General features: G+C 41.3%; 2 protein-coding genes and 1 non-coding gene across 3 annotated transcripts in view; all 3 read left to right on the top strand.

Moving 5' to 3' along the window:
* Positions 1-104,694: 104,694 nt before the first annotated feature.
* MB21D2 (Mab-21 domain containing 2) lies at positions 104,695-219,621 on the top strand. The gene is made up of 2 exons (XM_030330399.2): positions 104,695-104,949; positions 216,765-219,621. Exons 1-2 carry the CDS (start codon positions 104,739-104,741, stop codon positions 218,027-218,029), a joined length of 1,476 nt encoding a protein of 491 aa, XP_030186259.1. The 5' UTR covers positions 104,695-104,738; the 3' UTR covers positions 218,030-219,621.
* On the top strand, positions 176,493-176,697 carry LOC115524351. Its single transcript, XR_003972054.1, has one exon. It is a non-coding gene; the product is annotated as a small nucleolar RNA SNORA73 family (small nucleolar RNA).
* A 57,247-nt stretch (positions 219,622-276,868) lies between the features above and the next one.
* LOC115523328 (fibroblast growth factor 12) overlaps positions 276,869-288,358 on the top strand; it is a 513,840-nt gene continuing 502,350 nt past the window's right edge. Inside the window, exons 1-2 of the mRNA XM_030329264.2 lie at positions 276,869-276,938; positions 277,121-277,262. Coding sequence (XP_030185124.1) covers positions 277,250-277,262 — 13 coding nt within the window. The 5' untranslated portion in view covers positions 276,869-276,938; positions 277,121-277,249. The remainder of the gene's footprint in view (positions 276,939-277,120; positions 277,263-288,358) is intronic.

Genomic DNA, 288,358 nt, shown 5'->3' with positions numbered 1-288,358 from the left:
TTTGCTTTTGTTTCCCTTGTCTCTGGAGACCTGTTGAGTAAGAAGTTGCTGTGGCCGAGGTAAAAGAAGTTTTACCTGCTTTCTCCTCTAGGATTTTGATGGCTTCTGTCTTATGTTTATGTCTTTCATCCATCTTGAATTTATTTTTGTGTATGGTGTAAGAAAGTGGCCCAGGTCCATTCTTCTGCATGTTGCTATCCAATTTTCCCTATACCATTTGCTGAAGAGACTGTCTTTATTCCACTGGATATTCTTTCCTGCCTTGTCAAAGATTAGTTGGCCATACATTTGAGGGTCCATTTCTGCGTTCTCTATTCTGTTCCATTGATCTAAGTGTCTGTTTTTGTGCCCGTACCATAGGGGCACAAATTGATGATTACAGCTTTGTAATACATCTTGAAGTCTGGGATTGTGATGCCTCCAGCTTTGGTTTTCTTTTTCAAGATTGCTTTTGCTATCTGGTTCCATACAAATTTTAGGATTATTTGTTCTAGCTCTGTGAAGAATGCTGATGTTATTTTGATAGGGATTGCATTGAATATGTTGATTCTTTGGGTAGTATTGAAATTTCAACAATATTTTTTCTTCCAATCCATGAACATGGAATGTTTTTCCATTTTTTGGTGTCTTCTTCAATTTCTTTCATAAGCTTTATATAGTTTTTAGTGTATAGATTTTTCACCTCTTTGCTTAGGTTTATTCCTAGGTACTTTATGGTTTTTGGTGCAGTTGTAAATGGGATCAACTCCTTGATTTCTCTTTCTGTTGCTTCATTATTGGCGTAAAGAAATGCAACCGATTTCTGTGCGTTGATTTTATATCCTGCAACTTTGTTGAATTCATGGATCAGTTCTAGCAGTTTTTTGGTAGAATCTTTTGCATTTTCCATGTACAGTATCATGTCATCTGCGAAGAGTGAAAGTTTGACTTCCTCCTTGCCAATTTGTATGCCTTTTATTTCTTTGTGTTGTCTGATTGCTGACGCTAGGATTGCGAGAGTGGACATCCTTGTCATGTTCCTAACCTTAGGAAGAAAGCTCTCAGTTTTTCCCCATTGAGGATGATATTAGTGGTGGGTCTTTTTGCATATGGCTTTTATGATCTTGAGGTATGATCTGAAAGTGTGCTAATTTTATACAAGCATCTGGAAAAGGAAAGTCTACATAGGAAATAAAGAGTGGACACCTGAAAATCAGTTATTACTGGAAAAGTGACCCATTTGCTCCCTGTCCCCAGTTTTGTTGTCTATGAAACTGTCATTTAGTAGCATGAAGCCATAAGATTTTCACATCATTCTGAAACAGAACAGCAACCTCTTTGGTAAACCAATCACATTTTCTTGGAATGAGCTCAAAATAATATTTTGGAATAGCAAACTGATTAATGTTGTCATGAAAGTTAGACATGAGATAATATTACTCATGTATTTAAATTAGTCAGGCATCAAAATGAGTAATTTTCATTACATATAACAAAAAATGGTATGTCCCTCTATTTCAAGAACGTAAAACCAGAGACAAAGTCATTACCGATGTTTTATTTGGAGAAGAAACAGAATGAGTTCTTGGCAAACTTATTAAATAGCACCTTTTAGATATTACATATTGTCAGTGGCATATGATGTGATTGAGCAGTCAGCATCCCATGGGCATGCTTAGAGATGCTGCACTTTACAGTGAGATGGAAACATTATTTTGAGCAGAGTATAGAACAGCTTTTGGCAAAGGTACTTTAATTTTTTTTATGTTTATTCATTTTTGAAAGACAGAGAGAGACAGAGCACAAGCAGGGGTGGGGCGGAGAGAGAGGGGGACACAGAATCTGAAGCAGGCTCCAGGCTCCAAGCTTTCAGCACAGAGCCGGACGCGGGGCTCAAACTCACAAACCTCGAGATCATGAGCCAAAGCCAGACGCTCAACTGACTGAGCCGCCTAGGAGCCCCGGCAAAGGTACTTTAAATGAGGAAAAGTACCCAATAATTTCTTGTGTTCTCCTAAAACATGCAGAAGAGAGATTTCTCATAGCTAACACCTGTTTTTGCGAGTCACGAGGTGGACTGGAAATGGTGCATTGGGGTCAGAACTGAAAATGCACCAGATACATGGGCGACAAAGGGGGGATTTACCATAAGGAGAGAAGACACTGCTCCTGGATGCCAGCCCATCCACCAGCTTATTCCAGGACAACAGGTGGTAATCAACAATATACATCCAGATCTTGATTCGGTGGCTGTGATTAAATTGTAAACCCTGAGGATATGTTTCTTCAGCCTGCTGTTCAAAGAAAGAGGCAGCAAGTACAAGACTCTTTTGGGGCGCCTGGGTGGCGCAGTCGGTTAAGCGTCTGACTTCAGCCAGGTCACGATCTCGCGGTCTGCGAGTTCGAGCCCCGCGTCGGGCTCTGGGCTGATGGCTCGGAGCCTGAAGCCTGTTTCCGATTCTGTGTCTCCCTCTCTCTCTGCCCCTCCCCCGTTCATGCTCTGTCTCTCTCTGTCCCAAAAATAAATAAACGTTGAAAAAAAAAATTTAAAAGAAAAGACTCTTTCTACGTAAGTTTGCCGACTCTCAAGAGGAAAGGTGCTTACACCTGAGTGAATAAAGTATGAAATACAACTATTTTTTCACAGCACTGTTCAAATCAGCAAAGACCACCTCTATAATTTTAAGTGACTTGCTCAAATGGAATGTTTCAACATTCGAGTCAATAGCTGAATACCTTGACTCTATTATCCTAGAGATAAAATATATTTTTTAATGTTTACAAAAATATATCAGATTTATTAAGAAGACTAAATTATGGTGAAGTCAGCTTTGTCATCTGGAATTTGGATCTTTCCCAAAATTTGAATATATTTTTTCTCCCAGCAGAAAAACAAATCAATAATATATAATTGAGAATTTTTTAAAAAACACATCCAAATGCCAGAACAGACTATAAATGCATTAAGAATTAAAGCACCTGAAAGTGGATTATTAATCTACTTCCTGCTGTTTCCCAAATTAAAACATTTAGCTTTCCAGTTTGGGACAGGATATCCCAAGCTAGTACATGACAGAAATTTGAGAGTAACCTTCAATGAATTCTCTTTCCATCTTGCCAGCCTCTGCACTGATCCTAATATCCAGATTTATCTGACAGTCACCAAACACTCCCATTTCTGATGATCTATAACTGTAAATTAAGATTTACTATTTGGGGAGCACCTGGGTGACTCAGTCGGTTAAGCGTCTGACTGGCTCAGGTCATGATCTCACGGTTTGTGAGTTGGAGCCCCACATCAGGCTCTGTGCTGACAGCTCAGAGCCTTGAGCCTGTTTCGGATTCTGTGTCTCCCTCTCTCTCTGCCCCTCCCCCACTTGCACTCTGTCTCTCAAAAATAAACATTTAAAAAAGATTTTCTATTTTTATTTTGTAAAAACAATTGAGAACATAAACCAAGTAGATGTGAAACATGACTGGCAGCTTAAGGCATATTTATCATAGAACTGGGTATCCATGTACTAGTACTTTGGTGAAAGATGGAAAAATATGTTGTCCATTATATGGCTACGAAACAGTAATAATTAGCTTGTAAATATTTTATTTCATATTTGCCTTATTTAAAAGATGTTTATAGAATGCTACATATGCCCTGACACTCATAAAAAGCTTCCTGAGGCTAATATGAAAAAGACATTCTACTTCCAGTGTGGATAAATGAAATCACGAAGAATTACACTGGGGTTTGGAATAAAACACTCCTGGTAATAAACCATGTGACTTTGTTTTCTGCCTACAGATCCCTGAGGAACTTCTTCAGAGAGAATGGAAAACATGAGGGAGAGGGCAATAGGAGGTTAGGGTTTGAGGATCCTGGGTTTCTGCCCATTTTCTTTCTTCCATTATAATTTGTTAGGATGATTTTAAATTTTGTATAAAAATATCGGTATTGTTTTGAAAAAAAATTGTTTTATAACAGATTTTGTAGCATTTATGCTAGCTAAATTGGAACCTTTTTACTCTCTTGTTTTAATATCTATTATTGCTTATTGCAATTTCAATAATGACAATGCTTCCTAGTCTCATTGTCTATTAAAACTTAAAATTCCATAATCATGCAGTTAAACTCTCACAGTGATAATAATTGTTATGTGTCTGCATGTTCCTATGCAGAACATTTTTACTGCATATGTCTTCATTTCAGTAATGCAAGGGTAAGCATTTGTTTCCGATCCAATTGCAAGCTGTTCTTAATGTAAACATCAGTATTCCATCAGCCTTACAAACCCACAAGCAACAGCTCTCCAGTAAGCATCAGCATTGTTATCTCTATTCCTCCAGGGAATACATTTTCACTTTGGTAATTTTGCCTGTATTTTTAGGATTAAACGTATGCTTCTCTCACATTGGAGTGAAGAAGGGCATACTCATTTATCATTAAGCAGGCAGTCTGTTTTCCAACACTTAAAGGCAGAGAGAGAGGGGGGTGGTGAGGGGGGTGGAGAAAGGAAAAATCCCTGCTGTCCAACTTGACTTTTGAGAGTTTTCCAGCGTTTTGGACCTCTGTCCATGGTAGCATATACCAGGCTGCACTCATTTTAGGTGCTAGAACAAAGAGGAGAGGACAGAGAGGAGAGGACAGGAGAGGAGAGGAGAGGAGAGGGGAGAGGAGGGGACGAAGGGAGGGGAGGGGAGGAGAGACAGTTGTTTCTCCTATCAAGTGGCCAATCCAGCTCTTGGTTCTAGCACTATTTTGGTATCTATGGTTAGCATTGAGGTGTTAATTTCTAGAGTGGATGGGAATTGAATGGATTGGCTGGTACTGGGAGGAGTGGGCAAGTTAGACCAGGAGCCATTTGCTTTCTTTTCTTTTTTCTCTGTTTTTAATCATTTCAGCCTAATGCTCTTTGTCAGTAAACCATATTACTCCCACTACCACTCCCTAATAGTAAGAAGTATAATTTAATAAGTAAATACTATATGTAAACAACTATGCTGATTCTTTTACATATATTACTTCATCTAAAACAGTCATAACCCCTTTGAGGCAGGTGTTACTTCCTGCAATGTTCAGATTAGGTCATCAAGGCGTAGAGTTCAGTAGTTGGCCTGACATCATATAGCAACTACATGTGTAACTGTCATCCCAATACAGAAGTCAAAGACTTCAAAGCTTTAATGCTAAACCTTTGTATTATTTTGTTCTACAAAAAAAGTGAGGCTTTCAAGAAGAAAAGCTATACATTTTCCTTCAATCAACACTAACTAAATAGGTTGTTTTATTAGGCTGTCTGGGGAATGTGTATGTAAGACATGGATTCTTTCCTCAAGGAACTTGGAATCTAGGAATAGAGATTATGTAAATGAAAAAGTAATTGTAACAGCAAAAAGTGGTAAGTATGACAAAAGAAGTACAGATGAGGTTTGTTTGGTAGAAAATTAACTCGCATATAGGAAGATCAGAGGATCTTTATAATACAGACCAGATATAGCCAGACATAGGAATGTAGAAGAAGGGGTACCTAACAGGCAAATAAGCCACCCAGCCATACAATTAAGAAGCTTCCCCCAGTCTCATCATAGACAGGGGTAGCAAATGTGTGTCTGTGAGCAATTTATATTCTCTCTTTGACCCTATCTCCTTATCTATAAATTGAAGGGGATAGCCTGTAGGACAAGCTACAATCTATGGCTCTGTATTCGGATTGGATTGGTTGCCAAAGGGAGAAGCAATCTAGGGGAGGAAAGAGAGAACCGTTATATAGTCTTGAGCAACTGTTGCAGAGGAAGGGTAAGGTGGACTTTGTTGAACGGAGAGAAAATGGAATCTCTTCTATAAGCCCAAAGAAATCCTCGTTCTGGGAAGAAGCTGCCCATAACCATGAGAGGATGATGCTTGATGTCCATCTTGTCCCCACCCTCTGGGGAACTGTACTTTTTGCCTTTCCTTTGACTTGCATGGTAAAAGGGTCAGAGTCTGGTCTTTGAATTCAGGCTACTTTTGGGGGCTTGTTGGTAGGCTGCCTGGACTCAGATGACCTCCACCCATTATATTTCTAGGTGAAATTTCCATGATTCTACAATTCAAGAAATGTAGATGAAGTACCAAGCACAATGCTGGTGTATAGTAGGGATCCAGTAAATATCTACTGGAAGTCAGGAAAGAGGTGCTGGAAACAGACCGTAACCAAACCTAAGTTCGTCTATCCAGGGCATGGCAAAGCCAATCAATGAGACATCGAGCATATAGCAAGGAAAGGGTTTATTCGAGAGGCAGCCAAACTAGGAGACAGGAATACAAGCCTCAAATCCACCTCCTGGAAGAGGGAGAGTCAGAGAAATTTAAAGACAAAGGAAAAGAGGTCTGGGTAAAAAGCTGCAGCTGCCAATATTAGTCCTGTTAACTTTGGTTGCTGCTTTCAAAGCTAAGGGCAGTTTTCCAAATGATCTAGCATCTTCTTTTATGGTGATAACAACTCAAGGGCTTTGCTAGAGATTTGAGACTTTCTCTCCCATCAGCCACCCTTTTCACATTTTATTGGCAAAAGGGTACTGTACAATTTCCAAAGGGAACTCTGCCATCAACATAGACATCACATCAATGAGCAATTAAACATCCATTAATAAAAATGTGCAGGCTATGTCCTCCGGAAAGTAAAAGTGAAATAACATTAAGTGGAAAAGCCAAATAAAAATTATTATATACACTCTATAATTACTACAATGGTTACACATGGGAAGATTTAAAACAGGCCAAGGAATAATGAAAATCGTTGTTTAAGCAAAAGGAATAAAGATATAATTCCTTGTGAAGCTGATTTAATAATAAACTCTTTTTCTAATGAATATATCATGGTACTTTTTCTTATTGTTGCTAAAAACCCAAACCACACAGAAAATGTAAAAATCCCTATATAATCTCACCCCCCAAGGGCTAAAATTTAGCAGACTTTTAACAGACTGCTGGAATACTTCCAGATTTCAATGCATATATAAGCATACCTACACTTATTTCTCCATAAACAGAACCATATTCTGCATTCTGTTTTATATCTTTTTTATTTTTAACATCAATAGTGTTTCTGATAGCGAAAACAATGTAAGTTCATAAAATCTTCAAACAATAAAAGATAAATAATCAATTTAAATACAAATAATTCTAGAGGTTCAAATGCAAATGACAAGGTATATAATCTTTTCCTTGATTGCCATCGAGATTCCAAACAGGTGGAGCCCCACGGTTCCTGAATGCAGCAGCCTGGTAACAGGGCTCTGTCCTCCAAGGTCAGGAAGAAGGGCAATGGAGGGATTCTGATGGTGTGGGGGAAGGGCACTTTAGCCCCATCTGTCATTTTGTGCCTGACCCATCCAGACAGGGCTCCATGGAGTTCTCCACAGTGAGGAAGGAAGAAGTTGCCTCTTTTGTTAATTAAATCAATGTGAGCCCAGGGAGCCCATAAGTGAGCCGCAAAGAGGCAACTGGTGAAAAGCTGCTACATATGTACCAGCAGGCCTCACAGGCGTGGTTTTGATTTTCTGTGTTTACACCCTACTTTCCAAGGAGACCTGCTATCCATATTCTGCAGGTCTCGAGCCTGTGTGCCTTCTCTCCCAAGGGATGCTTCTCAGCTAACGCAGGCTCGTATTCATTATCCTCATGTCATTCTGGCTAATAGGACTGAGGTTTCCCTGAGGTCACATGGCAGCGCTGCTCTGTCTTTGAACCAGGCAGGCTGGAAAAATGCCTTCTCCTGCTCTGTAACTACTTGAGTAATGAAATAATGTAAGGTTATGCAGCTCGGCATATGGTATTTCCTCGGGGAGTAGAATCGTAGGACTGGAAACCTTGGAAGTTAGTCTTTAGGTAGAACAGCCTCACGGAAGCCTCTCAGAGGTACTAGACTTGTTATTTTTTAACACAGCCCTGGTAGGTTTTGGGACCTACGAATGCTGGCCACTGTAAGCACTTAGATTTTTCTGAGGCGGGAGTGTAATGCATGCATCAGATCCTCAAAGAGATTCGCGGCCCCCTGAAATGTAAAAACCCTCACGTTATAGATCCTAGACCTGCTACAGCACACACTGTTGCTGCTTGGGCCAGATTCCCTTAGTTTTCTTTTGCTATTTCAAGCACACACTTCCCCCAATTCCATAGGGCTTTTGCTTCTAAAGGCTCACACCTGTGACTTTTCAGAGGCTCGTTGCTTACTCTGCAAGCTGAATATCTGGAGTTTACATCCTCTTGGGGTGGCCCTGGGTCAACAACAGGCTGGTGAAGTGTGAAAGCCAGTCACGTTGTCTCCAGTGGAGACAATCCAATGTGTGCTTTACACTCTGGTGTGCCTGTGGAATCAGGCTGGAGCTGGAGCTTTGCCAGAAATTACTTGTCTGCTTCCTGTCCACCTCTTCTTTCCCTCACTACCTTCCTGGGTTTTCCTGGGAGCACTTTCTTAATAACTTGCACAGAAGTCCTGGTCTCAGGGTCTCCTTCTGGGGAACGCGCCCTAAGATAACTGCGCACAGAATGCCAGCAAGTCCCTCTTTCCCTGAACTTCTTAAAAAACAACCAATCACAGCCTACAAGCGAGATGGGTTGTCACAGACAAGCTGGAGGCATAGTAAGAGGCCAAGCGAATATGAAACAGATAGATGGGCATGTAAGTAGGACAGAGAAAAAGGAAAGAGGAAAAAGAATGGTAAGGGAATCATTCATTTATTCACGTGGTACTGTGTTACACTGGAAAAGGTTTTAAATAAGAATAGAAGAATCTAGGTTCTTCTTCGGGCTCTGTCAATTATTAGTTATTTGGCCTCAGACAAGTCACTCAAATTCCCTGAGCTTCAAGCATTCTCACTGTAAATCAGCAATCATAATATCTAGTTCATAGGCTTATTGGAAGAATAAAATAAAACAATGGAAGTGAAAACATCTGAAAGTCGTAAAGCATAATGAAATGCTGCTTTATGTAGCATCTGTTTGTCTCATGATTTAGTCTGCATTAGTACTTAACAGAGTACAAAACACACTTAAGGTGTGACACTGTCGTACAAGAGGTTTTAATCGAACTGGAAAAACGACACAAACACAAAGGAAATAGCTAAATAACAGGTAAGCATGTATCAATATACAGAAGTATGTAGACATCGAGGGCAAAAGAGATTTCAGAAGGTTGGTGAGGTCACACTTGCCCTGAGGGAAAGCCTCGTGGCTTTAAGTCATTTCTTTCTGTTAAATGCTTCCCTGGCACCTGTTCTCCTTCTTGGAACACTCTTCACATCATTAGAAATTGGTTATTTAATGTCAAGCTTTTCCACCAGATTGTAGAGTAGAAATCATATTTGAATTAGTCACCTAGAAGTCTCCAGTGCCTAGCACATAGTTAGAGCACAAGAAATGTTTCTTAATGAATAAGTGATATGAGGTGAACATTTTAGGCTAGATGGAGTTTGGATAAGCAATTCAAAAATATGTTGCAATGTGAATGAAAGGAGAAACGGGATAAAACTATTTAGACCCAAGTAGGGCTCATGCTCGGCATAGCAGAAGAAAAGTTGGAGACATAGGGCAAGGGCCACACTATAAAATGGCTTTGACTGCCAAAGCGATTGACCTTTGCCCATGAGGAGCAACTGGAGGTTTTGTAGCAGAAAGATGTGATGGGGTCAGTGAAGTAGGAAGATTCTTCTGGCAGCAGGGATGGGATGTGCTGTGGGGATATGTGGATCGGGGGGGTGGGGTGGTGGAGCTGATGCATGGGGGGAGGGTGGCAAGCAGTTAGACTAAGGTGCAATTCATCACCAGGGGCACCCATCCTGTCTCAGCCTCCCTTTCATAATTTAATCAGAGATTAAACTTTTGTGTCAAAGGACATATAGTCTCCATTCCTCACTATTTTCCAACAAATGAATTAGCAAATAACAGATTTACAGAAAACCAGAGGGTGAAATCAACCACCCATCTGATGCCTTTATCTACAGGTTTCCTTCCAGGTAGCATTTGGCCTGTGCTTAAGCACCCCCCATGGGCAAAGAGCTCAACCTTCCAAGGCAGCCTGTTCCATGCCAGCATTATTGGCATTATTGAAACACAGGGCATGCTGACATGACTGGTCATTTGTTTCAAGAAACTCCACAACAACTTACCTTGCCCTTGATATGGGACTGGCAGTCAGAAAACTTAGATTCTATTTGTTACTTGATAGATGACATTGGGCAAGTTGTTTCTTCTAAGTTCACTTCCATGTTCTCACCTTCAAAATGATGACATTGGACTAAATTATTAATTCTCAAACCTGGGTAATCATTGCAACCACCAAAGAAACTTGTTAGAACCATAGCAAACCTTCTGAATCAGAATCTTTGAGACCTGGGGTCGGGAATCCTATCATTCACAAACCCAAGTGATCTCATGAAGCCAGCCTGGGTCTGGTGCAGGTCGAGGCCTCTGGGATCACATGGACTAGATGAGCCTTTTGGTCTTCTTTGGCTCTCAAAATTCAATTTGAGAATTTTGTTCTGTGATTCCCATCTTAGTAATAATACAAATACTCATATAACTATAATCTTTTTGTCATGATATACCACCCTAGGTTTTAAAAGCGAGGAGAGGGGAGGGTATCACTAATAATGTAAAGAATTTTTCTCTAACTCTACCCCTTCCTGTATGGGGGGAATCGCTGGGGCTCCACAAACCCCCCATTTCAGTTACAGGGGGAATCTGCTCTTCTACTCAGGCTCTGCTTCTGATGAGCACCCCTCGCCCTGGAGTGACACATGTGTCATCTCTGAAACACAAGAATTCCTCCAAAAACAATGTTGGTGCTATTGTTCTCACTACGTCCTGCTGATGACAATTATCCTATGCTCGCTAGAGGTGTCACCGTGAGTCACAGCCACTAAGTCCACTGAGGTTGCTGATGAAAGGGCCACAGGCATCGCTAAGTTACAAGTAGATCAAATGGGCTTCATCTCATGTGCTGGCTCAGACCAACTGAGCATCCCATGCCTGCATCAAGGTTTGGGGGAAATGCCATGACCACTTAATTATGTCTGTTATGAACACAAGGATGAAAAACGATGGTATGCCAAGGACGTACCATCTAGTCCAAATCCCCTCTTTTATTTTTAGGTCTTTGTTTTGTTTTACAGATGAGAACACTGAAGCCCAGAGAAAGACCTACCCAAATTTCCACAAGTACTGTAAAGACACAGATTCTCCCAGGCAAAATCTTGGTTGGAGGCGGCTGGCCAATATGCAGAACTTGAGGCTTGTGGTATCTTTCTGTGTGTGTGTGTGTGTGTGTGTGTGTGCGCGCCGCGTTTCCCTTTAGAAACCCAGGCAATACTCCACATTCTAATGCAATGCCTCTTGTGCATAGTCTGTGTGGGCTTCCCAGATGTTTATCTGCCCTTTCAAAGTTAAAAAGAAATTCTCTACAGGATTTACCCAGGCAGCATGATCTTAGGACATTACTTACTGCATTTTCTAATAGTTGCTATTTCCCCTTTGTTAAAGGGTCAGCTATAAAATGACGCTTCCTTTGCCGAAAGCCTGTACTGCCAGACAGATTAGATAACTCAGGGGATTTGCAGCACACTGTAGAGCCTTTAACCCCTGGGTCACTCTTTCATCTCTCACCCAGATTAGGCCTGACAGCTGTTCCGGAGTCTTCTTGGAAGGGAATGCCCAGCCACTTTTCCCGAGACAATCAACACCGAGAGAGAGAGAACCTTTTTGAATGTTTTGACATACATTTTGTCATCCCTTTTATTCTAGTTGTCTGTCATTCCTCAAATCAACAGAGATCCATGATGTCTCGGTGAAGTTTAGTTGGCACAGAACAGGGAGGCACTGACCACTGAAACAGGCAATGGCTGTCTAGCCCCAAAGCTCTGTCCACAGGCCACACGTAAAAAGATTTCACCACGTGTGATCACTTCTTTGTCACATTTCCATAGAGTTCTTTCTTCTCCACCATGTCCACTTCCCAGAGTGATGCTGAGAACAATAATGGTACGTCTTGCAGATTGAAATCATACAATGTTCTGGTTGAGTTCAACCCACTCAGAGATCTAGCATAGAATTCACCTCAGAAAATTTATCGAGTTGCATGAAGATTATTGGGATTGTTGATTCCATCATAGGAATAAAGACTTAAGTGGGAAAGAATACATTATAAATGGGATTTTTAAATATTATTGACCCAGAGCAATAATTCACAACTTTTCCAGTTAAAGGGCACCTCATACTCAGGAACCCCTCCAACCGTAATGGTGCTCATTCTTTTAGTATTCATGGGGTGGCAAAACATTTACATACTTACATATCTCTGGAATTTGTGTCATAAATTCTAGTCTCCCAAATTCTCCCTCCACCTTCTCCAAGTTTCTCACAGATTGGGAGTCTCTGTCTGACCCAGTGGATTTATGCGTGTGTGCATTCTTATAGGTAACAGTATCTGTTGAAATAACCCGACAAAGTCTCTGTTCCTACAATTACATTTTGTTTTCATGAATGTACGACAGTCGTAAAAACAGGGTGTCAACAGAAAAGCAGGCCATTGACAATTTCCAACCCAAGTTACTATTTATTTGTATTTATTTGTATCCCAAATCTTTCAGGGGAGGCTAAGTCAGCTCAGATGATCCCCATGACACACTGGCTCTGATAATGCTGCTGTGGTTTCATTATTTCTTCTACTTTCCTAAGTATCATTAATAAATTAGGGATTATCATGGAGTATTATTAGACTTTTCTTTACCAAATAAAGGTATTATGAAAGTAAGGTATTTTGGAGAATTGTGGTGCAGTGAAGAGAACATTAGATTAATAGAAGGAAGACCCATTCTTATTATCATGTTGGGTATTTGGCCATGTGATTGAACCCTCCTGAGCACTAATTTTGTCACCTATACATTGGAAAAATAATTCCCTTTCCTGCTTCACAGCAGAGTTACAGAGATCAAATACATTAATGTACACAAAAGAATCTGCCAGCTTTAAAGTTTTGCAGTGTGACTTGTAATACATTTTTTACTATTATAAAAATAATGGTAGTTTATTATGGAAAACTGCAAAATGTAATAAACTATGAAGTGATTTAATATTAACTCCTGATCTCACAATTCAGAAGTATTATCTGTTACAATTTTGACATGTGGATTTCCACACTATTTTTGCTCTCCGTATGAGAGTGTGTGAAAGTGTTTAAAAACGGAAGTCTATAAGCATGGTTTTATGATGTACTTTTTTTCACTTAAGAAATCTTGAGTATGGTGGGCTGAAGTGTGTTTCCCTAAAAATTGTATGTTGAGGCCCTAATCCACAATGTGACTCTATTTGGAGATAGGCCCCATAAGAGATAATTAAGGTTAAATGAGGTCATAAGGGTGGGAGCTTAATCCAATATGACTCATGTCTTTTATAAGAAGAAAAGATACCTGGGACATGTGCACACAGAAAATAGTGGCTATGTGAAGACACAGGGAAAAGGTAGCCATCTACAAGTCAAGGCCAGAAACGTGAGAAATAAATTTCTATTGTTTAAGCCACGCTTCTGTGTGTTTTCTTATAGCAGCCCTAGCAAACAAATACTCTGGGCATTCCTGTTTAAATATTCTTAAAGAATTTGATTTTTAATGTCCATGAATTCATTATTTTGATAGAATTATGTAATTAATCCCCTATTTTGATTATTTAGGCCATTCCCAGTTTTTATTATAATAAATAATGCTCCAATATCCTTAGACATTGGTAAACGGTTTTTTTTTTGGGGGGGGGGAGGGTGCAAAATGCTCTCCAAAAGGACTGTAGTATAAATTAATGGGACTCAACTATGGGAATTCTTTGTGCTATTTTGGCATCTTTTCTGAGTTAAAAATGATTTAAAATAAAAGTTGAAGAGAGAGAGAGAGAGAGCCCATAACAAGGATAGAATATTCTACAATATTTATACTAGTATTATCTGCAGCCATGATTATTTAGGTACAAGACCAAACAAGCCTTCTTGGGGATCAATGTTCTGATTACATCCATCAGAGACTCTACCATAAATGTTTTCCATTAGTAGGAATTTGACAATTTGGTGCACAAAAGGGATGGGAAAGAAAGTATGCTCCACAGAAAGTATCTTTCTAAAAATTATTGCTCCTGTACAGAGAAAAGCAAATGCAGAAGTGTAGGTGAGCTCACTGCCTTCGGTGGTCTCTTCCTTAATTGTATAAGCAGTGGCTGTAGGTACCTGTCTTCCTATATCCCCCATATTATGAGAAGATTTACCCTGGCTCTTATAATCAGGGTGGTGCTTCCTGGGATTTGGGGGGAGTGAGATAATTCAATTAATGTCCAGTATTTACTAAGCAACTAATGCATACAAAGTTTTGTTGGAAGGTACAGAAATTAATAAGGATGCGTTTCTACCCTCTAGGTGGACAAGCTAGTGAAATAGACTAATAGGAAAACAATGAACTCTCATGAAAATTGAAGGCAATAATCCTATCCGGAGCTGGCATAGTACTGACTAAGCATTGAAGAGATCAGGGCATCAATAATAGAGGAGATGGCATTGAGGGACATTGAGGGTATTGCTAAGCAGAGGCAGATGGAAAGCCTCTAAGAATGCCTCACATCTGAAAGGAATGCCTTGGGGCCAGGGAGATACAGTGCCTGGGGTGTGTGATGCGGGATGCACCCGGGTTTGGGAGCCACAAATACATACCGCAAATGGGTTTGGGGTAACTAGGGAGCCACCAAGAGTTTTTTATTTGATTTGTGTTTAAAGGTCACCGAGAAAACTGTAAGGGATAAAAAGTAGAAGAAAATATATTGCAACTGGTTCAAGAGTGGCAGAGGGGAAAAATTTGCTCTCTACCCCACCCCCCAGAATTCAGTTCAGGAGGATGCTGCTGTACTTGGCAGAGCCAGAAAAATGGGAGTTACATGTCAGTCACACACACAAGGCAGTGAAATGAGGTGATCAGACAAAAGAATCCACACATTTTTTTCCAAGTGCTTGGCAGACAGGTTTAATATTTGTCAAGGCATGGAAAAATGGTTCACTCTTCACTTGTGTTTATGCATAATGCACCTTTATTTGTAAGGTGTCAGTCTTGCATTTGCCAATCTTGATGTGACTTTCAGAAAGTTACATACCCTCCCTAAACCTCAATGTTCTCCTTTGTCTAATGTGGATAATGATTATCTACCTCATAAAGATCTTGAAAGCATTAAATGAGATAACACATGTGAAGGTGTTTATTAGCTATAAAGCGTAATACAAATGTTATTATTATTATACTAATTCTGTATTTCTATTTTATTTGGTGGGAATGACAGAGAAAATATTCTGTACTATTTTACCAGAAGGTGGCAGCATGTGGTTTGCTAGGCACATCCTCTCTCTTAAATCTAGGAGGTATTTTCTGGAGACTTCTTCAAGCAACCCTGAAAATCTCATGGGAAGACCCTGATTCTTCTGTCTTATTTTGTTTTGATTTAGACTATAGGAGGATTAATACAGAGAAAAGTTGTAGGAAGCAAAGTCTTCTTAGAAGCTCAAGTAAAGAGAATGCATTTTTTTCCTGGCCCCACCCCTGCTGTGTATGTGACATTCAAGGCCCCACATTTGTTTGAGTCTTCTTAAAATGCCTTCATTGTTGCCTGTTGTTTGAAGCAGGGACTTATGGTTTTATGGATCTGATTACTGCTTTTATCTGATTGTCTTGTCTTCTACATGTTAATCCACATCAGCACCCCCATGTGCATTAACTGAACACTTCTGGCTGCAGAGATGATCTGAAGAAAATTTCAAAGCCAGTCATATCCTTCAGGATCTTACAGCCAGTCTTAGTGGGAAGATGGAGCATGAAAGGGTTTGAAAATAGTTACAAAATAATATATCAACTGGCTGAATAGTGGGACCCTACAAATACAGAAATGGTCAGAGTAAGACAGGTGGTAAGAAGGCTTTTTGAAGGAAATGTATTCGCCCTGTTACTTCAAATCAGAAAAATATATGTGATGTTTTATAACCTATTCCACTGCACACACCTCCCAAACAGACCCAACATACCCTGCACACCACCGTTCCACTCAGTGCTCTACATTTGTATATGTATGTATCTCCTTAGACTATTGTTTTCTTTAGACTTTGTTAAGATATATTACTTCCCATTATTTCTTATAATGATATAAGACAGTTAATCTGGATATATTGCAAAACGAAGGCTTTGGAGAACAGGGACTGTATCTCTGTAAATACCTCTGTAGTGTGTCTAGTAAAACTAAATAGCTTTGTGGCAAGTAGTTTTATTGATAATGTAGAAATGGAATATATGTCAAACCTAGGAATAGCTTTAACCATCTTTTTAAAAAATTTTTAAATGTTTATTTTTTGAGAGAGAGAGAGAGAGAGAGAGAGAGAGCATGAGTGGGGAAGGGACAGACAGAGATAGAGACATAGAATCCGAAGAGGTTCCAGGCTCTGAGCTGCCAGCACAGAGCCCGACGCAGGGTTTGAACTCATTACCATGAGATCATGGCCTGAGCTGAAGTTGGATGCTTAACCAACTGAGCCACCCAGGAGCCCCTCTTTAACCATCTTTTTAAAAATTGCTTTCCAGTTCTCTACTTAGATAACCACTGTTCCCTTGACTTGGTTTTGCTTCCCATCTTGACCATGATGATAGTACCATATGCTGGTGTTGTCATGAAACCCAAGTTGAATATGAAGGATAGTCCAGTTGATGCTTATTGTTTGATTTTGCCAAGCATGGAGACAATGAAAGAAGATATTTTTTAATTTTAGGAACTATTTACAGAGTGACATGAGGTGCATAATCTGTGCCTATGAATCCAAAATTGACAGCCAGATTCGGTTTCATTAGGAAAGAGCCTAGGACCCCATGCATGATTCAATCTCTGTGATCATTGTGATAGGAACTGGGAAAATATCCAGATCTATAAAATTTTTCCTGCAGCCCATAAAATTTATAATTAACCACTGCCACCATTTTTACTTCCAAATTTATTTTTAAAAAACTGTCTGATTTTTTCCCAAGATCCAATTGAAATGGTCTACTATCACAGAATAAGAAGCAAAGATTTATCTAACCAGGTATTTATTTTGCCCGTGAGATTAAACTAATAATTAAACCATATTAAGGTCATTCTAGACCACAGGAGACATCTGCTAACACACAGGTTGACCTGTGAAAGTTGTTACTTCCCTGAATCTCATTTTACCTATATGGAAAAAAAAGATGGCATAGATTGTCTCTGTGGTCTCTGCCAGCTTTGACCTTCTGCGATTCTGAGAGACGTCAAGTTTTGGTAGTTGACCAGGATTCAGTATCAGGCTCCTTCCTGAAAGGACTAGGGAGGGTCTTTTTAACTCAGTTTTGTTCAGTGTGTGTATTTGTATCACCACCTGAATTGACTGGTTGACTGGCCCCTGGCCAATAATGAGGCCTAACATGAAAACTCTGCCACCAGATCAACCTCTTCCCCTTCTGGTTTGGAAGCACCATGCAGGTAGTGAAAACTTCATTTCAGAACTGCCTAGATCCTCCAACAAATATAGAAAATAATGAACACTGCCTCTGATGATGAATGTCCCCAAGCTAGGGCAATTTTCATCTATGGGTCAGCAAAAAGGACACTTGCCCTAGATAGAGTAAGAGAGCTTAAATTTGAGACCTAGCTCTGGTCCTAATATTGGCATAAGTCCTGGGTCTGACCTTCAGTTTACAGATAGTTAAAATGCAAGAATAACAGCTAACTACATTGCCTATGGTGTTTTCCAGGTGACATAATGGATGTGAATTTTTATGAAGATACATCATTCAACATTAATTGAGAATCCACAATAAAAAAGTAATATGGTTTTTAAGGACACTTCAAATCACTTTTGGGAAACAAGAATGTGGCAGACATGCAAAAGAGTAATGTAATAAAAGACTAATACTGATAAGTTTATGAAAGGAGTACAAAATGGCATGAGCAGAGACAATGTCCATGTAATTCACTACATCAATAGAGAAAATAAACTAAAAGAAAATCTCAACAGGTCAGAAACTAGTACAGGGGAAAAAACACTTGATAACATAGCTACTCATGAATAAAAGCTATCAGAAAATACCCGTAAAAAATCTTACCAAACTAGAAAGATGCCACATGCTGGGAACCTAAAACAAATGTCATTAATAACGTTAGAAACATTCCTAGTTAAATATGAAAAGTTACAGGTGCACACCATATTTACAGCTGTTATCTCCCCCTACACTATACTAGAGATCCTACCCCATGACATAAGACAAAATAAAGGAACAAACAAACCTATTAACTATGGGGGAAAAAGCAAAAAGAAAAAAAAGTCTCATTATTTGTAGATATTATGATCATCTATCTGGAAAATCCATGAGAATCCATTTAAAAAATTATAACTATTAAGATATATTTAATATTTTCTTTTATTAATATTTAATATTCCTATATCAATAGCTTTCCTAAATACTAACAAAATCAATTAGAAAGTATAAAATAAAAATTGTAATCACAATAGCATATTATAACATTGCTATAAATGTGAAAACTATATGATTTATTAAAATTCATAAAGACTTGGATAAATGCAGAGACAAACAGTACTTCTGGAAGGGAAGACTCATAAATAAGCAGTTCTGGGTGACAAAAGAACAAGGCAGTTTCATGCATGTTGGTATGTGAATATCTTCAAGACATTTTAAATGAAAAACAAAAAAAGGAGGGGCGCCTATGTGGCTCAGTAGGTTAAGTATCCTACTCTTGAGTTCAGCTCAGGTCATCATCTCCCAGTTTGTGGTATCGAGCCCCATATCAGGCTCTGTGTTGGCGGTGTGGCACCTGCTTGGGATTCTCTCTCTTTTCTCTCTCTCTGCTCCTTCCCTGCTCTCTCTCTCTCTCTCTCTCTCTCTAAGGATAAATAAATAAACTCAAAAAAAAAAAAAAAAGCATCAGTTCCAGATTTAAATCCCAGCTCTGCCACTAGCTAGCTGTGTGACCTTGGGCAAGTTACCCTACCTCCCTGAGCTTCAGTTTCCTCATCTCTACAGATGGACTAATAAAAATACCTGACTATGTTGACATCTTAACTAGAAACCTCTTGTAGCCTACTCTGTAATTTTGGATAATTTTTATTCCATATGAAAATACTATGTTTTCCAATTTTCTATCATGAAAACCACTACTACTTTTATATGAATAATATCTTTACTGACCTCTTTCTCTGAGATGACATGTGATGAAATGTTAATGGACCAAGTGCGTTTTAGAATCTGCACCAGAAAAACACACACTTCATTGAGCAGGGTGGGGGGGGGGGGCATTCCTCTAATGCACAGGGGACTGGTCAAAGAAGATCACTATGAAGAAGCTTCCACAGCATTTCTTTTCTTTGTGATTTGCTATAGATTGTGCCCTTTCTCTTCTCGGTGAAGGAAATGGGGAAAAAGATAAATGAGAATTTGTAAGGCAAGTCAGCTTCCAAAGAAAAAATCATTTCCAGATAAGAAGGCAGACCTTCCCTCAGCGTGGCTGCAGGTGAGACAGAAGTCAGTAACCAAGATTAATATTTTAACAAGGATGTAGGCATAAATAACATCATTACCAAATGTAATTTCACAAACCGGAGAGGTTGTGTCTGTGAGTTTTTGCCTGATTAGGCTTTTGGAGGAGGAAGAAGGGAGGCAATAGAAATGCAGTCAGAATTTGATTTTTATCACCTCAGAATTACAGGAAAGAAATGGTGAGCCAGTAGAGCATAAGAATTCGTGTTCAATATCCCAAGGGAATTCTTTAGGGGCAGGAAAACATATATAGACTGTACACAATTTAAAACGTACGTTACATAAATCATGCATGTTGGAACTGAATCTTCCAAAATCTTTTTTTAATTTTTTAAATTACGTTTATTTATTTTTGAGAGACAGAGCACAAGTGGGGGAGGGGCAGAGAGAGAAGGAGACACAGAATCCGAAGCAGGCTCCAGGCTCCGAGCTGTCAGCACAGAGCCCGATGCAGGGCTCAGACTCACAAATGTGAGATCATGACCTGAGTCGAAGTCGGACACCTAACCAACTGAACCACCAGGTGCCCCTGAATCTTCTAAAATCTTAATCACTGATCTGTAAGAACACAAGTTAAGTTCTTAGCATTAGTTTGTTTTCTTTCATTGCGGTTCACATGCAATCTGCAACATCCACTCATTCAGTTCAGGAGCACATTTACCATTGTCCACAGCTCCTTTGTGAACTTTAAAATCTCCTTAGGGGCCTACCTAGCCCATTATACAGATAAGTTGATTAATTTTCAAAAACATTAACTGAGAATATTAAATGAGAAGACAAATGAAGCTCCATGACCTTACTTTTCTGCTCAAAATACCCCAAATATATACATCAGTTTGTTCTCTTTGACACAAAACCTTCCTGGTTAAAAATTTCCTATCAAACTCTTACGTACTGGAACAAAAGACCTGTATCTGATATGCTCAGCCTGTCCTTGCACGCACCTCCCCCCTCCCCCACACCTCACGGAAACATTTCTTCCTCATTCCACTGACCCTGAAGGTCCAAGCCCAGGAGGTTCTGAATAGCCTCAGACTCCTTGGAGCACCAGGTTCCAAGAGAGGCTGGACAATTCTTTCAGCCTGTGTCTCAGCATCCCTGACTCCTGGCTTCATCCTGTCACAAGGTCCCATGAATGTCAGGGCCAATGTATGAAAGTCCCCAGATTAATGTTACATGATACACCACACTTTAGTGGCTAATAAGCCACCCCATCATCATCAAAAGCATTTCTGAGCATCTCTTGCTGAAAGCAGTGTATCATCCAGAATGTTTGCAACATTAGTCTGTTTCAGTGGCTGCCCTGGGAAATTTTTTCTGGAGCTGTAGGGTCCTTAAAGGAATTGTAGAGTTAATAGGTTGTCACAGGTCTGGGTGTCACCAAATGTGTGATCAATCCTAAATTAAGTCATAACATGGAGTGGCCGATGCTGGACCTATCAGAATCCAGAACTAACAAGAGAGAGGTCAGGTTTTGATCCTATTGGAACCAGCCAAGTTCTGTTATGGACTCAGCCACTCCCAGTAACCCTCGGTTACTCTTGGTTCAGGTGGTCATTTACAAATGCCTATTCTTGTTCATGATGGGAAGGCATGTACAAGTGTATGAATGACTTCTTAGAGTTTCTCAGAACTCCTGGAGACAGAAAGCAGACTCAGAGCATGTGCTCTACCAGTGATGAGAAAGGGATCCTGGGTTTGGAGGAAAGAGACCTGGGTTTGAATTTAGGGTCCCTATTTCCTTGCATATATCTTGGGCAAAACTATTGATCACAATGAACTCGAATTGCTTCAACTGTAAGATGAGGATAATAGCCACTGCCTACTTTGCAAGGTTATTGGAAAGCTCAAGTTTGGCAATGAATGTGAAAGTGTTTCATAAAAAATCATATACACATATTTGGAATGATTTGTGTTGTATTATTGTCATCATTGCTGGTGCTGATAAGCATACTTAATGTGTATAAGAACCACCTGGAAAACTTGTTAAAATGCAGATTCTAATTCAGTAGGTCTGGGAAGGGACCCAAGAGTCTGGTTGCTTTTTTTTTTTTTTTTAATAAAATCCCGGGTGATGCCAATACCGCTGGTCTAGAGACCATCCTTTATATGGCAGCCACTCAAAACTACTTAGGACCCTTGAAAGTGATGAATGTCTAGAATGATTCCATATATGATTGGGGGTGAGAATCAGAATATCTTAGAGTGTCTATTCTATTTTGGACATAAAGGCAGTTTTTACTTTGCACTGATTGCACACACTGAGAGCATACGAGTCTGTCACACAACTTCCGTTGTGGACTGTTGGATTCTGTTACCATAAACCATCGATGCAATCAAAGAATATTGATGAATGTCCTATACCTTTTTTTTCCTCTAGATATTTTGCTTTGCCTAACTACTCAGCTACTCTTTAGAGAAAATTCAATTTGGCAATTTGTTCTTGGTGGTCCTGAGAAATGATTTCCAGTAGAGAAGAGTTCTGACCGGATGACCTGAGAGGGACCTTTCCCTTCCACGTGTCCACCAGGCCCCGTAGACTCTCAGCAGCTCTGCTCACTGTGAGATTCATCTTTGTCACAAATAGCAAATCACATGCTATAGGATATCACAATCTCATTATGGGATGTCATCTCACAGCACAAATACATTATTTTCACCAGATTTACAGACCACGCAGCCCATGTCACAGCCAGCATGTGATGGATAGGCTCTATCTGGATGCATTTGGGTGTGTGATTTACACATGGCAGAACCCTGGCAGACGTGGACCGCAGCCAGCCCCAGAAGGGCTCTAGAGAAGGTTTCTCCTTCACGGTCTCTTAAACACAAAACCCAGTGGTGGGAAAATGTTGTGGCACCTCCTTTAAAGGAAAGAAATAGAGACTGCCTCAAAAACCTCGCTGTAACACTTTCCTTAGCATCTCGTGTATTTGAATTTAGACCTCACAAACCAAGGGATTGTGGTTGAATTCACACAAGACTTCTTTGGATGGGCTGGCAAAGAAGAGTCTGGCATTATATTTCCTACTATGGAAAAACTTCTTTAACAAGACAGTGTATCTTCCATGAGAAAAAGCATTGTGCTGTTGCATTTTGAAATTTCTATGGAGATCAAATGTCATCAAGAGAATAAGGTGTGAGAGAATTACAAGCATCCTTTTATTTATGGCCACTTATCTCTGGAAAGAGATAACTGAATCTTATGAAATGAAACAGTATTAATTTCATAGTGGAGACTTTCAGTGCTAAAGGTCCTAAAACCCCTAACATCTTCTATTATACCCTAATCTCTTGCCCACATTATTGTTGCCCGATCTCTGCTTGAATATTTTGGGTACTGGGGAGATCACTATCTCCAAACAATCTTTCTTTTCTTTTTGAAATACTTGGGCCCTTGGAAAGGTCTTACACAGAATAACTCTGATTGTCACACAGTGTCTCTGACTGTCCCCCTCTGGCCCTAGTTCCGAGTCTTAGTGGCTAACAGCATAAGTCTATCGCATCAACTCTCCAGCTCCCCTACCTCTCTAAATTCCACCTCCCCCCAAGCCATAACCCTAATATCTCATATCATTAATGCTATGTTCGTGTGGTCCCTATAGGAAATTCAGTTTTCCAAAGAAGTGACATCATACTTGAGATTAAAGTTATCATTTGTTTCTAATTCGGTTGTGCGTGCTTATCAGAGAAAGGAAAAGAGAGAGAGAAATAGAACAGCAAGAAAGAAAAAGAGCAATGCCATGCTAAATTAAGCTGGTGATTCTATCCATCTTTTGCCCCAGTGACTGTGCACCCCAGGATAAGAGGGGATTCTAGTTTCTCTGTTGGACCAGTTCCAAGGTGTCCCTACGTATAGGCAACTTATTACACTGGGCATGTTTTACGTATTTAAGATTGAAAGAACGGACCTACGCCAGCCGACTCCATCTTGTTCTGTGTCCTCCACCTTGAGTGACTATGTCCCCGACATGACCCCTTTCCGGGAAAATCGCAGAAACCTCAGACCACGCCTCCTCCCCTTGAGTAACCTCCCGCTCACCCATTCAAACTTCCTGATCAAAACACGTCCGTCCGGCGACCTGCGTAACAGGACTCTGACCCTTCCCCAGCCAATTGGCTGAGGCCACAGCCATTACCTCACCACCTGCCCCTAGACCCCTATAAAAACCTTTGTGCTTTTGAAACTCGCTCGCTCTCCCTCTCCGGGATCTCACCGCTGCATTGGTGCAGGTAGGAGATTGAGCTCGAGCTAGCTCGAATAAAGGCTCTTTTGTTTTTGCATCAGACTCGGCTCCCTGGTGGTCTTTGGGGATCACGAATTCTGGGCATAACAAGATGACTTTTTTTGGTATTGTTATAACATAGCACCTGAACATGAGCCAGCTACTTCATTTGGGAAACTACTAATATTTTACAGATACTAATTTTAAGCTAAGTGTATTAGTTTTCCACTGCTGCTGTAACAATTACAACACGTCTAGTGATTTAAAGCAACACAAGTTTATTATCTTATAGCTTTGGACGGTCAGAAGTCTGAGTCTTGCAGGGTCAACTTGATTTTAGCAGGGCTATGATTTTGTCAGTAGGGCCGCGTCCCTTCTGGAGGTTCTAAGCATCCCTGGATTCTCCCAGCATCTAGAGGCCACCTACATGCTCATGGCCTCCTTCTCTGACTCTGTCTCTCCTAACTCCGTCTTACAAAGTCTCCTGTGATTACATGAGGCCCAGTGGGATAATCCAGGCCAACCTCCTCATCTCCGGATTCTTAACCACATCTGCAAAGTCCCTTTTTCCAATTAAGATAACATATTCACAAGTTTCCAGGAGTAGGAGGTGGACTTGGGATGGGAGGAGGCATTAGTGTACTACCAGAAGTTGAAGAAGCAGAAGCAATCGTGCATTTTCTACTATAAAGTGTGTCTTTCCTGAGCGATAAAGATGTTAGGCTGAGGAAAGCATAGGCGCCCCAGAGTCTGATCCCAACATCCCTCCTCTTCTGCCTGGCTGGGTCACAGGGTAATTTATCTTCAGAGCTGGGACGAAGGAGGGGGATGAGACCCTCAGGGAGCACAAGGCAAGGCGGCACCCACACTCAGGCGCCAGTCGTACTCACTCACGTGCCCTGAGAGCCAGGGCCTCCTGAAATTTCAAGCCCTGGGACCCTTGCTTGCCTCATGCTTGGCCGTGAATCCCTTTATCTTTCTATGCCTCGGTTTTCTCATCTGTAAAACTGGAATATAAAGTTAATAATCATTGCTCTTTTTCATCCCGCTTTTTTTTATTTTGCTTTCGTTTTTTGTAAGAAAGTTACATAAAGGCACTCTGTCACCGGTAAAACGCTAGGCATGCATTTATGACAGGTATGATTTTTTTTTGAGCATGAGGGTAGAAGAAATACTTCCTACTTTTCACCCAATTAATATAAAAGTTAATTCATGTAAATGAAACATATGAAGGCACATGTTTACAAAGACAAATCAGAAAATGCCCAAAAGGAACTGTACTGGTTTATGGCAATGGTTCTTCAACCTTGGCTGCCCGCTGGAATCACCCAGGGAGCTTTCCAGACAACTGATGCCTGGGTCTCATCCCCGGACACTCTCATTTAATTGGTGTGGGGGCAGCCCAAGCACTGGGATTTTTAAAACTCCCCAGTTGACTCTAATGTGCAGCTAAGGTTGAGAAGCGCTGGTTAATGACGACTTTAGAAGCCTCAGAAATGTGTTCTGAATTGATTTAAATTTTATGGACAGTAGAGAACACACTTTTCGTATTTGCAGAGGGTATGCCGTAGAATCAACATGACCGGCAAAATTCACAAAATCATATTCTGATTCATATACAAAACCATTCTGTTAATGTATAGGACGTATCTAAACATCAAAGTGCAACCTAATGCTTATTTTTGCCCCCAAATTAAATATTACGGATGAGTAAAAGAAGAGCAGCCTAATATAATGTTTCCTTCATAGATTAAGTCCTATCTTGGCCCAGGCAGTGCTTCTAAAGATAATTTCTTTAGTGTTTTTATTTATTTTTGACAGAGAGAGAGAGAGAAAGCAGGGGAAGGACAGAGAGAGAGAGAGGGAGAAAGAGAAACCAAAGTAGGCTCCAGGCTCTGAGCTGTCAGCACAGAGCCTGACACGGGGTTCGAACCCACAAACTGTGAGATCATGACCTCAGCTGAATTCTGACGCTTAACCAACCTGGCCACCCAGGCGCCCTGGCCCGAGTAGTATTTCTAGATAGTAGCACATTAGAACCTGCTGAGGAGCTTTGAAAATGCCCTAACAGCACCTCAGATCAGGTAAGTTAGAAGCTCTGAGGGTGAGACCCAGGGATCCGATTTTTTTTTAATTTCCCCAGGTGACTTCCATGTGCCAACAAAGTCAGAACTCCTAACGTAATTCAGTAAAACTCAAAAGCAGTGTGACCAGCATTTATTGAGAACAGGCCGCTTCTTGTCAGGAACTGCAAAGAGGTTGCTTCCTACCCTCAAGTGGCACCTAGTCTTGGGGCGCCTGGGTGGCTCAGTCGGTTAAGTAAACAGCTGTTGATTTCGGCTCAGGTCATGATCTTACGGTTTGTGATTTCAAGCCCCGCATCTGGCTCTGTGCTGACAGCATGGAGCCTGCTTGGGATTCTCTCTCTTTCTCCCTCTCTCTTCCTCTCTTCCACTTGCACACACACACACACACTCTCTCTCTCTCTCTCTCAAAATAAACAAATAAACTTAATAAAATAAATGCTCTCTGTTTAAAAACACACAAAAAGAGGCACCTAATCCTGTGAAAAAGAAAAACATGGCAACATATAGTTAATAAAGCTAAGAACAAGATGCAGTGAGCATATAGAGAAAGACAGGCATGCCATTTCTCCTTTGACAGGGCCTGGAAAAGAGGAACTGAGCAGACCACTTCAAAGTTCAGTGAGGGATTTGGCGAAGGTGAGAGCTGACCCAGGGCCATGGTGAGAAGAGAACTTCTAGATGATGGGGCACATGCAGAGGACCAGAAGCCAAAATGAAAGGAATTGGCCATATCATAGAGCATCACTAACGTTCTCAGAATTACCATAGAATTGTCTACACAATGTCTTATTGAATAGAGAATACATTAGCACTCATCAAACTATTTAAACTCAATTCTTGAAATACTACTCAGAATTAAAGGGATCCAACTGCTGATGAACACATAAGAAGGATGCATCTCAAGGGAATTGTGCTGTGTGGACATAGCCAATCTCAAACCACTACATACTGTATGATCCCATTTCTATAACAGTCTTGAAATAACAGAATTATAGAGCTAAAGAACAGATTTAAGATTCCCAGGGGTTAAGGATGGGAAGGGTGGAGAAGAGGGGGTGGTGTTAGAAAGAGAGAGATCATAGTGGTGATAGATTCATTATGTACTTGATTGCAGAGGTTATATCAATCTCCACATGCAACAAAAAGGCAGAGATTGATACACTCCCATCACACCAGTGGCAATTTCCTGATTTTGAGATTGTGCTACAATTACATAAGATGTAACCATGGGGAAAACTGAGGGAAGGAGGCACTGGAACTTCCAATGAATCTATAGATATTTCAAAGTAATTTTTTAAATAAACTAATAAAATAAAATAGATTGTTACAAAAGAAACCCCACAATTATAATATTACTATGATTTGAAAGGCAGTTTAGGACTCCAAAAAGAGTGACACAAAATTTCTTGGATTTCCTTTTATTCTTTCACTCTCTCCTTGTTTCTCTTTTTCTTACCTTTCTGTCTTCCTTTCCCCCTTCCTTCCTTTCTCTTACTTTTTTCTTCTGTTTTCCTCTCTTCTGAATCTCTTTTCCAAAATTACAGCTTGCAAATACATTTTAAGATTATTCCAGGCAATTAAAAGGAGGGGAAAAAAACAATAAAGGCCCTAAATGATAGAGAAAAGTTAGTGATGTTCCAATAAGTCTCAGTAGTTACTGGCTACAAGCCCATTCTGAAAATTTAGTTTATAATTTACACAGCAGGATACTCACATGCTATTTTATTAATATGCTAACTTCAGGCTAAAATAAGAACCAAATAACATCTCAGTTACAGCTCCTTTAGCTCCTTTAATCTAATGGTGACATATTAACAGCAAAGAATAAACTTTGGGGATGAGAAAGAAAATGCAGCTAAAATTTTAGAGGTCAGAATGTGCATATGTTTACACACTTGATTACAGACTGACATTTTATGTTTTGCTTAAAATTTGCTCATATAACAAAAAATAAAGTGGTCCTCTATCGAGAGAACTCCTATACTAACCCCCCTGATGTATCTAATAAGGATAGGTACCTCTGTTGTAGCTAAATGCTCTTGAGAAATTATCTGTAGAGCAAGTCACATCTGTCCGCTGACTTCCATGTTAATAACAAAAACGTTTGCTCTAACAGTTCTTGTTGGTGAGAAGTGGGGTGATCAGAAGCTCCCCCAACGACTGGCAGCAGGCTCAGGCCTCATTCTGAACAGGGCTCGAGGTATGTATTCCCTGCTCTTCCCCCTCAATGACTGATATTCTAGAAAATAGGAAGATGCTCAAACTCAGAGCCCTCAGCACCTCTTCTGTGAGATATGAGTGCTGTCAAATCATTCGTTGGTCTTCAAATGGCATAATTCATGCTCCCAAGTAAACAGGAAACATACATATAAACTTATTCCAAGGGATAAATGGGGTTTGTTGAACAACGAAAAGGCAATAGAACCTTTTCTTTTACAAAGGAAATTACATACTTTAGAAGAACTAAAAATATCTTCTAATTAAAGGGAATATGAATATCCCCTAAGGAAAAAGGAGTAGCTAATTATACTAAGAAATTTAATGAGATTATCACATACCTTAATGGTTCTAGAGTCACTACGGACTTTTTTTCTAATTGTTGGGGTAATCTGTACCTTTGATGACTTAGAGAAAATAGATAGTTTTCCACTAGGTTATTGGAAAACTATCAAGTTCCTCCAACTCAAAGTGCTCAAATAAAGCCAAATCACAACAAAATCTAGAAAACAAGGTGGGAATATAAAGAGATCCTGAGCCTTCTTGGAAGTGAAATATAAAGCAGGTGTGCCAAGAGCTACTTTCAAAAAATGAAACCCTGCCCCAAGTTTCAGATGCCAGAATGCATGGAGCAGCCCGTCATGCACGCGTTTCCTGCTGGCAGCAATGTGATGTGATGTGATGTGATGTGATGTGGTGGGGAGCCAAGCCATAAGGCTCAGAGGACCCAGAGGACCCACTCTATCACTGGAGACCTCTGCAGCCTGGCAGAGACTTTCCTTCCAGCCACTCTGTTTTCTCTTGTCCAACTCTCCTCACTCAATTACCCTCAATTCTCTGATATGTCTCACCCAGTGATCTCCATTCTCTGTGCCTCTCCCATGGCAGGTATTACCTCTGCCGGAAAGGCTTCCTCACTTAGTCAGATCTCTTCGTTGAGCATCAGCTATCTGCCCAGGGCAGAGGAAAAGCTAGACAGGGCTCCTGCCTTGACAGAGCTTAACTGTTAGTGGGGGGTACACACAATAAACAAGTAAGCAAATAATTAAACAAGATAATTTTGGAGTCTACTAGGAGCTATGAAGGAAATCAATAGAGCAACATGATAGAGAGCAGCTGGGGCCAAGAAGCAGGGCCACTCACAACAGGGCATCAGGGAAGGCATCTCTGAAGAGGCGACGTTAAAATGAGAACTGAAGAATACAAGGAAGCCTGCTGTGCAAAGAAGAGGAAAAGAGCTCCCAGACACAGGAAGAGAAAATGTGAAGGCTCTGCAGTGGGAATGGAATTGGTAAACTCGGGCAATTGAATTGAAATAAGAATGGCCAGAATAGAAGTGATTCCAAGTGAGGCCAGAGAGGTGGGATTACATAGGGTCAGGTAGGATCTACAAGGCCATGGAAGGGAATTTGCATTCTTAGTGAGATAGGAAGTCACTGAAGAACTTAAAGCAAAAGAATATTATGATCAAATTTATATTTAAAAAACATTTGTCCAGAGAAAGTAGTACAGAGAAAGCATTTTAATGGGGTGGAGGTGTTGGGAGGGGGCAGTTAGAAGCAGCAAGATCTGCTCGGAAGTTACTGCCACAGACCAGATAAGAGAGAATGGTGGCCTGGACTAAGATGGTAATTGTAGGGATCAAAGAAAATAAATGGGTTCTAGTTATATTTTGAAGATAGAATCAACAGCTCTTCTAAAAGGATTTGTCTTGAAGGATAAGAGAAATGTGAAATACAGAATCACTTGTGGTTTGGGGACTTGAACGCTGAGATGATGGTGGCACCATCTAATGAGGTGAGAAAGACTGGGGGAGAAAAAGATTTGGGGAGGAAAATGGGAGCCATATTTTGGACATTGAAATATCTGTGACACATCTAAGTGGAGATGTCAAGCAGCAGTTTTGATGGGAATGAAGCATAAAGCAGGAGTTTCCAATCCCCATTGCTGAAATCAAAATCCCACCCATTTGGTTTTCTCTGTACGTTTAAATATTGATACTTCTGGAACATAAGCTCCAGGTATCTCTTCTTCCAGAAAATATTGACATGTGTGTACAAAGACACATGTACTAAGATATTTATTGTAGCATCGTTTGTGATAGCAAAAAATTGAGATCCACCTAAGTATTCACAAAAAAAAGAGAGTGCTATATAAACCATGCAGTACATCCATAACAGGGAATCTCTGTCAGTAGCTAACAGAGAGTTCTAGTGTTATGAAATGAGAAGATCACAAGCTATGTTTTTAAGTAAAAAGGAAAAGTCAAGTTATAGAATTACATATAATATAATCACATTTATGGGAACAAGTGCCATTATGTGAAGATAAATACATGTATATGCAAATGCAATAAAGATGTGACTCCATAAAATTACATCTGGAAAGGAGAAGAAGAGTGGGTGGGAAGTAGAACTAGGATTCTTTATTCTACTCAAGTAATGTTGGAATATTTCTAAGAAAAATATATAATGTATAATTTTAATATTTTTAACAATGCTTAAACCAGTACATCCTACCCGTTGACCTCAAAAATAATGGAATCCTCCTCTTTTATTTTACAGAAGAGAGAAGCAAGACCAGAGAAGTTGAAGTTACTTGTTAAAATCGCACAGCTAGTTGAGACTGAACACAGGTTTCCTGGTGGGCGAGGCTACCCGGGTCTCAGAGATGTTGACCTGTGTGTTGGTTCGAGCTGCTATAACAGAGTACCAAGAGACTGGGTAGCTTTCTAAACAAAGAATATTTGTTTCTCACAATTCTAAAAGTCCAAGATCAAGTGCCAGCATGGTCAATTTCTGGTGAGAACTCTCTTCTGGATGGCAGCCTGCCAACTTCTTTTTTTTTTTTTTTTAACATTTTAATTTATTTTTGAGACAGAGTGAGACAGAGCATGAATGGGGGAGGGTCCGAGGGAGAGGGAGACACAGAATCTGAAACAGGTTCCAGGCTCTGAGCTGTCAGCACAGAGCCCGACATGGACTGGGAGATCATGACCTGAGCCGAAGTCGGACGCTTAACCGACTGAGCCACCCAGGCGCTCCACAGCCTGCCAACTTCTTGTTGTATCCCTCCCATGGCAGGAAGACTAAGAGACCTCTCTGGCCTCTCTTTTATAAGGACACTAATCCCACTTATGAGGGCTCCACCCTCATGCACTAACCACCTCCTGATACCATCACATTGGAGGTTTAGGATTTCAACATGAAAATGTTAGAGGGACACAAACATTCATGCGTAGCAACAAGTTAGTATGTTTTGTTAGCATTTGTGCAAGTTTCATTTGTTAAGTATATATCTGGCTATACTGTATGGATTTTGAGGATTAAATGCAGGCAGTTATTTTCTATATAAAGAGTGGATGTGTATTTCTCTCAAGCTGTGGAAGGAAGAAAGGATGGATCCAAGGAATTTGGAATAAGCCAGAGAGGAGAACTCCATGAACCACCAAAGGACTGATTGGAACCTGTGAACACCTGTGTGCATGCATCCACAGGCAAAGCAGAAAGAGGACCCCACAGTTTGAGGTAAACTGATGAACTAGCCACATGTCCTAAGGAAATAACTGATGGCCAAGACCCACTTTCCTCCCCACCATGTCCTGAGAGATGATGCCTCAGCATGATACTACTCATTAGATGTCAATTTCAAGGCATAATGAAGCAGACCATGAACCGAGGCAGAATTTTTTTTGTCGTCAAGATTGGATGGACATGAGAATGGCAAAGCGTGATGCAAGAGAGAGGAAGAGACCGGAAGCTAAGAACAAGAGTGCGTCTCTGTGGTTTTGCCTCTTGGTTTTTTGTTGGTTTTTGGTTTTTGGTTTTTGGTTTGCTTTGCTTTCGGTTTGGTTGGTTGGTTGGTTGGTTTTTACCCCCTGGTTGTGTTTCATCCGGTCTCAGGCCACTGGTTCTTTCAAGCGGAGGGATCCCTCCCGCCTTGGCAGCCCGCCCTCTCACCACCTCTTACTGCTCCCTGTGGAGCAGAGGTGGTGTGTTTGGCTGGTTAGGCCTAAGCAATGAACCCACGTAATCTTTGCTCCTTCTTTCCTTTTCCCCTCTGAAGTCTTTTCTGTAGGAAGCATGCATCGTTCGGCTCTGCTTCTCTGTGTCCTGAGTTTTAAAAAGGGAGATGTTCCTAACTGGGGCAGGGCCCATGTAGTCTTTCTGCTTGTGAAGTTTAGTATTAATTAACTCACTAGCCCATAAATAGAAACTACATTCTCTAACGTCAACTTCATGAATAATAAAAATAACATGTTGGTTATTGAGGAGGGCACCTGTTGAGATGAGCCCTGAGTGTTGTGTGGAAACCAATTTGACAATAAATTTCATATAAAAAAATGCAAACTCACAGAAGTATATGAATGCAAATTAAAAAAAAATAACATGTTGGCCTCCAACCTGCCTTACTCTAAAGTCTTACATGCCCCTTGGTTCAGAACTCGAGTGGACAAGAGGGCCCGTTTACGGGGCCTGTTCCAACCGGACCAATGACCGGTGGAATGGCAGGGAACAGTCCTCTCATCCAAATGGATTTGGCACGGATGACTTGGGACTTTGTGGGGCACACTGGCTGACACCAGTCGACTGAGAAGTATTCAAATCAGAGGAAAATCAGCATATTTTTAAACATTTATTGAACACACATCACTGTAGAAATAAATATTGTTATTATTGGAGAGTTGTGTGCACTTAATGTAATTAAAATATTTTTATTGCCATGAAAATAAATCTTACTGCCTAAGACTTAAATGTTAGAGAAATACCAGCTCATCCATCCAGTCTGCCTTGCTGTCACCTGCAAGATATACTTCCTCCTGCCTCAACTCCTAAAATGCTTCCTTTGTATCACTCAAGCCAGTTACCACAAACAGCCTTCCATAGCAGCAGCTCTGAATATGTCTTCCCTCCCATCTCTAGTGTTGTTAGCTCTGCAGCCCAGGCACCTTATCTTCTTCATGGCTGTGTGCTTTGCAGCATCTATTATAGAGACTTGCAGTTTGTAGATAGCAAGGAAATTCAGTTTTGAAATGTTTAAAAGCAAAAAGATCATAAACCAAAAGGCTTGGAGTTGATGGCAAATCGTATCATGTACTTTTCTTCTTCACAGCCATTTAATTACATATTTAAAAATCGATGGACATCAAGGACAGGAGAATTTCCTAAAGAGCAGCCTTAAGCAGTTGAGGAAGGTGCAAAGAGGGAGGTGTCTCTTGTCCTATGTTAGTGCATGGTTTTCACTATCTCTCAGCCTTGATAATTCATATTTCTTGGGGCACCTGGGTGGCTCGGTTGGTTAAGCATCTAACTCTTGGTTTTGGCTTAGGTCATAATCTCAGTTCGTGGGTTCGAGCCTCTCATCAGGCTCTGTGCTGATGGTACAGAACCTGCTTGGGATTCCGTCTCCCTCTCTCTCTGCCCTTCCTCTGCTCTCTCTCTCTCTCTCTCCCTCTCTCTCTCTTTCTCTCTGTCTCTCAAAAATAAATAAATAAACATTAAGTAACAATTAAAAAAATAACCCATATTTCTCAGGCTTTTATACCCCATCAGCATATGCAGGGGCCCACTCCCCTACAAAGTCCTTCCCCCCCATCACCATTCCCAAATGGGTATCTTTGGTGAATTCCTAAACATCCCTATCAATGCCCAAAAAGCCTCTTGAAAGTTACATGGTACCTGGCACTGCCACACCTGCCTCAGGCTCTGACTAACGCTCCAAAGCCCTTTCTCTCAGGGCTCCCCAAGCTGCCAGAGGTGCAAAGGGAGAGTAGGATCCTCCTGCATGCTGAGGAAACTATCTCACTTCCCCATATCACATCATATGGGTCCAAAGGAGGGATGCTTATGTTCATTGTCTCCTGGAGAACATTAGGGAAACAGTCCCTCCAGCTTCGCCTGGGGTCCCTTGTAAACCTCTTCCTCATTCTCTTTCAGAAGAAAGAATAGTCCCTCATGAAAATTCATGCTCCAAAAACCTGCTCTCACTTTAGTGGGGTCCCAAAGTACTTAAATAAGAACTCTCCCTCCATCAGGGATTCTTTGCTTCAGGCCCTGCCTTACCCTGTACTGATTGGCCAGAGAAACAGCATGGAGCCTCAAAGCCCCTAAGAAGTCATCCCAAATTAACCATGCACTTCATCCAGCTCTGAGCCTTGGGGCTGACAAGCCTGTCTTTCCCAGTTCCATCTCAGTGCTCACATAGGCGAGTCATTGCCCGGATCCACAGCTCATCAACACAGTGGAGTGGGATTTGATGAAGGAGGGTGAGAACATTGAAAAGAGCCCAGGGTAAATGTGAACTCCACAGTCCGTCACTCTAGTCCCAGACCTGCTGCTATGTTCCAACCATCTTGGAAATGGGAGTAGCTTCCTCCCTTAGTTCCCTCCCCCTTTTCTTTGCCCACCTGTGCATAAGGTGGTTGTACCTGGAGATCACACTGACACACTAAGAATACATATAGCTTATCTAATATTAATAGTAAACATTGTTTGTCCTTGTTTAGTCTCATTTGATCATTCAGACAGAGCCCATGCTCACTCATGCAAAGCTTGATGCCATTTAAAATTGTACCAACCCTGGGGCTCCTGAGTGGCTCAGTGGATTGGGCGTCTAAGTTTGAGCCCCGTGTCGGGCTTTGTGCTTACAGGTCAGAACCTGGAACCTGCTTCGGATTGTGTGTCTTCCACTCTCTCTGCCCCTCCCCCACTCGTGCTCTGTCTCTCTCACTCTCAAAAATGAATAAATATTTTAAAAATTTAAATATTTAAAATTGTATAAACCCAGGAATACTAATGTTGAAAGTCCCATTCATATCCTTTTAGGCTAAGAAAATAGCTTGTCACATGTTCACTGCCTCAGACAAAGCCAAGGGCTGAGAAAAAACTAAGTAGGAGCAACATTTCCACTTCCTGGTGGAACATCCAAACCTGTGGCAGAAATTCAGTAGCCAAGCAACTATTTCTGTCTTAAGCCGTGATCTTTTCCTTGGCTGAAGAAATGCACTGAAGCACTGGGTTTTATCTGACACTCGGTGAAAATCATGTTGCAAGAGGAATAATAGAACTGGGGTTTGCATTGCAAAGGAGCCGAAATCAGCCCTTGACTTGAGCTGCAGGAGTCCTACCCGTTGCACAATTCACACACGTGATAAATTACACCCTTACTTCTCAGTGAGAAGCTGGGCTCAAACTCATTACATTAATTTTATTGATTTATAGTCTGTGTGAGATAAAAGTCATGTGATTGCATGGCTAGCCCTGGTAATATTCCATGTTCCTTGACAGGTTTTGTGATAGGTCGAAGAGTTATTTTTTCCCCTAGGCCGTATCTTAAACAGCCAACCTCAGCGTTTTTGCAAGAGCTCAGGGATGTAAGAGATCTTGTTGGTTGTGCACATCAACTCTCTTTCCCCAGCACAGTGATTCACACTTTCTGGAAACTTCTCCTCTAAACATCATACAACTTAGGGGAACACATCTAAGTGGCAGTCAACCCAAGACCAACACAAACCCCTTTGATTTTTAGATAGCTCCAGTGGTTAGAAAGTGCTTAAGAATCATGACTCTAGGGGCACCTGGGTGGCTCAGTCGGTTGAGCGATCGACTTCAGCTCAGGTCATGATCTCACAGTTTGTGAGTTTGAGCCCCACATCGGGCTCTGTGCTGACAGCTCAGAGCCTGGAGCCTGCTTCAGATTCTGTGTCTCCCTCTCTCTCTCTCTGCCCCTCCCCTACCCATTCTCTGTCTCAGAAATAAACATTTAAAAAAAATTTTTTTAAAAAGAATCATGTCTCTAAAATCAATCTTCCTACCCAGATTCCAAAATGTTACTAACTTATAAACTCTTCACTCACCTCCTCCTCACAGATAGTAAATAGTTGATAAATAATAAGTACTACATGGGTATTAGACTGAAGTGGTTCATCATATTATATATTAAAATCATGGATGTTGGAGGAAGGCAAGGCCTAAGGTGAGGCGTAACCTTCGGCAAATCATTCTCTAAGCCTTAATTTCCTCAGTGTGGAAAATAATAGCTTCAACCTTACAGTGTTGAAAGGATTAAATGAGATCATGCAAGGCAAGCAGTTCGGGTAATGGCTGACAGGAAGCACTCAAAATATTTAGTTGTTATTAATATTACTGTTAACAATTATTTCTAGCAATGCTCCCCTCAATTGAAAAACCGTCAGATACATATACTTGAAAGGAGACATACAAAATAACCTGCTGAGAGAGAACAATAGAAAACTTCCAACTGATAGTAAGAACTCTGGCCTGGTCAGCTCCTAATCTCTTGTGCATAACACAGTCCCTGGTACTTTTCTACATCCTTTGGGATATTGGACCTATTTTTACTATTACTTATATTATGGATATCTGAATCTATCATTTCTACCATAAGTGGTCATAATGTTGGAAGGGGCCTTGGAGATTAAGGGCATCCTCTGTGTTTTACACATATTGAAAGTAAGGCCTAGGGAGAGGGAGCAATATGGCCAAGGTCATCCAGGTTCTTAGTAAAAGAACTAAAACTGAAAAATGACTTCTGATTCCCAAGATAGAATTCCTCTTACTCTACCATACTGTTAGTAGATACCAAGAAATCCATCAACGTATGATATCTTTGGCATTTCAGAGCTCTATTCTGTAAGTAGATGTGTAGCCTTTCTTCATATGTGCTAGAGGAATTTAGGGAGATATTGGCTATCCTTTCCCTCCCTTCCCCCCACCCTAGTTATTTCCAAATTTTCTACTGATCACCCTCTTAAATTATATCACTTGCATGAATCTGGCCTCTTTGAATGCAGGTGACAGAAAACAAATTTGAACTAATTAAGGCAAAGGGAAATTATTTGGAAAGACTGCCAAGTGTCTTCCAGAACTTTAGGAAGTTTTGACTTTGGAAAGGAAAGAAACTTCTGGGGCTCATGGACCTTCTGCCTAGAGTACTTCCATTAATACAATGTGACTCCACTGGCACCCAGTCTCTGTGTCTTTTGTTCTTAGTTTTTAGTGAGAGAGAGAGAGACAGAGAGTTGGACAGAGAGACAGACAGAGAGGGAATAGATGGGTACAGCTTAGGTCCTGTCTACCCATGGACCAATTTGCTATTGTAAGTTAGAAGGTTACCCATTGTGTAGCTCAGCTAGAGACCTCCCTCCCCTAGGCATGATAGGCCCTATCTGGAAAACAGGGAATCATTGTGAGAAAAGAAGCTTCCCCAGGAGGTGTGTATGACATTCCATTTGTATCTCCCCAAGTAGATTGTGAGTCTGTGGAAGATAGGGACTATGGCAATTTCATCTTTATACAGTGTTTTCAAACATCTTCTTTGCCCTGTGCGTACTAACCCTCCAATGAATATTGGTGGATTTGAATGCATTAGATCTGCAATTTCTCTTGATTCAGAAATATCAAACCAAGTTGATATTGACCAAAAAAGAGACCTCTGTTATGTTTTTGGTCACATGGAAAACCTCCAACACAAGTAATACACCGTGGCTCCAAGAAAAGCTCTCCTGACCATGTTTCCTGCTCCAGCTCCTTGTAAGGATAGAGCCTTTCTTTCTTAGGCAACCTTCCTACTGGAAATGTCTCTTCCTGACAGCCTGGCGCTTCCCCACAGCCCTGTCTTCTGTGGTTGAAATGGAGCCCTGCTGTGCTTGGGTCATTAGGGTTCTCATCTTGCCTCTTCATATGACAGATATCAAGAGGACATGTTCTTTTCTCCTGAGAAAAAGCCCCAATTAAATATGCTCATTAAAGCCCTGTGATTCCCCTGCTTTCTTCAAATGCATAACAAAAATGAATCACTTTCTGCTGACCTGAAGCCTGGCCAGGGAGTGCTTGGCCCAGGCCGAGGTGTGGGCTGACTGCCAGAACCTTGTGGGATGTCCTAGGCAGTTTGCACTGTCAAATGCCAGACTGTCGCTGCTGCCCCTCCAGCTGGTTATCAGATGCTGGCAGGCGACTGCATGAAGAACCCCCAACAAAATATCACAGTTTACTCAGAATCAAAAGAGTGATAACAAATTAAGGTGAAATGGAGTTCAAATCTGTCCAATTCCTCCCTTAATTGGCCACATCTACCATTCCTGGCTTTTTAATTATAGGCTACGATGCAGTGTGGTGGGTAGGAAGGCATAAGACAGGAAGCAGAACAACTGAGTTGCCCACGGACCCTGTCACTAGCTAGTTGCATAATCTCTTAGCTTCAGGTATGTCATGGGAAGAGAAGATTCTACTCATACCTTGCAGTTCACAGACTTGATTTTAAAATATGATCTCAACAAATTTTCCTACTACTGATACAGCCACTTCTGTTAGCTAATATTTATAAAATATTTACTCTGTGTCAGACACTGTTATGTGTTTAATTACTATGTATACACTCATGTAATCCTTTTAACAACCCTTTGAAGAAATTTATTAATATTATTTTTCCTATTTTACAGATGAAGAAACTGAGATTTAAAGAGTGAAATAACTCAATCAAGGTTACATCAGCCAGTAATGACAGAGCTTCAGAACCCATGTTCTTTTTTTTAAATATAATTTATTGTCAAATTGGTTTCCATACAACACCCAGTGCTCACCCCAACAAGTGCCCTCCTCCCTGCCCATCACCCACTTTCCCCTCTCCCCCAGCACCCATCTACCTTTAGTTTGTTCTCAGTCCTTAAGAGTCTCTTATGGTTTGCCTCCCTCCCTCTCTGTAACTTTTTTTTCCCCTTCCCCTCCCTCATGGTCTTCTGTTAAGTTTCTCAAGATCCACATATGAGTGAAAACATATGGTATCTGTCTTTCTCTGCCTGGCTTATTTCACTCAGCATAATACCCTCCAGTTCCATCCACATTGCTGCAAATGGCCAGATTTCATTCTTTCTCATTGGCAAGTAGTATTCCATTGTATATATAAACCACATCTTCTTTATCCATTCATCAGTTGATGGACATTTAGGCTCTTTCCACAATTTGGCTATTGTTGAAAGTGCTACTATAAACATTGGGGTACATGTACCCTTATGCATCTGCACTCTTGTATCCTTTGTGTAGATTCCTAGCAGAGCAGTTGCTGGGTCATAGGGTAGTTCTATTTTTAATTTTTTGAGGAACCTCCACACTGTTTTCCAGAGCGGCTGCATCAGTTTGCATTCCCACCAACAGTGCAAGAGGGTTCCCGTTTCTCCACATCCTCTCCAGCATCTATAGTCTCCTGATTTGTTCAGTTTAGCTACTCTGACTGGCACGAAGTGATATCTCATTGTAGTTTTGATTTGTATTTCCCTGATGAGGAGTGACATTGAGCATCTTTTCATGTGTCTGTTGGCCATCTGGATGTCTTCTTTGGAAAAGTATCTATTCGTGTCTTCTACTCATTTCTTCACTGGATTATTTGTTTTTTGGGTGTGGAGTTTGGTGAGTTCTTTATAGATTTTATATATGCTTTTAATAGCTGTGGTATCTCAGTACTATCTCAATTGACTGGAACCAATGTGGTGATGCTAAGCTTCCTTCTTGGCCTCCTTCTGCCATAAACACTTTCTGTTCCTAAGTACATCAATTTATCTCCTTGAAATTAGTTCACTGTTTCTGCACTAACTGGCCACTTCTGAAATCTTTGTCCCATTTAAAAATCAGCGCACTTCTGTCTTCTAAAAATCACTGAAGTATAGCTAGTCTGCATTTGCTGTGATCTCTGTAAATTCACCATCTATCATTCTCATTTGGCAATGAATGTGTTGTCTCATTAAGTCATGACTTTTATTATTATCATTTATCTCTTGATCATCTTTGGCTATTTATGTCTTATCTCACTAACCAGATTGAATACCTTGAAGATGAGGACATGAATCATACCTCTTTAGACTACTCTTAGCCCCAGCACGATGTTTTATGCCAATCAGTAAATGTTAACTGGGTTTGGTATAGCTTCTTCCCCAGCTTCAGCCTGAACTATATTCCTCATTAGTTTGTGTCTATATGACTGTAGGTGCCCTCTTTGGAAACTATGGTATTAGAATTGACATCAGGAAGTCTGATGGCTTTCACTGTTCAGGAAGGACCAGGAAAGTGCACCCTGTCCTACACCTATGTTACTGTGCCAGCCTATGTATGTTACTTGTGCCAGAGCTTTACCATGTCTGCACACTTCCTTGTATCTTATGGTATCAAGGCAAGCTTTTCTGGGGATATCAGCCAAGAAAAAACAGCTGGCAAACGTGGAAAAGATGGTACCAGGCATCTGGCCCACTTAGATCAGCTTTCTGTGCCAGCTTCACATTTTGCATCAAGGCCTACCTTGAAAATAGGGAGTGACTGTATGTTCTCTTCTCTCCAAAAGCTGATCTGTCGGTGCCAGTTTCATAATAGGCATCTGTTGAGCTGTCTGTCCACAGCACCTGCAGCTCAAACAGCCCAAACCAGAGGTTGCAAGATCTTGGCGCTCCCAGAGTATGATGGCAATGCCAAGAGCTGAGGGGTTGATGAGTGTCCAAATTATCTTGTCACCTCCTCTTTGAGGTTCCAACACCCTAGTGCTGAAAGTGAAGCTGAAAAGTTTTCCAGGTGAACTGTATTATTGTAATTTACAAACATCATGTATTTCAGCAAATAGAGGAGATACAAAGGGATTCAGCAAATTGTGCAGAGCTCAATATTTTCAGAGAGGATGTTGTCTTTTATTGCTTCCACAATACTGATTTACTAACGACCTTCAATGTGCTTTTAGTAGCCAGCTGCTCCCCAGTTTCACTGACAAGATAAGATAAACCAACTTTGGCAGCAGCAAGAAGAGAAAGTGCTAGCTATACTTTTTAAATTGTACTCCTCTTAAGACTGCTTTGAAGGAGGTGGTGAGCAGGGAGGGCTCTGAACAGGGGAAATAGTAACAATGGTGGCAAATATAAAACATTTTTATTAATGTTTAAATCCCTGTAAAGAGAATGGATGTTCTAAAACAAAAATAATAACAATAAACTGTAAGGTTTGTAATACCTGTAGGAATTAAATGTATGACAATAATAGCACAGAGTCCAAGAGGAAAGAAGGTACATTCTTGTAAGATCTGAATACTTGATGTGCAGTGGTATAATGCCACTTGGAGATAGACAGGAGGAAGTTCCATATGAATACAATAAAACAAAAAGCAGCCATTAAAATAAAACAGCAAAGAATTATAGCTAATTTGCCAACAAAAATATATAATGAAATAAAATCTTTTAAAAAATAATCACATAATCCAAAAGAACGGAGAAAAAGAAGAGAAAAGTAACAAACAAAAGATAGGACAAAGAGAACTGAAAGAGCAGGATAGAAGATTTAAACTCCATCACATTGATAATCATATTAAATATAAATGACCAAAACACCCCAATTAAAAGACAGAAATTGTCAGATTGGATTAAAAAAGCAAGACCCAACCACATGGATACAAGAAACTAGTTTAAATATAGAAATGTAAACAAGTTAAAAGTATATTGTTATTTATTTTAATTCCAGTATAGTTAGCATACAGTGTACAGTACTAACATTAAATGAGGGCATGGGGGAATGCTGGAGTGGCTTAATTAATAGCAGATCAGGAAGATTTCAGGGCAACGAATATTACCAAGGATAAAGAGGATCATTTCACCATGGTAAATGAACCAATTTATCAAGTCAAAACAACAATCCCAAATGTTTATGCACATATACCAGACTCAAAAACCTAAAAGAACTGCAAGAATAAATAGACAAAGATAAAAAATCTTCCCAAACAAAAACTAAAGGAGTTTGTGACCACTAAACCAGCCCTGCAAGAAATTTTAAGGGGGACTCTCTGAGAGGAGAAAAGACAGAGTAGCCATACTTATATCTAAATTTTAAAATAAAGACTGTAACGAGATGAAGAGGGGCATTATATCATAATTAAGGGGTATATATACCAAGAAGATCTAACAATTGTAAACATTTATGGTCCAAACATTTCCATGTATTCCACCCAAATATATAAATCAATTAATCATAAACATACAGAAACTCATTGATAATAATACCATAATAGAAGGGGACATCAACACACCACTTACAACAATGGACAGGTCATTTAAACAGAAAATCAATAAGGAAACAATGGCTTTGAATGTTACACTAGATCAGCTGAACTTGACAGATACATTCAGAACATTTCATCCTAAAGCAGCAGAATTCATATTCTTCTCCACTGTACATGGAACATTCTCCAGAATAGATCACATACTGGGACACAAATCAGCCCTCACCAAATACAAAAATATCGAGATCATACCGTGCATATTTTCAGACCACACTATGAAACTCAAAATCAACCACAAGAGGGGCGCCTGGGTGGCTCAGTCGGTTAAGCAGCCGACTTCGGCTCAGTTCATGATCTCGTGGTCCATGAGTTCAAGCCCCGCGTCGGGCTCTGTGCTGACAGCTCAGAGCCTGGAGCCTGTTTCAGATTCTGTGTCTCCCTCTCTCTGACCCTCCCCCGTTCATGCTCTGTCTCTCTCTGTCTCAAAAATAAATAAATGTTAAAAAAAAATCAACCACAAGAAAAAATGTGGAAAGATTAACAAACACTTGGAGACTAAAGAACATCCTATTAAAGAATGAATGGGCTAACCAAGAAGTTAAAAAGGAACTTTAAAAGTACATGGTGGGGGGGCGGTGTGCCTGGGTGGCTCAGTTGGTCAAGTGTCCAACTTCGGCTCAAGTCATGATCTCACCGTCCGTGGGTCTGAGCCCCATGTCAGGCGCGGTGCTGCTGGCTCAGAGCCTGGAGCCTGCTTCTGATTCTGGGTCTGCCCCTCCCCAGCTCATGCTCTGTCTCTGTCTCTGTCTCTATCTCTCTGTCAAACATAAATAAAAACATTTTTTAAAAAAGTACATGGAAGCCAATGAAAATGATAACATCGCCCAAAACCTCTGGGACGCAGCAAAGGTGGTCATAAGAGGGAAGTATGTAGTGATCCAGGTCTTCCTAAAGAAGGAAGAAAGTTCTCAGATACACAACCTAACCTTACACCTTAAAGAGCTGGAAAAAGAACAGCAAATAAAACCCCAAATCAGCAGATGACAGAATATAATAAAGATTAGAACAGAAATTGCTCTTGAAAAAAAAAAAAAACAAAAAAAACAGTAGAACAGGGGCTTAGTGGGTGGCTTAGTTAGTTGGGCATCTGACTTTGTCTCAGGTCATGATCTCATGGTTCATGGTTCGAGCCCTGCGTTGGGCTCTGTGCTGACAGCTCAGAGCCTGGAACCTACTTCAGATTCTGTGTCTGTCTCTCTTTCTGCCCTTCCTCTGCTCAAGCTCTATCTCTCTTTTTCAAAAATGAAATAAATGTTAAAAAAACAAAAACAAAAGAAACAGTAGAACAGATCTAAGACACAAGTTTTCAAAGAACCATCTTTGAAAGAATTAACAAAATTGATATGCCCCTTAGCCAGTTTAATCAAAAAGCAAAAGGAAAGGATCCAAATAAATAAAATCAAGAATGAAAGAGGAGAGATCACAACCAACACAGCAGAAATACAAACAATAATAAGACAATATTATAAGCAATTATATGCCAATAAAATGGGCAATATAGAAGAAATTGACAAATTCCTAGAAACATATAAATTACCAAAACTGAAACAAGAAGAAATAGAAAACTTGAACAGACCCGTAACCAGTAAAGAAATTGAATTAGTAATCAAAAATCTCCCAAAAACAAGAGTCCAGGGCCAGATGGCTTTCCAGGAGAATTCTACCAAATATTTAAAGAAGAACACTTATTCTTATGAAGCTATTCCAAAAAAATAGAAGTGTGAGGAATATTTCCAAACTCATTCTATGAAATCAGCATTACCTTGATTCCAAAACTAGACAAAGACCTCACTAAAAAGGATAACTACAGACCAATTTCCCTGATTAACATAGATGCAAAAATCCTCAACAAGATACTAGCCAACCGGATCCAACAATACATTAAAAGAATTATTCACCACAACCAAGTGAGATTTATACCTGGGATGGATGCAGGGCTGGTTCAATATCTGCAAAACAATCAACGTAATACATCACATCAATAAAAGAAAGGACAGGAACCACATGATCCTCTCAATAGATGCAGAGAAAGCATTTGACAAAATATAGCACCCTTTCTTGATAAAAACCCTCAAGAATGTAGGGATAAAAGGATCATACCTCAAGATCATAAAAGCCATATATGAAAGACACACCACTAATATCATCCTCAATGGGGAAAAACTGAGAGCTTTCACCCTAAGTGAGGTCAGGAACATGACAGGGATGTCCACTGTCACCACTGTTAGTCAACATAGTATTGGAAGTCCTAACCTCAGCAATCAGACAACACAAAGAAATAAAAGGCATCCAAATCGGCAAGGAGGAAGTCAAACTTTCACTCTTCACAGATGACATGATACTTGCATGAAAAACCCAAAAGATTCCACCAAAGAACTGCTAGAACTCATCCATGAATTCAGCAAAGTCACAGGATATAAAATCAATTGTACAGAAAATGTACAGAAAATGGTGGCATTTCTATACACCAATAATGAAGCAACAGAGAAATCAAGGAATCAATCCCATTTACAATTGCACCAAAAACCATAAAATACCTGGGAATAAACCTAACCAAAGAGGTGAAAAATCTATACACTGAAAGCTATAGAAAGCTAATGAAAGAAATTGAAGAAGACACCAAAAAATGGAAAAATATTCCATTCTCATGGATTGGAAGAACAAATATTGTTAAAATGTCAATACTACCCAAAGCAGTCTACATATTCAATATAATCTCTATCAAAATAGCACCAGCATTCTTCACAGAGCTAGAACAAGCAATCCTAAAATTTGTATGGAACCAGAAAAGACTCCAAATAGCTAAAGAAATCCTGAAAAAGAAAACCAAAGCTGGAGACATCACAATCCAGACTTCAAGATGTGTTACAAACCTGTAATCATCAAGACAGTATGGTACTGGCACAAAAACAGACACTCAGATCAATGGAACAGAATAGAGAGGCCAGAAATGGATCCATAAACATATGTCCAACTAACCTTTGACAAAGCAGGAAAGAATGTCCAATGGAATAAAGATAGTCTCTTCAGCAAATGGTGCTGGGAAAACTGGAGAACAAAATGCAGAAAAATGAACCTGGACCACTTTCTTACACCATACACAAAGATCAACTCAAAATGGATGAAAAACCTAAACATAAGACAGGAAGCCATCAGAATTCCTAGAGGAGAAAGCAGGCAAAAATGTCTGACCTTGGCCGCAGCAACTTCTTACTCAACACATTTCCAGAGGCAAGGGAAACAAAAGCAAAAGTGAACTATTGGGACCTCATCAAAACAAAAAGCTTGGTTTACAATGTGCTCTTGGTTTGGGGGGTAGATTCCCGTGGTTCATCGCTTACATACAACACCCAGTGCTCATCCCAACAAGTGCCCTCCTCAATGCCCATCACCCATTTTCCCCTCTCCCCCACTCCCTCCATCCACCCTCAGTTTGTTGTCTGTATTTAAGAGTCTCTTATGGTTTGCTTCCCTCCCTCTCTGTTTGTAACTATTTTTTCCCCTTCCCTTCCCCCATGGTCTCCTGTTAAGTTTCTAAAGTTCCACATATGAGTGAAAACATATGATATCTCTCTTTTTCTGACTGACTTATTTCACTCAGCATAATACTCTCCAGTTCCATCCATGTTGCTGTGAATGGCAGGATTTCATTCTTTCTCATTTCCAAGTAGTATCCCATTGTATAAATAAACCACATCTACTTTACCCATTCATCAGTTGATGGACATTTTGGCTCTTTCCATAATTTGGCTATTGTTGAAAGTGCTGCTATAAACATTGGGGTACATGTGTCCCTATGAATCAATACTTCTGTATCCTTTGGATAAATTTCTAGTAGTGCTATTGCTGGGTTGTAGGGTAGTTCGACTTTTAATTTTTTGAGGAACCTCCACACTATTTTCCAGAGTGGCTGCACCAGTTTGCATTCCCACCAACAGTGCAAGAGGATTCCCATTCCTCCACATCCTTGCCAGCATCTGTTGTTTCCTGAGTTAATTTTAGCCACCCTAACTGGCAAAAATAAAATACATTTCAATACGCTAGATATAAATGATAGGAAATTAAAATTTAAACAAATAATACCATATGCAATAGCATTAATTTTTATGAAATACTTAAGGACATATGTAATAAAAGATGTCCAAGATGTACACCCCGAAAAATACAAAATATAGCTAAGAGAAATAAAAGGAGACATAAATAAATAGTGTTCTCACCTATGTTCATGGACTGAAAGTCTCAATACTGCTAAGATGTTAATTCTTCCCAAATTGATCCATGAATTAATAGACCCACACATATATGGTAATTGATTTTTTCATAGAAGAAAGAATAGTCTCTTTGACAACTAGTCCAGGAAAATGGAATTGATAGGCCAAACAAAAAAAAAGTGAACTCTGATCCATACCTCACAACATATACAAAAATGAAGTCAAAGTGGAACATAGACCTAAGAGTAAAACTTAAAACTATTAAACTTCTAGAGAAAAACATAGAAGAAAATTTCTGTGGCCTTGAATGAGCCAAACATTTATTTTTATTTTTTTTAATGTTTATTTATTTCTGAGACAGAGCATGAGCAGGGGAGGGTCAGAGAGAGAGGGAGACAGAGAATCTGAAACAGGCTCCAGACTCCGAGCTGTCAGCATAGAGCCCCACGCGGGTTTCAAACTCACAAACCGTGAGATCATGACCTGAGCCGAAGTCAGTGGCTCAACTGACTGAGCCACTCTGGCGCCCCATGAGGCTAACATTTATTTGATACAGTATGATATACAGGATATATAAATTTTTTTATAAAGTCACCTTATCAAAATTAAAAAATTGTGCTCTTTAAAAAGAAAATGAAGAGACAAACCACAGACGAGGATAAAAATACTTGCAAATCAACAATGTGGATGGAACTAGAGGGTATTATGCTAAACAAAATAAGTTAGAGAAAGGTAAGTATCAAATGATTTCACTCATATGTGAAATTGAAGAAACAAAATAGATGAACCTCAGGGAAGGGAATGAAAAATAAGATAAAAACAGACAGGAGGCAAACCATAAGAGACTCTTAAATACAGGAACAAACTGAGGGTTCATGTAGGGGAGGCGGATGGGACGATGGGCTAGGTGGGTGATGGCATTAAGGAGGGCACTTGTTTGGATGATCACTGGTCGTTACATATAAGTGGTGAATCACTAAATTCTACTCCTGAAACCATTACTACACTGTATGTTAACTAGCTTGGATTTAAATAAAATAAAAAAAATACTTGCAAATCACATATCTGATTGCCGATTTGTATCCAGATTGAAGAACTCTCAAAACTTACAAAAAGAAAAAAGAAAAAAAAGGAAAAGGAAAAAAAAAAGCAAACCACCTAACTTTTTTAATGGGCAAGTTAAACAGACATTTCACCAAGGAAGATATATGAATGGCAAATGAGCACACAAAAAAGCTCAACATCACTAGTTATTAGGAAAATGCAAATTAAAGCCACAGTAATATTACTATGCACCTATTAAAATAGCTAAATTTTAACAATTGAACCTACCAAGTACTGGCAAGCATATGGTAGCTTGAACTTCCACACTGCTGTAAGAATGTAAAATGGTATAACAAACTTGGAAACAAAGCTATACTAAACATCTGACCTGGTCACTTCACTCTGAGATATTTACCCCAAGTAAATGAAAACTTATGTTCATACAAAGATTTCTATACAACTGCTCCCAGTAACTCTATTTGTATTAGACCAAAGCTGAGTTATCCATACAATGGATTATTAGTCAGCAATTTAAAAACATGGGGCACCTGGGTGGCTCAGTTAGCCTGCTTAGGATTCTCTCTCTCCCTCTCTTTATGCCCCTCCCCTGATTGTGCACCCATTCATTCTCTCTCTCTCTCTCTCTCTCTCTCTCTCCCCCTCTCTCTCTCCCTCTCTCCCTCAAAATAAATACATAAACTTAAAAAAAAAAGATTGAATTGTTGATATATGCAAAACCATGCATGAATCTCAAAATATGCTCTGGAAAAAAAGCCGGACAAAAAGAGTACATATTACAAGATTCCATTTACATAAAATTCTAGAAAATGCAACCTGTAGACAGAATCTGTAGACAGAAAGCAGATCAGTAGTTGCTTATGAACAGGTATGGGGAACAGGGAGGGGCAAGAGTAATGAATCACAAACGGGCATGAAGGTAATTTGGGAGGTGAGGAATGTTCATTTGCTTAAGGTGATAGTTTCACTGGCATACACACGTCCATACTTGTCACATGATCCAATTTAGATTTGTGCAGTTTATTGTATATCATTTTTACCCCAATAAAGTTGTTATAAATACATACATATGTACATACCTAAATATATAAATATCAGAAAAAGTTGAAAATTTATGGAATAAATCAATCAAATATCAGGAATGTCACAGGTAAGTGCTAAAACAGAATAGAACTTGCAGTGTTTCAATTTTGCTTCTCCAACAAAGTAACTAGTTTCTGTTGTCCTCAAGTATCCCTTTGCATCTGTAACATTTAAGTGAATGTTGCTCATTACTAAGGAAATTTAACCCCTGAATGGTACTCCCTCTTTAGTTACAGTAATGACAGACTATAATAATAGGAAAATATTTCTGAGAAATTTTCCCAGCAGGGTGTGAAATAGATTCTAATGTTTTACAATTGCCTGTATGCAAGTATTGACATCAATCCTTGCCTGAGAATAAGATTGGAAACTGCTTAAGCAAGTCCTGCCCAGCAGCTGAAAAGTCTGTACAAGATTAAGAAGTACCCTGGTTAATTTGTAATCCTGGCCAGTCTATGGATGGTGAGTTGGTTTTGAAGACTGGAATAAAGGAGTCCATAGAAGTCATTCAACTTTCCTGATGTCATCTTAAGTTCAATGAATTCTGAATTCATATCTCCAATTAATCAGTCAAATCACTGAGATATGTCAATCAGTCTATTCTGAGCTAATCATCACTGTAGGGAGCAAAAGGAAAAGTCAGCCATGGGATCTCCCATCTAGCTAGCTCAAGCCAGTAATACCCTTCAAACAACAGACGAATAGAAAGATCATATCCCCGAGGCACGTGAACTTGGGCTAGTCCTCTGACATATTTGTACCTCTATTTCCTCATTTCTTTTCCTCCAAACACCTCACTCATTATTCTCCAGGCATACTGTCCCCATTCCCTCAATGCACCAAGCTCTTTCTTGCTTTAGTGGCCTCGAACATGCACTTTCCTCTGTTTCAAACAGTTTATCCTTCACATAACTGGCCCCTTCTTCTCTTTCAAGTTACCTCCTAAGAGAAGCCTTCCTAGACCTTAGTAGGTAAATTTATTCCCCACTCCAGCCCAAGTCGCTCCTAATTACTGTCTAGCATATGCCTTGTTTGTTTTGTTTTCTTTCCTAACAGTCCATTACAATCTGTAATTATCTCGTTACTGGTTTATTTGCTTACTGTCTCCCTATAGCATATACACTTTTTAAAGGGTATATGAATATTAGATAAAACATCTTTTTAATTGTGGTGAAATATGCATAACATCAAAGTTACCATTTCAATGACATATAAGCTTTTGAGGGCAGGAACCTTATCAGTTTTCTTCTGTACCCTAGTGCCAAGAAGAGAATGTGGCAGGTACTCAACACTATTTGTTGGGTTAATGAATGAACATTAAAAGGAGGATAATTCTCACCCAGCCTGCTTCACAGAAAGAAAAACAGAGAGAGAAACCACTCTGAAACACTACCCATTGAAAGGAATAAACGTATTGATGTTTTTATTATTTTTAATGTGATGCAGCTCAGCGTTCAATACTAATTGGGTACTTAAATGCAGATTGGTTAATGAACACAGTGTAAATTGGGCTGGACTGGTCAGAGACAGCTTTCTAGAGTAGGGGCAGGTTCTAAATAGCTGAAGGGCATTGTACTCTGCCTGCCTGGACAAGCTGAGATCTAACTCCGAGGTCTGTCTCCTCCTGGCTTCTCAGGTAATAATTTTACTTGCTGTCTTTCATTAAGGATGTTTTTTTTCCCTTTCCCTCAGAAGAATAGGCAGAGTTGGCATTTCTGAGAGAAATAAGCAGTCAAGGAGCATAACTCTAGGCACATTTAAAGAATTCTGATGATTTTGTGTTTTTCCTCAAAGGGCTTGGTTTGCAGATCTTCTTTGCATTTAAAAAACGATAGTACTGAGGCCAAGCTAGCAATGAATGCTGAGGAAGGAGGAGCCCTCAGTGTAGGAGAGAATATGAGATTTCACTCACCTCCTTGCCTTCTGGAGGCTTACTGAAAGGAACTGGTTTTCTCTTGAAAATGGAACGCTAAATGCCTCACCTAGGAAAATGCCACTGACAGCAGTAAGACTATTGGGGGTGGGGTAGGGCATCAGTAAGAACCCAGATTTGTAGATGCAAAAAGAGATTCATGGGAATGCAAGCTGGTGCAGCCACTCTGGAAAACAGTATGGAGGTTCCTCAAAAAATTAAAAATAGAGTTACCCTACGACTCAGCAATTGCACTACTAGGCATTTATCCACGGGATACAGGTGTGCTGTTTCGAAGGGACACATACACCCCAATGTTTATAGCAGTACTATCAACAATAGCCAAAGTATGGAAAGAGCCCAAATGTCCATCGATGGATGAATGGATAAAGAAGATGTGGTGTATATATACAATGGAGTATTACTCATCAATCAAAAAGAATGAAATCTTGCAATTTGCAACTATGTGGACGGACCTGGAGGGTATTAAGCTAAGTGAAATTAGTCAGTCAGAGAAAGACAAAAATCATATGACTTCACTCATAGGAGGACTTTAAGAGACAAAACAGATGAACATAGGGAAGGGAAGCAAAAATAATACAAAAACAGGGAGGGAGACAAAACAGAAGAGACTCATAAATATGGAGAACAAACTGAGGGTTACTAGAGGAGTTGCGGGAGGGGGGATGGGCTAAATGGGGGAAGGGGCACTAAGGAATCTACTCCTGAAATCATTGTCGCACTATATGCTAATTTGGATGTAAATTTAAAAAAATAAAAAATAAAATTTAAAATCTAAAAAAAAAAGATGGAAATGGGGAAAAAATGTAAAAAGAAATAATGTGTGACCCAACCAGATGCAGTTTGGACAGTAAGGAAAATCCTGAAAATGATGTTAGAGAGACATGAATCCCACCTCTGGACCTCACTGTGTGATTCTGAACAAGTAATTGGCCCCTTCAGAAAAAGTGAAACACTTAGATTAAATGATGTCTCAGGTCCTCTCTGGTTCTGTTATTCATGTAAAGCTCATACATTCTTCCTGTGAAAGTCACGGAGTCAGGAGTCATAGGAAGCCTTTGACCTCATTTCTTTAGTTACCTTACCTGTACTGGGGAAGTGGTTTTAGGACTCTTCTGCCTTTGTTCAATTTGTTTTTTCAGTCATTGTTCTTATTTGCAGAAGTTGGGGCTGGCGGGAGAATACTATGTGCGACCTGTGACCTGTGACTTTGGTTAAAAAGAGCAGCTCATCAAGAGGCACCTGGGTGGCTCATCAGTTAAGCCTCTGACTCTTGATTTTGGCTCTGGTCATGATCTCACTGTTCATGATTTCAAGCCCCATGTCAGGCTCTGTGCTACCCGTGCAGAGCCTACTTGGGATTCTTTCTCTCTTTCTCTGCCCTTCCCCCTCTCATGCTCTCTCTCTCAAAATAAATAAATAAACTTAAAAAAAAAGATCTCATTGAAAAGATAGCATCTTACAGAATCATAAGAAGCCTAAAGAAGCCAGAAGGGAAGTAGAACCTGAAGTCAAGCCAAGACCATAGCCATCATGTTACCAATCTACATGCCCTGAGGACTCCACACTCCCTCCATGAATACTGGATGCCAAGCTGGCACCTCTGTACCCTTGACAGAGGACGTCACAATGGTCAACACCAGAAGTGCCACAGCTACTACCACCGCCTGTCTCTGGAATGGATTCTTGGCTGCACTTGAACCCAGCTAGTGACAGGTTCCCATTTCAGTGTTGGTGGCTGGGTCTCATGGCTCTAGCTTCCCTCGTGTAACCTAGTGCTAGGCACAAAAGAAATAGGAGACTGCATAGTTGGGGTTTTCAATGTCTCCCACCAAGATTTATGAGGTGGAAAACTCCACCCACAGATGAAGGGCTCCAATATGTTGCAGTCACAAAAAAAGACATGTTTAAAATGTCTGAAGTATTTATCAACAAGAAAAGAATGTGCCTCCATGTCATTAAGGACTAAAACTTCTAAAATTGAGACCTAGAAAGTAGACTACAAGCCATCTAATCCTGCCTCTTGTTTTACAGATGAGAAAACAGGGATGGGAGAGGGATGATAACCAACTCAGGTTCACAGCTGGACCAGAACTCAGGTTTCCTGTTGTGGGGCCGGTCGTCATTGCATAATTATGCCGCCTTCCAAGACAACAGAATCTCCTCGTTGTCAAACTAGGTGAGATGCCAAATGTTCACACAATGTTTATTTTTGTAACTTCATTTGGTTTGATTTATTGTGAAGATCTTGAGATGAAACAGATGTAGATATGATCCCCACCCTCTCAAGTTTCATATTCAATTAATATTTATTAACCACCTATCATCATGGCAGACACAGAGCTGGGTTTCTCCTTAATGGAGCAGAAAGGACAGGGATCTGTTTGGATTTGAGGAACAACTGCTGGTGGGGCCTAGAGCCCTGCACGGATCCTCTTGCCATCTGTCACTTCTGCTTCTCTCTGACCATTTTATTCTCTCTTTTTGATAGATACCTCTGCATCTGGTCCTTTTGGCTGGAAACAAGATCTGCAGCTGCTGTGGAAAGATAGGTTACAGTGTCAGTAAATGGCCCGGCTCCCTGATTCCCAGCACCAAATTCCCCCGGAAGAAACAGTTGGCCCAGGGTGTCCATCCCTGTCCTATCAGCGGTAGCCAGGGGGTCGCACCCCTCTACACAGCATGCTGTTTCCCAGCGTTAACTACAGGATGGCGAGGGCAGTTCCAGAAAAAGCTGAGAAACACTAAGACAGCACACTGATTCCTGTACACATACATGAATTAATTTAACACTCACGTTAGCTCCATTCATTCATTTGTTCATTAAATGTTTATTGAATGCGGCTGTTTCTTGGCCCCATTTTAGATAATGGAGATACAGCAGTGAGCAAAAGAGGACAAAAAAAGGTAAATGAATAGGGGAACATATTGTGCATCAGACAGTGGTGACTGCCATAGGAAAAATAAATCAGGGTTCAGAGGAATGTTTGGGGGTGGGTGAATATGTATACATGCACTATTTTATATAACACAAACAGAGAAAGCCTCGTGCAGAAGCAGATATTTGAGTTGAATTCTGAAGGATGTGAGAGAACGAGCCATGAGGTAGAAGCATTACTGGAAGATGGGGCGCCTGGGTGGCTCAGTTGGTTGAGCGTCCGACTTTGGCTCAGGTCATGGTCTCGCAGTTTGTGAGTTCAAGCCCTGCGTCGGGCTCTGTGCTAACAAACATCTCATAGCCTGGAGCCTGCTTCGGATTCTGTGTCTCCCTCTCTCTCTCTCTCTCTCCCCCTCCCCTGCTCATGCTCTATCTCTGTCTCTCAAACATAAATAAATGTTTAAAAATTTTTAAAAAAAAGCATTACTGGCAGAAAAACAGCAAATACAGAGCCTCTCACGCTGACATTTGCTTTATGTGTCCAGGAAATAGCTAAAAGATTGGCATGGCTCTACCTAAGAGGGTGAGGAAGAGCTCTAGGAGAGATGAACAAGCGGGGAGCAGTCAGACCCTGTGGGACCTGGGGCTTTGTGAACCCCTGGAAGGACTCCGGCTTTTACTCTGAGAGGGAAAACATCCAAAGGTTTTAAGACTAGATGTGACATAATCTCACATGTCTATGGTGTTGGAAGGAAAACAGGGTAGTGGTGAGAAGGCTGTTAATTTTTGGATTTATTTTGAAGGTGAAACTAACAAGATATACTAGTTGACTAGATGTGAGAAGGTAAGAAAGAAGGGAGATTTAATGATGAGTTTTGACCTCAGCAACTAGAAAGATAGCAATGCTATGTACTATGAAGGGGAAAACTGAAGGACAAGCAGGTCAGTGGGGGTGATGAGATCTGAGTTTGGTTTGGGACATGTTAACCTAAGGTGATTTTTAAACATCTGAGTGGACATTGAGCAGGCAGCTGACTGCATGAATACTGAGTTCATGTAGGAGGCTCTGCTGAAGATATACATTTTGGGATTGCCAGTACATAGATGGCACTTAAAGCCTTGAAACTGAATGATATCACCATGGAAGCAAGTATCAATACAGAAGAGAGCAATGAGGGCAGAAGAGGAATCCCCAGAGGAGTCCAATATATAGAGGTTGAGATGAGGAGGAACCATAAAGGATGTTAAACAGAAATGTCCAGTGAGGTAGGAAGTGAATGGTATTCCAGAAGCCAAGTGAAAGAGTTGTTTAAAGAAGGAGGTAATGATTAAGTGGGTCACTGGTCCTGATACTTCAATCCAGATAAGAGCACTGGATTTAACAACATGGAGGCCACAAATTTCTTTCTTTCTTTCTTTCTTTCTTTCTTTCTTTCTTTCTTTCTTTCTTTCTTCTCTTTCTTTCTTCTCTTTCTTTCTTTCTTTCTTTCCAGTGAGATGGTGGGAACAAAATCCAAGCATATTGAGTACAAGAGAGAAAATAAAGAAAGAGAAAGCAAAGACAACTAGTATGAAAAACTCTGGAAAATTCTACTATAAAAGTAAACAGAGAAGTGGGGTAGTAGGTGGAGATCAAGAGAAGTTTGTTTTCCTTGTTTGCTTGCTTTTAAGATGAGAGTATGGAAGCATCTTTGAGCACTTATGGGAATGATCCAGTAGCAAGGGGAAAACTGATCGTGTGGGAGAGAGAAGGCAGAAATACCAGAGGGATGTCTCTATGTAGGTGAGAGATGATGGGATCTAGGGCATGAGCCTGAAAACTGGCCTTAGATGGGAAGAGAGAAGATTCAGCCTCAGTAACTGGAGAGTGAGACCATATGGGTACAGATGCCTGTGAAGTGGTAGACATAGTCATAGGAACACATGGAAGTTTCTTTCTTTTTCCCAATTTTCTCTTCCAAGTGCAGTAAGAAGTAAGGTCACCAACTGAGAGTGAGGGTGGAGAAAGAAGTTTAAGGAGTTAGGAGAGAATGTAAAATACGGACAAATAGGAGATTAGACGGACTAGGAAAGTTTAATAGTATTTCCAGGCTTCAACACGAGCCCTTTTGAAATGTGTAATCATGTGTAAAGGGTAACAAGACAGCATGGTTAATTGTTATTTTCTGGCTACATTTAGCCACATGGGTGCAATCACTATGTAGGTGGAGAATTGGATTCAGCCAGCTTGGAGGTCTGACCAACAAATTGGATGAAGGGAGACAGGAGAGGGGAATTGAAGATAGTGGCAAAGGCACAGTTATAATAATGGACTATGGACATTAAGCTGGGTAAAGAGGAGAAGAGGACATGAAGAGGTGCAAAAAGGTAGAAGAATCAATGACCATAGATCTCAGGGGAGTTGAAACTTTAGCAGTAGAGTTGGGGTATAAGAAGGAGTTAGGTGCAAGCCTACACGGTTGAATCAGAGGGAAATGCATGTGAGATATTGACATTAAGAGTCATGATTAGGAATAGGCCTAAGTTGTGATGAGCCCCGAGTGTGGTTCGGAGGTGTGGAATCACTAAATTGTACACCTGAAACTCCTCTGACACCGTATGTTAGCTAACTCGAATTCAAATAAAAACAGCAACAAGAAAAGGAATTAGCCTAAGTTATGTAAGTTACCTGAGGTCTGCTGAGTGGAGGAGTCAGTTTCCACCCCAGTCTGTCTGCTTGCAATGGTGTAGCCCCCAGGGCCCATCTCCTCTCTGCCCTGTTGCCACTGTTCCTCCATGACCTGCCTCTCCCTGGACCTCACCACAGAACACTTCCTCCGAGCACAACAGGAAGCTGAGGCTCAGAGAGGGTAAGAACCATTGCCCAGGACCACACAGCTGGAAAGTGGAATTTGTTTGCAACCTAAGAGGTAGGATGAGAAACATGCCAAAGAGGTGAATACTGGACTCCAGAGGAAAACGCTTCCTGCAGAGGAATGAGCCGTGGTGAAGGGTTCAGACCAGATGAGAGCAGGTTTGAGTGGCAGCCCGAAGCCTCAGGACCTCTTTCGGTTCCCGCTTGTTTGCCCTCTAACTGTTGTATGATGACCAGTAGCCAAGGGCGGAAGCCTTGAAAGAGTTTTAATAATAGTTTTGTAAAGGTCACTACAAAGTGCTTTATAATTGTTCATCTTTATCTTTTAATTCCTGTTTTGAGAAACAGGAAGAAAAATAAACAGGAAAATCCCCAACAGGATCCAATGAAATAAAAATAGTGCTGACAGGAAACAAACATCATAAAACTTTAAAGGAGGGCAGAGGACGATATGGGCTGAGAAATCCTGCAGGACTGATGAACTTTGCCTTCATATGGAAGTCATCAATCACTGTTCAAGGGAACAGTGACTGACATTTGGGTAACAGCTTACCACCTGCTTGCAACCCCTTTCTGCCACATTAGACATTTCGCCCCAAACTGCTATCTGACAATACCTGTAAAGGAAAGAGGATCATATCTGGCAGTGCCTCTGTGCTAATGGTCAAGTGATACCATCATATCTTGGCCTAGGAAACAAGTTCCTAAAAGAATAGTTAGCATTCACCGAGCGTTAATGTGTGTTATATACCAGGCTATGAATTTAGCACGCAAAATTTGAAAGGGGGTAGAAGAATCGCCATTCCTAAAAAGTTCCTCCTTCAAAACATTCCTGCTTTATCAGTTCTAAGCCTCAAATAGCTCTGAGTGCCTCAAATGTGAAGTAATTCGTCATATTACCTTGAGTCTAAGTGAACATTTATAGAATGCTACTGTAAATGGGACATTCAGATCATCACCGTAAATGCAAAGATTGACAAGACACAGCCCTCCAGAAGCTAAGAATCTGGCTAAATATGAAAGTTTGGATTTGTTAAATCTGTCCTATATTGGTACCTATTATGTGTTTCTTATTTAAAAGCACTCTTGATGGGAAATCAAGAGTCTTTATTTCTACTCCCTCTGTCACCAGTTTAATCAACTGTAAAAGACTACAGGTGAATCATTTTCCTTCTTTGGAACTCACCTGCGTCTCTTTTTTTTTTTTTTTTTTTTAATTTTTTTTTTTCAACGTTTATTTATTTTTGGGACTGAGAGGGACAGAGCATGAACGGGGGAGGGGCAGAGAGAGAGGGAGACACAGAATCGGAAACAGGCTCCAGGCTCTGAGCCATCAGCCCAGAGCCTGACGCGGGGCTCGAACTCACAGACTGCAAGATCGTGACCTGGCTGAAGTCGGATGCTTAACCGACTGCGCCACCCAGGCGCCCCTCACCTGCGTCTCTTAAAAGGAATGGTTTGGGGCATCTGGGTGGCTCAGTTGGTTAAGTGTTCGACTTTCGCTCAGGTCTTGATCTCACAGTTTCGTGGGTTTGCTCTCTGCTGTCAGCATGGAGCCCGCTTCAGATCCTCTGTCTCCCTCTTTCTATATCACTCTCTGGCTCATGGGCTCTCTCTCTTTCTCTCTCAAAAATAAAAATAAACATTAAAAAAAAAAAAAAGGAATGGTTTGGCCCATGTTCCCTACATTCTCTTCCAATCCTGACAATCTGTGAATCTCCTGCTGTTTTATTTTTTACTTATTCAACAAATGCGTAATGTGCCAGGCACTTTACAAATATCAACCTACGTATTCCTCATAACAATCCTATTATGTAGATAATACTATCATCCCTAAGAATATAATTGTATTAACCCTATGATAAAACTATTATTATCCCCTTTTACAGATCATGAAACTGAGGCACACAGTCATTTAAAAATACTTAAGATGTATTTTATTCTTGAGATACTTATGATTTGTTTACTTTTGCTTTGCTGAGTGATTTATAAGCAGCCTTTGAAATTTCATTGCAGGTGTATTTACGATATCAGGTTTTCTTTTTTAAGTTTATTTATTTTTGAGAAAGACAGAGTGTGGATGGGGGAGGGGCAGAGAGAGAGGGAGACACAGAATCCAAAGCAGTTTCCAGTCTCTGAGCTGTCAGAGCCCGATGTGGGACTTGAACCCATGAACCGTGAGATCATGACCCTAGCCAAAGTCAGACACTTAACCGACTGAGCCACCCAGGCACCCCTATTATATCAATTTTGTAGAAGTTGTTTTCTGCTTGGGTTGAACAGCTGCAGTCACCACCAGAGACAGTGGGGCCATGAGGCTTTTGTGTCACCATGACAAACAAGCACACCTGAGCAACCAGTGGGGGGTCCCTTTATGTCCTTTCTGTCCCTCAACATGTACACTATCTCTTGCCTTCTCTTTAGTGGAAGTATGTGAAAGTGCTAAGTTAGGAACTGGTTTATTTTACTCTATTTAAAAAATAATCCCCTTTCTCCCTTGTTCTCTCCCTCCATCTTCCCTTCCTTTATCCCACTCAGCCTTTCAATGCCACTACTTTTATGTTGATGTTCCTTTTTGCCTTTTTTAACGATTTGTTACCCACAAGTGCTGGCTACCTTCCACCTCCAAGCTGGCTGTGTATCTTTACCCCATGATTTCAACATCATCTGCTTCCCCTCGCATCTGCTCTCAGAGTCCATTTACCCACAGTTATTTCCTGCAACAGGTCCCCACCACAGTTCTGCAGTCGGATCCCCAGGCCCCCCCCTTTCCTGCCAAGACAAACTCCCTCGCCCAACCCCCCAAAATGACCCTGTAATTCTATCTTTCTGTGTTGCCCTATGCTATGAAATTTCCACATCAAAGGGCTCTGTAAGCACCAGGTTTGACCTGATCTAATCCTTCTCAACACCCCACCTATTTGACAACACAAAGTGGAATTTTAACAATGTGAGTTCATCAGTATATTAAATGGTTGGTCAGAAGAGACCCGTTTTAGACAGAGCAGCAGTGTATGCAAAGCAACAGCCTTTTTTTTTTTTTTTACAAGTCACTTGATACTAATAACATTTAAAGAACAGACACTTGCAACTTTTCAAAAGTGTGAGAAAAGGCAAGGTGATACCTATAGTAATGTGACTCTCACTTGCATTATGGCAGCATTCTTGTGTGTTGGGGATGCTCTCCAATGTCATGTGCAAGTCTGGCTATGCCCATGGGAGAGCCTCATTCAAGTGAACATCATGTGTCAAACATGTTGCAGTGGGGAAAATGTCGCCAGCTAGTGGGGAAGGAGAAAGAGCGTGGACTTGAAGTCAAAAGACCTAGGATGACATCGAAGCTTTTCACTTACTTACAGTTTAACTTTAGGCAAAATCATTACCTCCACCTAAATCTCAGTGTACCCATTTGCAAAATGAAGAATTTGGGGGAACTCCCCTCTACTTGCTAGATGGGATGCCACCCATTTCAAAAATCACTTAATTAAGCCAATTGGGGCTTCAAATAAAAAAAATGAATTTTGTATATTAATCCCAATGGTCCCTAAGGCTTTAAAGTTCAGAGGTTGCATGATTCTAAGCTTATTGTCTAAAATATTTCAATGTCCATTGTTAACAAATTGCATTTTATAGCACCAATTTCTGAACTCTGTTTAGTGGTTAAGTGGTCCCTAGTAATGAGTAACCATCATGCTAGGTAGGGTGTGGGGACATAAAGAAAAATAGAAAACATGGTTCCTGGCCTTCAGGAGTCTTAAACTATTTGTGGAGAGAAACATTGATAAGGGTAACTAGCCTGAATACGTGGGAAATGAAATTTTTCTAACTCTAGTGACACCTTACATTCAGAATCATGACAAATAACAGGAGCGAACATGATATTGACTCTAAGCTGGGCTTTCCGGAATGGGCAGACTTCAATCAGTGGAAAAAAAGGAAAAGACTTTTGGGTAGAAAGAAAGCAAATAATGAGTGCTTGAAATGATGTGATTGGACAGTAAGAGAGTGACTGTGTTAAGGATGGTTTAGAGAGAGCTAAGCAGAGAATTCCATATTTGTTTCCATGAATGGTTGGAAGCCATTGAAGGATTTTTGAGCAGATCTGTGATATGATAAATGCACAAACCAAGTAAATAATAAAGATCAAATATATATCTATCCTGGAAGTCTTAATGTGGCAGGTCCCAGAGCCAAGGGCACTAGAAGTTTAAAAATGTAATAAAAGAAAGAAAGAAAAAGAATGAAAAGCCCCTTCCTCTCATTTTCTGGTACTCTGATCTGGACTATTAGCTGGAGCCGCCGAGAGTTTTAATTGCCTGTTAATTGACAATGCGGAGGGGGGAAGTGATTGCTAAGGTAACCAGGTCCCAAGCCATATGGGGCTTTGCGGAATCATTCCAACACCTTGGGCTACCCTTGGAAATGAACAGGCAGTTCTGTTAGCCTGCCCAGTCTGTGGCAGAGCACCTGCTCCTAACGTTCACCCAGAAGAAGGCAGGGCCATGATCTAGGCTGGCTGACGTTTCTGGGTGATTTTAAAAGAGAAGTTTGATGCTGAACTCTCATTAGGAAGTGAAAAGATACATTTTTCTCATTGATTCCCCCATCTTTCTGCTAAGACGATTTTAAGTGGTGCATCTTAGAAAAATTTCAGCAGAGGGGCTCCTGGGTGGCTCGGTTGGTTGAGTGTCCGACTCCAGCTCAGGTCATGATCTCACGGTTTGTGAGTTCAAGCCCTACGTCAGGCTCTGTGCTGACAGCTCAGAGCCTGGAGCCTGCTTCGGATCCTCTGTCTCCCTCTCTATCTGCCCCTCCCCTTCTCATGCTCTGCCTCTCTCAAAAATAAATAAACATTTAAAAAATTTTAGAAAAATTTCAACAGAAATGCACAGCCACAAAGTGTTAGACCTGGAATTGCCCTTAGATGCCAACATTTTCATTTGTCAGATGGGGAAATCAGCTCAGAGTGGAGAAGGAAGTTTTTTAAAGTCAAATTTCAATTAATGGCATTCCTGGGATTAGATCCCAGATTTCACAGCTCTGAGGCGATAGCTTTCTTCAGTCCAATCAAATGGCCTCTCACATTTTTTGTTGAATTAAAAAGGCGTTCCAAGCAATCTTCAAGATCAGTGTGGGAGAGCCATGATGAAGTGGGGGGTGAAGTCTCTAGTTCCTTGACATTCCCATGCATGCAGGGTACTGTTTGTGAAAAAGACCCTCCAACTTTGCCAGTTTACTAGCTGGTCACCACAAAGAAAGACTTGACTCTGGTTCTCCTCGAAGCCAAAGTTAGATTAGTCCTCCACAAATCAATTTCTGGACATTGGACTAAAAGCATCCTGTTTAAAATCCAGTTTTCAAGTTATCCCTCCTTGCTCCTTATCCTCCTTTCTCTGCTCTCTTTTTTTATCCCGTAATACTTAGGACTTTCTAACTTACTACGTGATTCTTTATTGAGCTTTTTGCATATTATCTGACTCTCGCACTAAAATGTAAGCTCCTTGGGGCACCTGGGTGGCTCAGTCGGTTGAGCGTCTGACTTTGGCTCAGGTCATGACCTCGAGGTCTGTGAGTTCGAGCCCCACGTCGGGCTCTGTGATGACAGCTCAGAGCCTGGAGCCTGCTTTGGATTCTGTGTCTCCCTCTCTCTCTACCCCTCCTCCACTCATGCTCTGTCTCTCTCTGTCTCAAAAATAAACAAACATTAAAAAAATTTTTTAAATGTAAGCTCCACCAGGGATCTTTGCTCTGTCTACACGTGTCCTATGGACTCCATGTATTCAGTAAATACTTTTGCATGAGAGGCTGAACAACAACTGGATCTACCACTTACTTTGAACCATGAGCATACTTTTAAGTCATGGTTTCTTACCTGCAAAATGGGCAGAGTAATTCTCACCTAACAAGGATGTTGTAAGGATCCAATGAAGTAATACAAGAAAGACTCTTGCACAGTACTGGACCCTGAGGCACCTGTTATCCCAGGAAGTGGATTGATAGACTACAGAGCTGTCCTTCGGAAAGATGAGATCTAAACAGGCATGACTGAATCCCTCCATGACTGTGTGTTGACATAGATCACAGCAAGGCTTGCACAGAGTTAGGAATTACAGAATTTCACAGCTAGGTTTCCTACTTACATTTCTCATTTTGCAAATGACACACGGCAGAGAAGGCTTGTGTAAAAAAACTCAATTTACTGAGTACCGTTTTAAATTAAAACAATTCATAGATGTGAAAAATGTTTATAGTTTCTCCTCAAAGCACTTCGTAGTTTACAGAACACTTTTGTATCCATCATCTGCGTCCGGTCTTACTCGTCACCCGGCACAATAAGTAAGAACGCTGATTCTATGCTTTCTCACTCATTTTTCCTATTTTACTCACTGTGTGTCCTGACACTCTGGACATCAGCCTTCTTATCACTCCCAGAGCCTGATTCATACTCGCACTCTTCCTTTCTCCTTACATACTTTTGCTCAGGCCGTGCCCTCTGATTGGAACACCTTCTTCCTTCCGGTCCCCCAAATCTACCTTAAAATTCTATCCATTTATCAAGGCCTGACTTGAGTGCTTTCCCTCCCCAAAGCCTCCCCAGGCCCTTTTAGCAGATGTCTCTAGAGGACATCTGTAGTTTTTGCTTATCTACTATCCTTTCTCTCTTACGGTGTCAGCAAACCTTCTTTTCCAAATGATCCTGGTGTGACTATCAAATGCACTGTCCAGTTTTTCCCCTCTCTGCCCTCCCCAGCTCTACACTACCACCAACACAAACACCGAAGTGTTTGGACATGTGAGCCAAGCCAAGCAAAATGGGTCTCTGCTGAGAATGAGGAATGGAGTCTTAGGGCAGAAGGCTATTCTGTTGTGAACTCCTGAGTCTTGAATGATTTCAGTAGCATGATCCTAAAGGCACTCTCGGTGACCACAGGCTGCCATGCTCACAAGAGTTGGCTTCCTGTTCCTGTCTTTCCAAGACCTTTTCTCCTTCAATTCTGAGAACTATCCAGTTTCCCTCAATAAATTATCCACCTTATTGATTAAAGTTTTGTTGTAAGCAACCACAGAAACTGAACTGTTATGTTCTCTCCAGTATTTCCACCGTTGTTTCTGGGTCAGCCTATTATATTCCTCACATTTCTGCTTTGGATAGAAGTGTTGCGATATGCTCTGCCTCTTTCATTGAACTACAAGCCCCCCAACAGGGTCTGTATCTGCTTCAATTCCTACTACTGTCACTTGCATACCTGGGTCCTCAAAAAATGTTATTGGAAGTTGAGAAAACGTATATTATCTTTAGACAGCAAACTGATTCAAATTTTCATACAACGCTTAGTTCCAAAAAAAAATTATTTTCTCAAATGCTTGGGATAATTAAATCTTAGGACTAGAAGAGACTTGTAACTTTAACAGTGGGATTTAATTCTTATGCCCTTATCACATCAGCCATGTAAAAAATGAAGTGCAAATAAATATCACTGGACTACTGGTGTGGACAAAGTGATTGTCACCCCACTCTAGGAGAGCTACTTTCGCAGTCCATCCTCCAATGATCAAGAGCCAGATCAGAGCCAGGACTGGTGCAGAATGGAGGAGAGAAGTGATGGTGGTTAGGGGGGCAGGGCAGGAATTTTGAGTCCCTGGAAGAAGCAGGATTGATGTGAGAAAGTTGTGGAATTAGTAAAAGCAGAACTGAAACTTTTATGTGCATATGGGGCTTTCACTCCCATATACATTTGAAGTTCTTTAAAAGTGCATCCGTGAGATAAAACAAAAAGCAGGGCTCACTGCTTCAGATAGAGCCAAGAGTCTAGAGATCCCAATTCTCCAGAGAGGTTTCTAACAGGTCCTGACAAACCCTGTCATGCCTTTACATCAGGGTGGAAAGCAGGACACATTTAATGTTCTAATGGGATATCTCTGTCTTTTCTATTTTTTTTCAAATCTATTTCATTTCAAGCTTCAATTATCATTAGATGGCATCTTTTTATTTTTCTTGGATTCTCTAGTCTCTTGATTTATAGACTCTCAGATGTAGCCAACGTATGTTTTTCAAACATTCCATTGAAGCTTCATTATAAAATTTGATAAGTTATGCCTCTCAATCTAAGGAATAAATCAATTTATTAATTGGATTCAAAAATCATCCCTCATATATAAATAGATTAACATATAAAATATATGTATCATTTTAAATAGAGATACGTTGTAACTATAATGTATAAAATAGCTAAATTTATCCCAAAATATATCCAGCATGTGAAATATGGGAATGCAGAAAGGAAAGAAAGAGGGGAGGGGAATAATATTTATTTAGTCTGTGATGTATGTGATACATCTTTATTTCACAAATTAGGAACTGACCAGTCTATAAAGAGGATTGAATGAAGCCAGGTAAAAGATGCTCTCTTACGCAGTCATTTTTTAAGAGGTATTTTTTTATTAAAAAAAATGTTTATGATCATGGGTAAAACAAAGGAGGGGAACTAACTCAACCCCATTAACTCAAGACATGATGACCAAGGAGAGAAGCAAGTTCTTGGCAAAACAAAGCACAGGACAGTGTGGGCCCCCCTCCCCCATGCCATTCCCCCAAACTAAAAAAAAACTGAAGAAAGATGTCTAGTCATAAAACTTCCCTTATTCGATGGAAGTAAACTGAGGGGGTAAAGTGTCAGTCCTGGGGAAGTTCATAGAAACATCTTCTATAGTAGTCGATGTACTTACCATCACAGGGCTTCTATATATGCAGGAAGGGCTACCAGGGCTCACAAGCTTTCAGGAAAGACATTGTGCAGGGACGAGATGGGAGGTGCAGGTTGACTGGGGGGGGAGGGGAGGAGGGGTTGGGGGAGGGATCCCCCCTGGCTGGGTGCAGTGGGCCTCATGCCCCAGTTAGGAAGAAATTAGGTCAGGAAGGAGAAAGACTGTCTTCTTTTCAGATCCTTGCCACTGCCTGTGAGTATCTCAAGTAATGTACAGAACCTATGGCTTCATTAATAAATTAATAGAACCTCGGGCTCCTGGGTGGCTCAGTCGGTTGAGTGTCCGACTTTGGCTCAGGTCATGATCTCACAGTTCATGAATTTGAGCCCCACATTAGGTTCTGTGCTGACAGCTCAGAGCCTGGAGCCTGTTTCGGATTCTGTGTCTCCCTCTTTTTCTGCCCCTCCCCTGCTCATGCTCTGTCTCTCTCTGTCTCAAAAATAAGTGTAAACATTAAAAAAATTTTTTTAATAAAAATAAAAAATAATAAAGCAATAAATTAATAGAACCTATGAGTTTACTGACAAATTAAAATACTCTCAGCTCAGGTCTTGATCTCAGGGTTGTGGGTTTAAGCCCTGCATTGAGCTCCAAGCTGGGTATAGAGCCTACTTAAAAGAAAATGAAAGATAAAATAAAATATCATCTGGAATTATTAACAAAAAAAGGATCTGAACGAAGTTTCTTGTATGCTTGATTAATACGAGTCAGCCCCCTGGAGCAAAATCACCCTTGCGTGAATGGGTTGAAAAAGAAATTGTCCATGAATGTAGCTGAGGATCAGCTGCAAGCCAATGGGAGGCTGGTCAGGACACGGTAAAGCTGTCTTGATGCACTGCCTTCACACACCCGCAGTCAATTTACCGAGTTCTAAAATTTCAATGTATGAACCCACCAAATATGGTAATGTCTCCCCCCTCCACCCCCATTAACACAGTGTATCATCAAACGTTCTGATCTTTGCCTTTTTCATAGGTAAAAGTGTGTATGTCATTGTTTTCAAATTGTATACCCTTTACATAAGTACTAAAAAACAAAACAAAACATGGTGTACTTCCGATAAAAGATCATTTTGAGATGGGGAAGGACTTTTTAAGCATGAAATAAAACCCAGAATCATAAAAAAAGTGGCAAATTTGAGTATATAAAAATTAAAATTTCTGGGTGTGGAAAAATAACATAAGTAAGATTAGAAGCAAATGGCAAGGAAAAAATATTAGCAAAACACATACAAAAGACCAATTTTATTAATTTATAAAACTCTTTTAAATTAATAAGAAAGATTAAATAGGAAATGGGGAGAAAGGAATAAAAATATTTCTAAATGCAAACTCTGTTTCTCTTCCTTTAACACTCAAATAATTTTACACCATTCTTGGAATAAAAGTCAAAATCCTTGTGTGGCTTACCCTCCTATGTATGATCTGGCTCCCCTCCACCCCTCCAATTTCATTTTTTATCATTCTCCCCCTCGCTTCCCTGTTCCAGATAGATTGGTCTTCTTCCAGTATTTCTTGATTTCTTCATGCATTCTCTCCCCTTGGAGCACTCCCTCCTTCCTAAAAAGTAAAAATAAAATAAAATCCTTATCTTTACAGACATTCAAATCTTACCTTAAGTGACATTTCCTTAGAGAAGACTTTTCTGAACACTGCAATCACCACTCCAAACTAGATGAAGTTCTCTATTATTTGGTATCATATTTCCCTATCCTTTCCCTTCATGGTACCTCACAGTACACTGTTCTCTGTCCGTGCAGATTAATGTATGTCTCCACTGGATGGAAAGTCTCCCAGGAATCTGACCTACCCATCTCCAGGACTTCGCATGTTGTCTGGCACAAAAAGCAGTTGAATCCAGTACTTGCTAAATTCATGCTTGTTTTAATTTTCCTACTTCCCTGACCATTTTGGTAAACATTCCTCATGTGACTCTTTTATGTGCTAGTGCATATTATCTCAGGTAGTGATTGCCCAAGCATGGTGAATCAACAGCAGCAGCATTACCTGGTAACTTGTTAGAAATGCACATTCTTGGGCTCCAATCTAGACCTACCAAATCAGAAACACTGGAGATGGGGCCGACAATCTGTGTCTGAATAAGCTTTCAGGTGATTCTGATGTACACCAAAGTTTGAGATTCCAGGGTTGCCTTGAACGTTGGTATCCAGTGGAGGCAGGAAAAAAGAGAGCATGGGAACCATGCACCAGCTTCTTGAGCACATGGCCTGGAGGTGACATGTAACACCGCCACTCACATTCCATGGGGCGCAGCCAGTCATGTGGCCCCATTTCAAAGTAAGGAGGCTGGGAAATGTAGTCCTCTACTGGGTAGCTGATTCTCAGCAATAACACTATACCATGGAGGAGAATACAAATTTTTCTTAAGTTTATTTATTTTCAGAGAGAGAGTGAGCACATGTGCACAAGTTAGGGAGAGGCAGAGAGATGGGGGGAGGAGAGAGAGAGAATCCCAAGCACTGACAGTGCAGAGCCCCACACAGGGCTCGAACTCTCAAACTCAGATCATGACCTGAGCTGAAGTCCAACGCTCAACCGACTGGGCCACCCAGGCGCCCCCTGAGAGACTACAAACTTTTGATGGGCAGTTGGCCATCTCTGTCACAGGTGTAGCATTCAAATGTCACTTCTGAAACTTACTTTTCTCTAATGAGAACAGTAACCCCCTATCTCAGCAAAATCCCTGGGAGGCAGATTCCAGATCTCTCATCCTGGTTTCTATGGTGTGATTCACATGTGCTAAAAAGAGCCCAGGTCAGCTGTTTCACCCGTTTAGAGGTGTTTGTTCCTGCTGGCACACACTCCGGGCTTCAGTTTTGGTCCCTGAAGGTAGAGGAAGAAAATGACTCATGCTGGTCAAGGTGAGGCAATAAGCAGGACCCGGATCTCCTTCCCCTTCTCCCTTCTCGTCCAACACTCAGATCATAGCCACCAAACGCAAGTACATCTGGTATTTAGGTGTATGTTTTGCATTTTTGTTTATTCATTTATTGTTTTGTTCAGTAATTACCAAAGTTCTGACATACATGCCCCAGGCACTAGGTTGAAAGATAATTTAGGTGGCCTTTCTTTCTTACTTTTAATGATTGTCCTTATATCAAGCTAGTGTAGCTGTCCTCTCTCCTCTCAGAGAAGGCTTATTCTCCCTCAGGTGTTCTGGTGGCTGATGGCAGGGGTGGGGAGGGGTGCAAGGGGAGGCATGTTACTTATAGGTGAGGACCAGACGTTGGCTCTGGCCTGCTCAGTCTCTGACTACCCACATAGATCTCATTAATCTTTTATTAATTTATCAATTTTATTAATCATTTTCATTAATTATCATTTTCCAGTAGCATTTATGTGCACAAAACTGAAGCCCTCTGGTGGGATATCCACATACAAGAGATTAAAGTTGGACCCCTACCTTATACCATCTACAAAAGTTAACTCAAAAAAGGATCATCAACCTAAATATAAGAGCTGAAACCATAAAACTCTTTTAAAAAACCATAGGGGCAAATTCTCATGACCTTAGATTTGGCAAGGATTCTTAGATATGACATCAAGACCAATAGTTAATAATAATAATAGTAATAATAATAATAATAATAGTTAAATTTTGCTTCTTCAAAATTAAAAAGTTTTTGCATCGAAAGTCATTATTAAGACAGTGAAGAGACAAGTTACAGGATGTAAGAAAATATTTACAGATCATATATTTGATAAGGGTCTAGTATTCAGAATATATAAAGAACTCTTACAACTCAGTTACAAAAGAACAACTAAACAAAAAATGGGCAAAGGACTTCAATAGACATTTCTCAAGAGAAGATATACAAATAGCCAACAAGCACATAAAAAGATGATCATTAGTCATTAGGGAATTGCAAATCAAAACCACAATGAGATACCATTTCATACCCACTAGAATGACTACAATAAAGAAAAAGAAAAGAAAAAGAAAAATACAGCAAGTGTTGGGGAGGATGTGAAGAAATTGGAACCCTCATACTCTGCTGGTAGAAATGTGAAATGATGCGGCTGCTAGGGAAAACAGTTTGATGGTTCCTCAAACAGGAAACATAGAATTACCTTATGACCTGGCAATTCCATTCCTGGGTATATATCCAAAAGAACTGAAAAAAGGTGTTCAGACATATACATGTACATACATATTCATAGCAGCACTACTGACTATAGCCAAATGGTGGAAACAACCCGAACGTTCATCAACAGATACATAGATAAACAAATTGCAGTAGATACAATGAAATATTATTCAGCCATAAAAAGGAATAAAGCACACTGATAACATGCTACAATGTGAATGAACCTCAAAAACTTTCTTTTAAAAACATTTGTAATGTTTTTATTTATTTTTGGAGAGAGCAAGCTCAAGCAGAAGAGGGGCAGAGAGAGAAGGAGACAGAGGATCTGAAGTGGGCTCTGCGCTGTGAGCACAGAGCCCGATGCAGAGTTTGAACCCATAGACGGTGAGATCATAACCTGAGCCCAAATCAAGAGTCAGCCACTTAACTGACTGAGTCACCCAGGTGCCCTGAACCTCAAAACTTTCTAAGTGAAAGAGCAAGATGTAAAAGGTTACATATTATGAGATTCTGTTTATATGAAATATCCAGAGTAGGTAAATCCATACAGACAGGAAGTATAATGGTAGTTGCCACGAGTTGGGAAGAGGATAGAATGGAGGCTGTTGAATGTATGCAGAGTTTCCTTTTTGGGGTGATGAAAATGTTTTGGAAGTAGAAAAAGATGGGGGAAACCCACAACTATGTGAATGTACTTGTTCCCTTTAATATGGTTAATTTTATGCTATATGAATTTCATCTCAATTTAAAACACTTAACTGGGGCCCTCATTTTATAATCCCAAGTATATTTTTAAGAGTCACTAATTAATCACTGAGTTAACAAAATAACACTCAAACGAAAAAGACATCTTTTTAACACAATTGCCTATTAGCTGCTGCTATGATCAAGATTCTAGCATTGAAGAGCTGTAAGAAGTATTTTCAAACACAAATAAAAGTACATGAACACATTTGAATTAAAAAAAAATCACAAACTAAAAATATTTTTCTTCTCAGTAAATGCCATAAAAATGTTTCAAAAATAGGGGCTGGTGGCTGGGTGGCTCAGTCAGTTGAGCATCTGGCTCTTGATCTTGACTCAGGTCATGATCTCACACTTTGTGGGATCGAGCTCCACATCAGGCTGTGCACTGACAACGCAGAGCCTGCTTGGAATTCTGTCCCTCCCTCTCTGTTCGCCCCTCCCCCTATCTTTCTCTCTCTCTTTCTCTCTCTCTCTCTCTCTCAAAAAAATGTTTAAAAAATGAATGTACAACTCATTATGAGATGCTGAGATATGCTATGACCCTATCTTTTCAGTTTGACATAAATTAAATTCCTAGAAAATTATGATACACTGTATGTTAGCTAACTAGACAATAAATTATATATATATATATATATATATATAATTATGAAAAACTAAGAAAAATCTATGACAACAAATGGTTCCAGGCTATGGTTGGGCAGCAGAGGTTGATTATAAGCACAACCAGAGAGCTGAACTAAAGGAGGCCTCTTGGTGTCTCAGAAATGTGTCTGAAGGATATCAGAATCAAAGTCTGTGCTGCTGGAGGAGCTCTGCAATAATTGGACACATGAGCAGAGAAAATGAGAAATCTGATACCAACGTATTGTAAATATCAGCCAGTTTTCAGCTACACCATCAGATAGAATGATCGGACATAATGATCAGTAATTGATCAGACATAATGATACCCACTGATTTCAATTCAAAAGGATGAAACTGACTGAAGGTTGATATTTTTCCTTAACTACTTCTCACTCTCTAGGGGGATACAATTCAATTGGCTTCATGAGAAGTGATACATTATTGGTAGCTTTCTGCAGGACATTCTTACCTCTTTCTTTTATTTTTGAGCTTAGAATCTTTTTCACTATCCTCATCCATTTCTACTTTCTTTCTCTCCTTTCTCCTTTTCCTCCCTTTTGTTCAAAAGACAACTATGATGACAAGGGTTGGAGGAGAATATGTACTAGTGTGTATGCACCATTCACAAAATCAGACCTGAGTAGGAAGTCACGACAGGTCTTAGATAATATGGAACCAGTTGTGTTTCCACACACACACACACACACACACACACACACACACACACCCATTAAGTTTAAGCTAATTTTTGGTTATCCATGATAATTGATAAAGATAATCTATGCTAGCTGATAGGGAAAACCCCAAAGTTACCACCAGAATTTATCTTGGGCTCTCATTTTGTAATTTTTTTTAAAGTTTATTTATTTTTGAGAGAGACAGAGCCTGAGTGGGGGAAGGGTAGAGAGCAAGGGAGACACAGAATCTGAAGCAGGCTCTGGGCTCTGAGCTGTCAGCACAGAGCCCAACACGGGGCTTGAAGTCACAAACCACGAGATCATGACCTGACCCCAAGTCGGATGCCTAACCAACTGAGCCACCCAGGCGCCCCTTTAGGCTCTCATTTTGATGTATTCATTCTCAAAGGTTGAAGGCAATGTCTTTTAGAGTCTGCCTTCCTGCAAGGTCTGTGAGAAATATAAATGAGATGTGAAATGAAAACAGAGAAAGGTGAGAGGAAAAAAAAATAAGGTCTTGGACCAACCACAAATAGAATAATCAATTTGTAAAAGACTCAAAATGAACATTTTTTTGACTCCTATCTTGAGCCAGATGGTGAACTACGCACCTGGAGTGGGTGGTACAGGAAGACTAAAATGAAGAAAGATGAGGGAATCATGGCCACTACTCTCCAAGTGGTAGAATCTGAGCTGGAACTTCAAGTACACGACTTTGTCGGCGCCAGTGTGAAGCATGGTTCCGTCCCACTAAAGCAGGAGTGAGCACATAACACCTGGCATAATAGACTCTTAAAAATTTAAGTTTGACTCTTGCTCATTTAGAGGCTGATTACCTAGTCTGTTTATAGTCTCTAGTCATCTTAAACTTTAAGCTTTCTTTCACTGCGACAGATTTTCATCATTCCAGGTTTGTACATATTTTGGAAATTTTGTACAATCTTAAGTACTTTGCTGATTACAGCTAAAACTGATTCTCCCAGGCAAGTAATTCATTCCTTCCTCTGTGTTTCCACAGTGCTCTGTTCACACCTTTATGGAGCTCAGATTACACTGTATATTAAGTATATGTTTGCTTTTCTGGCTTCTTCACTTGAGTGAGAGCTCTTCATGGAATGTGATTATATTTTGTTGAGACAGGGAAACATAGTGGTTAGGCATTGGAGCTCTCAGCTCCTTTTCCCCAAGTTCAAATCCCTGCTCAACCATTTCCTATCTTGCTGTATAACCCTGGACAAATTGTGTGTCAGCCTCCCTATGCTTCAGTTTCTTCCTGTGCATAATAATGACTATACCTCATAAAGATATGTTGTGACCATTAGATTAGACATGTGAGGTGCTTTCTCAGTGCTTGGCACACAGGGGGTGATCAATAAATACAGGCCTTCCTCCGGTAGCCCTTCTAACACACAGTAAGTCTTTATAATAAAGTTCATAGAAGTAGGAAATGAATACATTATTTTACCAGAGCTGCCTAGATTGGGGAATAGTTGCAGCCTACTTTTCCTGCTCAAATTTCCTTCAGATAAAAAGAGAAATCCCCTTTCAGACATCCCATGATGCTACACTGAGTCACTCATTTCCCTTTGGCTCAGTGGGGAAATGACGGTGACTGTTTCTTCCTCATCTTGCCCAGAAACCGCTGGATTCAGCTAACAACTGAAGATAGGGAGCAGTGGCCCAAGATACAGCTGGAAAAACAAACAAACAACAAAAAAAAACAACCCTAGCTGTTCAGTTCCCCGAGGGCTACTTCTGATCATCCTTATGGAAGAACGGACTGTGGCTTGGGAAAGAGTTTTGGAATCTCTGCACCTAAGATGTCTCCCGCAAGAGATGTCATTACTATATGGCCTGGTTTCATGAATAAATGTAGGTTGCCACTTGCTCCCAAGATGAGCTAATGCTCCTCTTTTGTGCTTTCTTAACACCTAAATCACAAGAATTACTAGCCATGAGTAAGCATGAGGTACATACTGGGCATTGTGCTATCCACTCCACATTTAATCTGTAGATGTGCATTTAGTCCAGACCACATATCGACGAGGTTGATGTTATGACCCCCACTTTTCACAGGTGAGGAGACTGCAACACAGTGAGTTGAAGTGATTTCCCCCAAATCACCCAGCTACTAAATGGCAGAGCTGGGATGTGTCCCGAGGCTACTTGCTGCCAGAGTTCACGCACAACAGTACACGAAACCACCTCCCTGACTGTTTTCATGTCACTCATTAGTCTGTTGTGTAGAAATCCTTCAATGAGTTTGGTTGGAGAAGCTTCTCTGCTTCTCCAGCCAAATTGTGAGCCTCCTGAGGGCACAGCTTATAGCCTCACTGTTTTCCCAGCTCCTGTCACAGTACCTGGCACACAATAGCTGTTCAATGCACACAGAATAAATGAATGAATGGTTAAGCACATTGAGGTAACACTTTAGGCAGAAGATGATTTATTGGGTTGGAATCAAGAGGATTCGTATCTGCCTCAGGCTCCTGAAACTGTTTGAGATCTCTTCCAGATCCAAGAGCACTGAGATAGTGAGACTGGAGCTCTCTTCTCCATACTTTCAGCAAGACAGTTCAAAGCAATCGTCAAATAGGAACCATTTAACTTGCTTTTCCCTGCACTCATTTCAGATTTTCCATAAGGAGCTTTCTCTGAAGGCTCTGAACACAGTCCCTTGGCTGGCTCAGTGCTTCCTGGGATGGCCAATTTCTCCATCTGCCACGGGAATGGAGACTCTGAACATCTGCAAAACCCTCCCAAGGGAAGCAGCCCTCAGATACAGTATGTTCAAGAATTGGGCTTGTGACACTGTCCCAAAAGAAGCCCTTGCAACATTTTTGTCCCAAGTATTGAGCTGCTTTTCCTGTCTTTGGTTGGTTCCCTCCTCCTGTCTCTGGGCAGGACTGGGCTCTTCTACTGAACTACCTTGTTGGCTAAGATTTCAGTGAGAACTTTATGAGGATTTAAGATCCCAGGGTTTTTTGCTGAAGAATAAAGCTTGTTGTGTAGCCAGGAATCTGAGAGCATACAGCAGATTTTTGTGGATGAAACTACATATTCTCAACAACCTCCCTCATTTCCTTCTGGGAAATCTTACTGTCACTGGTCAGATTGAGGTTACATTTCTTCCCAACTACCTATGACCACGGGACTGTTAAACAGAAGTCCCTTTCTCCAAACAACACACACACACACACACACACACACACACACACACACACACACAGAGTCTATCATCTATTTCTAAAACAGCTGCATCCAAAGCTCACTCAAGTGACTCTCAGATATTTGTAAGTAAAATGGTGAAGCTTAGCACAATATTCATCTTTGGGTAACTATATGAAGCATTTCTATCATCAACTTTCATAGAATGGAGTTAGTTTAATGCAACAATCTCAGAAAGCGTGTCATTGTTATTTAATTTATGAAGAAAAAAGAAAAGATAACCAATTTACTTTTTTTTTAATTTGCCCTTTTCATCCATGGTTTACTGACAGTAAAAAATGAAAATCACCCTTTCCTTTCACCTGGCATTATCAACCTTCTTTCACTTATCAAATATTTATTAACCCTCAAAGTGCAGAGTACAGGGTACTGCATGGGTTCTTACCCATTGTTCTGAATAGCCAACCTAGAAATAGCGCTGAAAATGAACTTCCGTTAATAATGAGCTGCAACTAGTATCCAATGGAGAGGTAGTCCCCTAAAAAGAAAATTTAGAAATTCTCATGAGACCATCTATGCGTGGTTTTCTAAAATGTTCTTTAGCTTCAAAAATTCTTCACCCAAAATTTTCATTGGGAGCCCCCTACATCAAATAAAAGTCATTTTCTAATTCAAGCAGCTGAAGTCCAGACAGCTTTCAAGATTGACCAGTGCCTCCAAACTAGTTCTTGAGCTACAGTCAGCTCTGGTCCTCTTACCTGGAGCCATGAAAGACAGTGACCTCCTGTTACACTATCGGCTCCCATATTGCAATAAGCCGAATCTCCCAATGTTGTCAGTACAGTCTGCAGACTAAATCCTGCATCCTGACTCGTGGTCCTTGGGTTCAGTTGCCAACTAAACACCTAATTAGAATGAGCATTATTTCTCTCAAGATTTGGAGAATATATCTATTGTTCAAGATATCTTCCAGGATTTAATGGAAAATGTTTAGACTCTGAAGCATTTCAAATAGGATGGAAGTGGAACAGAGGTGAAAGACTGGATTACTTAGATTGCTTTGGGAAAACTGGATTATTAATATTACATGAAGAAATATAGAGTTGTAGCCTGACCTTATATACCACATTTGAATATGGACTCCAGGTAGATTATGGACCTAAATATTAAAGATAAAACGGGGCACCTGGGTGGCTCAGTCAGTTAAGCATCTGACTTCAGCTCAGGTCATGACCTCACCGTCTGTCAGTTCAAATCCCATGTCAAATTCTGTGCTGACAGCTCAGAGCCTGAAGCCTGCTTTGGATTCTGTGTCTCCCTCTCTCTCTGCCCCTTCCCCGCTCATGCTCTGTCTCTCTCACTAAAATAAAATAAAAACATAAAAAAAAAATTTAAAGATAAAACAATAAAGCTATCAGAAGGAAAAATAGGATATCTTTGTGAAAGATAGAGAAAGTCTTCTAAAGGAACATCCCAAAACACAAACCATAAGGTTAAAAGTTGATGGATTTGACTTCATCGAAATTAAGAATTTTTGCTCAGTGAAAGACCTAACAGACACCAGTCAAAGACAGAGGACAGACTCTAAGAATATATTTACAATGTATTTAACAATTAAGAGATAAATATCTGGAATATGTTAGGAACTCCTCCAAATCAACAAAAAAGAGATGAGAAAATAAATAGAAAAGTACTCAAGAGATATGAAAGGTTAATTTATAAAAGGGCCTTAAAAATTGATTTAAGAAGCGTATGAGGGGCACCTGGGTGGCTCAGTTAGCTGAGCATCCCACTTCAGCTCAGGTCATGATCTCACGTTCACAGGTTTAGGCCCCGCGTCAGGCTCTGTGCTGATAGCTTTGAGCTGTGTCTCCCTCTCTCTCTGCCCCTCCCCCCACTCATGTTCTGTTTCTCTCTCTCTCAAGAATAAACATTAAAAAGGAGAGAAATATATGAAAAGATGCTAGTAATCAGAAGAATGCAAGTTATAGCAACACAATACCACTTTACACCATCATAATGGCAAAACAAGAAAAGAAGATAATACCATATATTGACAAGAATATGAGGAGATGAGAACAGTCTGGTACTGCTTCTTGGAATGTAAAACATACAGCTTTGGGGCGGGGGGGCACCTGGGTGGCTCATTTGGTTGAGCGACCAATTCTTGATTTCAACCCAGGTCATGATCCCAGGGTTGTGGGATTGAGCCCCAGGTCAGGCTCCATGCTGAGAGCCTCTATATTTCCCTCTTTCTCTCTCTCTCTCTCTCTCTCTCAAACAAAAACAGAAACAAAAACATACAGCTTTATGGAAAGAGATCTGGCAATACTTAGTCAAATTAAGAATGAATGTATTTCATAACCCAAGAATCCTACTAATGGGTATGCTCAGATAATAGCTCCCCAAGTTCACTAAAGGACACATACAAAGATGTTAACTGTAACTTTGTTTGTGGTGTCAAATATAGAAGTTAACTAGTATCTGCCAGAGGGAATAGATAATTAAAATACAGTATGTTAATACTCTGGAATACTGGGCCATGGTCAAAGTTAATTAAAAAATATATAGTCACATGAGCAGACCTGAAAGCTTAATGTTGAATGAAGATTTATACATAAAACAGTATTTGCATGGGTAAGAACATGCCAAACACAACAGAGTGAGTATCTAAATGAGAGAAAGGGCTGGAAATGACCACTGTGAAGGAAAAAACACATAACAGAACAAGGACAATCTTTGCATTAACTAATGATGATAGTGTTCTATGAACCAATGAGTGTAATTTAATAAGCTCTGTGAAGAACAGAAAAGGAAATGGGGGCAGGGGGGTTGTTGTCGGAGAGGCCGTGCCATAGAGGTAAGTGACCCTGACTGTGAGCAGGAGACCTGGGTCCCATACTGATTTGGTCTGACATTTGGTGGTAACATGAGCCCAGGACATTCTTTTCTAGATTTCCTTTTTCCCCTTTGGTAGCATAAAATATTAGGCTGGAATTTCTAAGATCTTTTCCAGCTTTGTGCTTCATGTACTCTGTTCTTCCTTTCCCATCAATAACCTCCATAATGTCATAAGCAACAATAAAACCATATCACCCATTTCAGAACATTTTTACTCACGGTGAAAAATAACCGAACTTATGAAAAATGTCTTTTGCTGAAGGTGTATTTTTTATACACCTGGATGACAGAGTGATATCATTTCTTTAAATGTGCCGTCTTTATCACCTTAAGGCAACAGTTTCCCTTTCCATGGATCAATGGACAAAGGAAAAAAGTTAAAAAAAAAAAAGGCTTACATAACATTCAGGAGGACTGGAGGAGTTATAGGACGAAAGAGCCCTTCTTAGAAAAACACAGATTGATGAGGAGGCGGACAATGATGATGATGACTATGACTACGAAGACGAGGACGACAGCAAACTAGAAAAACGTAAATCCGGAAGAGTTCACCTTGTCTCTGGACATCTAGCTCATAGAGGCCACTAGGCCCTTGTAGCTGGCTCCAGGCTTTTTTGGACTCTGCTTTACGAGGAAACATACCCTGGAGATGAGTGATGGAAAGCATTATAAAATGAGGAAAGCCACTTTATAGAACTGTGGACTCCATTTACAAACTAAAATAACAAAATGGGAAAATACACTATCATAGAAAATCTATTCTGCACTGTGTTAGAGGAATCATTTTGCCCTTTTAAGAGTTCATTAAAATTCAACAGCTCTTTTCAATCAATTAATACGTTGGCTATGAATAGGAAAATATGTGTGACTGGCCAGTCCTGTACAAACTAAAACATTTGCATAACATCAGCTCTTTCTTTGGTTGCATAATTAATCATTTGGGATTATTCATTTGTAAGCATCATTTTTCAGTGTCAGAAGAAATTATGTTTTACTTATGGCAACATTCTAAGTCATAATTACAGCTATCACTTACTGAACACCGGCTAAGCATCAGGTATTATACATGTCATAATTGTTATGCTTACCACAATATTATAAAGTGAATATTATTATACCTGTTTTTTGGATTAGGAAGCTGAAGTTCAGAGAAGTTTATTAATTTGTTCAAGATGATATGCACTTCAACAGTAAGAATGACTGTCTACAGAGCTTATCTTTTTAGCATGCCACATAGCCTCCTCTAAAGATTTTTTCTTCTGAAAATAGTGATTCCATATTAATAGTTAATATTTCTTGTGTGCTATTTGCCACTGCACCTGCAACTTGATAAGCATTGCCTCATTTGAATTCACCAAACATCCCTATGAGATGTGGATATTCTTAGTGTATACATTTTCAGTAATGAGAAAAGTAGGGTTTAAGGAAAGTACTACTTGGTCCAATAGAGCACAGCTAGAAAGTAATGGAGTCTGGATTCAAGGTCCTGGTGTCAGTTCATATTTTTCTTAATTTTATTTTTAAAAATGTACATACTATAAAACTGAGATTTTGGGTATGCTCCATGAATTTTAACATATGTGTAGATTCATGAAACCACCACCACAGTCTGTAGGCAGAACAATTCCATCACCCTAAAAAGTTTCCTCATGGTACCCTTTGTAGTCACACCCTCCTCCATGCCAACCTCTGCATTCACTGATCTGGTCTGTGTTCCTGTGGTTTGTCTTTTTTTTTTTAATGTTTATTTCTTTATTTTGAGAGAAAGAGAGAGGGAGCACATGCAGGAGAGGGGCAGAGAGAGAAGGAAAGAGAGAATCCAATGTGGGGCTTGATCCCATGAACCACAAGATTATGACCTGAGCCAAGAGATCAAGAGTTGTCCACTTAACCGACTGAGCCATGCAGGCACCCCTGTAGTTTTATCTTTTTAAAAATGTGATATAAGTGGAATCATGCAGTATGTATGTTTTCAAACTTAATCCTTTCAATCAGTATAATGCCTATGAGCTTCATCCATATTGTTGTTTCCATGTTGTTGCTCTTTATTGCTGAGTAGTTTTTCACTGTACTGATGTATCACATTTGTTTATCCATTCAACTGTGGGGAAAAAAGTGTGGATTCTTTTCAGTTTATGAATAGATAATGAAGAGGTGATTATGTATGCAGTTGCTATAAACATTTCTGTACATAAATTTTGTGTTAACATGGGTTTTCGTTTCCTTAAACACCGAGGACTGGGTTGTTGACTCATAAGTTAAGTGTTTAATCTTTCAAGAAACCATCCAACTATTTTCCAGAATGGCTATATAATTTTGCCTTCTCTCCAGCAATGCAAGAGGATTCTAGTTGTTCCGCACCCTCATCAGCACTTGGTATTGTTAGTGATTGTTTTTAAAACAGTTAAAAATTTTAGCCATTCTAATAAGTTTGTAGTGGTATCTAATGTTTGTTTAATTTACATTTGTCTATTACATTCCTTCATGTGCTTATTTGCTATCTATATTTACTCTCAAGCCAAGTGTCTGTTCAAGTTTTTCTCCCATTTTTTATTTTTATTTTTTATGTTTATTTATTTTTAAAAGAGAGAGAGACAGAGACAGAGTGCAAGAGGAGGAGGGGCAGAGGGAGACAAAGATACAGAATACAAAGCAGGCTCCAGACTCTGAGCTGTCAGCACAGAGCCCAATGTGGGGCTTGAACTCACGAACTGTGAGATCATGACCTGAGCCAAAATGAGCCACCCAGGAGCTTTTTTTTTTTTTTTTTACTTTTTATTCTCCCATTTTTGAAATTGAGTTACTTTCTTGCAATTGAGTTTTAAGAGTTCTTTATGTACTCTAAATATAGGAACTTGGTCAGAAATATAATTCACAAATATTTTCATACAGTTAGCACTTATCTTTCATTATTTTCATAGCGTATAGAGAGTTTACACAAAGATGGGTCGAGCTGCCTGGGTGGCTCAGTTGGTTAAGAGTCTGAATCTTGATCTCAGCTCAGGTCATAATCTCATGGTTTCATGAGTTCCCGTCCCATTTTGGGCTCTGTGCTGACAGTGGGGAAGCTACTTGGGATTCTCTCTCTCTCCCCACCTCTCTCTCTACTCTTCCCCCGCTCATACTGTCTCTGTCTCGCTCAAAATAAATAAATAAACTTAAAAAAAACCCCACCAAGATGGGTCATGGGACCAAAGATATACTGGGCTTTCAGACAAACAAATGCGGACAGAAAAATAGAGTGAATCTCTGCAATCTCCATCCCCATGGAAAAAGTCCCCTGCCCACATTAAATTCTTCTCTATGCAAGAACGATGTGCATGCAGTTCTAAAGAAGCCAAGTTCAGGCCTTCTGTCCTCATAATTTGCATAGCACCCTTTCCCAGCCTGGACTTGGGACTGAGAGGAGAGAGGAGGTCACTTTCAGTCTCTTGCTGCATTGGTGGGGGGCCCTGACTGAGAGAGAGGAAGCTGCTATATCACAGCCCCATGAAAAGTAGAAATGTGCCTTTGCTTGCAGGTAGAGTGAATTGTTTCATCACAGCTATTGCTCCGTGGTTTCCAATCTTCATAAACAGTGAATTAAAGGAAATTGGCTTAAAGCTGCAGTATAAAAAATAAAAGTCCTGTATGAAAGGATTTTCCAACTATGAGGAGTTGTAAGCCCTGCGTTGTATTTCTGATCAAAGCTGTGTACAGAGTCTCCAAGAGACTGTGTTCATTCTGTTTATTTAAACTCCACTTTGGGTAAATAACCACCTCTGGGGAAACATAAACACAGCACCTCTTTCCCGTTACAGAGTAACAATTTCCAACTCTATGTCACCTCTTTATCATCAGTGTGTATATATAATTTTTATGGAGTTATAATCCATGTGATGCTTGCTTCCCAGTGTTCTGTTTTTAGCTTAACATTATTTCACATACATTTTTCCATGTAGCAGCATAGTCTAAATATTTACCATTTACAGAAGTACACTGTGATACAGTAGACTAAGAATAGCTCACACTTACATAGTAATTACTGTATGTCAGGCAAGTGCTTTACCTATTTTTACTCATTTAACGTTTCCTCCCTACAACCCTCTGAGGTGGGTACCATCTGTCTTAGTCTGGCTTCAAAAGAAAGCAGAACCTGAAGCAGAGGGTTCCGTACGCTACTTTATTCAGGGTGCAATTCCAAGGAAGCTGGGGTGAGGGAAAAGCAGACGGAGGCAAGGAAAGGAGGAGAGTCATGGTGAAGGTGTGTTATCAAGCTGGTTCCCACCAAGTGTGATTGATTGTCCCCTCTCACAAGACCGTCCTCCCATGAGACCATCCTGCAAAAAACTGCATCAACTGCATGTCAGACAGTCATACAGAAAGAGAAGGGAGGAATGGCTTATCTACCACTTCTCATCTGCCCCATGAGAATTTTATCCACACACATACTTCCGGGTAGGCAAATGGCACACCTCAGTTTCAGCAGGGAAGCCTCAGGAATCAGGGCTTGACGCAAGGTGCTCTGTAGTTTGCCTGCACAAAGTCACCAAGTCAGTCGGGTCCCACATAAACCTGAGATGGCAGTAATGGCTGGAAATATACAAGAGATTCTATTATTGCACTAGTTTTACAGATGAGACACGGAGATTGACTCCCTGCCCTAAATCACTCAGCTGGTGACTGGTGGAGCCACATTTGAACCCAGAAAGCCAGACCCTTAACAATTATGCTAAACCAGTCCTTCGATTTGGGAACCTCTGAGTTGTTCTCAGGTTTTCACTGAAATGCTTCAGAGCATAACAGAGAGATTATCAGATAGGAATCTTTGATTCTGACATGGCTCAGAAGCTTGGAAAATCATTTCTGTATGGGTTTCAACTTGTCATGTAGTTTTGAAAGAGCTCAGACTACAGGGCCTTAGAGATCTCATATTCTGAATATAATTATCCTGAAAATTTTTGAACAAATAATACATATTTTTGTAAATTTACCTATCCTGGGTGCCTGGATGGTTCAGTCGGTTAAACATCTGACTTCAGCTCAGGTAATAATCTTGCAGTTCATAGGTTCAAGTCCCATGTTGGGCTCTGTGCTAACAAAATAGCTCAGAGACTGGAGCCTGCTTCAGATTCTGTATCTCCCTCTTTCTCTCCTCCTCCTCTGCTCATGCTCTGCCTCTCAAAACTAAATAAACGTTTAAAAAATTTTAAAAACAATTTACATATCCTTAGGATGTAACCTCAGAAAGTAGACCTACTGGATCATAGGGTAGGACCATTTATATGACCTGTGATTTAAATTAGCAATTGCCTTTGGGGCACCTGAGTGGCTCAGTCAGTTAAGTGTCCAACTTTGGCTAATGTCATGATCTCATGGTTCATGGGTTTGAGCCCCGCGTCAGATTCTGTGCTGACAGCTCAGAGACTGGAACCTGCTTCGATTTCTGTGTCTCCCTCTCTGTCTGCCCCTCCCTGCTGGCACTCTGTCTCTCTCTTGGAAAAAAATAAAATAAGTAAACATTAAAAATTTTTTTAAATAAAAAATAAACATAAATAAAGAAATTAGCTGGGTGCCTGGGTGGCTCAGTTAGTTAAGTGTCCAATTTCGGGCCAGGTCATGATCTCGCCCTTCCAGAATTCGAGCCCCATGTCAGGCTCTGTGCTGCCAGCTCAGACCCTGGAGCCTGTTTCAGTTTCTGTGTCTCCCTCTCTCTCTCTCTGCCCTTCCTCCACTCGTGCTCTGTCTCTCTCTCAAAAATAAACATTTTAAAATAAATAAATAAGTAAACAATTGCCTTTGAAAATAATCTTACTAATTTCATGAATTTCTTAGATCTTCAAGGGATGAATGTGCCTCTTGCCTTCCCTGATCATCATTGGGATGAAATAAAATTATATATGAAATATTTCACTTTTGGTGACTTGATAGATATGAAGTAGCATTGCAAAATTTTTCTTTTCTATATCTTGACTGCCTCAATAAGTCAAACATTTTTCCAGGTGTTTTTCATGTGACTTCTTCCTGTATTAATTTTATTTTTAGCAAATTATTTCCTCTGTTGGAGGGATCAGCTTTACCATCTGCCAAGTGAACAGGTAGGCTGAGGTCTCCAAGAGGTTTTGAGCGGTGAGACAGTACCTATTGGAGTACTGTCTCAATTCTTGAAATAAGTCAGTAAGGGCTTTTACATCTTTAGAGTTTCTGTGAGTCTAGAAACAAGGAAGCCTGTTCCTTGACCAGAGACCCCAAGAAATGTCGTGGTCAACCAAATTCTCTTCTTTCTGCATGGCTCATGTTTTAGTCCTTCCTAAAAGAAGGAGAGATGAACTTAAGTGACCTGATGGATTTGCCCCCCAATTTAAGCAGTTTGTAATATTTTGTATAATGAGCACACATATCAAATGCTTCTCCCAAGGCAGCAGTTATCTCAATTGGAGAACACTTCTCGTTTTCTTCTAAGCCTAGAGCTTCTGAAACACTTGACACATTTGTTCTGCATTTGTGGTGACCTACTTATTCTAAGTTTCAATCTTTTAGCAGCTGAGATTAAAATGGCCAAAGCAATGAAGTCATCATTGTCATTCTCTGGAGATTTAAAAGAAGTATGACAGCATTCTTAGATACTAGGGGAGTTAGGAAGCAGATTACCATATTCTCATCTTGGGACAGGGCTAAAAAAAAAAAGCAGGGGCTGATTCTTGAGGAGCTCCAGCCCCCTTTTCCTAAGCCTCTTTCTCCATTCCAAAAGGGAGAGGTGCTGCTCCTCTTCACTTTTACTCCTATAAACATGTGTCATCAGAACTGGATGAGGGGGCAGGAGAAATGGGTTCAACCCTAGTTCTGCCAACTTCACACCCTTGTGGATTTCAGTAAGTCCCTTATCTTCATCAAGTCCAAGTTTCCTCATCTATTCCATTATAGTCCTTTTCACTGATTATTCATAGGCTTCGCTAACTAGTACGCAAGACCTTTAAGTTAGTAGCAGTACCTTGTTTATTATCTCTATGCCGCCCCCACAAAGGCCCTTTATGGAATTTGTCATAGGAAGGCGTTCTCTCCTCGGTACTATACTGAATTTTTATGAATCTCTTCTTGTCCCTGAGGGTGGCCACTACCATCCTCTTTCCAAGGTTGCCCAGGTGGATGAGTTTGCTAGACCTACTGTAACAAATTACAAATTACCACAAACATGGTGGCTCAAAACAACAGAAATGAGGGGGCACCTAGGTGGCTCGGTCGGTTAAATGTCCAACTCTTGATTTTGGCTCAGGTCATGATCTTACAATTTGTGGGATTGAGCTCCTCGTTGGGCTCTGTGCTGACAGCGCTGAGTCTGCTTGGGATTTGCTCTCTTTCTTTCTCTGCCCTTCCCCTGCCAAATAAATAAATAAACATTAAAAAAAAAAACAGAAATGTATTCTTTCATGGTTCTGGGGGCTAGAAATCCAGAATCAAGGTGTCTGCAGAGCCATACTCTGAAATCTCTAGCGAAAGATTGATCCTTGCCTCTTCCTAGCTTCTCATCATTGATGACGATGCAGCTGCATCAGTCTAATCTCTGCTTCCATCATGACACGGACTTTGTCCCTCTGTGTGTGTCTTTCCACGTCTCCAAATCTCTCTTATCCTTATAAGAGCACCAATCATTGGATTTAGGGCCCAACTTAACCCAATATTACCTCATCTTAACTTGATTACATCTGAAAAGATCTTATTTCCAAATGAGTTTACACTCACAGAGGATGTTCCAAGTGGATGTCAATTCTGAGGGAACACTATTCAACCTGGCACACCAGGACATCTCTAGCCCTACTACTCCCATCCCATAGCCTTGGACCTTGTCTCCTGTCCTCATCATGCAGAATCCTTCCCCCTCAGATGACTCCCCCTCACTGGAGTCATGATAATTATCCCCATTGTTCTCCTTCACAATAGGCTTTCCCTCTTTCCATCCATTTTCCACAAGAGCCTGCTGTCAGGCTAATCTCATAAAAAGGACAGCTTGATTAGCTTCACTTCCCTGCTCAAAAACTTTTTTGATGGTCCTTATTACCTAAAGCATAACAGCCCCATTTAGGCCAAACTTCCTTAGGAAGACATTCACAGACTTTGACTCCAACTCGCCCTTGCAGTCCTACGCCCCCGACTTTCTTTCATGCACTACTCTAATTGTCCTTTCTCTCCATCATCTGCCTTTTCCTCCTCTATCATGTCTCTGCCTCCATCTCAAAGCCATTCTCCATCACAGCATGTGTTATTTTTACCACTCTTGAAAAGCTATGTTGTTTCCAATGTCTACCAAGACCTCAGACCATGCCCAGCCCAATAGTCACTCCTGCTCCAAACTCCCAGAATAGTTTGTACTTCCCTTGATACTTTTCATTGTTACATTATCTGGTGATGCTGTCTCTTTTGATTAAAACATGAGCTCTTAAGAGTCAGATGTCTTTCTCATTCCCCCAATTTCTGGCTCTTCCAGAAAGACAGCATGTTTTGAAGAGAAGGAAGGAAGGATTCTAAAGTAATGATTTTCAGAAGATACTTTTGGGAGTATGCAAATGTTTTGTATTTCATTAACAGTCAAAGCGATAAAAAGTGAAAAATGGCACCTTTACCCCTAATTTCAACTTTTCATATTTATAAAAATAGCTCACTTCTTTATACTAAGCTAATGTTATACATTGGGAGTTACCAAATAAATGTACGCTAATAACATGTGTTTCTGCCTTATGAATACACACTGGGTAAGATTTATTGAATCAAAAAAATATAAACATGACTATAGCAATGGAGTCACGTACTTCTCTTGGCAGATGAAGTATTTGCATTTCTTCTTAGACTCTCTTAGCCATAATGGTGGTTGAGATTTTTTATCCCATGTGTAAGATTAAAGGAGGGGGATGCCGTAAGGCCAAGAAGCAGAGCAGAGAGGCAATGGACATTGGAGCCACAAGGACTATGACAACTCTGCCATTTATTAACTGTATGATTTGGGGGATGTCACTTAACTTTTCAAAACCTGTTTCTTTTTTGTTAAAATAGAGATTAACTCTAACTCATAGGAGTGTTGAGATGATTAAATAGTATACCTAAAATAAAATGAATAGCATATAAAAGAATAAATGACATCTACCTTATTACAAGGGTTAGCTCTGGTGAGAGGTTTTTTGTTTTTTGTTTTTTGTTTTTTTTCCACTTGCCAGGTAAATTGCAGAGGTAATTCTAACAGCAGCTGAGAACTTAGATGAGGAGGGCCTTAACCTCTAAATTGCCCCGAGGGAGAGCTAGCTAATGAAAAGTCACAAGAGTGAATTATCTGCTGACTATGCTCTTTTGCTGAGGTACAAAATTACTTTTCTATAGATATCCAGTTTGCTAATTACCTTTTAAAAATCAAATGAGAGCTCTTTCTAAACTCCTGGTAGTGACCAAGAAAATATATTAAAAGAGAAGCATCAGATTTTATGCAAGAGTCAAGAAAAACTCATTTGGAAAAACACAAGTACTTAAGTACAGACTGTTTGGTATGACTCCGGAGTAGATAAAATATTTTCTTGACTGTAGTTCCCTTCCTGTAAGATGTGGGTAAAAACTAACATCAAGAGATGACTCTGAAAAATAGAAAAAAACACTTCCTGAATTAATTTGGATCTTTCAAAGGAAACCAGTGTCTGACATCTCTTACTAGTTGAGTATCAAATCATCTTTCTCTCCTTTCATGAGGCTGCCCTTCTTTATTCTTTTATGAGCATCAGTACTTAGGGTTATAGAAGCCATGAGTGCTTTATAAGGATGCTCTGACTTTTCTGTAAAGGGATCCTTCTAGGTTTGACTCGTTGAGCCCTTGGGCTCTCAGACCCACAGCTGGCAACATCCCCTTACATGTGGATGTACTTTCACTTTCATGACCAGTGCTGGGGAAAATTATTCCTTACAGGGCTTTTCAGGGATCCTGCTCCCCCATGTGTATGTTTCTGACATCATGTTCTGGGCCTATTTCTCAGACCTCAGATCTTTTTATCTTCACTGCTTTAGACCTCAAATAACTTAACCTACTGTCTCTCCCCTTCTAGATGTTACCACTGCTTCCCATTCTATCCCACAGATAAGACACCAGGGCTCTAATTTAAGGGTTTTTCTACCAATTAGAATGGGGAGCAGATACTAGCTAACAGAAATTACATGAAGAAGATGGAAAGTTGTTGGCATCTTACCAAGTAGAGCCAGTGTCCAGAGCTGGTGTCCAATTTCTATCCTTTGCTTTCTATCCTTTACCTTCATTATTCAGGTAAAGCATTATCCCATTGCCACAAAGCGAAATTCCCCTACCACACTTATACTCACCCACACCCACACACGCTTTCAGATACACACACGGGAAGAAGCAATCAAGACAAAATAGATGTTCCTGGCTATTAAGAGTGTACATTTTGTCTCTGAGAACTCCACACTGGGCATCTCTGAACTTTTCATAGGAATGAGTGACACAGGGCATACTCAGTGTGGCAGAGGTGACAAGACAAATGAATTAAAGATCAGATTGTTTGGAAGGACTTCATTCTGTTCATTCTTATACCCCACTCTCTTGATATCCTGCAAAGCCCATCATTGCTTGATTTTGAATTAAGCCGCCCCTTCCTGGTGGTTCATAAGCTGCCTCCCTTGGTGATTATGAGAAGCTTCTTGATTCTTTTACACCCCAAAACTGTCAGAGGATCCTTAAAGCCACAAGCTGAACATGAGATACCTTTCTGTCCATAAAATCTCAAAGATAAGGAATTTAAAAGCCTATCTTTATATTAAAACAAGCACATGTATATTGGGAACAAAAAGAAATTCTTATGTTTGGTTGAATTATATACAGTTACCAATATTCAACCATTTTTGGCCTATAAAAATGGCAGTTACACATGGTTTAACCTGATACATTTTAAAGGTAACAGAAATGTTTTTCTTGGGACTTCATCTCTAGGCCCAGGAGTAAAACTTCTCTTTCCATTGACATAAGGGATATTTTAACATTTATTTATTTATTTTTGAGAGTGAGAGAGAGAAAGCACAAGCAGGGGAGGCACACAGAGAGAGACACAGACTGTGAAGCAGGCTCCAGGCTCTGTCAGTGCAGAGCCCACGCGGGGCTCGAACCCAAAAACCATGAGAACATGACCTGAGTCGAAATCGGACGCTCAACTGAATGAGTCACTCAGCCGCCCAACATAAGGGATATTTTAAATAAAAGTTTGAAAAGCAGTCTTTTGCACAGTTTATTTAATGATATTTGGAATATTCTGTGATTCTGGGGATAATTGGTTCTCACTCAGAAATGGCTATCTTTCAAACTAATTAGCACTGGATTCTGAGAACAAAGGGGGAAATGATAGGTTTCATTTTTTTGAATTCTCTCCAAACCTCTTTCAGAGTTCTTCAATCTCTCTCCCAAACCAAATTCGTCCCCTTTTTTTCTTTCACAGATCTTGATCATATAAATCTATTAAGCTTCTCTGCTTTCCCCTCCCCGAGCCTAAGAACTGATGAAACATTCAAGAATCCAGATCAGGTACTATGGGTCTCCAAGTGGATCTTTGTCTGTGCTTCCTTCTGGAGGCGAGGCAAAGGTAATATTTTCATAGAAGACTGGGGTGAGAAGTTGTGTTGGGGAAAACAAGATGTCCTTATTAAAAATTGATGGAGCAGACTGGAAGATATCTAGAAAACACTCACATATTCCTAAATTCTGTTTCATTCACATTTGCATTAAAGTTTTAGTCATGTGATCAAGAATTAGTTACTCTTCTCTCTCAATCAATCAATCTCTGTTTCTCTTTTTCATGTGTAAAATGTAGGTATTTAACTGGATGAGATAACGACTGTAGGTCTGGCATTCTAAGACACTGCAACTTAAGGGCATGTATACATGTTCATAAAGCCAAGAACAACTTAAAAATACATCAGTTGGGCTCACCTCAACAAGGGACATCAGTCTTTGGTCATGGAGCCAATAAATATGTATATTTTTCACATTCTACTGCATATTTGTCTCATGTGTCTGGGGTTTGAATCATTTTGCAAAGATTATTGATCCATAACATCCAATAAATGCAAAAGCAAGGAAGGTATTAGAAGTGCTAATAAGAAAAGGCACATGGTAATTATGTAAGCAAGGTGGGGAATATTTAAAATTTTTAAGTGGAATGATTCACTAGATTGAAGGGAAGTTTCTGAAGACAAAGAGCTATTTATGAAGCAGGTGCAAGGATCTGTCTACACCTCTGCAATCAGCAATAATTTTTAAGAGGAAAAGAAAAGTGATTGGTGAACCAGAATACCATTTGAATGTGACACTAGCATTGGCAAAAGTATGTTCACTCAAGAGAAGGCCATGAGTTTGTTAAAAGTATTTAAAGGTGAAAGAAACATGGTAACCTTGCTGATGAGACCTGTCACAAACTATGAAGAATTTGTGGGTTTAAGAATCTCAGTGATGCTAGAGTGAGTGCGGGCACTGTAACTATTAACAGTTTCCCCCATAATACTTAGAGGAATTATCAAGGAGGGACATGACCTGACTCGACAGATTTCTGGCATGTGAAATAAGTTGGTTGTTTTTGGAAAAGATAGAGAAAAAGTAGATCTTCAAGAAGTGAATACTTGGTTTTAAAACTTGGAAGATCACACTCATAATTCTACGTGATGGAAATGAGGAGATGGACAATAAGATTGAGCCATGCTGTATTTGTTAAGGGAAGGCTCTAATTCTCATTAGCTTAACACAATAAAGGCATATTTCTCACTCACTTAAGAATTCAACATGGATTCAGGCAACTGGGTGGCTCAGTAGGTTAAGCGCCCAACTTCAGCTCAGGTCATGATCTCACGGTTGGGTTCGAGCCCTGCTTTGGGTTCTCTGCTATGGGCACAGAGCTTGCTTCAGATCCTCTGTCCTCCTTTCTCTCTGCCCCTCCCCTGCTCAAGCTCTTTCTCTCAAAAATTAAAAAAAAATTAAAAAAATTAACCAAGAAAAAAGAATTCAGTGTGGGTGATTCTTGCAGGGTGACAGTTTGTGTGCAGGGGCCAGGAGCTCTCTATCTCATGGCCCGGCCTTCATTCAGTTTCCAGGAGTCTATTCTCCTAAAAGATAGAAAAAGGGGCTGTGGGGAAGGCACATCCACCTCTTACCATCCCACCCAGAAGTGACACACAATCACTTCCTTACATTTTCCATTGGCAAGAATCAGCCAGATGGTTCCCACTGGAACTGCATTGGGGCAGGAGCAAGAAAGACAGTCCTGGGCTGGGCATCGCATCCTAACAGCAACCCTACACTAGGAAGGAGTCTTTTGCAGGGGCCAGCCTATGAAAAGAAGTTATGCCACACCTCCTGACTCCAGTTAGGAACAAAAGGATTTACAACGAACTTTTCAGAACCTAATCTATTTGCATATAGAGAAGTAGAGAAACTTCTGTGGTATGCACTCTAAAATAGGAGCCATGACTCACAGCACTGAGTGCCTATAAAATGACTGAATAAAAGCAATGTTTAAAGGAACAAACTACAGTTTAAAGAAAAGAGAGCTGTTCTATTTTATATTGTAAATGTGTTATAAAGTCAAGCTGGGGTAATGCGTGTGCACATGTGTGTCTGTATGTGTGTGTGTGTGTGTGTGTGTGTGTCCAGTATCTCTTCCTTTGAAAAATGACTCCAACCTCATTCTGTAAATATCTTCCTAACTGCAGCTAAAGGAGGTGGGGGAGGTAAAAAACTGACCAGGGTCATCTCCCTACCTCAGGGGTTACATATGACTCCCGTCCAATCAAACATTTGGATCCCTCTGAGCATAGTGAGTTTTCAGTGATGAGCCCTCCACCTAAGCTGGGCCAATCAGAGCTCACCATGGTGTCTTTTATCCAGAGACTCTTTCTCTGGGGCTGTCATCTCTAAAACCTGTAAGCCTGAGGCTCTTGACAGCCATTTACAACTACATGGAGAGCCTAAGAATGAAGCCAATCAGAAAGCTGATGACATTATTTGAGTGCCTGGACAATGATGACCAAAGTTCACTACTTGAACTTCCTAGTTATATGAGCCAATAAATTTCTCCACTTACACCTTTTTTTTTCTTTGCTTCATTTGATTTATTTCTGACAATAAAACCTTCAGAATTAAAAGGGTCCTAACTATAACGGTTTGAATTTTTCATATCTTTTCATCATGTTTACTGTCCTGTTCTAAAACCGTTAATGGCTCATTAATTGCCCACAAAGCCAAATTAAAGCTTCTCTGCTTCACTTTCAGAACCTTTCACAAAAAGGGTTTGCCCTCCTAATCTAAGAACATAAACCTTAGAATGCCCAAGCACTTATTTCTTATATTGACATCTGGTTTTAGTCCATTTCTGTCTGAACGTGTCTCAACTTCTAAAATTTTACGTATGTTAGCACAGTTCCCGTGCAAATTATTACTGCTTTGAGGGTTGGGACCTTGTCTCACAGACAATGGTAGTCAACATCACTATCCATACTTCCTAGCCCTTGCAACTGTTCAGTCCTTAGCCTGGTACAGAACTCATAAAACACTCAGCAAATACTTGTTGAATTACATTCCCACAGTGATATTTCTTAGGGAAGCAGACTTTTAATTTTGAAGAGTCTACATTTTTTTTTCTTTCTGAGAAGGGAAAAACTATCTAAGTAGACAATTTAGGAAGTGAATTTACAGCTTGAAAAAGGTGCTGAATTGACCAAAGCCTTCTTGGAGGCCAGCATTAAGGTCACCTTTTTCTTTATTTCATTTTCAATACAGTTATAGCTCAGACAGCAATTCAGACAGGGTTTCTCAGTAACTGATCTAAGCGGTAGTCACTTTTAAATGTGAAAGAAAAAATCAAGTTCTTCCCAGACCAGCTATCCTGAAGCTGTTAAATATTGTTCTTCAGTACTCCTGCGCGCCATGGTGTGTAATATTTGTTGAATGAATAAATGATTCCCTCCTTCCCTTGTGTTCTTTCCCTCAAACCCAGACATCATTTATTCCTGATAAATATTAGGAAAATATAAACCTAAGGTATAAAATCAAGGTGTAATTCCTCATATCTTTAAGTATTTTTATAGCTTTTATTCACATTCCATTGTTTCACATGCCTTCCATGAAAATTTTGTAGCTAAGAAAGAAGAATAATATCCATTTTTCAGAGGAGGAAACTGAGGCCCAGAGAGTCCAGGGAAGCTAAAGGTCATACAACCGGCAAACAACAGACCCAAGGTGTCAGCACCTGCCCAGTGCCCTACCTACCATCTCATCACGTGCTCTGGAAGGAGACCAGGCAGGTGGCATAGGGTGTGAGTCAAGACCATAGACTTGGACTGACGCAGACACAGGAGAAAGTCCAGGTGTGCCACTTACTACCATGTGACCTTGGACAAGTTACATGACCAATTCAAACCTCAGTTTCCTAAGAATACTCCTGAAAATAGGAATACTCCCACAACCTCCTAAAGAGATGTTGAGGATGGAATGAATGAGCCAGTGACTGAGGCTTGATAAGTGCTCAGAAACTAGCTATTAAGGGCAAAGTTGTCAAGGAAATGGGGAGCCAGCCAGGTGCAAAATATGGTTACCGCAGGTCTGAAAGTTGGACTTTGAACTCTATTTAGATTAAATATACTAGTTATCTTGTCTATTTAATGTACTGTGAAGGACTTCGACCATGGGAAGTGCACCTTCTTTGGAGAACGCCGAGAAGACATTGCTGGAATTTAGTCCCAGCTCCATAATACCACTATTGAAATATTATCCTTGGGTGAATAGGGGAGTAAACTCTGACCAAGATCTCCCAAGGAGAGCAATGGCAGAATGAGGATCCCTGAGTGGAGGGGCTGCACCTCTGCTGATCCTAGGCCACCTGAGATTTCCTATTCCCGAAGCCATTTAGATATTTTTTTGCTGACGCACTGGTTGCACATCCCCACATGACAGCACTTTTTCCTTCAATGACCATCCACACCTGTAGTTCTTCCCACCCCACTCCGTGATGTGGTTGCCTCCTGGGAGGAACAGACGTCTCACCCCCCTGACACATGCCCAGCTGCCTCACACACAGTCTACCACCTGAAGCCTGACCCATCTGTAGTGAATTTTGAGTTTTGATATTCTTCAAGTTCCAATCCCAATTGAGTGAGGCTTCTTTTCTATCTGCCTCAGACCTGCCTTAGCTAAGTACTTTTTTGAGGCTCTGGCTCTGCCCTGATGATGGTCTCTGAGGATGCCTATTCTTTTAGGAGAGATTCTGCTTTGTATCCTAAGGGATGTGACCTTATCTTGAGGTGGAGTGAAATGCAATAAACCTGTTACAATAGATGAGTACCCACTTTTGGAGAAATTCAATTTAACAAAGACCATTAGTCGGTATGATTACCATTTCTCTTCACTAAGATGTTTCGTGTCTGTCTCTCCACATCTGCACCTCTGAAATACACACCGGCACCTTTCTAGACACATGCCTGCCAGGTCTTATACACATGTTGCGGAGGGTCAAACTCTGCCCTGCCTCCAAAATGTGTTCCAACAGTCTGTGAGTCAAGGTCAGCCTTCCACAGGATTGTTGTGGAGATTAGCCTTGAAATGAGATAATATACAGCAAATCTAAAGTATCAGGTAGTTTTAAAGTAAAGTTATGACTCCAAAGTCATAGTAAAGTAAAGTTTTAAAGTATTAAAGTAAAGTGTCCCTTAGACACTTTCTAGATCTCCCCACTCTTGGAAATAATGGAAGAACATCGCCACAAGACAAATATTCAGCTATTACTGAGGAAATTGGACTTTGATTCCCCTTGAGCATTCCATATGTCTTTGAACATCCACTTCTTGGTGATGTTCGTTTATTTAATACCTCTGATCAATAACCTTATTTCTCTCCAGTCTACCTTTTACTAGTCTCTTTGATAGTTTTAATTAAACTAATGCACTTTATGGAGATATGAAACCAGGCACTTGATGATGTCACTTCCTGGTTTGGGTCTTCAGCTTCCCTTTCACACAGTGGAAGTAGGAGGAACAGAGAAGAAGAGGGACAATTTGCTTCTGCTCAATTCACAGTGGTATGAAACTGAATAAAGACTTGTTTGGGAAGTGTCTGAAATCCTCTAATTCCTATAATTATCTTAATTTTTTAAAACGTTACATTGGCCTCAAAGCCAAGCACATTGTTTTGAGAGCCATAAAACCATCAATTTTGAGAATAAACCCATGTATGCTTAGTTTAGTAGTAGAAAACATGAATTCCTGTGTAGGCAAAACTATGATTGAGTTTAAACTAGGGATAGGAAAGGCCAGTAGTGAAATAGGCACAGCCCACGTGTGACTTGCTAGACCAACTGCTCTTCCTGAAAATAAGGGAGGGGCGTGGGGCATGAAAACAAGATGGTGGAGAAAAATTGTAATAAGCGGAATATACAAAGCACACAATTGTGAAATAAAAGAAGTCTTGAATGACTGTTACTTTCTTGTGACCCCTGTAGCTCCCATACATATTTTCTGTCTGCACGCCATTCCCTTGACCATAGCCATTTAATTATAGTACCAAAGGGGGGGAAAAAAAGCAAGAAGTATCCTCAGCTGAGTGGTAAAAGCAGTAAGTTCTCAATTTTATGATACAGAAAGCCCCGAGCATCTTGTTTGGGGCATTGAGACTTTATATGCATTGAAAGTTAGGGCCTAATAAATTTCTTCCATATATCAAGGAATAAAATGACTTTTTAAAGGATAGTTCAACTGAAACAACAAAGATAAAGCAGAGGGTCCTTTACCAGGCATGGTAAAACTCATTTTTGAAGAGTCAACAGTATCTAGCTTCTGAAAGAAAATGGCATTGACTTGTGTGTGAAGATTTTCTGTGTGACTTTGGAGGAGTCTCTTGATCTCTCTGTTTCATCAGCAAATATTTTAATATCTTGGGTGAGTACTGGAATGAGCACTGAGTAATCACAGACTAAATAAAAGAGGTTTTGATGAATGCTCTATATTTCCAGCCTAACTGAACCACTCAATGTTTCTATATACATCACACATTTTCCTGACTCCACACATTTGCTTATGCCATTTTTTCTACTAGGAATCCGCTCTCCTGTGTTCCTTGTTCTAATTTTACCCATTCTTTAAGGACAAGGTCAGTTGTCTTTTGCATTTTCAGCTTTTCCAGATTTCTTTACCTAGAAGTACCGTTTCTTTTTCCAAACCCTCAAAGACAGCTGTTCTCTATCTCCCTTATGGATTGGTAGAGACTCATCTTTTTTCAAATTTTTTTTAACGTTTAGTTTTTGAGAGAGTGAGAGAGAGCAGGGAGGGGCAGAGAGAGAGAGAGAGAGAGACACAGAATCCGAAGCAGACTCCAGGCTCTGAGCTGTCAGCACAGAGCCTGACGTGGGGCTTGAATTCACGAACCGTGAGATCATGACCTGAGCTGAAGTCAGTTGCTTAACTGACTGAGCCACCCAGGCGCCCCTAGACTCATATTTTTACATATTGATTTAAGTAAATGACTTATGCTCTTCCTTTAGAGGGCAGGGACTATACATGATTTATCTCGGAAATTAACATGTGATAAACACTTAATAAATGTTTGCTGGATAGATTGCATCATGGTTAGTTTGTGTTAGTTTCATGTGTCAACTTGGTTAGGCCATAGTACACAGTTATTTAATTTAGTTATATATAATACCTAGTTATTTAATACTAATCTAAGTATTACCGAGAGAGTGTTTTATAGATGTGGTTGACACCTGCAGTTGACTTTAAGTAAAGGAGATCACCTTCAATAATGTGGGTGGGCCTTATCGAATCACTGGAAAGTTCATAAAAAAGAGTTTTCCAGAGGAAATCCTGCCTCAAGACTATCAACTCCTGCTTGAGTTTCCAGCCCTACAAACTTGCCCTTTAGAGTTTGGATTTGCCTGCTCTACAGATTTGGGGGCTTGTCAGCCCTTGCAGCTGCATGAGCCTTTTCCTTGAAATATCTCTCCTTATGTATGTATGGGCTATTGGTTCTGTTTCTCCAGAGAACACTGACTGATAGAGATGTCAGGCACAAAATATCCTGCTTATCGTTTAAATTAAGTGACTTATTTGACCACAAGCTCTGGGAGGACATGGATTTTTTGCTTTGCTCACTGTTGCATCCCAGTGCCTAGAACCGTGCCTGGCACATGACAGAAGTTCAATAAATATTTGCTGACTAAGTGAAGGAATCAAAAAGACAGCTTTATGGAAAATACCCGCTGGCAGCCATTTACTAGGTTCGAACTTGCCCTCACATGCTTTGGCTCTTGTGCTGATATGCACGGCAGAAACCCATCCCAGTCCGACCACTCTAGATGCTCCCGTAGGCAGAACACTTCCGTTGTCTGAACGTCATCTTCTTCATCTGTATGATTAAAATTTTTAATCTGGTAGAACGCTTAACTCCCCCTCACCCTTCTTTGCCATTTTTTTATTTTGATGCATGGCTATAATATCCCTAATTTTGCATCTGTTTTTTGTCATCACACATACTCGAATATTATTTATTACAGGATGGTTGTAATTTCTTTCCTTACTAATCATGCTTTCAGCAATTACCACCTGAGATTTATAAAGTTGCTCTCTTCCAAAGTACTTAAAAAAAACTTCAGCCTAGATTTCTAGGACCAGACTTCTTCCATAACTGAGTTGTAAGGAAATAAATAGACTCCTTAAGGTTTTTACCAGAACCATGATTCCTTGTCTGCAAGTGCTTTACAAGCCAGCTCTAAAGGCCCATATATACATTCATCCTCACCTAGGCTTCTGAACTTCAAACCTTTGCTTCTAATTTTAGGGCCAGTTTTATTTTATAACCATTTGCAGCCTCTTATAAATACTTCCTGTGGTGCTTTCTTTGGGTATCTTTTGTTTCCTCTCATCCTGTGGGGAAAAGGATTTCTGGAGTCTGAACATACCTGCTGGGCCCTAGCTGGGCCCTAAGAACACAGAGGTCATATGTCTATGCCCCAGGGCCAAGCTGCTCAGTGAATGTCAGCAGCAGATCTTGCTTCCACCCCCCACCAGCAGAGAATAAGTGGCTATTAGCCACAATGTGCCAAGGAGGGGGTCTTAATGCACTTATAGATTCTCCTCTCCTGATCTCAGGCTAATTCTTTCAGAGCTGACTTCCTAAAAACAAAAGATTCTTAGAACGTCCTACCATGGAATGTCAAGCTGTGCAAGAATAGACTGGGGAAAAATAAACAAACAAACAAAATGTACCAAGAAATTGCACCCAGCACAAGATTGCTTTATTTGTCTTTTCATGACAGAGTTACAGTTTCAGAATGTCACGCCTGGATGATACCTTATTCTGTTCATTTACACTTGAGGAAAAGGAGCTTCAGCAAAGAGGAGAGGCTTTTCCACCCATCATGGAACGAACTAATGGGCGAAAGCCAGGCTAGAATCAGTCTCCTGGTTTCCATTCCACTGATTCTATTTAAATGTATTTATTCATAATGCAGATCTATATGCCCCTGCTCCTCCCACAAAAAAACCAAACACACTTTATGAGGCAAATTATAATAAAATACACATACTCATATCCCCAGGGCAGTTTAAATAGACATGAATCATTAGAAATTAAATAGAGGGGGTTGTGGGGTTTTCTTTACTGTCTTTCCTCCTTTTTTATATTTCTATCCTTTTCTTTTTTCTTTTTACTCCTGTTTTCCCACTAGACTATGTAGAAGCACTGGAGAATCTATCTGAGGGTTTCTTTGTTTTGTGTGTGTGTGTGTGTGTGTGTGTGTGTGTGTGTTCACGCCCAAAAACTACTAATGGAGAAACCACAATCTGAAGGCGGGGTCCAGGAAGTACACTTACAGTTGTGTGTGATAATGTTGTCAGAGCTGAAGGAGTGTCAGAGTTTTCCTCAGATGCCCTCTCTCCAGGTTTTGCAACTTGGAATTTAAAATGAGCTTTGGACCACAACTCAACCCACCAGGTCTCGGATGAGGGGAAATAACTCCTATTCATGTACTGCACTGGGCATGGGGGAAAAAAGCCAAGTTTTTCCAAATAAGCTTGTTATATAGTGCAGGATTTAGAGAATCATTTTTTTATAAGCTTTAGAAAACAAAACAGGCATCATTGCCATTCCCTGCTCCATTTTATAGGTCTGCTCAGAGAGCCAGCTTCTATCGTTATAAAATAAGTGTGTAAATAAATGTGCTAAAGGAAATACCTTATTTTTCTTCTTTTTCCCTGAGAGCTTTTGGAATGGGGATTTGGGTGTGGGATGCCTGAGAGCTTTTGGAATGGGGATATGGGTGTGGGATGTGGGTGTGATGTCTGTGGCATGTCTATATCATGGGGTGGAAAAAAATAGCCTGCTAGAATAGGACAGTAGGGAAACCAGAAACAATGAAATATGAATATATTTTAAGCCTAGATAAAGCAAAACACAATCCTCAATCTTGGGTCCTTATGTGAAAATGAATATAAAACACCTTGTGTGAAAAGTTCAGAACATAGTTCTGTTGTGCAGTGGGTCCTTGTAGGAAAGGAGTTGCCAGTTATTACTTTAACTGACAAAGACTCATAGAGTCATAGCTTCTCAGAGCTGAAAGGCACCTCAGGGGTCAGGGTCAAAGCTCCTTACCAGCTCGGGAACCTTCTCTATTGTAACCCTGACAAGTGGGTAATGTGATTCTGAACACCTCCCGTGATGCTGAGTGTCCTAATTCATAAGGCAGCATATTCTGTGCAGAGTGGCTCTCCTTGCTGGGAAATGCTTCTGTATCCTGAGCTGAAGCCTGTATTTCTGTAACTACCACCTGTCTCTCTGTGTTCCCCCCTCTATAGCCACCCAGAAAAAACACAAATTATTTTTCCCAGTGATAGCCCTTCATTCAATTATTCACAGAGAAACAAACCAAATATCTCTAGTCTGTACTGACAAGTATTATGCTTTCCCCTTAGTCCATGTCCCAGTATCCAAGGTCACAGGATACAACATAGCATTGGTGTGGAAGACACGTAGTTGGGCCCTTTGGCAAGTTTAAGGGCTAGAAGGGGATGGAACAGTGTCAAGAGATTGGTAAGGGGGACCCCCTCAGTTTCCTCAGAACAGTTGATGGAGTTAAGGCATTCATAGAAAGAGGATTTCCAGAGCAATTCATCACTTTGCTTTTTCTTGCCTGGTGTACGAGGTCAAGCAGACAGGGTTTCCCCCCAAAGAAGGGAGAACTGAAATGTTTCATTAAATTTTGTTAAGTTATTTTGTCAGATAATTTATTGAAGAAATGGCCCGTGTTCAGATTTTAAGGTAGAGAGAAGAGGAATCAAAGGTTTTATTTGCCGTGATGGAACTTGAATTGGGCTTTGGGATCAGATTGTGCATATGGAATGCTGGGTAAAGTGTCAGGCTCTCTAAGACAGGAGAGATTGTTGGTGTTTTTCTGGATACTCAGTGGGTTGGGGACAACACAGTCCGTGAGGTTTGATGGAAAGAACCTGAGTTTGGGACTGCAACCAGCCACCTGCCTATTCAGTTCCTCTTTCATTCATCAAACATTTGTTGAACACCTACTAGGTGCCAACCCCAGTGATGGGCACTGGGAATGCATCTGTGATCAAGGTAGACATAGCCACTGCACGTATATAGCACACATTTTTGTGGGGGAGACAAGTTATCAGGCACTTTAATGGCGTTTGTGAAAAAATAGTGACGGAACCAAAGGCAATGAGCGGCTGCAAAGAGCCCACGTGACCTAGACCTGGGCACGTGCAGGTGGAAGATGTTGGGGAAAAGCCAGTTGCAGGAAATGACTTCTAACTAGAGAGCTGAAGAAAGACAATTACTAGCTGGTGGCCTCACCGAAATCACCCTCTCTCTGAGCCCAAGTTTCTTATCTCTAAAATTGGAATGATAATAACAGTCCTGACTCACCTGCTTTAGTGGAAGGTTGTGAGGATCCATAAACAGATTTTTTGTGATAAGTGCTATGTTGAACTGTAAAGCGCTCTATCATTGTAAGAAATGACAATTGTTAATAACTGTTATCAGATATTGTTATCTCCGTTCCTAGCTCCGTTTTCTTTCCACACGTACAGATCTGGCTCCCCTGAGTTCAGCAGGAGCTGCAAGAGAGAATAAAAGGACAGATCTAGGTGCAGAGATTTACACTGCTACAGTTTCTTTATAGCTAGAGTCCCCAGGCCCTCAGGGCTACTGGTCACAGGGTTGAAGGCAAGGGTGGAACAGGGCTGTCTGAACCAAGTGCATGCGTCACACGGGGTGCACTTCACTTGGGGGCTCATCTTGATAGAAAGGACAGACTGGGTCAAATGTTTATCCAGACTGTTCTGGGGACCTCACTAACATTTCCATGGCCCTGGTCTCACCAGAGGTAAAATTACCCCAACTGGGTTGCGTGCCTGTGAAAGCCTTTGTGAGATACCAAGGGAATTCTGCTCAGCTAGTCCTGATGGTGGGGGAAAAGCAGTGGCCAAGCCATTTCAAGCATCAGCAATTCCTGGTTTACTGAGATTTAACTTTTAAGAGCAGTAAGTGCATTTTGCCCGAGGGCTAGTCTTTTTGTTTTATTAATTCTGGTCAAATTTCAGGGGATTTTTTTCCATGCCCCCTCTGGTGGCCTGGAGACATAATAAATATTTACTGAATTTGAAGTTAGTTTGAGAGCTAGAAACAGCACTGTCTACGTAGGCACCTCCGCTTTCCCCTTCTGTGCCAAGTTGTCTTACCTGCAAAAAGAAATGGAGATGGCAGATGGGATTTTATCCCTTGTCTCTCTACCGTCAACATCCCACATGTCTGTGATGCTTGTCTTTCTTTTTCCTGCCTCCATTTTCAAATCCAAGAAGCTTGGGCCAATTTTATTTGTTAGGCTTTTATTGACAATCTAACCACCCTAGAAGGCCAGATCTTGTAGCCTGGGCTGCTATTTAAATCTCCATCAGACCAGAGCAACTTTGTTTAAAATTACATTTTGTTAATCCATCATGTGGATGTGGAGCTTGCTATTTTTAATACATGCTCTGAACAGCCCAGTTATTCATGGCTGAGAGTTTGCCACAGAACTTTAGAGCTGAATTTAAAAACAAACAGCCCAGAGAAGCAATATTCAGGATGCTTCCTTCACAAGCTAATAAAATTTGGGAGTGGGGAAGTAGAGGGGCAAGTTTCACCTCTAGTGGGACAGCAGCTTGATAAGGCAGTGAGTTTCTTTGCTCTGTTTGATGCTAGGGGAGCAAGTAAAGGAATGACTCTCTTTGGTGCTTGTTTAGATGGCAGACTCCATTGACCTTTCCTGAGTCATTTGTCAAAATTCTGGAAATGGGCACTTTTATTACAGGACTGTGACACTCTGTAATATCTTTTGATAATTATTCTCTCTCTCTTCACTCCCCCCACCCCCATTTCCTTCCTTTCTTTTACACAGGGGGAGAAAAGGCATGAAAATAGAAGTACTGAATTAAATTCTAGCAGAAATATCTGTATTTATAACAATTCTTAAGTGATTGTTGGGAAACCATAGATAGTTTACACTGAGATGTTTAATGGTAGCAAAAACCACCTAAATGTTGACTTCTTGGACTTTGAGGAATGATATTAATTTGTTAATTCATTCATTCACTCATTCCTTCAAACATACTAATTAAGGTCATAACATGGGCCAGGAACTGTATCAAATGCAGTGTTTACAAAGCTGGAGAGACCCAGCATTTGCCCTTGAGGAGCTCATGAGTTTACTAGGGTCCAAAGATTAAAAAGCCTCCCAAGAGACCAATTCAGGAAATTATGGTTCCTGATCCTCTTTCTTATTTTGCCAATTCGACAAGAGATATTTATGCCACCTTATCAGAGTTCTATAAGAGCATATAAAAGATATTTCATTTTCTATTCAGGACATTCTGTAAATATATAGGCTCATTAAAGGTCAATGATTCATAGAGTACGGATCTGGCTCATATAAAGTAGAACAGACAATGTAGAAGAACAGAGAGACCATTTATTGACTCACTCACCCAAAACATCCAAGGCCCAGGGCTAAGGCACAATTAGAGCAATTTCTGCTAACTACCTGTTTTCTCTCGGTGAATAGAAGTATCACAAAAAAAGGTAGAAACAAGAGGAGAGCAAATGCCTTATTTATGCTTTTGGAAATCAACAAAGACAAAGTGTCTTGACTTTTTTTTTTGCCTGAATTGTTTCAAAGTGCTATCATGTAGGTTGGAGGTTATTACTTGCATGGGTGAACTAGGATCTTTCCGATCCATGGAATGACCGTGCCTCAGCCAGCTGTCTTACAGATGCTTACCATTGATCATGAGAGAAGCACTGACAGATGGGAGCAGATCGATTTGTGTTGGAGTTCCAATCACTTGCACAGTGTATACCATGGCCCAGGTAATGGTAATAACCCTCTCAGATGAGAAGTCAGGGCCATATAGCAGACCCGCAAAACCCAGCATCTATTTGGTCAGGTAACTTCTTTAATACTGAGTGGGTGAGAAAGCTTGTTTCAAAGAAAAGGAAACCAAAAGCAAAAATAAAGTAACTGGTTTTGCCAAAGTTCTTCACTCATTTCTTGATTCAATAAACTTTGAGGACCTTTGTACAGGGCTAAATGCTATGGGAAATACGAAGATGATTAACATGCAGTAGCCCTTCTCCTAAAGAATCTCATTGTTTCAAACTTGCACCAACCATGAAAAAGCAAGGACAAAATTGATCAGTGCCACATAAGTTTCCAAAAGGGTGTGAGGGAGATTCGAAGGAGAGAGACTTTGCCACCAGGTTGAGGTGGGAAGGGTTAGGGAAAGCTTTCAGGAAAATGCAGGTATGGAATTGGCTTTGGTGTAAAGTTGGGAAGAGAGTAAGGAGGAGGGAAATTCCAGGGAAATGTCAGTGGCCAGATCTGTGTTTTATAAATATCACTGTGGCAACAATATGGAGAACAGGTTGGAGAAGAGAAAGAATTAAGTTTATAATAACAGTAATAGCAGCTAACATTTAATTAATTGCCTATTATGTCAGGCATTGCACTACGGGCTTGCCCAACTTTATCTCATGTAATCATTAAAACGACTTCTGAGATAGGAATTACCACCTCTATCTTACAGGGAAAGGTATGACAGAACCCAGACTAACAAAGAGCTTGTATCATTGGCAGTGAACACTCGTAAGAAAATGAAAAGGGTCCTTCCTATCTGAATCAGGGACTGTGGAACAGAGGAGATGGATTGTAGAGAATTAGGAAGACAACCTGTTTCCAAGAACCAATAGGCCTTTAGAGTGAGTCAAAAACCTCATAAACACTAAAAACCTCTGTGAGATTCTATTCTGCCTGAAGGACTATGACTTACATGGAACCTGCCTTTTGAGGTAAGTTACAATGCCATTGTAAGAGGTCCCTTGTCTTATCACTGTCCACCCAGATTCTGGCACTCTGCCTGGCAAATGGTGGGTGCTCAAATGGTGTACGTTCCTTGAGAGAACATTCATTGGAACCTTGGGTAATTCATTCTGCCCCTCTTCCCCCACCCACACCAACCATTTAGTTTTTCTATCTTCATATTAGAGCAGACTGTGCCTCATTAACTCATTATATGTTAAGTGGAATAAGGTGTTATCCTGGAAAATTAATTACCTAGGGCAAAGATAGGGATACTGTAGTGGCTAATGGGAGTGTCTATATGGCACGTGGGGGCACTTTTTGGATACGTTTAATTCTATCATGTTTCTCAATCTTTGCAGAAAAGGGCAGAAGATTGGTTTCTTATTTATTCCTTAAGTCAGTTTCCTTCACCACCTAAAGGCATTAGGGATTTTGAGATGGAAATGCTCCCAATGAGATGTCCTCCTTCAGAACACCGCCCTTAAAATCAGACAGAGGAAGACTCCCCCCTCCTTGAATGAGCTTGGCAAGCCCTGCCCCCAAAGGGGGTGGAGGTAGAGAAATAATAGTCCACAACTCGCACGTCTGCTTGAGTACAGATTGGCAAGTGGCATAGGCGCGCAGACCTCTGTCATTTATTTATTTTTCTTTCCACTGGGTGCGCTGTCCCTTTAAATGGGGACGCTGGTGCTGGCTCCGTAACACCGGAGCCGGCAGCTTGTTGATTTCAGAGCTGGTGAATTTCACATTGTTTCCACTTCACTTTCCTCGCTCCGGGGGGAGGCTCGGGTTGGCTGTACGACCACTGTCGCCTCTGCCAGCCGGGGCCAGAGGAGGGCAGGGACCTGCAGCATCGGGGCCGGCGTGGGGCCGCAGGGAAGGGTGTCGGGGCCACACACGCACCCTCGCTGCAGTCAGCTGCTGCCGAAGCCCGGACGCCCGGAGCGCACGGAGCCGGGACCGCCCGCCCAGACGCCCGCCCGCCAGCCCGCCCACGGGCCGGGGCCGCAGCCAGGGAGCCGGCAAGGGGAGGAGGCCCGGGGGGGGGCGGGGTGGGGGGCGGGGGTGGGTGCTGCCGCCGCCGCGGAGCTGCTACTCGGCGCGTTTTGCATGAAGATGGCGGCTCCCACCGCCAGCAAGGCAGCGTCCCTGGGCTGTAACAACAAGCCAACGTTCCCGGAGCTGGATTTCAGGTCGGGAGCTCGGGTGGAGGAATTGAACAAACTCATCCAAGAATTCACGAAGCACGACCAGCGGGAATACGACGACCAGAGAGCGCTGGAGATTCACACAGCCAAGGATTTCATCTTTTCCATGCTGGGTAAGCAGGAAAAAGGGGGAGGTGTGTGCGCGCGTGTGTGTGTGTGTGATAAGAGGGGTAGAGAACCCATTCCCCCTTTCTCGCACTCTCTCTCCTTCTGGCTTTCCTTCCCGGAGCCGAGTGCCTGTGGTAGAACCCATCCCTGTTCCGCTCTTCCCTTCTTTCTCGCCGCAAGCCGAGCTGCCTTCCTTAGTATACTTTGCGCCGGGTCCCCTTCTAACCCCGTTCGCTGGCTCTTTTGTTAATTTCTCACCGGCCAGGGGCTCGTAGGCAGGTGAAGAGTTGGTGGTGAAACCTCGCCCTGTTGGGGGGAAGCCCCTGGAAACCGCGCGGTCCAGGTGAGACCCCGAGGCGCCTTTCGATGAAGGGATTTGGCTCCGGAGGTTCGGACCTGCGCCTTCCGAACGCCGACTCTCGGGTCCTGGCCAGAGCCTGGGGCGCGGAGACCGCGCAGGGCTCTGGCTCCGCGCCCGAGCGACAAGTTGCTTCTCTAGTCTTGCGGCGCGGCGCTGTCAAGCCAAGCCCCCGGTGACCAAACTTGTTGGGTGTTCCCTAGTAACCCGCTCGAGTAGGCTGGGCGCCCGGAGTTCCTGCAACTTTGATTTGCAAATCGACTTCCCTTTGAAGCGCTCGGAAGCATTTCCTGTGCTTCTCCGGGGCTCTTGCAGAGGTCGGAATTCCTCACTCCCAGCTCGTAAATGACAAGGCTCTGAGCTCGGACCCCAAGAAGCGCCAGCCCCCCTCCTCTTTGTGTAATTTCCCTGCGCTGGCCCAGAGAGGCGCCCTTAGTTTCGAATCCTGGAGACCTCGGGGGTTAGAATAATGCCGCTACTCCCACCCTCAAGCCGGGCACCTAACAGGTCCCTCAACAGATTTGTCGGATGGTGTGTATAGGGGAATCATGAAGCCGACCTGGAGAGCAAATCCCCCTCAAGTGTCCTGTCGTTCGAATTATTACTGCTGAGGTACATAGCGTGAGTGTCCGCTGTTGGGGGCTTCCTTCCACGTAGCTTGCAGCCCCACCAGTGCAACCTTGGGGGCATGCAGTACGTGGCCTGGCCGTTAACGTTTCGCAGAACTGGGACTCGAGTGTGGCGCTGCCCTAACACGGGGCTCTGTGCCCTCTACAAATACGTCCTCAGCCAGTTTTCCAGGTCGTGGAAAATTTTATTGAAAAAGGGCTTGAGGAAAACAGCGCTTTTTGCCTTCCTGCTACCATTTACTTGGATGTCAGCTGGCTGGCTGTCGTTGCTGGTGCTATCATGGGGTACCTTCTTCCCTCATTTTCTTGCTCCCAGAGCCCAAGTCCAAGTCGGGGCTAATACAGATTGAACGTGTGGGGGGCTGGTAATAGTAACGCTTTGGGAAGTTGGAGAAAGTCTGTGGAAACTTGGGGCTGGATTTCACCCTTTGCTCCATGCTGCCCAAGCGGATCCTAAATTGTGTAGGAGGTTGAAAAGCTCCCTATTGAGATACTCGACCATTCAACTGTTTAGATGAATTAAATGTATTTCTTTCCTTTTTTTCTTTTTTAAACAACTCCCTAACCTGGTGGGAGTGAGCTTCCAGATCTGAAAACAAGTACAGTGATTGTCAGGAGGGTGGGGATATGCAGAGAAGGCTCAGGGCAGTGATTTCAGCTGCTTAATCATGGCCTTTCTCTTTGACATAAATAATGGAAGTCTGCCATTGTGTTGTTACAGCCCCCGCATCAATTCCGATGTCTCCTGCTCTAGACTGTTTTCTAGAGAAAGGTGCTGGGTCACCATCACTCAGGATAGTCATGGAACAAAAAAATGGGTGGGTGTGGGGAGGGGTAAGTTTAACTATACCCTGCTCATTAGGAGCTTCTCTGCTAACCCCATGGCAGAGACACTGATTTAGCAAAGCCTTCACCCAGATGTGAAGGGTAAATGATTCTGGGGTGCTTCATATATACATGTGTTTAATGTCACCAGAGGCATTGTGTTGACAGGTAAGCTAAATTCCCTTCTATTCCTTTTTATCCAGTTGACCTTGCAAGGGAAGGCTTTCTTGCCCCCCTGGGAATTTGCTATTTCCACCTGCAGGAGAGAAAATTCAGGAGAGTGTCATTTAAGCCTTTTGCCCCTCTGGACACTAGAAGGCAGATGGCCAAATGAGCTTGCCTGTGTGTGGTGCTGCATTCATTTGTGAGTTCCTTGCTTTCCTTTAATGAGGTGCTGGCTGCTCTAGACAAGTGAAGGTTTGGCGACAGCCAGGGTCCCCGTGTGGATTTACTTTTTCTAAAGCGGATTTTCGCTTGGCTTAAAAAACAAAATCTCTTTTTGTGCACTTTGTTTCACTTGCCACACAGCCTTGAGTCTTTCATGAATATGCAAATGAGGTGTCTTAATGACCCTCAGCTTGTTAAGGTGTCACTGGGGTGGCACCAGGCCCTTATTTCTGGTAGGTTTTTTTTTTTGGAGGGGGGGGTGACTCCTCTTGGCTTTGTTCTGCTTCTATCTGAGCTGGCTGTACCTGAGGATTGTCAGCAGTTTAAAAACATTATCCTCTCACACAGAATGAAACAGTAGAGGAATTTGGTGCAAGCCCCTTTAGTGGAGCTGTGGATAACATTACTTCTGGTTTTAGGCAGCTGGGGGAACAGCCTCTCTCTGTCTATAAGATTGTTAGTCTGGACCCTAGCCCCCTTCTCAGGCCCTTTTTGTTCTGTCTAGTTTGGAGGCAACTTTATGCAGAAGAGTATAGTGGTGGTAGGTAGTTGTCATAATCAGTGACCTGTCAGCACCAAGAAAGTCCATTGTCCTATCAAAGCAGGGTTCTTAATAGGCCTTGGGGTTGATCTGAGCCTGTTGGTGGTCATTGTGGTCTCTGTGATCTTCCTGACATTCTGTGTTTGTACAGAGATTCTGATTCCTTTGAGGCAGATGTTGGCTGGAACCATCTAGACTCACTCTTAATTTCTCTACACCTTGGTCTTTTAGGAGAATGATTGCTGTTATTATCTAGTTAATATTTGAGAGCCCAGATTGTGTGAGAGGCTGGCAGTGCATAATAAACACCATTTATCAAAATTCAGGGAAATTGCCAGAGTTCATTAATGTTTTAATAATATTTGGTATTTGCATAATGTCTCTGCCAGCTCTTTTGTTATCTTCATTCCCTGGTGAGGTTGGATGGAGACTGGTTGTGTCCCCATTGAACAGATGCAGAACAGGAGGTATGCAGGACCTATAGAAGCCAGGAAGGAGCCGAGCGGTCACTTACCCTACACTTACCCTACAGTCCAAATGGTAGATACCATGGCATAGTTATTAGAATAGCTCTCCTTTACTGATTGCCTTCTCAGGGCCAGGAACTTCGCACAGTGGTAGGAGTAGGTATTGCTTTCCCATTACACAGATGAGGGTATTGAAATTTACTAGGGTTAAGACGCATCTAGGGTCTCATGGCTAATAAATGGTACTGATAATGCTCAAACTCACAACAGCCTGCCTCTAATAAGACATATTCCTCTTCTCTACTGGAGAAACTATTAAGAATAAATGCATTAAGTGCAGAGTACAGGCTTTGTTTACAAAAATTGCTACCTCTTCTTTTAGGATTTTATTTCTGATTTCAGCTATAGTGTTAGGGTGATCCAAGCAGCGTCTGAGCTGATTTCTGGAACAGTCTGAGTTCAAGTATTTTATTCCATAATAAAGTCACTTGTTTGAATTTCTGGTTGAGAAAATAATGGCCATTATAATAAAATGTTAAAATCTGTAGTTCTGGTCGTAGTTCTAGTCTGCCTCTTTGCTAGTGGGGTGGTCTTAGATTTTTTGTCTACGAAACATGGGTAACGGTAATGAATCATTTCTGAATTGCATGTGAATGTGAAGTCACTTTGTAAACTGAAAAGGAATGTATACATTATTTTATTGTTTATTTAAAGACATGGGCATTATTCAAAAATCTAGTGAACTTAACCTGGAATTATTTCTGCAGGTTGGTATTAGAACTAGGGAGCACAGTCAGAGGCAGCCGAGGAGAATATAGGTTCTGGCTATAGAAGGCATGATTAATTCTAACATGCACTGCCATTTTTTAAGTTCATACCATGCTCTGGCCATGGTGCTAACTACTTTGCATAAATCCATTAATTTGTGTTATTTTCTTCCAAAAACTTTGTGAGGATAAATATTATCATGCCTGTGCATTTAACATATACTTGCCGATTGTTATACTGCTTGCCAAACAGGATGCAGGGTCCTGAGGGATAGCATAGTGAGTAGAGACTTTGAGAAATTCCTATGGGCCCTTGGAGACTCCTCCCTCTTCTTTGCCCACTACCTGGAGGAAAGTGGTTAAGTAGTTTGCTGGCCCTTGTCTCCTTTTAGGTCCATAAATACATTGTAGCCACCTGAGAATCCTACAGTGTAGTGCTTCTGAGTTGCTGCCAGATCTATCATATTTTTAAGTACTTTCTGTGTCTTCAGAGTAGACCCTTTTGAAGCCCCGTCTTTCCAGTGTTTGAATGTCATTTTTCTCCTAATGAATATATCCAGCAGTATTTATTGAGGGAGTTTATTCTGCTGTTGCTTTGTGGGCCCCCAAGTCTTGGTAAGTCCCTTAGAGTTCTGGTCACTAATGTGCTGTATCGGTGTAACAGTCAAGATTGTATTTGAAGTCTGCTCTGGTGCTGAAAGTATTAGGCATCTAGGTCAGGGAGAGCCCTCCGACCATTTATCTTTGCTGCTCGTTGGGGTTGGTTTCAGTTCTCCCTCTGTGGTTCTGGGCACTGCTGACCTTCATCCTTGACAGAGGAGCCCTAGAACTGTTGATGATTTCTGAGTCTCCCTTGATGCCTTGTTCTGTCTGCTACCTATTGGATTAATGCATCGCTTGTGATTAGACTGGACCCCTTATGTTTACACAGAAATATTGGATTCTTTCTTGTTAAACTGAGAACTTGTTATTGAATATTAGCTCTTTAGACTCTCCTGCAGCTTTTTTTTTTTTTTTTAAACAATTTGGAATCTCTGGTCCCCTTTCAGACCTATTGAATCAGAATCCCTAGAGATCTCCAAACTGTCTGATCAGCACTCTGACATCCTGTCCTGTGTGAGGCCTGATGCCACTCATTTTCCATCCACCAGAGCTGCCCCTATGCACAATGAACATGATCCCAGTTGACTGGAGGCTAGACCCAGGCTGCTGAGCCTAATGGTGGATATCTCCTGCTAGTTCTTGTAAACGGAGTCCTTTCACTTGGGACAGAGGCAGGGAGGCATGGCGATTGAGATGATTAGGGTGTTCACTCTGCACGAGAGGTTGTGATAGGGCTTTCCATCATTGTATCACTGAATCGCCACCATAACCCTCTGACGTCAAGAACTACAGGGGAAAATTCGGGAACTTCCCAAGTTTACCAACAAGGAAGTGGCATAGCTGGGACTTCACTGGAGTCAGGCTGCTGCAAAACCCTTGCTTTTGACAACAACACTACTCACTCTATGGTCAGGAGTGGGAGGAGACCTGGATGCTGGCCCTGACTCATTCAGTTATTTGCTGTGTGACTTTGGGCAAGTCACTTAGATTCTGAGCCTCAATTTCTGAGTATGGAAGCTGGGGCTAATAATTATAGCTTATCTCCTGTGTTCAGGTGCCTTCACTTCTGGATCTGAAAACTTTTGTGCAGGACAAACAAAGGATGTTTCTAAATTCTGGTACCGGCTCTGTTTTGTACCGTGTAGTATGTGTGTTTCCCTGAGTAAGTCTCCTAACCTCTCTGGAACCTCTTTTTGCCCCTTTTCCAATTATATAATATACAAAGAATAAACTAAAATCATTCCTCAATTTGAATCACTATTAATATTTTGACATGCACTTTTTCCCTAGACACGTATGTTTATACACACACTTATACCCACTTATGCTTACATGCACACAGTCTTATATCTTACGGATACATGATTTCTCTGGGTAAATTTATCCATATTCTGTCATCTACCACACTTTTAAAAAAAATTATTTCTTTTTATTTTGAGAGAGATAGCAAATGGAAGAGGGGCAGAGAGAGAGAGAGAGAGAGAATATCCTACGCATGCTCTGTGCCATCAGCACAGAGTCCGATGCAGGGCTTGAACTCACGAACATGAGATCGTGACCTGAGCCAAGGTCAAGAGTCTGCCCTTCACCAACTGAGCCACCCAGGTGCCCTGACCACACTTTAGAAAAAGGAGTTCTAAACTAAAACCTGTGGACAAATGTTCTCCTAGTTTCTTCATTCATCTTTTATTTCAGGAGATTCTGTTTGAGAACTTAAATCACATTCTGTGATTGGGGAAGTTGAACCTTGGGGAAGTTGAACCTTGACATTGTCGACTTGTGAGGATTTTACCTGCCTTTCACCGCCATCTTCTCTCTTTGTGTTTGCATGTTCTGTGTGGTCACAGAATACTACCCATATTTCTCACTTCCTTCCTTTGCCTAGACTGTTTTCTCTATGAGGATTTCTTTTTTTTTTTTTTTCAACGTTTATTTATTTTTTGGGGGACAGAGAGAGACAGAGCATGAACGGGGGAGGGGCAGAGAGAGAGGGAGACACAGAATCGGAAACAGGCTTCAGGCTCTGAGCCATCAGCCCAGAGCCTGACGCGGGGCTCGAACTCACGGACCGCGAGATCGTGACCTGGCTGAAGTCGGACGCTTAACCGACTGCGCCACCCAGGCGCCCCGAGGATTTCTTAATCTAGGTCCATGGAAGTAATAACATAGAGTCTGTGAAGTTGAATGGAAAAAATTACATCTTTATTTTTATTAATGTCTAACTGAAATATAGCATTTTCTTCCATTATAAAAGCAGGTAATAGATCATAGTGGTATTAGCAGTACCTCTATTTTTTCCTTTCTTGCTAATGGAAATCAGATATTTTCATTTCATGTTAGAATCCTTGCAGATATCTCAAAAAATTGTTTATCGCTGCTTTGAAATTATTGTGTCTCTTAGACTTGCTGCTAGGTTTTATTTAATGCATTAATAAAGTCACATGTACTCTATCACAGATTTACTTTTTAAATGTATATTTGTGCTTTAATATTGATTTTCTATAGGGGCACCAGGGTGGCTCAGTCGGTTGAGCATCCAGCTCTTGATTTTGGCTTGGGTCATGATATTTATGACCTCAGGGTCATAAGATTGAGCTCCAGTGTCGAGCTCTACACTGAGCATGGGGCCTGCTTGGGATTCTCTTTCTTCCTCTGCCCCTCCTTTGTATGTGCTCTCTCTTTCTCTCCCTCCCTCTCTTTCCCTCTACCCCTCTCCCCCACTCTTGCTCTCTCTCTCTCTCTCAAAAAAAAAATATATATATGTATATATATATTATATATATATATATATATATATATATATACACATAAATATACATACACACACAGGGAGAGAGAGAGAGAGATTTTCTTTAAAGCCCTATGTAATTTTATCATTTTCATCTAAATATACTATTTTTGCAGGTGCCCATAGGCTTCACCAGTTTGTCAAGATAATCTGTTCACAGAGACAGTTAAGAGTTTTAGCTCCTTTTTTTAAAAGTTTATTTACTTATTTTGAGATAGAGAGAGAGCATGCATGCAAGCAGGGGAGGGGCAAGAAGAGAGGGAGAGGGGGAGAGTGAGAGAGAGAGAGATCAAGAGAGAGAATCCCAAGCAGGCTCTGCTCTTAGTGCAGAGCCCGACATGGGGCTTGATCTCAAGAACCTTGAGATTGGGACCTGAGCCAAAATCAAGAGTTGGATGCTTAACTGACTGAGCCACCCAGGTGCCCCAAGAGTCTCAGATTCTAAGCAACGACACTTTACCTCTGCTTTGTCTTCTTCCAGCTCCAGCTCCAATGCCACTTGACTCATGAAGCTTTCCTAAAAGTCTCCAAGGAGAAGACAATTTACCTTGCCTTTGTGTTCTCCTAACACCTGGTCCCCTTTTATAGCCCTCAGCATGTTCTTCCCCATGCTAGGTTAAAGAATCCAAGGCTTATTTATCTTTGCAGCATTCAGTGGCGTCAGGTACACAGTAGGTGCTCGCAGAGTGTTAAGTGATTTGATTTCTGTGTGAAGCTTCAAGGAGTGAACACTTTCTGATGTTGTCTCTGAATCTTCCCTCCTGTAAAGCCATGCTAAATCATCTTTTCTGGAGTCAAGGAAATCTTGATCTAATCTTTTTATTTAGTAGGAGAAAATCTAGAAAAGCTATTTTTCTAGATTCCAAGAATAGTAGCCTTAAGACTGATTGCAGGGCAATTTAAGAAATGTCCCAACTGATGGCTGTAGCTTATTGAACAGAAGCAGCAAACAGTGAGTTGTGGGAATGTCCCTTTCCCTGTAGACCCTGACTGTTCTTCCACAGCCATCTGGGGTAGTCATGGAACACCTGTATGCCTGCCTTTGGGGCTTTACAAAATGCAGAGAGGGGTGTAAGTCCTCTTTCCCAGGAAGGTGTTTCCTATGCTTATCAGTCAACCTCCAGATGTCTGGATGCCAAATTCTAGCAATTCTTTATTTTTTTATTTTTTTTTAATGTTTATTTATTTTTGAGACAGAGAGAGACAGAGCATGAGCAGGGGAGGGATAGAGAGAGAGAGAGCGGGACACAGAATCCGAAGTAGGCTCCAGGCTCTAGCTGTCAGCACAGAGCCTGAACATGGAGCTCGAACTCACAAATTGTGAGATCATGACCTGAGCTGATGTCGGATGCTTAACTGACTGAGCCACCCAGGCGCCTCTCTAGCAATTTTTTATTATAAACGGCCATTATTTGCCATCCATAATAATTTAACCATAGTGCAGTGCTTTATAGATTACAGTACATATTCATATTTGATGTGGTATAGTATTATTCTCTGAACAGTCCTTTGAGAATGGTTGTGTAGGAAGTATTAGCCCTCACTTACAGATTGGGGTCCTGAGACTCTGGAAGGTGTTATCACTTAGTTGGAGGTCCTAGCGTAAGTTGTAGAACAGGACTCAACCCAGAACTCAAGTGTCTTTTGTTATAGCACATGGTCTACAAAGAGGTCGTGTGCATTCCTACCTTTAGACATCTAGGGGTTCTGGAGTGAGTCTGACAAGGGCAAAGGTGAGTCAGACAAGGGCAAGGGTAGCCATTTTCATTCTTCTCTGGGCTTTTCTGCTCTCCCCTTGGGTCAAGGATATATAGTGAGAGAGGCTTGCTGAGATTGGGATGGGTAAGTGCATGCTCCATGGGTATACATTCTCCAGGTCTGATTGTTAGGCCTTGCCCAACTGGTTCTTAGGGTCCGTGACAGTGTTCACAACAGACCTGGCTGAGTACTTACCAGCTGAGTAATCTCTTTAAGGACATTCGTAATTATGCTGTTCTGTGAGGCTCTGTCTCTAGGAAATAGCTGTTTTTTTATCCACTTAAGTGTCTTTTCATAAATGCCCTCTGCAAAAGATAAAGAGACAGATAACTAGGTACAGCGTCGCTATGAACAAAGCTAACACTGGGAGCTGTTGTTCAATTTGTCTTTTTAAAATATTTTTTCCTGAACACAAGAAGACATGATTACTGTTTGTAAGTTAAGTCAGCAATAGGAGGTGGTATAAGTTTTGCTTAGATTTTTGTTTCTTCTAACTAGTGTTTGAATATCTACAGGATGTATTGAATGGTGTAAGCATTCATTCATAAATTCATTCAACATATGCAGGAGTGCCTACCGTGTCCTAGTGTTAATTACTGTAGTGCAATTACTATGTAAGTGCACAGAGTGGTGAGTAAGAGAAGCGAGGTCACTGCCTCCGTGGGACTGATGTTCTCTGGGGGATTCAGCAAGATTTAAGCATGCCAGTAAATAGGGATGCGCGCTATTAAAGAGGAACAGTATGTTATGACGGAGGGTATAACTGGGTGGGATGGAGTGAAGAGTCGGAGAGTAGAGCTCTGTGAAGCAGAGACATTTGAAATGGAAAGATAAGAAGGAGCCGACCATCCGAAGCAAGCCTATGTAAAGGAGTATTCTAGGTAAACAGAACAGCATGTGCAGAGACCCTTAGGTGGGGGTAAATTGGAAAGAAAGCAGTTTTCAAGGCTGCTTAAATTATAGCAAGTCTGATCTGGCCTCTGCAAGGAGGACTGGTCTCTGTTCAGATTAGGCCTGAGGTGGAAAGAATGGGTTGCCCACCTTGGAGTGTAGGGAGCTTCCTACAGGTAGATAGGTTTTTCCAGGTGGACCCGCCCTTTGGCTGGGCACTTGCTTTCCGTATTCAGGGATTAGGGGGAGGGGGACAATGTCGAAAGGTTGGATTACAGGTCCTCAAAAGGCCCTTTGTAGTTGTGTAGATTCTCTGATTTCACCTCTGATAGCTGTAGGCTAGAAACAGTGAGTCCTATATTAGATGATTTATGGGTCAAACTGCAGTTTTCATGGGCTAATAATAAGCCCTTCTATGTATCTAGTCCTCCACAGTTTACAAAATACTTCCATATGCATGATCTCATTTTGACTGCTCACAACAACCCTCTGAGGTAGGTGTTTTTTGTGTGTCTATTTTAACGTAGGAAGAAACCCATGAAACCCATGGTCGAGAGAAGTTAAGTAATTCACGGCCATTAAATGGTTCAGGTGGGATCCACCTCGAGGCCTTGGCAACTCACCCCAGATTCTTTGTATTATGCTAATTCTAAAAACCTTTCCCCCTGCCCCCACCCCCTTGTGTCTCAGGATGTGGAGGGGGTAGGATTTCTGCACCAGGGAGGCCCTGCAGGGTCAGGAGGAGGAACCCAGCCAACGGACTGCAGGTCTGCACGTGCCTGTTATGGGTCTTCAACTTGTAAGCACTTTCTAGGCGGCTTCAAGATCACCCTGTTAGCAGCCACAGCTGTTTCTCATAGCAGCTGCTTGTGCGGATTGGGTTGTGATTAATAAAGGAACTCAACAGTTTGTTCTTTCAGCTGTGCCCTTGGTGTGCACAGCCTACTTTCAGAAAGGCTCTGTTTCAGATTCGGAACAACGCAGCCCTAACGGTGCACGGTGCCTGGGGGACTCCTGACCCTCCAGGAGGGGTGAGAAGGGGTGGTACCCCCAGATCAGGGCTGGTGGGCCTTTGGACCTTGGTCCTTGGTCTCCGAATCAGGGATGCTGGGGTGCAGGGTGGTGCACAGGGGTATGGGATCACACTCAGCCTCTTGTCTAAGGGTCGGGGGGGGGGGGCGCTGCCCCTAGATGCCTGCCTGGCTTGTCATTCCTTGCTGCAGTGCTGCAGCTGGTTGAAGCAGATTGCCCGCCCCCCTCCCAGAGTTTCTCCCACAGTAGCTCTGGGATCCGGCCTGAGAAAGGCATTTCTACTAAGTTTCCAGGCGATGCAGCTGCTGCTGGTCCAGAGTCCATACTTCAAGAACCAACGCTGGGGAGCCAGGACCGATCAGACTTTGGAAGTTTTAAGACACCCGGTGATGGATCTGGATTTTTACATGAAATCTCCAGATTTTTAAATATTGAGATTAAAATCAAATATTAAAGGAACATCATGCAGTTTAAAACTGGAGGTCAAATAGTACACTGTGGCTGCCAGCATATTCACCTCTGATCTGAATACTTTCAGAGACATTCATGCGCTGTCTGCTCTGGAAACTGAGGCCCAAGGAGGGGCAGTAGTTCATCCATAGCCTGCAGCTAGTTTGGGGGCAGAATCTTGACTAGACCCCAGGTGACCTGTCCACCTGCTCTGTGTGTGTGTGTGTGTGTGTGTGTGTGTGTGTGTGTGTGTGTTGGTGTTAGTCCTAGTATACGGTGTCCCAAATAAATTTTCCCTTTGAGCGGAAACACTGTATAACTTTGAAAATAATAATCACACTGAAATAATTTTTTACCGAGTTCCAGGCACAGTTCTAAATACTTTATACTTCATGTGTGTTAACTTAGTTAGTCCTAACAACAAACCTATGAAGAAAGGTTATTCTTCCTATTCTTATTTTCTGATAAGCATTCTAAAGCACAGAGAGGCTAAATTTTTGCCCAATGTCACAGAGTTACTGGTAGTGTCAGGATTCGAACCCCAGAAATCTAGCTTCAGGCAGAGAGCAGCAAATCATTACGAACCTTCTTTTGTATTTCATTAAACAAACAAAAAACCCTTTCCTCCTGCAAAATGGAAATCACTGTTGGGATATTACAGTTTTAACTAATGCTGCTAGGAAACTTAGAAATTAGCTGGCCTGAGTTCCTCCCTCCCCCGTTTTACAGAAGTGGAAATGGAGGCCCATAAAGGAGAGGAGACTTAATCATCTTGAACACTGATTTTACTTTTGGGCAGAGTGGAGGTTAGGTAAGTGTCCAACAAGTGACTGGTTCCTGAGAAAGGTGCTTACCCCTGAGATGGGTCACTCAGTAGCCTTTGCTTCTGAGGAAGGGTCTGCCTCGGTTTGAAGGGAGGGTGAGGCACTGAGAGGGCTGTGCTTTAGGCACAGAGTATTCCCTTGCCCCAGAGCCACCTTGTATCATTTGAAGGTCTCTTAATTGCTATTAGGTGAAGGATGCTAAATAAATAACCTCACGGGCACAGTGTATTTCTGGTCTGTCGTGTTTGCCTTTGTCTTTTGATTGTTCCTTGTCTCTCCCTGTCCAGTTTCTTTCCTGTGAAGTGTGTCCTTTTCTCACACCTGTGCTGTCTCCACAGCTGTGAGCCTCATGGTGAACACGTTCATCTCTGAACATCCTGTATGTATAGGAAGGGAGGAGCTGGCTGGGTGGACTGACCACAGGACTCTGGGCCAGCCTATGCTTGGGGGGAGGTGCAGCTCCAGGGGCGAGGATGCCATCTTGGGACCTGAAGGAGAGCCACCAACTACTGTCCCTCCCTGCTGCTGGACTGGGGGCTCAGAGCCTTAGGAGGATTTAGAGTTGTAATAGGATTCAAAGAATTACAGACAAGTTAAGCCAGTGGGGATCTTCCTGAGATCAGTTCACCCACCCCAGCATTTTCCTGGTGGGGAAATTTTACCCCATGGTGGACAGTGACTTGCTCAAGGCCCAAATGGTGGTGGTTGGGAAATATGTCCCCGCTGTTGGACACAGATTGTTCCAAATGCTTTATAATCATTAACCCCTTTAATCCTCACAGCAGTCTTATGATGAGGGTACTGTTCCTGTTGCGACTTTACTGATGAGGAAACCACTGCAGGTAAGTCACTTGCACAAGCTGGCCATGGGGGCTCCATTCCAACCCAGGAACCCGGCTCCTTCCCTCCTTGTACCTCTCCAAAACACAAGTAGCCTTGCTTTCCCAGGCTCTGTGTTAATTGCTGGTATCTAGACGTGAGGTGGTGCCAAACACTGAGGGGTGGACGGAAGGAAGAGCGTGGTGGGTAAGGTGGAGAAGATGGTGATTGTGTTACCCTGCAAGCCAGTGGCTCATATGGTTCTTCTGGTTCCTGGTCCAGAGTCTTGTCATTCCATCATTAGGCCTTCCTTGGCAGCACTCAGGACAAACATTCCTTTGAGGCTTGTGGTTTATGTTTATTGAAAGTCCTTTGTATTACATCTCATCATCTCCACAGTCTCTCCGTTTTGAAAGAAAGAAGGCGTGTCCCAGTTAAGTGATTGATTTAAAGCTGTATAAAGGTCAACTAGGCCCTTGATACTAAGTAAATTAGGGCAGTTTTATGAAGGCTTTTTCCTCTCTCTCTTCCACTTCCACCCCCCCTCCCCAGTGTGTTTCATTCCAGATTTAGAGCATTTAATTAGGACATAGTTAATGTAGTCTATCGTTGTGGGGAGAATGGGGAGCAGATCTTTTTTCAGTGAAAGACAGATGCCAAAGGTACCCTTGACAAAGTTTGAAATCAAAATTTATAAATTGAATTGGATTTTATGTGGCCCAAGGCATCTGCCTCTTCAGTGTTGTGACTGTTTTTGAAAAGTGTTCAAGTAAATCACTCTGCCCAGTTTCCCTGCTTTGTAAACGCAGGTGTTTGTGCATTGGCTTGTCTTTATCATTGTCATCATTCTGCAAGGTCAGTCATTGGGATGAAACAACTTCTTGAGATGCTAGTGCTCATGATACAGGAGATTGGAATTAGAATCCTTAGAGAAGCTCTATTCCCAACCTACTTACTCATGGCTTTCACACAGTAGAATATCGGTGGCAATGGAAGTCAGTGGAAGTATCCCAGATTGGTGAACCCATCTGCACAATGTAGCAACTCATGGGAAGGGATTTTGTTGTTGTTGTTGTTGTTGTTGTTGTTTTGAGAGAGAGAAGGAGCCAGTGACCTAGGAGCAGAGAGAGTGAGAATCCCAGGAGGAGCAGAGGGAGAGAGAGAGAGAAGTAGGGCTCACCTGATGTGGGGCTTGTGCTTACCTGATGTGGAACTTGAACTCATGAACCGTGAGATCATGACCTGAGCCAAAGTCAGATGCTTAATGACTGAGCCACTGACGCACCCTGGGAAAGGGTTTTATAATGTCTAATTCTTGGGGAAGAGAGGACTGATGGGAAACGATTTTACTCAGTATTTTTGTCATTCGAGACCAACCAACCCCTGTCCCTGTCTCTTGGATCCCATTCTGTCTGCGGGCTGCTTTGGCTGAGGCCCTAGAGATTATTCCTGCCTCCTTCATCTGCAGGTTCTCTTTGTTACACATTCGTGTGTGCATCCTCTATTTTTTCAACGGAGACCTTGAAGGACCTCAGCAACAGCCCCTCTGCTAGGCAGTAGAAATACAGTGCGGAACAACCCTTCACATTGTTGACACAAGTCTTAGGAGGAGCTGGACAATGAAAAAAGAAATGTACATATTATGATCAAAGTCCTGAAGGAAAAACCAGAACAAAGCAGGGCATATTGCTGTGATTTGTCATTCCTTCTCCAGTTTGACGTCGCTGACCTTTCTCCCCTAACCTCTCTTCCCATGGCTTCTGTGACAACATACTTTTGCTAGTTTTCTCCTTTTTCTGTTTAACGTGTAAGGGACAGACTTGAATGCTTTTTAACCCTTGGTGACTGCTTCTGTCTCTTCCTCCCTCACTTTCTTTGATCTGTCTCACAGTGCAATTTTTTGTCTCTGCTACTGCCAGTGTCCCAGCCTGGAACTTTTTACTGCCTCTTTGACAGCTCCCCCTGGGTGGCCCAGAGGTGCCACAGACTGAGCGTTCAAAGTGAAGTTGTGCTCCAAACCAGCTTCTCCTCAGTCAGCCACACCACTGTTGACCCAAGTGCCAAAGACAGGAGCTTGAGAGTCCTCCTGAGTTCCCCACTCTTCCCCCACCGACCCCCCATCCCAGAGCTGGAAAGGAACTGAGGCCTGCCCATTCTGCCTCTTCCTTTAAGCCCTCACTTCCTTCTGTCCATTCCCGTTGTCGCCACCCTAAATCGGGGCGACCACCATCCGTTTCCTGGATTACTGCAATAATCTGCACACTAGGTTTTCTGTTTCTAATCTTGCATGTTTCGAATCCATTCTGGAGAAGAATGATTCCAAGAAGAATCCATTCTTGGAAGCTGAGTCATCTTTACAATATGCCTAAATCCCTCCAGGGCAGCCCATGATTCTTCACATGGAGTTCACACTGCTCAAGTGTATTTCACAGGGCCTTTGAGGACCCAGCTGCTCATGTCTCTGGCTTCATCCCCTGCCAGTTTTACTGTTTATTTCCTTTACGCTTGCTGTAAGGTAGGCCCTGTGTGAGGTACCAACTTTGCGTTCCCTCTTAAAGGAAAAACCCAGACATTCTGAATGTAACTAGAAGGCCTCAGTGCCCTGTCTCCTATGGCCTCTTTCACCTCATCTCAAACCTCAGACGTCTTCACTGACTTGGTTTCAGTCACATTGACCTTTCAGTTCTTAGGAAATATCACATCGCCACCCACTGAGGCCCTTTGCTGGAATGTCCCATCCCTCCCACCAGATGCCCACACAGCTCATGAACTTCTGTTACCCATAAGATCTCAGCTCAGTCAAATCAGCACTTCTTAGGGAGGCCTTTCAGGCCAGCCCAGAACTGGCCAAGTTCTCTTAAACTGGCCTCCTAGCTTCCTGGGCTTCTTGGCTGCACTGGTCAGTTATGAACTAGCAGTGATTTATGACTGATGTCTGACTTTTCCCACTGCCACAAAAGCTTGATGATCGTCTCTGGTTATCTGTTATTTTTTTCACTTACCTGAATTATAATTGTTCAATAAATTATGTGTGTGTGTGGGGGGGGGGCTCCATAAATATTGGTGGTGGTGTTGGCTATTCTTCCTTTGTCCTAGCAGTTGCGTGGTAGACAGTTCATGATAAGTTCATGATGATGGCCACGTGTGTGGTGAGTTCTGAGTACGTACCTTGGTGTGGTGAGGGGGTTTGTCTTCCTTCCCCAGTCTCCCACCTCTCTGCAGCATGTAGACTTGGAATTACAAACATGTGGACTTTAGAAATTATGTAGTCCAATCATTTCCAACCTGTTCTAAACATGAGGGTGTTTTTTTTTAATCCTGTGACATAAATTATGAAGGTTTAAATGGGAGTGGTTATATTTTTACTGTCAGTTCATTGGGGAAAAATGAGTAGTTATGGAAAGCTACAGTGGATTTAGTTAACCATGGAAATTGCATTGAATTTTTTTGTAATAACATCTACATGTATTTGAAAAATACTGGTGTGTATGCATTAGAGCAAGTGCTTGGTGGGCATATGGATTTATAGTACCAATAACTCCATGCTTCTGTGCTCTCTCAGGAACTAGCCATTTAGTCTGGCTCTTTATTTTACATTTGCATGAGATTTAGAACTGGTTACCTGGGAGCTTATGTTTCTCTGTATATATGTTTTATTTGAGCAGTGTAGTGTTTTTAAAAATTTAGAGCAAACATTTAGAAGCTGGGAGATTTTTCACAAAATCAGATTTTCAACTTGAAAAATTAGAGGGACTGGGCCTTATTTACCATATGGCCATAATCACCTGGTACTGACCAGTAAGTGACTCCTTTAGAAGTACCACACTTCCGGGGCTCCTGGGTGGCTCAGTCGGTTGAGCGTCCAACTTTGGCTCAGGTCATGATCTCACGGTTTGTGAGTTCGAGCCCCATGTTGGGCTCTGTACTGACAGCTCAGAGCCTGGAGCCTGCTTCAGATTCTGTGTCTCCCTCTCTCTCTGCCTCTCTCTCTCTCTCTCTCTCTCTCTCTCTCAAAAACAAATAAACATTACTAAAAAAGAAAAAAATTAGAAGTGCCACTCTTCTGGGGCACCTGGGTGGCTTAGTCGGTTAAGCATCCGACTTTGGCTCCGGTCATGATCTCATGGTTCACAAGTTCGAGCCCCATATTGGGCTCTGTGTTGACAGCTCAGAGCCTAGAGCCTGCTTCAGATTCTGTGTTTCCGTCTCTCTCTGCCTCTCCCCTGCTCACACTCTGTCACTCTCTCTGTCAAAAATAAAAAAAAAAATTGAAAAACTTAAAAAAAAAAAAAAGAAGTGCCACATTTCCTTCTGTTTGTCATGGTGCTCACCTATGTCTATGGTTATAGAGCAAGTTGCCCATAAAATGGGACCTGGAAACCTGGTGACCTCTCCCCTAAAGGAAGGAGGCCTCCTGTCAGGTGTCTGCAGAAGCTTGTGAATAGGAAGGGCCCCGGGCCAGGAGTCAGGAAGCCTGGATCCTTGTCCCCTTGCTGTTACTGACTAGCTTGCTGACCTTGAACAAGATATGCAATCTGAGCCTCAGTTTTGTCGTCTGTTACCAATTTGAGAAACACCTCCTGGGCCCCCCAGTGTTGTTTGGTCTGGTAGTATAATGGGGCATGTTTGTTATTAAGTCCCCCATGTTCTCTTTCCTTGTCTCTGCCTCTGTCTCATGGAGGGATTTATCATCTATTATTGCACCTTGCTGTTCACTTCAGAAATATGAGAAGGGAGCTCTCAGTTCTCTCCTCTTTCTCTCTCCAACCATTTTTTTTTTTTTACCCCTGGCCTGTCTAGAGCACTTCTCTTCCTTTTATCCCACGTCCTCTGCTCCTGCGGAGGGGTGGGGGTCCCAAAGCCATACCCAAGCTCCTGCAGTGACACCCAAGACACTTCAAAGTTGAACTCCAAATATCAAAGAATTGTGGTTGCATTATTGCCTATTGAGATACTCAGTAACTGGCCAACCGTGGTGCTGCTAATATTCTGAAATGCTAACAGGATACCAGGCTAGCATGGAGGATTTGGTTTTCAGTGACATCGTCCTTGTAGGCAAGATGTGTGGTTATGCATTAAATTTCACTCTTTGAAAGGAACAATCCAGTGCTTTTGTCCTTCTGGATCTGCAAGGGACAGTAGGCATCAATGCCACAAAAGAGGAAATAAACAGGAGTGTCAGTCTCTGGGATTACATGAAGCAGGGTGGTGTAGTGGAAAGAAAAGAATGGTGTTTTGGAGTCGGGCAAACCTGAGTCTGTTATGGGATAGCTGTGTGACGCTGGGCAAACTTTCTGAGCCTGTTTCTTTGTTAATAAAACAGGGATCAAAGAACATGTTTTATCTTTTAATTTTATGCAGGCCCACCTCAGAGATGTTGCAGGTTCAGGGCTAGACTACTGTAATAAAGTGAGTATCGTAATAAAGCAAGTTAAATGAATTATTTGGTTTTCCCAATGCATAGAAAATTCTGTTTATGCTATACTGCAGTCTAAGTGTGCAGTTAAGCAGTATGTCTAAAAAAAAAATGCACATACCTCAGTTTAGAAATACCTCCTTGCTAAACAATGCCAACCCGCGTCTGAGCTTTCAGGGAGTGGAAGTGACAGATCACACGTCATCATAACAAATATAGTAATACAGAAAAGGTTTGAAATACTGCAAGAATTACCAAAATGTGACACAGAGACACGAAGTGAGCAGAATGCTGTTGGAAACATGGTGCCCATAGACTTGCTTGGTACAGGGTGGCCCCAAACCTTCAATTTGTTTAAAAAAAAAAAAGGGTAATAGGTGCAAAGTGCAATAAAGGGAAGCACAGAAAACAGTGTGCCTGTACATGAAATTGCCCTTCTTGTCCTTTTTTTTTTTTTTTCTGAAAATCCTTTTTTTTCCTCCTTGAAATAAGATTAGTGGGTCAGCCCGTGAACAGAGAACTAGCATAAAGTTGTCTCAATAAAAGTGTACTGTGATTCTTTGTGCAAACATTTTGGCTCGACATTCTCTTGGGTAGGTAGAATGGAGCTCCTAGTGATTTTTTTTTTTAAGCTTTGTAAATAAACAAAAGTAGATTTTCCAGGAAACTTAAAGAGATTTCTTCTGCCTTTAATGGTTTTCCAGATGTTTTGAAGAGGGTAGGATTGGGCAAACTGGATGCTTACTCCAGCCACTCTATAAACCCAGCTCACAGGGCCTTTGGGAGGGGAACAGAGAGCCCTCTCCTCCCACCCCTCCCACCCCCATTCCACAGTGATCGGCTGCCTGGATTAAAGTAAGTGAAATAAAGTTGAGGTTTAAAATTTGATATTTCTATCAATTTTTACCCCAAAGAGAGGGAGAGGGAGATAATTTAGGGGAGACCTGACCTGGAGATGACTGGGGTATATGCTCAGGTATGAGAGAATGTGGCATGCACACTCAAAAGTCTGCATAGGAGTTTAAGATTGCACTGATACTTTTAAGAATTTAGGGTGGCGCTAGAGGTTGGGCATCTGCTGGTGAAATGAAGGAGAAGGGCCCTGGACCAGACCTAGGAGTATTAAGAAGAGACTCCTCCTCCAGGTTTCTTGAAAAGTGGGGGCCATGCAGAGATGCCCTAGCAGGTACCCCATTCACCTACCCATCACGCAGCCTCCAGGAATTGATGACTGGCTGGTTGTGGAGAGTGAACTTGGAGTTGATGATGAGTTGGACACCCAAAAGGATCCTGCAGAGACTGAAAAGGCCTTGGGAGTGTTCCCTGAGGGGTCAAAGAGGAGATTTCTTATGAATGCTTGCTTTTGTTACTACTCTTAACTTTTTGTGTTGTGATTGGGTGAGAAAAAGCTGGAAGGGAAGTCTTTCCCTTGAAGGAGAACTGCCCTGTGAAACAGTTGTACCATTCCTCAAAATGCTAGCTCCTGCGACCCAGGTGGAAGATGGAGGGCTGGGTGCTGGGTGGGCAGGGGAAGATGGCTTCTTAAGGAATGGAGGGGTGGAGGCTCATCTCCGCTTTCAGGAATAGAAGCGGAAGCTCTAGTAACTTCTTCAGAAAAGAAATGTGACAACATTATGGGCCATGGACAAGTTTGTAAGGTTCTGGCAGCTTTTAAATGTTCTTGGGTTTGTTGCTTCTATTACCCATTGTCTCTCTGCTGTTATGAGAGGTAGAGATCTCTGAGATGAGAGATGTACTTATCTTCAGGGGAAGCCAGGTAGAGGGCTGCGCATAAAGCTGGGGAGACAAGGCTCTACTGGAAAACCGGTGGGGGACAGAAGAGCCTGGGTTGGGCTCTGAGGAAGGGGCAGCCACTCCTGCCTCAACAAGGCTAAGAATTGCTAGGGATGCTTCCCAGTTGTTTCAAGAAGTGGAAGATTATCCTGTGATACCACAGGCATTTGAGACGTTGCTCTCTTGCTTACTGTGTTGTCTTCAGGAAGTCACTTACCCTCTCTAGCACTCCCTTTCCCAACTATAAATGGGGAAATTGGGTTGCCCGAGTCTATGATTTTAGGATTCTGTAAGTCATTGATACTGGTAACTTGCAACGAGTAGCTGTACTTTTGACATTTCTGGGATAGATGTGGAGATTTGCCAAGGTAGTTGGTTTGGGGGCAGGTATTTTTGCAGGGACTGTATGGAGAGCGGTTTCTGTTCTCATTTGGGGAAGTCATAGCGCCACATCACAAGACTCACGGGGAAGCCCAGGTCCCCTCCTGTGGCTCCCTGAAGGGCGACTCCTTGCACTCCAGGGAAGTGTGGCCCCTGTCAGAGGTTGGTGAGTTGGCCCCTGTTGCTATTACTGGTACAGAAGCTCAGGGCTACAAGCTCAGTGGACCCTGGCTGCACCATGGAAGGCACCAAGAAGGCAGTTTATACTGAAGGTGACAGCCAAATATTTTTGTACAAATTAAAGTAGGTCACCAAATGCAGACTTCATCTTATCTTTTTTAAAGACTTCCTGCTCATTTGCCAAGGTTCCAAATAATACAGTTTCAGAGGTTCAGAGGTGTCTAATACAATTTTTACCCCCCGCTCTGTACATAATTCTATGCCCATTGTGTAACGCTATTAGAAACATTAGGGTAATTAGAGAGCTACTTTCTGCTTTTCATTTGCTGTAACACTAACCCTCAGTCTGCCTACACTGGTCATATTAATAAGTAATGACTCAAAATTAAAAAGAATTCAGCAGACTCCTAAATTAAGATTTTTCTAAGCCTTTCTTCCTCGCAGTCACATGCTACTTACTGCATGCAGGTGGGGAAGGTGATACATGGGCATATGCTTTGGGTTAAGGGTTCAGAGACCCTGCTTCTAAGTCTTCGTCTGGAAAGCAGGGACACAGCTATCTGAACTCTCCGTCACTGGTGGGTATGAGGAGCAGAGAGCCTGTTGGGTGTGAAAGCACTTTGGAAGCTGATGATGGATGGACAAATGCCAAGCAATCGGGGGTGATGACACAGTTCCTGAAGTGTGAGCAAAAAGAGAATGCCATTTTCCCATGTGCTTCTGGGCACCCTTACATGTGTGTTTCGTGGAACAGAAATTTTACACTTAATGTTTGGTCTGATAATTGTTATGCTTGTTGGACACATTAGCACGTACAAAGAACATTTTCCCCCAAACTCTCTTAGGGAAGTGGTTTTGTGTTTTTATACCCTACGGCAATTAAGGTGCTGATGGGTTAAGTAATATGCCTAAAATCAAATTAAACTGTTCAAAAATACTTTGCTAAACATTTGGCTTGTCTTCACAGCCTTTGGAGCTTTTCTTTTCTCATTTATCACATTTGACTCTGGGAAGGCTTCCACCACCTCTATAGCAATAATAACAGCTGGCATTTATTGAAGCTTGCCTATGCCAGCCCAGTGTACAGATGAGGAAAGCAAGGCACAGGGATGTTAGCTTGCCAAAGGTAACACAGCTCATGCGACAGCCCCATCTGAGCTATTTCTGTGCTACTAGGAATAAAAGCAGGACTAAAAGCATTGACTGTATCCTAGGAGCCAGGTGCTATGTTAAGTAATGCCCATTCAGAACCTCATTTGGTGGCACACTCCCTGTGAGGGAGGCCCTGGAAAATGTTCTGCAGGCGGGAAACTCCTGTCATCCTTTCTGGTTTCACAGTCCACTTACAGCATCTCCATTTTGCTTTTCTCTTGCTGATCTGGAAACAATCCCTCTTATGATGCTTTCCTTACTCTCCTGTAACACTGGTTTTGCTAATCAAGATGTTACACGTCAGCTGCCTGCAGCCTGAATTTAGCAGGTAGACCTATCATAGTTGACCCTGATTGTATTAAAAACAAATATGAAATTGAGTTAGGTGACAGCCTTTAAAAATTCAGGTGACTATAGTGGTGCCTGGGTGGCATAGTCGGTTGAGCATCCGAACTTCGGCTTGGGTCATGGTCTTGCGGTCCGTGGGCTTGGGCCCCATGTTAGGCTCTGTGCTGACAGCTCAGAGCCTGGAGCCTGCTTTGGATTCTGTGTGTCCCTCTCTCTCTGCCCCTCCCCTGCTAATGCTGTGTCTTTTCTGTCTCTCAAAAATGAATAAACATTTAAAAATAAATAAATAAAAATTTAGGTGACTATAGAAAAAAATCTACATTTGGGATTTCTTATGAAAAACTGTGACAAGACAGGATTTGCTTATCCACCTACCAGCACCAAACCACTCCCTTTAGACTGAAAATGACCTTCATCCCCCACCCCCACCCCATCTTCTTTCTCCATCTCCCACCTAACTATCAGACTGCGATACCTAGGAATGTATACCTTATGTAAGATAGAAAAATAAATATGCCAGGACTTGGGCATACAGAAGAAATTTAGGAAGTGTATGTTGAATTGAATTAAAGTTACTGGCTTAGAAATAGTCTTAGTTTGGTAATAGAATATTTGCTATTTGTGAGCTGACCATTTCTCATGATACTTTTTGGGCAGATGGGTACATTAGGCTTAATCTATTATTTAAGGGAAGAAAGGCTCTGTCCCTATGCTTGAAGGTCTATGACTCATCAAAAGTTAAAAGATATACTTAGACCTACTCTTGATAAAATTACTTTTATTGTCCTAGTCAGCATCTGGGAATATGAGAAAACAGTATTTTCTTTAAAACAAACCATAGATTTGATGAGTTAAATTAGGTAATGTATGTGAAAGCACTTTATATATTATTGGGTATTGAGCCAGTAAGTTATTGGAGATGTTTTGGGAGCATTATCACCTTATCATCATTTCAAGCTTATGACAGACATTTAAATCTTTGCTCTCCGCCACTTTGTACCTTACTCGACGAGGCACTTACCTCTCCTTTTCCATAGGTATATAAAAATGTGGCTAATGTTATTTCCCAGCACCTAGTACAGTGCCTGCCGTAGAGAAGGTGCTCATATTTATGCTGGCTAAGTGAATAAATAAATAAATAGACATGGGGATTTTTGAGACCTTACTGAGCTAGTGCACATAAAACATCAAGCAGAGTGTCATATATTAGCTTGCAGTTTTTAGTTTAGACTGTTTTCTAAAACTTTCTCCTGGACACAGCCTGGGGGGTGATCTGCGTTCTTGGATGAAGGCAATAGAGAGCTGGCAGGTGTGCCGACAGGCAGGTGACAGAGGCCGCAGAGCCCCGGGCTGTGTGTGAGGTGCTGGATGGACAGAAGCAAACTCCTACAAGGGCCAGAGCTGGTCTGTTGCTCTCATCCCTGGCCTGTCTCATCCAGAGCATGCCACAGGCAGATGATTAGGCAGGGTCTAGGTGAGTTCAGACACATGGAATTCTGGACCTTGGGATTAAACTATTGGAAATAATATGTCAGATCTGGAAGGGCCCTTTGCAGTCATCAGGCTCATCACTTTCTCTATGTAAAGATGTGGAAAGAGCAAGGACACTGGAGTTGGAGAGGCCTTGGTCTTAATCTCCCTGGGTTGCCTTTTCCTATCTAACTGTTGGCATGAGTCTTAACTTCCTTGATTCTCATGGCAATTCATTGGCTGTTTTTGAGGCTTAAATTCAGTAAAAAGCATTCTTTTTTTAAATTAACCATTTTATGTTTTAACTGCTTTTTATTTATTTTTGAGAGAGAGAGAGAGAGAGAGTGAGTGAGCGGGGGAGGTGCAGAGAGAGGGGGACAGAGGATCCGAAGTGGTCTCCACACTGACAGCAGAGAGCTTGATGCAGGACTTGAACTCATGAACTGCGATATCATGACCTGAGCCAAAGTCGGACACTCAACCGACTGAGCACCCAGGTGCCCCAAGTATAAAACATTCTTAGCACGATACCTGACATGGACTTGGTACCAAAGAAAAATAGTGACCCTCATTGTCATGGAAAGGAAGTGGAAGTCTAGAGAGACAGGAATGGTTTGTGATAAGTGCTGGCTGTGGGGTGTCCACCTGGTGCTGGTATCTCCCAGTGTGGGTGTGTGGTGGGCAGGAGATGGATATTTATTGTGGCCAAAACTGAGCTGCCTTTGTTGGAGAGTGAGCTAGTTTAGGAATATCACAGCGCAGGATCTACTTACTTATTTGAGATAAAAGGGTGCACCAAATTAATTGGAGCAGGAAGCTTCCAGAAGAACTTTAGGCAAGTTGGAAGAGATGATGTGTGTTTTGTATTCTAAGTAGATCTCTGGTTTCGTCTTCTGCTGAGCGGTGGTCTTGTTTTTTGAGATAAGCTGTGAAGAAAAATGATGAAAACTATCTCTAAAAATATAAGAACTTTGAGCATGTCACTGTCATTTTCCTCCTCTCAAGACAATCTTTGAATTTTTACTAATACTTTAAAATTGCCTTTCTGCTTTCTCTCCACTGCTCTGCCTGGATGTGATATTTAGGGACTTCTGAGAGGCATGTGAATCCTATATCAGTAACCACCTGCTACGGATGACACAAGGGTGGCCATTATGACTTCATGACCTATCCTCACACTATATATCATTTTTGCTGAAATTCACGTGTTTCAAAGGTTTTCGCAAGATAGCACAATCCCTTGGCTTCGTGGCTTTCAGAATTTATGAGTTTGTACCTGTGCGGTCAGGAAGAGGCATGACATGCCAACTGTTAACTTTATAGATAAGGTTTTTTCTGTAATCATTGCTCACAAACCAGACCATATCAGACGTTTTCAGTACCTGGAAAACCATCATGCAGGAGGCTCAGGTTTACTTTTTGTCATCCTGCGCCATCAGGCATTAAAGGCCAACTCCGCCACCCTCTAAAACCCTGGCTTTCTTTAAAGGACAAGTGCCAGCTTTTTGTTTCTTTGGTGTCTTGAATGTTCAAGGTTCATTCAAATCATGATCTCTCCAAGTCTAGAGAGTTGAAAACATTAGGAAAAAAAATCTTCATTCTTTTATTTCTGATGGGAATTTCCCCTGACGACTGTGATCTGTGAAAATAAACTACACAACCATGAGATTCCTGCTTGTTTGCACATTACTTTGCCATTAACAAGTCACTTTTACATATTTGGGGGTATGTGGTATGAGGATATGAGGTTAGAGGTATGAGGATACATCTCCTGTGACAAAGGCAGGAACATGCTTCGGTTACTTATTCCAAGGACGTGTTTTTCCAGAAGCACCAAAATATGTCAAGAAAAAGTTGCTCTTGTTTTTGTGTCCTCAGGGAATAAAGAAAAGTGAAAAGAATTGTTTTTCTGATGAGCTGTAGTTTCAGAAATCGCATTAGACATTTCTTATTTCTTAAAATCCACCCTTCACAGAAAAGACATTTCTGACATCAAATTTTGGATTATTTGGGTTTCTTATTGACTGAGCAGCATTTTTATTATTTTCTTTTATTAAACTGAGGGCCAGCTCTCTGGATGTAGGTGTTTAGGATCTGAAGTCTTTCTATAGGACTGGATTTAATTTTAGGAATGGTAGAGTGTGGGTGTGAAAACTTTTACCGTAATGTTTTACTGTCATGTTGTACATTTTGCAAATAATCCACGGAACACTTTTCAAGTTTTGGTCCTTTGGGTATATAGGGTTTTTTTTGTTCCTCTATTCCTTTTGGAGGGGTAACAATTTGGCTTGGGCTTGCGCCTCCCTGGAACAAGCCTCTAGAAACTGTTTTTAGCCATGTTTCTTGGTCATCCTGTGATATACTCGAGGGCTTGGGCAGGCAGGACCTGGCCTGGGCAGGTGTCTTGTAGTTTCCCTACAGGCTGCAGTCTCACAGAAGTTTCTGGGACTAGGCACAAAGAGATATTTATTTGTTTTTTTGGTTTTTATTTATTACTTTTTTAAGTTTATTTATTTAGAGATGGAGGGCATGCACACGGGGGTGGGGAGGGTCAGAAAGAGGGGGGAGAGAGAATCCCAAGCAGGCTCCGCCCTGTCAGCACAGAGCCCGACACGGGACTTGATCCCACGAACCGTGAGATCATGACCTGAGCTGAGATCAAGAGTCTGATGCATAACTGACTGAGGCACCCAGGCGTCCCAGTACAATGAGACTTTTAAAAAGAGTAACATACATCAACTAAAAATTAAGTATGAAGTGTGAAATTAGAGATTCAGAGCCAAGAAACATCTCAGAATAACCAATTCATTGAATTTTCTTCCCCAGGAAGCTTCAATAGTCTGCATTCCAGCCATTCCAAGCGACTCATTGGTTTCGGTTCTCACATGCCTCGGTGCCTTAGTTTGTATTTTTCCTTCTTCATGTATTATAAGCATCAGTATTTTAAGGCCCAGCCTGAAAACCATCTTAAAGGAGACCTCCTTAATCCTTTTTTTTTTTTTTTTTTAATTTTTTTTTTTTAAATTTTTTTTTTCAACGTTTATTTATTTTTGGGACAGAGAGAGACAGAGCATGAACGCGGGAGGGGCAGAGAGAGAGGGACACAGAATCGGAAACAGGCTCCAGGCTCTGAGCCATCAGCCCAGAGCCCGACGCGGGGCTCGAACTCCCGGACCGCGAGATTGTGACCTGGCTGAAGTCGGACGCTTAACCGACTGCGCCACCCAGGCGCCCCCCTCCTTAATCCTTTTGTCAGCATTCTGCCTGCTCTGAATGGAGTGTGTGTGTGTGTGTGTGTGTGTGTGTGTGTTGAGCAGATAAATAAATTGTTTTAATTTTTCTCCTGGTGATTTTCCACTGGACTATACAGTCCAGTCTGTGGAAGGTAGGACTGTGTGGGTATTTTCCTTCTACCCCCTGGTGGCTGCTCCCTGTGGCCCTGTGTGAATGGTAAGAGAGGGGCATGGTCCAAGCTGTTCCTCTAGACTTTGGATAGCTTGGAGCTAGAGTTCCCAGGGTAGAGAGGGCATAGTACCATCTCCTTTATATCACTCCTCGCTGAGAGAAGTGAGAATTAACACTTTAGGAAACATTTTTTTGCAAAGAGGGGAGGGATTTAGAGGCTATAATTAGATTTCAAAAGACAATGAGTGGAGACAAAGCATTTTAAGTGAAGTGATTCATATAAACTGCTTAGTGCTTGCTTAGCACTTAGCAAGCTCTCAAGAAATGGGAACTGTATGATCATATGGTAATGGCTTAATCACATATCATACTGGCTAAAGGAGGGAATCCTCAGTTATAATCCCTGCCCTCTGGGCATGTGTAGTCTAATGGATAACAGAACAGTCTCTGAGGACAGAATACTTTGGTCACGTCCACCTGATGACCATAAGACATTAGAGGAACTAATTGTATTTTATGGACATGATATTTTATGAGTAGAAATTCTTTTTTTTTTGGTTCTTTTTTTTTCAATATATGAAATTTATTGTCAAATTGGTTTCCATACAACACCCAGTGCTCATCCCAAAAGGTGCCCTCCTCAATACCCATCACCCACCCTCTTTTTTTGGTTCTTTAAAGATATGATTGTTTAGGAATGCTTGTGCTTAAATAGATTTTATTTCTTTTTCAAATGGAATTTACTAGAGTTTCCAAGATATTTTGCTCTTGTAACCTTCTTACATTTTGTTAATGATTCTCAAGTCTTGCCTTGGCTTCTGAACTTTGATATATAGACTTTTTTTTTTTTTTCTTAGTAAAAAGTTTTTGTCCTGTCCACTGTTTTGGTGATCACCACTGAATGAATAATGATGCCTGCTGCTGGGGTGGTGCAAGGGGATCGGGAGACCTTTCTCCAGAACACAGCAGTGTGGGTGGGTGCCCTTCTAGTCTCCAGAGAAGCAATCTAAAGAAAGCTTAGCTGGCTTCTCCCCTTACAAATGCTTGCTTGCTTCCGTAAGTCCTCTATTGCCTTGCTATTCAGTGTATGACCTGTGGACCTGCTGCATCACCTGGGAGCTTGTTAGAAATGCAGTATTTCAGCCCCTGCCCCAGTCCTGCTGAACAGAACCCACATGTTAACAAGATCCCAAGGCAAGTTATATGCAGGTTCAAGGTCTAGAAGCACTGGCCGTTCTAGAACCACAGCAGCAGGCAAGGCAGGTCTCAGAACTGTTAACATTTGAAAAATATGCTGCTTTTTATTTCTGCTTCAAAGTAGAGATAAAATTGTGAAATGAAATTTGTTTTGGTTGGGCTGAACCTTCATTTAAGACTTGTTATCTTGGAGAACCTCCAATATATGTAAGTAGGGAGACTAGTATAATGACCCCCTATTTACCTGTCACCCAGCTTTAACAGCTCTAAACCCAAACTAATTTTATTTCTCAACCCAATCCCACCCTGCCCTGGAAAACAAATCACAGCCATATAATTTATCCCCAAACATTTCTTTTTCCCTTTTTAAAATTTGTGGTAAAATATACACAACATGAAACATACCATCTTAAGATTCTGAAGTACACCCTTAAATGGTGTTAAGTACATTCACATTTTTGTGCAACCAAGCTCGAGAACTCTCTTCATCTTGCAAAACTGAAGGTCTATAAACATTAAACAGCATCTTTTTCCTTGTTAACGTAACCGCAGTACTATCTCACGCCAAAAAAAGTTACGTTAATTTCTTAACGTCAAATACCCGATCAGTGTTCAGATACCAAATTAAGGCATTCAGCTCAACGTCTTCTCTCCGTGAAGCTGGTGGCCTTGTTTGTTCAGTGAAGAATCTAGAGGCAGGGTGACTGGAGGTTTTTCTCCTTTCCCACCCGGGAGCCTGGCAGGATTTCGCATGAAGGTTTTGTAATTTCCAATATTCTTCTATTTTTATTTTTTTTTTTTAATTTTTTTTTTCAACATTTATTTATTTTTGGGACAGAGAGAGACAGAGCATGAACGGGGGAGGGGCAGAGAGAGAGGGAGACACAGAATCGGAAACAGGCTCCAGGCTCTGAGCCATCAGCCCAGAGCCCGACGCGGGGCTCGAACTCCCGGACCGCGAGATCGTGACCTGGCTGAAGTCGGACACTTAACCGACTGCGCCACCCAGGCGCCCCAATATTCTTCTATTTTTAGAAATCAAGAGTTTTATGGTAAAAAGAGCATGGACTTTTGATTAGAAGAACGAAGTCTGAGTCACTTATTGCTTCTTAGAATTGGGCAAAATAGTTACTCTTTTATCATTTCAGGCACAAGACTGCGATGAAAATCGAGTTAAATTGGAATACCGTATAGCAATTAGAATGAATAAGCTAGAGCCCTATTTCCTGGGGGGCTAAATCTCAAAACCAGTTCAGAAGAACAGGTTGCAGAATGATTTGTGCAGCCTGACACCATGTATTTAATGTTGGACAACAAACAATACTACAAATTGTTTATGATTACACACGTGGTAAGAGTATGACAACATGCTTCAGAATGATAGCTGCACATTTTAGGATAACAGTCCCCTCTCTCAGTGACAGGAAAGTGGCATGGAATGACTGTTTCTGTAGTTTTTTATTACCCCAAATTCTGAAGGAAGTGTGGTGAAATGTCAAGATTTGCTACAGCTGCCTGATGGGTATTCACGGTGTTAGTTCTGTCATGTATGTTTGGACACGCTGCAGGAGAAAGACTTTTTAAAACCTGGTCAGTTTATGTGCAAATATTTTTCAGACTCAAGTTACTCAAAAAGGTTACTAGGTGTATTCTCTTGACACTTGCAGCTCATCCCAGAAATTTTATGCTGAAGAACAACAACCAAAAAATTGATATTGGGCACAAAAACTATGAAAGTGATTTAACTGGTGGCCCTCTTGGTAGCATTAAAGGTGTAAAAAAACCAAAAAACCAAAAAAAAAAACCCAAAAACCAAGACCTAGGAAGAGCCACTTGTGAAGTGTATGGTGGTGTTCAACTTCCAAGCAGTCTTCTGTGCCCCATCCATTTTACCTGGGTGGATTCTGGTGAAGTATCAAAGAGTTTCAACAGTAGGCCAAAGCCTTTTTTTAATTTGATCGGAATGGATAGCTCGGTTGCTTCCCAGGAAGATTTGAGGTGGCAACGTAGGAGCTCCGCTGTGGCTGTGTGACCTTGAAAGCATCTCCTGGTCACAGAGCCTGCACTTCACCCTCACTTCCCTCTGTTGCTGTCCTGTCTCTGGATAGTACGGCTCGGCTTGGAGTCCTGGGAGACAGGTGACGGTTTCAAAGAGCACTGAGAAAGGGGCTCCTTGGGGGACTGTTGGGTTGAATCACCTTCTCCTTCCTCACATCCGGGTTTTCCTGTTGTGCAGATGGAGCCGACTGATTAGTGGTCTCATTAGGATAATCGTGCCTAGAGGGTATGATAAAGGGCACACATTTGATATTTATTCATGAGTGTAGAACGGAAACCATTCATCCTGGATGTTCTTTCCAGCAATGGGGAAGATTTGGGCTTTTCCACAAAAGTAAGTGTGCTGGGGGTGGGAAGCAGACATGTTAATTAAGCCCCGTTGACAAGAATGATGGAATATGTCATGCCAAGAGCTTAAATAATGTGTTATTTCTGCAGGTGATCTAGCATCAAGATCCCTTAGTTGTGGATGTCTTATTGTTAGTAATTAAATCACGACTACAACTATAGTCACATCCAGTACCTGAAGACAGCCCGGAGGTCTGTTTCTAGTCTAGTGTAACCCTTGCTACTGTGATTTTATTTCCCTCACAGAACCGATTTTTGTCCCCTTAATCATATTTATTGCTCTTATCTCAACTCTCAAATATCTCTAATCTTCCAGAAACATATATAATTATCTTTTAAGGGTCTGAGTCGTGCCAGCTGTAGCAGAAGAATTGCTTCCTGGCTCTTGCATGACACTAAATCATTTCGTATCAGGTCTTACCTATTAGAGTAGGAATGATACTCTGTCCATTTCTCTAAGTGATTCATGAATTTGTCCTCTCATTCAGGTATTCCTCAGGCATTTATGGAATGCCTCTCCTGTGTAGGGAGCTATGGCCAGTGCCTCGAAGGAGACAGAGTCATAGGAAGGGGGACACATACACATAGACACATGTGGCGAGAGAGTCTCAAAGTAACCTCAGAATTTCTGTTTGACTTTGGTCAGGACAGAACAATTGTTGGCTTTGAAACCTATCTGTGTACCTCTACTACCCTCCACCTCCTTGCACTGTGGCTGGTTCACTTTTTCTCAGTCGCAGATAGTTCATGGGGAGAGAGTGTTAGTGCAAACTTGCAGAATGACTTACTGTGTCTGAATGGTGGAGAAATTAGGGGGATGATTGGTTTAAAACATAAACAAGCAGCAGCTGTGGAAATGCAGTACAATTCCATGTTAACATCACTGCGTAGACACTGGACACTGCCTTTGAAAGGTAAGGGAATGTCTCGTTTGGTATATCAGATATATTCTGATATCAAGGACTTTGGGCCTAGCTTTTCATGTGTGTGAACCCGTGTGCCTATGAGTCAAAGTGGCTTTGACTCTTGGCTAGCTCCTTTGCTGTGACAAGATGTCTTCAGATGCCCAGAGACAACCATACAGACAGACCAAGCCTGAGAAATTACTAGAACAGACTTTTTTTTTTTTTTTTTTTAAGCAAATGGAACTTTCCTGTCTGTGTCTCCTGCCATGAGATGCCTCTAATGGAGAGTGGACATAGCTGGGTAGAGGTGAATTAACTCTTTCAAGTCAGGGAACTATTTAATAATCCTATGACTTTGTAGCTGGAACTGGCATTCAAGAGAGTGACTCTCCTAGTATTATGACAGCGTCCCTGGTACTGAGATTTCAGGCTACTGACTCTCCCTGCTGAACGTTAACTAGAGATCCAACTACTGTATAGTGTTTTAAGATAACTTCTAATGGATTGCTTCCTTTCCGCTCTTCTTTTAGAGAATGGTTAAGAATTTATATCCTTGACAGTAAATACTAAACCTACCTGTGAACTAAGCTAGAAGCAGTCTCTGTAATCCCCCATACTTTGGCATCTCTTTTTATCTATCCCTATACTGCTCTTTCTAACCTAAAAGATAAATGTTTATGTACATGTTTTACATCTATGCGAGGCTAGAAACTAGATCTTTTCTCTTGTATTTCTTTTGTCAGTGTATAACTTTTTTAAAGTTATAAACATGACTCTCATATAAATGTAAAATGAGTACATGTCAGAGTAGTATTGAACTCATGAATGAGGGAGCCAATTGGACGATAAAGCTGGTTCAGAGAGCATTTGAGGAACTGTGTAGTTATAGGCACTGACATATATTGAAATTAGATTGTTGGGTTAGATATGAAACTGGTTAATGCCCTCCAGGGCAATAAAACAACATTTGGGGCTCTCATTTCTACCAATCAGAAATCATATGGCTCTGTAATGGAAAAAAAAAATCTACAAGTTAGCGTGTAACTTCACAAAGTCTGAACCCATTTCAATGGTAATAAGCAAATCAAACGCAGGTACATCTCCTAGAGAATAAAATAATCCTTACGCGTGCCTGTTGGGTAGTATTCTAGTGTGGCGTCAAAAGTACATACTGCCTTCCTTTTGCCTTATTTCCAAGAATTGCATATTGTTTTCTGACATCCTCACTGTTGTTAGTGTGCATTCCTTCATTTCTTTGTTTTGTTTAATAATTACTGAATGTCAGTTTTGTGCCGAGTAGTAGGTAGGCAGTTAGAGGTACATAACTGAATGAGTCAGATGAGTCAGATGGTCCTTGCTTTCATGGAGCTCAGAGACTATTCTGTTAACATCCTAAAAGGGAGGCAGGGAGTTCTTTTCAGGAATCAGTTTTATTGTGGAGAAGCAATGGTAATTTTTTTTTTTTTTTTTTTTTTTTTTTTTTTTTTGGCTCACAGTCCCTTTTGGGTCTCTGTGCTTATAAGGCTAGGATAAAATGCAAATGTCACAAAGAAGGACAACCAGAGCCAGTACTTTTTGGGACAAGAGCAGATCAATATCCATGCCACTTCTTTTTGTTCTTGTGACATTTATATCTTTCTAGTGATAACGTTTCACAGAATCAAGATTGTGCTGTCTGACATGAAGAGCTCCCAATGGCCTGTCCCGCCAGGTCTCTCCAGAGACCCCCTCTGTTTGTCTCCACAGGTATAGATGTGCTTATTCCTGGTTAGACCAGTTTGTGCGGACCTGCCAGAGAAGCTGCTTGGTAACTGACAGCTCCAATTTCATGGCTGTCAGTACAATTTTCTTACAGCAAATATATATACATTTATTTAGGGTATTTATTTGGAGGGTTTGCCGATTTAATTTAATTCGTCCTTCCAAAAAAATAATGTGTGTGTGTGTGGGGAGGGGACATGGCTGACATTTGTCTCAGAGCTGTAAAACAGGGACCCGCAAGGAGCCTTACAGATGCTCTGGCTGCCCCTTTCCCAGCTAACACTGGGAAACTCAGCACAGAGAAGCCAGATATTAATTGTGCTCTTGTGATGAGTCACTACTAGACCCGAAGCTTTTGTTTAGTTTTCGGTTCCTTCTTCTATAATGGTGGTTCTCACCTGGATTTATTGGTGGCATATAGGAGTCCTCCAGGGAGGATGCTTTTCTTTTGTGTTTGCACCTTTGTATCTGTTTACAAAGGTAGATATGCTAGATGCTTGTTCAAGAAAATTTAGTTAATACTTAAAGGCATTAAGAAGAAAGCAAAAAAAAAAAAAAATCCTCTGAAATCCTGGCCTTCAGAGATAATTTTACTGAAGATTTTTGGGCACATCCTTCCAGACAATCCTCTCAAGTATTTACATCTATATCTATAGTTGCACTTCGATGATGTGTATGTCTCTTTACAATTTTCAGCAAATGCGAAGAGGATCATTTTCTTGCAATGGATTCTTCTTTAACTTGAAAAACAATACTCAACTTATTTTAAGTACAAATGGAAAGATTTTCCTTTTGGGTTGTATTTTACTCATATTACTGTATCTCCAGTGATATAACTTAAACTTTTAATATTCTTACTTAATCATAAACATAAGGACAGGTCACGTCTTCAGAAGCAGTGGTTGTGCTAGCTGTAGAGATGCACCATTCGGCTTCCCTTTGAGGGAAGGGCTTGCTGACAGTTGTGGGGAGGGCAGTCTGCAGACAGCCTTGTACTAGCTGTCAGCTCCATGAGGGTCCCCCTTGGCTGCATCTGCACAGAGTTATTCGCCCTAGGCCATGCCCTTCCTGGGGCATCTGCATCTGGTGACATCTGATGACATGTGACAGTATGGAACATGAAGGCTCCCTGGATACCAGAACGTCCTGCTGATAAGCTGAGGCTGTCAGATTTCTGTGGTGTTCCAGCTCTTCCTCTGCCCAATCTGCTTCCTCTTCTTCCCTTTACAAGGGTTGAGCCTTAAGAAACATCTTGGACTCCAGACTGTCACAGTGGATTTTGTTGTTGTTTACGAAATGGCTCCATAGCCATTGGTGCAGGGCGAGCTTCTACTTGAGTTGCTCCTGTGATGGCATCCTGGGAGCCGGTGGAGTCCTAGGGGGTTCAGGAGATCCTAATCCATCCCTCTTCTCCAAGAGAGCTCTCAGTCTCCTCTGCCCCTCATCAGAGGGTTTGAAGGGGTTTGGCTGTGGGCAGGTGTTAAAGCTGACTCTCTGTGGTTTTCAGGGAAAGTTTAAAAGACTTTGTTGCTGATGGTATTCTCTACAATAAAATCTATTTTGTTTGGTCATGATATTAATCAGTTGAAGTTTTATCTGGTTTGGGAGACATTTCTCTGGAACCATTGAAAGCTCCTCCCTAAGAGTTAAGATTTTATTTTACTTTATTTATTTATTTACTTACTTACTTATTTATTTATTTATTTATTGCTTGCCTGCCTGCCTGCCTGCCTCTAATAGATACCCCTTTCCCCGACCCTGTTCACTTCCAACCTGATGCAGGATGGGTGGTGTCCTCTCTGGACGGTCCGTATTTGCATAACCTCTCCAGCCGCTCTTTTATTCCAGCAGAAATTATAATCTCACTGATTCCTGGGAAGAAATATGGTGATGGAAGGTGAAGGAAGCAGAGAGTGCCTTTTGGAGGCCTAAGGGTTTTTTTTCCAGTCACTACATGTGCTCAAATGCAACGTTGCTTTGGTTAGTACTGAGAGCACCGATGGACCCTGCCTCTGTCTTCTCAAGGTCCCTGTGGAGTCCTTCATTTCATGGCTGTTTGTGCTGGTGGAATCAGGCTTGAGGACAGCCATGTGTGCTCTGCAGCCCCTTGACATCTCCCCTCTCTGAGTGAGTCATTGTGGATCTCCCCCCTCATCCCCAACACTGAGTGTATTTTGCCTTTAAGCCCCTCTAGCCTTAGCCAGCAGATGCTGTGTGCATTCCAGCATCTGTGTGGGTTTTAGGGAGATAAGGAAGGCCTGCAGAAGGTGGCCATTGCTTCTTTAGCACATCTTTCTGTCCTTTTCCTGGGGTGGGGGTGGAGCACAGTGATCCTGCCCTTCAGCACCAGGTGCCCCCCATGTGATCAGCGTATATGCTAGCTGGGACTGTAGAGCCCAGTTGGGATTCTCACAGTAAGGTCTGCAAGTCATAGTTCATTTAAATGCAGTAATTCAAAAGCTGCACTTGACTTAATGGATGCTTTTGAAAGCTTTTATAAAAAAAAAAAGTTTTTTATGAAAGGGCAAACTAGACCAGAAGATGCTGCTGAATAAATCTTTATTCTATAGAAGGTAATAAGCAAAGCCCTGATATCAAAGAAGTTAAGCTTTTTATTTCTTGTCCAATTTTCTCTGTGGGGGGAAAAGGTCTATAAAGTCACTCATCTGTGTCCACCTTTTTAATAACTTAGTCATGCTGTTGAATTTGCCTGGGGGAAGAGAACTCAGAAGTATGTAATACACCAGGAGTCAAAAAGCCTTTCGAAGTCCTTTAATTCACTCCTCAATTTTGGATGTTGGGAGGTGGGAAGAAGGGGAGGGACTGTTTGAAGGGACTTTTGTTAGGGATGGTGCCTCCCTATCCCATGTCTTTTCCCTACCCTCAGGTTCTCTCTACCAGTGATATTTTCCTTTTTCAACAATAGGTTTGTGTGAGAGGAAGGTTATGATTTATTGGGGAACCCCAAATTCCCAGCAACTGGTATCTTCGGCCTTTCCAAGTTTTGACAATAAAATACTAATCTGAATTTAGACACGGAAACTTCTGGAGAGAAAGATGTGCAAAACATGCGTCTGTCTAGAATACTTGCATGTGAGCTTACCGGACCCCCAAGCCCCCCCCATCTGAGTAGCCTGGTATCACTCACTTGTTACCTATTCTTGTTAATAAAGATGTGTTGGTTAGGAGTTTGAACTAGATTCCTGGAGCAAACATTTGAGTACAGATAAATGTTTTATATATGCATATATATTTATATGTGTGTGTGTGTTTATGTATATGTTATAACATTTTGATGCATATATATACATACACACAGCATGTAACTACAGATAAACAATGCATGGTTGAGGAATTACAGATGAATAGCATAGAACATGGGAAGATATCTGTATGAAGCCTTGTGGGAGGTCAGCAAGATTAACCCTACCTTTAGTGTCACTGACACCGGTGGCCAGGGATGCTTCATGGATGAGTTTATATTTGAGATGGGCAGAGCTTGGAGTAGTGAAGAATAGTGTGAAGAGGTATCCTATGTTCTCACTCATATGTAGAATGTGAGAAACTTAACAGAAGACCATGGGGGAAGGGAAAGGGAAAAAATAGTTACAGAGAGGGAAGGAGGCAAACTATAAGAGACTCTTAAATACAGAGAACAAACTGAGAGTTGATGGGGGGGTGGGGGGAGGGGAAAATGAATGATGGGCATTGAGGAGGGCACTTGTTGGGATAGGCACTGGGTGTTGTACCTAAGTGATGAATCATGGGAATCTACTCCCGAAGCCAAGAGCACACTGTATTCACCGTATGTCAGCTAATTTGACAATAAATTATATTTTAAAAAATAATTTGGTCAGAGTGAATAAATCCACTTTTTTATTAAAAAAAAAAAAGAATGGTGTGAACAAAGTTACAGATATTGGGAAAGTACTTACATGACTTGTCTGGTGGAGGTAAGCAGTTTGAAATGGTCCTGAATACTCAGGATGATTGTCCAAGTTTTTTTTTTTTTTTCAATTATGACATAGATAGTTACTAGTGCTCCTTTAAAGATGAGCTTGGAATCATCTAGAATGATTTGAAGGTAATACAGTTTAAGTGCAAAATAATAGATATGGTAATCTCTGGAATTCATTCCATCTCCTTAGGTGGAAAACTAAGAAAATAAAAGCATGTGGCTAAGCTCTTTGTGGAATCCTCGGGATCCTAACTAACACACATCTTTGCAGTACAGGGTGTTGGACTTGCTTAAAAACTGATGGCTTTTCATCACTCCCTCCTTCCTTCTCTCCTCCCTCTTTCTCTTTCTTGTATTCATCCATAAATGTAAATGAATTACTGTGGGCCAGACAATGTTCTAGATCCAGGAAATAAATGATGAGCAAGCCACTGTTCTCAGGTTTCCCTCAGAAAACAGACTGTTACAATAGTAAGCATCAGGTGCTATGAGAATACACACAGAAAGAGCACCTAACCAGGTTTTGTGCCCTAAGGGAGTTTCTGGAGACAGCTGGAGCCTGAAGGGCCAGTAGGAAGAAGCCAGACCAAGAAGGAAGAAAGAAGGAGAAAGGAAGAGCATTTTAACCAGAGGGCAAATTACTCAAAGGCCACTGACCCCAAGGAAAACATGACCCTCAGAGGAGCCACAAGTAGCTTAGTGTGGCTGACAGGTGGAGTGAATGGAGGAAATGGTGAGAAGCCAGGGTGCAGAGTAAACAGAGGCTAGGTAATAAAGAGCCTTGTGCACCCACCTCGCTTATTGTAGGGCATTGTCAACATAAGGCAATTGCTATTGATGGGCTTTAAGCAGGGAAATGAAACACACTTCCCTTCAGGAAGACCACCATGACACAATGTTGGGAATAGATCGGATAGACCAAATGAAGGCAGACCAGTTAGGAGTGCGTTGCAATAGTCTGGGAAGGATATGATGGGAGCCTGAACTGGAATAGGAGCAGCAGTTATGGAGAAAACTGGGCATGTTCCAGAAATAATTACAAGATACAGTTATTCAGATGAGTGTTGTCGATGTGGGTGGTAAAGAAGCAGCAGAAATCTAAGGCAATGGCTAGGTTGCTATCTTGGGCACAAGAACCTATTGTGGAGCCATTCACAGAAGAGTACAGAAAGCAAAGGGGAACACGTTTCAGGGTGAAATAGCTTTTCACTGGTCATGTTGAGTTGGCAGACCCTGAAAAACATTCAATAAATGATATTGAGATGGCACCTTTACTATCAGGTGGCCTAGCCCTGGAGGTAGTGAGTGCAGAATGTTAAAACTATAATGTTAACACGTGAGGAAAGTAGAGTCCAGAGAGGTGGAGAAACTTGCTTAGGATCACACAACTGCTTACCGGTAATCCAGGTCTAGTATCTAAGTCTCCAGCATATCTCTAGGCATGTTTCCACCTCTGTTGTTGGTTTAGTAGCCTCTGGAAAACATGTAGAGATACATTCACGAGAAGAACTGCTGATAGTAAAAATGGGAGCCATAAATCCACGTGGGGACTATGCCCCATTTACATCTCATTTGATTCCATCTGCCCAGTCTTCGCACAATTATGGCAACTTTTTTAGGCAAGTGGTTGCTTAACACAGTGGAAAGTCTTAATTACTCTTTAATAGCTATATACAGAGGGGAAGTCAGCCTTAATGTTTAATCATTTGGTTGTCTCTTGAACAAGTTTATTTTGGTATTCCATTTGTGTACTCATAAAACATATAAATGCATATTTGTTACACTTCCTTTTCCATTCCAGATTTCAGTGACACAAAAATATTTTCTTTTCGAAGTATTATTGCTGCATAAACACAGCAAATTTAATGAAAAATTAAAAATTAAAAATCCACCCACAGTCTTTTCATAATAACAACAATGAAATTCAAGCTTTATGTTCTTAATGATCTGAACATCCATATGGTAATTCTAATTTACATTCATTTTTTTAACTTTTTTCTTCTGCCAAATATTTTACCTTATTGTTTATTTGTTCATCCATCCATCTATCCATCCATCCATCCATCCATTCCTCCATCCATTTGGCAAACAATCTAAGTGTCTTCTAGACTAGATGCATGGTATTAGAGGTTATAGCAGTGTCCATCCTCACTAACATTTGGCTAACATGTGGCATATAAGGGAATGGTTGGGTGGGTAACATATTAACAGATAACAAATAAGACTTAATAGGAAAAAATATGCAATGGATTTAATAAACATAGTGCATCATGTTTTCATGTTGTAGATGTAATATAACTACTTTCTTGGTTTTGTTTTTGTTTTTTACCATTGTATCAGTCAGTGTCTCAGGAGGAAATTGGAAGCACACCCAAATTAGGGTGGGTTTCATATAGGGACATTTACACCAGGATGGTGTGGTTCCCCAGTGCTAGCAACTATAAAACACCTAGTCACCTAAAAGGGTCAAAGGAGGAGACATTTTAAAGGTACCTTCAAGTGTGTTAGCTAGGTGTTGTGCTCAGTGCTGAAGAGAAGGGAGGTAATGTACTGGGCAGGGGGTGGCGGGGGGAGGGTGGTATTCTGCCTCACAGATCAGGACAGCGGGTCCAAGTGGCAGAGGTGGGGTCACAGGGAAGAGGCACGAAGGAGGCCATGTGGATTCTCTAGCTATGAAATTGGCTGAATGGAGGAGATGGGAAGACTGGGTTAAACTTTGTTTTTTTTCAGACAGAGCTTTTCAGTTTGGGGCAGTGGTTGGGTTATATAGTCAGGGAGAGGAATGAGCAGGGAGGCCTCCTGAGACTGGTTACTTAAGGCCCTGGAAGCCTCTTCCCTCTCATCCTGGCATCATACAAATATCAGCACTCTTTTGTGTGCTGTGACGTGATGAGTTTGGGAAGTATCCAGGGACTGTCTTCTGGGTGTCAAGTACTGTCATTTTAGAAATTCTCCCTGTACTGTCCAAAGCTATACACTTGAGTACTGTAACATTAGTCAGCTCTAATGTGATCGTACCAGTAGTAATTGTGAGTACAGTGGCCTTTCCATTGCTAACGTTCAGGGAGACAGATGGAGCTGGGGGAAGGGTCTCCTTTTGAAGAGGGTAGGGATTGAAGCACATAAGCACTTCCCCTGCTGGTGGATGTATAGGACAAGGGGTAGGGGGGCATGCTCACTAGGTTTGTGTGTCTTCTAAAGCTGTGAATTTCATGTTGGGTGCTTTGCTGAGCATTACCAACATGGGGAACTGTTGGCTTTAGGGAGCTAATGAACCACTTATGCTGAGCCTCATAAGAGAAAAGAGAATAGAGGGCCGGATTCAGTGGCATCTTTAATGACTGTAACTGTGTGTGTGTGTGTGTGTGTGTGTGTGTGTGTGTGTGTGTGTGTCTTTGAATGAAACCTTGGCTGTGGGTTCTATTTTCAAAGACATAGTGTCAGGTCTTTACTGCTATCAAGTTATTGATTTTTCCATTGCTTTGTTCTATTTTGCTCTCCTGATGGAGGCAGAGAGGTTTGTCCAGAGATGAGCCCAGAGAAAACCTGAAAACTGGTTCTGCTTCTTAATTTCAGCCATCCCCTTACCCATGATTCTTTCTCAGTATGGAAATGTTCAGCCATAAAGTCATAGTTTTGCCCCTTGTGATCCTGAGCCCCCCCCCCCCCCCCCCCGGGATAATGCCGAAGGCCAACAATGACATTCCCTTTACCTTAGGAAACCTTTTGGTTTGTTTGTATCTTTTTACCTTGCAGTGTAAACTACTTCAAGTCCTTTTTGGAGCTTTACTCATTTATTAATTAATAAATGAGTAAATTTTTTCCTTTATCTAAATCTAAACAGTCAAGAAGCTAGGCAAGAATTATTTCCATACCTCAGTTTTATGAGAGACAAACCTAAATAATGCTTATTAAAAAAAAAGTGAAATGTCTAGGAAATGTTACAAGATTCAGTCAGCCCTGCCTTAATCTATCACAGCGTTTGATCATTTTTCTTTATACCTCAGCATCCTATAATATCTCTGTTTAGGACCCACAGGTATTTCTAGTTACTGAAACTAGAGAGTCTGCTTAATTGCTTTCCCCACAAACTTTTGTCCCCCTTCTGTCACTCCTGCTTGAGGCTTTCCCATGGCTCCTATTAGCATCAGATCCAGTCATCCCTGTTAACCTGTCTCTAAGGACCACCTGGTCTCTGCCCACCTCCTGAGCCTCGTCTTCTTCCTGTGTCCTATTTGCTCTTTCTACTCTGGATTCCTTTGAGATCCTTCAGCCTGACTCACTTCACTCTGGACTGCAGATCTGACCTCTCCCCCTCCCTATTCTTCAAGTCTTTCCCCAAGTGCATAGATGAGGCTAGGTTTTTCCATTCTCCTCCCCTGTGTACCTGTCCTTACTAACACTTATAAAATGCCAGTCCTTCTCCAAAGGAGATAGTCCTCAAGAGGACAGATTCTGCATTGTTCTTGTTTCCTACCATCTTCCCAGCATCTTGCTCAGTGCCTGGCAAACAGTGCATGCTCAAGAAAGGTTTGTTGAAAAAAGTGAAATGTGTCCTTTACAGTAGTCGAGTCCTTTTGACATGAGTGATCCATGTTTGGTAGGTACTATCAACCTGTAGATGATGATCATTTTTAACATGTTAGTATCTTTCCTTTTCCAATATGTTTAGATACCTGATACCTTCAATCTGCAAATATTGGCAACTTTTCATGCTAGGTGATGGTTGGCACAAGGGGGAGGGGTAGATGCAAGGTGGGTTGTGTGTGGAAGTGACTGGCTTAGCCCCTGGCTTCATGAACATTCTCGTGGTCCATGGGAGGTGAAGCTTTGCAGTATGGAACTTTTACTTGCATCATCTCCATCCATGGCCTTATAATAACCTCTCAACTTGGCAGAGCAAATGTGTTTGTTGCCACCTTACAACTAAGAGATGTTGCTGGCAATAACCATGCAGTGTGTGGTCAAGCAGTTGAACCTTCGCTCTGAGGATAGAGATGATATCAGGTCACACTGTCTGGAGCGACAGCAGTATAGAGTTACAGTAGCCACAGGCAACCATTCTCAGTTTGGATGCATTTTCACATTACACAAGGCATGCGACGAGTGGTTATCTTTGGACCTACCTGTTTCAGCATGGGTTTGCATTTTTTTTTTTTAATTTTTTTTTCCACGTTTATTTATTTTTGGGACAGAGAGAGACAGAGCATGAACGGGGGAGGGGCAGAGAGAGAGGGAGACACAGAATGGGAAACAGGCTCCAGGCTCTGAGCCATCAGCCCAGAGCCCGACGCGGGGCTCGAACTCACGGACTGTGAGATCGTGACCTGGCTGGAGTCGGACGCTTAACCGACTGCGCCACCCAGGCGCCCCTGGGTTTGCATTTTTAAGTACCAGGGTAGCATGACCGAAATGCCCAGATGATCTGGCGCACTTACTCCTTGTTCTCACGATGCTTTAAATGTTCTAGTTTCTTTACCTGTTTTATGGATGAGAAGCTGAGAGTCAGAGGAAGTCATTAACCAGGAAGATTGAACTGGGGAATGGAGTTGCGGTTCAGACCCAGATTTCCTGACTCACCTTAGGGAGGTTCACTCTGTGTACTGAGTATGAGTTGCAGCCCTGAATGCATGGTTTGGGGATCACTGCGTGTCTAAGCAGTCCTGGACTGAGATCATCAGTATTTGGTTGTATAATTTATTTCATGATGATGATTATTAGCCTTCTTCAGTGAGCCATTCTGATAAATTGCGGGCCCTTGCTCCAGTTAAGGATCATCCATCCAAGTACGATTGCTGTACAATTTATTTTCCCTTGGGAATCGCTCCACGTTGCCTCTAATATCGGGTGAAGGCTGCAGCCGCCTTGTTTCCTGCTGCTCAGTTCCCTTCCCTAGCTTAGTTCAGCCGATTGTAGATGGTGGTGCGGGTGGCGGCCCAGAGAGCAGGGGTCTTCTCTATTATTCATGATGTTAGTGGCATGTTGGCGGATTTGGCCTGTGTGGGCTGGAAGAGGCTCACTGATGGCAGCAGGTGCGGCTCCTTCCTGTGGAACTGCCCTTATACAAGCTGAGGTTGAGGGTTGTTGGGGTTAGGGGGGTTTGCAGAGCAAAGGTCTCATCAGGGTAATGGGCGGTCTTCACTCTCCTTTGGCACAGCCAGAATCTCAGCTGTGATCAGAGTGTGGGTAGGGTCAGCCGCTACTAAGTGACTCTGGATGGTTGTGCATGGGGTTCGTTCTAGTGATAGGGGGGACAGGATGGTTGGAGCATCAGACCTCAGCTGGAGCCAGCTTTTTAGATTCTGGATTGTTTCATTCACTACGTCTGTCTCCTTCACTTCCCAATCCTGCCATGTTATTCCTCCTCCTCTTATTTCATTACTAAATACAGTATGTTTATTTTAACAACTACCTGATGGCCTACTTAATCATATAGTGTTTTATTTAATGGACACATTTTTGGTAATTAGCATGGTCCCCAAACTTACATTACATTGGCCTTATTTCCCACTGTGCTTTCCATGGTAGTTTGCTTAGCCAGCCACTAATACCAGTGTGCTCGGTTACCTCCAGTTTTTCACCAGTATATGTGGCAGTGAATAGCATGGAAACGTTGCAGCCACAGAATTCTAGGATGTTAGGATCTTTCCTTTCCTAGCAGCAGCTCAGTCCCATCTTTTCATTTTGAAGACTGGAAAAATGGAGCCCTGATGTGTTTAAAAACTTTTTCTGTAGGTCCCCCTGCCAGGCCCCCTTAGGATGACTTTTTTCTTTTCCACTGATGACTGGTGGGCTAGGAATGGAAGAAGGCAAGGGCCAGTGATAGCCTTCTCCACTAACTGGCAGTTAGGAATTGCAGCAGCAGCAAAGTGTCAGAAAACTCAACACAAACTTGCTCAAGCAAAATACAAATTTAGTAACCTGTATCATTGAGAAGTCCAGGATAGCTGGCTGCATGAAGAGAGTCAAATGATGTCCTCAGTCCAAGTCAGTTCTTGTTTCTTTCCTTTCCATTGCCATTTCCCCATTGCATTGACTCCATTTTCAGAGAAAATCTCCCCTCTTGCTCTGCCTGCCTCTTCTCCCTTTTAAGTCTAGACGGTGAAAGCTCTACCTCTTCTCCAGCCTTCTTGGCAAAAGCCTCTTTGTGTCTCACTGGCTCTGAGTAAATCAGTCACCCACCCCTGAGGCAATCTCTGTGATCAGAAGGATATCAAGCCAAAGGACACAGGGGGTGAGATTATCCCCCAAGCAATGGGAGGTGCATCCTCTTCTTTTACGGGCAGGGAGGGAGGGGAAGCAGTGGTTCCCCAAATGAAAATCTTATTGGGCCATGGGGAGGATGGCTGCAGAAGATTTGGGGAAGGTCCAGCATGCACTCAGTCTTCCTACTTCTGAATTCGGCTGTCCTAGTGAGAATGGGGTAAGAAGTGGAGGCCACTGAGATGCATGAAGGTCACAGAATCAGTTGGAGCTAGAAGGACTTTTCAGGCTCCTGTCTCAGTTACTGATTGCTGTGTAACAACTACCCCCAAAACCTAGTAGCTTAAAATAACATTATATTTGATGATTCTGTGAATCAGGAATTCAGACAGAGCACCAAGGAGATGGCTTATAATTATAAGCTCTATGGTTTCTGTACATCAGCTGGGAGCTGGCCAGACATCTCTCTGCCTCGCTCCTTCTAGTCTCCCCCACACACACCTCCAGTCGTTCTGTGTGACTAGTGTGGCATTTCTCATAGCAGGACAGTCTCAGTGTAAGTCAGACATTTTACATGGAAGATGAAGGATCCAAGAACAGTGCTTCAAGGGACAGGAAGCAGAAGCTGCTAGCTTCTTAAGGCCTGGGCCCGAAAATCTGCCAAGTATCACTCCCATGGTATTCTGTTGATCTGGCTGCCAGAGAATCCACCTAGATTCTAGGGGAGAGGGCCTCTTCTGTTCACAGATGAAATACCCCAGGCCCCCAGAGAAGCAGTGACTGATCTAATTTCTCAGAGCATTCTTTTCAAAACAAAATGAAAACAAGCAACAACTCAGGTAAAAGCCTATGCCCTGTCCAGCCAGAACACCTGCCCTCACTATCTTTTGCTACCTTCTCCTTTTGCACCTAATCAGTGAGTCTTGAACTCTCAGGGCACGGTGAGCCAGGTTATATAGCTTCTCCTTTGTGAATAAGATGCTCACAACATGCTGCTTGTCTGAGCTGCCTCTTCCTCCCTTCACCCAGTGCTCCTCCTGTTAAGTGGCAGGTCACTGACAGATTTCTGTTTGAAAGTCATTCATTTCAAAACCTAATTACGTCAGTATTGTCTGAGCGTATTGTCTCCCTCCAACCCACGGCTTCGCACCATCCTGCGTGTGCGCGTGCGCACTCAAGAAGATGAGAGGGAAGGGAGGTGGTCCTCTACATTTCTTCTCTTCTGGAAGGAGGGATCATTTGCAACCGATGTCTCCTTCAAAGTGTGTGAGGCAGGAGAGAGCTAGTAGAGCGTGATAGTGCAGGTATCCCAGCAATTTCTTAGGAAACCAGTGAACTCCCCTCTTCTAGCGATGGGAACTTTCTTCTCTGTGAGTTATCTTATACCTGGTGGGAGGACATATTGTTTTTTATATCCTTATGTTTCATGCGATCACCCACAATGCTTCCAAAGCAGGCACGGTCTTCATGGAAATGCAAGCTAATTAAGTTAGTTTAGAATTATTTACAACCTGGGGCACCTGGCAAAGAAGATTACAATGCAGAATCATATGTGCATGTGTATGTGTGTGCACATATGCATGTGCACCTGTGTGTGGAGATACGCTGTGTCCTTAACGTTGTAGATCAGGCAGGAAGAAATCCCCAAAACACACATATTGGGCTTGGGGAAAGGAGGAGGTAAGGTGATTATTTGAATGCAATCTTCATGTATTTCCTTGCATTAATTCCCTTAATCGGATAGATATAATTAGAAGATGCAGTCGAATTGATGTTCTTTTTGTTTTTTAATTCTCACAAGTTGAAGGGATCAGGCCGGCAGTGTTTTTGGTTCCTTCAGGAGGAGTGTGATTCCTGCTTACACTTGTGCATGGTAGTTTTAATCTATTTAACGTTTGCAGTTGTGTCCTCCTCCTAAGCATGTGGGAGAAGTTCTGAGCCCTGGAGATGAACAATTAGCTTAAAATAATGATATTTGGGAAAGTTCACGGGCACAAGGGTCACCGGCTCTGTTTTCAGTTTCTGATGAGTGGATTTCATTGTTATCCTTGGTATTGGCCACTTCCAGGCCCTTGCTTTTTAAAGGGGGTGGATCCAGTACTGTATTGGATGGAGAAGTCATATATTGGATGGCAGGTGGGGTTGGGGGGAGTTAGAGGGCTCCAGGCCAGGTCTGCTTCCCAGGTAGCACCACGGCTACATGCATCCCACATCTCCACACCAGACTCTCCTCTCAACCCATTTCCTAAGTCCCCCAGATTCTGTGGTCATTTGGCTCATGTGCATGGCCTGCCTCTTACTTGTAGATGAGGGAAAGTAGGATTTGCTCTTTTTGCCCTTCCAGTGGACTCCTTGTTCTGTATTTGAGTAATTTCCATTTGCTCCTTCTGAGTCATTTTTCTCCATATAGAATCCCAGGAGCCCGTTTACATGCTTCAAAAGAATAATACACAAAACCGTGAAGGCAATGGTGCCCTAAGGTCGGGAACCGAGATCTAATCTGGGTCAGCCTCTAACTTGCAGTTCATGTAACCCTGGGCTGCCCCCTGGCCTCATCCACGCAGCCAGCTCCCTGGGTTGCTGTAAGAATAAAACCCAGTGACATGTGAGAGTGCTCTGGGGCGGGGTGGGGTGGGGGGAAGCTCTGTACGCAAGAGGTTATATAATTATGTTCTGAGAACGCTCACAGCTGTCAAGTATGACACACTGACATCCTCTCTTGCTCTTCCACTGTTGGGAAGCAGCTGTTAGTTTCATTTCTGCCGCTCCTTTCTCCATATGCCAGAGTGAGGAGACATGAATGGATTAAAACTCTGTTGGGGGTGGGGGAAACCATCTGATGTGTCTTCTGTCTAGCTTTTCATCAGTGAGTATTTTAAGTTTTGATATTGCCATTGAAGCTGTAAGGGGGAGTATATAGCCAGTGTTGGGGAGGGAGTAAAGTGATCTAGTCATTCAAAAATGAAACATGAAAATGACATGGTGTACCGGGTATGAGGGTAGTGACTGAAGAGACCTCTTCAAAATTGTCCAAGCACCTGTGAGGTTTCCGGGACTAGTTTGTGTACAATTGGAGATGCTTCTACTTAGATCTGGAGTTAATTTCTTGTCCCTCCTTATACCCTACGTCTGCCCATACCTGGGACTTAGGCTAAGGCCTGCGAAGATGAATTATCATGTCTAGAAGGTGCTTCCGTCTTGTTCACCAGGAGAACGCAGACTTTTTAAAGATCCAATGTGGATGTAACCTTTGCAGAAAGTCTTCCCTGATTCCCACTGTTGCGGACAACCATTCTTGTCCTTCCCTTACCTCTGTGTTTAAAAATGAGTCTGTTACAGCACCCAATCACTGATGTGAAGACATCTGCCAAAGTATGTTGGAAAGTGAACAGGGAGCTTTTTGAAGGCAGGGATCATGTCACCTTCTCCCTGTGTCCTCAGGGACTCACAGAATTTTTGCCACGTATTAAGGACTCCATGAATGTTTAGTAAGTGTATGAATGAGTTAAAAAGAAAAACAAACTAGTTTCTTAACAGTCCTTCTGATTCAAGAATTAATGTTAGTGCCTCGTCAAAATTCCCACATGGGAAGCAACTCTTCACTCCTAAGACAGAGTGTTACCAGGTTCAGGCCTTGGTACATGTATTCGTTTCTAGGGCTGTGCTAACACATGATCACACATTGGATGACTTAAAACAAATTTACCCTCTCACAGTTCTGGAGGCTAGAAGTCTGACAGCAAGATGCTGACAGGACTGTGCTCCCTCTGAAGGCTCTGAAGAAGACTCTTTTCCTTGCCTCTCCCTAGCTTCTGGTACTTGCCTGAAATCCTTGGCATTCACTGTCTTCTGTCTGCATACCTTGCATTTCTGCCTCTGTTTTAACCCAGCTGCCTTCCCTCTGGGTGTGCCAGTGTCCGCATTTCTCTCTTCTTTGAAGGACACCAGACATTGGATATAGGGCCTACCCCAATTCAGTAAGATGCCAACTTGATTACATATGCAAAAATCCTGTTTCCACATAAGGTCATGGTCACAGGTGAGGGGGCCTGGGAAGTTTTTTTTTTTTTTTTTTTTTTCCAGAACGCAATTCAACCACAACAGCACTTTGACCTATTATCATGGACTCTTGACTCCTCAACTCCTTGGCCTCCCCTCCCAGTGATGGTCCAGCCTCTGCTTAGGTATTTCTGGCCTTTGGTGCTGGGGAATTTTCTGCATATGGGTGACAGTGTTGGGGGGAATTTTTCCTCTAATTGGGCCCAACTCTACCTGCCTGCCATCCCCATCACTCTGAAACTAAGGCAAATATGAATATACATTTGATCCTTTCAGGGGGAGGAAGGAGAGCTTTAAGCTTTTGGAGATGATGCTCTTGCCCTCCATGGGTTTTCCTCTCGAAATTTTCCATTTCTTTGAATCTTCATCCAGGTTATAGTTTCATTACCAAGCTCCCTCCATGCTGGTGGAACTTCCTGTTTGTCAATGTGTGGGTGAAACTAGATGAGAATCTTCCAGGTGTGGTATGAACACAAATTAAAGGAGACACATCTGCTTCCAGGGAATCCACTTCTGTTCATGTAGCTTCAGTCACACTGTCTTGGCAGCCAGCATAATGTGTTAGCACAGCCCTCGGAAACTAATACATGTACCAAGGCCTGAACTTGGAAACACCGACTCTTGGTTATATGTGATGCTGCTAAGCCCTGTTCCTCTCATTTAATATTTTGACCCCAAGAGTAGGACCTGGCCCTTATGCGATTATGCTTTTCTCTGTTGCACTTGGCCTATTGCACTGGCCTGTAGCCTTGGCCTGTTGAAACAGCCATGTCACAGAGTTGTCATTGCATATTAGATGATAATGGATCGCACTGCGGGAGGGTAGAGGGAGGGACCATCAATAGAAATGGTGTCTATGTTAGAGGCCACTGCACTGCTTCTCCATCCCCAGACAGCTGGCCAGCACAGAACCCGGATATGACTTGTCAGTAACTGTAGAAAAGGCGTTAGGATTTTCAGCTGTCACTCTAGGTTACTGAGATGGGGCATAGCTCCTTCATACTATTGGGTACGGGGTTTCCTCTGACACTTGGGTACTAATTGGATGCAAGTAGACTCTGGTGGTCCCAACCCTTTTTCTTTGAATGAATTTATATTTACATCTAATGAATTTGAATAAAGGAATGCCACAGATGGTCAAAACCAGAAAGAACTTGGCAATGTTAACCTGAAGGCAGTACGTGGTCTAGATTAAGTACATGAGCCTAGATCAGACAGATTTGCGCTCCTGGTTTCACCTCGTGTTTGTGATTTTGGAAAATGTTACTTTGTAAAACAGGAATAATAATAGCATCAATTCAGAGGTTTGTTACAATTAAATGAGGTAATAGGATCCGTATCATTTTCACTAAAGTGTGGTCAGGAAGGGAAACTGAGGCCCAAAGAAGTCAAATGGTTTATACAAGGTCACTTGGCGTATGTTGCCTCAAACCAGACTCTTTCGTCTAAACCACTAAAGCACTTCAGAAATCATCCATTTGCCAATCTGCTTTTGTTCTTAGAATAAAGAAAGGGAAATAAAATTGGAACTTAAAACCTCCCTCACCAGAACATGGACTGAGTTCCTCTGTAGCCTCTTTGGATTTATTTCACATGTGTCCGGATTACTGGCAGGGAACAGTTGCCCTCTGGGACCGGGACATAAGTGAAGAAGTTGCCCCAGACCTTGGTAGTGTCACTCCCTTCTGCTGGGTGGCCCTGGCAGTATGGGCCCCAAGGCAGGAGCCTTGCAGAGGCCGTCTGTACATATTCAGCAACTGTCTGCATCCTGAGGCCACATTATCTCCATTTTCTATATGCAACGTGGACTATATTTTCTCTCAATATCCTGTGAATGGGAGAGGTGCATTGTGCCAGCTTTCCTAAATTGCCACAATCAATATTCTACTGCCTTTATTTTTTATGCATGCTAATGGCTTTTCTCCTTTTGAAATATACTTGTTTCCCAGATCAGTCTCTGCAACATTAAAATAAATAAATAAACAGTAAAATAACTAAAAAGGAAAAGGAAAAAAATAATAGCCCTCTCTATATCACTTTGAGTTTCTGCCTAGAATTTTGTGGCATGAATCTGAATGGGGGCAAAAAATCCAAACAAACAAAAAACAAAACAAAACACTGGTCTGCAGTGCTGGCGAGACCCTGGCTGGCCTTTCTGGGCCAATCAACTCAGCCAAGGCAAAGTGAAGAGGGAGGCGGGGTTTTGGCTCGGAGAACCACTTGGCCTTGTGCACAACAGCTTGAAGGCCTGTGTTATATTCGTTGGCTTTCAGGGGTCATTCTCCCCCCCCCCCCCACACCTCCCACCAGCTGGATTGCTTTCTAACAGGGCCTGTGTGAGTTTGGGGGCACCAAAGTAGCTTCCTAAGATTGGGTGGTACCCTTCTACCCTTATTTATGCAGAATTATCTGCATACATTTTACCAGATGCTTGGGGCTCCAGTCTGGATAATCTGTTTTAGTTTTCTTTATACATCTTGCATTTCAGACAAAGGAGCCCCTCACTGGTGTTACATTGTTCCTTCCACCTGTGACATCTATGCTGGTCCCCACTTCACATCAGTGTCTGTTTTTTCTGAATACCATCCATTATTTAAGCATGAGATCAGTGTTGTCTGCTTCATAAAGCCTTCTCTGATTTCTGTTTTTACTCATTGATTTATTCATTACTCTCAATAAACACTTTATTGAGTATCTAATATGTGCTATGCTCTGTGCTTGGTGCTATGGATGAAGCACTGAAGAAAACAAAAAGATTGCTGTCCATGGCCTTTCCATTCTACCTGGGGAGAGGGAGAAGGAGAGAGAGAGAGAGAGAGAGAGAGTGTGTGTGTGTGTGTGTGTGTATGATGTCAGATGGTAAAGTGGGCATGGGAGGGGTGGTCATTTTAAGTAGAATGGTCTAGGAGGGAGGCCTTACTGACTCGGTCGTATTTGAATTAGGATTTGAAGACATAAGTGTTGTCTTCGTCCTCTGACTGCCCTCCTTCTGCCTTCCTCCGGCACCCTCTTAGCTCTGATGTGGATGGGAACTCGGTGGGAGGTGGTGTGGGAGAGAAAGGAGGCCATGCACACACTTGCCATGCTGCCTAGCATTTTGTCTTATGGTGTTTATTAAATGATTTTGGGGCCTTCACTGTTGACTAGGCTTGTCTTACTGCCATTCCTAGTGAAGTGAAGCATTGTGTATTCTGTATTGTGCCATATTTTTTAAAAAATTATTTTAAATGTTAATTTATTTTTGAGAGAGAGAGAGAGAGAGACACAGAGTGCAAGTGAGGGCGGGGCAAAGACAGAGGGAAACACAGAATCCAAAGCAGGCTCCAGGCTCTGAGCTGTCAGCACAGAGCCCAACGCAGGGCTTGAACCCATGGACTGTGAGACCGAAGTCAGACACTCAACCAAATGAGCCACCCAGGCACCCCATTGGGCCATGTTGCTCAAGGATGGGTCAGGGGTCCCTCTGGGTCCATGGTCTTTAGTGACGGTGCTACCATTACTCTGTAAGCCCGGCACCCAGGGCCCCTACCAAAGGCTTAGTTTTCTCAACCTTGAAATAAGGGAGTTGAATATCTGACTCCTTAGTGCTCTCCTAGTTCCAAAGTCCCCCCACTTCACGTTATGAAGTTCTAGTTCAGGTCACATTGTGTGCAGGATCCTTTTGCTGAGGATGCCAGCTCGCACACTGCTCCACTGCTTGTGGTGCGGTCCGCTCCTTGCAGGTATGCTCCCTATAGGTGTAGGGAGTACCTACAGGTGTATTTTCTTCAGTGTTGTGTGTCCTAAGAGTGTATCCTCTCCAGGAAGATTGTGAGCACCCACGGGACAAGCCTGGGAGCATACCTTCTCCCCTTTATAAGTTGCAGTAGCAGGTTCTGTTGGTTAATTCATAGCTTTGACCATGTATCTGTCCACTGGGTGCCTGGAGAGTCTGATAGGCCCTGTGATAGACACTGGAAATACTTTTCCCATGAGTCCTCTACAAGTTCACAACATGTTGGATGAATAATATTATCTGGGGCAGGGGGCGCACCTGGGTGACTCAGTCGGTTAGGTGTCCGACTTTGGCTCAGGTCATGATCTCAGGGTTCATGAGTTTGAGCCCCGCACTGGGCTCTCTGCTATCAGCACAGAGCCTGCTTCGGATCCTTTGTTCCCCTCCCCCTCCCCTTTCCTCTCTCTCTCTCTCTCTGTCTCAAAAATAAATAAACATTTAAAAAACAATGACATTATTTGTAAAGCACTTTGTTGTCTACATGGTGTTTCACATCTGTGTGAGTCTATTGATCTTCGTACATCCCTATGATTGAGGCAGGACTTGTAATGTGAAGCTGTATTTTGTGCCTTTTAAGTGATCAAAATGCAATAATATGACTTGGCAGAGAGAGAAAGAGAGAGAGCGAGCAAGCGAGTGCACCCAGGAGTAATCAGTTTCAATGGTGCTGGTGGCCTGGAGTCTGGAGTCCCACCATGAGGCAGTGTCCTGAGGGGCAGGTGATGGGGATGGAGACATAGGTCTGTTCTCTCCTTTGGATGCAGATCCATGTGCCTTTTATGGTTTATGCATTAAACCATAGGGACCGTACCTTTCAGAGGACTTTAGGGGTTTCCAGGGCTGCTTGTAACATATGTGATTTTTGCCTTACCTGTTGATTTAGGAACCGAATTCCTGGTGTAATGCATTCCCACTCTTCTCCCATGTCACAGATGAGGAAATGGTCTCAGAGGGAGGAATTTTCCTCCTCTGCCTGCACAGGAGGCAGGGTAAAGGATTGATCACATGTCTTCTCAACCTGCAACCACAGTTTCTTCCTCTTTAGCCTCCGTTTCTCTAATTCCCATGGGGATCACGTACGTGTGGCCTGGTAATGCCTCTGGGAAGAGAAGCTTGCCCAGAGCTGGCACAATGTGCACTTTGGATGGATAATGAAAGAGTGGTTTCCCTTTGGGTCTTCAGCAGCTCTGGACCGCCTTCGGCTCCTTCTGGCCTGGGTTGGAGACGCCTGTTCGGAAATCTGTAGCTGCTTCTCCTCTGGCATCTAATGAATTCCGACTGACTTTGAGTGCTCCCGCGACTCCCCTGCAGTTCTTTAAAGCCCGTCTTCCACATGGAATTGGCAGGTGCATTTAATTGTTTGGGAGCCAGATAAAAATGCTTTGTTCTTTGTTCCTACATTATGCCATTTCACAATATCTCTTCTCCCACAAATTGCTGAGGCTGTTCAATTTGGGCCTTCAATTGGCTCTCTGTGAGCAGATCTTTCGATTTATATTCCAAGGCCTGTTCTTTTTGATTACACGTTTTGGAGATCAGTTAGGTTTCTTAATCTATTTATTCGTACTTCTTTTTGCCTGTCTCTTCTCCCTTTAAATCCCTCCCACTGTGAAAAACATGCAGTCATGGGAAATGCAGGTATTTATTTCTCTTGTCTGGCAACTTAGGATTCTTAAATTTTTTTTTTTTGGCTTAGTATTTTTCTTTATGCTTTATTTAGGATGGTGTTAATGATGATGAGAATAATGGTGCCATCATCATTATTAAAATGTTTCCTTTATTTTTAATTTTTTAGATATTTTTGAGAGAGAGAGAGAGAGTGTGTGTGTGAGAGAGGGGGGAGGGGCAGAGAGAGAGGGAGACACAGAATCTGAAGCAGGCTCCAGGCTCTGAGCTGTCAGCACAGAGCCCGATGTGGGACTCAAACCCGTGAACCGCGAGATCATGACCTGAGCTGAAGCTGGACGCTTAACCGACTCAGCCACCCAGGAGCCCGTAAATTTTTCCTTTTTAAGTCTGTTCCTACACTTAGCTCTCAAGTAGGCAGTACATTATCAGTGAATAAGAGAAACACCCAGAAAGGCATGATCCAGACTTCACAAAACATGCCAAACTCCACACCAGGTGCTGGGGTAGAGCTGTGGGCAGGATAATCTGGGTCTCTTTCCTTATGGTGTTTAAAGTCTGGATTCCTCTGGGTCCTCATTTTTCCTGTGGGGTAGACATTGTGAGTCTCGTTAACCTGTGAGGAAACTGAAGCTCAGAGTGTAGCAGCATCTGGCCAGGCTCACACAGTCGAAAAGGGCAGGAGGTGGGTTTTAACCCCAAGCGTGGAGTCTCCAGGGCTAGTGTTAGAGTCTATGCTCAAGGAGGATATTCCAACTTGACTTATAATAAGATGTGGTGGGACATTATGAGATGTAGATCTCTGCTGCTTCTTTTTTTGTGCTATTCATCTTCTCCCCATCTCCACTGTCCATCCATGAAGTGAAAAAAGGTAGGAGAAGGGGGAAGAGAGGGAAAGAGAGGAGGCTGATGTTCAAAGGAATGGGTTCTGAGGTCAACAGACCTAGCATAGAGTCTTGGCCCTGCTGTGTTTTTACTCTGTGTTTCTAGAACCTTGTTTGTACTATGGAGATGATAGTACCTACCTCAGTCATTAGAGGATTTAATTTAAAAAGAACACAGAAATGAATGTGAAGTATTTAGCATAGTGCAGAATCAATATTTGCAGGCATTGTTTTTCTATTGGAGCCATTTCTTCATTTACATGTTGGGTGTGCACTTACCGAGTGACATCTGGGTTGTAAATCCCGACACTCTGGTCATAACCTCTATTTTGGCCCATCGTAGGTACTCAATAAGGCATTGTTGAGAGGACACGGTTACATTTGTGATGAACTGTAATTTGGTGAGCGCCAAATGGTAAAAGTCACATTGCATTAAATGCTCCCTCAGTGTAAAAATCTAGTTGTCACAGAAGTGCCCTGGAAAGAAAGAAGCGTCGTGTTCCCACAGGGTCCTCACGGACTAGAGTGATTGCAGGATGGTGTAGGGGCAATGGAGTGAAATGGCCTGAACTGGAAGAAGAGCATGGAAGACTGATGCGGCTGGTGGGATGATGGGTCTTAAAGTCCAGGCTAAGGAACTTAGGCCTCATTCATTCATTCATTCATAATGTGAGGTCATGTGGAGGATGAAGCAGAGTCAATATACTGAACTGTGTCAGAGGCAATTAAAATGGTCTCAGAAGGAGAGAGATGATGAGGGCCTGACTCAGGGCAATGATAATGGGGAAGAAAAGTAGCTGAGAGAAATCAGAGGTGATGAGATGGTTGAAAAGCACTTTTAAGGATCTGGATTTCCAGGTGGTCGTGAATGTAGAAGCAGGCAAACCCAGGGTCATTTGGAAATGTAGTTAAGAGTGCCACAGGCAGAGAATAAGAGGCATCTTGATTAAAGTGACCTGGAGTGACTGAGCAGACAATCTGTGGTGAGGACTTCATTCTGAAAATTCCAAGGCACAGTTTGAGGATTTGCCAGATAACTGGGCTTCACCTGTTTCTTTATCCATCTCCCGATTATGGCAGCCAGACTGAGACATTTTCTTTTGTTCCGATTGTTTTCAATTTCCTATGTTTACAGCCTTTGGATTCTAGGAAATGCACGGAAGAACACTTCTTTTTTCCTCCCCATCAGAAAATGAAGAGACTGTTTCTTCTTATTTGAAGTGATCCTTCTTCTCTTTTTTCCCTTCTTTAATAATTCCTAAGAAAATGACCTTAGGAGATGTATATGGAACAGGTTGTGAGGATGGTTCCGCTGAGTGCTAAAAAATACTTAAGAATTCTTTACTGCCAGCTCAGGCAAAAAGAAACAGTGGCTTTGAAATATGGAGCTATTTGTTTCCTATGGTATTCTCCCTCCTTTTACAAGCAAGCCTCCTTTCTAGATCATTTATTTTTGTGGCCATTACACAGATTAAAGAGAGACTGTATAAATAGTGCCGCGTGTTGGAGCCGGCGCTGTGCATCCTGATTGCCATCTCTGGTTATGCACCTCACTAAGAGGCTGAGACAGGCTCCCCTCCCCCACTCTCTCCTCCTGAACTGCTTTGTCCCAAGTTCTGCTGCTTGATCATTTCCCTGTTGGCAGAACCTGCCTTTGACCCTCAGCTGCAGTGATGGGGAGTGTGTGCTGGCACTGCTCCAAATGCCTGGGGGGACAACTCTTTACCCAAGCTGGCCAATCATTCCTCACGGCTGTTAGGTTCTTCTAGTCTTTGTTGATATTTCCTTGAAAATTCTGGCTCCACAGTTTGTCGTTGGTTCCTTAGTTTCTTTGACATTGAGCTTGTCTTCTTGTTGGAGACTTTAGGGGATACAGTGATAAGACTTGGACACTGTCCTGGAAGTGGCTCTAGAGGGGAAAGAAGGGGAATGATACTTTTTTTTTTTTCAAGTGTGCAATTTCGTGGTTTTGGTACATTGACAAAGCTGTGCAGCGATCGCCACGATCTAATTCCAGAACATTTTCACCACACGGGGAACAAAGCCCATACCCATTAGCAGTCACTTTCCATTCCTCCTTCCCAACAGCCCCTGCCATTCACCAATCTACTTTCTGGATCTGTGGATTCGCCTCTTCTAGACATTCTGGACATTCCATATAAACAGAATTATGTAATACACAGCCTTTTGTGTCTGGCTTCTTTCACTTAGCGTAATGGTTTCAAAGTTCAACCATGTTGTACGCTGTAATAATACTTCATTCCTTTTTTGTAGCGAAATAATATTCCATTGTGTGTATAATCACATTTTTTTTATGGGAAAAGTATCTTGACCAATATCTTTGGATGTTTTCTGTACTCATTGTTCCATGAACTGTATCGTTTTAAATTCATTTGTCTTCATATTAAACCAACTTGGTAAATATACTTATAATCACCACTTTATATCAAAGGAAGGAGGCATAGATAGGTCACACAGCTAACACTCGGCAGAGCAAGCTTGGTGTAACTGCCGTCTTGTGCTCTTAACCACCCCATAACCCACCCTTCCACTCCCACCTTGCAAGTCAGAGGATATAAGACATATTTTAAATTATCATAAACAAGGAGAAGGTTACCCAGGTCTTAAATTACTGTGGGGGTCAGTAGCTCAGAGTTGGCACTGGCCTGTGGTTTGGTGTGGCGGACAGAAAGTGTGTTACACTCTGAACCATTCTTCCATGCCCTTTGGGTTATGGGACTCAGTGGATTCAGGCCAGCACAAGTGATCAGGCCACATGGAGGTGGGGGTGGGGCTCCCATTCACTGCCAGGTTTGGTCTGGGCTGACTTAGGCAGTGGATGGGGCTGAGCCTGATGCCAGAAGTTTACAGACTGTACGTGCACCTGGGTGGGGCTGGGCAGGCAGGAACTTGAGAGCAAGCAGCTTTTTTTTCTTTTTTTTTTTTTGCTGGAATGTAGAGAGGAGTACATGCAGGGCAAAGGGCCATATCCAGCTTCTCACATGTGTGATAAGTGATGGAATGAGTGAGAGATACCATGGGTGGGTGCCAGATTTGAGAGCCTGAAACCTCAACTTGAAGAGTCCATGCAGTGAGGTGCCTTGGTGGGCATGGAAACATGCAGTGAGTGATGCCATACTTGCGTTTTGGGCGGTGTAGGTCTTGCCCAAGTCTATCCATGTTTCAGTTACTCTGCTTGAGCTGTCCAGCAACTGGCTGGGGGGATGCCATCCAGGTCCTTTCTGATGGCATCACAGAGTGAATGTCCTGGGACGTGGTATTCTCTAGGCCTAGTCTTTGCTTTAGTAGAGCCCCTGGGAGTTGTTCTGTGATAGAATACGTCTGTCTCTGGCAGTTCAGTTACTCATTCAATAAATATTTGAGGCCCTGTCGTGTGCCCAGAAGTATTCTAGGCACCTGAGACACACACCATTGAACAAAATGGATAAGGACTCCTGCTCTCTTGGAATTTAGATATTCTATTGGGGGGGAAGCAGACAATATATGATTGGCATGATAATAACATTATCATTTTGTTTTTATTTAGTACAGTGAGCGTCATTAAAAGGAAAAGCAGAGCAGAGTCAAGGGAATGGAAGGAGGTTGGAATGTTAAGTAGAATAAGGAGATGTTGAAGCAAAAATTTGTAGGTGGTTAAAGATGAGCTACAGGAACATCAGGGGAAGGGTCTTCCTCCCAGGGCAGAATTTGAATATGCTCACGGAATAGCGGGGAGGTGAGTGTAGCAAGTGTGAGCATGGATGGGAAATAGTGGGATGGGAGAGAGACTTCTCACCCCTCCACCATTGGGACAACCCCGGCTTTTCCTCTGAATGGAACGACAGCCTTTTAGGACTGAACAGAGGAGTGACACATTGGGACATAAGCTTTAAAATCTTCCCTCTGGCTGCAGCATTGAGACTCTTACCATGATACTGAACCTGTAGTATGCTAAGTGCACTGCTTTGAGTAGACAGATGACTCAAAAAATTAAAAAGCATGCATGTGGTAGATCCGGAACATGGGGAGTTCTGAAGTCCTCTCTTAGACCCTCAGGGACCCTCCAAATACATTTCTTTACTTGTCTGTGGTCAATCAGAGCCTCATGGGGAAGGGAATACCTTCTACAGCCGAAGCTTTGCCATGCCGTGGTCCTGGTGGATGTGTTTTTTTGCTGCTGACTATACATGACCAGGCTTTGGATTTTGTTTGCTATAGGAAGACTTAGTAATCAGTACTGAATCATTTACCTACTTTCAGCATAGACTATAAGAAACACAGATGTATGTATATAGCACATAGCATCTGGATGCTAATGTGTTATTAACCTTCTGTAAGTTGATTTATTCCATTTCAGAAGGTTTTCTTCAGGTTAGAAGTATGAATTCAAAGGGGGTACTTATAGTCTGCAAAAGACTGGGTCTCTAATGCAATCCCAACTTATTCCATTTGGAGGAGGAAGTAGGTCAGTCAGTAGTCTGTGAATGGACCCCCTCTTACAGCATAAGTATACAATAGTGTTGTATAAAAGTACATATGCCACTTATTTTCTCTGGCTTGATGTGGGGCCTTCTCTGGGCCAGAAGTCTTCAAAGATGCCTCCGGTGTTTGAAGTTCACGCTACGTGTGTTGTACTCCCTTCTCCCCTACCCACTACTGATGTGTGGGCTAGTTCCTTGGCAAAATGTCAATGCAAATGTTTGTAGAGGCGGGCGAATGAATTAAAAAGCGGAGTAGGCATGTAACTGGCAGACTGAAAGGAAAATGTCAGTTTCTGTGGGTTAAGCAGGATCTTTACGGCATATTTGGCACTCGGCTTCTTCCAAATTCGTCTCCATGAAATAACCTCTCTGTTTTCACACAGGAAATATTTGAATAGCTTTGAAATATGTGTGTAATGCTGGGTATGCGACCAGATGGAAGAGCATTTCTTGGCCGATAAATGTAAACAAGCTGCCGCTGATGTCCGTGTTACAGCTGGAGACGTAAATCTACTTTGGCTGGTCATATTTTATTTTTGAGAGTGCTCAGGGCTTTGAAGCTAAGCCCAGACTGAGTTCCTATTTGAATTTTGTGGATGGGGCTTTCATTTGTGTCAATTTTACCTGCCTTTATTGGCTAGAATAATTCATCCCAATGTAAAGTGAATCCAACCGTTAATACTTTTCAGATAGCATCCAAATTATCATTTCCATCTCTGGTTCTCTGGGGAAGGTGCTCTGCACACAGCTTTAGGATATTGTAGTTAAAGGAAATTGTCAGCTAAGGTTATTGAGTTTGTAAAGCAAACTGTGATAGGCACCTGATGTGCTGTTTTGAGCTGGGAGTTGTTTTTCCTACAAGAATGTTGGCTTTGGGGCTTTGTGAAGAAGGGTGTTCCACTGTTGTAACCTAAAAATGAAGGAAGGTAAAGTAGCTGCTGTGAATCAAGAACTGTCCTATCCCATACTTTCTTGTTGAATCCAACTCTTTAGGCAAGTTGATCTCATTCCTATTTTTATAATGAGGAAAGTTAGCCTTTGAGTGACACCAGTCCCAAGATCCCTAACCGAGAGTTAGTGACAGAGCCAAGAATTGGACCTAGTTCTAATCTACTCAAAAGCCCATGTTCTTTTTACTGTCTGGTTATCTCCAGGGAAGGAGCAAGGTCGTGTTTGTTAAGCAGATCCCAAAAGATTTTTTCCTGACGGATCATATGTTTCTTAATCTCTCAGTGATTAAATGGAGAACCTATGACCTTACCTGATTATGACTTTATTTTCAACACTTAATCAGGAAAAGTAGTGTTGGTGCTCAGAGACTCGATCAGCTGGATCTTGTTTTGACAAATAACTATGTGATTATCTTCCAGCTCTGTGACTCTGAGACCATAAAGACTCAGGAGTGGCTCCTTTCAGGGTATTTCCAGAGTGTCTGTCTCCATGTGGTGGTTAGTCTTCTCCAACTGGGCTGTAATTGCTACCTCCAAATAAAAGGGTTCAGGGAACCCGGAAACCAGATCATCTGGGGGATCTGAAATAAATTTACATTGAGAAAAATCCATTGGCATTTAATAAAATGTTTGCAGGAGTCAAGGTGCCCATGCATACACCTGTCTGGGCTTGTGCCACACTGTTACATCTTGCTGCAGGTATGATAGAAAAGTAAACATGGTTAAGTCCCAAGAAGACCACAGACTTAAAGGTTATGATATATGGAGCAGAAGTGATAGATGGTCCCTGGCTTTGTTATCTTAGGGATCCCTTTCCAGCAGTGTCCTGAATGCAGCTTGGTCAAATGATGGCTATTTCTCCGGTTTTAAATGAAACTGCATGACCTCTTTGTTCAGGGTATTTTTGGTGTGTTTCCAATCAAAAGAGATTTGTCTGGGGTTCCAAATCTCTGAGTTCTATCAGGGGTAATACTGTGGGTGGATGAGGAGGGGGATCAGTGGTGTGGATTTGTCTCTATGCACGTGAGCACATTGACCCGAGCATGTGATTGTGGTGTGGCGGGGGTGGGGGTGGCAGGGGGAGGGTGAGAAAGAAGGAGAAGCGTACCAGGTAATTAGATATAAAAATGAAACAAAACCGGGGTGTCCGAGTGGCTCAGTCGGTTGAGTGTCTGACTTCAGCTCAGGTCATGATCTCGCGGTTTGTATCATTTGCTGACAGCTCAGAGCCTGGAGCCTGCTTCGGATTCTCTGTCTCCCTCTCTCTCTGTCCCTCCCCCATTCACTCTCACTCTGTCCCTCTCAAAAATAAATAAACATTGAAAAAATAATAAAATGCCAAAACAGCCTATGCCATAGGATTATTAGGAAAATCTACTGAAATAATATGTATGAAGTGCTCTAAGCCTGGCATCTAGTAAGTACTTAATAAATACTGTTTTTTAATGTCTTTACTATTGCTTCTATTACAGTGGTTATATGCATATCAAATGTGCATGGGAGAAAGACTTATGAAGTACTAAGATATGCTATAAGTTTTATAACATAACTGATAGAATTAGGTGATGGCTATGATTACGGTATAATTCAGACAGTTGAAGGTTGGGTATTCAATGAGATCTTTATAATGATTTGGCTAAAGGCATTATTTTAGACTATAATGCGGATGTGGACTCTTGTGTACTACTTGTTTGAAGCCTCTGGTGGAGGGCAAAGGGAGTGACCAGAGTGAAATTTGACACGTCCTTCCAGTGAGGCCTTCACAGTGCTTGGGGGGTGGGGATGGTGGGGGGAGTGGATGGCAGAGATTATCAACCTGACAGGGTGAAGAAACACTAACAGCTGAGATATGAATTATGGACTAAGGAGGCCTAGAATTTCCTCACCTTTGCCACCCTCCTGTCCTGTGGTAGAAATTTATTATGACTGGAGCATAGATGTGGATGCCCACCAAGGCAGGGGATGGAGAGGAAATGTGCTGCAAATGGCAGTCGTGATTATTGATGCAAGATGGGCTCTACCACAAAGATCACCAGTGACTCCGTACCGGGACAAGAGAGTCTTTTTGGATGCCAAGACCATTTGCCTGAGTTAGGGATGGTGCATTGTTCTTCCTGTGACTCGTAACTGATGAAAGTGGTTGCAGTTTCTTTTTCCTTGGCTCTTAAATACAAAAGGAGAAAACCTTACTCAGTAAATTATGTCATTTGAAGAATGTGTGCTGGTCACCCTATGATCCTTCTGCCACAATTCTTTATGCTTCTTCATCACTTAGTCTGCAACTTCGAGCTTCCCAAGAAAATGGGACAATGAATACATGTGTTTCTTTTAATTTTGAATCAGATTTACTTAGCAGCCAAGTCTATAGTGAGTAGAGGATCATTCTTATTTAAGAGGCTGTTAATCACCAATTGTAAAAGTTCCAAGTGGGAACTGACTGGCCAGAGCTTTCGTCTTGTTGGCATTCCTTTGGAGGAAATAAGGAGAGAGGCTGCCAGCTGCCTGGTTGATAGAGGGGAGGCTTAGAAGTGGACTTTCTCCTACAGATCAAAGAGAGGCTCTTTGCTTATTCAGCTTTCTCTTTTTCAGGCAAAATGTGGTGGGTAAGAATGGTGTCCTTGTGAAGGAACAGGCTGGGATTGGCCATGGGAGTTAATGTGGGGAAGGGGTCCTGTTGGGGGGAAGGGTTTTGACGCATCTCATCTCCCTCTGGAGTTCCCAACCTGTTGGAAATTGGGAGCACAGTGTAGGGGTGTCCTCGGACTCCACCTGATCTCGCTCAGTGGGTTTTGTTGGCTCCATTTGCCAGAGGGGAGAAATGATGGGGGTGGGGGGAAGGCAGAGATCTGCTTGTAAACAGAGGTGGGTGGTGCCATGTTGTTTACCTCCCTCACCTGTGTTTGGGGATTGCATCTAGAGCTTTGGCATCACGATAGCTATGTGGCATCATCTGCTAATTTACCCATCCGTCAGTTTGTGAAAAGGAAGGAGAGGGGAAGGTATGGAGTGCTGCAGGGAGACGAACTGTCTAAACTCATTCCCTCCTAAAAGGCTGAAAGTAAAATAAAAATAAACTTGAACGTTCATGGGCATTGTGTATCCAGGCCGGATTACCACAGAGGCAGGAATGAGGTAAGCGAGAAGGCCTGGCTGGGTGGGGGGAGGAAGCCATTCAGGTGGTTTTGGTGTAGGGTCCTGGCCAAGGGAGGCAGACATAGAAGGAACAGGATTGAGTGGATATCCAGCTCTGGTCCAGAAGAGCATGTTTCATAATCAGTAGATGAAGTGAGCACAGTTTGTAAGGAGTCAGGAGAGCAAGGTGCTCTGGCCCAAGTCCGGTGGTTTGGACTCAGTCTACACATGGCAGGCAAGTTCCAGGATATGCTTGGAAAGGTGCCATCCGTGGCTGCCGGCAAGCCTGGGCTGGGGACTGTGTAGGCACCTCTCTCCCATAGTCTTCTTGACCAGTGGACAAGGAGGGTGGTATTTACTTCTCTTTTACTGATGGGGGAACCAAGGCTCAGGAAAGCAAAATAGCTGCTAAGTGGCAGAGCCGGGATGGGAATACAGGTGTTCTGTTTCTTTTTTTTTTTTTTTTTAACGTTTATTTTTATTTTTGAGACAGAGAGAGACAGAGCATGAACGGGGGAGGGTCAGAGAGAGAGAGGGAGACACAGAATCTGAAACAGGGTCCAGGCTCTGAGCTGTCAGCACAGAGCCCGACGCGGGGCTTGAACTCACGAACCGCAAGATCATGACCTGAGCCGAAGTCGGACGCTTAACCAACTGAGCCACCCAGGCGCCCCATGGTGTTCTGTTTCAATGTCCAGAGCACTTTCTTCCCTCACCAGCTCTGGTTTATATGTGCATGATGTACATACTTCCTCTGACAGATTTTAGTGTCACCCAAACAGAGATATGTTTATATTTCTGTGAATTTAACTAGTCCAGTTTTCATGAGCAAATGTCCCTACCTCTATTGCTTTTGAACCGAGAAGGGTGCATCTCTGTAGTGCCAGCACGGTATGCGGTTGCAGAGCTGGCCCCTGGGCTGTGGTGACAGTCCTGGGTCATCATAGCAGGTGGAGGAGAAGCACGGGCTACTGAGGCTGGGTTCTTATCACCTTGCCTCATGGGAAGCCTGATCAGCGTTCTGCTACAACATACCGGAGACAGGAAAGAGCTTGCTTTCAGACAGGAAGGAGCTTGCTTTCAGTGTTTGTCTTTTGTAGTTCCACCAAAAGGGCTGACTTAGTGGCGGGCAAGCCTCTGGCAAGCTCCAGAAGTGGCTGGTTGAGCCACTTTTTTGGCCAGGGTTGAATCATGTTACTCCCTTAGTAAAAGAATACATGTTTCCCCACTGTCTGTAAGGTAAGGTTCAAATTTCTTTTGGAATCCCAAACGTCTTCAACTTGGCTTGAGCCTCCCTTTGCACCTGGTCTCCCGGGAATCTCCCTCTCAGGCCACCACAGAGCCAGTCTTCCAGGCTCTGTGAATGGCCTTTGCCACTGCCTCCCTATCAGGACACTAATTGGCCTTTGAATGTCACCTGTTCCATTAGGTCTGCTCCCCCTTCCCCCAATAGTCAGCCTTTGGTTAGTCGGCTGTGACCACTTTCTGTCTCTGCTAGACTGCCCCAATCCTTGCTTCCCTCAGCTCACATACCAATCCTTATCTCACAGGACTGTGCAGACTGCTGGGTGTGTAGAAGATGCTTGACATTTGCTGAGTTAAAGGGCTCAGGTTTTGTTTCTGCATGGGATCAGTAAATCTCTGAGCACAGTTCATTCATCGGAGACTCTTTGGAAGACTGTTTCTTTATCTTCCTCCTTTCCACTGTGGGATCACGTGAAACAGAAAGACTGCTGGGCTTGGAGTTCAAGAAACCAGGATGCTAGTCCTGATCTACTCTCCAGTCTGTGTGACCTGGGCCAGAGCAGCCTCAGTTTCCCTAGCAATGAAATGAGTGTGAGCCCACTGATCCTCTGTCGGACTTGCACCAAACCAGGTGGGCACTAGCCTTGTGCATCTGGGTGTGCTTTTTTCACCCCAGTGGCATGTGACTTCCTTTCCTCCAGTCCCTTAAGACTGTTAATTGAGGACCGTCTGCCATAGAGTAGGGCCCTTTTGTCCATTTCACTAGAATGGCCCTAAATGCACCCAACGTGGGCGGCAGCTTCGAAAACCTCTGAGTAATTGGATGGCATCCACTTCCCTGAGATCCCAGATATCCCACAATCTAAATGTGCTTTGAATCTCCTTTGGCATTTTGATGATTTTTCTCCTGTTACATAGGATGACCAGACAAGATTGATAAAACCAATATCATTTCTCCGTGCTTTCCTCCTCAGACCTGCCACTGTTGTGAAGGATTGTTTTTGAAAGGCCTGTGGATCACTCCAACAGTGGGTCCTCTTTTATTAGTATTTGACTTTATTAAAGATAACAGTGTCATTTGGAGTCAGTTCTTGAGGTTGAGGTGATTTAAGGGAAAACAGATCTTACCCATTTACTCTAATTCTGTGTCTATAATGTCTACAATATTTATGGCATTAATTTCGTAGGCAATGTATTGTATACCAGAACAGCATGTTATATACATGAATGGTGGCGCCTTGACTGAAGTATGTGTCCCGTGGTAGCTTTGTCCTCAGGCACGTGACTAAATATGCACACAGATTAAATGGACGAGTGAGTATTCAGAAACCTTGGTCTCTGGCAGGCGGCTGTGAGAGGCCAGGGTTGACATGCTGAACCGTGTTCACGACATCCCTCTTGTTCTCCATTCCTACCTCAGCTGCTCTCTGGTTCTGCTTTTTATTTCCTCCTCTGGATCATTACAAAAGGCTCCTGTGTGAATTTCTGGGTTTATGTTGTCCGTGCCCACCAGTCAAATCTCCCAATCCTGGTTACTGCCTAGTCACCCCCTTGCTCAAGGACCCTTACTCCATTGCCCGAGTCAGAAGAAAACCCTTGGCTGACACTTCCCTGCCCCTGTGTCTGCATTATTCATGTCTGCAGTATGGAGTCCCCCACCCTTCACAAACTCATCCTCCCTTCAAAACCTACTTGTGTGACTAAGAACTCCCAGGTTTCAGGGATTTCTTCTACCAAACCTTGCAGCTCTTAGTGTGGCCGAATGTATTGGTTATTTAGTGCCGTGTAACAGATTACTGTACAATGTAAAACAACAAACATATATTGTCTCCCACAGTTTCTGAAGGTCAAGAATCCGTAAGTGACTTAGGTGGATGGTTGTGGTTCAGGATTTTTCCTGAGGTTGTAGTCTGGCTGTCAGTCAGAACTGCAGCCATCTGACTGGGGTGGAGGATCCACTTCTAGGCTCACTCACGGGGCTCTTGGCAAGAGACCCCAGACCTTCTCTACTCAGTCCTCTCCATAGGACTGCTCAATGACATAGCAGCTGGCTTATCCAAAGTGAGTGATCAGAAAGACAAACAAAGATGGCAGCTGCAGTGCCTTTTGTAACCTAATCCTGGAAGTAAAACCCATCACTTCTGTTGGGCCCATTGACCAACCGTGGTACATTGTGGAAGAAGACCGCTCGAAGATGTGACTAACAGAAAGTGAGGTCATTGGGGACCACATTGGGTTTTGGTTACCGCCCCTGCCCTGTCTTTTTGCATGTATATGTTGTTTTTCCAGCTAGTCCCAGGGATGATTAGAGATCAGAGACTGGTCTCATTCACTGCTGTTGCTCCCACACTTCATTCAAAGTGCTTTTCACAGAGCTGCTTAGTTCGTCTTCACAATAATCTGTTGGGCTTTTTAAAAACTAATTAATTAAAACAGATGCAGGAAACTAAGGTCCAGAGGTATTAGTTATGTAAGTCAATCAGCTACTATATGACAGAATTTGTGAATTCATTCCCAGGTCTTTTCTGATCTAAAACTTAGGTGTTTTTTGTTTTGTTTTGTTTTTCATTTTACACAGGATTTGCTGATTATGACTTCTGTAAAATATTTGCTACAACCCGCATCCTGTCTATCAGCTTTGGTGATAATTTAGAGGAACAACTTGGGGGCAGCCAGCGGTATAGGGAAGTATTTGTATAAAGCAATTCCAAGACGGGAAAAGTTTCTAAGAGATTGTCCCAACCAATTGAAAGTTCATCTTCTGGGCTTTCATCTGTTCAGCAATTGTTTAAGTGAAGCCCCTGATTTATCTGCCTGTTCTACCGAACAAGGGAGCTTCAGAGGCCCGTACAAGTGTCACATTTCAGCAGGTTTTTCTTGTGTGGTCATCCCAGGAAGTCTCGCCTGTTACCTTCTACCGCAAGACACACAAGACACTGCCTATCACAAAACCTTGCTCATGTGTTTCAGACAAAATGAGAACAGACTCTTGGTCTTCTGGGTTTTGTAGGATTAAGTCATAATTTAAATTGGAATATCTCCTGATAAATCGTCCTACATACCATGACTCCGTCCACAGGGAGCCTGGTGTGGTGGTGGGGTGGAGGAAAGGGAAGGAAAGAAAAGAAAAAAAGGGAAAAAAAGGAAAAGGAAAGTCCTTGCTGTACCTTCGAACACAGAGTTATGGTGGTGGAATTAAAGGAGCTTTGATTTTCTTTTTCATTTTGAACAAAACTCTGGCCCCCATAGTTGGCTTTCAAAATGTGGAATGAGTACAAGTGTTTCTAATTTCAGTCATTCTTCCTTTATTCTCTGCAAAAAGGGGAACACGACAGGTGGCTTTCTAAAACTTGAACACCTCGAGCTTTGTGTTCCCTCTCATGATCATCTTTTATGTCTGCAGGGGGCATTTAGACTTATTCTAGTAATGGTCCTTTGGGTTTTTGACTTACTGGCTGAAGATACATTTTTTTTTTTTTTCTTGATTTAGGTATGTCCTCCACCCCTTAGGCCTGGAAAAGTTTTGAGTACTGGTTTTTCAGGCTCTTTTTTTTATCTCTACATGGGTATTTTTTCATTGTTTATTTTTTTTTCCCCGTCACGGTCATAGGGTGGTTTAATATTACATGTCTCGCCACAGTGCATTTTCCCGAAATTGCGGAATTTCTTGGATCTCTTCAAAGAGTCCAAAAACACTGGGGAGAAGGAGAGGATGAGAAAGGGATTTGAAAAAGAATTGGGAATGAGATTTCTTAGACACTTTCATACTCTGAGGTGGTTATAAGTTGTTTTCTGCATAGATTGACATTCTCTCTTTTTTTAAATTTTTATTCAATTATTTTTAATTTTTTTTAATGTTTATTTATTTTTGAGACAGAGAGAGACAGAGCTTGAGCGGGGGAGGGACAGAGAGAGAGAGGGAGGCACAGAATCCGAAGCAGGCTCCAGGCTCTGAGCTGTCAGCACAAGGCCTGACTCAGGGCTTGAACTCGTGAACCGTGAGATCATGACTTGAGCTGAAGTCTGCCACTTAACTGACTGAGCCACCCAGGTGCCCCAAATGTTTATTTATTTTTGAGAGACAGAGAGAGCACGAGTGGGGTGGTGCAGAGAGAGGGGGGTGTGACAAAGGATCTGAAGCAGGTTCGTGCTGACAGGAGAGCCTGATGTGGGGCTTGAACTCGTGAACCATGAGATCATGACCTGAGCCAAAGTTGGATGCTCAACCAACTGAGCCACCGAGGTGCCCCAGATTGACATTATGTTGAGCAGCTGTACTCTGAGTCAAATTCTTTTCTCTGGAGCTCTGAGGAAGTTCCCATTCTGATGATGGTAGTATTCTCTCTCACTATTTTGTTTCCATGTCCGCTTATATCTATATGCAAATAATACTTAAATATTCATGTGGAGACATACCTGCAAGCACAAAATATTTCCAGAAACGTCCATATTTATTTGCAGTTCCTTCCTCTCACCCCTGCCAATATAAATGGGCATTTAAAACTTCAGGGGAGCAATTATTAGTCCTTGAGAGAAGTTACCTGGTCAGGTGGCTTTGGTCAGTTTAGGTACATTTTACAGGGCCTACCCAGACATAATTCCTAGGAATGCCGCGGGTAAGACCAGACATCAGAAAGAAAACACAGTTTGGAGCAGGAAGAGGAGTGTCCCTTTTGATAGGATTTCCTTAGCACCCAAGGGTTGCTTTGCCCCTGGAGGGAAAGTACACAAATCCAGAGAGGATATATGCAAAAGGAATTAAGCGACCTGGCATGCTGACCTCATTACCCTCTGATACATATACCCTCACTTACAACAAACATGGTGACAATCATAGTTATTAGTATGTAAAGCCATTAGCTATTTGCCCAGTACTGCATGGGTTCTGTCTTTGACTTCACAGCATCCCTGCCCCCAAGTCCGCTCATTTACCACCATGAAGAAGTAAGTCCTGTTCATTTTGTAAAGAGAGAGGGTAGTAGTAGCTCAGTGACTAAATGGTGTAACTAGCTCAAACTGGGAAAGCAGAATTTCAAACCCAATGCTTTTTTTATCGCCCAAGAACCCAAGCCTTTTTGACTTCTAATTTAGTACACTTCCCTGCCTCTGTCCCTAACTTAACTGCGCATTCACTAGCTTGACTTCATAAAAGGGGAATCGTATATTTTTGGTTCTATTATTGCTTCTTTCTTTCATTCCTGCTCCCATATTTCATGAGGTCAAGACCGTAGATGCTTTTGTGTTTCTAGTTTCCATTCCATTCTCAGAATATGACAGACATTGACAGACACTGGAAATCATGGTAGTTGAAAATATGCCCACAGAATCTTTGACATTCCCTTCAGAAGATGGAGCCTATTCTCCTTGGATGTGGATTGGCCTTAATGACCCATTTCTAACAAGTAGAAAAAAGTAAAGATGACAATGTGTGTCTTTAGAGACTAGATATAAAAGGCACCATGGCTTCCTCCTTGCTCTCTCTACTGGATCACTCACACCAAGGGAAGTTAGCTGCCCTGTTATGAGGACACTTAGGATGTCCTATGGAGATGCCCATGTGGTGAGAAACTGAGGCCTCTGGTCAAGAATTTGGAAATGGATTATTTAACCCCAGTCAAGCCTTCAGTTAATTACTTAACAGCTGCCTCACCAAAGACCCTGCATTAGAAATACCCAGCCCCACCATGCCTAAACTCCCACTTTACAGAAACTGAAAGATAAGGAATGCTTGTTTTAAGTTCTGGGTGTTGTGTTATGTAATAACACACAAAGTAATATAGAAATGAAAGGATACGAACCCCAAAGAGCTCCGGGCCTATGCTTCACGTCGTTGATGATACTGACTCAATGATACAAACTGTGATTTATAGACACCAGCTATTTCTCTGTTGTTTTCTTTCAACTCTGAGAAAATCTACAGCAGTTTTGAGTGTTTTCCAAATGATATAATCACTGGGGGATCATTTAAAAACCCACGATCGAAGGCCCCACACGGGCCCATGAAATGGAACATTCTAAGGACAGGGTTTTGGAATTTCCATTTCCAAAAACCCCTTTGAGAGGATTCAGATGTAGACAGCCTGAGCTTGTCCAAGGAGTACTGTTTGGGAACCAGTGAACTAGAACACTTTCCCCTTATTTCAGTTCTGATCATGAAGATTTAATTTGGTTTAGTTCTCTTGTAGGGCCTCATCTTAACGTCTTCCGTGATAGGGGAGCATGCCTTGGAATGAAAAACTGTTGTCAGATCTGCAGCTCGATGCCCCCTACAAGCTCCATTGTGTGCTTGGCATGGAGCCCACGTCAGACCAGGGCTCGAGACTGTCTGTTCAGGCATCGCGTGGGACCAAGAACAGAGAAAAGAGGTTCCAATGCAAATGTTGAGTCTACTGCCTGGTATTAGTCTCAAAATTAGGCATGTTTCTGTTTAAGTGTTTCCCCATGTATACAGATCTCAGGAGGCTCTTTTGGGAAAGGAAGGAGCACAGAGGAGAATTGATAGCTATGGAGAGCACTCTGGGGGACACTTGTTGGCCTTCTAAAATGAAGGAAGAAGTCCTAGTCCCACACTCCACTCAGTAGATGCTGGCAGAGTTCTGGCACAAGCAGAGCGTATTTTAAAGACGTGTTCTTAGTTCTTCGGTGAAATATTCTAATCCTAACATAAAATCACTTCTTTATCCAACGTGGACACTCCTGGGAGGTCACTGTCCCTGGGCACTGTCCAGGTGCCACAGAGGAGACTGGGGCTCTGTTCTGTGATGTACAGTGCTTTTCCACAATGGTGGTGATAGAGCTGGACCTTGAGTCTGCACCTGTATATTCTTACAGTTTCTTGGTGATCTGTGTACGATGACCGAGGAGGTAAATCACACAGACAACATCTAGCATATGGAAAGGTAAATTTTTAGTAAGCTCCTAAATAGGACTCTGATCCTCAAAAAAAGAACAAACAAAAGAAACAAATAAAATTAGTTCTTCAGACATCGTGACTAAATACTGGGTATAACTTCTGTGATGTATACCATCTGGATGTCTCTGTCAAGTGTCAATGTTTGTTGTATGATCTGCATTTTTTTTTGTTTTGTTTGTTTTTTTTATTTGTTTTTGAGAGAGAGCGTGAGTCGAGGAGGGGCAGAGAGAGAGAGAGAGAGGAAGACATAGAATTTGAAACAGGCTGTAGGCTCTGAGCTGTCTGCACAGAGCCCAATGCAGGGCTCAAACTCGGGAATGGCGAGATCATGACCTTAGCTGAAGTCGGACGTTCAACCAACTGAGCCATCCAGGCGCCCCTGATCTGCATTTTTTAAAAATTTTTTAATGTTTTATTTTATTTTTGAGAGAGAGGGAGACAGTGTCCAAGTGGGGGAGAGGCAGAGAGAGAGGGAGACATAGAATCTGAAGCAGGCTCCAGGCTCTGAGCTGTCAGCACAGAGCCCCGATACCGGGCCCGAACTTGTGAACCACGAGACATGACCTGAGCCAAAGTTGAATGCTCAGCCACCCAGACACCCCTGTGATCTGCATTTTTTAAAGAGAAAAAGTCTGGGGGTTGGGGGTGGGTGTTGAGTGTTCCTATTTCCCCCATGAGCTTTGATCGATCTGAAGTCTCTTCTGGTACCACGCAAGTATGTGACCTTGGAAAAGTCACTTTCCTGCTTTAGAACTCAAGTCTTCCCATTAGACAAAGGAGAGATGTAGACACATCTGTGATCCAAGTTGTTATCTAAAGCAGTGAATCAATCAGCACTGTATTAGTTGACTAGGGGTGCTCTAATGAAATATCACAGACTGGGTGGCTTCAACAACAGATTTATTTCCTCACAGTATTGGAAGCTGGGAATCCAAGATCAAGGTGTCAGCAGGTTTAGTTTCTCCTGAGACCTCGCTCCCTGTCTTGCAGATGCCTTTCTTCTCACTGTATCCTCACATGGCCTTTCCTCTCTGTACATGAGTTCCTCATGTCTCTTTGTCCAATTTCTTCTCTTTTTTTTTAACTGTTTATTTATTTATTTTTGAGAGAGAGGGCACACAGGAGGCACTGTTAGTTCAGAGCCCGATATGGGTAGGGCTTGAACTCACCAACCTTGAGATCATGACCTGAGCAGAAACTAAGAGTTGGACACCCAAGTGACTGAGCCACCCAGGTGCCCCACCCACTTCCTCTTCTTATAAGGACACAAGACAAATTGGATTAGGACCCACCCTAATGGTGTCATTTTAACTTAATCATTTCTTTAAAGGCCCCATCTTTAAATATAGTCCCATTTGGAGATACTGGGGGTTAGAGCTTCAGAACAGCGAATTGGGGGGAATACAATTCAGCCCATAACAAGCATCCAGATTACCTTCACAATTATTAGAGATCCATTGTGAAGCACTGGCTGGGGGTAGATGTGGGGCAGTGTTGGGTATCTATAGCAGAGGTAGAACAGATAGAATCAGCCCCCTTGAGGCATCTGGTCGTTTCCCCACTTTTCCAGAGAAAAGTTCTGAGATTATCTCTGGAGTTCAGTAGAGTCAAAGTTAAAGTCACAGAATGCTAGCAATAAAGGAGACCTTCAAATAATGCCCCTATTTAATATTAAAAGAAGTGGAGGGCTAGAGAGGGGTTGCACTATGTTTATAATTAGGTCTCGATTTATAACTCAATTACATCTGCTCAAAGACAAATCAGAGTATATAACCATAGTTTCTGACCTCAATGTTGCCTCACTCCAACACCTCTGAGACACCCCAACTTAGGAGTGGTATGACATTTTTCCAAGCTCCAAGGAGGAGAGGATATGATGGTACTTCACCGGGATGTGCTAAGAACATTCCCAAAATAGTGACGTTCTGTAATCAAAAGCTTTTTGTTGAGGGAGAGGGCTTTTTCAACACTTTCTTCTTGCTCTCCCAAAGGAGGGCAGTTTTCTCACCATGAGTTATAGGATCAAGGGTAGTATATCTATAAATTGGCAGAGTTTTTCTTTATAGTTAAACAGGTGAAAAATAGCCAGAAACAATAATAGAAGTGATCCATTTAACTCTTTAGTTTAATTCCAGAGTTAGGACTAGAAACAATTTTTGGTGTCTAAAACTTTTAGAAACCAACAGACTGTTGAAATGTTTTAAGAGATTACATCCAATTGCTATCATTTCTTTTCTGGAGTCCATAAGTGGTTTGAGATTCAGAGATGTGACCTGGCACTTTCTCTGGGTTAAGTGGAATAAAATTTGCAAATATTGGTTGTATACTTTTAAGAAATTTTTTAGGGGCGCCTGGGTGGCTCAGTCAGTTGAGCGTCTGACTTCTGCTCAGATCTCAATCTCACAGCTTGTGAGTTCGAGCCCTGCATTGGGCTCTGTGCTGACAGCTCAGAGCCTGGAGCCTGCTTCGGATTCTGTGTCTGCCTCTCTCTCTGCCCCTTCCCACTCATCTTTTTCTCTCTCTCACAAAAATATACGTTAAAAAAAAATTTTTTTTTAAAGAAATTTTTTGAAGACCATGGGTATATCAAATAAGAATAATCCTGTCAGGTATCTCTTCCTGTGATAGAAAACAATGGTTTACATAATTCAACAGACATCTCAATTTGTCCTGGGAAAGAAATTCTGTGAGCATCATATTGGTGGTCCCCATTTGTCTTACTCCCATGATAAAATATCTAGCATGTACCCTTGTTAGCCTACTGAGAGAAAGGCTGCCAGCTTTTCCCAGAATCTGAAACAGGGACATCTGTGTTTAAGGACTGGCTACTTATTTATAAAGTGAATTATCTGAGTGTAAAAATAGAGATATTTTTTAATATTGTGCCAGAATGATCTGCCCCTTTTATTGTATGTCTGCTGTTCATGAGACAATATTTGCACCACAGACCCACTGCCTATTTTCAGAGAGTTCCAAAATGATTTATTCATTCAACAAATATTTTAGTGAGGCATCCTGTGCTAGCCACTAGCGACCGAGCAGTGAACAACAACAACAAAGACATGCCCTGTTATTGTAGTGAGAAAGATAGGCCTTCATAAAATAATTTCACGTTTGAAAGGAAAACTGCAAGTTGGGCTACACTTTCCAAAAGAAACGAACGTGATTCTGGGAGATTCAGGAGCAGATAAGCAAGGAGCCTGCCCCAGGCTGGAAGGCGTCCCTGGGAACCTCATTCTGGGCTGAGAAATGGTGGGGGAGGGGGAGGCTAAGCCAGAAGGCCTGAGCTGTGGTGACAGGAGACCAGGATCACACAGAGGGAAGGGCATGTACCTGAAGGAGGCATAATGGAAAACAACAGGTTGGCAAGGAAAGATTTTGGGTTTTTGTGTGTCCTCTTTCCTTTTCTGGTGTGACTTTGGGAAAAATCACCTCACTTCTTTGGGCCTTATGCCCTTATTTGCATGAATGAGAGAATCTGAGGTTACCCCAGAGTCCCTGAACTAGATTCTTTCATTCACACAGATTGCCCAAGCACCTACTGTGTACCGGGTAATCTGATTGGCCCTGCGATTCAAAGGTGAATTAACTGGGATCATTGACCTCAAGCAGCTGGATCCAGCAGCAGAGACCAACAGAGGAGACAGCCGATTGTGGTGTTGTGTTGTGGGTGTCACGGGAAGACGGATGACCGTGGGATTAGCCCCGGTGGGAGGAGGATGGCAGTCTGGAGGACTTCACAGAGAAAAAGACCTTTCAGCAGAAAACGGGGAAGTCAGCCTGGGCAGTCAGAAGGTGGGAAACGATTCTTGGAGACTGGACATCTTCACTGGGGCAATAATGTGTCACAGTAGGCATGCCCTTTTGAGATTCTATGTGCACCCCAGTTTCCAGGAATGGTTATGGAAATCCTTGCCTCTAATCTCCTTACTGCATGAGGCTCGGGAAGAGTGCAAATTTTTCCTGTGCTCTGGCTTGGTTTCCCATCTGTCAGAAAATGCCCTTTACACAGCAGGGTTCGAGCGACTTAATTATTGTTTGTGGGATATTTGGAAGTTCAGGTCAAGGATGAATTTCTGTTGCAAAACTGAAGGCACACAAGTAAGATGTTTAAAGATGAAGTGCAGGGTTTTCTTTGTTTTCATTTTGGTTTTGGGGGGGTTTTGTTTCATTTCGTTTTTGTAGGGAAGGATCTTAATGGCTTTATATGCTTCCCTAGTTGGGTCAGATTGTCAGAATATTCTGTTATCCACCAGAGAAAGACAAGAAGACTTTTTTAGAGATGCTCTAAAATTATTTTCTGTTTATTCTCTTAAATATTTGGCTTGAACAGAGTCTCCTTGCCAGGATACAGTTAGCATTCCTGCGGTGTTTTAAAAGCTGTCCAAGAGACTGGCATGAGAGGAGAAAACCCTCGCAACTTGAAGTGTTGCTGGATATTGAGTTGTGGTTGCTTAGTCTAAATGTGGTGAGAAACAGAAAAAAAACAAAACTGACAGTATTGATTTTAAAATTTGTTCCCTTCCGGGGCACCTGAGTGGCTCATTCGGTTAAGCATCCGACTCTTAATTTCGACTCAGGTTATGATCTCACGGTTCATGGGTTCCAGCCCTGTGTTAGGCTCTGTGCTGACAGCATATAACCTGGTTGGGATCTTCCCCCTCTCTCTCTGCCCACCCCCCTTAAATAAATAAACTTTAAAAATAAAATAAAATAAAATAAAATAAAATAAAATAAAATAAAATCCTACCTTCCAAAAGGACTGGAAGTTCTCAAAAAAAGACCTGAGTGTAACATGATGACCATTACAATACAGGACAAAGCCAAATGTCACAAGAAGTTCTGTTTTGTTTTTTTTGTTGTTGTTTGTTTAATTTCTTTGATCAAGGTATGTAACTATTGTTAATATTGTTATTGTTTTGAGGCATGAATTTTAGGTGAAAGATTCCTGGCAGTCTAAGCAAAAAAAGGAAATATGGTTGCCTAGCAACTTGCATTGACTGATAAAAAAGGAAACAGGTCAGCCTGTCAGGAGATACAGTCTTTAGTATATTTATTATGCTGATTTTCATACTGTAAACATTGAAGAATAGTATTTTCCATAGCTTCCATAAGCTTCCCAGCCAATGGCAAACTCTCCTTGATGAGACAGCTTTTTTACATTGACCTTCAGTAAAATCTTATACTGGGTTGAAGGCATTTTTTTGTTTTTGTTTTTGTTTTTGTTTTTTTTATTTGGGGACATAGCTAAGGCAGTCCAGGTTTGTAGTTTTCTATTATGATTCAATGCAAGGAAAAATACCAGTAAGTGGATGGGTATTACTGTGTTTCAGTGTTTTAAAACCTGTGTGTTCCTGAGAACGGCCTGGGGCCCTTGTTAAAATATAGATCCAATGCCTGCTCCAGATTTGCTGAATCAAAGTCTGTAGCAAGGGGCCTGGGTGTATATTTAACAAATATACGAGGTGATTTCTTAATGCTCAAGCAAGTTTAGGGAGCACTGCCATAAATGGTTTTCCTTGATGGTTTTTTCCTCTCAGTTGGGCTTTGTAACAGTCATTTTGAGCATAAATTGTGATAGGAGCCTGAGGCAAGTGAGGTGATGAAGCCAGTTTAATTAGCTGGTCTGGAACCATAATGTCATTTCCCTTTCTCAAGCCGTGGTGCTTCAGGATGCTGTCCAAGAGTTCCCTCCGGGCGCCTTCTCATCTGTTACACCATCCATCCTTCTAACGTGTCCACGTGGCGGGCAGAGCAAGTATAACACTGTATTTTGTCCTTTTTAAGATGCATGTTTCCCCACAGTTCTACATCTCTAAAATTAGTCTGCATTTTAGAATCGAGCGGGTGTGAATTTGGTGACGCTTTGTCTTAGTGATATATAAAATCGTAGTGTCAACTTTATACTCAAAGGTGTCAGAGATCAGATCATCTGTAGCTGTTCCTTTTACAGATGAGGCATCAGAGACACCGAGAGGGTGAGGTGACCGAGGAAATCCACTGCCAGTTGGGGGAGCCCAGTGTCAGACCCCACTCTCTATCCTTGCTGTAGTTATGTATGCCTGAGTAACCAATTATCCCCAAACTTAGTGGCTTAAAACAGCATCGGACATGGATGATCTCACACAGCTTCTTGGGGCCAGGCATGTAGGATTGGCTTGGCTGGGGTCTTCTGGCTTAGGGCCTCTCATGAAGGTGCAGATTTGACATTGGTTGTACAGTCATCTGCAACCTTGACTGGGGCTGGAGGTTCCACTTACAGGCTGGCTCACTCACTTGGTTGGCCAGTTGGTGCTGACATGGGGGGGGAAGCCTCAGTTCATTTCCACGTGGGCCTCTCCACAAGTTCTTCCAGGTGCCCACACCATGGTGACTAGCTTCCCCCAGAGTAAGTGATCCAAAGGACCAAGGCAGGAAAATGTTAAATGCCTTTTATGACCTCACTTCCAAAGTTGCGTAATGTCACTCTTACACATGCAGTTTGCCACACAGACCTGACTCTGTTCGAAGGGAGTGCACAAGGGCACGAATATCAGGAAGGGAGGCTCCATGGGGGCTGGCTGTTTCCTTCACACCACACTGGTTTTCCAATATCACTCTGTCCTGCCTGATCAGCTTGGCCCTCTCGTATTCTTAGGTCAGGTTCTCAAATTGAATGGATAAAAACTCTTTGGGATTTATGCCCCATTCTGGCACCTGTGAAATTTTAACGTGCCTACAAATTTTCTGGGTCTCCTGTTAAAACAAACCCTGATCCAGTAGGTCTTAAGGCAGCCTGAGATCCTGCATTCTGACTGGCTCCTGTATAATCCCCTTGCTTCTGGCCCTCCTCCTCTCATTTTGGCAGAGAGACAGATGGTTTGGGGAGAAGGAACTAGGGAAACCAGCCTGTTTCACCATGCTGGTTGAGGGAAGGAGAGGTATGAAGCCGATAAGAACCCCTGAATTATTAGGTAGGCAGCTCACTGCAGCTGTGAGCTTCTTCACAGTGAAGGTCAGGTTTCAGACAGCAACAGCTGGGTGCTCAAAATGGCGAGGTAATTAGCTCGAGGGGGGTTGGGGGGTGTGGGATGGAACACAAACAGTGCTTAAAATGAAACGTGTCAATGCATTATTCAGAGCTCAGATGCCCATTGGTAGATTGTTCATCCTCCTTTTTTGCCTCTCCCCTCTCCCCTCTCCCTTCTCCCTCTTACATACACACACATCAGCTAGCACTCAGGAAAACTCTAGACTCACAATATATTTCCCTGAACAAGATGAAAATCAGAGGTGAAGTCCCCTAAGTGCTCCTACTTTAAGCTACTTTGCTGTGATCTAGAATGCTGGCCCTCTGCCTTTCTTCTTGCCCACGGCAAACTTTCTGCCTTGTGTCTTTCTACACATCATTTAAGAGGAGCATATTAGACTGTAAGCTCAGCAAGAGAGGGGCTGTGTCATTTTTGTTCATCTCTCTATGTAATATCACACATACATGCCTATATTATAAATGAATAGAGGAGTGAATAAACCATCCTAACAGGTAAGAGTGACCTTGAGCCTTGTGATGAAACACAGGGGCCTCCATTTTCACATTCTAGTGGTTGCCGGGGACCTTGGGAAGGGGTTCAAGTTTATCACCTACCACTTCCTTATCCGCCATGCCAGTCTGTAACTGTAGAAGCTGAAAACTGCTGTTTACTCAGCACTTACTGTGTGCGAAGCACGTACACCATTAAGCTTCCAACAACCTGAGAGGTAGGTAATCATCGCCCCCAGTTTGCAGAAGAGGAAGACAAGCCTGTGAGATATGCTTATATAGCTAGTCAGTAGTAGTTTTGCAGTCTGTCTCAACCTGGTTTCAGCCTAAAGCTGCTACTTGGTGCCCACCATTGCAGAATAAGATGTCTAGGGAAGGCAACAGAATGATAGACTACTGAAGCTGGAAGGGCTCTCAACACTGAGTTCACATACATACTTGGCATCTGTCCTTGGTGCTGTGGGCGAGCACTGAGATGCATTTCATGAGAAGAAGAGTCCACACATTAATGGGACATAGATAGAAATCTCAGTCATTATCTGGAGCTACCTGTTAAAAACCAACCAGTCCACACATGGCTGGTGGGAATGAAACATGGTACAGCCACTTTGGAAAACAGTGTGACACTTTATAAGAAAGATAAACACATACACTTAACAAATAGCACAGCTGTCACGCTCCTGAGTATTTATGTGAGAGAAAAGGAAAGTATGTCCACACAAAGGCCTGGACACAGATGTTTGCAAGTTTTATTCGTGTTAGCAAAAAACTAGAAACAACCCAAATGTGTGTCAGCTGTTGAGTGGATAAACAAAATGTCCTGTCCATGAAAGGGATGCCATGAGAGGAGCAAGCTATTGATTTGATGAATTCAACGACATGGATGAATGTTAAAAGTGTCAGGCTAAGTGAAAGACAGCCATGGAAGGCTACATTCTTTGTCATGTATGTGCCAGACAGGAAATGACAAAACTATAGGGACAAATGCCCGGGGTTTAGGAATGGGCTTGACTACAAAGGGGCATGAGGAAATTTTGGGGGGTGGTGGAAATCTTCTGTGTCTTAATTGTGGCTATAGTTATAAAACTGTAGACCTTTGTCTAACTCATCAAACTGTATCTTTCAGAGGGATGAATTTTATTGTCTATAAGTTATACCTCAGGAAACATGACTTTAAGAAATATATCGGCCAGCCCAAACCCACCATTTTCCAGATGGGGAAACTTGTCCCAGATGAGGAAATGACTTGCTCCAGCAGATATGAATTGAGAATACAGGTTTCTCGGCCCCCAGTCCTGAGGCAGAAGTGAGCTGGAACTTTGGCCTCCTGTCTTAGACCACAGCACATTGTAGCTAGGCCAGGAGTGCTCATCCCCAGCTCTCAGTGTGGCATCATGGGTGACTTTTCAAAACTTGACCTCTACTGCACTGCTCTTCAGGCTGTCGACCTGCAGTTTGGCCAGAGTAATTAGAAAAAAAGAGTAAATTTGTATGTAGCCAGCATCCGAGAGTGTAAAACTCCAGGAATAAGCCTCTATATACATATTCCATTCCACTTTTTTTTGGGAAAGAGGGAGAACAGACAAAACAGGAAGTTAATTTATCTGGAATCATGCCTTTTAGGACATTGCTGCCCAGTCACTCCAGGAAGAACAAAATATCCTAGAGATTCACACCAACATCTTGTTGCAGAAAGCAGGTGGGATTTGGAGTAAAGCCAGACCTGATTTTAGTTCCTAAATCTTTTCCTTTCTAACTTCATGTCCTTGAGTAGCCACTTAACTTCTCTGTCTGTAAGATAATGACCATAATTCCTACCTCACAGGGGTTTTATGAGGTTTAAATCAGAGAATGGTAAATACAGTATCTAGTCTGGCTGTGATAGACTTGTCTAGTGCATTCATCACTAGGCCATGTGCTTTACATACATTATCCTAAACCTTAACAGTCCTTATCCCCCTTGTGGAGATGATCAGCCTACGGTAAATAATCTGCCTGCAAATGATCTACCACCTGGCCAGAACCACTGGGCTGTGTGTAGATCTCAGTAAATGATGGTGGATCTTAATTGAGCCCTGTTTATAAAATAATTGGGTAGGGAGATTGGGAGGAAATGAAATTCTGCTTCTTAGTTTGAGAGAAAGCATAATTATTAATTATTATTTGCTTTTTATTATTAAAATTTTTTTTTTACCGTTTTTATTTATTTTTGAGACAGAGAGCATGAACAGGGGAGGGGCAGAGAGAGAGGGAGACACAGAATTGGAAGCAGGCTCCAGGCTCCAAGCCATCAGCCCAGAGCCCGACGCGGGGCTCGGACTCACGGACTGCGAGATCATGACCTGAGCTGAAGTCGGACGCTTAACCGACTGAGCCACCCAGGCGCCCCTATTATTTGCTTTTTAAGAAAGAATAGGAAGACCGTTGAGGCCAAAATTTGGACCCCGAGTCAGGGTCAAACTCCCAGTTGAAGAGAACGTGTCCTCCCCTTAGCCTTTTTGTCCAGGGAGAATACTCCAACAACCCAAAAGACTTTGCACTATCTAGGGCCCAGCTAAAAACCAGAGAGGTAGGGAGACTTTCCACCTGCTTCTTGGCAGGGTGACCCTCTGCAGACATTCTCTGTACTCTCAAACCCTGCCTGCCTTCTAAGATTTAGAGGCTGGCTTAAGAGTTACTGAAAAGGGCTGATTTTATTAAGCTTATCTGTTTTTCTTCCTTTGTAGCTGGAATAACATACCAGATAAGTTTTCCATCTTCATTTGAAAACTTTTCTCAGTCCGTCACACAGCCAACATCGGCCTAGATTTACAAACCACCAACAAGTTTTAATAACCTAAGACAACTGGCAAAATACCAATTGGCAAACTTGCCAAAGACCATAGAATTGGGTGTTTAAATTCCACCATTATACGCTTCATGTGCCTGGGCTCAATTTCCTTTCCTAACCATTGTCTTCCAGTGTGAAGTGGCCAGTTGGGCTTAACGGATTCATCAAGCATGGTATACCATTTAGTGTCATGGATCTTATACACAAAGGCCATAATGTGGGCTGAAAGTAAGCATACTAGGTTCCTATATAGAGAGAATACGATCAATGTTAAATCTGTATGTGGAGTGAAAAGCACAGGATATTTTAGGTACCCTAGATTTCTCTACTACCCAGGGTAGAATTACCTTCTTAAGTGATTTTAGGAGCCTGAGGACCAGAAAAACTATTGTCAAGGCTGGTGGTCAAAGTGGGAGACTATTAAGACAGAATCCCAACACCAGCCCAGAGCTGTTTCCACTAGCCCACACCACATTCCCTTTGTGTTGGTTATTTAATAAATTCATTTCACAACCCGTAGAGCACAGTAGGAAACAATGCAATTACTGAACCATAGGAACACAGCTGCCAACATCTTGTTGATTCAGAATTGTCCAAACACTTCCATGTGGGGGCGGGATTGATGCAATTTGCTGGTTCAACAGTTGACATTGATAAATTGGAGTTTCATTTCCTCAGCCTTCTGTTGGAGGTGCTAATGAGCGTTGAAAGGCTGGAGAAATGCAGGAGGGAGACAAGGGAGAACCTTGTCTGATCTACATACTAAGTAATTGAGCCTGTATGATGTAGGCTTGACACGGCTAGGGAATAGGTGGACTCACTGAAGGCACTAATAAAGGCGAAATAAAATTAGCACCATTAATTTTTTTTTTCAATGATTTAAGTTCTACTCGCAGATTGTGTAGGCTGGTATCCTCATTTATTAGAGAGAATGTTTGCTTTTCCTAATACTCTTTTGCATGTTTCCTTTTCTATTTCATGGGGCAGTTTGCCAAGATTCCTTGGCTTCTGGAAAATGAGGGGGTTGGACCAGATGATCTCTGAGGTCCCTTACACGCTCCATTTTTTTACTTCCTTGGCAAGAGAATTTGCCTGAAATGAATTGCATTCCCCCCACACACATTTATCCAAGCCTCTGTTTTCCCATTCATCTTCTTCATTCAAAAAGCACTTGGGATGCTTACTGGGTGCCAGTTACTGTGCTAGGAACTAGTAATAGAGTGGAAAGTAGGCCAGGGCACCACTGGGCCCCTTCTCTCAGGAGTTTACATTGCAATAGCGAGACAGGTGAGTAAGTAGAGCAGGTCAGAGACATGCTGGGGGTGCGCACAGCAGTATCAAAGCACCCACGAAGGTCCCTAAGTTGGACATCATCGTGGAAAGCTATTCGGAGCAGTAATATTTTAAGTTGCTCCTGAAATAAGAAGGCGAAGATTGGGAGGACGTGTTTGGATGGACTTTCTTCTGTGTCCTCCCAGGACTTTTTGAGCATCTTTTCTCTATGTAGTTTCTAGAAGGGGTTTATGGGAATGTCATAAAACACAGGCATGGCTTGATGTGGGAACACAACATAGATAAAAGAATGACTTTTGGAGAAGGGGTAACAGTCAAGGCTGATGTTATAAAAGGTTAAAATTTTTAAACAAAAAATCTTAAAAATATTTCCTTTAGGGGCGCCTGAGTGGCTCACTTGGTAAAGCATCTGACTTCAGCTCAGGGCCTGATCTTAAGGTTCGTGGGTTCGAGCCCCGCATTGGACTCTGTGCTGACAGCTCAGAGCCTGGAACCTGCTTCAGGTTCTGTGTTTCCCTCTTTCTCTGCTCTTCCCCCACTTACACTCTGTGTCTCTTTCTCAAAAATAAACATTATATATTTATATATATAAACATTATATATTTATTTTGTAATTTCCTCCTTAAATAAGGAGTCTGTGGACTACTTATTAAACTCAATCACATCTTTATGAACATCAGCTATTTTAATCATACTAGAGTTGAAAATCTTTTAAAAGTTGTCTCTAATCATTTTATACATGAAGCAAAACTAGAAAAGTTTTAACTAGAAAAGTTAATTTTTTTTCCAGAATTCAGATAGTTTAATAGCAGAAGTAACTCTAAAACTCACCCACATCCCCAAACCACCTTCTTTGTTTGGAGGTTAACTCAAGATACTACCTTGACTAGAAAGCTTTCTCCCATACTCTACTCTTTCCCACTTTGACAACAAACTCCAGCTTTCCCTCATAGTTTTTGCCAAGTTACTTGAAGTCTTATTACACCTCCTGACATTCATTAGTAATTTATTGTTTCTTCTTTAATCCAACAAATGTTCATTGAACTTTTATAATGAGGGCCTTAAGTACCATGGAACATTGTTCTTACACTGAGCAAGTTTGCAGTCTGAGGGGAAGGTGGATGCCGTGGTTTTACAGGATGAAATCTTAAGTTCTTCCTTCGGGATTTAAGTCCCTCAGTGAGCTGACCCTATTCTTACTGTCCAGGATTCTCTTGATGAAACTGGGTATGCTGCCAGCACAAGACATTGCTACTTTTACTGACAGAGTTCCCACAGAAACAAATTCCTAGTAAACATAGCAGCCTAGAGAGGAGGTTCAGTGATTTTTGTCTTTTTGGACGAAAGATTGATTCATAGGCTATCTGTGGGATAGCCTTCTCGTGGAAGTATTTGTTATTACTTCCAGGATTTTTATATTTTCTCATCCTTTGAATCTGTTAATTTATTCAAAGCGAGAAATCAGTTTGAATAAAATGGGTTGGCATGGGCTTTCAAAATTAACCTTTTACACATACGAATTACAAAATTCGTAATTAGATATACGAAAGTCCAAGCCAGCCAAGAATAATCTTTTTCCTTCTCTCCAGCTCTCAGAAGAGTAGATTTATCTTGGAGAAATGCATTTTGTTAAGCTGTGAGTAGATGCAGTTAGGAATTCTCCAGCTGCAAGTAATTTTAGAGATTATCAGACATTGATTTACTCAATATTTTTAAAGCAAATTGGATCTTTTTTTTTTTTTTTGGTATTATGGCATTAATTAAAATTAAAGCTGTTCTAAGCGGAATTTCTTTGCAGGTAATCTTGATTTTCTTTATTTTAAATGTGCTTGGTTCAGGCCACCTATAAATAAACCAGAGCTCAGAATATTCAGTGTGAAAATAATATGCATAAAAATGCAGATTTAACTGTGAACAAATACTATACTAGCTTGTAAATGTATCAAAAATCTAACATATTATGTTATCATATTCTATCATATCTGTTTAGTAGAAACTATAGAAATCAAATGTCAGCCAGTTGTTGGCATTCGTATGATGATCAGGCTGTCCTGTAAAGGATTTATGTCTACACTTATAGCGTGTTTCACCACCTCTGTCTGGTAGCACTTGACTCTTAAACCTGGGCATGAGAGCACTGGTTTAAGAATTTGGAAGTGTTGTTCTAGTCATGACCCTGACACTCACTAGCTTTGTGAGTTTTAGCTACTAGCGGTGCCTCTTTGGCCTTCACTTCTCCTGAATGCCAAATGCAGTGGTTAGACTAGAAGTTCTAAGGACCCATGTACTTTTGAGATGGATGAATGTAAGCGATGGGATGTTTCCTTTCGTTGTGCACCCAGAGAAGGAAAAGCCGTGAAAGGTAAAGTGACCTGCTCTTGGCCACAGGGAGAGTCACCAGCTCAATAGGAATGGCCAGGCTCTTTCAGATCACTCGTGTGGCCTCACAGTCACCCTGGTAACACCTACCTACCTAGGATTGTTTACAAAGCCTGGTCATTTGCATTTGCCCTTCTGTCTGTTGGGATAACTTCTAGGTGGGTATTTAAAAGTGCAGGAGTAATAAAGTTAGTTGGCAGAATCCCATTTTAATCATCCCACCATGCAATCAAAATTGGTGTCCTAGGGGCGCCTGGGTGGCTCAGTCGGTTAAGCATCCGACTTCAGCTTAGGTCATGATCTCGTGCTCCGTGAGTTCGAGCCCCACGTCGGGCTCTGTGCTGACAGCTCAGAACGTGGAGACTGCTTCTGATTCTGTGTCTCCCTCTCTCTCTGACCCTCCCCGCATTCATGCTCTGTCTCTCTCTGTCTCAAAAATAAATAAACGTTAAAAAAAAAAACAATTTAAAAAAATTGGTGTCCTAAATACCTTTTCTATTGAAGCTTATTTTGAAGAGAAACCCCAAATTACAGTGAAGCAGTAGAAGCCACTCTCCAGGGTATCACAGGTTCTTCTTTTCAACCACATCTGAAAACAACTCCTATTAAGAATGAAGAATTTAAGCAGATTCACCACTCCCTATTTTCCTTTGGATTGATACTATTTAAGCATGCTTGGGGCATGTGCAATAAGCATCTATTGGCTTCCTATTAATGATGCCTCTTGGTGGCCTCACATTTAGCAATAAGAGGGATATGTATTTGTTTAGAATCAAATTACAGGGGCACCTGGGTGGCTCAATCATTAAGCATCTGACTCTTGATTTCAGTTCAGGTCATGATCTCATGGTGCATGAGTTCAAACCCCGGTCAGGCTCTGCACTGACCATGTGGAGCCTGCTTGAGACTCTCTCTCTGCCCCTACTTTCTCTCTCTCTCTTTCAAAATAAATAAACGTTAAGAAAAAAGAATCAAATTACATATTTTATGTAAAAACATCCCAAGTAGTGTCTAGGTTCACAAGTGCCGTGTTCAGTTAGTTTGCAACTGAACTGTAATACTAGTCTTAACGAACTTGTGTTTGGGAAGTAGCAGTCAGTGCTGCAGGAAGGGAGAGGGAGAGAGAAGGGAGCAGTTTTGAAATTGACAAGAGTCATCTCCTGGCACTGCCTGTTGCAGCCTCCCTGTCTCTAACATCTGTCCTCGGGGACTTCCAGCACTCTGATGACCCACCATCATTTGTAGATTTATTAACCTACAGAGCACTCAGTCCACTCTGGATCAAAACTCCCCCATTTTGGGTGGTGGTTTCCAGCGCAGTGAGAAGGTCATGCTCTGATCAAACACATTTATTCTAAGGAGTAAATGGTAATTAGAGCCTTAACTCCCAAAAAGCAATTTCCATTTTCTTCTTTTAATTATGAAAATGAACCTTATTGGTAGAATTTCTGGCAAGAGGAGAGGGAAAAGACAGAGGGAGAAGTCTAGCTCCAGGTTCAGTTTTCCTTGTCTGCCCCTGTATTTCCCAGCTTCTTTCACTTCCCGACCCCCTGGTGTTTGAAAGCTTCAGTTCCTTGACTGTCTCCCCTGGCAATAGTGGAGGAGGTGTTGTGAGGATGAGCTGCAGGAAAGGGGAAAGCCCATGTGGATAAGTCGTCACAACTCACCCATGTGATGTCCATAAGCCCATTTTGTCTTTTAAGTCAGATACCTGGGTTCAAAGACCAGATCTACAGACTATATACCTTTGGGCATTATTTAACGTCAGAGATTCCATTTCTTCATGCTACCCAGGGGCATCATAAAGATTAATACATAAGCAGCCTTTGACCCGAAGTAGATGCTCAGCAAACGGGTTCTGATATTAGGAGTCCAGGCGTGATTAGATAGTGGCATTAGGAATATCTGGAAGGTGACAGTGTCAGAGAAATTTCAAATAAGTGACATGTATGTTATTATTTGAAGGGTGCCCAATGTCAGAGACCATTCTGATTGTTTTCAATAGATTTCTGGGAACGTAAAACAGGTGGTGGAGCTGTATGTTGTGTAGGTCACCCAGCTATGGCACCTCCAGATGTGTGCAGGGGAAGCCAGCTGGGCTGCTCCCAGGAAGTGTGGGGGGGGGTGTCACAGGGCCATTGCAGAGAGCGCCTGGGGCAGGATGCTGGAGGAGGGCTCACACCTAGCCTGAGCAGTCCCTGGGACCACACACTTTCATCCGCAGTCCTTTGTCATCTGTCTGAGGCAAGAATCAATACCAGAAGGGGAAGGTGACAGATCGTTCATTGCCCAGAGACTGCCTGTAAATCCAGCACCTGCTATTTTTTTTTCTAACTGCTTTAAAGAAACTTCCACTCGTGTCTTTTCCCTGCAACATGGAGACTCACCTAGATTTTGAAAGGAATTTGGAAAGGTCTGCAATTCCCTTTTCTGTTGTTAGGAGTTGTTATTTCAGGGGAATGAAAGATGTGTCCTGTACCATTCTGTTTCAGTGATATCAGCACTCAGAATGTCTTTCTTTCCTTTTCATTTCCATGTGTTCCTTAGTACTCATGACTTTTAGAGAGATCTCTGTCTGGAAGGTCTGTGTTTACCTCTGCATGCATCTAGGAGGCATTTGCTTTACACCTCTGAGCTCTGACTTGCTGCAGATTCACTCTTCCTATATCCCTGTCTTTCCCCTCCACCCTGGAACACAACACTCTTTTTCTGTCTGGACTCCGGAGAGTCAGAAAGAACAGTGAAGACCATCAAGTCTGCTCACCTCAGTTGGGAGTGAGGACATGACCTAGAGAGGGGAAGTGACGTCCTCGTAGAGAGCCTCAGCACCCTGGGATCATCAGGTGTCCCGCTTTGCATGAGGTCTTTCGAGATCCATGGCTTCTCTCCTCCCCTGAGCACCTGCTGTGGGGCTGGAAGATCCCCTCTGCTTGCTGCCTCCACTTCTGCAAGCTGCTGACCCGCCTTGCAGGGTCTGCAGAGGGGTAGAAATAGTCAAATGAGCCAGTAAAGTTGGCAAAAAGTGAAGTCTGTTTTAGACAGCTTTAGAATGATTAGAGCAGGGAATTGGGAACCCCCCCAACAGCATTCTGTATAGAGTAGATCTTTTGTAAGCACTGATTTATTTTTCTGCTGAAGGCCAGCCTCGGGCAGAATTGGGAAATAGCCAGCTTGATTTTCACACCTTCTTTTCCTCTCTCTTAAAGCTGTAGTACTCTTACTTCAAATAGAGGCATCAGAGGAAGCCCAATATGTAAAACAGATACAAGTGGTTGGAGTGGGCAGGAGACCCAGGTTCTGCCCCTGTGGTGCATTCGGCGGGCAGGGGACTTCCCTACCCTTCCCACCCACCCAGCCTCCAGTCATGCAGGACTCCGCAGGAGACCTGGCCCTTGGGCTCAGTTTGGAAGCCACCATTGCAACGAACAGCCAGCGAGTGTTTGGAACTCTGGCAACCTTTGTTGATCACTGTAGGTAGATCCTTTAACCGCTGAGCCTGATTTTCTTTTCTTGTAAATTGAGTAGAAAGCACCAAACTTCAAGAGTTTTTTTCATCTACAAATTGAGATAACCAGTAATATACTTGGCTCATAGCAGATACTCTGGAAATATTGAGTCCCACCTCTCTTTTTATCTTTTTTTTCATTCCCCTTTTCTATGCTGCTTTCCCTTAGATGTCCCCTCCACTCTTCAGAAGCCCAGAGGCCTCTGGCACTGGCACTCTCCAGACTGCTCAGCTCTCCAGGAAAACTGAGTCATTTATATTCTAGTGGCAGCTCAGGGCAGCCCTTTCATCCCCAGGAGCATTTCCTTTGGCACCTCCAGATTTTAGCAGAAGAGGTCCCTCCTTGCCTCTCTGATTTTTAGTTAGTTGAGAGCTGGCTGAATAACTGACATCCAAGGGAATTATACTGAGGGACTTGGTAATCATTCCTTTCTTACAGACAGCAGTCTGACTTCTATCCCTGGTTGAGTCCTAGTCTAGACATTTATGTAACGATGCAGTTACAGAATAAGGAGGATTCCTTAAAATCCTTGCATTCTGCAAAACTGCACTCTCAAAGTGACAGAGCTTGTGTGCAGATCACTCAGAACACATTTGACTTTGGAACCAGGGCATTAACAAAAGCAATAGCAATACTGAAAAATAAATATTACTCCAATGTAGGGCTTTACCTTTACCAAAAAAAAAAAAAAAAAAAGGTGGAAGGTGGCTTGACAGAAAGTGTTTTAGAGAAAAAAAAAAAAAGACAAGATAAAGTTGTTGAATTTTGAAGACAAAGGTAAAATGCACCAAAATCAGAAAATAAGGGGGTGCCTAGGTGGCTCAGTTGGTTAAACGTCCGACTTCAGCCCAGGTCATGATCTTGCAGTCTGTGAGTTCGAGCCCCATGTTGGGCTCTGTGCTGACAGCTCAGAGCCTGGAGCCTGCTTCAGATTCTGTGTGTGTCTCTCTCTCTGCCCCTCCCCTGCTCTCTCTCTCTCTCTCTCTCTCTCAAAAATAAATAAATGTTAAAAAATTTTTTAAAAGAAAAGCATTTCCAGGACAGATTACATCCTAGTCTGAGTGAAAAGGAATGTGAGCATCATTCTCTCTGCGGGATGCTACATTCTGCTGTGTTTGAGCATGTTTTGTTTAGTGGCTATTCCTTGGTTGTACAAAATATTAACATTCTTGGAAAATTACGTATGACCCTAACACTACTTTCATTGTGCTGACATAATGCCAGTCCTATACAAGCTAGTTCATGTTACAGTGGCTCATTCTGTATCTGGACAGACTGTTCCTAGATCTCAATAGCTTAATCCCTAGGCAGCAAACTCAGGGACAGAGGTGATGAGTAAGGTCCATCCCTGTCCTCAGGTTAATCAAAAGGCAGTGCGAAGAGAGAAAGGAAAGAGTACGTCGGGGGCGGGAGGGGGTAGGAGGCAAAAAGCTTGTAGAAGGGGTAGAATTGGCGGGATTTCATAGGCAAAGACAGAGGGCAAAGAGAAGAGAATTTCTAAGCAAAGTCTTGGGGGCCTGATAGCACAGGACATATTTGGGGGACTGGTATAGTTTGGGGGCTTCACTTTAAGGCTGGAGCCAGTGAGAAATATAAGGGAACAGTAGGATGAGGTTGAAATAGAAGTTGGCCTCTGAATGTAGGAGGCCTTGACAGAGATGGGGGCAGTGTCAAAGAATTCTGAGCAGGTGAATGATGTGTTCAGTCAGAGCTGTCCTTTACAAAGCTCCTTTTGGCAGGTTATGCTGGGTGATGGTGCTGGGGAGTAGGATCCAATTAAGAGGTATTGCAGTAGTCCCCGTGAGAGATGTGGGGGCCTGAGCTCCACAGTGACAGTGACACCCAGTGGCCGTGGGATGTATGGGGAAGGCATGACACGAGACAGTTTAGAGCAGAATCTCAAGCATTTATCAACTGAATGGATGGTATAGGGCTCTGATAGTACCTGTCCAATGATGATGTTTATTGTTTAGTAACGATAGCCAGTGTGGAGCCTTATTTTGGAATGTTTGAGAGTTCATGCCGAGGGCCGGCAGGGGCTTTGACACACCTGGGTTCTGTGACTGGTCAATACTGAAGTTTGGGCAAAACTCGTGCCCCTCAGGTTACTGCTAGGTGATCCACATGTGCCCTCAGCTCTCAAAGGGAAGACAGTGTTCCCGATATTGACACCTGCCCAACTGCCCAGAGCCCCAGTTTCTGCTTATGTTCTGACCATAGAACCATGCACTTTTAGATTGGGAAGACCTTAGAGACCATCCTGAAACCCTTTGCTGAATGGAAAACTATGGCCCAGTAAGGTCAGGTGTGTGTCCAGAGTAAGTCAGAGGCAGAACCCAAAATAGAACCTAGGACCATCACTCACCAATCTTCAGAAAACCTTTTAAGTAATGGATGGCTGTGTATTAGCATTTCCCAGAGAAGCAGAGCCAATAGAATATAAAAGGAGATGTATTATGAGGAATTGTCTCATGCAGTTATAGAGGCTGAGAAATCCCCCTACCTGTCATCTGCAAGCTGGAGACTCAGGAAAGCTGAGTCTGCAATTTGTTCCAAAGGCCGTGAGAATGAAGGGGAGCCAATGATGCAAATTCCAGTTGGAGGGTGGGAAAAGATGAGATGAAATGCTCCAGCTTGAGCAGTGAGGCAGAAAACAGGGGCACATTTCTCCTTCCTCCACCTTGTTTTTGTCCGTGCCCACCCATGCTGGAAAGGGCAACCTACTTCACTGAACCCACCAGTTCAAATGCTAGTATCATCTAGAAACACCCTCACAGACACATCCAGATATACTTGACCAGAAATCTGGGCATCTCCTGATGCTCTCAAGTTGACAACTCAAATCAGCTATTGTATGCAGTTCGGAATTGTTGATCACGCTTAGTTCCTACAGAGCATTTTCTAACTTTGCAAAGTTTTAGTTCACCAGTTTCTTTTTTGACCCTCATTTGATCTCATGGGTAAACAGACATTGTTCCCCTTCACAGGTAAGCAAATGAAGGCATGACATGTAATGACCTTTCCCGTCACATGGTGAATTAATGGAAGATCAGAATTGAGCCTAGGTTTCTTATCATGATTCCATTTTCTTTTCCACAGTTGGATTGTAAATTCTGTGGCTATGCTAAACCATTGGTTCTCAAAGTGTGTCCAACATCAGAGTCACCTGAGACCTTATTAGAAACGCAAATTTTTGAGCCCTGCACCAGACCCAGTGAAGTAGGAACTCTGGGGGCTGAGGTCCAGCAAGCTGTGTCTTAATAGTTTCTCCAGATGATTCTGCATGCTAGGTAGAAAACCACTGTGGTAACAAGACAGAATCTGTTTGGTATCCATGATTTCACTACATTTTGCTCGTTTATCAGTCATCTGAGAACATAAAGGATGGTATTAAGCTGAAACTGACCATAAAAATTAGTACATCTTTCTTTTTCTCTTTCTGCCATTTCCCTCCCACCCACTTTTCCCTTCCTCCGTCATCCAGGTGCATTGTGGTAACTTTTGACTAAAAGTGTTTTCTGTTCCTGGGGCATCTGGGTAGCTCAGTCGCTTAAGCGTCTGACTCTTGATTTCAGCCGAAGTCAGGATCTCATGGTTTGTGAGTTGGAGCCCTGTGCCGGGCTTTGTCCTGACAGCACAGATCCTGCTTGGGATTCTGTCTTTCTCCCTTTCTCTCTGCCCCTCCCCTGCTCATTCCCTCCCTCTCTCTTTCTCTCCCTTTCTCAAAATAAATAAACTTTTTAAAAAGTGTTTTCTGCTCCTTAGAAAGCTGGCAGAGTTGGTCATGAGCTTTCATATATCCAGCCCATGTTACTTGACACTTACAAAGCTTAGGGAAACTAAAAAGAACAAGGAGGGAGGAAGATGGTTGAATAGATAGACAAATACTGTTACATGACTTAAAAAAAAAAAGTCACATGCCCAAATAATAAGACCAGTGTTACTAACTGACTTAGAGAAGTGTGAACAGAATGCTATTTAAAAGGAAAATTACATTTTCTCAACATCTGCAAATTTCTAGAAACCGTGTTGGGAGTTTTAGGTAACTTTTTCCTTCAAGCCTCATAATAGCTTGTGAAAGAGGTATTATCCTCATTTTTTTTTTTTAATGAGGAAACTAAAGTTTCAGAAAGTCAAGCAACTCATCCAAATGTCAATGTAGCTAATAAATCACGAAGCAAGTGTTCACATTCAAGCTTTTCTATATCCTAAATTCATAATCTCTTTGTCACATCATGCACATTATCTCTTCGGCATCTTTCTTTTCCATATGCCTTTCTCATCCCAAAGGTATAGAATTCTGTCAGTGGCTGGATGACATCCCATCCTTATGACAGGATTGCTGCAAACAGCATGTGGGCATCTTGGATTCATCAGAGAGCCCATACTGTTTCTCAAACCCAAATCCATTTATGACTAACTTTGAAAGCATATCTATAAAATCAGGTATGAATTAAAAAATATGTATCCTATCTATACAGTCGTTAGGACTTTTTCTTCATATTTTTCCTTTTTTTTTTTTTTTTTTTTAGCCAGTCTAACACTGGTGGAAAAAAAAAAGAGGGAGGGAGGGAGAGAAGAAGAAGAAGGAGAAGGAGAAGGAGGGAGAGGAGGAAAAGGAGGAGGAGGAGGGGGAAGTAGGGAGGGAGGAGGGAGGAAGGAAGGAAAGAAAGAAGGAAAGAAAGAAGGAAGGAAGGAAGCTGAAAAGAGAAGAAAGAAAATTAGGAATGCCTGACCTCTAGTGGAAACACTAAAAACTTCCCATGGTTCTGCTGGAAGGCTTCTCTTCAAACCTCCTCCTCTCCATGTTTAAAATGGAATTCTGGAATTTCTCATCTGAAAGCTTCTCTCATGAGAAGACTGGGGTCTGTGTGCAAAGGTAATTTTTGTCACTGCCTTAAAAATGGGGCTTCTGCATCTCAAATTCACACCGCACTTGGGTGTGAGTCTTTTAATGACCTTTCTCAGGCAAGCACCATCTTTTAAAAATATTCTTGCCCTTTGGTCTTTTCCCCACTTAACTGTAAATCCTAACCTGACTGGGTTTTTGGAAGGGACACTGTATAAATATGAGTGTCTGTGGTTAATCCATTGTGTCTAAATTTGCCTTCGGGACAGTTGATAGCTCTGGAAAGTAAACGCTTCTATTCACACTGTGTAATCTTTGGTTTCAGGGACTAAGCTGTAATTGTGCCCATCACCGCAGGCTTCTTGCCTGGCTGCCAAGCCAGCCCTACAGCCTATACTCACTGACCCACATATGTGCTCCCGAGTGAGGAGTGGAGTGTGCCAAGAGCCCTCAAGCATTCTCGGTTGATTACACAATTGCTTTGTCTAAGTTGAAGATTGAAGTAGAGGACAAAAATCAGCCACTATCTGATGGGTGGAAAGAGAGAGAGGGTGTGAAAAAAAAATAACTGGAAGAAATCTAACAACAACAACAACAACAAAACCCAGATCTTTTTCATTCAGAGCAGAATGAACAAGTGGGAGGTCGCCAATGTTAATGAGTCCCTCAGTCATAAGGAGTGAGAGATGTCCTATCTTTCCTGAATCTCAAATGCTGTCATGTTTCCAAAAGTTGCATCAAGGTTGTGTCTTTCTTGATTTGAAGAACAGGTAGTCTCCGCTCTAAAAGATTTTAGAGAATTATAGGTGCGGTGAACCCCTTCCTCTACCTTGACAGCTTTGCCTTTCTTGAATACATGCAATTAAACTGTCTGCTTTAAAATTGAGGGAGGGAATAGACAGTCTCAATTTTTGAAGGCATTTCAACATTGCTAGTTTAAAACATGTATGTGTCCCTGGAGATGACGCTTCAGTCATGAGTGGGGCCTCAGGGACCCATAGTTTCCATAGACTCCTGGTTAGAGACCCACATACGGAATGGAAAGAGCCCTGGACTGAGGACCAGGACTTTAAATTCATTTTTAGCACCTGTGCCAGGTGTGGTGCTGTGTCACCTTTGCCTTTTGGGCCTCAGCAACCTGATCTGACAACTATGACAGCTGGAGTATTTAACCTGGAAGGTCAGTTCTGGCTCCAGTCATCTATGACTCATTCATTCATTCTATGTGTGGAGTACATACATACGAATTAAACTTTGTCCCTGGGAGTCCAAGAGTTCCTGAACTGGCAACTGATTCAACAATAATCTTTACCACTATAAAGTTAAAAAAAAAAAAAAAAAAAAAAAAAAAAAAAAAAACCTCTTATTTCTCCTCTAATAGCCACCATGTTAGTTCACAATTCTAGCTAGAATATTGAATTGCCCTATGTTAGTTCACAACTCCTAGCTGTTCAACCCCTTTTCAACCCCACACTACGGAGTCTTGCTCCCTTTTTTGATGGTTGGAGGACAAGTAGAAGTAGGAGGGGAAAAAGCCATCTCTCAAAATACCACTTTCCCACTTCATCATTAAGAGATTCACTTCTTGACTTCCTCTTTGACTTTCCCTTCTTTATTGTGTGGGTGTGGATTTAAAAACTCTGCAACAATTTGACCCTCTTTCAAATGATCTTCCCGTGCTTTTAAACTGCAAATTTCAACCTCCGCACCGGGCTTTGACTGGTTGTTTTTTTAAGTCTGACTTCTTTTGATGTGAACATTTTCAAGCTCAAACAATAAAGTATGTTTCTACCCAGATACTGAAAGTAATTATCAGGTAGACAATCGTGGCTCTGAAGTAGAGTCCGCTCTTTGTCACGCTGTCAGTACTTATATTCTGTCTGTTTTTCTTGGAAATACTTATTTGATCCCCTCATCCTTCCTTAAATTATAGGTATGGGTGTAGTTGTACCAATCCAGACTTTGATGTGGAACATTCTGGCCTTTTATAATGGGAAAACTTTTAAGACTTCTTAACTGAGTTATTTTTTGAGATAGCAGATTTTTGGGACGTTACTACTTTGTTGTTTGGAAATCTGATTGAGGGTGTTAGTATTTGACATAAGATTTATTTAAATGAAGATGAAGACAATATAGGCAAGGGGTCATCATCATTAATTAATATGCCACAGTAATGAGGCATATGGAAAACTGATTAATAACTGTTGACTGGACACTTGAAGGCAAGTTATCTCCTAGGAATGCTGTATGTCTCTTTTGCTGGCATACAGAAAGAAAGAGGGGCATTGCGTCAGTAGCCCACCCAGGTCAGGCATAACTGAGACCTCTAGGTTTATCATCTATAGATTGCCCCTAGCAGAACAGGCTTTGCCTCTCCAGCCCTTTCTCCACCTTTCTGCCCACCCTGCAACAAATCAATTAGGAACCTGGTAAGGAATCCAAATGACACAGTTTTCCTTTCTTCAAAATAATTGAATGTGGTCAGACTAGTTTTTAATCCAATTTAGGCCAAACAACCATGTAGGTATTTTGTGCACTTGTATTGGCCAGTCTTTGCAGCTGGCAAAAGCCTCAGTTCCCATATCTGTGCAATGAGAATTCTAATGCTCTTCACATAAATGACTGATGGCCATTCTCAGGGAACGGCAGAACACACATTCGTACAGAGCATACAGTGTAAATCAATATGTGTTTTACTTTTATTGATTGAATCCAGGTTAAAAAATCAATTTCCTTTTTATTAATAACCTTGGCTCCCAAAATCTTTTGGTGTATTTACTTATTTGTAGTCAGAATCAAACAGTTTCCAGAGAGAGTGGTATCTTAACCTTATAACATCAAGGACTATTTCCTCCGCCTTCTCGATACCTGTTATTCCTGTCACTTGAAGCTTTATTTATGATTTTTTTTTTTTCACTGTAGCAAATCGGAGCTGAAACTCTGTGCCTTGCAACAAGGTCTTCTAATATACTTTGAGAGTAAATTGTCAGTCACATCGCCTGCCCAGACAAAGCATCTTTTAGTCTTGGCTCAACCTAGATAGAGCCTGTGAGCTCTTGAATTACCAACAGATTTCCTCCGGGAAACCAGAAGGCAAAGTTCAGAGTCACTGGGTGGTACCTTGAATTACCACTGCCCACGGGAGGGTTGCTTGTAATATAGTCTTATCAAATCTTACCGCTTTGCTAAGCCTCTGCTTCCCCAAAGCTTTCATTTTAGGATTCTTTGATTATGGTTCCCAGCTATAAATGCTAGGTAAATGAATGGGGTGTGGGTGCCATCTCCTGGCAGTGATTGGAAACTGCTTAGTAAGACAGAATCCATTTACCTGCAGGGTCTGTTCTTGCACATTAAAGGAAAAACGCACCATTTATCATTAAAACACACAGACACACACACACACACACACACACACACATAGGTATTAGACTTTGATCTTAGATCACACTGTAATTACATAGTAGCTTTTCTTCTAATCTCTGGCTATGATTGTGGGCTAGAAATTGGTGCTTTGGAAAATATCCTAGAGTTAAATTATTCTTGGAGAGTGCGAGATGCCTTTGTGTAGTTACCGTATAGTTAGTTTAGGGTCAGCTCATTAACAGGGTCATAGCTTCTCCTTTCCTTCTCTTCTGTAGATGGAGTGTGATTCCTTTGCTTATAGATATAGTGGCTCTGGAGTTCTTCATTGGGTCTGGAAATGACAGTGTCAAATTGACACTATCTGTGTAAGTTTATCTATCACCCTGGCAATTCATCCTGGAAGATGCTCATAAACTCTTATCTTTACGCTATACCATCTATTTATTCATTCAACTGACATCTGTTGAACTTTTGTCGTGTTAGGTTAGGGGATACACATATCATCCGACAAAGGGACACTTGACAGGTCAACAAATAACTGATAATTGGCCTAAGCACTACGCTAAAGAAAGTATGGGCAAAGGTCACCTAATGGAGTGATTAAATACATCATTCACAATTTTTTCCATATATTTTAGAGGAACAGAGGCAGAATAATCCCAGGTGGAAGCTGAAAGAGAAATGTGATTTTGGCTTTTGAATTTGGTTTGACCTTTTACATATTAATAAGGCGGGTGCACTTGAACAAGCTCCATTCTGAAGGTTGGTTCCTGCAGTAAACTGGGAAGCTGGCTTTTTCTCCTCAAACCTACTCCCTATTGTTTTCTTTGTAATTTGAGGAAGAAATGCCAATTTCAAAGTAATATATAAGTTTTCATCTCTCCAAAGTTTTCTAGAATTGGAAGAGGTTTTAGAATATCCTTTGGAAAATGAGAATTGGAATATCAGCAAAGGAATAAATTAATAGGCAAGGTGCTAACTGTAAATGAACCAGAAAACAAGCTTGCTGAGCGAAGAAAGATGATGAACTCTTTCTTTTTTTTTTTTAATTTTTTTTTCAACGTTTATTTATTTTTGGGACAGAGAGAGACAGAGCATGAACAGGGGAGGGGCAGAGAGAGAGGGAGACACAGAATCGGAAACAGGCTCCAGGCTCTGAGCCATCAGCCCGACGCGGGGCTCGAACTCACGGACCGCGAGATCGTGACCTGGCTGAAGTCGGACGCCTAACCGACTGCGCCACCTAGGCGCCCCGATGATGAACTCTTTCTAGGAGTTATGCTCAGATGTAGTTTTATAAGCCACGTATACTAGATCTATACCTTGATCGTGGGAAAGAACAAGTAATTCATTATCATTGGATTGTGCTTCTGGTCTCATGGCCATTTATAAATCTGACATGTTATAATTTTACCCAGAATTATTAGAGATGTGCCTGTCTAGTATTGCTACACACACGCACAAACACACACACACACACACACACACACACACACACACACTCGTGTGTGCACATGCCCATGCACGTGCAGTCCCCAAAACAAGAACTACCTTGGTGTGGTACTAAGAAGCAGGAGTAAGGGAGTAGAGCAATTGAAACAGAGAAGAGAGAAAAGCCAATGAAGTGTTATTGAGCTAATGAGCACATTAATCTTGTGAGACCCTCTCGGAAGTTGTATAGAACCCATTTCAGAATTGTCCTAGTAGGATCTGGGGAAGCTGGGGCATTGGTTCACCGATTCCTGCCCCCATTGGTTGAGGATTGCCACCAGTGGTGTCCATTGTTGTGCATTGCACCCCCTGTACTTCCTGGTAGTGCCAGAGCAGAGACGGCCCCCAGACAAAGGAGCAGACTCATTGGCCTTGAGAAGGGAGACTGCTGGCTTGCAGGACACTGCCTACCTCAGCTGCAAGAACATGGCAGGGCATCAACATCATCTCCTACACACATACACATGAGTGTACACACACACACACACACACACACACACACGCACCACCTACTTGTATATTCATACATATTAGAAAAAAAATAAAATAAGGTGAAGTCAATAACAATAATAAGGATTCATTATACTATTATCTCTACTCTTGTTTACGTTTGAAATTTTCCAGAGTAAACTAATTTTAAAACAAGCTCATTGCTAGCCAATGATGATTTTAAAATCCTCTAGAGGAGCCGTCTTCATTTACATTGGGATCATTTTGAGGTAATGTAGCAACTCTAAGTGTGTAGTGTAGACTACAGCTATAAAGTCCAGTTTTAATCAATAGTCTCATACTTTCTTAGGCTGCTGGGTCACAGGAAGGATAGCTCTTCACATAGGCTCATGGATACCAGTTGGTTTCTTGGTTTTGTTTTTGTTTGGGCAGGGGGTGGGGGTGGGGTGGGGGAGTCTGTATTTAGAGAAGACACAGGATTCTTCATGTTTCTTTCCCCATGGTTTTCAGTGTGTCTGAGCTTAGGTTTTCAGTGAAGAAATGTTGCCACAGTAGATACTATGTCCACAGAGGAAAGATTTTGCTGCTTCAGAACTCGGAACTGAGCTTATGGCTCTGTGGTTACGATTTCCTTTGGTAATGACATTCTCAGCCACCCCCAGTCTGTCTCCCCACCTTAGTAGTAGAAATTTAGGGGATTTGACTTTAAAATTAAGGCTTCGCTCTTAGACTGAACTACGTAAATTAGACTATGCGTCTAAATAGATGTGAACATTCTCAAGAGTGTGTCGTGGGGTCCTAAAAGAATGCCAAGGGTGTTGTTGTGATTAAGACAACTTGTGGAATGCTCTCTGAAAATTGTCTGAGAATTAAGTATCCAACACATACACATGCCTGCATACATAGTTATGTGTCACAACTATTTTACTCATATTCTTCATTCCTTAGGGATGCCTAAAATCAGCTGTTCATCTGTTTTAGAAATCATTTCATTCCAAAATAGAATTTGTTTTATTTTTACATGGGGAAATAAGCTTCCACTATTTCCTAGAATGTTGTATATGGCAATTTCAAAGGCTTGAAGATACGAAGTTGTTTATTCTCTTAGAAGAAACTTTTTAATGCTGGAAAGCAGCATGGGAGAGTGTGAAATCAATTTGAATTTGGATCTCGGCTCAGCTGTTGTGACTATGAACAATTTACTTGACTGATATTCATTGGGATTTCCTCACCTATAAAATGAGGGCAGTCTTACGTTCTTGAAAATGCCAAGAGCTTTGGATAAGGTAACAGTAAAACATTCCGCCTGTGCCTTGATGCACAGTACAGCCAATAAACGTGCCCTTCTCAGCCTTTGGCATGAGATGTGCGTAGCTTGAAAGTGTGCTGTGGAAAGTCAGCCCTGCTTTTGCTGTTATGTGTGTTACTGCTAGTACTGTGCTCTCTCTCTCCTTTTAAAACTGGCAGAGTTACAGATGTGACCGCAGCTGGGCTGCAGATTAAAAATGAAGATGGGTAAACCTGATGAGAGAGCAGCATCCAGCATTTGAGTCTGGTGTACCCTTGGGTTTCTTACTGCTACTGTTTCTGGGCCCCCCATGGGATGGCCCGAGGTGGCTTTAGGAGTCTACGGTGTAGTTGTCTGTCTTCAGTAGTAGGTTTTTGTCATGAGCGGCCACCTCGGGAGACATCTAGACTCAGACTCCATCGCATATTTGTCTTTTTAGTCTGCCGCAGCACCCCCAAAGATTACGATTGATCATCTCTTGGGACAGGAAATGCCCTCTCTCGACTGGCAGCATTGTTAGAAAATTCTACCTGATACAAGACAGGTCTTTCACTGACAGATCAGGCAGAATATTTCTCTCTATGCCTTCTACTTACTGGAATCCTATAGGTAAAGCCCATTTCTTTACCGGGGTGACTCATCAAATATTTAAAGGTGGATCTCATGGCCTTCTTGAATTTTCTATTCTCCAGGCTAAATGATACACACTCCACTTCCTCTTCTGTGTTTTCGCTAGGATCTTTATTCATTTCCTTCAGTATTATTATCTCAGCTTATAATTACATGTTCATTAGTGTATGATTATTTGATTAGTGTGAGAGCTGTTCATGCTCCTTTTCAAATATTTCTGTCTCTCTACCTTCTCAGCTGGAGGTAGAATTGTACTTTCTTCCCGGGGGTTGGATGAGACCATGTGACTGGTTTGGTTTTGGCCAGTGATTTATGAATGAGAATGACATCTGTCACTTCCAGGCCAGAGCATTTAACTGCTAAAGAGATCCTCCAGGGCTTTCTTTTCCTGCAGTGAGTAACTGTGAAGTTCTAAATGAGGGTTGCTCTAGCTGCCTGGGTCCTGGTTTAAGAAAAGAAGAGCCTCCAGCCAACCCCTCATGGTCTTACAGCCTGAATGAAAACAAGACTTTGTTGTTTTAAGTTACTGAGACTTTAGCTTTGTTACTCAGCATAACTGCATCTGTCCTGACTGACACAATTATATGTGGCTTTCTCACTAAATGATAAGTGTTATGTACTGGGGCTGTGTGTTTCTCTTCACCTTTGTATCTTCGGCACCTAGCACAGTACTGGCTGAGAGGAGCCACTAATACTATGTGTTGCATGCATGAACAAATTAAACCTGAGTTTTGAATTCCGTCCATTTCTGCAAGTTCCTGAATGTAGCTTACTATATTATTTCTCTTCTAAAATGTAGACAACCCCATTCCCCAATCAAACCCAGCTTTCCAGTTTCAGAGAAGATAAGTGGTTGCACAGACATCCCCAAATGCCTTTCAATGCAAACCACACTTATCTGAGTCTCAGGCAGAGGTTAATGGGGTACAGCTGACTTAGATCTAAACGCCTCCATCACAAACTTCTCACTTCTTCTGAAGATCCAGAGAAAGGTGGTCTGGTCATCACTGATATATGTTGGTGTCCTCAGGTAGCCATTTAATACCATATTGGCAGTATTCTTGCTTTCCACTTGCTGTTGTTTTTTCATCTTTCAGGAATGAGCCTTCTAAAGTGAACATGCCTTATAAAACTGACAATATGTAGCTTTCATGGCCTGTTGTGGCTATGGGAAGCTTCTAGGTGGAGCTAATAAGATGCCCCTTTGAATCTTGCCAAGAAGTTCTAATTGGCAAAAGCCATGACTTTTTAAACTGTCCTAAGAACTAAAAAGAAAAAAAAAGAAAGGGCAAGACTTATGAGATGAGGAAAATATATTGATAATGTGTACTGTATGCATGTTCTCAGATCTCTGTCTTTATTGGCTGCCGAGTAGGTACCAGACCACATGCTAAGTTATTTGGTGTGCCTGTTCTCATTTTATCCCTGTGACCACCAACTAAATTTTAGTTGTCATTCCCTAACTTCATTCCCCAACAGATGCCCAGAGTGGTTAATTATGTTGTTCATGGGTGAATCAGACTTGATTTCAGGCCTAACTCATGCTCATTGTGTTCAGAATAGCATACTAGACTGTGACAAAGAAACTGATTTAAAAATTACGCTTTTTTTTCCATTATGACTTTTGCCTTTTTTTTTTTTTTTCAAGTAGGCTTTATGCCTAGCACAGAGCCCAACGTGGGGCTTGAACTCATGACCCTGAGATCAAGACCTGAGCTGAGATCAAGAATCGGATGCTTAACTGGCTGAGCCACCCGGAGCCCCTTTCACTCTGACTTTTGAATTATTAGTCAATGATCTTACAGATATATGCTGGCAGTATTTCGTATTATGTTGTGTAGCAAATCCCATGATCCTTGGGATGTGTTACTGGGGTACTGGCATTGACTGACACAATGGTACACTCAACAAGCAGTTGCCTTCTGATCCCAGGATCTGTGTTAGCCACTGTAGTAATAAAACCTGACTGCAGGAGCTTATGGACGATCGGCTGTGACAATTTGCTGAGCTTCTTTGCCAATTACTGTGTCAAATGCTTTATATTGTTATCTTATTTAGGGGGAAAAATAAGCCGTGAGTACAGCCCGCTATTCAATAGGCATAGAAAGTGCTAATGTAAGAACTCAGACCAAGGCCCTCCATAGGGGTGTACAGGTATTTATAATGCAGGGCATTTGTTCAAAAGGAACAAGGAAGGGCTGGAATCAGGTCTGCCCTCTGCTTGCCAAGCTGGGTGCCATCCCACACGATGGCCTTCAGCAGAGGAGGCACCCGTGGGCCAGCAGCAGTCTGAGCACAGCTAAGGGAGAGAATACTCTATCCATCTCCCTTCACCTAATATGTTTTATATGCCTTGCATGTGCTAAAGGCCTTAGACAGGCTTAGTTAAATCTTCAGAACAACTCTATGGAATAGGTGGTGTTTGCTATTCCAGTTTTACAGGTAGTGGAGAAAGGGAAGAACATATGGGAAAAATTAATGAAATATCTACTATGTGCTTAGACATTTCATATCGACCCTGTAAGTGTGGTTATGTGGTTGGTTGGTTTTTTTTAAATAGATGAGGAATTGGAAACATAAAGAGGTTAAATAACTTGTCTGAGTTATTTAAGTAGTAAATGGCAAACCCACAGTTAAACCCAAGGCTATCTTAGTCCAGTGCTCTTGCATACATATTTGTATCAAAACAAGGGAAGATCAGGGGAGACTCCTTTGAAGAGGCATCTTTTGAATCAGTCCTATTACCATATATAGTTAGTTTTTACCATACATGGGTTAATCAGTTTTTTAAAAGATTTAAATAAGATTACATGCACTTGTCTCAGAAATTATGCCAAGTAAAACAGACTCTTTGCATTATGGAATATATTGTTACAACCATTAATATTAATGACCACTCAGCAGATTATTGAAAAGCTGGGAGGTTCCAATCGTGTCTTACTTCTCTATTTCCTGTGTCTTATAGTCTATTTATTTTGGAATAGTAATAGCTTCTTGCAAGATTCTTCCTTATGATAAATTCTATTTATGATTAGATCTGTGATAGGTATCTTATATTAGATCTATCTATGGTAAGATTCTATTCTTCCTTATGATAAATGTGGATGCTCAGACATGTTCTGCTGCTTGCCCAAGGCCACACTACAGCTTTGACCAATGAAAGCTCAAAGTTGACACTTTACCTTCAGACCCCCTGCTACTTTCCTTTCAAGCATTCTGCATTTATGTCAAGTTCAGTTGTTGTCATAAGGAAAACAGTATATATATGCCATTCTGACCTTTGCAACAACTGTGGAAATAAGACAATGCTGTTAATCTGTCACCTGGGCTGTGTGATCTTGAATGAGTTATTTCTCCTTTCTGAACCTCCTCTGTAAGGTGAGAGACTCCATGATTTCTTGCCACGAATGAAGAAAATCTTCCCCAAACTGGTATCATTAAAACTCCTGCAGATTGGTGCCTTTCTTGGAATAAGGTGGCCAGCCTACTTCTCAGAATGTTTCTCAGAATGTCAAGTAAGCCTGACAAAAACATTTATTTCTTTGAAGTGTAAATCAATTTTTTATAGGAAGGTTTTATTATGTATTAACAACCAATAGACGGTTCCCCAAGGAGATGTATCAGAATCACAGAAGCATTTTGTCAACATCGTTATATTCTGTATCTTTCCTACTATTTACTGTCACTGACTGTCATGAGGCACTGTTATTGGTGTGTCACATGAGTTTGGGTAGAAAAGATAACACTTTTTTAGAAATGAATATTATTGAAATGCTCAGGTCTTTTTTTAATTTACGTAGAAATCTTTTGTATACATAGTCAAAGATACAGAGAGAGACAAAGCTGATCTAATTCTGTAGCTTTAATAATAAGACATAATTGGGGCACCTGGATGGCTCGGTCGGTTGAGCATCCGATCCTTGATTTCGGCTCAGGTCATGATCTCACAGTTCGTGAGATCAAGCCCTGCTTCAGGCTCTGTGCTGACAGCACAGAGAGCCTGCTTGGGATTTTCTCTCCCTCTCTCTGCCCCTCCCCCATTCTCACTGTCACTCTCGCTGTCAAAATAACTAAATAAACTTCAAAAAATTATTATAAAAATAAGACATAAACATTTGACCTCTTTGACATATCTTTCTCCCTTCAACATGGGTAACAGCTTTGTTTTGTTTTGTTTTTTATGGAATCTGCACAAATACCTTATCTACTTAGCATTTATTAAATTACCTCCTTGAGCCCCACCCCCCCGTATCTACTGGAGTGACACTGTGAAGCTGGAAACCATACCCAGTTCCTGTGTTCTGGTGTTAACAATCTGGCAGCGTATGCTTGAGCGATGATGGCTTGGAGTATGAAGTCACTGGAGTGTGATCAAGTTTCATTCACGAGAATATGAGGGAGCCAGGGATAGAGTCCCATTTTTCACTTGACATTCTATGGAGGATCAGCAAAGGACTAAGTGGATGACATGGAAGTCATTCCTTAAACTTGAGGCCCCAGTGTAACACAACCCAAGTCCATCTGTCTAGTGCATAGCAAAACCAATCACTGAGACACTGAGTGTGCAGCAAGGAAAGGGTTTCTTCAAGAGGCAGCCAAAGAGGTGGAGGCGGGGCAAGCCTTAAATCTACCTACCCAAGGGAGAGGGTCCAGGATTGCTAAAGACAAGTGGAAAAGGGTCCGGATAAAGGGGAGAGAAGCTACTGAGGAGTGTTATTTTCCTTTCCTTGTTCTCAAAGAGGAGGCCAGGGGTCCTGACTGGTTTGGATGGCTTTTTGATGAAATCTTGAGTCTCTGCAAAACAAGTGAATTAACACTTGGTTATCACTGGGTGTCAGGCAAGAATATTATGCCATAGAAACAGGGTAGTAGACAGCATGCCTGAGAACTAGCAGATTTGGGTAAAAGAGTTGCAGCCTGGCTTAGCTGCCCTATTAACTCTTTAGTTACCAGTTACACCAGTAATTAAGGTCTTCTTAAGTAGAAACTATGGAATAAAGCAAAATCAAGGAATCAATTACAGGAAGGGAGGCTGGGTGGCAGTTATAATTTGTGTTTTTAAGAGCAAACATGTGCCAATGCTTCCATGAAAAACGGGAGACCGACCCAAGGGAATACGCTCTCTCTCTCCTGCTGACACGCTCAGCGTGCTGTGTGTATCTTCGTTTTATTCTCACTCTTGGTTTTGGATAATTCGCTAATAGCTAAACAGCCAGTCACTTGATCTCACCCTCCTGTAATTACACAGAAATCTTTGGATCAATTCAAAGAAGCACTTGTCAGAACTGGTGTCCGTGGCCAAAGTATAGGGTTGAATTTTTTTTTCTCCTCTGCCTTTTTCCCTCCTGCCCCTGGCTGTATTTCAGTTGCATGGCAACCCATCTACCATGATAGCTGATGTCAGCTCATTTTCTTTCTTTTTTTTTTTTTTTTAACGTTTATTTATTTTTGGGACAGAGAGAGACAGAGCATGAACGGGGGAGGGGCAGAGAGAGAGGGAGACACAGAATCGGAAACAGGCTCCAGGCTCTGAGCCATCAGCCCAGAGCCTGACGCGGGGCTCGAACTCACGGACCGCGAGATCGTGACCTGGCTGAAGTCGGACGCTTAACCGACTGTGCCACCCAGGCGCCCTAGCTCATTTTCATTTCAACTTGGCCTAGGAAAGTTTTCAAGGAGGGCATCTGAATTTGTAGAATGCTGGGGCAGGCTCCAGTCTGTGTTACCAAATCAGTGGTAACACTGCATACTAATTGGCTCAGGCAGGTAAATGTAAATGTAGGTGCCACAGGGGATTAGCTTCTGGAACAACTGGCCTTGGGGACTGTATTTCTAACTTTTAGGAGCTTAGCAAATGAGCCTCAGCAATATTTTCTCTGCTGCTAAAGTTCTCTCTGCCCTTTAAAAGAGTTAAGTGTCCAAAATTAACCTAACTCCTGAAAACAGAATTTAGACAAATAGTTTTATGTCTCCTGAAAGGAGGGGCAGCATTTTAACTGGTGCATAAGCCACACTGGGGAGGAAAGACCATTTTATTACTGGCAGAATGTTTTAGTGTATATGCTAACAAGTGGCAACATATTGAAACTTCTTTAATCCAGTAGAGGGCAGAAGTGAATTTTAGCTTTTTCTTTCTTTCTTTTTTAAGTTTTATTTATTTATTTTGAGAGAGACAGAGACAGTGTAAGTGGGGAAGGGGCAGAGAGAGAATGGGAGAAAGAGAACCCCAAGCAGGCTCCATGCTGCCTGCACGGAGCCCAATGCGGTGCTTGAACTCATGAAACCATGAGATCGTGACCTGAGCCAAAATCAAGAGTCAGACACTTAACCTATTGAGCCACCCAGGTGCCCCAATTTAGCTTTTTCTTACCTGGCACATTTGCAAACAAATTATAGTCAGCCTGTTAATGCACAACTTATTCTGGTTGTCTAGACAGGTCCTTGGTAGTATGCTCAAAGCAAGCTTCATCCTGTTTAGGACAGAAAACAATGTATAGAGTTTTGAGTCATTTATGCCTAAGAGGGAACAGTGATGTGGTATCCAAATTATACCACTTCTAATTTGTTCAGCTCTTATTTATTAATTATAATATTTCAACATATCTCCTACAGGTACTTATGGCACTCCACATGCTACAATTTAAAAATATTTGAAATAATGGCAAATTATTTCATTATCAAATATCCCTCTTTGAAAGCAACTGCCTACCTGTGAGCCCATAAAATAGTGAAAATGATTCTCCCAACCTGTTCTAGATTCTGAGAAGCAAATCTTACCTGTTTATCCTGTAGCTAAAACTTGAGGTGGTGACATTTGTTACATTATAAAGATGAGGTTAATACTGAAACATGGTTAACAATTGAGAAATGAATCTTTCTTTGTCTTGGTGTTAATGGTAACTTTTAATCCTTGGTTACTAAATTTGGTTTTTGAAAATGGCTTTTAAAAGGAACATAGGGGCACCTGTGTGTCTCAGTCAGTTAAGCCTCTGAGTCTTGATTTCTATTTCTGCTCAGGTCATGATCTCACGGTTGGTGAGCTGACATCACAGAGCCTGCTTGGGATTCTCCTCCCTCTCCCTCTCCCTCTCCCTCTCCCTCTCCCTCTCCCTCTGTCTCCCTCTCTCTCTCTCTCTCGGCCCCACTCGCCTGCGCATGTGCACACCCACACTCTCTCTCAAATTAAATAAACATTAAAAAAATAAAAGGAAAAGGAAGATAAATTTTCCATGCTGACATTGTAGCAAAGGCTGCTTTTGCTTGGTTGGTATGTAATGTCTTACATTGGGTTACTTAGGAACCAGTCCCTGGAATGGAGTTAGGATATTTATTAAGAAACACCCCTGGGATCAGCCACCATGGAAGGGAGGGACCCTAAGGAGAATCAGGCCGAGGGAGAAGTCAGGTGTCTTTGAAGACCACAGTGTCTGCCTTAGCTGACCCCCCACCTCCACCCCCGGGAACTCTGGATTTGAATGGTTTTTCAGAGTATCCTGAACCGGGGCATTCCCAGATTGATATGTATCCCCATCCTCCCCCCAAGTCCAGGACATGACTTTGGTTGAGCTGGCTCTTGGCAGCCAGTCCTTAAGGGACAGCACTGACAGCAGGAGTGTGAGAAACAGCCTCCAGTCAGGTATACTGGATTCTTTCTGACCAATTATGGATTTTTTAAAAACAAAAGTGGTAGGGGCGCCTGGGTGGCGCAGTCGGTTAAGCGTCCGACTTCAGCCAGGTCACGATCTCGCGGTCCGTGAGTTCGAGCCCCGCGTCGGGCTCTGGGCTGATGGCTCAGAGCCTGGAGCCTGTTTCCGATTCTGTGTCTCCCTCTCTCTCTGCCCCTCCCCCGTTCATGCTCTGTCTCTCTCTGTCCCAAAAATAAATAAACGTTGAAAAAAAAATTTTTTAAATAAAAAATAAAAACAAAAGTGGTAGCTTGCTATATTCCTATTTATATGTACAGAAATGGCACTAAATGAGAGTTTTTCATGGTTAATGTGGTTTGGAAAATAGGATCTTAAAGAACAGAAGAGAGCACATTTTTATTTCATTTGAGTATTAAATTCTGAAATAAAACGGTAGCGTAAGCATGTATACAAGGCTTATCTATTTGCATTTGGATTGTCTTATTAATAATAGGCCATGTTGATTCAAAGTAATTGCAGTGAATAATGGAATTGTAGTTTGTGATAGTTCTTTGCGATCTTTGGAGAAAATTTGTTACGTATGTCACAGAGAGTGATGCTGGCAGGAAGGGCATGGTTGTATGTGGATGGGACAGTCATTTACATTTAGTCTTTATTTAAACAATTCATCCCATTAATGGGTTCAGTCCCTTTAATTCTATCTTTTTGTTCCTTTGTCATTTAGTCATACCTTCAGTTCCATTCCCACTGGGTACAGAGCCCAATGCCTGCCTACCGCATAGTGGAGACCTAGTCCTCTCTCTCAAAGAGCTCACGTTAGCATCCAAAAATCACGTTTTTTTATATCACCACACAATTGTACTAGAAAAGCATACCATTTGGGAAGATATTAAGCTCATGATGCAAGACATGAGTTTTCTAAAATTTAGTGTGTGTGTGGGTTTTGTTTTTTGAAAACCCTGGTTTTTTTTCATTGGTAATAAATATTTCAGTTGTTATGTGTGTCTTTGTGAAGACAAGCTAACTTGGTTCATTTTTTAATGAAAATGTCTATCAGATACCCACGTCTGAATGCCCGTAGTTTATCATGGTTTTTTAAAGTAAAAATGGTCTTCCACAAACAAAGCAGCTGACTTAGCCCACAGCTCTAGCATGAACCCTCTTCTTGAGGACAGCTTTTGTATTTCATTGTGAGGCAGAAGTGCATTCTGGTTGCTTCCCATTTTGTCACACAGCATTAGAGAGGCAGCCCCAGGTGGCCCCAGTTGGTTAAGCGTCTGACTCTTGATTTCTGCTCAGGTCAGGATCCATGCTGTGTTGGGCTCTGTGCTGACAGTGTGGAACCTGCTTAGGATTCTCTCTCTCTCTCTCTCCCTCTCTCTCTCTCTCTCTCTCTCTCTGCCCCTGCCCCCTTCTTTCTCTCTCTCAAAACAAATAAATAAACATTAAAAAAATTAAAAAAAGGGGCGCCTGGGTGGCGCAGTCGGTTAAGCGTCCGACTTCAGCCAGGTCACGATCTCGTGGTCCGTGAGTTCGAGCCCCGCATCAGGCTCTGGGCTGATGGCTCGGAGCCTGGAGCCTGTTTCTGATTCTGTGTCTCCCTCTCTCTCTGCCCCTCCCCTGTTCATGCTCTGTCTCTCTCTGTCCCAAAAATAAATAAAAACGTTGAAAAAAAAATTTAAAAAAAAAATTAAAAAAAGAAAGGTGATTCAAGAGTTGGGATTTAATAAAGTTAACCCATTTCATTTTTCTTTCCCATTAGGGATTTTCTGGAGTGAAACTGAATTTTTTAAATAATTTTTTAATTCATTTTTCATTAAAAAACTTTTTTTAATGTTTATTTTTGAGAGAGAGATAGAGTGCAAGTGGGGGAGGGCAGAGAGAGAGAGAGGGAGACACAGAATCTGAAGCAGGTTCCAGGCTCTGAGCTGTCAGCACAGAGCTGGACGTGAGGCTCGAAGTCACGAACTGGGACATCATGACTTGAGCTGAAGTCGGACGCTCAACCGACTGAGCCACCCAGGCGCCCTTGAATTTTTTTTTTTTTAATGCTAGTACAGTAAAGAGTCCAAGGACTGCCAGTGTGGTTTAGTGCCACTGTCTTCACGAATGCCTACCAGTTTGTCCCTCCACTTACTTCATACCATCAAGCGTCAGTTCAGGTGTCAACACGGTGAAAAAAGACAAATGATGTGTTAGTGTTATTGTGGAAAGAGCTGTGACCTCACCACCCCCTGAAAGTGTCCCGCATTCAGTCTCCACAGCCCACGCTGAGAATCACTGGCACAGAGGGATGTTTACGCAGGGCAAACCTAGGGGTGAGGAGGCTGTTTTGGCAAGAGACAAAAGAGCCTGGCTTTGTATGATGACAGCAAAGATGGGGAACAGGGAAGGAGTGAGAAATGTTGCAGAGGTTATATAGACAAAATTTGGCTGTAAAAGCCAATGAAGATTAAAGCTTACTGAGGTTTTCAGCCTGGATGATCTAGTGGATGGCTATGCTACTGACCATGGTGATGACGGGGGGAAGGAAGGCCCCTGTTTATGATTGAAAAAGTTACTGCTCTTGCCACAAGAGAAAAGCCTACTGTAATTCTCCCACTCAGTAAAGGATGTATTCTCGCATGTATGAGAAAAAAGAAAATACTGCTGGCTGGGTCCGTGAGGCAGCCTGAGATCTGAATTTGCACCGGAAGCGAATAGTGGGTGTTGGAAACTCAGCACGTTCTACATTGATGCCAAAGAGTCTGGTATCTGTGCTTCCTGTAATAGTGTTTTCTCTTTCTGCTTTTCTAGGAATGGTGCAAAAGCTGGACCAAAAACTTCCAGTGGCCAATGAGTACCTGTTGCTCTCCGGGGGAGTCCGGGAAGGCGTGGTGGACCTGGACTTAGATGAGCTGAATGTCTATGCCCGGGGGACAGACTACGACATGGACTTCACTCTTCTGGTGCCAGCCCTTAAGCTGCATGACCGTAATCAGCCTGTGACACTCGACATGCGCCACTCAGCCTTGTGCCACTCTTGGCTGAGCCTCCGGCTCTTTGATGAGGGGACAATCAGTAAGTGGAAAGACTGCTGCACCATCGTGGATCACATCAACGGTGCCACCAACTACTTCTTCTCCCCAACCAAAGTGGCCGACTGGTTCTATGACTCCATCAGCATTGTCCTCTCGGAGATCCAGAAGAAACCCCAGCGAGGAATGCCAAAGGTGGAAAAGGTAGAGAAGAACGGGACCATCATCTCCATCATTCTGGGAGTGGGGAGCAGTCGCATGTTGTATGATATCGTCCCTGTGGTATCTTTCAAGGGCTGGCCTGCAGTGGCCCAGAGCTGGCTCATGGAGAACCACTTTTGGGATGGGAAGATCACTGAGGAAGAGGTCATCAGTGGGTTTTACTTGGTGCCTGCTTGCTCATACAAGGGTAAGAAGGACAATGAATGGCGGCTGTCCTTTGCCAGGAGCGAGGTGCAGCTGAAGAAGTGCATCTCTAGTAGCCTCATGCAGGCCTACCAGGCCTGCAAAGCCATCATCATTAAACTCCTGTCCCGGCCCAAGGCTATCAGCCCCTATCACCTGCGGAGCATGATGCTCTGGGCCTGTGACAGACTTCCTGCCAACTACTTGGCCCAAGAAGACTATGCAGCGCACTTTTTGCTGGGCCTCATCGATGACCTACAACACTGTCTAGTCAACAAGATGTGCCCCAATTATTTCATCCCTCAGTGCAACATGCTGGAGCACCTGTCAGAGGAGACCGTCATGCTCCATGCGCGGAAGCTCTCCTCCGTCCGCTCGGACCCGGCAGAGCACTTGCGCACGGCCATCGAGCACGTCAAGGCGGCCAACCGGCTGACGCTGGAGCTCCAGAGGCGGGGCAGCACCACCAGCATCCCCTCCCCGCAGTCCGACGGAGGGGACCCCAACCAGCCTGATGACCGTTTGGCCAAAAAACTGCAACAGCTAGTGACTGAGAACCCGGGGAAATCCATCTCTGTCTTTATCAACCCTGATGATGTCACAAGGCCCCATTTCAGAATTGATGATAAATTTTTCTGAGCGTTTTGCTGCCTCCCCCCTCCCCCACCCCTTTTTCTGGTTCTCAAACGCTCATCATGTGTAGTGTGGTTTGTGATGCTGACTTTCCGTTTTTTACATATCCAGCCTAGATTGGATCTGTTAAGAACACATTTTAAGTTTCCTGGTTCTGCAGGACGGTGCAGGCTCTGAAACAGTATATTACTATTTCATATTCTGCCTCTGATTTTGTTGTTTATTTTTTGTAGTTATTGTCACATTGGTTTTTGGTTTTGGTTTTTTTAAGGAGAACTTGAGCCATAGACGAAAATGCCCATGAATTCTCTTGCTTTTTTTACTGTTTCATGCTTTGTGCAAATTTGTTAATGAGGATAGGGCAACAGATCTCTTTCTGACACTTCAGGATTCTGTTGTGGGTTTTTTTGTGGGTTTTTTTTTGTCTTTTTATTTAATTTTTTTTTAATGAGCTTTCATCACTACAGATATTTGAGAATCATCTGAACCTGGAAACTACCTGGTATGTTAGCTGGGTTTATTCCCTTTGACCAGTGACGGGAGTAGTTTCCCCCTTTTCACCAAACAATGTAGACTTTGAAAGTGATAATGCTACCAGTTGTGTTTTGAAGCAACTTCATTGAATGTAATTGTCCTCAGATCAGAACTTTGGATGGTTTGGAGGGTGTGTTTGACAACTTTCCAAACAGAATTAAGGTTTCCAAATGGTAGTTTTAGCGTGTGTAATTATTTGAAGCCTTATTTAAATCCTATTAAAGAACATACCATTATAATTGTTATTTGCACTAATGAAATCTTGGCCATTGTCAGAGTTCCAGTGTGTGTGTTTCAATAGACATTGACATCCACTGTTGAAATGCTTCATTTTTTTTTTCATCTAACCCATTTCTCTCGGTCAATAGAATGATTCTTTGCATTTGTTTCGTTCTCCTTTAATTGTGGGGTCCTGTTTTTCCCTCTTTGATATTCCTGGTTCCTGTCGTACGGAGAGAAGTTTGTAAAGCTTTACACCTGCTAAGTGACCATCCGAAGCTGGGGAAAATATACTTGATAGAGTAGGTGTCTTTGTATGTACTGCTTTTGGGGTTATAGAGGTAAGCTTTTATGTAAAGTCTCTTTGCTTCTACTGGGAGTTGTGGGGAAAACTGGCAGAAAGAATTTATAATCCCTGAATAGAAGACACCATGCCTGTTCAAAAGCAGGTTTTCTATAGAGCAGGAACGAGGACATATCTGTGGGTGGTAGCTTTGTGTGGAGGTGTCTTATCTTCATGAATGAAATCACTTGCCAGGTTTAGATACCACAAGTCACTGGCTCCCTGTTTTGGTATGGACTTATGGCAAACTGTGGTGTCTGAGAGGTCAGGGGCCCAGCTGATATCTCAAAGGATGACCATGATGTCTACTATTGGAAAGGTCAAGCAACAATTTGGATTTGATCTTAAAGGTCCAGACTCACAAGTTGGATTTTAGCCAATTGAAATCAGGCATATGCAGTCTTGGGTTTTTGCATGGGAATTAATGTAATGCTTATAACTGAAAATGAAATCATTCAGCCATCTTAAGTCAAACACAAAATAATAAACATATTGGCCTTGGAACGTTGTTGTTGCTGTTGTTCGTTTGTAATTGAGGAACCATTTTCTTATTGGTAATACCAACGGTGATTTTCAGTAAACATAGCCCTGGGTTTGCTATTGTCTTTCAGACCAGATGTCCATGTAGTGAACACCCAGTTTTCCTACTAGTATCTTTGTCCCTTTCCCCAGTTTTCCTACTAGTATCTACCTGCCCTCCACATAATCTATGTCCTTCTCAGAAATGAGCCCATCCCCAGCTCCAGATATGCATCCTGATTGGTATAAATCAATCGACATAACCATTTCCCTGGCCACAATTATTGTGGATTAGTCCTATGAGGTAAGCTGTTCCACTCAGGGAGGGACACGTTCAGGACTCTTGCTCAGAATGCTGGGGAAGAAGCAGGCCTCTGGATGTGCAGGAAGAAGCACTTGGCCTCTGTCCTCTGACAACTATCATATAGTCACGACTGGAACCAGACTTAGGATGAAATGACATGGTGTAACACTATGGAGAGAGGAGAAAGAACATGAACCACCAGGCACAACCCCCACCCCCACCCCAAGTCTAAGGCCTCTCCTCCCACTGGTTTTTCTTGTCAAATGAGTCAACATTTAGTTCTTTTAGCCGGTTTAAATTTGGTTCAACTCACCAAAATATTTAAACTGACATTCCAAACTATTTTGGTTCATTTAAACTATTTTAATGTTAAGAGATGTGTGTCTCTTTTCTTTCTGCAGATGGGTATCAGGGATATCTCCTATAGTTTATCTAAAGGCTAGTTTCTACTTTCTGACTTGCTTAATTCCAAAGAATATCATAGACTCTGTAACTAAGAAATATGCACCTGGTAAAGTATGTTAAAACTTATTATACTTTGACCATTATGTTACACTTCCTAGATTAGAAGCAATTGTTGTAAACCACTAAAGTAGCAAGCATATTCAAAGGCACTGGTTCTCTTTAAAGTCAACCATACACTGCCATAACTGTGCTTTGAAGTGGCCTCTCAAATACAATTAGCAACATTTACAATATTTTTAATGCTGTGTTTGCAGGCAAAGTTTCATTCCAGATGTGATAAAAAGCCTAGTTTCAGTGATCCTTTTGGCATGTTTTTCCTTTTGCCATGTCTAGTCCTAATAAAGAACATGCTCTACAAATTCTGGGTTTAACTTTATTTTAAAAGTCCAGAGGTTTCTGAGATCTAGTAACTTTAAAACTTTAATATTGGGGCGCCTGGGTGGCGCAGTCGGTTAAGCGTCCGACTTCAGCCAGGTCACGATCTCGCGGTCCGTGAGTTCGAGCCCTGCGTCAGGCTCCGGGCTGATGGCTCGGAGCCTGGAGCCTGTTTCCGATTCTGTGTCTCCCTCTCTCTCTGCCCCTCCCCCGTTCATGCTCTGTCTCTCTCTGTCCCAAAATAAATAAAAAACGTTGAAAAAAAAAACTTTAATATTTTTTTAATTCCTGGAATTTTCTATCAGCACCATAAACCTAGGACACGGGTCAGACGTTGCTGAAGGTGGGTAGATACGGAATGTAGTCTGATACCCTTTCTTATCTGAAACTTAGTAAATCATTGAATTGCTAGCCTGCTCTCCTTCTGAAGTCCAGAAGATTGGTGAAAATCACTTCCTTTTCAAGTGCAATAGGAAGTGCCTTAAGGCTGGAGTCACAGTTTCCAGATAGCTTCTAACTGATATTTTTTGGTCGTGGGAATTTACAAGCTACAACTCAAAGGATTTCAATTCTCTGATGAGACCTGGTTTCATGTATTTCACAAGTAGATTATTTCCTACCCTCTGCTTTTCTCATTTGAAACAAAAGATCCAAAGATATAAGTAAAAGTTGGTTTCAGAGTGGAAGGAGCCAATTAGGATCAGATATTATAAAAATAAAAAGCTCCCTGTAATTACTATGCAGAATTATTTCTGGAGGATTCTGGGGCTAGTCGAAGAGCCCCTAGGGACTTCTGCACCACCCCTTACACACATGCACACACAGTGCTTTCACTGCACTGGTTGGAAATTTCTTTAGTCTATTTTGTAACACTTCCAGGGAGGATTCAGCCCATTGGCTGGTCACAGCAAAATGTTGGTTCTTTTGGATCAGTTCGTTACCTTGCTGAGAAAAATTTCCTGACTTGGAGTTCAGCCTTGGATGAGACTGCTGGGAAGGAAAAGGAAGCTTGTGCTTAGCAGCAGATGCGGAATCCTAGGGTGAGGTGGTGTCCTGCTGCTTCAAAGCTCCACACTGGTCTTTGGGGAAGTACCCAAACTTCCATCCTGATATGCTCTCCCCGGAACCTCCTCCCTTGAGCCCCCCCCAGGGGGCATTTGTATGGCTATTTCACTTCCCAGATGGCCATTATTAAGGGTCAGGGAAAGACTTATTTAACACTTTCCATCATATTCTGACCTGGAGGGTGAAAAGCTATTTGCCATTAAACAGAGCATTATTCATATACTAAAGGAAAGATGGGCATCATTTCCTGTTGCTGTTACTTTGTTAATATTGGGTAAATAATATGTATTTTCAAACTGATTGATTCAGTGTCATTAGTGCTCTTCTATGAGACAAATAGTTTTTAAAATGTACCTCTTACGCTCTGATTTCCTCAATAGGTAAACAAAGAATGTATGATCTCAATATTGTTTAGTTATTTGCCATTGGAGAATTATTTGCAACACGTCTAAAGTTCCAACTTCTGTTAATGAGATGGAAAAGTATAGTTTTTATTTTTTAAGAAAACATACATCATATACAGTAGAAATCAAGCTTATAATAATCGAACTACAATATTGTTTTTCTATGCCCATTTCATAGTGATACTGTATTAGCAGTACGTTCAAAAACATGATGGTCCTTAAAGTACACCATTTGCTGTATGGCACTAAACTTCTATACTAATCTAGTGTGACCCTGGTTTTCTAAGTTTGGGTTGACAGCTTTTAATCCACAGTTGGGTCCCAACATTCATCAAACATGAGGGAGACCATACACCTGTGTCAGTGTGGTTTAGAATAATGAAGAAATTTGAGCAAAGCCAAATACTAATCCCCTATGTAAAAGCACTGTTGTTCAAGTATCTTTAAAGACAGACATATGGTTCACTCTTATGTGGATCCTGAGAAACTTAACAGGAACCCATGCGGGAGGGAAAGGAAAAAAAAAAAAAAAGAGGTTAGAGTGGGAGAGAGCCAAAGCATAAGAGACTCTTAAAAACTGAGAACAAACTGAGGGCTGATGGGGTTGTGGGAGGGAGGGGAGGGTGGGTGATGGGTATTGAGGAGGGCACCTGTTGGGATGAGCACTGGGTGTTGTATGGAAACCAATTTGACAATAAATTTCATATATTTAAAAAAATAAAAAAAAATAAAGACAGACATATTTACCCTTAAGTTAGCAGCTGAGATGAGAATGTTTGTATTTCTGGGCCACTTTCCCTCTCTTTTCAGGGTGAGTGAACTCTTACTGTGACTTTGGTAAGGGTGGACACATTGATACATTTTTCATCCACCATCTTTTCCACCAATTAATCACCAAAGCTAAAGGGTGGTAAGTGTGGATGGAGGTTAAACTTCGATTTTAAATCCTTTGACTTTATATCTTTATCTGTAAAATGCAGAAGTGGGGTAAGCTGTTACCTTCCTTTCTGGGTTTCTTAATCCAAGATTGCCTGTCTCCAGGGCACCTGGGTGGCTGAGTTGGTTAAACATCCAACACTTGGTTTTGGCTCAGGTCATGATCTCACGGTCCATGAGATTGAGCCCCACGTCGGTCTCTGCACTGGCAACATGGAGTCTGCTTAGGATTCTCTTTCTCTCCTTCTCTCATTGCCCCTCCTCTGCTTGTGCTCTCTCTCTCTCAAAATAAATAAATAAACCTAAAAAAAATAAAAACTTATTAATTGCACCTGTATATATAGTGGGGCATAGCAAGCGTTTATCAAGTACTTTCTAGTACAGATGTTCTTACTAGATGCTTTGTACTCATGAACCCATTTAAGTATCATGATAACTCTAAACATCCAAGGAAACCAAAACTCAGAAATCAGACTTGTCCAGAGCTCCATAGATAATTAAGTGGTAGGGCAGAGTCAGAATTTGAACCCATTTGTCTGTTTCCAAAATTAAGAACTTTCCTACAATGCCATTCTACCTCTGGTATTAGAATCTATTATTAAGGCTAAATTCCATTATGTGCATTTATAGAGCACCTGTATTTTGATAAAAGGTAAACCTTAAATAACAGAGCCTGAGGCAAACTTTAGAGATTTATCATCAGAAAAAAACAGATTATTTGGAGAAAGTTAATTTCTGTCACTGACAGATCCTAGTAGAAGAGAGATAATCACTTTTGGGAAAGATTCTGATTGGGGTAGGAAATGAACAAATGTCCACCATGATTTCAATTCCTGAGCTCATAGTGTGGGTGGTGAGAGAATTGTTACTATTAGCAAAACACTACTCTTTTTCAAGATATAGGAAGAGAGGTATTGTCTTCAAAAAGAAAAAAAATGTGTAGTTGGGAACTTAGTTACATTTTTCTTTTTAAACCAACCAGATGTGGGGCGCCTGGGTGGCGCAGTCGGTTAAGCGTCCGACTTCAGCCAGGTCACGATCTCGCGGTCCGTGAGTTCGAGCCCCGCGTCAGGCTCTGGGCTGATGGCTCGGAGCCTGGAGCCTGTTTCCGATTCTGTGTCTCCCTCTCTCTCTGCCCCTCCCCCGTTCATGCTCTGTCTCTCTCTGTCCCAAAAATAAATAAACGTTGAAAAAAAAATTTTTTTAAACCAACCAGATGTGTCTCACTTTTCTTTGAAGTGATTCCCCACAATCTGAACCCTATTTTTTTCTTATTGTTTTTAATGTTTATTTATTCTTGAGAGAGAGAGAGAGAGAGACCGGGGGAGGAGCAGAGAGAGAGGAAGACACAGAATCTGAAGCAGGCTCCAGGCTCTGAGCTGTCGGCATAGAGCCCAATGTGGGGCTTGAACTCACAAACTACCAGATCATGACCAGAGTCAAAGTCGAACACTTAATGGACTGAGCCAGCCAGACACCCGGGAACTTAGTTACATTTAAAAAACAGCTACAGGAGCGCCTGGGTGGTGCAGTTGGTTAAGCGTCCGACTTCAGCCGGATCACGATCTCGCGGTCTGTGAGTTCGAGCCCCGCATCAGGCTCTGGGCTGATGGCTCAGAGCCTGGAGCCTGTTTCTGATTCTGTGTCTCCCTCTCTCTCTGCCCCTCCCCCGTTCATGCTCTGTCTCTCTCTGTCCCAAAAATAAACGTTGAAAAAAAGTTTTTTTTAAAAAATAAAAAAAAAAAAACAGCTACAAATGATAGGTAACCAACAACTTTAATGGATCTGGCAGCTAGCATTGAGGTAAAAAAGGTATATGTAAATAGACCATCTTGTACTTTTAAAATAGTCTTTCTGGGGCACCTGGCTGGCTCAGTCCGTTAAGAGTACGACTTCAGCTCAGGTCATGATCTCGTGGTTCGTGGGTTCCAGCCCCACATCAGGCTCTGTGCTGACAGCTCAGATCCTGGAGCCTGCTTCAGATTCTGTGTCCCTGCTCTCTGCCCCTCCCCCACTCATGTTCGGTCTCTCTCAAAAATAAGTATTAAAAATTTTAGTAAAAAAAGAAACTAATAATATCTCTTATAAAACAAACATTAAAAAACTTAAACAGTATTTCTGCAAGTTAGGGATTTTATAATATGATGGTATTTTAAAAATTTTCTGGACATTGGATAGAAATTTGGTTGACAAAACTCACTACAAAATCTTACCACTTACATTTTATAAATCCATACACTTACCATTTACAGTTATAAATCTTTTCCTAGTAATCAAACTCTTAAACCAGTTTTTATAGGCTATTACCAAATTAAAGACTGTGAAGTGATTTTAATGATGACTTAAGTGACGGACCCAAGGGAAAAGATGGCATTTCTTGGTTATGACAATCTTGAAATAAACAAAAGTGTGTTTCTGAAACACACTTCTGAAAATTCTTGTTTCTTCCAGCCTCGACACAGACTGTGCTTCACAGACTGAAGCAAATATCTGTCATCATGAGCCAAACTCTTCCTTATTCATGGGAATAAATAAATGCAAAGAAGTCTTCCATTTCACATGATAAAATGAAACACATCTGATCTTTTGTGTGATTGACAGGTACTTTCTGTAATGCTTATTCAAATTCACTAAATGGTCATCCTCTGAAAGAGGACTCTGGTGAAGGAAGGACAATCTTTAGAGGGAGGGAAAGATCTGGCTGACGTAAGTAGCACCAATAGCCAGAGCTGAACCGAGAGCTGAACCACGTGGATTCACTCAGTTCTGACATTAGTCATGTGACTCTGGGCAAAGGTGTTCCTACTCTGTCTTGATGGCTCTTCTCATTTGTAAATTGAGAAGTGAGATTTGCGACCTCTAAGGATCCCTCCTGCTCTGAAGAGCTGTTGGCTATCGAAGAAAAACAACCCATGAAGACAGAAGCTGGGCACAAGGGAAGATTAATCAGTGACAATTTCTGACTGGTAAATGGGATTGGCAGGCCCAGGCAGGAGCTCCGGATGAACTGAGGTGGAGGGACATGGCAGGAAGTGCTCAGATAGGCGAGACTAATGATGGGATCTTGCTTTTGGTTATCCCCTTCATCTTTCTTCTTCCTCTCTTCAGGGTGGCATCATTGTTCTGAGAGCTCCCCAAGGCCAGTCTCAAGTCCATAGGTACAGAACTCTCCATGCAGCTGTGTCTGTGGCATCTTATAAAGCTATTGCTTACAAAAGGATTTTACTGGAAAATTGAAACCTTTTTTTGACTCTCAGATCACTAAATATAGCTGGAGCATTGACCTGAGGTAACTCACACATCAGTTTTGTTTTTAGTTTTTTTTTTTTAATACAAAAATTCTGAGAGGAAGGAAGCCATTTAGAGGTTTATGTGAGAAGAAGGTAAGTCTAGATTGGGTATATAATCCATGTAAATTTGATTTCTACCTGCTACATGTTCACCTTATGGCAAAAACTTCTGGGACAATGTCTCCCATGATACTCCTGTGGCTCTGACAGAATCATGACATGACTCCAGCCAGGGGGATCCTTTCTTGCTGTCAAATTGACCTTCATATCATTCTGTGTTGTTGTTGTTTTTGTTGTTGTTTTTGTTTTTGTTTTGTTTTGTTTTAGAGAGAGAGAGAGCACACTCGCAAGAGGGGAGACGGATCAAAGAGAGAGGGAGAGAGAGAGAAAATCATAAGCAGGCTCCACACTCAGCACCTCAGCACAGAGCCTGATTTGGGTCTCCATCCCATGAACTGTGAGATCATGACCTGAACCAAAATCAAGAGTCAGACACTCAACCGACTAAGCCACCCAGGGCCCCCATTTTGATTTTTTTAACACTAATAGTGTGGAGAAGAATCATAACAAAGTATAACAGAGACTAGAATAAAGCAACATTGTCCAAGAATGGTTTCCTCATCTTCATCATGGAAGTCCTGATGCTCTCTGCCCAGACTCAACTCTTTTATATCGTTAACAGCTATGTAAGACACTGAATGGCCCCAGGTCATTACATAAAATTTCATGTTTTCTGCCTCGCACATTTAAATATCTTGCAATCTTTTGATAAACACAAAAACTTCATGCTTCAACCCTTCCATGTAAGATTCTTAGACACTACCTTTTCACTTGCCTATTATTTGTTAGAGAATCACTATCTTCTAAGTATTGCCACCAGCCAGCCAAAAATATTTTGACAAGATTTCTCTGAGGTTTGTATTATGAAAATTACAGGTATTAGAGGATTTTAAAAATAACTTTACAGACTATGCTTTTTCAAACTACACATTCTCCTAATTCCAAAATACCATTATGTCACAACCCTTTCCCCATTAAGAATCATGTATCTACATGGAAGGATAGGCAGATGTTGAAGGACTTGCTAAATTTATTCTGCCTAAATTGATCTCATAGGAGAACCTGTCTTAGTGGGGGCTGGGGGTGGTGGAGACAAACAATTCACAAAGAAATAGATTTATCGATAGTTAATCAACAAATTTTAAGTATTAAATTCCCATTGTGAAGAGGTGTTTCATGGAGTTTTATGCTGGTGAAATGGAGTGAAGTTGTCGGGGAGAACATTAGTCTTAGATGTTCAGATACAAAAAATAGAGGTTCTAACCATACACACACACACATATTAGCACAGCATGGTATTAGGTTAGCCCAACAAAATAGAAACCTTTGTTCTGCACTGCCTCTCAGGGTACTTAATGAACAGAATGCAGCTTTAGTTAGAGACCTACCACTACCTCACCATGTGACTTTATTTTGGTTACCTTTTCTCTCTACTTCTGTTTTGTTGATTATTATTTGAGAGTAATTTGCATTGGTTTTTCAATGCTCACCTTAGGAGACACCACAGTGTGTTGGTGGGTGGGCTCCAGATGCCTTGTCTTTGGAGCATCTCTATTCTTACCTGCATCGTACATTAGAATCTTCCATGAGAAAGTATTTGAAGAAAAAGTGTCACACTCTTTTTTTTTAATGTTTTTATTTATTTTTGAGACAGAGAGAGACAGAGCGTGAGCAGGAGAGGGGCAGAGAGAGAGGGAGACACAGAATCCGAAGCAGGCTCCAGGCTTTGAGCTGTCAGCACAGAGCCTGACACGGGGCTCAAACTCACGGACTGTGAGATCATGACCTGAGCTGAAGTCGGACGCTTAACCGACTCAGCCACCCAGGTGCCCCAAAAGTATCACACTCTTAAATAGTAAACGACATGTGATGAGATTACCTCTAAAGGTCCTTCTAAGTTTCTGAAGAATCAGTAGTCCCAGAAAGCAGATATTAGACCAATGTACTCTCAACACTTAATTATTCATTCAACAAATATTTATTGTACACCTAGGCTCATCAAACATTTATTGAGCACTTCCAAGAAAGAGGACTGGTTTCCAATCATGTGAAGTTTTTAGCCTAGTGAAATGCTGGTGTATGTAGAAGAAGACATCAGCCCTAGATTCTCAGATATATAAAAAAAAATCCTATGAAAATGTCATAATTTAGGAGACAAAAACATATATGGAACACTGTTTTCCCCTATTTCAGCCCACATCGGCCCAGTAAATTAGGCTTCTCAACCTCAGTACTGACATTTTGGACCAGACAATTCTTTGTTGTGGATGACGGCCCTGTGCAGTAGGGTGCTGTGCAGAACCCCTGGACTCTATTCACTATATGCCAGTTGCATCCTGCCCCTCTCGGTTTTGGCAAACAAAAATGTCTTCAGACTTTGCCAAGTGTCCCCTGGGGAGCAAAATTGTCTCTAGTGGAGAACCATTGGAGTAAATAATTCTACTCTATCATTCATTTCCTGGGGCTAGACAGAATTTCAGTTTCATTTCTATGACCAGCCAAAAGCAAGTGAATACCTAGGAAATGCTGGTTAAATTAAATTGTTAAGAGCAGCATGTTGATGAGTCTGTCCATAGTTCTTCATTAAACACTTTCATGTTTGTAACTATCAAAATACTTGCTCAAGCAGTTAATCAACCAACATTTTCCAAAGTTTCACATATTGCCAACAGGGGCTAAGGGTTATCTTTGAATTGTAGCTTCTCTCCTCAAGGCACTTACAGTGTATATAGGGAGATAGTAGTCACTTAGGTGGATATAAATTAGCAGAAAAAGGAGTATACAGAAAGGATCCAGTGAAAGACCAGATGATAATTACCACAGGAGTTGGGCTTAGGGAGAAATCTTTGGGATGTTTAGGGTAGGCTTTGTAGGATAAGAGGATTTATAAAACCATGGAGATGGTGGGGAAAGTATTGTAGGATGAGGGAAATTCTCAGTAAGTGAGGCATGGGGGGGGCCACATATAGGAATAAAGGATAAGAATTACAGGTAGTTCTATTCTTTCATACATCGAGGTCTGCAAAGTGCTACTGAAACCATGATTGATTTCGACTTGGAAAATACATCTGTTGTAAATTTGTGTGGAAATGGAATCTTCTTGCTTTATTGTTTGACAGCATGGGAAGTATATAAAGCAGTCTGACGGTATTTGAAATTCAAACATTAATTGTCATTGAAATGACTTTACTGCTGAATAAGTTTCACTGTTTGGTTGAATTCATTAAGAAATATTATCAAGTTTAGGGGTGCCTGGGTGGCCCAGTTGGTTAAGCGTCCGACTTCGGCTCAGGTCATGATCTCACAGCTTGTGAGTTCAAGCCCCACATCAGGCTCTGTGCTGACAGCTCAGAGCCTGGAGCCTGCTTCAGATTCTGTCTCTGTCTCTCTGCCCCTCCCCCACTTGTGTGCGTTCTCTCTTTCTCTCAAATATAAATAAAACATTAAAAATTAAAAAAAAAGAAACATTATCAAATGTGTAGCAGCAGCTGTTTTCCAAAGCCACATAAGGTTAAACAATAGCCATTGAGAGGAGTTCTCATTCAGAAAAAATTTCAATCTCATCCCTGTGCCAGAAAAAGTCACAAAAAAATGTTTACCAGTGCTAAGTTATTGACTTGCTGTGTGGCTGGGCAATGAAGGACATTCAGTTTCTACTTCTGAACGAAAATTCTCAGAATTGCCAGTGGTTAAGCCTACAAGAGCACACAAAGTTCACTGTTGATACCACTATGTTTATAACACAGGATCATTCAAATAATGTCTTCAGAGTACCTGCTGATGAATAATACAAGGAATAATAAGTTTAAACATTACAGTTTCACAAGTTTTGCTCCATCTAAGCTTTGGTTCTGCTCCCTACCTATTTTTGCACCATCAGCTGTCATACATCTTGGCAGATTCCGCTTCAGATTGTACAGAATTATTTTTTTATTTTGTTTTTTAACTTTGAAAATGTCTTCACCTATAGTTTTTCCATCCAGATTAAAAGAGGTCACATCAGACTCTGCACTGATTCCTCAAATAAACAACTGAGCAATATTAATAATACCTATGAACTTCTCCAGAGCCAAGGAAACCCTCTCAAAATAATTTGTCTTGTTTTTAAATTGGCTATCAATTTTGCTCTCGATGTCATTTGTCTTCTGTTTAGATTATCCTCCCCCATGTTTTTTTACTTTCTCTAGCACTGAAATTCCACATTAAGAAACATTTTGATATTGACCATTCTTGGAAATATTTGCTAGTTCCCTGGATGTTCACTTCAGCATATATATCCTAGACTTTCTCAAGATACAATTTTAAATATTTGGTTTTGGTTTTGACTTTTTTCTTCTGGGGCTCTATTAATACCCATATTCTATTTCCTTTGCTAGTCTCTGTATCTGTCGTTATCTTAAAGTCTTTTTTTTCTTGTTCTTATTTCCTGTTTTGTTTTTTATTTATCTCTTGCAATATTCATTTTCTTTGCTGTGCTTTCTATGTGTCTATTCTTATCTTCCTTCAAATTTACTTTGCTCTCTTTTCTTGGGGAAACAATGTAAACTTATGGAAAATTTGAAAGTACAATACGAAGATATTTTTTCCCTGAAACTTTTGAAATTAAGTTGTAGATATGATGCCCCCCACCACCAAATACTTATGTGTATTTCCTACTACTAAGGAAATTTTCCTGCATAACCTCAACACTACTGTTAAGCTAAAGAATTGACACTGATTTGTTATAACTATCTAATCAGACTTCATTCAAGTTTGGTAAATATCCCTAATAATGTCCTTTACTGCAAAATGATCCTGTCCAGATTCTTACATTACTTTTAATTGTCATATTTCTTTAGTTTCCTGCTATCCAGAACCATTTCCCCATCTTTCCTTAGCTTTAGGGCCTTGACACTTTTGAAGACTACTAGCTAGTAAATTTGTAGAATGTCTCTCAATTTAGACTTGTCAGTTTTTCCTGTTTAGAATTAATTTTTGCATCATTGGCAATAAAAACATATGATCTATGATCTATGTTGAGTTCTTAATGCATTTTATTCTGTGTCACATTATTTATATTTTCCTATTATTGGTAATATAAGTTGGCCACTTGATTAAAATATTATCTGCCAAGTTTCTCATCATAACGGTAACTTTTTTCTTAAAAAGTTCCTCCTTTGTAAGGAGGTACTTTCAAGCTATGTAAATACCCTATTCCTCATCATATTATTTCTTAATTCGTTTATTTCCATTAGGACGGACTTGTCGACTTTTTAAATTTAATGGCTTATAATCTTTTATTATCATTCTTTATTTTGATACTCAAACAGACCCAGATTTGGCCAGTGAGAGTCACTTAATGATGGCTTCTGTGTCCTCTTGACCTGACCCCGTCACTCTTTGAGCACTTTTTTTATTTTTCATGTACAACAAGATGTTCCAGACTCATCTTGTACTTTCTCTGTCCCAGGCCTGGAATCATTCATTTTCCCAACAACTCCAGTTCCTTTTAGTAGAAAATGTTAATTGGAAACCAAGATCTGCATGCTGGGGATGCTAATTGTTACTTCTCCCAGGCCCTCTTAGTGGAGAGAACTAAGGTATGCATACACATACATGTACACACACACATACACAGCTATATTCATTTCTCTATCTATATTTTGAAAACCATGAAGTCATCCCAACACTTTCAACTCCAATCTATAAACACAGGGTTCATTTCTGTTTCCTCCCTTTTTAACTTTTCATATTGTGTATTTATTCTCTGAGAAAACTGGCCTGAATATATTTATGTGATCAATCTTTCTGTATACAACCAATCTTCTATGCCTTCTGCCACTTCTTAGCCATTTTCACTTCCCAAAATGGATGCCCTTCTTATCTCACTTGAGCTCTGCCCTCCCCAATAAGACAGTCTCCTCACCCAGTAGCACACCTTCTCCAGGCTAGCATGCACTCCACACACATAGACACACATACTGCATGTGAATGCCTACCATGCTTTGCCTTGTCTAATAGTTTTGGACTAGGACACCTGGATGGCTCAGTCAGTTAAGTGTCTGATTCTTGGGGCCCCTGGGTGGCTCAGTCGGTTAAGTGTCCGACTTCAGCTCAGGTCATGGTTCGTGGGTTCAAGCCCACATCAGGCTCTATGCTGACAGCTCAGAACCTGGAGCCTGTTTCAGATTCTGCGTCTCCCTCTATGCCCCTCCCCAACTCATGTTCTGTCTCCCTCTGTCTCAAAAATAAATAAACATTAAAAAAATTTTTAAATAAAAAAAAATTGTCTGACTCTTGATTTTGGCTCAGGTGATGATCTCATAGTTCATGGTATCAAGCCCTGTCTCAGGCTCTGCACTGACAGCACAGAGCCTGTCTGGAATTCTCTCTCTCCCTCTCTCTCTCTGCCCCTTGCCTGCTCACATGTACTCTCTCTCTCTCTCTCTTTCTTAAAATAAATAAATAAACTTAAAAAAATAGTTTTGAGGAATTGAGGAAAGAGGATTTTTTTTGGCTTCTTAATTATTTACAGTGATCTCTTGCTTCTTATTTCATGTCCATGTTATTTCCAACTACTTGAACTTCTGAGATTTTCTATGTCTGATTTGTGCTGTTCTTTCCAAGATGAAGTAATGTTCTTAATGTCTTTTAGTTCATTTTGGATTCTTAGTTTTTATGTGATTTCTGGGCACATTTTTCTGTATGCTCATAGTCAACATATTATAAGGTTTATTTTAATATTTTTACTATAATTTGTGTTTTATGGGGTTAAATTGTATCCCCTTTTTCCCTTTCATGTTTAGATAAGGTGAGGTTTTTTTTTTTCCTCTGAGCTTTAGAAAGAGTTGTCTGTTGGGTGGGAGGGCTGGAGTAGGGTATCTTTCTGAGCTTCAGAACTCAGTGACTACCTTCTGTGTCAATTGCCGTGAAAAACTTAAAATATGGCCTCTCTGTGTAGCCTGGTTGGATTCAGTAACATTGGATTCAGGGGCCAAGTTGGATTCAGTAACATTTTTCTGGTCTAGCCCTGTGTACTCCAGCCTCCTTTGCTTCCGTGTTGGGGCTCCCTGCTCTATAGGCTGTTGCTCTGTAGATTCCCTGCTCTAGGGACTATAGCATTGGTGTTTGCTGTTACAGAACTTCTTGGGATGTTCTTCCTTAGAGTCCTTCCTCTTTATCATCACTGTCCTGCTCTGTGTAACTTGATTTTTGTTTCCAGTACATTTCCCTCAAGATGGAGTTTATCCTTCTGGACATGAATGTATGAAAGTTATTTCTGAGAATTTCAAGGTCCCAGATGGCCACAGCCTTTTTTTTTTTTTTTTTTTTTTTTTTTTTTTTACCGAAATTCTGACCTTGTGAGAGTCTTTCCCTGTTGGTATTTCCCAGAACAATCCATATTGGTTTCTCATCAGGATGGTATTTTCTCTTCTTGTGGATGAGCGCTTGGTAATTTTTTAGTATTGATAGCTTTTAAGATATGGTGGTAGACTTCTATCACACAATATTTATTTCATGCAGGTGCTGCTGTTATTGATGGTTTTGTCACAAATGGCTTTTAGGGGGATCTTGTTGAAGATGTTGTCCTGTCTAACCATCCCCCCCTCCCCATACTGGTGAATATGTTTCCTTTTCAGGAAGTTTTGGTGAAATTGAAAACTATATCATGCAGTGCCAACCCAGGACAAGTGTCTTGGTTTTTGAATGAAGTGAATTCTTCCTGGGCCAGTTATTTGCAACAGAATAAAATGGAAGGGCTGGGAATTCTCCCTGGTTTGGAATGAAGCCCCACAGTGAAGCGGGGTTTGTGTTGGTAAGGGGTTAAGCCCTGTCCATCACTTTGGCTTTGAAAGATTAGTAATTGTAGAGTTTTTTCACACCACGGACTCTCTCCTAGTCTGTCACATGGTAGCCAGCTGACCTGTTGAAAGCTTCTTTTCTTTTGTTTCTTTCCTCATTTGTCCTTAATTCCTTTGCCTCTTTGTGGTGTTAAAAGGGATTCAATGATGTTCTCAGGTGCTGCTTCCTTATCTCCAAACAAAAGATCATTGATTCTGCCCCCTTTCATGGCCCCTCATATTTGAGAGACAACTAGGTCAACTACTTGAGCTTCGTAGTGCGCATGCTCCCTCCACATCCTCCCTCCCCTGGTTCAATTTTCACAACTCTTGGCAGCTTTTCAATATATTTGACTTGGGACATTGTTGTTTCCTAATTTTGTCTCAGAAAGGATTTTTGTTTTTCCTCACCTTTGTTGTTGCTTTTTATTGATAGCTAAAAAAAGTGAACAGAGATATCTTTACTTCACTATTTTACAATGTTTCAGCTGTGTTTTATGTTCATGCATAGCAGTGTTAAGGCTTTTTCCCTAAAGCCTGCCAATCTTTTCATTTATGATTACTGGGTTTAAAGTTATTCTTAGAAAGGCCTAATTATAAGAATGTTCATGTATATTTCTGTTTCATGTTTTACTTTGTACATTTTAAAAATATTAAATTCCCTAATCCTACTGGAGTTTATTGTTATGTAAGGTTTAAATTTTTTTTTAATGTTTATTTACTTTTGGGTGACAGAGAAAGAGAGCATGAGCAGGGGAAGGGCAGAGAGAGAGGGAGATAACCTGACGGAGGCTCCAGGCTCTGAGCTATCAGCACAGAGCCCAACATGGGACTCAAACCCACCAACTGTGAGATCATGACCTGAGCCAAAGTCGGATGCCCATCTGACTGAGCCACCCAGGTGCTCCATTACATAAGGTTTAAATTACAAGTTTCATTTATGTGCTGATATGAATGATTGGTCTGTTTCCCCCCCCCCCACCACCAATTGTTTATATCTATCTTTTCCTCACTGTTATGTAATGCCACAAAATATATTAAATTCTAATGTGGACACTCTGGAGCTCAATGTACTATTTCATTCCAATCATCTGTCGTTCTGTTTCTGTTTCAGATTCACAGCGTCTTAATGATTTTATATTGAATATGTGTTTTATTATATGAAAGAATAATTTTATCTCACTTCCTTTATTTTCCCAAAATTTGTCTTAGCTATTTCAGCTATTTTTGAGCCATTTTGTTAAGTTGAGTAATTGATATTTTATACCCTTTCAGAAACATGGAATTCATTTCCACTGTGTCAGTATATCAGCAAAGTATTCTGAATTTTCCACAGTTCCTATCACTGCAAATGTAATCTCCATTCTTGTTCCATTTTATAGTTTCTTAATAGTTACTATAGCTATAGAGAAAAATTTGACATCAAGATAAGGCTGGCCTTGTGAAATTAATGGGAAAGAGAGTCATTAAAAATTCATTTAAAGAGTTTAAATATTAAGAATTTTCTATTCCTTGAATATTTAAGGAAATTCCATTAAAATCTAACTAGGACTGATGCCATGTTGTGGGAGGGCTACATTTGCATTTGTTAAAGTTTTTAATAGATTTTATAGGGCATAAGAGAGACAAAACCATCCACTTAATTCAGGCATTTTATAAACATCATATGCCAGGCACTGCACAGTGTTGGGGATACTGAGATAAGACATTTATCTTTGCTTCTTAGTGTCTCCAGAATTTATTTTAACTGAATAAAGTGGCAAATATGCTAATATAAAAAAATAATTAAACTAGCAAAATAACCTGAGTTTCAGTTCTTTTGACAAGTCCTTTGTTTGATGTTATCACTACCTAAAGTAATTCTAGAAGGTTGACTGCTATAATCCTAAAATTAGTCATTGATTAGGTTTGTATTTGAGTTCCACTATAACTTCTAGAGCAACATTTGTCAGTCTTATCTCTGTCCCAACCCAGCATACCAAGGGATATTATGAAATAGTATTAATTAATGCCAGTGATTCATTGAGTTGGTGTTTGAATTGCTTAAAAAACACCATGTTGATTTCCCACCATGCACTACACACATATTAAATCACCTTTCAGAGTTTATGAAACTCACATGAATGTTTACATATGTTTATCCTTTTGTTATGTAAAAGGTGAATTCTTTTAAAGCATTTTTTTTTTGCTTCTTGGAACATCCTGGGGTGCTTGTGTGGCTCAGTTGGATGTGTCCAGATCTTGATTTCAGCTCAGGTCATGATCTCACAGTTCATGGGTTTGAGCCCACATTGGGCTCTGTGCTGACAATGTGGTAGTTAAAAAGCATGTGGGGGGAGGTCATCGAGGGGACATGACCTGCAGTTGACCTGTGAGCAGGTCCCTTGTCCTGTCCTTGGAATTTACATTCTGCCGCCCATTCCCACATTGGGGCTGTTTGAAGGACACAGCCTTCAGAGAGTGAAGTATTGCTGAGACCTTCAGGACACTTACGTGACTAAATCCATGAAATTCTGGCAGCAGTGAAGAGATCTGTGGGCCTCGTGGAGCGGAGACAAACCTTGTATGCAAGTTTCTTACCACCTGCAGGTCTGGAGTGGTCTGCTCCTCCTTCTGTCTCTCCTTGGCCTCTGTGCCCAGCTGTTTTGCAAACCAGCAGTCATGGATCCAGGCTCCTCACTGCAAACGTCTGTGAAGAAAGTACGTAGTTTTTAATTTACCTAGCTTCCACCACAAGGAGTTATGATCTGATTGTATGAACCTATATTCCACTGTGATTAAATTTCCTTTTGAATTATCTTCTGAGAAGTTCTTCCTCTGTGTCTGGCAGGAGCTCCTTGCCTTCCCTTTTAAAGATGAATTGGAAGGGTGCCTTTGTGACTCAATTGGTTAGGCCTCCCACTCTTGATTTGGGCGCAGGTCATGATCTTATGGTTCTTGAGTTTGAGCCCCCGCTTCGTGGGGCTCTGTGCTGACAGCACGGAGCCGGCTGGAGATTGTCTGTCTCCCTCTCTCTCTGCCCCTCCCCTGCTTGCACTCTAAATCTGTCTCTCAAAATGAATAAAGAATATTAAGAAAATAAGACGAACTGGAAAGAGCCATTGTGCCAGTCTTCTAACTCAGCATTTATGTCCTGAAAGATATTACAGCAGCTGCTTCTTCATGGAGACCTCTTATTTTTGCTTGCTAACATTTGCTTTGCCCAATTTTATCCCAACTTGTTACTTGTACTTTTTTCCCCAAGGGAAAGAAAAATAGTCTTTGACCAGTTGTTTTGTCCAACTTTATCCCTACTTGTTTTTTATATTTTTCCCCCAAGGGAAAGAAAAATAGTCTTTGTAATGAGAATAATGGGCAGCTATAATTTTATATTATTGCAATTATAATTATTATTGATATATAATTTGTGCTGTATTTTTTAAAATTTCTTAACATTTATTCATTTTTGAGAGACAGAGGCAGAGTGTGAGTGTGAGAGAGGCAGAGAGAGAGGGAGACACAGAATCTGAAGCAGGCTCCAGGCCCTGAGCTGTCAGCACAGAGCCCGAGCACGGGGCTTGAACTCATGGACCTTGAAATCATGACCTGAGCTGAAGTTAGACGCTCAACTGACCAAGCCACCCAGGCACCCCTGCATTTTGTATTTTATACGAAAAGGAGAACTTTGAAATTATTTCATACCTTTGGGAATATAGTCTTTAAGTGAGTTAATTCTTTCAAGAGTAAGCTTGTAATTATGGACAGATAATGAAAATAGAGTTCATTTTCATACTGTCTATATTGTGAAATGTAATATCACTCAGGAAAATGCATAAAATGTGAATATCAATATACAATTTAACTTTGACAAATTTTTAAAAGAATAAACACGCACTTAACTACTATCCAGATCAAGCAATAGAACATTGCTAATACCCTCAAAACCTGTGCTTCTTGCCAATTACAACCCCCTTTTGCTCTAACAAATATAACTTTGCTAAATTTTAAATTAAAAAAAAAATTTTTTATTATTTATTTTTGAGACAGAGAGAGACAGAGCGTGAGCAGGGGAGGGGCAGAGAGAGAGGGAGACACAGAATCTGAAGCAGGCTCCAGGCTCTGAGCTGTCAGCACACAGCCTGATGTGGGGCTTGAACTCACAGACTGTGAGATCATGACCTGAGCTGAAGTCAGATGCTTAACTGAGCCACCCAGTCGCCCCTAACTTTGCTAAATTTTCTAAGCTCTCCTTTGTTTTCTTTATAGCTTTTCTGTATGCTGCTGCACCTTTAAATGATATAGTTTAGTTTGACTATGTTTTTGAATTTACATAAACAGAATCATTCTTTTGTGTCTTATTTCTTCCACTCAACTTGATGTTTGTGAGATTCACCAATGTTGCTTTAAGAAACTGTAGTTTGTTAGTTTCCAATGACATCTGATATTCCCTTACACAAATATACCCCTATTTATTTAACTATTTACTGTTGAAGGATATTTGACTTGTTTATAGTTTTTAGTTATTGTGAATAATACTGTTATGAACATTCTTATCCAGGTATTCCTTATGCATATATTCCTTCTGGAACTTACATGCACACATTTTTGGACATAAATCCACGGGCAGAATTGTTAGTTATAAATGTTTCAAATATCTTCTCCTTTCTGTGACTTGCCTTTTCATTCTCTTGATGATATTGTTTGATAAGCAGAAGTTCTTAATTTTTCCCTAATATAAAATTTGTCAATCTTTCATCCTGTTGATCTGTTTCTTCCTGGGGCCCGATGGTTGAAGCCATTTTTCCATATTATCTTTTAAAAGGTTTATAGTTTTTCTTTCCAAGTGTATGTCTATTATCCATCTGGAAATGTTAGGGTTGTTTCCAAATTTTTCCTGTTTTTGACCATCTGAAGGGTTAGGAATAAAGTTCCTATGTGCACTTTGTACCTGTCTTTTTATTAGACACATGTACTTGTTCCTTCTGAGTATATAGCCATGAACAGAATTTCTGATTCAGATAACAGCAGATAACTCCAGTTATCTAAAGTGTGCCAATTTATATGTCCATCAGCAATGGATGAGATTTCTAGTTTTTCCCCAACCATGTCAGCACATAATATTACAAGCCTTTTTATTTGTGGTCATTTGGTGGGTGTATATTGTGTTTCATTGTTATTTTAAAGCTGCATTTTCTAACACCTGATGACATTGAATAATTTTTTAAATGTAGATTGAATGTATATTTGTACATATTCTTTGGTAAACCGTTCAATTTATTTGCTCACTTTTGAAATTGGGTTGTTTGGTTTTTTTCTCATTAATATGTAGGAATTCTCTATATATCCCAGAAACAAATCTGTTATTATATAAATGTGGGCATCTTTCTCAGACTGTATTTTGGCTTTTCACTCTCCTAATGATGTCCTTGATGAACAGAAGCTTATTTGTAACAAAATCCAATTTCTCAAATGCATTTCTTTTATAATTATTGTGTTCTGCCAAACAAATATCTTCACCTACACAAAATGTCATGAGGATAGTCTCTTTTGTTACTTCTAGATACTTTATTCTTTTACTTTTTATCATTTATGTTTATAATATATCTCAAATTAAATTTGTGTGTGAAGTAGGAAGTTAAGGTTTATTTTTTCCCTTGTGATTACTGAATTGACCCAGTATCATTTATTAAAAGATCATCCTATCTCCTTTGAATTTCAAGGGTATCTTTGTTGAAAATGAACTGACTATATATCTATATCTATATATGGATACATATAGATATAGATATAGATGTAGATATAGATACACACACACACACACACACACACACACTTCTTGATACTTAATTCTGTTTTATAGTTGATTTCTTTATCCTTATGCCCCATGCCACACTGTCTTAATTATGGTAGCTTTAAAGTAACTCCTGAAATCTGGAGGTGTAAGGCCTTTAAATTTGTTCTTCTTCTTGAAAACCTGTTCTAGGTTTTATGTACTTCCATATGAATTATAGAATCAGTTCTTATCAATTTTCACACACACACACACACACACACACAGCTTGCTGGGATTGATTGGATGATTTTGGATCTACAGATTAATTTAGAGAAAAGGACATTTAATAATTTGGGGAGAAGACATCATAAAAATATTACATTTTCCATTCTGTAAATATGGTATACCTCTGCACTTAACATGTCTTCTTTAATTTGTCTCAAGTATATCCTATAGTTTCAAGTTAGAGATCTTGCACATATTTTATTAGATTTATTCTTAGATGTGTATTAGAATTTTTTTTTTAATTTTGGGGAGAGTGCAGGTGGGGGAGAGGCAAGGGAGGGGGACAGAGGATCCAAAACGGGCTCTGCACTGACAGCAGCAAGCCCAGTATGGGGCTCAAACTCACAAACTGCAAGATCATGACCTGAGCCCAAGTGAGACGCTCAACCGACTGAGCCACCCAAGTGCCCCTGTATTAGACATTTTTGATGCTATTACAAATGGTATTGTTTTTTAAATTTAGTAGTCCAGTAATTATATTCTTATTATGTTTTCACTTTAATCTATTTCTCTTTCTAATATGGTGTTAACTTGAGAAAATGCTGTCTTTTCTAATCTTTCCCAGACTAATGCACTGAGACTTTTTGTTTCACAATCTTCTTGTTTCTTTGTTTACTTCTATTCTGGGTTTTTAAATTTCTGAATTGAAATGCTGTTTCATATCTGCAAATTCTTGTTTAATTGTTTTAAATTCATATTGGAGTATTTTAGTACAGTTTTCTTTACTTGGTGATTGTTGCTTTGGTGGACAAAACATTTTGATTCATACTTTCTGTTTTATTCTTCTGATAGCTTTGTATTAATGTGGCCTGCCAAATTCTGTTCATTTTAAAGTCTTAGATTTACCTTACTGAGCCATGCAAGTGCTTCTATGAGGGAGGTATGCGGGGTATGTAGGGTCTTACTTTGTTCCTTAAGTATGTTTCTTTCAGTTATGGGCCCGTCAGTTCAGTGACCAATAGTTTTAATAATAAATGGTGTCTTTTGGGGACAAAGGTGGGTTATTATACTCAAGATTCAAAACAGTGTCATTTTAGTAGAAAAAAACCACAATCTTAGATTTGACAAATGATTTCAGAATATTTTTTCGTATATATGTGTTTTCTTCAGTGACTGTCACCTACGCTAATTCAAAATTTAGGTAACATCAAATTTTGGAGAGAAAAACTGGAACTTTCATCATTATAAAAATCTATTTAACTTATTTCTTTCTCTGCAGGCTTTATTGTGAGTGTCTAGTGACCTATAAATGTCCCCATTCTATATTCAGTTCCTTGGTTTCTGTTCTTTCTGTGACAGCTATTGGAATGCATTTATTTAAAGCTCCCAGTCTCCATAACAGTAATATGGGAAACATTTTGCATTTATGTACAGTGATCACTTTCATTTGAAACTTTCAGAGCACTTTACGGGCATTGTCTGGTGGAAAGCATTATTAGAAAGGATGCCTAACCATTAAGATTCTTTCTACACAACTTCATTGTGTTTTCTTTGGCCAACAGGAAAGGAAGAAGAAACCAAAGTCTTAGGAAGGCTGAAAGACTCATCTCATGTTTTATATTTACACTTCTTCTGGAATTCAGCATTTCAGAAAAATTGTTTGAAAGTGTTGAAGATTAACCTGAAACAAAATGCCCAGAGTGTGAGGCAACCCAATTGACACTAAATTATTACAATATTGTCTATGGAGTCTGAGATGCTTAGAGATTGGCCCTGTATTATGGAAGACAGTTTCAACCCTGAGGTTTAACTTACTAATATATCTAAGGCTTGCGGTTGTTCACAATGACAGGTATTCTATTCTCATAGATCCATCAACTGCTTGGATGCTTCCCTTGATGAAGTTCATTAGATCCTGGAAGCAAAGCCTGACTATGTTGGCCAGGGTCCCCTAGGGGGCAGCAGAGTAGCAGTTGCCATCTACTTGGCAGTTACTGGAGTCTGGTGTCCCGGGATTACGGGGAAGCCCAGCCTGAAAGGAAGACCAGAAGACAAGAGTAGAAAAGTGTCAGGATGTCAGGATCAAGGAAATCTATACAGATATGCCTGGGGGCACAACTGTAACTGAGCTAGAAAAGAGAGCTGTATTTGTGGCAATTAAATTAATAGAGAAGGTAATATTCACTTTTTTTTTTTTTTAATATTTACTTTTTTATCTAGTGTGGCCTGAGTACCTGACCTGGGACAGGCCCTTGAGGCATGTATTAAGGATTTTCCCGCTAAATGTGGTATTGAGGCATATGATTAAGTATAATGTGTTTGGTGCCTTTAAGAAATGCAGGAGGAATTCAAAAGCAGTGACTTTAGGGTAGAGGGGTGGTGGTGAGGAGGGCTGCATATGTGGGCAACATGGATACCAGGCCTTAGAGAAAGAATGAGTTGTAAGAGAAAGAATGGGGACAGGTTAAAGGGTATAATGCACATCTGGGCAATGGGGAGCTGTTCAGTTGAACTGTAATATAATGTCCACATGAAGATGTAGGGAAGACAGGTGGTTAACTTTGCCCTCTGTGCACCTCTTCTTGAAAGCATAATATCTGTTAATGTACTCAGAAGAACCACGAACCTCCTTTGTCAATGTTAGTGGTTTTCATGGCTCTTAAGGGCTCTTTAGAGACTGACGACTAACTGGGTTTGCAGAAAATTGGGAGGTTTTGTTAACTGGTTGAAGCCAGAAAGCCCCACAGGAAACCAGCAATGTGAGCCCTCACTTTGCTACAACATTGCACTGTAAGGGCATGGGGGTGGGGAGGAGGGACTTTATCAGGAAAGATGAAATATGTCAATTCTTCATACAACCTTTCTTCATTGTTCCCCTTGCAGCTTCTCTTTGTGAGCTCTAGGCATCTCAGAATTCTGGGGCAAAATTATTAAAGTATCCAGGATTTTTAGATATCTTGTTGCTTGAGTCCTTCTGTCTCAGTATCAATATATAAGACAAATATTGACAAAAAACAAATCTCACAAATCAACTAGCATAGAGGCAAAACACATTCTATGAAAAAGTGGGTGCCTATCATCGCTGGTTAGCTTATTTGGTATTTGATGTGATGTAGGATAGGGGTAGTAAACGGCTTTATTCTAGAGTTAAGATTCCAGACTCCCAGTGCTTAAGCGAAAGATCCCTGAACCTCTATTTCCATTTGCAACAATATTTAGACTAACATTAGTGTCTGGCGAAGAACAAGGTTGTGATCAATAGTTGGTAAATAAATAGATGAATGAACTCGTCCATCAATCAGTTGGACTATATGAAAACAAAGACATTTGTGAGCATTCCTAGCCCTGAATTTGTTGCTCTTTAGCCTGTGGCTAAAAACAAATGAAAACACTATACTTGTAAAAAAAAAAAAAAAGTCATAGAGACATGCTAATTGTTCTCTAAAGCAGAGCTTTCCAACCAGGATACTGTGCACAGTTTAATAATGCATGTGCAGTAAGGAAATGATCAGCTTGCAACTGACCAGGTTCTGCAGCAGCTGAGGCTCCTAAGCCAGTTGCCTCAGGACATAACCAGTATCATCTGAGGCTCCTTAGAGGTCAGCATGATTGGAGAGGAATTTGAGGATATGCCGGTGGTGCCCACAAACTCAAAGAATGAAAGCCAGCATTCTCAGCTCTAACAAGAAGCCCTGAATGTCCGCCTAGAGGAGGTGTTCCTCCACTTAGATTTCTGTCTGTGCTACCAACTGTCTGGAGTCTGAGCTAGCTCCCACGTGACTGCTTTAACGACGAAGGTGCCATCTGCAAGTTAAAGCCATCCCTCTGTTTTGAAATGCTTGATACCAAAAAAAATGTTATTCCGTTCAAACCCCAACTCTTATGTTTGTCAATGCAAGGTAAGGAAAATTTGTCAGATTCTTTAAATGTAATTTCAACTGCTTTAAATATTTAGATGGTTATCTAAAAAACCAGTGGTTTTAAATTTTTTATCATCTGCTTTTGTGACTGGTTTCTCATTAATGATGATTACCACGAATTTGAAGAGCTCATCATTAAGAAGTCTTGTCAGATCCACGTGTCCACTTGTCCACTGATGGCCACTTCAAGCACAGAACCTGAATTCAAAATCTTATATTCATTGACAAGATTTCAACTTTCTTTCCAAATTTCTGAAAAGATTATATTCATAAATTTTTATCAAATTTAATATTTAACATATTTTCCTCACTATTATTTTATCTATCTTATATATTAAAAAGAAAATCTAACAATTTGTTTTTCCCAAACCCTCTAGAGAATCTCCAAAATAACTTTCTTTTTTATTTATTTATTTATTTATTTATTTTTATTATACGAAATTTATTGTCAAATTAGTTTCCATACAACACACAGTGCTCATCCCAAAAGATGCCCTCTTCAATGCCCATCACCTACCCTACCCTCTCTCCCACCCCCCATCAACCCTCAGTTTGTTCTCAGTTTTTAAGAGTCTCTTATGCTTCCAAAATAACTTTCAATGTTCTTTAGGGTGTCATACAAATATTATCACTTGCTTTGAGCACCATGATGTACACGGACACCACCTTACATACACAAAATAGGAAGAAAACATGCTCTGAGGTTCTGAGACTAGTTTTAGGACACTCATCCTGACTCTTTTTGTGTGGGCTCCTTGAGAACTGCCTTTAGGTCTTATGATCTAAGTCTTTACAACGTGGCTTATGTCAAAGATCAGAAAGTTGCCGCATTTTCAGTGTTTCAGATATTGTATTCAGATTGCATAGTGTGATCTGATAACAATTTGTTTTATCATCCAATGAGAACTGAGCAACCACTTGGATTTCTTTTTGCATCGGCTTCCATGACAGTAATTCTTAACTGCAGTGACAATTATTGTTAAGGCATAGTAGGCCTATTGAAGTTTGATGTTAAAATAGAATAAAATTATGAAGACAAACAGACATGAGTTATAATTCCCTTTCATTGTAAAGAACTTGAAGTTTATCTGAAGATAAAACTTATGCGGATTGATCCACGTACAGATTTTCCTTTTCTTTCCTCTGTTTCTCTCCCACCATTTAAAATAATATCTTTTCTGAGACTGACAGGTCATTCTTGCCTGATATAATTCTTGATAGGATTACAGACTTGGCTCCTCATGTCTTTTCCTTTCTTCTATATTGTGTATAATAGATCTGTCCTTTTCTACATGTGGTATTTGTTAAAAGAGGGATAGAAATCGTCAGGGGCTCTTATATGGGTCTATTTCTTAGGATTACGTTTATTTTAGGTAAATGCACTATTGTTTCCTTCTGTTACTCTCAACAATTAGGAATAAACTGAATGATACTTTATCTTTCATATGTGTCTACCTGGGTTCTTTCATCAGATTATATCACCTTTGAGGACAGTGGTTATATATTTTCAAAAAATCTAGCACCCAATGAGTTTAGCATATTTTGATGAAAACAATTGGTGCTTATCCCATTCAGCTCAATTTTGCCTAATACAACGTGACCGTAAGAGAAGTCCGGCAGGTTTGGAGTCAGAGGACTGGGAATGAGGGGAGTCCTGGATTCTCAAGTCTAACTCTGATGCTAATGTGCACTGTAATGTTGGGCAGATTTTTTTTCCATCTTCCAGTACTGCTTTCCTGATTTGTCAAATCAAGAGTTTTGAGCTAGATGGTCTCTAAAATTTCTGCCATCTATAGTTCTGATGAAATTCTATATTTCTGTTGGAATAAATTACTATAAACCTTAAAATATCTTTGAATTATCCCTGATTAAAATGAAAATTGAAGGCTGAGTCTACAAGCTGTTTAATTTTTTATTTTTAAATGTGTATTTATTTTTGAGGGGGGGGGCAGAGACAGAGGGGGGACCGAGGATCCAAAGTGGGCTCTGTGCTGACAGCAGACAGCCCGGTGTGGGGCTCAAACTCATGAACCTTGAGATCATGACCTGAGCTGAAGTTGGAAGGATAGTCTAGTGAGCCAGGTTTTTTTTTTAACGCAGAAAACGTAAGGGTCTGATAAATTGTTGACATAAGTGCTTTTGAGAATGGAAAATGGAGTAGTTATTAGCTTCTGTTTAAATAGAGGAGAGGTTGGTAAATGTTTATACATCATTTACCATGCCATGTAAGAAAATCTGTACTTACCTGTGTCTAGTCATTAAAAAGAAAAGAAGGAGTCTATATCTGAGTTCGTTTATTAAAAGGGAGAGATAAAGTTTTCTACAATAGTAAAATTTTTATTTTAATAGTTCCCAAGCCAGCTGAAATTACCTTTATTATAATTAAATGTATTTGATAAAAAAAATTTGTTGCAGAAAAATCTATTTTAAATCAAACTGTTTATCATGGGAGATTATCCAATCTCAAAAACTGTGGTAATTAACCTGGTAATTTTAAAAATTAACTTGACCAATTTTTCTTAGCTAACTAGTACCAAAACTGTATGGATTCTTTTAGAATGAGAACATATCTTAAGTGCTGTACCCAATAAATAGTCATTTTACAAGTAAAATAAATGTCTCTAACAGATTAACTTTGAAACGTGAGATTGAATATTAATTTGTTACATTGTTACTAAGAATTCTAATCTCTTGTTTTAAATTTTTTTTTAACGTTTTTACTTATTTTTGAGTCAGAGAGAGACAGAGCATGAACAGGGGAGGGGCAGAGAGAGAGGGAGACACAGAATCGGAAACAGGCTCCAGGCTCTGAGCTGTCAGCACAGAGCCTGACGTGGTGCTCGAACTCACGGACCGTGAGATCATGACCTGAGCCGAAGTCAGACGCTTAACCGACCAAGCCACCCAGGCGCCCCTCTAATCTCTTTTTTTAAGTTTATTTATTTAAAATTTTGGTTTAATGTTTATTTATTTTTGAGGGAGAAAGAGCATGAGCGGGGAAGGGCAGAGAGAGTGGGAGACACAGAACCTGAAGCAGGCTCCAGACTCTGAGCTGTCAGCACAGAGCCCGACATGGGGCTTAAACGTATGAACCTTGAGATCACAACCTGAGTTGAAGTCAGATGCTTAAAAAACTGAGCCACCCAAGCACCCCTAAGTTTCTTTATTTATTTTGAGAGAGGGAGAGAGAGAGAGAACATGAGCAGGGGAGGGGCAGAGAGAGAGGGTGAGAGAGAGGGAGAGAAAGAGAATCCCAAGTAGGCTCTGAGGACAGTGCAGAGCCCTATATGGGGTTCAAACTCACAAACCCTGAGATCATGACCTGAGCCAAAATCAAAAGTCCGATGCTTAACCAACTGAGCCACCCAGGTGCCCTAAGAATTCTAATCTCAACCTTGTTGTTAAAATCAAGCAACTTAATTCTCCCTCTTTTTTTTTTTTTTTTAATAAAAAGTCTCACATTTGATGATGTGATGTGGAGCATCTCTTCATGTGCTTATTTTCCATCTGTACATTTTCTTTAGTGAAGTTTTTGTTAAGGTCTTTGGCCCATTTTTTAAATTGGTGTGCTTGTTTTCTTTTTGTTGAGTTTTAAGAGTTCTTTTAATAATTTGGATGACAGTCATTAATCAGATCTGTCTTTTGCCAATATTTTTGTGGCTTGTCTTCTCATTCTCTTGACAGTATCTTTCACAGGGCAGAAATTTTGAATTTTAATGAAGTCCAGCTTATAAATTATTTTTATATGGATTGTGCTTTTGGTGTCATATCTAAAAGCATTGTGCCAAACCCAAAGCCATCTAATTTTTTTTCCTATGCTATTTTCTGAGATTTTTAGTTTTGCTTTAGGTCTGTGGTCCACTTTAAGTTTCTTTTCGTGAAGCGTTTAAGTTCTGTGTCTAGATTCAGTTTTTTCTCATGTGTATGTCCTGTTGTTCCAACACGATTTGTTGAAAAGGCTTTTTCTCCATTGTGTTGTCTTTACTCCATTATCAAAGATCAGCTGACTATATTTTTGTGGGTCTATTTCAGGGCTCTCAATTCTGTGCCATCGATCTATTATAAATTCAAGCAACAATGAGATGCCATTATATACCTGTTAGAATGGCCAAAATCCAGAACATGACAATACCAAATGCTGACAAGGAGGCAGAGCAACAGCAATTCTCATTTATTGCTGGTGAAATGGAAAATGGTACAGTGACTTTGGAAGGTTTCTTACAAAACTAACAAACTCTTACCATATGATCTAGCAATTTCAATCTTGCTATTTTAACCAAAGGAGCTGAAAATGTTTGTTCACAAAAAATCTTTATGTGGGTGTTTATAATAGCTTTATTCAAGTTGCCATAACTTGGCAGCAACTAAGATGTCTTTCAGTAGGTGATTGCATAAATACACTGGTACATCCAAACAATGGAATATTAGTCAGTGTTAAAGAGAAATGAGCTATGAAGCCATGAAAAGACATGGAGGAAACTTAAATTCATATTACAAAGTAAAATAATCTACATATAATTTATGGTTTCAACTGTATGACATTCTAGAAAAAGCAAAACTATGGAGACAATAAAAACTATAGAAAGAGTCATTTGCAGGGGAGGTTAATGGGAAGGGAGGAATGAATAGGCAGAGCACAGGGGACTTTTAGGGCAGTGAAAATACTCTGTATGATATCATAATGGTTGATATATGCCATTACACATTTGTTCAAACCCATGAAATATACCACACCAATAATGACTTCTAAGGTACACTATGGACTTGGGGTAATAATGGCGTTTCTCTGTAGAGCAAATAATTGTAACAAATGTACTCTGGTGGTAGGGGAATTTGGCAGTGAGAGACTATGCATGTGTGTAACCAGGGAACATATGGGGATATCTCTGTACCTTCCTCTTGATATTTCTGTGAACCTAAAACTGCTCCAAATAAGTCTTTGAAAAACAGTCTCTGGGGTGACTCAGTCAGTTAAGTGTCCGACTCTTCATTTTGGCTCGGGTCATGATCTCACGGTTCATGGGTTTGAGCCCCGCATCTGTCAGAGCAGAGCCTGCTTGGGATTCTCTCTCTCCCTTTCTTGCTACCCCTCCCCCACTCGCTCTTTCTGTCTCTCTCTCTCAAAATAAATAAACTTAAAAAAAAAAAAAAAAGGGCTCACACCCAGACTGGCTTTAAGTAATCTATTGCATTTCTAGAAAAGTAAAACAAATCTCATGTGTGGTTTATGATAATTCAAAACAACTGATAAATCTTCATGATATGAACTTCCTTCCTCATCACTCAACTCCTGGGAGAACAATACTGCTGTGACTCTTGGCACAAGGGAAATAGTGTTGGTATTCTCATCTCCTCTTTATGCTATCCCAACTGCTAGTTGACAGCTACTTTAACCTATAGACTCAGGAACAGGGTGAGGTATTACCGGAAAGCATGGATACTCTGGTACCAGTAACAGCATATGCCCTCCTGTTGTCATGGGCTATTTGCCTCCATCTGAGTAGGGGGAAAGAAGTTGAAAAAGGTAAAAAAAAAAAAGCTTATGTAAACAGTGAGGGAACGTATGAAATATAGAGTTATTACATACATAGTAATCATATTTTCAAGAATAAATATAAGTATTTGTCCCTTCACTTGAAACTGAGGCTGTGTTAAAGATGAATTTAAAGAAAACAAGTTCTATTTCACCATCATTGCCAACTGTTATAAATGAAAAATATATTGCCATATAAAGCAGTGCTTTCAATGCCCTGAATTAATAATTATTCTTGTTTAGAAAAGGTTAAATTGGTTGCAATCTCCACAGCATATTGGCATGTGAAGTATGAGTGGAAATCTGCTTGGAGTGGAATTCCCAAACAGACCATGAATTTCACATTGCAGTATTATCTCAAGCTCACTGTTAGCTTTTAATTATTCTAGGCACCCCAGAAATAATCTTCCCCTTGATCTTGAATACCAACCTTGTACTCAGGGAATCCAGAACTTTATTAGTGGAATGGAAACCTAGAGATAGTCTGCTAAGGACCCCTTTTCTGTAAGTGCCCTTTTTCTCATCAACTTATTAGAATAATTACATTGGTGCCTCATAACTGCCCATTGACCCCGACTGTTTGGTTCAGAAGTGGGCCTATGTAACGTGAGCCAGGTGAGAGTCATTTCTCTCTGAGATTTTTGATCCTTGGCCTAACAATAGGGTCATTGTCTCTCCATGGGCTGAAAAGTTACATGTAGAACATTGGTGGTGTTATCAGCTGTGTTTTTCAAAGTATAGAGAAAGGTGATCTGTTAAAAGAGGATGAGGCCATTTCTAGAGAGAAGCAGTAAAGAGAGCTAGAAGACATCCTGTAGACCCCCAAATCCTTATAATAGTCAGCTATTCCTGAAGCCAGTTATGGCTTTGCTATTCAATTATTTTCTAAGATATTTGTGTATTCTTCCAATATATTCTCACTTTGCTTAAGTCTGCTGGGATTTTGTCACTTCTACCAAATAGAATCTAACACAGCTTCCTTTTATTACCTTATGTGTCTTATTATCAACAGTGTCTAATGGAACTAGATGAAATGCCACATTATTAGAAAGTGATATCATATAATATCCATGGTCTCTTCAGAATGGGCTTGAAATTGAAGCCAAAGACTATGAAAACCAGTCTACCAATAATTCCCTACTTACCAGTTAAGTTCATGATTTTGAATATTGAGTTTACTTGAAATAGTGTATATCCATTATTTGGTATTCATATCATACTCAAGCATGAGAAGAAATATAGATATGGTTGTGAATCTATGTGTGACATAGTTGCATATCTCTTTAGGAGTGAGAAAAATTAAGAAAAATTACATTAGAGGTGGGAGTTTTCTCAGAGATCTTGTAATTCATTATTTCCATTGTTTTTAGGTAGATGAACTGAGGCAAGAATGGGGAATTGGTTTCTAGTAATTAGCAATGTGAATATGTTTTCTTGGTGTCTAGGTCAGTATTTCTTATGGAATTCTCTGTGAAAAGAAGGATATTAACTTGCTTTTCTCTCTGGGTCTCAATTGTCCTCTGTAAGCTGAGTGGGTTATACCAGATAATCATTAAGATTCACTTTGGCTCTAATATTCTATGATTCAACAATTTTATGATACATAAAATCATTATGCAGTGTTTATATAATGTCAGAGGACTTTGATTTTGTTTGAAAATCTGGATTGAAATTCTATTCATAAGAGAGGAAAAAAAAGACCATGAGAGAGGAGAAGAGCTAGGCCAGAAGGACAAAAAACCCAGAAGTGACACAAATGAAGACCAAAATTTAATTGATTTATTTGCTAGCAATTTACAAGTTGAGTCTTTATTGGTTTTTTAGGAGTCATCTTGCTGCTTACATCTGGCTTCCAAACAGATTTTGCTATTTAGTTTTTTTGCATTAGTCTAAGCAGAATGTTTTTCAATTAAAAATACATCAGAATCAGGTTCAAGAAATAATTCAATGAAGAACACTTACAGCTTCAGCCTTGAGGATGAAATGCATTCTATTTTAAAAGGCTTAGCTATAATGATAGTATTGAATTAGTCATATCTTAAAGCAAGTTATAGGGAGACTATTAACAATAATGTGTTTCTGGGTAATGTAGACATTTCCATGACATTTTTAGAAAGACAAATTCAAACACATTCATTTTATTGAGGACTTTGGTTCAAATCTGGGTTCCAGTTCTTATTGTCTTTGTGTCCTTGGGCAAGTTATCCAATCTTTCTGAATCTCAACTTCCTTATATGTAAAATGGAGATAACTATTTATAATTAATTTAAGCGATTGTTGTGCGTATTAAAAGAGAGAATGTGGGTAAAGAACTTAGCATGGTGGTTGGTGCCCAGTAAGTGTTCAGTGGCCCCTCCCAGAGTAGGTTCTATTGATGTATGACATTAAAACTATTGGGGCGCCTGGGTGGCTCAGGCGGTTGAGCGTCAGACTTCGGCTCAGGTCATGATCTCACAGTCTGTGAGTTCGAGCCCCACGTCGGTCTCTGTGCTGACAGCTCAGAGCCTGGAGCCTGTTTCAGATTCTGTGTCTCCCTCTCTCTCTGAACCTCCCCCATTCATGCCTTCTTTCTCTGTCTCAAAAATCAATAAAGGTTAAAAAAAAAGTTTAAAAAAAATAAAAAAAAACTGTAGATAACTTTGATAAAAGGGAAACTCTTCAAGCCATATTGTATTTCCATAAATAAATAGTCTTATTAAATCAAGCACATGAGTCTTTCACAATGGGAAGAATTCACTCCAAACTCATATTTTAGATTGTTGAAAATGGTACTTCATATTTATAGAGTTGTTTGTGGTTTACAATATATAAATAAAAGCTTGCGTGTGTGTATAATTTTAATTTTTGTCTGTCCACTAAATAACCATATTATTATTTCCACTCTTTAGATGAAGAAACTGATTTAGAGATTTGATGTTTATAGTAGCTAGTTGGTATTGGTACTGGCACTTGAAATCTGATCTTGTACTTGTGACTCAATGCTCTACTTAATGAATGTTTATTAGGAACAAAGCCCCATAATGGGCACCAAGAGAGAGATATTGTAGTGTGCACCCATTGTTTTGCTCACCTAGCATTTCTCCCTCCAGTTGTCTTTTATAGGAAACTCCCAGAGTTTTCTGTGCATTGCCGCTACCCACCGATCTCTAACCATAAGTGACTGGAACCTTCCATGTCACTTTATGGCAGCCATGGTAACTACCCAAGGAATCAACTGATACTAAAATGTGAGATTCAGAAATACTTTAATAGACTGTGCCACAGTAAGGGGAGGTGGGGAGAAAAAGGCAAAAAAGAGAGCGAGAGAATGAATATGTGTGTGTATGTTTATTTTGGGGAAAATGGACACCTGATGCCTCCCAAGCCAATTCAAATCTTCTCCCTGAGAATCTGAACTTACAGAAGGGAAAGTTATCTGGGTGTATGAACTAAAACACGTAGCACTTGGGAAATGATAGCAGTCACGTTCTTTCATCGAGGAGGGGTAAAAGCCTGTCTGAGGTGAGACAGGAAAACCAAGTAGTTATTTAGAAGCAGGTCAAATATGAGACAGAGAGAGTCCTAGAGGTGACTTCTAGTTGTTCTCAAGCCCAACTGCACTCTTTCTTGGTGTTTTGTGACCCGTTTCATGACCAGTATCTTTACAATAGATCTTCTCTTTTGGTTAAACTAGTGAGAATTATATTTTTGTTATATGCCAACAAAGATGTAGAATTAATACCAGCATCAAGACCAAAGATATGCAGTCTCTGCTTCTTTGAGTGAGAAACCAACATTAGGGGCTCCTGGGTGGTTCAGTTTGTTAAGCATCCGACTTCGGCTTAGGTCATGATCTCGTGTTCATGGGTTCGGGCCCTGCATTGGGCTCTGTGCTGACAGCTTAGAGCCTGGAGCCTGCTTCAGATTCTGTGTTTACCTCTCTCTCTGCCCCTCTCCTGCTCACACTCTGTCTCTCTCTCTGTCTCAAAAAAAAAGAAAGAAAGAAACCAACATTAGTATTTCCCAAATGACTAAGATTAGGCGAGGTGTCTAAGAAGTATTAGGGAACTGGTTAGAATGCAGATTCTAGGGCACCATTCCTGTAGGTTCTAGTTCAGGATGTCAGCAATTTGGCCTAGAAATCTGTATTTTTAACAAGAACTTCAGCTGATTCTGGTTCATAGCCAGAATTGGAAACATCCGGCAGAAATAGTTTCATAAATGTTTTGTGGACATGGCAATGTAACTTAAGGATGATTTAGGTCATGTCAGTTATAAAATGTGAATTGTGGGTGCCTGGGTGGCTCAGTCAATAAAGTGATCAACTTCAGCTCAGGTCATGATCTCTTGGTTCATGGGTTTGAACCCCTCATCGGGCTCTGTGCTGGCAGCTCAGAGCCTGGAGCCTGCTTCAGATTCTGTGTCTCCCTCTCTCTCTTCCCCTCCCCCACTCACACTCTGTCTCTTTCTCTCTCTCTCAAAAATAAATAATTTTTGAAAAATTTTTAAAAAATTAAAATGTGAGTCATATGGCAGTTGGATATCGATTAGATGGTAAAAGTAAACATTTCCTCTTATCGGGTTACTTTGATGTGCTAGGATGAAGAGGAGAGAGAAAGCAGTGCAGTCAAAAAAATTTTTTTTAAGTTTATTTATTTATTTTGAGAGATAGAGAGTGTGAGTTGGGGAGGGGCAGAGAGAGGGCGAGAGAAAGAGAGAGAGAGAGAGAGAGAGAGAGAGAGAGAATCCCAAGCAAGCTCTGCGTTGCCAGCACAGAACCCTACACAGGGCTTGAACTCATGAAACCTTGAGATCATGACCTGAGCTGAAACCAAGAGTTGGATGCTTAACTGAGCCACCCAGGGGCCCCCAGACTTGGGTTATTAAAGGTTTTGGTGGAAGAATGGGGAAAAAACTGAAGATCAGATTGCAAGATGTTATGTAGGAAAGCAGTTAGGAGTGGTGGGTGGACAATCATAGCATTAGGCACCTCTGGCCAGGACAAGGGGAAAAGCAAAAAGCAGAAACAAAAGCTCTTCTGATGGGAGAATTAATTTCCATGTCTGTTTCTCCTTCCTTAACCTGGCCTATGCTGGTGACCTAGCTCATAGATGTAGAGGATAGTCCCCTGATCTTTGCCTCTTGATCTCATGGACTAATGCCAGATGGTCATCTTGGGAAGGATTGCTTCCTACCCCCAAACTGACCCTGTAATTTACATTTACCTCAGCATCTTTCAGAAGTGCAGATCATCAGCAATTCATGGAGCAGCTCTAACCACAATCAAGCTGCAAGGACACTCATGAGAAGCTTTTCCATCGAGAAACACAAACAGTTCCATCGATCTTCCTAACACCCTAGAGGTAAGTGTGAGAACAATAAAAATGATCCTGGGGGTGGAGTGGGGTGAAGGGATGGCTTAATGATTCTTGATTTGTTTCCTGGCTTTGCCAAAAAGCATTGCTGGGAAATAGAACTGGGTGTGGTTAAATTCCCCATATCGTAGAATGTCACTGCTGGAAGAGAACTTAGAGATTATCCAGTACTGAACTCTCTGAGACCCAGGGTAAGGAGGGGACCTGTCTCTGTTCATGCATTTAATTGATGGCATAGCCAAGTCTAGAATGTGGGTCTGCTAACACTGAGCTTAGTGTACAATGAATGCTTTACAGCTAGCAGAGCATTGTACCGTGTACCCCAAACAAAATCACTTTAAGTAAAACTCATGACTGTGCACAGGGCATGTGAAGGTAGCCAGTGTGAGAACAGAACTGTAACAACAGAATTGTCTTAGTCAGCCCAGGCTGCCCTCAGAGTACCTGACACGGGGTGGCTCCCACAACAGAAATTTATTCCTCACAGTTCTGGAGGCTAAGTCCAAGATGAAGGTGCCGGTTCCTGGTGAGAGGTCTCTTCCTGGCTAGCTGGCAGACAGCCACCTTCTTTCTGTGTCTTCATAGGGCAGGGAGAGAGAGAAAGACAGAAGGGAGTTGGGGAGGGAGGGAAAGGAGAGCACTCTGATATCTCTTCTTATAGGGACACTAATCCCATCAAATTAGGACCCCACCCTTCTAAACTCCTGTGACCTTAATTACCTCCTTAGTGGCTTTATCTCCAAATACAGTCTGGGGGGCAGGGCTTCAAGGTATGAATTTTGGAGGGACACTATTCAGTACACAGCAACAACCATCTTCAGACTAGCCCTCATCCTTTGTCTTCTTTTAAGTCCCTGCTGAATAGTCAGTGTGACTATTCAGATGGAGGCAGGTATTTGTGTTTTTTTTTCACTGCCAGTAACAAAGATGATGCTTTCGAAAGGAAAGAGGAAGAACAATACCTGCCAATAATGGCACCTTACATCTATTTTATTTTCTATGGTTTTTCCTTATGAAGACACAGAAAATCCATAGGAAAAATCAACTAACAGCGATGGCTCTCTTAGAAAGATACAGGAAAACATCCATGTTAGTTGACTTGAGCTGAGTCGTTGTACAAACTGAAAAGTGATATGGATCCACCATCCTGTATTTGCAATTTTGAAATCCAAAAAGTTCTGCAATCTGATTGTTTTTCTATAAATGTGCAGCAAACCCAGCTGGTGACAAAACTCAACCTGTCCTGATGTGAGGCTATTTATAGCTTTTATTTATCCCACTTATTGAGAATATTCATGTTTTGCTGAAGAAATACTAAAGCATTTGACTATGGAGTCCTGCCCCAGATCATGCAGGAGTATTTGTAATACATTAAGAAGGGTACTGGATCACTAACTTTCCAAAATCTAAATGAGTATGAATTCTTTTTTTTTTTAATTTTTTTTTCAACGTTTATTTATTTTTGGGACAGAGAGACAGAGCATGAACGGGGGAGGGGCAGAGAGAGTGGGAGACACAGAATCGGAAACGGGCTCCAGGCTCTGAGCCATCAGCCCAGAGCCGGACGCGGGGCTCGAACTCACGGACCGCGAGATCGTGACCTGGCTGAAGTCGGACGCTTAACCGACTGCGCCACCCAGGCGCCCCAGAATTCTTAAAACACCTATGTATTCCAAAGGTTTTAGGCAAGGAAGTCAGAGCCTGGACTAAAGTAAATATTCTGTTCCAAGGACTGAAATTACATGTGATGTGGCAGGGGAAAGCAAGTAAGCTTAAGCAGAAGCGATTGTTTGCCCAGAGTTGCCAGGAAATGAGCTGATGCCAGAGCCCTCAGAGCAGGTGTGGGTGAGAAGGTGAGTCAGTTGTGCGGAACTGCCACTCCTACCTCTGCCTGACTCCAATTACTGCAAGTGGGGTCATGGATTTCTTCAAATGAAGTTTCTAGGTCAAAGTATCTGGATGTGGATTGCATAGGCTTCTGAGGAGGAGAGGCATGGTGATTTGAAACAGCAATAGAATGCCATCATTTCAGGAATTTGGCAATGCTGTCTCATCTAGCAGGTTGACCTCCAGGGAGAAGCTGACTTTCTGGTATTCCCTTCTTACTCATCTCTTCTTGTTGGAACTTGGCCCAATCACTTAATCTAATATGCCCCCCCTTTTCTCCCCCCCCCATTTAAGTGTGGATGATGTGAATAGCTTTCCTTACCATGTTCTGGATCAATACATAAAATATCATTAAAATGAGACTTTAAGTGCCACACAGGCCTTGTTTTGATGGTTACTTGATCGCACAGCTTGTGGTTACAGTGCAGCAACTTCGGGGCTGAGAGTTGGGAGTCATGAGTTGAGTTTCATCTTTGATATTAATTACCAGGGTGACCTTGAGCATGTCACTTCCCCTCTCTAGACTTATTTTCTCATTTAGAAAATAAGGGGCTTGGGACTGATGATCTCTGAGATCTCTTTTACGGTTAATCTGGAACCTGCAAATAACAAGGTGAATAATGATAATTGCAACGTGGTCCCAGTTTATTTAGCCACGATTGTTTGTAGACAACTCTCACATCCATTAAGTCACTGGACACAACAAACATGTTAGGATGTTCTGGGCAACTAGGTATTATTATTCTCTCCTGAAGAAGTTCAGAGAGAGTAGAGGTTAACTCGATCAAGGTCACAGAGCAAACTGGTGTCTAATAAAGAAAGGGCCAGACCAGGCCTTCTGACTTTCTGGCAGACTAGCCTGTGTTCTTTCCACTCTGCCTCACTAGTTTCAGAGATGCCTTGCTCAAAGGATCATGGGGTCACCTGGGTGGCTCAGTCAGTTAAGCATCTGACTCTTGACTTTAGCTTAGGTCATGATCTCGGAGTTCATGAGTTCAAGCCCCGGGTGGGGCTCTGTGCTGACAGCGTGGAGCCTGCTTGGGATTTTCTCTCCCTCTCTCTCTGCCCCTTCCCCTCTTGCTCTCTATCTCTGTCTCAAAATAAATAAAAATAAACTTGAAAAAAAGTATCATGAAAATTCACGCACACTGTGTGTTCCCAATAGAAAAGAATGTTACTAATGACTAGTTGCAGGCAGAAAAATTACTTCTACTTTGTTTCAGACCTCAACAATTGTTGGTATTTAGGGGTTGGGCAGTTGTAGGAGATAGGACAGCGCTAATGAAATGCTCACCCTGAGCACAGTGGGGGAAACAGAAGGAGGTGAGGAAAATGTGTGGGAAGAGGTGCCATGGTCAAGTGAGGCAGCAGTGGCATTCCCAGAGAATCACGACCTGCCTCATATCCAAAATGTTTGCAAAGCCTAGTGTGGGCCTAAGATGAATAGCATTTTCTGCATCTGGCACTGTTGTATTTAGGGAGAAAATAGCCAGAAAATGTTTTAGCTTTGGTTAGTCAAGACACTGGTTTTCCTTGTTAGCTGAGAAGATTTTGGCAGATGTAATGTCAGAAAAGTAGAACAGAGAAGGACAAAAGGAGGTGAGTCAAACTTCTCCAGGCCTTGATTTCCTCATCTGTAAATGCACCTGGCATTCAAGGCCCTCCTGGCTCTGACCTTCTATAACACCACTCCTCCATACACTTTCCTCCAGAATACCCAACTTTTCTTTCTTGGTTACGAGGCAAGTTGACTCTGCTTTTGCTTTTTTAAGCCCCTTTCTCTGTGATTTGTTCTCCTCACTATTCTAATTTCCCCTGTTTTTAAGGCCAGCACAAACGCCATGGAACTTTCCCTGAAATCCCCAGTTAGAAGTGGGGACTCCTTCCTAACCCACCAGACATTTGGATGATGCTTAACAATTTTCCCTTTGTGGGCACTTGGGTGGCTTAGTCAGTTCAGTATCCGATTTTGGCTCAGATCATGATCTCGTGGTTTAAGAGTTCCAGTCCCGTATCAGGTTCTCTGTTGACATCTTAGATCCTGGAGCCTGCTTCGGATTCTGTGTCTGCCTCTCTCTCTGCCCCTCCGTGGCTTGCACTCTGTCTCTCTGTCTCTCCTCAAAAATAAATAAACATAAAAATTAAAAAAAAAACAAAAAACAGTTTCCCTCTTATACTATAGCTGTTTGTTATATATCTTGTGCTGTTATCTGACTGGGACACACATTACTGTGTTCTGTCCCCTCCCCAGAGCTGTCACTTAGGGAAGTAAGAGCTTAATAAGTATCTGAATGAACAAAGGGATGAATGAGATCTAAGGGCCCTTCTAACAGGAACTCTCTATGACTTAAAAGCAAAGCAGTATCACATCTGTTCTGAAGAAAGGTTAACAAGAATCCACTTAGAAGTAAGACGCTTTTTAAAAGTTATAATGATGTGACTTGTCCAATCAGAGACTAAATTGTCTTGACTGAATTATTCTTGTTGTTGTTGTTGTTGTTGTTTTTAAACCCATTCAGGGGCGCCTGGGTGGCTCGGTCAGTTAAGCGTCCGACTTCGGCTCAGGTCATGATCTCATGGTCCGCGAGTTCGAGCCTCGTGTCAGTCCCTGTGCCGACAGCTCAGAGCCTGGAGCCTGCTTCTGATTCTGTGTCTCCCTCTCTCTCTGACCCTCCCCTGTTCATGCTCTGTCTCTCTCTGTCTCAAAAATAAACATTAAAAAAAATTTTTAAAAATAAACACATTCAAAGGTAGGCGCCGTGTAGTAGAAAAACTATCACCTGGGCGTTTTTCCTGAGGAGAGTTAATTTTGAGATCTTGTTCTGTTTCTTACTAGCTGTGTGACTTTAGACAGGTCATGCCACTTTTCTGAGTCTGACTTTTTCAGCCACAAGACAATGAGATTGGTTTCACAATGTTGTCAGGAGGAGTTAATGTGATAATGGAAGGGGAAGTGCTTTACAAACTGAAAAGCACTCCACACATAAGAGGGGTTACTATCATTATCATTATTATTATTCTAGTAGTCATTTCCACAGAATGTAGATGCGGTCTCTCGAGCTCCTTGGAGCCTCTAAGTGTACAGACTGTATTTAGAAGTTTCTATGATACAAATATGGGGTTGAACAACAGCCAGTCAGTGCTAATAGCCCTGGATCCTTATTTACAGAGTGGCTTTCCTCTGAGCTCAAGCACTGTTAAAAGCTGGGTTCATCATTCCTCAATCAATTTCCATTCACTCATTCGTTCAACAAATGTTTACTGTATGCCTAGTGTGAGTTGGGCAGTATTTTAGAAAGTGGGTAGGCCACTGGTATTGCTCATGTCCTGCTACAATGTGGGAAATGCAGATTCATAGAAGGGACTTTCACATAGCTGCATACATAGACAGGGTGGGGGTCAGGGGCACAGCTCTGAGCTTATGGTGGTTAGTGGCCTACATGGTGACAAGCATAATCGTATTTCATAAACTGAAGCCGGGCACCTTTGATGTGAGTCACATTTCTTTTTTTTTTTTTTTCAATGTTTATTATTTTTCAGAAAGGGAGTGTTAGCAGGGGAGTGGCCTAGAGAGAGGGTGACAGAGGAACCGAAGTGGGCTCTGTGCTGGCAGCAGCACCCGACGCAGGGCTTGAGCTCATGAATGGTGACCTGAGCCGAGCTCAGGTGCTAAACCGAGCGCAGGTGCTTAGCCGATTGAGCCACCCAGGTGCCCCAGAGCCACGTATCTTCATCTATAGCAAACTGCGCCTTTGCCTTATTTCCCTGTAACGAGAAATGATGTCAGCGGCCGAAAGGCACATTGTGTGACCCAAGTGACATGGGTTAGGTTTCTGAACTGCTTTGGTCGGCTCAGTTTCAGACACTTTGGAAAGGAAAGTTGAAATGTAGCTATTGATTGAGAGAGATTGGAGTCTGTCCCAGAGCTGACTCCTGCAGAGCCCCGCACCTGGCTGCAGACACATTTCACAGAGGTGCAGTTTCCCTTTTATCCTCTGGAGAGAACAGGCTTTTTTCTTCCAAGTGCAGGATTTTAAAGATGCCAGGATAAAAGCTCTCCTTTCATGTGTGGGTGACTGAGAGAGCAAGGAGTCAGCAAGGATGTGACAGGCCAGTCCAAGGTGCTGCACGGAGCATGAGGCCTCGTTCCCATTTTCAGCCTTAGCTCTCAAAGGCATTCCCTACCCACAGGCTTAGTAAGCTTCGACAGTTTTGGAATATTCCAGCAGTTTTAGCTTGAACAGGAAAATAGCATCAATTGTTTGTACCATTTTCAGTTATGGGATTGTTGATAATCAATTTGACACATTTGCTGAGGGATTATGGACCTAGAGAAAGAGACAGAGGTGACAGGCACTTCTCCCTCCAAAAGTTCACAATGGGGTAATTAGGAACATTGAAAAGTAATTAGGAGGGGGAACTCACTGAACATAGAGTTCTGTCAAAATTTTGTCTGTACAAATTGTACACTTCAAAGAACAAAAAGGATTTAGTGGACCCAGGAAAGGATTTTTGTTTTGTTTTATTTACAGAATATGGTATTTGGGATAGTTTTCTAGGTAACTGAGAAGATTGGGAGAAGAAAGATTGTTTAATTGATATAAAGTTTCAGTCATGCAAGATGAATGGGTTCTAGAGATGTGTTGTGCAACATACTGCCTATAGTTAACAATATTGTATTGTGTACCTAAACATTTGTTAGAAGGGTACATCTCATGTTAGGCATCCTTACCATAAACAGACAAACACAGAAACAAACAACAACAACAAAAACAAAGGGATACAAGAAAACTTTTGGTGGTAAGGGATATGTTTATTACCTTGGTTGTGTTGATGGTTTCACAGATGCATACATATGTCCAAACTCATCAAATTGTGCACAATAAATATGTGAATTTTTTTGTATATCAATCACATCTCAATACATCTGTTAAAAGAAAGATTGGATAGGAGGGGTACATTCCAGAGGTGAACAAAGCAGGGAGGCAGGGGCTGTTCCTGGGCCCCTAGAGTGGTCCTGTTAAGATAGAGTAGAGGGGACAGTGGGAAAGTTCTATAAGAAAAGGTGCTTGTGGGTCTCTTGACAGCAAGCTTAACTTCTGTTTAATTGGATAGACAATGCTGTAAAACTTTGAAAGTGCTATTTGGAATCATTTAATGATTGCTCATGTACAACCTAAATCTTTGGCCTATAGTTACTATTTCACAATTCACCCAGTCTCATGTGTCATAGCTTGCTCTGAGCAACTGAAATCTGGCCTCTTCTCAAATAATAAATGACCTCATAACTTCTGATGAATGAAAGGTCAGAAAGATCTACCGCCATGGTTTTTCCAATTACTACTTTAGCTGGGATTTGGTGTGATTACCACTTTTGGCAAAATGGCCCTAAAAATTCAATAACCATAATGGATCATTAGTTTGAGTATATAAATATTCTTTTGGGAGTACCTGGGGGGCTCAGTTGGTTGAGCATCCAACTCTTGATTTCAGCTTAGGTCATTATTCCAGTGTTGTGGAATAGAGACTACACCCAGCGTGGAGCTCATTAAAGATTCTCTCTCTCCCTCTGCCCCTCTCCTGTGCTCGCTCTTTCCCTCTCTCTCTAAAATTAAAAAAAAATGGCTTGGGTGAGATGACAAAAAAAAAAGGAAACTCCCATATCTTCCCTTTGACTACATTTCTTTGAATCATTGAATCACTTTAAATATAGGAAAATATATAGATATATTTTTGGAATTAGTTTCTTCTTGTTATACACTTAGTTGTTATAATATTCTCAGTGAATTAGGAATTGGTATATTTGTCTAGTTTTCATCAAAATAATGTATTCACTTAAAAAAATTAATTCCAGTGGCACCCGCGTGGCTCAGTTGGTTGAGCATTTGACATCAGCTCAGGCGAGGATCTCACTGTGAGTTTGAGCCCCTCATCAGGCTTGCTGCTCTCAGCACAGAGCCCACTTCAGATCTTCTGTTCCCCCCCCCTCTATCCCTCCCTGCTTGCACTCTCACTCTCAAAAATAAATAAAACATTAAAAAAAAGAATTCTAGTATAGTTAATACACAATACTATATTAGTTTCAGGTGTACAATATAGTGATTCAACAATGTTATACATTAGTCAGTGCTCATCATGATATGTGTACTCTTAATCCCTTTCACCTATTTCACCCATCCCCCACTCACCTCCCCTCTGGTAACCATCTGTTTGTTCTCTATAGTTAAGAGTCTGATTTTTTTGTTTATCTCTTTTTCTCTTTGCTCATTTGTTTTGTTTCTTAAATTTCTTAAATTTAAGAAAATACATATATATATATAATATGATTTATATATATTCTACTCTTCTTTATCCATTCATCTGTCAATGGACACTTGGGTTGCTTCCATAATTTGGCTGTTGTAAATAATGCAGTAATAAACATAGGGATGCATATATATTTTTGAATTAGTATTTTTGTTTTATATTTTTGAATTAGTATTTTTTTGTTTAATGGAATTACTGATCATATGATAATTCTATTTTTTTATTTTTTAAGGACCCTCCATACTGTTTTTCACAGTGACTGCACCAGTTTGCATTCCCACCAACAGTGCAAGAGGGTTCCTTTCTCTCCACATACTCACCAACATTTATTGTTTTTTGTGTTTTTGATTTTAGTTAGCCATTCTGACAAGTGTGAGGTGATATCTCATTGTGGTTTTGATTTGCATTTACCTTTTAATGAATGATGCTGAGCATCTATTCATGTATCTGTTGGCCATCTGTATGTCTTCTTTGGGGAAACGTCTTGTTAATGTCGTTTTCCCATTTTCTTAATTGGATTATTTGGGTGTTTTCTTGATGTTGAGTTATATAAGTTCTTCATATATTTTGGATACTAACCCTTTATCAAATATGTCATTTGAAAACATCTTCTCTCATTTAGTAGGTTATCTTTTAGTTTTGTTGATTGTTTCCTTTGGTGTATAGAAGTATATTTTGATGTAGTTCCAATAGTTTATATTCGTTTTTGTTTCCCTTGCCTTAGGAGATATATCTAGAAACATGTTGTTGTGGCTGGTGTCAGAGAAATTACTGCTTGTGCTCTCTTCTAGGATTTTTATAGTTTCAGGTCTCACACTTAGGTTTTCAATCCATTTTGAGCTTATTTTTGTGTATGGTGAAATAAAGTGGTCCAGTTTCATTCTTTTGCATGTTGATGTCCAGTTTTCCCCACACCAGGTTTTGAAGACGCTGTCTTTTTCCCATTGCATATTCTTGTCTCCTTGCTTAGAGATTAATTGACCATACAAGCATGTTTTTTTTTTTTTTTTTCTGGGCTCTCTATTCTGTCCCATTGATCTATGTGTCTATTTTTGTGCCAACATCATACTATTTTGATTACTTTGTAGTATATCTAGAAATCTGGAATTGTGATACCTCCAGTTTTATTCTTCTTTTTCAAGATTGCTTTGGCTATTGGTGTCTTTTGTGGTTCCATAAAAATTTAAGGATTATTTGTCTAGTTCTATAAAAATACTGTTGGTATTTTGATAAGGATTACATTAAATGTGTAGATTGCTTTGGGTAGTATGGCCATTTTAACAATATTTGTTCTCCTAATCCATGAGCATGGAATATCTTTCTATTTGGTTCATCTTCAATTTCTTTTTTTTTTAAGTTTATTTATTTATTTTGAGGGAGGGGAAGGACAGAGAGAGGGAGAGAGAGAATCCCAAGCAGGGTCTGCACTGTCAGCACAGAGCCCGATGTGGGGTCCCATGAGCCATGAGATCATGACCTGAACCAAAATCAAGAGTCAGACACCTAACCAACTGAGTCACCCAGGTGCCCCAATTTCTTTCATCAATGTTTTATAGTTTTCAGAGTACAATTCTTTTACCTCCTTGGTCATATTTATTCCTTTTGGTGCAATTTTAAGTGAGATTGTTTTCTTAATTTCTCTTTCTGCTACTTCATAATGTATTCACTTTTAAGTCTTTCTGTTTCAGGAACACCTGGATGGCTCAGTCAGTTAAGCATCTGACTCTTGATTTTGGCTCAGGTCATGATTTCATGGTTTGTGGGATTGAGCCCCATGATGGGCTCTGCTCTGACAGCATGGAGCCTGCTTGGGATTCTCTTTCCCTCTCTCTCTCTCTGCCCCTTCTGTGCAAGTACACACACACACACTCTCTCTCTCTCTCTCAAAAATAAATCAATAAAAATAAAAAAAAAGTGTTTCTGTTTCAAATCCTTCAATGAGTATGTATATATGTCTATATATAGCCCTACTCTTTCTAAAATACTCAGCCTCCCAAACTACTGAAAGAACAGTATAGAATAGTGGATTGGGCCTGGCCCTGAGATGCAGGAGGAATGGATTCTATAGGGCCTCTGCTTTGTGATGTTGGGCAAGTCACATACCTGCTGTGGGCCTCAATTTTCCTTCAGGAAAATCCTCTGGCTTTGCTGCCTTCCACTAGTATTTAATGATGTCTGTTAGGTGTGGTGCACTGTGCTAGATATTGTACATATAATTCCATTGTGCTTTTTCCCAAACCTTAAAGTCTAAAGAGGGAGACCTAAGGTCACCCAGCAGTTTGAGTAATGAAAAGGGAATATCCAGGATTCTAGGAGAGCCCAGAGTGAGGAAGCTTCAAATCACACTGGAGGATACAAGGTACTTCCTGGAGGGGCTGACATTGATACTGAATTTTGAGTGAATTCAAGAGAAAGGGACATGAAGTCTTCCCAGGTGGGGAGAACAGCACAGATAAACTCACAGAGGCATGACACACATCATGTACTTGGAGAGGGGGATCAGCATGGGGGGAGGTGGGACATGGGGCTGGAGATATAGGATGAAGGGCCTTTAGGCCAAGCTTTGAATACCACTACTGCTAATAGTAACTATCTTTTGTTGACCGAACTGAAAATACAAGTTAAGCATATTCATATGTTTTAACGATTGGCAAAGTTAGTATTGCAGAGAGCCTAGCTTTTAACCAAATAGCCATTTCAAATCCTTACCATTTTTCAAATGTAAACAAATATTTAAAAAATCTGCTGGCTTAACTGAGACCCATTAACAAAATCAGGAGATGAGGAAGTATGGAAGTGATGATGTCTTTCCATGATATAAAATTTTACAACTGCTCATTTAAATGTTCACCAAAATGCTTTAATAAATGAGTCCACATATTAGCATATTCTTGAGAGTAATAAGAGTTGAACTGCTTAGTAGTATTTATCCTAGTGTAGTTCTCCTGAGCATAAACATTCAGGATATTTTTCATTTCTCAGCACAATTTTATAAGCATTCAAATTAAAACAATTTTTCACGGTTACTGTAGCAGTAACATATTAAAATCCTAACAGGAAAAAAAAGGGGGGGGGAGTTAAAATTAGAAATTGCAGTGGAAGAGTAGGGTGGAAATTCAGTTTTCCAGTGACTCCTGATTCCAACCACATATGACGTTCAACCATTTTTGTTAGCTGTATTTACTTGGTAAACTTAGGAGCCTTAGGAATAATCATTCACAACCTGGAAGAATTGTAAGGATTAGAAATAATGTATACATAGTGCAGAGTTTATAGAATAAATAGTTAGAAAATTGTACTATCACTTTTCAGGCTCTGTTCCAAGTGCTCTCCTGACCCCACCTCCAGAACAGGACAGATGGGGAAGGTGAACCAGTGGGGCTTTTGTGGGAGCAGAAGTGCTGGGCGAGGTGGAGCTGTAAGGGCTGCTGTTCTGAAGGTTGTTCTAGAACTCATGGAGTTAAGGAAGAGAGATAAAAGCCCCACAGGGAGGTCAGAAGTTGGATCTTGCATCATGCTGATCAGGGAGGTGGGGATGTAAATGCAAGTCAGATGCAAAGCTGGTGGCAAAGTGGAGACAAAGAATCCAGGATCAAACTGCTGAGTGGGTGAGGTCAAAGATGAAAATCTAAATTTGCATGTGGCCCAGATTTCTTTTGTGCAGTCTCAACAACTAGGAAGGTCAAGGTTGGACCCTCAAAGGAGCTGCACTGGAAAGGGTAGTTTTGAGGGCAAGCATATGTGGAAGATTTGGTCTTCGTGGTGAATGAGCTGAGATAGGATAAATAAACATGAAAAACAGTCAATGCCAAGTCTAAGGGAGAGCATACTGAGAGTTTTAACACAGGTAAATATGTTACACTGGAAAGGCCTTCCATCTAGACAATTCCCCTGCTCCAAAACTGTAGTAACCACACAAAATGGCCAAGACCATTGGGGCTGAAATTAAAATTGGCCTCTTAGATACAGTAATGGCTCTGTTCTAATGGGAATCCTGGAACCGGTAAGGCACCTCCCTCAATTCAGCACTGCTTTTCTTCTCATCTTCTTTCCACTCCAGCAGCACCAGACTAGTTGCTTCACCTCAAATCCACCCTACATGTTCTCTTGGCTTGGAGTCCAATGTTGAAACTTCCACCAGAAATAGCTTTCTCTTCTTTGTTGGACTGTTGCATCCTTTAGCATTCTCTGCCCCTTCTCTGACTGCTAAAGAAATGAATTCCCTTGTTTGGACTCCGGTAGCACTAGTTCAAACACTGGTAATGGGGGTTTTATCCACCAGGTAGGAGTGGTAGTCTTACCCACCAACTGCATGTCCCAGAGGCCAAACATTTAAATTAAACATTAAATTCTGAAAGTTTATACAAATCATTCTTTCTTCCTTTAACTGAGTTGGGATACTGGTTCAACTCATGTAGGTCTATGGAGCCAAGCAGGGAGATTGTTAGTGGGTGGTGTGTGTGTGTGTGTGTGTGTGTTGATCAAATAATATGCCTTCCTGGAGTCTTGGTTCCTTATTGGTGTTATTATGGGGATTTAATAAGATAGTGGATAGTGGATAATAAGATATAACCCAGCATGATGTTAAACAATAATTAAAATGTTTGTTAAATTCAATGTGTGGCATTCATAATATAAATACAAACCAGTCAAGTACCTTATACTGAGTTTTAGGGATAACATTTGCCTCAAGAAAGAATTATGACTTTCTACAGTATCACATTGTCCTTTGGATAAATTCTCTGATGTCACAAAAGAATAAGTCACACTCCCCTATTGTAGTAATTTTCCTGGAGTGATAAAATGGTGATATGTAAATCTTAGTGGATATCCAATCCACAAAGAAAGATGCTTAAATTAATTGTATAAACTTATTTTTCTCGGTTGTTATTTCTCTTCTAAATTCTGATTTTCAGTTTATCATTCAGATGGATGAACAATTCCAATGTTTTGTTCTTTTTCCATGTCTTGTCAGCTTGATTGCATTCAGACTCCCACCATCCTCTGTTCAGGGCATGAGTGATACTTCTTGCATGATCTTCACCCTTGAAAATAATTAAAAAAACAAAACTTAAATGTGAGAAGGCACAATTCTGTTGGCGATTCTCCCATCTCCATCTGTCCTGCCCAAAAAATGTCTGCTTTCTGTACTCACAAGACATTAGTCTTTTGGCACTATTATCTGGAGCAAATAATGCTGAATGTAATAATAGCAAATGATTTGGCATGTACATCAATGTGGAAATAGGCTTTACAGATGCCCAGTAATGTACCTGCAAGAATACATCATCTTTTAAAATGTGCATCTTGAACATACTTACGTTCAGCCAAGAAAACACCACATCCATTATTAGAAAGGTAGAGTGGTTCTTTGTATTCTGGAAGGGTTATTGATAGATGATTGCTATATTTAGCCATGGACGCTAACATTTCACTTAAGGAGAAAAGAAAAGCCCTCTATTCAGGGAGAAAACCAAGAATTGAGGTATTTTAAGTTCTCTGCCTAAAAGGAGAAAAATAATTGGGACAAAATTAATGAAAGTGGGTAACAGGATCAAATAGTAACATTCAGCTATATTTAGGACTTGAAATTGAAAATCTAAATCTACGGAATATTTGTCATTCATTAATTAGTTTGTCCAAGTTATTCCTTCTTCCGTTGACTGAGTCAGTGTACTGGTTCAGCTCATGTAGGTCTATGGAGCCAAGCAGGGAGATTGTTAGTGGGCTGTGTGCGTTTGTGTGAGTGTGTGTGTGTGTGTGTGTGTGTGTGTGTGTGTGGCAGTAGGGTAAAAGTGGGCAGCTGGGGAGATGGGAAATCCCAAGACCAGAGGGAGAAGAAATAAAGATTGAAGAAAGGTCAAGTTTAAGAAGACAGAAGTGGAGACCTTTGTTTCTACAAACTGAAGATTTAGAGAGAAAAGAACAAGAATAGAGTAGGTTGATGAGAGACACTGAGAAATCCTGAGCACCTGGGTGGCTCAGTCAGTTAAGCATCCAACTTCTGCTCAGGTCATGATATCGTGGCTCGTGAGTTTGAGCCCTGTGTGGGGCTCTGTGCTGACAGCTCAGAGCCTGGAGCCTGCTTCAGATTCTGTGTCTCCCTCTCTTTCTGCTCCTCCCCCACTCATTCTCTCTCTCTCTCTCTCTCTCTCTCACAAAAATACATAAACATTAAAAAAAAAGAAAGTTCCAGGAACAATTTGAATCTTCATTCATTTAGTCACTCACTCATTGATTGATCAATGAGTTCAGAATACAATTATTCTATGCCTACTATGTATTGGGCTGTATGCTATGTGATAGGAATACTCTACTTTATAGAAAAACATACAAATAAATGCCAGGGATGAATGAAGAATTCTGAAAATACTATGAATATTCAAAGACTTTTCCTCAAGAAATGTTTCCCTTGGATTCTGAAGGATAAGTTTCCGAAGCTAAGAAAGAGTGAGCCCAAAGTTTCCATCCAATCCTGTAGCTTTATGAAATTGAGTTTATCATTTTTTTATTATAGCCCTCCATCATCCACTTGTAGGGGGTGATAAAGGAAGAAACAAGTAAAAAGATAGAGAGAAGAAAGGGGGCACTGGGGCAGGTAGAAGGAAACTATCTTGATGGGATTTGTAACTCCTCAGTGAATGGTTGAACGGCATTAATGGGGCCTCGTGGATTATTCTTTCTTCTCTTCCACCTATTCTCTGGTTAGTACTCAAGTACTTCATATTTCATCTACATAATGAATATCAGGTGGCAGTGAGATAATGGTTAAAAGGACTGAGTTTGGATTCAAGCAGTTCCAAATTCAGATCTAAGAGTTTTCATATCTGTGGGGCTCAGTTTCCCATATATAAACTGAAGGAATTGGGCAGGGGGAACCCTAGAGGCCCTTTGGGCTTCAACACCAATGCTAAAAGGAAGGTGACCACATCTGTGAGATGGCCAAAGGTTCACATGCTTTCTGATGGGGGGTGATGTCATGGTCCACACATAGAGACCACCAGTGTAGGAGTTGGATGGGGCCTCACAGATTGTATCATTCATGCCTTTTCTTTTACAGAGCAAGAAACCAGGATTAAGTCTCAACCCTTCTCAATATCCTTCTTATGATGGCTATTAGTTATTAATTATGTATACCTTGCATTTCTCAAGAGAGAAGGGAAAAATGCATATTCAATGAATCTGGAAGAGATTGGGTAGGCTGATTGAAAGGTTTGCCAGTCATAATATATAGGCATACCCTTAAAATCAAATGAAAAGCAATAGATGCTTTAAACTGAGACAGACTTTAAGTAACTGAGAGAGGGCCTAGGAACATCAGCAGCATCATGGTCTTAAAACCTCATGGCCTGGAAATTCAGTATTTAAGAGACCCTCTGTGCAGAGCAGCTGTTTGGTTCCGCCTCTGATGACAACTCTTGTCTTTGCTTCTTAATATCTAATTCAGTAGAATCATCTCAGTGGGATAAAATGATTAAAGAGGTAAAACAAAACAAAACAAAACAAAAAACCCCACAGTGTGTAAAATTCTGGTAAATGTTTTTAAGGATGGAAAATATAAAAATCCATTGTATTTATCTTTTCTTTTCTTTTTTTTTTTTTTGGTAGATTGTAGAGTGTCAGTATTATTAGCCATTGGTCATGAACCTTTAAGTTTCTGTTAATAATACCCTTGGGCTAATACACCTGTGGGATCCATTGTGCTATTGTTTTCTTTTGCTGTTATTTAATTTCAGTTGGCTGAAATTACTCATTAATCTTTTTTCTCTTTTTAATAGCAAGTTTTTTGGCACTACTATCATAGCTAATTGCTTTATTTCTGCATTTTTACTTTGCTTGGGTAGCCACAGCTGCTAAGTGAATTGGGATTTGAATATAAACATAAACCAGAAAGACTTTCACCAAGTAAGAACACTGGTAATGAAAGAAATATTTGTTATTAGTCATCACACAAATGATACACTTGTGCCACATCTATCAGGCATCATGTAGAGCACATTATGGAGGTTGTTCATTGTTCACAACACATTTAGTATGGTTAGCATTTTCTAGCCCTTCACCAAGAACTTCTGGTTGTGTTTACCAAGGTAATGAATAGAGCTCTGAAATAATAGTTTGCAGATTAATACACATAGGACAAGTTCTCCAACCAAAGAATGTGCGCACATGTGCATACCATTGTGGAGAAAGCTGTAATGAAATGGGGCACCAGCAGATTTAACATCTAATTTTGTTGGTAGCTTGCCACCTGGCTTTGGGAAAGTTTTTTTCTCCCACTGTGGGCCTCAACTCACTCTTCACTTTTGTATAATAAATGTTGGGGCTACAAGATTTATGAAATATCTTCCAGTTGTGAAACTGCAATGTCAACACTGCGATACAGACTAGTGGTATACCCCAACACCTAGAGTAGAACCTGGCATACAGTAGGTTTTCAAAATATTTATTTAATGAATTAATGACAGACTTGGGTTATATTGGTTGACTTTTTAGGACTACTTATTCATGTACTATTTTTACCAAAAATAATATTGAGCATTCGTGTATTTGGAATTTGAGGGAGGGTATAGGGTAAAGAAATGGCTTTATTACAAATGATTACATACCTTTGAGACAGCATTTTTATGGTGCATTTTTAGACGAAAGCTTGCTGTATGTTTGGTCTGCTCTTATCACCTGAACTCAGGGATTGGGTTGGTCTTTATAATGATCCAAACCAGATTTAAGAAGTTAATTTTGCATGTCATTTGCCATGTGATTTCTTATCCCCAGAGTGAAAAGAGACAATCAGTTGATCAGTGTTTCCCAATATTCTGTTTGGACTGATTATTTCAACCTGTGTGCAATGGGGACCTAAACATTAATGAGATTGGCACACCCCATTTTAAGTGGGCATTATGCCAGTGTAACAGATGGGCCTTGAAATTGTCAGTTGATAGCTTGTGTATAAATCTCTAATATTGTCAAGTGGACAAAGTCTTTAACAAGAAATGTCAAAAATGTTTGTCAGTTGGCTTCCAGATGCCTTACCCATGCATCATTACTCTGCCTCACCATTCTGTAGGTCTCTATAGACTCGTAATAGTCTCCAGAGAAATCACTGTTGAAGTATGTGGATAAAGTATTCCTTGGCAAAATACACCCAGATGACCAGCATTCTCTTCTGCCATTTCTCATCGTTCATTGACTGTTTCTTACCTCCATTACATACCTGCAGCCAGAATTATTTCTATTGAAACTTTATCACTTGCTGTTTTCTTCTTAGAAGGACTTTTATTTCACCTTCACTCAAGAAAAAGAATGAAAACCTCACACATAGTAGGTAATCAAGATATGTTTGCTCTCAGAGGGATGCTGCCTAATCTCTATAGCATGGTTATTCTCACATGGCTTTGACATGTTGACTCATCATTTTTTTGTCCTTTGAAATTTTTGTCATGTACTTTATTCTTCTTTCTTGTATAACTAATTTCTTTCAGCCACCTAAGCCCTTTGTGAAAGTATAGCCCTCCTATTAACCTGCCTACGAGATACTTGAACCTAGGCCTGATTATTTATAGTCTTTGCCCAAGACTAAACACTGAACACATTTGTTAACTGCCTTGTGATAATCTTGCTGCCTCATCAGGTCACTTAGGATCCTGTTTATGTTATCAGGATTGCTGATTGATGCCTTTCATTTGCCAAGTAAAATGGCTTTGTGGCCATGGAAAAAAGGTTTATTTCATCAAAATCATTCATATACTTATCAGGTATTAAATAAAACCTTCTAAGTTCCACACGCTGTTCTAGATGCTGGAGATACAACATTGAACAAATAGACATAGCCTTAGACCTTGTGGAGCTTACATTCTGGTGGCAGTTTGAAACTGATATCCTCAGGAGAGACTTTGACCATTTTACAGTGAATACTCATTTATAATGATGAGTTGACTTTAGTATTGTCAACCAAAAAGAGTTCTAAATGGCCAAGTGTTATTTTGTATAATAGATCATCAGTTACAAAAGATGAATAGTAAGAAAATAACGGGGCACACACAAAAAAGTCACAAATTCAATTTATATCCAGCACTCTGGAAGAACACAGTGAATATATGGGGGGAAAATCTATGTGAACTGGTAATTGATTTGACATATTTAGCAAGGCTCTTTAAATTGTTAATTGTAAGGTAATACATTGTTGTTAACTAACCCAATCATTTATATTGTTTCTGTACATTCTAGTAAGAACCAAAGCTAGAGAATCTGAATATGCCTACATAGCCAATCAATTACATGGGTTAACCAGAATTAGGCTGGAATGTCAATATTGGTGGTTCTCCTCTCATTCGATTGTGTAATATAAGTCGTATGGCCATATTATTGTCCAAACTAGGACAGTTTTTTGATGGTGAAATGGAGCACCCCAATATCAGGGATCTAAGTCCACCCAATTCTTGGCATTTTAAAGTAGCAAATTACCAGGCTACTTAGTGTATTTCCCCTCTTCCAAGTTAATCATCAAGCAGGTTCATTATAACTAGGTCAAATAATTTCTTAACACTTTCATGAAGTCCTTCTGTTGTTAAAACCTTTCCCACTTTGTGTATGTATTGGTGAGAGAGGCTAGACTCTTTCCTTCCTTCCTTCTTTTCTACCTTCCTTCCTTCCTTCCTTCCTTCCTTCCTTCCTTCCTTCCTTCCTTTTTTTTTTTAAAGGGGAGCAGTGTGAAGCCTTCTAGCCTTGTATTCATAAAACCTATGGGCTAGCTAACTGCCCAACCTCATCTGTGCTCCCATTACACCTGTGATAATCTCTACCTTATGCCTTACAGTATCTTTTAAAATCATTTATGTTTCTATCACCTTTAATAAGCTCTATGCTTCTGTAGGGCAGAGATCATGTTTTATTCATACTTTAACCTCGCTGTGCCTGTGGTTGCTCATTTTTAAAATACAGATAATAATAGTACTAACCTCCTAGAATCTTACAAAGATAAAATTAATTAAAACATTTGGAATTCTTATAATAGTGTCTGGCATATAAGAAGCTTTTAGTAATCCTAGCTCAATATTATTGTCATCATTATTTCTTATCATAGTGCCCACAGTCAATGTCATATATACAAAAACATGTATACTACATAGTATTAATTCATCAAACATTTATCAGCATTTCCTATATTGAAGACACCATACACTACCAAAATGAGTCAGGAGCCTATTTTTTAGTAAGGATGGAGAAGAGGAATGAGATATGCAGATAAATAATTATAATACAAAATAGAAGGTAATAAGTGATCTAAGACAGGGAAAGATACAGCAACATTGTTTTTTCTAACCGAGAACATTTTCAGATTGAAAGATTCAGGAAGACTATGGGAGTGAGATGGAAGTGTAGTTGAATCTTGAGGAAAATATAAGATTTGCATATGTATACATTTGTGTTATTGGTGCAAGGAGGTGAAGATATTATAAGGATGACTATGTAAGTAAAAGTATGGAAAGGGAAAATCTTGAGGTTTGCTTATGATAATGGCAAATATTGTCTGCAAGTTAAGTTTGGAGAAGATTTGAAAGGTAGTTTGGATCCAGATAATACAAAGGTCTTGAATTTTTCATTTTTAATTTTGATTTTTGACTTTACACTAAATTTATTTCCCACTTAATAAAGCATCTGGGCTTGAAAAACTGAGTAAAAATAATGAAAATTCACGAAGTCAGAGGTTCTCCCTATTGCCATTCACTGTAGATAATGAGAAGGTGGCTATATAAAAAATCATCCTAGACCATTGGGTTCTGAGCTTGGGTCTGCTCAACTATGTGACTCTTATCAAGTCAAGTACTCTTCCTGCCTCTCCATTTGCAAAATGGTAAATATTAAGGTTGTATATAGATCATTCTAATGGTGTCTTCTTTCCTGAAACTTTTGAGAGGGAAAGAATATGTAATGGGTGCAGTGTTAGGACCAGAAATTATTTATCCCAATGAAATAGGTGATTGTTCCTAAGGACCAACTCTACTCTCACCCTTAATTCTACTTCCTAAACCTATCAAATTTTAAAGAAAGCCCAAGATTTGTGATTTTTCCAAATATTTGCTTGGGCGTGCGATGGGAGAGCCTAAACATTAGTAGATGCTAGGTTGTGGCCTCTGCAATCCCATACTGGAGTGTTTTAATTCCCCAGTGCTGAATGGAGGCAGGCTTTGCTGAGCCATAGCAGTTCAGCAGGAGTCCTCTGCTACTAAATGTCCATGTTTGGCGGAACCCTCATGATTAATATTTGTAATCATGGCCCTAAGGCATTGGAAAATCCCAGTATGCTTTCTGAATCACCAGAAGGAGACTGAATTATAGTCTGCCTCAGGTTTCTTGTTGGGAGTCTATTTTACTGCATTTCAATGGTTTGATAATTGGGATTAGAAGTCTACTGTGGAGGGATCTTTGTGTAATCTGAAGTGTGTGATTAATTTGCACATCTCTCTCTTTAACCACTCCAGATAACAGAGTGTTCTAGGATCCTTTTTATGCCTGAAAATAAGACTTATACTTAAGGAGAGTATATTATCTTAGGAGAATTTGGACTATTGGAAAAAAAAAAGATAATAAGTACCTACTTTTTTTCCTATTAAACATTTTACAGATTAACTGTAGTGTGGGCTTTAACAAATATTCTGTTAGGAAAGTAGTGCTTCAAGGGATTGTGGCTTTGCAACCCTTCCCTAGAACCTCATATAAGACAAACACTCTTCCTCTGCACTTTTATAAAAATGATTATGGGTACAGTGTTAAAGTGCCTATTATCAATAAGGTAACATCCCACCTTTGGGGACTTTGCTGCTTGGTAGATTGTTGAAAAGAAGCTAAAAAGAACACCTCACAAAGTCCTCAGTGGCTTTGTTGGGAGAACTTTAGAAGTGTTGGAGCCTGTTGATGGAACAATTTTGAGGTCAAGGCCAAAGAGATCTTAGGGAAGGAAGCAAACTCCGAGTCTGAGTAGCAGAGAAGCGGGAGAATATTAACCTTTAGTACCTCCATGATGACACCCATCTCATCCCCAAACAAAACAAAAACAAATAGGAGAATGCAAAGAGAAATATAAAGTCAGGGGAAGTGGGTAGAGGAAGGGGAAGCATACATCTGGAAAGTTACTGCAGCAAGTAGGAAGAGAACCCCAAACTGTGACCACTAAATAGGATTCATGAATCTCCTCTTCTCTCCCTTCTGCTTCTGAATAAAGCCATATCTAGCTCAGAGACCCTAGCCGCCTCTAAGGCTTCCGTAATCCGTCCTGGAAAATCGTACGAAACTGATGCACAATCCCAATCCGATCCATTTTCTAGTTAGCAAAGGAAAATCCGGTCCGGCGTTTATTTTTAGCAGCGCTTCCCAGTGACCGAATGCTACAGCTCCTCAGCTAGGATAACTGAGGACCGTATTGGGGAGAGCGGCGAAGGGGGCGGGGGAGCGGGAGGCGGCGAAAAGGGGAGGGGGACGCCCTGCGCATGCGTGCCAGCGCCCATGCAAATCAGCTGTACATCCAGGGAGCAAAGTGGGATGATCTGTCACTACACCTGCAGCACCACGCTCGGAGGACAGCTCCTGCTGGCAGCTTCCAGACCCAGGTAAAAAAAAAAAAAAAAAAAAAAAGAAAGAAAGAAAACAAAAAAATCTGAGCGGGCACCATGCATGCATTTCAATACCAGATACGCGTCGCAACCCATCCCCTGTAGAGGCAATCTGCTGCTGCTAAGTGTCCTTTGGTGCCTGATTGCAGCTTCAAGGTTTAAGAAATCCCATCTTTCAGGAAGCCTGAGGGGAAGGAAGGAAGTACGGGCGAAATCATCAGATTGGCTTCCCAGATTTGGGAATCTGAAGCGGGCCCACATCTTCCGGCCAACTTCCATTGAACTTCCAGCACTCGAAAGGGACCGAAATGGAGAGCAAAGGTATGTGGTTGTCCCCATCGGGGGACTTCCCGCTGGATGTGCGTGTGGCCAGGGCAGTCCTCAGCGAGGGGACTGCAGTGCTTGGGGAGCGAGCATCATACTAGGTCGATAGGAGGAGATGCTATGTCCGTTGCAGCACCAGGGGAGTGTGGCAGGAAGGCGACTTCTTTTTAACTCCCACAGCTTGGAAGACAGTGTTTAATACTCCATCAGTTGCGTAGTGAAGTGTGATGAGTTTTTTTTTTTTTTTCTTTTTGGGTGGGTGGGGGGAAAGTCTTTAGATGATGGGGGAGGAGAGATGTGTTGGTAAAGCAGTTTCTTTTCTGTAGAGTGGATGGGCTCAAATAATATATTTCATTTGCTTTAGGATTGCTGGCAGGCATGTTTGTATCTGATATACAGTAATGCATTGCTATTAAAAAATGTTTGGATTTCTTCACCCCCACCCCATAAAGATGGTATTTCTGGGCGTGTATGACCACATCCTACTGCATTTTGAATATATATCAGCAGACAAATTGGGTCTATTTGAAACAGTGTGCGTTAGAACTGACCTCTAAGGAGAACAGTGTATCAGAGTACTGCTTGGCTCCCAAGCGTGATGCATTTACTAGTTCTGGACATGTATATATTAATATTCTCCTCATAAGCAAATCTGCATACTATACACATACGAACTGGTAAATGAACTATAAAAATCAACTTGTGATGCCATATTTAACAAACAAAATGACTATTACAGTTGTAAGGCTGATTATCCTTCGGGTTTAACTCCATCTATGCAGGTTTCTTCCTCCTCCTCCTCCTCCCCCTCCTCCTCCTCTTTCTCCTCCTCTTCCTCCTCCTCCTCCTCCTCCTCCCCCTTCAAACACCCACCAGGTTGCAAGAACCTTGAGTGATGTGGTCAGATACCCAGTAGGAATATTGGATGTATTTAATTCTGGTGAAATCAGAAGAAATGATGTCAACTTTTATGAAACTATATTCATTACCCAGAACTCGAGAAGCTATATTTGAAACAAGGTTTTATTTTTAAACCAGGAATGTCAGTCATCGTGGCAATGTGCTCAGATCAGGGAATGGTGGGGGGTTACCTATTTCTGAGCTGACTAGTAAAAACAGAGTGTCGAACAATAGCAGGTATATGTTCAGTAAAGTATTTTAAGTATTTAATTAGAAGAGTTCAGTATTTGAACCTAGGAGAGCATTTACAGTATGAAAAGAACTGAATTAACATGGATTTACACTAGTTGGCAATTTTCAAATTAGACAGATTATCTTTAGGATTTGCTGATGGGCATTTCTATGTTCAATAATGATGTACCTACATGAGAGAGTCCATGTCTCTTATATAGATGAGGCATATATTTATTAACTCTTGTGTAATCCGTTTTTAAATGAGAAGCCAGTTTTAACTCATAGAGATCTGTAATATTCTAGTTGATTATTTCTGGAACATAAGTTAACAACAGAGAGTATCATTTTACTCTAAAGCAGTTTTTTTTTTTTTTTTTTTTTTTTACTTAGAAGACACCTGCTATTTGGTTATTAAACTTTATTTGGCAAGGGTTCTGAGTAACACTTTTGCTTCCAATTTATATACTAATCTTTGATCCACCATATACAGAGGATGTATCTCTTAGTGATTGTTTTTTACTTCCCTTCTTTGCCCATAAAATATGCTACATGTCACTCAAAGTGCCAGGTGATTTATATCTCAGGTTGATAACAATAGCGTTCTAGCCATTAAGTACTGCCAATCTTGGGAATTTGGAATGGAGAAAGAATCTCAGAAATGTATCTGAGAAGAATCAGGCCAGAAGTTGTATGCCAATCCAGATCGCAGTGATACAGGCATGATTCACAGCACTGACCCAAAGGCAATGAAGAATTTTGCCTTTATTGTGGTCGTTTTGCAGTGGTACCAAATTGCTTCAGGCACAAGACACAGTGAAAGTCCTTTTGCATTTAGTTCTTAGACTTCCTTTAAAAAACCGAATTAACCAGGTAGTGATCATATTAAGAATGGCTAATTACTTACACATTAGCTTCACTTTCTAAGTTGAGGCAAATGGCACAGGAAAAATGGTAGCTAACTTGAAATTTTTATTATAGAAGAAAAAAAAGTATATTGAGAGAAGTATATCCATATCTCATTCTAATTGATGCATCTTTCATACTTTATGCTCTCATGCACAAACTTCCTTCCCCCACAGATTTAAATCTAATTCTAGGAAGACATTCTCAAATGTAAGTACATATAATTTTCTTTTCTATTGGAAACTCTTTTAACATAGATTCAAAGAGTGTTACTGAATGATTCAGTTGAGGGTTCAAGAGTTCTTCATTTCAGAAAAAAAAAATCTAATGGCCCAATTAATCTTGAATCTTGTTGCCAGCATTTGACAACCTTCACATTACCTCCAGCATTTGAAAACCTTTCTTAGAACACTTGTCCAGAGTCTCTAGCAGAACATCAGGTTACAAATAGGATAAAAATTTTTTGCTTCCTTATTACTTTGCATCACTTCCTATCATCCAGGGTAAGGAGGAGAGGAAAATAAATCAATTGACCTAGCAACCAATCATGATCTAATTTCAGTGATTTTTATGCACCATGATAATTAATATTGCCTCAAAGATTTGGGTTGGTTCACAGTCTGACCAGCTTTGACAGAATTTATGTCTTGCGGTGGTTCACAAACTTTGCTACACATTAGAATCATCTGGCATGCTTTTTTTTTTTTTTTAATTTTTTTTTTCAACGTTTATTTATTTTGGGGACAGAGAGAGACAGAGCATGAACGGGGGAGGGGCAGAGAGAGAGGGAGACACAGAATCAGAAACAGGCTCCAGGCTCTGAGCCATCAGCCCAGAGCCCGACGCGGGGCTCGAACTCACGGACCGCGAGATCGTGACCTGGCTGAAGTCGGACGCTTAACCGACTGCGCCACCCAGGCGCCCCTCATCTGGCATGCTTTTTAAACATCCTCATGCCTGGCCAAATCCCTACCACTGACATCAGAATGTTGAGGTGTAAGAGAGGCACAGGTATTTTTTAAAGATGCCAGGTGCAGCAATGTTTGGACACCACTAATTTGGATTCTTGATAATCAAAATGTGATTTGAAGACTAGCTTTTTAGAAGTACAGAATCTGGATTTTTATTCTAGGCTTACTGGACCAGAATCTGATTTTTAACAACATCCCCAGGTAATGTACATGCCCATTAAAGTTTGAGAAGCCTTGACTTAGAGTGACGCAAGAGGTTCTCTGTCCCTCTCTCTCATCTTCTTTTTGCCTTTTTCTGCCTGCACCACATCTTTTCTTTGTCTAGCTAGGTTCTAAACCTCCGGCTGGCATATTAGAAACACCTGTGGAGCATTTAAAGCATAAAGATGCTTAGGGCACACCTCTAGACATTCTGATTTAATTGGTTCCGGAGTGGAACCTGGGTGTAGGTATTTTTGAAAAGCTCCCTGGTGATGCTAATAGCTAGCCAGAATTAACCACTGGTCTAGGTCTTTGCTATTCAAGGTGTGGCCAATAGACAAGCAGCATTAGCATCATCTGGGAACTTGTTAGAAATTCAGAACGCCAGGCCCTACCCTAGACTTACTGAATCAACATGCATTTCAGTAAAATCTGCTGGTCATTTGCATGCACATTAAAGTGGGAGAAGCACAGGTCTAGGTCTTAGGGAACTGATTGTATCTAAGACTGCCACCTCCGTATAGAGGATGTGATATCCTCTAATCAGTGCGGAAGCTCCTGGATATGTGGTCATGTTATAGGTCTTTGGTTGCTTTTGGAAAGATTGGGAATGAGATGGAAAAGACATTGCTTGTTTTATGGTTAGATCAGAAAATGGATTCACTTTTAAATACCCTCTCTGCTCTTCCTCAAGCCATTTAACTTTCAACCCCCGATTATCTTTGAACACTTATTCTGTAGGTCCATTCTGAGCTTCTGACAATATCCTGGTATTAACCCAGGGTAGTGTGATATTAGACTGCTTAAATCAAGGTATGTCTTAGAGTGAATATTGCCTTAACCTCTTCCCATGGGCCTATGGCCCTGTTTAACTCCTTTGAGATTTATTTGATGTGCCCCTTGCTCCACAAAAATCTTCCCTGACCTCCCTGCCATCTAATTGGTATTTTGTTGGCATACTTTATGTGACCTAAGTATTGTTTGTCTCCCACATAATGCATTTCCTACAATCAGCATTGCAATCTTTGTGTTCTTTATTTAAACAAGTATTTACTGAATACCCGCTATATTCTCAATGTGTCTGCTTCTGAGACTAAAAGAAAACTAAGATGCAGTCCCCAGTCTTAAAGATCTCCTTCTCCTGACTCCACTAATAGATTAACCTTCCTGCAGGCATCATCTGAACTTCTTACACTCCTGCAGCTACCCAGCTGCCTACTTCAGCTAAAACATTTTTGTTTACCATAGCGGAGTTCTGGTTACATATGTTGGCCTGAATGGCCTGACTTAGTTTACCATGCCATGTTCATGCATTCAGTAGAGAGTAAATCAAGAGAGGTGAAAGATGTTTGGGTACCAGAAACATCAGTTTGATTCCAGAACATAGAAGGCAGTGACCTGACCTGCTTTCTCTGTAGAGAACTGCACATGTATTCCCAGTGAAGATTCAACTCTCTTCTGGGTTTCACATCAACCATTAGAGTCGAACCAGGGGCATGAACCAATATATTTAAGGCACAGAACAGTTGTTTCTCTGAAACCAGAGTGACTCACTTTGTAGGAGAGAAGGGAAATGTATCTGTAGTAACTACTTGAGCAGATCTGGGAAGTGATTTTAAGAAAAGCTATTTCATGCTTTAAAAAAAAATCCCAAACTCTGAGGCCATTGTGGTGGGATAGGTAAAATATAATGCAGTAAAAAACATAACAATAGAAGAGGCATTGGGCATGAGATCCTTTTTGCTACCCCAGCTCTAATAAGTAACCTTGGGCAAATCATTTTCTTTCTCTTCTGAGTCTCATGATTCTTACGTTGTAAAGGGAGTTCATTTCATTGAATTCAAAAGGTTTACTTAGTTGCTGCATTGTTCCAAGAGCATTGTTAAATGCAGGGTATGGGGATATAAATAGTGCATTGACTTGCCCTCTAGGAGCTTCCTTCTGTTCTGGAGACACATGAACAGACTCAGGAGCTGTTTATTTCCAACATCGTATGTCTTTTCCTTATTCATTTTTCAGTGCTGGTGGTTGCCCAGAGGCTAGAGTATAAAGTCTTACAGTGATTAATGGCCTCTATAGGGACACTTGACATTCCACAGCAGCAGTGCCTACCTTTTGTTCCCCTTTTGGTTTATCTAAACAAAATTATTGTGTGGGGAAAACATCTGAACTCAAGCTAAGTATCTATTCTAAAAGCGGTCTGGCTGACCAGCTACCTTGCCAGTAACCTACTGTCTGATTTAGGCGCTTATTGTCAGGTGTGTTAGCATCAGGAATGAGCCCAGAGGTGGCAGCAAGCAGTGCCACCCCTTACCTCTGTCTCTATGCCTTTAAGTTTCTGAAGTACTGACCCTATTAGGTATGCTGTCTTGTACCCATTACATGGACCAGTAGTGGTAAATTGGATTTTCTGACTTGTCACGTTTTAACTGCCGCAAATAACATTCATGAGACACTTTGTATTCTTTCTAGGGGCTTTTAAGACATATCATCTCCCTTCAAACCCTGTGATTAGGCATTTTAACTTCATTTTATAGATAGCAAAAACAGAGGCTCAGAAAGACTAAGTGACTTAGGCAACTCATCTTTGTTTCTCTGTGAAATAAGAATTACTGTACCCACCTCAAACCCCGCACTATAATATCATGATTATGAAATTAAACGCATACCAGTAAAGCATGCAGAGTTCTGTAGAATCACACTTAGTCTTTTGTTATTATTAGATGTGTTTGTCTTTTCCCTAGAATGTGAGATCCTGGAGGGAAGGAATTGGTCCTTTGCTACCTTTGTAGTTTTAGAAGCCAATGTGTCGCATGGATACTCAACAAATCTTCCCCGTTGATTTCTGCAAAGGCTTTAATTTACTAAAAGGGATTTCTTCTGTGCTTAGTCTATATTTCTATAGTAACTCCTTGAACACCTGAATTTGTATCTGTTTTGCTAGGACTTAGTTGTGAGGCAGTTATATAATAACATCGTGTGGGTTTGGGGATGGGGATAGATTGGGTCAAGTATTACACCTTGAATGGTTTAAAATACAGACAGTGTAAAATCTGATGACTAATAGCATTCTCCATCAGGGGTGCACATCAAAATCATTGGGTATGCATGGTACACAGCACTGGGATATTTAAGAAGCACCTCAGATGGTTAGGGTGTGCATTCTCAATTAGGAACCAATAGATAAGCCATGGGGGGGAATTAATATGAAAATATAACATGTACCTGAGTCACTCATCAGGAACACTACAGGACTCCCACTGCCTGGATCTTGACTATTATTATCTTAAGTGTTAAGAGAGTGTGACACATAGACAAGAGACCTAATTCCTGTACTATAGGCTTGGGATAGAAAATAGACAGGTCAATAGACTGTGGGTGTCTGAGGCTAAGAAGACACATCGTTTCCCCCAATTATCTTCATCTCTGCATTGGCATCCTTGCACTCAGAACATGGTGGATTTTTTTCCCAGGATCTATGTTTATAGTTCTAATTTTAGTTTGCTCTTCTCTCCAGTTACTTTTTCAAACAATCTCTGTCTCCTTGTCTTTGGGAATGTGGGATTCCCACCCCAGAGGAGGCCATGGTATTTCGCTCCTGTGATACAATTGAGGGTACCTTGGAAGAAGTCCCAAAGGACACCTGTTGCTCCTCCACAGACCCTTGTTCTTTTCCCCTTTTTTACAAATCATAGACTGGCTTCTTAACTGAGACAAACCCCATCACCAGTGATTCAGAGAGTGCAGATAATCAAAAGTGGACTTTAAACTATGCAAAAGAAGGATAGGAAGTTGTTATTTTGTAGTTGGGGTTTTTGTTGCTCTCCTCATTGTGGATTGCCATTAGCCTGAGAAGCAGCCCAAAGGGACGGGACTGCAAAAAAACAAACTCAGAAGCTTTTTTTTTTTTTTTTTTTAATTTTTTTTTCAACGTTTATTTATTTTTGGGACAGAGAGAGACAGAGGATGAACGGGGGAGGGGCAGAGAGACAGGGAGACACAGAATCGGAAACAGGCTCCAGGCTCTGAGCCATCAGCCCAGAGCCTGACGCGGGGCTCGAACTCACGGACCGCGAGATCGTGACCTGGCTGAAGTCGGACGCTTAACCGACTGCGCCACCCAGGCGCCCCTAAACTCAGAAGCTTTTACAGGCCATTCAGAAGATAACTAAATGTATCAGATTCCCTTTACCAGAAGGTAGGAGGAAGCAGCAATGCCAATCTGCCAATAATGTGTCCATCTCTTCCTACCCCATTCATTCTTACAGTAATCACCCGTGTGAAATGGTTTTTCTTGAACCCTTAAATACTGATAATATTCAAACAGGTGGAGCAAACCTCAACACAGGGCAAATTGGGACATTCTTTTTCAACTTTTTGGAAACCAAAAACCTAGATATGTTTCTGGCTTTAAAAAAAAATGACATAATCATTCTAATTGTTAACATCTAGAAAGTTTAAAATTAAATTATTCGAGCAGTTTTCTCCTAAGGCACTTCTTTCATTTCAAAATATTTTTAACATTTCTAGTACTATTTAAAATTGAATTTGATTTGCTTCTTTTTCTCTTCTGGGATTTAAAGGAGAAGTATTTGCTACGTGTCAAGAGAAAGGTTGCCATGCAAATCATGCTTCATTTGCAAGTCTACAAATGATCTAAAAGGAGATGACATAGGTACTTTTTACCTGTGGACTTTGCATTGGCATCAGCATAAAAAAGCAAAGTGATGATGCAAATAGAGCAAAACCCTCAATAATACTGAGGCAAGGGAGACAACTAAAGCAATTTTAAAACAAGGCAGTTGGTTGATTTATTTAATAAGCAGTACTTATTGATTACCTAGTATGTGTTTGGATTCTCTGAGTTTTTCAAACTGGGGCATGCACACTAAAGGGATTGCAAACTGATGTGATCCACTGAGGCACAGAAAACATGCTGCATGTTCTGATGGAATACAACTAAAACCATGAAACAAACTCTTAACAAACTGCGGATTGATGGAGGGAGGTGAGAAAATGAGTTAAATAGGTGAGGGGGATTCAGGAGGGCACTTGTGATGAGCACTGGGTGTTGTATATAAGTGATGAATCACTGTATTTTACACCTGAAACTAATATTATAGTATGTTAACAATCTTGAAACAATAAATAAATAAATAAATAAACAAATAAAGTACTTTAATTAAAAAACACACAACAAAACTAATATTGGGCTAGATGCTAGAAAACCTCCCTTCAGGTTCTAGTCCCTGTATTCAATGGAGGAACTGGGGAATAATCTCTTCCATCTCCTCTTTGGAGCTCAGGGTCCTAAGTCTTTGTTTTTTTTTTCTTTTTAACTTGATTTGCCTATTGTTTTCTATTTTCTTATTACAGAGAAACTGCTTTTTCAGCTACTTTGTATTCTTCCTTTACTTGGTCCTGTTTAGACTTGACGTCTACGGAAAATACAACGGGTTGGTCATTACTACCACATTAATTTTTAAAGACACACTATAGGTCTGAGCTAGATTTTTAATACTGTGAGTTGTGTGACTGACATTGCTAGGTCTATTGCTGAGTTGAGCAATTTATTTGGTTCCAAGTGAGAAAGGACTAAGATGAGGAGGTCAATTGCTACTTGGCTGGCATTTGTAGATTGCATGATTATGACCACATATAGGCCCAGGTATGTCGGAACTGAGTGGGGGCTGCGGGAGCCTTGTGGCAAAGACCCTGGCTGGGGAATCTGAAGATTTGGATTGAATCCTGCTTCCTGCCCCAACTGTTAATTTAGAGTTGCGCTGTCTTTGTTTCTTCATCTGTGAAACAAGGGTGGATTAGAGGCAAGATTCATTTCATCTCTGGGATTGTCAGAACCAGCATTTGTGAGGTATTTATGTAGGTACCACAGTGGATAAATTCTGTTTAAAAAAATTTTTTTTTCAACGTTTTTTATTTATTTTGGGGACAGAGAGAGACAGAGCATGAACGGGGGAGGGGCAGAGAGAGAGGGAGACACAGAATCGGAAACAGGCTCCAGGCTCCCAGCCATCAGCCCAGAGCCCGACGCGGGGCTCGAACTCACGGACCGCGAGATCGTGACCTGGCTGAAGTCGGACGCTCAACCGACTGCGCCACCCAGGCGCCCCATAAATTCTGTTTAAGGATTTATGGTTGGTGCCTTGGTCTCCTATTTCTTTGGCTATCTGAGTGACATTTTCTCAACATATTGTATGTTATGCTTTTTTTTTTTTATCCTCACACGGGTCTTCTTTACAATTAAGATTAGTTTATTTATAAATCAGTCATATGTGAAGTTGATTTGGTAGATACGGTTTTCTCCTTTCTCCCACCCTAACCAGCACCTCACCCCTAAAAAAAGGAAAGACAAACAGAATAATGCCAAGAAACCCAAGTGCTGAGTGTTTTACTGACGTAATAGAAGGAGATTTGATTTTCTTATAGCCCTCAATCAGCAGTAATATATTATTAAAAAATAATTGCGCTCAGTCCTTCAGTCTTCAAACAATTAAAAAACCGATAACTATCTCTTCTGATATTTGATTAGCTACAGATCATTTCAGATAGAAGATACATTTTCACTTCCAGATGAAAGTTATCCAAAGTCTAAGAGTTTCATGGTTAATAAGGTGAATTTCTTGAACGCACCAAGAATGAAATACAGTGATGAGGTGGAAATTTGACAGCCATTAACATGTTTATGAACATGAGTTACAATCAGAAATACTTGTGATATGATGATCCTTATAAAAAACAGTGATGTGGTTATATGTACTGATTTCATTAATGTAGAATTTGTATGTCCATGGACAAAGAGTAGATTGTAATTTGCAAAAAAGTGGCAATATTTGGGTAATGCTAATTGAATTATGAATGGATTTTTCCCCATTTTCAAAATTTTCACCAATATTTAAGTTTCTTGTTGTTGTTGTTGTTGTTGTTGTTAATAAAGCATAGGTACACTGGGTATTGGGTTCAGTGATAATCTTTTAAACAAATCTACTCAAACTGAACTCAAGCAAATCCATGCTTCATGGTTTTATGCTTTATTCATGTGAGACATTGAAAGGACATTTGAAGAGATAATTGCCTTTTGAAATAATGTTAATGTAGCTTTTGCTATGTACCAAGCACTGTGTTTTACTGTATATTGACTCATTTAATCCTGATAACAATCCAGTGATTCAGGCACTATTGTTGTTCCTATTTTAGGAAGTAAAAAAACCAGGGATAGAGACTGTAAGTAACTTTCCCAGATTACACAGCTAGTAAGTGGCAGACTGGCTTTATCATCTGTGAGTTTAACCCCTACTGAAAGTCGAAGGCATATTTTGCTCTAGTCTGGTGAGTCTAGACTTATCTTTGTTATTGAAAACTAGCCCATCTTTGCACACACATGTTAAATGTGTACATTTTATTAAGTTTTAGGATGCCTGATCTCTGTAGGCTCAGTCTCCCCCAAGCTTCGGGCCAGTGAAATTAGACTTGGGGCATCACTGGAAGTTCCTGCCTGGTATCAGGTGGGTATGAGAAAGAGTCCTTTGTTCTTGTATGCCTTCTGTTGACTTCTAAACCCAATGGCTTAACTAACCATGGGGTTACAATTACCATTTTTAATTTTTATCTCACCTCCAATAGCTGTCCTGCATATCTGGGAAGCTCAGTGGTATGGTAGAAAGATTATAAGGCTTGAAGTCAGAGGCTCCTGGGTGGCTCAGTCGGGTGAGCGTCTGACTTCAGCTCAGGTCATGATCTCATGGTTCGTGGGTTCAAGCGCCGTGTCGGGCTCTGTGCTGACAGCTCAGAGCCTGGAGCCTGCTTCAGATTCTGTGTCTCCCTCTCTCTCTCTGCCTCATCCCCGCTTGTGCTCTGTCTCTGTCT

This window comes from Lynx canadensis, chromosome C2 (genome assembly GCF_007474595.2).
Source record: "Lynx canadensis isolate LIC74 chromosome C2, mLynCan4.pri.v2, whole genome shotgun sequence".
Taxonomy (NCBI): Eukaryota; Metazoa; Chordata; class Mammalia; order Carnivora; family Felidae; genus Lynx; species Lynx canadensis.
The sequence above is the reverse complement of the archived record's forward strand: the minus strand, read 5'-3'. Positions and strand labels throughout refer to the sequence as shown.

What these genes read in the sequence shown, in the direction of transcription:
- MB21D2 (XM_030330399.2), top strand. Translation starts at nt 104,739, where the DNA reads ATGAAGATGGCGGCTCCCACCGCCAGCAAGGCAGCGTCCCTGGGCTGT. An exon ending in TTTCATCTTTTCCATGCTGG is followed by an intron (nt 104,950 to 216,764) that starts GTAAGCAGGAAA and finishes CTGCTTTTCTAG; the next exon opens with GAATGGTGCAAAAGCTGGAC.